The sequence below is a fragment of the Gavia stellata genome, chromosome 16, assembly GCF_030936135.1.
Source record: "Gavia stellata isolate bGavSte3 chromosome 16, bGavSte3.hap2, whole genome shotgun sequence".
In the NCBI taxonomy this organism is placed as follows: Eukaryota; Metazoa; Chordata; class Aves; order Gaviiformes; family Gaviidae; genus Gavia; species Gavia stellata.
The window spans coordinates 18655014-18909749 of NC_082609.1; the positions used below are offsets into that span (position 1 = coordinate 18655014).

General features: G+C 43.9%; 3 protein-coding genes across 5 annotated transcripts; all 3 read left to right on the forward strand.

The window, feature by feature from the left end:
• Positions 1 to 272: 272 nt before the first annotated feature.
• RANBP17 (RAN binding protein 17) lies at positions 273 to 163844 on the forward strand. Its single transcript, XM_059825591.1, has 28 exons — positions 273 to 290; positions 4353 to 4499; positions 5546 to 5636; positions 6859 to 7025; positions 10364 to 10429; positions 10957 to 11061; positions 13533 to 13698; positions 15368 to 15441; positions 15897 to 16016; positions 16273 to 16419; positions 17571 to 17743; positions 20444 to 20637; positions 24686 to 24791; positions 26369 to 26504; positions 84373 to 84446; positions 93515 to 93595; positions 98851 to 98914; positions 99002 to 99110; positions 104349 to 104452; positions 110683 to 110771; positions 117104 to 117211; positions 119734 to 119816; positions 129675 to 129889; positions 131093 to 131231; positions 138378 to 138544; positions 156531 to 156629; positions 160415 to 160542; positions 163552 to 163844. Exons 1-28 carry the CDS (start codon positions 273 to 275, stop codon positions 163646 to 163648), a joined length of 3267 nt encoding a protein of 1088 aa, XP_059681574.1. The 3' UTR covers positions 163649 to 163844.
• An 11335-nt stretch (positions 163845 to 175179) lies between these two features.
• TLX3 (T cell leukemia homeobox 3) lies at positions 175180 to 177424 on the forward strand. The gene is made up of 3 exons (XM_059825493.1): positions 175180 to 175600; positions 176009 to 176252; positions 177214 to 177424. Exons 1-3 carry the CDS (start codon positions 175180 to 175182, stop codon positions 177422 to 177424), a joined length of 876 nt encoding a protein of 291 aa, XP_059681476.1.
• Positions 177425 to 216201: 38777 nt separating this feature from the next.
• On the forward strand, positions 216202 to 229875 carry NPM1 (nucleophosmin 1). 3 transcript variants are annotated; one of them, XM_059825341.1, is made up of 11 exons: positions 216202 to 216326; positions 217059 to 217138; positions 220129 to 220248; positions 221035 to 221128; positions 221906 to 222009; positions 222555 to 222616; positions 223135 to 223189; positions 224821 to 224914; positions 225842 to 225936; positions 228465 to 228539; positions 229516 to 229875. In XM_059825341.1, exons 1-11 carry the CDS (start codon positions 216263 to 216265, stop codon positions 229552 to 229554), a joined length of 882 nt encoding a protein of 293 aa, XP_059681324.1. In that variant the 5' UTR covers positions 216202 to 216262; the 3' UTR covers positions 229555 to 229875. The 3 variants fall into 3 exon arrangements, with proteins under 3 accessions (XP_059681324.1, XP_059681322.1, XP_059681325.1); XM_059825339.1 differs by having other exon boundaries at positions 224821 to 224910; positions 225835 to 225936; XM_059825342.1 differs by lacking the exon at positions 224821 to 224914 and having other exon boundaries at positions 225835 to 225936.
• The last annotated feature ends 24861 nt before the right edge of the window (positions 229876 to 254736 follow it).

Sequence of the window (254736 nt, forward strand, 5' to 3'; positions counted from 1 at the left end):
CACCTCCCGCCTGGGGGCTGCACGCACAAAATGGCGCCTCCCGCGCGAGGCGGCCCCCGGCCCTGGCCCAGGCGGGGCTGGTGCCCGGCCCGCCCCGCCCCGCCCCTCCCACCGCCGCCCGCGCGCCCCAACGACCGCCCTCGCTGCGGCCCCGCCCCGCCCCAACGGCCGCCCCCGGCGCGGTCCCGCTCCGCCCGGCTCGGCACTGCCCCCGCGCCCCGGCCGGGCCCGCGGCCCCTCCCCGCGGCCCGCTCCCGGCGCCGCTCGGGAAGATGGCGCTGCGCGCCCAGGTCGGTGCACCCGGCGCGGCATGGCAGGCGGGGCGGCGGGGGCCGCTGGGGCGCGACGGGCTACGCGGGGCCGGGGCCGCGGTGGGGCTGTCGTGGGGGGCGGCGCGCCGGGAGCTCGGGAGAGCACGGGGAGGGATGGAGGTCCCGGGGTGCGCGGGGGAGCCTTCGGGGTGGTGCGGGGCGGCTGCGGCCGCGGTGGCCGAGCGGGGCAGGGGACCGTGCGGAGGTTCGTTCTGGCAGAGGGGCGAACGGTGCTCGGGAGCTGCCCGGGAGGCTGCGGGCGGCGTCGAGGCGAGCGGGAGCTCCGTCGGAGTGCGGGACCGAGGTCGCGGTCTCGGGTGGGCTGTTGCCAGGCGGGAGCGGCGGGCTGGGCAGGGGGGCGCGCACGGGGGAGGCGCGGGGCTGGTGTCGGACCGCGGGGCTGGTGCGCGGGTGGTGCTGGCCCCGCTGTGGAGGTCGGAGCGGTGGTGTCACGGTGGCCGCGGCGTTCGGCGCCGCTGTGGCGCTGGTACCTGAGGGGCTGGGTGGTGGTGGCGGGCGGCTGGCCTGCGGCGGGTGGGTTTTCATCCTTCCCCGCGCCTGTGCTCGCCTGGGACGCTGACTTCGCGGCTACTCCGCGCCTGGGTGAGCTACCCGCGCCTGCCCTGCCGGTGCCGCTTCCTCCTGAAGGCGTTGGCGGGCTCCCTACTCCATTTCTTCCCTGAAAACCAGAGGCAGCCCCTCTCCAGGACTTGTCCGAGGTGAACATCCACCCCTGAGGCTGCGTCTCGAACGACGGAGGGGCGGGGGGCGGGAAAAGGGCCCCGGGGGACCCTTGCTGAGGCGTTGAGCTTTCATCCCCGGTCCCCGGCGGGTTCGCTGCCTTGGTGGCAGCAGGCTTTGACAGTGTGAGAGAGGCCATTTTAGGCATTTATTTAAATACTTGGGTACCAGGCGTGCTCCATAAAAGCACCGCTAAAATATCTTTTGTTAGCACCTCATACCCACATGGCTTTTTTTCTTCTTTTTCTGTGGCGTTTCAGCAGTTATGCCCATCCCATCGCTCTTGTGTAGAGCTGGTGGAACTTTCTTAATAGAATGCTTTCAGTCAGAAAACGCTGATTAAAATCAAAATGTCTGTGGGAATTTGTCAGTGTCAGCAAAACTTTAATCGGAGAACCTACCTGGTTTCCTGCCAGTTTGCTTGGCTCCTTGGCTGCCTGCCTGGTGGGTTGCTGCGGAGCCGGGCCCCCAGCATTTCTGGCCCTCGGCTCTTTCACAGGCTAGTAGGAGAGCTGCCAGGGACTTCTGAGAGCTGGAGAGGTGGGACCAGAAGCATCCAGAGAGCTTTATTTAGCTTATTCTTGAATATTATGAAAGTGCGACAAGCAGGAAAAAAAAAAAAACCAACAACACAGTATCTAACCTTTTTCATTAGGATGTGTATCTCTCTCTTGGAAAAAGTTACACGTCCTTGTGATTGAAAAATGCCACTTCTCATACAGCTCTGTTTCTACTCCTGACTCACTTAAAGCAGCCAGCATCTGACTGCTGGATCCTCTTCATTGACGCTAGTGTTGTTTTCTTAGGAATCACCTTACAGCTATTGATAAGAACTTGAGTACAGGAGGTATCTGAAGGCATCGGTTTCACGTGTTTTGTGTGACAATAAAAAGGGATTGTGACAGTCTTCTGTTTTCTTGAGGAAAATACATATCTCATGTAGAGAGCTAGTTTTTGACTTCTCATTGGTTTCTCCAAATATTTTTTTCTTAATAAAGCTGAATAAGATCTCTGTTGCTTAGCTGAGTTGCCATCATGCACAAGATGGTTGTATTTGCTGATTTCAGGTTGTATTTTTCGGTTTCACTGTATGAATCAAGGAGAAGCAGCATGTTTCCTCGGTTACTACACATAATATATAACCCGGAGAACATCTAAGAAGTTCCTTGGCAGTCTGAGAATTCTGAGTGATCTCTGGCCATACCTTGAGCCTACCAATAAGAAACGTTGTCGTAACATTCTCCTGAGACCAAACATGTCCCGATAAAGCATTTCAAAGTGCAGAAGGTCATCAGTCTCAATATCCAATAAATCAACTTTTCTTTCATGATCATTATCTACTTTTTGTTCAGGCTTGCTTTAAAAATCCATGGTGGGTTTCCCTCATTATCCTTCAGATAAAATGCTTCACAGTTTTAACTTGTCAACGAGAAGTTAATTCTGATCCTTAGCCTAAATTTCTAAATTTTGATGTAAACTTATTAACACAGTACATTAAAGTGCATATGTTCTTGAAATCCACTATCAATTCTTTATGCATAAATTATTGCTTAGCCAGCTTATAAATGGTTTGCTATTTTAATGCCGGTTAGTATACAGAAGATTTAGACCTTGGCGACTGGGCTGATATCCCAGGTTTATTCTGGACGTTCTCAAACTTGTTGCCAAATTTGTCCAAACTTGAAAGTCAAATTTCAGATCAAATATAGGAGGGTCTTTAACATTTGCTGGTTATGACATGATAATTTGCTTCGTGCTTCTCAGATTGTATTGGATTTATTCCATTACAGAAAGATGCGTTTTAATTTATGTCTGAAGACTATCTTTGCTAGATGTCCTTATTCCCATGTTTTACCCCAATTATGTGGGTTTTGTGTTGTATTATATTTTCTCTAATGTGTACGCTTGCGTTTTGTGAGTCTTAATTTTCACTTTAATTGGCATGGATCTGGCTTCATTTAAAATTGCGTTATTGGGATTGTTACCTGTTCCTTATTTTTTCTCCATTCTCTCTGAACATGGAGGGGAGGGAACAAAACCAAAGGATGTCTCTGTTGAGCTCAGTCTTTAAGGTATTCGATTTGTTCGCTCCAGAAGCAAATGTGCCATTTCTTAAAATTTCTCCAAAGGAACAAGTAATGGCTACTTTTTGACTGAAAATCAGGGACTCCTAAAATGTCATTATTACTGAAATTCAAAAAAAGCTGGTCAGATCCAGGAACTCCATCTCCACAACAACAACAATGAAAATGGGAAGAAGACCATGATTTATTTTTTAAGAGAAGAAGCACATCTCTAAGAGATGACATGCTTTGATTGACAAAACCGCATGTACTTTGGTTGCCAAAGACACTGTTACTGTCTTGGATTTTTAAAAGGCATTTGAGCTACGGTGTAAGTGATGCTAGATTGTGCTGAACCAAATCTTTTATTTCAAGTACAAAACATCTTTTTGGAAGGGCTGGTGAACAGGATTTTGACTCAGACTTTTAAATGAGACTGGTCAAATACTGCGGTTTTCTCTTTATTCTTCTTTCTAGGCCACACTCAAGTCATGAAATACTTACCGGGTACCTTCTGGTGACGTGGCCGGTTTTTGATGAGAGTTACGTGGGCTTTGGGAGGGATGCTAGAACTTCTGTTTGTGTAATGGTTCTGAAACGTGCTCAAAGGGTTCATCTCTCCTGTGAGACAGTGACTAGTAGATATAAATCATATCCCTCACATAGGAGAGAGATATTGCCCACATACACCTTCTTTACCAAGGAGAACTTTTTCAGCTTCTAAGTGGAGAGGAATTTTAGCTCTTCTGTTGCTACTATAGCTTCTGAATTGTCCCATCTTTCACTGATATTTGCATCAACAGGTATAGACAATGCTAATTTTTTCCAGGTGTAGTAATTTGATGAGTAATTACAGCTTTTAAAATGAAATTTGCCACACGTTTTCCAAGTAGCATGGCTCAAGCCGTTCACTGTTCTCCATCTTTTCATCTCTCTTTGGAAAAGCTATGGACATCCCTTCTGAAGACTCAGAAAAACAGATGGTTTGAACCATATTAAAAAAGACTTTGACAGCTGAGAGAATAAGAAATGGCAACTTAATTTTCAGAGGTTTTTTTGGCTTCTTGTCACAGAAAGCCTCCTATATTTTGGTAATTGAAATGTGAATCAACTGGAAAGCTTTGCATAGGTAACAGTTCATGTTACTGGTATACCATGTAGGTTTATAAACACTTTAAGAAATCTTACGTGGTTGAAAAGTCTTCATGGAAGTTTCAATTGTGTTCTTTCCTAACAGAGCCTGGCAGAACTAGAAGTACTCTGTAACCACCTATATGAAGGAACTGATCTAGCACAGCGATTGCAAGCTGAGAAGGTACTCTTGGAGCTTATTGATAGCCCAGAATGTCTTAGCCAGTGCCAACTCCTGTTAGAACAAGGAACGGTAAGTGTCTGAAAGATGTGTTATCCATAAATGTAATCATGCTGATGGAACCTCACGTAGGTTTCCTAGTCATGGGCCATTACCACGTCAGTACAAGAAAGGCAAAATGCTTTTCCCTTTTTTTGCCAAGAAAGGTTGGACCAGATAATCATTGAGGTTCCTTCCAACCTTGTCTTCTATTATTCTATGATTTTTTTATAGGTATTCTGTTTCATAAATGATTCTAGAAATTTTTTCATTTGGAGGTGGTCTTTGTAGAAGTGACAATACCTTGCATTAGAGATGTCATGGACAAAAAGGGAAAGCATCTTAGCTTTCAGTTGCAGTACTTTCGGATGGGTTGTAATCAGGGGTTGTGTCCTCTGTAGAGCAGTGTCAGGACGGTGTGGTATAACCTGGCGTTTGAACATCACCATGTTCATATTTCCAGCTATAAGCTAAAATGAAAAAAAAAAAAATCCTTAAACTGCATAGCTGTTGTCTGTTGTTTAAAATATTCTCTTATCATTACTCGGTTTCATTTCTGGTGTTTAATTTCATGGTTAACTCTAGCTAAAGTGATAGCAGGGTTGATTCTGATTCGATAGTCCAAGCTGAGTCCAGTATAATTCTTGCTGTGTTTTTCAAATCATTTAAAAAGAGAGAGAAAGAAAAAAGGGGAAACACATTTAAAAATATCTTTAATCCTGGGCTGGACCCATGGTAATCATCTCATGCTTCTAAATTATCAAGTGATTTAAAAACAGGTTTTAAAACTAAAGAACTCCACTGAATAATGAAATTACTTTTAGATGTCTAGTTTCCATCAAAAGGGATGATATTTTTATGTCTCCACTATTTTATTAGTGTTTTGTAATTTATGTTTATTATAATGAAACAAAGATACTACTAAAATACGTATTTTATAAATTTTTGGTACACTGAAGAAACGTAACCAAAACCTGATAACCAATGTGGTTTATTGATTATTTATCAGGTTTTGACTTACTGTCCCTGCCTTTAATTAGCTTATTTTTTGAATATTGTCTTTTGATGTGTTTTTGTAGACATCCTATGCTCAGCTTCTAGCAGCAACATGCCTGTCTAAGCTTGTAAGCAGGGCATCTCCATTACCTATCGAACAAAGGATTGACATTCGTAAGTAGCATTTGTGGTTAAAATTTCATTATATGAGTTGGATCTAAAACTTCATGTTAGCACAGTAAACATTCAGTGGATAGTGTGTTTTTTCTCTCCATTTACCAGACCTGTTTTTCATAAGGTAGTCACTGTGAGAGAGTGAACGTAAAGGTGATGGTGAGCTCTTTCACCATTTCTCTGCAATTAGCTCACAAATAACATGTCCTAGTTTCAAAATTAAGTAAGTATGTCAGCTCAGATTACTTAATATTTTTAAAAAATACTCATTTTTCAAGATAGACTTTGCATTTATTCCACAAGACACTAAAGAGATTTAGTTCATGTTTGTAAAGGATGAAAGTTGCAAATATTCCTAGTACACCCGCCAGTCACTTACATGCTCATGATCAGCAATTAACATTTGTAAAAGGGCAGGTTAACACTTGCCAGGACAGGTTCTTACTTGCAGGATTAAGATCCTACAAAATCTTCCTTACTTTTTAGCATCTATGTTAAAGTCATTGCTATATCCAAAAAGAGTAAGCAAGTATGTATTAGGTCTTTAATAGGGAAAGGCTTTGCACAAGGAGCATGTGATTCAATTTGGATTTTTAGAAAATCTGCGCTGTTGTATCAGTTCTGTCCATAGTAGTACCCTGAAGTGCATGGCTGAGAATCTGCTGCTTCTGATAAAAGATTTCAGTCTTCTTTTAGGTAAAAAATAACTTTAATCAACTTTAATTTTATACATTTCAACAGCTTTTGGAACAGGTTAATTTCCTCCTAGTCAGAGAGGAATTTCTGCATCTGCAAAGTGCATTACCCAAAGGGATGCTCTAGAATGAATTGAGAACATTCAGTAGGGACTCTTGTCTGAAAAAACTTTTGTGTATCTTGAGTTGGCTGGGAGAGCTGCTGTTACACAGTGAAATAATCAGTGCCCAATATATGGGACTGTAGTGAAACATTACTCTGTTTTACCTGCCAGTGTTCTCTGAATTCACATGCTGTTGTCATATGTGTCCTAGAATACTGATCATGTATGGCACGTGCTTTGTGTAAGTAAATGTTTAGCTGTATTTAATAATTTAACGTAACTTACAGTTATTGTACTAACCATAATAATACGGGTGTTTGTTTTTTTTTTTTTAAATCCACACCTTAAGTTTCTATTAAAAGCCTTTAATTCATTTTCTTTACGGAAGACTTATGTTCCTGATTTTGAAATGCTTCTTTACAGGAAATTACATTCTGAACTATGTAGCATCTCAACCCAAACTGGCTCCTTTTGTCATCCAAGCTCTCGTTCAAGTCATTGCTAAAATTACAAAATTGGGATGGTTTGAGGTACTAAAAGATCAGCTCATCTTCAGAGACATTATTGGTGATGTAAAAAAATTTTTGCAGGTAGGAAACAGTCGTTCACTTCTGCCATTTTTTTCTGTTTGGACCTCTTAATTTTTAGTGATTGGTATGTTACGTCACTTAGTTGTTACACACTGGGGTGGAAAAAGTGTGAAGAGCATTGCTTAAATCAGAAGATTGCCCTGCAATGAAGAACCAGGGCAGGTTTGATACTTGTGTGAGTATGTGGGTTTTGATGCCTCACAGTATTCATAGTGCTGTCATGTTTTTTTGTTGGTTTTCTTTTTCCAAAGCACTTTTTCATAGTGTGGCTGTAAAACATCAGCCCCTGGTGTCAAGCCATTCTATTTAATGCCTTAATGTTTTTTTCAACTGATGTGGAGATACATTTCTAATAGTGTTAGCTCCAGTTTCCTGGTTAGAAACACTGGTACTGCACCATCTGAAGAGTAAGACTGTCAGATGTTTTAAAGCACTAATCTGACTGTGATTCTTGTAATAATGACTGCTAAAATTGTGCCGAACTGTTCAGTTCTAGAAGTAGTTCCAGTGTATTTTTTCAAGTGCCTGTCATGGAGGATTGATCAAAAAGACACCTTTATAAACTATTTGTTGGAGTGTTCACTGTTACGGTCTTATATTGTTACTTTTCTGTGTAAGCAGTGGGACTTCACCTGCACTTTGATTTTTAGCAGAATTCACTAGATACCCCTGTTTCTGAAGTTACTGAGGAAAGCTTGTGTAAAGATATGGTACGCAAAATTGCAAGACACTATATATATTTGTTATGTGGTTGTGGTTCTTGTTTGCCCCATTCCTTTTTTTGCTTTATGAGAAATTGATGATTCATATTTGTGTGCATGGGTACTTAGGTACCCGTATATATGTATGTTCTGTCTCCATGCATGTAAAGAGGAGTGCAAGAGAAAAAGACGAGACTTTGTGTCTCTCCTAGGGTTATGGTGTACAATATAAGGAGATAGATAATACATTTAGAGTGGTTTTATAACTTTACCTATTTTAGCATATGTATTTAAATCTAACATATCACAAAAATTAACGTATTCTGGGTAAGGATATGGGGAAGTCTGGGAGGAAAGATCACTCACCTTCCGTCTCCAGTAATTGGATTTGCATTTCCTTACATATGATTTCCTGTTTCCCCACTGCATTGGTCACTGTTACAAAGAAGATGACTTAGAGGATAGAGAGGTGATCTTGGTAGAGAGTATTTGAAAATTGGAAGTAATTTCTCGTAATGTCAGAGCGCAGTTATTCACTATGGACTGTTCACTGTGCAAATTTACATGTCAAATGTAGAGTAAGTACTGTCAGATGCAGTAGCTAAAGATACGGGATATACGGCGCCTTCTGTGAAATAATAAGAAACTTGGAGAAAGTGATTGGTGTCATGGCTTATTAGCCAGGCTTGGTTATTTTATACATTTAACGTGTATAAAAAGGTTCTTAAAAAGTTTTCTGGGAGATAGCGAATCTGCTTGAAAATTTATTTCAGATTCATCTTTCTGAGTGTCTGTGAACAAAAAGCCTAGTACTTATTTAGAGAAGAAATAATCAGAAAACTTAAACTATTTGGAGATTTACTTCCAAAATGATCCATTACGTGTGTGTGTGTTGGTGATCCTGGCAACTCAGCAAGAAAATAGGAAGTTACAGTTTGTTATGTTTCTTGCCACTGAGTTTCTCATTTGTTTTTCGGTCTCGCTTTGTTCATAATACTGTTCAAGTTAATGTACTTTTTGAGTTACATTGGGAATGTCTAATAAAAGACAAGCTGCAATATCCTGTTTATTAAAAACAGACTCAAGTATACTTCTCCACCATTTTGCAGTTATTTTTATGAATGTACTGTAATTGGATTTTGCATTTATTATTAAAATGATTGCAGTGTGACTCTTCAGTGCGTAGTTCATTAAAAATAGAGATTTAAATACAAAATTTAGCTTCGTAAGAGATTTCTTTAGTTAAATTAAGAATTCCTGTAGAAAAGAAAATTAAGCCATAGATCTACTTGTGAATTAAATTTTATATAAAAATTGAAAAAATAATCCCTAAACAATACTAATATATGTTAATAATTAGCATACGGTAGTTTCAGATACTTATGCATTAGGGTTCCAGATTGAAGTTCATCCAGTGTGAATGTGAGTGTGATTTAATACAGAAAAAGGGATTAGCAGCTAGGTCTGCAGTTCTCTTCCCAATGCCTTCGTAATTCACCACACAGCTTTTCACACCTGTGAAAAAGGGGAGATTGCATTTTCCATTTTTGTAGGTTTGTGTGATCTAAGCAACATTCATATAGACTATTTTAAGAGGTTGAAACATAAAAGGAAGTTGTTTTCAAATTACAGTATAACATGTTTAATCTTACTGAATGCAGATAGGGCAACAATACACATTTTGCCTGCGAGTTCTCTGACATTTTTACTTTTGACTTTCTTTGGTGTAAGTGATAACAGAAAATAGATGACAGCAAAAGGTTAAGCCCCTTGGTAAGCAGCCAGATTCTTCATTAGTTGAACTTAGTGAGTGTGGTTGTGACAAATACCAGGAAAATTTTGACAAGGATGGCATTGCTTTTTGGACACCCAGGGAGCTGAGGTTGCAAACTGCAGCTGTGGAAGTAGAAGTAGAGATCTTCCACCGACGCAATGGCAAGGCCTAATTGCAGTTGATTTTAATTGGTTTTAAAAAAGCAGATTGAATTTTTCTGTAAATGCTTTGTCATAGCTCAGTGAAGACAGGTCAATTTTATTAATTAAATGCAAAATTCTGCACTGTGTCTGAATTTTGAAGTGTTCCAAGGAACTTAAATACTGATGATCAGGTTGTACCCTCAGATGCAAATATTTGATACCTACTGCCTCACTTCTTAGACACAGATTCTCAGAGTTGGAATATATCATTCAATACACTGCATTGTATATTACTGTGTAGGGAAGAGAATTAGGTATTTTTGATAAGCAGCATGTCAAAACTTTTTTTTTTCCCCCTGAGTGCCCTGTGATATTTTTCATCCATGCACGGCTTAATTGTTTTAATGGTTTGAATTTCATGCAGCTTGCCTTACCAGTTCTAAAATACTGAACAGACCTTTGAAAAATGTGTAATAGTGAATTTCTAGATTGCGGTTACCTAGACCCTATTTTGAGACAGGTTTTTGTTATCACGCAATTCTGAAAACTTATGATGAGGGGGTTTCTTCAGAGCTAATTAGGGAGTTTGAAGGTCTAGTTCTATTAATGTTGGTAGACATTGGCATGAAAGCCTTCTAAACAACTTGATTCTAGAAATGTTGCAAAAATATTAAATGCAAGCTGTGATGTTTGAGCAATCCTATCTGTTTTTTTCTGTAGGGCACTGTGGACCATTATATAATAGGAGTAATGATTCTCTCAGAACTGACTCAGGAAATGAATCTAGTAAGCATGTTTGGTTTGTTTTTTTTCCTTCTGCAAGGGATGTATGTATTGCTGATAAAGCAGCGTGTTGAATGTTTCTGCCCTTTGTAAAAACGGTTGGAGAAACATTTCTTAGATGTGAAGGGATTAACACACCTTCCTCCCCCCACCAAAATATAGAGAGACCAGAAATTCTTAGAGCAGGGACTCTACCTGTACTAGATACATACCATATGTTCTACCTCTCATCACAGTCACTAGGACTAGTAGAGCAAAGTGAATGATCAATTTTTTTCAATTGTATTTCTGCTAATGATGTACTTTTGCCTACATCTTAACCTGAGGAAGCGCCTCAGACCTTTCCATCCAGAAAGAGAGACAACCTTGAAGGGAAGAAAGGAGGCACTTCAGGAAGCTGTCAAGATCTGTATTTAGTGCTGGACCGTAATTTTCATTTCTGGTGTCCAATAATTAATCTGCCAGATGTACCTATCATCTAGTTTCAGCAAAGAAGGGAGCATTGTTTATTATGTCCTAACTTTTCTTAGGTTGATTATTCAAGACCTTCAGCAAAACATCGTAAAATAGCCACCTCATTCCGTGATACCTCTCTAAAGGACATACTGATGCTTGCGTGCTCTCTTTTGAAGGAGGTGAGGCTCTTTATAATTGAACTTAAATTGTTAACGTCATAGTTGTCCTAGTTTGAGTCCTTAATATTTTCTGAGTTGATGACTTCTGTACTTAAATACCTGACACCCAGTTAAGCTCAAGTGACCAAAAAACATTCAAAGACAAAAATTCCAATCTTCCTCCCTCCATGTCTCTCTTGCTCTTTCTGTGTCTTTCTGTGCCGTCTCTCTTTCTCTCTTTAGATCTTGCTGTGAAGGATGACCTATCTAAATTCTGAGCTTGTCTTCTTGGTTGATGTTTTTCTTAATGTAATTGTATCTCAGTTTTGCTGGGCCTACCATCTCAGTATTTGCAAAAAGAATTATTCATTAAACTAGGAGCAACCAAGAAGAAAGACGAATACTCTATCTTGTGATATGGCAGTGCAGGCAAATCTGGCCAAGGTGTTTTTCTCCTTCACTAGTTCCCTTATCCTCTCTGTAACATTTTGGGGTAATTCAGGCTGCAGCCTCTCAAGAGCCGTGACAGGAGGTGGTGAAGAACAGCATGCTTTAAACTGGGTCTCTCAGGACCAGGTAGGTTAAACTGAGATCAAAGCTGGAATTTGCACTTTCCATTTTGTGCTGATCAAGTCCATCTGTAGCAGTGGAAGTGGCACCATGAGGTACCATTCTCTTGAGCTCAAGCAACTCTTTACTTTTGAGAGGAGCTTATTTTTTAAAAGTTGCCTGATTTCTATTCTTTGACTTATTTGGGAGTGCTGGTTTATTCAGTTTTTTCTGAAAACCCAATGAATTAGGTGTTGAAATTTGGACACAGGCATTTAAGTGAAGAATTTAAAAGCAGATGCCATCACAGTGGGTCACTAGATAATGGTAGCAATTACTTTTTGGCTAAAGGGATCATTCTCAAGGTTGAGGTATGCGATTGAGGTACTGCTGTAAAAAAATGAGATAAACTGTGTTAGCTTAAATTGCTTTCACAGTGTGTTTTTAGTCTAACTAGCATGGTTTACCTCACATTTGCAGTAAGTTTAAAGGCACATGTGCTCAGGTGACAGGCAGTATATTTTTTTTAATATAGAGAGCAATTAAATAATGTAATTAAAGCCCTCACCTCTAAAGAGGGAATGCTCTGCTAATATACACAGGATGTTTTAAATCCGTGTTGGACTTGCCTATTAACGGAGAAATCCTATATAGTTTAAAAGAAGAATTGGATATTTTTGGAAGAATCTTCTTAGATATAGTAAACCCCATTACATGTCAAAACAATTAATGTTTTTGTGAGAACCTGTATCCTGTGGCAGCCACTCCTAGCCTTCTTGAAGTTCAGCTGGTCTACAGGGTACTTTTTTAGTCTCTCATATGTTGAAAGGTTTGTCTGAGTGACATCACACAGATTTCCAGACAGAAGTATAAGAAAATTATGATTAGTATCTTTATAATGCCAACTTTGGTATAGGAAGCTGGTCTTAGAAATATTTCAGTGTCTGTGATACACTGAAAGATACGCTCAACTAACAAATGCGGACTCGTTAACATAATTCCAAGAGTTTAAAAGTTAGCTTTTAAGGAGAGGATTGGTGGCAGAACAGGTTACGTTTATACAAGACATAAAGAAATTCAGTGTAGATTTCAAAGCCAAATTCATAATTGAGCATCAATTCTAATGTGGTGCAACAGGTATTATCAAGTTAATGAGGCATCTGATGACACACAGTTGATTTTAATTCCTATCATCTGAATTTAAAAACTTCTTGTTAATAAACTTGAGAGATGTGACTTTGAATCTAAATAAGGAGCAGATGAACTAGATAAAGTTGTTGCATTTGCATTTATTTTATTGTTTTTCTAGACAAAATTATGTCAGTTTTCTTCTTAATGCTCATGAACCGCATCAGTGACTAATGAATTTGAGGTTTGTTTTCAGTGTCTATATGTTGTGTGTGTAATCTTGAGGTAGTAATTTCTTTAAGATACAATATTATTTAAATTATTAGAATTACAGAAGGGGATAGATAAAAACGTGTTCTTATGCACAGTGCGTTGAGTATAGACTTCCAAATCCCAACAGCTTGTTTTGCTTACAAATTACCTTTTTATTCTGACACTACAGGGGTTATAAAGCAGTAGAGACACTGACAGCTGTATGTATACAGGTGTTGTAAATAGCTACATTCAGATTACAGACTGTTCATTTCATTGTTTTTTAATGCCAGGTTTTTCTAGACTTACCAACGGAACAGTCTCTAAGTCAGGGAGCTTTAGGTTAACATGGAAGATGTCTCTGAGGTGGTGTGGTAATAATGATTTTCCCCTTGCCTTTAAGGAAAGACTATACCTTTTATTGTTGAAGGATTTATTTTTCTCTTAGTATGTGTACTCTTGCTCTGAACTTTGCAGGTTTATATGCAAACATTTTCCTTTTCAAAATTGTTTTTAAATCATTTTCTATGCAGGTGACCTAACAAGATTTCTTTTCTCCTTAGCTCTTGGCAAAACCCTTAACCCTTCAGGACCAACGGCAACAAAGTCTAGCAGTGCAACTTCTGAAGCTTGTACTAAACTGTCTTAATTTTGATTTCATTGGAAATTCAGCTGATGAATCTGCAGATGACCTATGCACTGTGCAGATTCCAACAAACTGGAGAACAAGTAAGAAAGGATCGTAACTGTTAGTAGTCTGAAGTCTGTACCCAGTGGATTATGTAACTTCTTTTGTCATGGTATATAAAAATATATAAAACAATTTTTAATGTGGAGTAGAGTTTTTTGCTGGTGAGCTATTGGTAAACCTTCTGCTATTTTTCTCACACTTTTTTACAGACAGAAATAATAAATGTAGTCTATAAGAAAGATATTCACAGTAAATCAAATTATTCTAATTAGACACTGAACACTATTCTCATCCCTGGTATATGAACACCTTGAAAAGGTACATCATTTGTAGCGTGTCTGTTTTCTCTTGCCTTCTTCCTGCTGAGAAAACTGTGAAATATTTTTTTTTAGTGTGCTTGTTTGCTCTGGTATGTGAGCTTGTTAATGAAGGCAGCAGAAGGGTTGCATCTTGGTTCTTAGACTCTAGAGGTTTGACTTCGTGGGCTTATACAATGCAGATGGCGGTCTGGTATAAATATGTCCAAGCTGGCTTTAATGAAGTTACCTTGGGTAATGGACGCAGTTTAGCATTAGCAGCGTGGAGCTCCTCGTAGGCTAATTTATCCTGCTTCTTGGCAAAATAAATGAGCCTGATTGGAAGTCCGTTAGGTCTAGCTAAAGCAGCGACACAGTTTCCCATACCCAAGATGGGAGGTTTAAATCTGGTTTACCTGTATAGCGTGACACTCTGTAGTGTTTGATATTCCTCCTTATTTCAACAATACTATTCTTAATCAGTTTCTTTGCATAACTCTGTTCCTTCTCCATTAATGTACAGTAGCCTCTAATCGTAGTGTGAGCAGTGAAGAGCAATAATATCTGGCAAGCAGGGCAACACTCACAAAAGGCTGAATTTGGGCAAGTGGTAGTAATTTCCCAAGACCCCCTAGGAAGGAGAAGGGGATAGGTTTTCCCAAGGTTTCAGTTTAGATGCTTCAAATTGTCCACGGAGGGATCTCCCTTTAGTCATTAAACACAAAGAGCACCTAAGGAAATTAACATTCGTTATGTGATGCGTTATTTTACACAAGTCTTCGTATAAAATAATGCTTATAAATGAAACAACTTCGAAATGTTACTTAATTTGTGGATTACTTAACTATGAATTATTGGTGAGCTTTTGCTGCCCTGTTGTTACCCCTTCATAGACTAGGGTAATGTTATAGTTCATTTGATGTGATTCCACAGTGAATTGGTAACTCGGTGTTTAAAGTATTTTTTTCTGCTTATCAGTCTGTAGACTTCGGGATGGTCTGTGGAACTTATGTTAAAAACTTGCCTTTGTTTAAATACAGACTAAAATAATCCTTAGTAGCTGGAACCTGTCTTGTCTTAGCGTACTGCTGTAGTAACCTGAAGAAATCAGTTTACCTACATCTATTACAGAACAGCGTTCTTTAAGCAAGTGACAAAGTATTGCATCACCTGCAGTTTAAGGGAAGTATTCTTTATGAGCTATAGGATAGATTAAATGTGATAAAAAGAGAATAGTGCTTTGTTTAATATTGTACAATGAACTAATTAATGCATCTGTTCATAGTTTATTCTCAACTACAGTGGTATCTCACTCTTACTGTTTTTGTTGAAAAGAAGATGATTCTATTAAAATAAGATACTTAATTATTGCTTGTAGAGAGTGATAAAACCAACTTATCTTTTTCCGTAGTCTTCCTGGAGCCAGAGACCTTGGACCTGTTTTTTGATTTGTATCATTCCCTTCCACCAATGCTGTCTCAGTTAGTAAGTGACATGTAGTGATTTATACTCAAGTAATTACGGAAAATGGTCTTTTTACATCTATACTTTGTCCTAAAGACCCTGTTTTATTCTGTGCCTTAGCATATTACGAGTCCCCCTGGCTCAGTGCCCAGTCACGATGTCTTTTCTTTGAACTTCAGCCCCAGTTTTCATTTCTGAATCTGAAAGCATTCAAATCCTTCTTCCCCCCATTCAGCACTACTCAGCCACATAGAAAACATCCACCTAATTATTTTGATTTAGGTCAGAAGCTGTTGTAAAAGGGAATTTTAACTGAGCCGTATTTGTGTTCTATGATCTTATAAATTGCTGCAAGAATAATCTTCAGCCACAGCATGTACTTCAGACAGCAGTAGGTTGGATTGCTCCAGTATTAACAGATGATTATTCTGAAAGTTTAAATTTTTTAATCTTACAGTATTTTTTTTGTTCTTCAGGCACTTTCTTGTTTAGTTCAGTTTGCTTCTACAAGGAGATCTTTATTCAGCAATCCAGAACGTGCCAAATATCTTGGTAATCTAATCAAAGGAGTGAAACAAATACTTGAAAATCCACAGGTATCTTTTTATTTTTCATTTTATTTATTTGAAATGCTAAAACAGCTGTGGATTTGTTTTGCCAGTTACAGTCTTCATTAATTTACTGAATCTATCAAAACCACTTTCAGCCAGACATCTGTTTACTTTGATTTTCTATTCAAAACAAAGCAAAACCCCAATGCAAATAAAATTGTCACCCAATTAGCAATAGTGTTCATAAAACTTCTGTTAGATTAAACTGTTAACTTTTAAAAATTTGCTTCTTCAAATTTAGGGTTTATCTGATCCGGGTAATTACCATGAATTCTGTCGTTTTTTGGCTCGGCTAAAGACAAACTATCAACTAGGAGAGCTAGTAATGGTGAAAGATTACCCAGAAGTCATCCAGCTCATAGCAAATTTTACTATTACTAGCCTACAGGTAAGAATATATACGGAAGTGTTCTCTTGAAAGAGAAAGAGTGTCAACTCTTGAACGACAAAGAGGACTGGTCCTGATTCTCTTTGGTGGTGTTTTTTGCGGAGGTGGTGAGGCTTGTCTTTACGTAAAAATATATTTTGTCATTGATGTAACTCAGATTTCTAGATTCTCTAGAACTGGTTCCCACTATTCCTACGAAGTTTTGCAATGGGAGCAGATTTAAAGAAGAAAATGACAACTGAAGTAGGAGATAGGTGGAGATAGATGGATGTTAAACCTCCAGTCTTAGTTCTCACCCTCAGAAAAAAAATCCAACAAACTAAACCCTTTATCCAACCCTAAAATACTTACACCTGTGCTCCCATGGAAACTTTGAAGTGCCTACGCTAACTAGGTTCTTGAGTTCTGCTTTTGTGCATATATGTAGGTACACACGCAGTTGCCTGTATGCTCAGCTGCTGAGTACAAAGTTCCCATCTGAGCTGGATTCAGAAGTTACGTGGAATAATGTCTAAATTTTTGAGGGACCCACATCTGTATGAGGAGGACACATATCACAGGATCAAGATTCTCACAGTGTTAAAAAATGTATGGGTTTATTTTTGAAACACACCAAGATAAAGACGTGCACACTGCTTGAGTAATACTGCAATTGTTATTTTAGCATTTCCTCCAGAGTCTTTCTCTGGTCTTCAGAATAACAGCTGAAGATAGTGACCTTTAGGAGAAGATTTAGACCTTTGAATTCCTGAGTTGCCAATGGCAGCTCCATGAACTTGGAAGAGAAAAGAAAGTTGAGATGCATTTCTGTTCTTTACATTTCCTGTTAGGTGGCTCTAGACAGTTTCCCACTCAACATTTAGGGGTTTTGAATGGCCCTTTTGTAGCACTTAAATCTCACCGTGCACTGTGTAAGAATCTAGGCCTAGCTCTGAGTTTCGAGTCGTGGATTTCACTTGAAGGAGGCGAGAGTGCCTACAAGTAATTCTGGATCTACTCTATAATGTGTACCATAGTATGTCTTCAGTTCTGACTGAGTCCTTCAGTAGTTATGTGAATGAATGAGACTGCTTAAGATAAAAGCATCGTGTTTCGCAACTAAAATTTCACACTGGGTTGCTTTAACAGAAGTATGTTTTGTTTTCTTATAGCATTGGGAGTTTGCTCCAAATAGTGTTCATTATTTGCTAACTCTGTGGCAAAGAATGGTAGCATCTGTACCTTTTGTGAAAACGGCAGAACCCCACCTCTTAGATACATATGCACCTGAGATAACAAAAGCTTATATTACTTCTAGACTGGAATGTGTTCCTGTAGTTATAAGGTAAACTTGTAATTGCAACTTTAAAACTGTAATACGGAATGTTTAATTTTCTGATTTCTTGGCATATTATATTTTGGTTACGTTTAAAATCTAAGTACACTGGTTCTGATTACCATGGCAATTTCTTTAGATTATCTCAATTGGCTGATATCATTTTAGTCCTTTTGCTTATTAAATCCAGGCCAAAATCAAATGTAAATTCTAATTGTTTTTCTTCTCCGGGCCTTCGGGTTTTTGAAAAAAGCCTTTTCTCCCCCCTCCCCCCTCCCTCTTTTTTTTTTTTAAGACTATCTAAATTAACTATATTGTTCATCTGTGACATGTTTTCTCGATGAGTCACTTTCTAGGGCCATGGAGGGTAGAGCAATGGGGAAGGCAGAATGAACCCCATGCGCAAGAAAGGGTGAGACCAAATAGAACAAGCTAGAGAGTGGCAAGATTGAAATCAGCCAATTTAAAACTTCTTAGTTCAAATCTCCTTTTTAATAGTTTAAGTAAATGACTGTATTATAGTCCACACTATAATATAGCAAATAAGAAAGAAGTGGTTAGATTGCTGAAAGGATTTCATTTTCTCCAAGGGCTTTTATGAATTCCTGCTGGTAGGATCTCCTGTCAGACTATGGGACTGCAGAACAAGCCACATCTGCTTTTCCTTTTCAATTTTACATTACTGAGATGATATCACTTGTTCAGTTTGTGTGAGGAAATGCATTCAACTTGACCATTGTTATCCTTTTGTCTCATCTTAGCCAAAATCTCATGTCTGCAAATTATATAATCTGTCATCTTACGGTTTAGTGACTAAGCTATAGTCAGTGTTATTTGCCTTATGTTACCAACATAGATATGTTAAAGGCTGACTTCCTAATGGTTCAGAATTGTGAGCTTCTCTATCATTGTCTCAGGAACAAGAATTACTAGTACCTGGGGGAGCTTCCAGTGTTGCAGTGCTAGGACAGGGAAGAACAAGCAGCTGATTGCAGGTGCAGTCAGTTTTCCTGGGCCTTCTCTCAACCAGCTTACACTTCTTTTGGCATTTTTAAGTTATCTTCACTGTTCAGCTTTTCTGTAATGGGATCTCAGGGTTGAACCTTCATGTCTCAGCTTTCTTCTCTACTGAATGGTACATTCCATATCAGCTTCCAGACTTTAAGCACTCTGTAGTGCTGAGCTTCTGGGTCAAGCCATCTGGCATGACCAGCTCCATTGAAATGTGCTGTGGTCTTCATCAGCATCACGATCAGCACTGAAAATTCAGTTTCTTTTTTTGGCACTGATGAAAGATTCTTCTGGATGTCCTTGTTGCGTTGTGGAGGAGTAAGCTTTCTAATCTGTGAAAACGGTCAACAGGGAGAAGAATGAGGAAAGTACTCCTCTTCCCTTCTACCAGTGTGTCTCATTCTTAATACAGTCTTGGTAATGCTGTTGGCATGTATCCGTTCCTAGCTCTAAGTGATTTGTATACCGCTGTGCTATTGTCTTACTCTCTTACGTGATGAAGAGCCTCAGTTGTGGCATTTCTGTAGGCAGCAATATCAAATGTAGACTTTAATATCAAACATCCAGACCATTCTTAAGAAACATGGGGTCTCTGGGAGCTGATTTCATAGGACTTCTTCTGTTTGCTCCAAGGAGTTTAATTGATATCTTTGCAAACAAATCCTGTTTTCTGGAATGACCGTTTTTCTTACAAACCAGTATAGTCGATAACATCACCTTCCATTCAGGAGCCATCCAGCTGGTCCTTCAGACAGAGAGAGAAGTAGCTTGGAGCAATGGAAGGAAAGTCGCTTGTGCCCTTTTGAGGGGTTTGAATAGCTATTCCCCTTTTGAGTAAGGGTGAATGAGGAGTTAATGATTCTTCTTCTACAAAGGGTCTACAAGAGGATGCTTTTCTACAAACTGGAAGGAGGGCTTTGATTTCAAATATTTGTAAATACCTGAGAAGAGGTCTGTTTCAGCCCATCTTGAACATTAGGATTTTCAGCCACTGTATATCTTTCAAAGTTTGAATGTTAACGCTGTTAACTTTGTTAGCGTTTTGGATGTTATCTTTATCTGTAGATTGATTGTTGCCTGCGCAACAACAGGGTAGCCTTCTCATGAATAAACCTTTCCTACTGTGATTTGGGTAATGAGTATAGTTACACTTTATGGCAAGAGCTATTTGTCTCTTTGTTACAGGCATTCCATAGGGTCACAGCTTGTTTACAGCAGAATAAAATGAAGATTTATAAAGCAGTTGCGTGGAATTTTACTGAAGTTTGCTTGTTGGCTTTGGTATCATGGTCTTGTACTTAATTTGATGAGTGTGCAAAATCCATTTCTACTAAGTATTCCATTCTTTTCTCCCATCATCCTCTGAGAAAGATGCTGCTTGTTAATATTCTGTTCGGGCACAGTGGACCTTAGTTCTTCAGTATTTACCTTTCTGTGTTCATACTGCCAACCTCATCTCCCTTCTTTGCTTTTTAAAATATGTGTTAAGAGGAAGGCACAAATAGAATACTCTTCTGTGGATGTGTATGGGTACGCATGTAAATAAAATGAGATCTTATATCTGTCTGTTGTATTCACCAGCTGCTAAGGCTTTTATAGTTCAGCAGTTCATTGACAGGGGTTCAAGATCTGAATGGGAAAAGAGCATCAGCTTTTAAGCAATAGTGGCTAAGTGGTTACTTTTTATGTCTATTCCAGAGATGGCTTAGAAGATCCACTGGATGATACAGCTACAGTTTTCCAACAGCTGGAGCAACTGTGCACAGTTAGCAGGTGTGAATACGAAAAGACCTGTACACTTCTTGTACAGTTGTTTGACCAAAATGCACAAAACTACCAAAAACTATTGCACTCTTCTAGTAGGAATCCATTAGAAATCACAGTTCAGGAAGGTTAGTATTTAATGTAATTTTTAGACTGTGTTTTATGTGCCAATAACCATATACTTGCATATGAAAAAGAGCTTATGGCAGATATACCTAGGCCTTTTCTCAAACTAGGAATTAATGATCCACGTCACCTTGCACCACATTTTCACTAGCTGTCTTTGTATTAAATAGGCTACATTGACAGTTGATGTGTTTGTTTTAACATCTTGTTACTTCTTTAGAATATAGGCATGAGAGGTGTAAAAACTTCTAATTTCTGAAAATCAATATTTTAGTGCCTCAGGTGCCCTCACGGGAACCAGCTGCAACTTGATGAACATTTTTTGAAAATGAAGATGTTAACTTTCATTCTTTTTGCATTTCTCTGGCTGTAAAAATTAATGTAACATTTAAAACGTTAATTTATTTTACACAGCTCTGTTAAGATGAATTACCTAATTTTGAAGAAACTCAGGTTATTTATTGTAGTGTAAGTTGTAAGAATAAAAAATACTTTTTATATTTATTTTTTTTCATATACCTATTTTGGTCCTTTTTGTGTCTCACTTAAATTGTCTTTATAACTACTGACTCTTTCCTAATATAGTTATCTTATGGCTGTTGCATCTTTACATGGAAAAATGGTGTTGTTTTGAAAAGGTGAGACAGGTTACTGCGTAATACAGCTGTTTCTTTGCATGCTATTAAATGTTTGTGATTTACTTTGCTGTTCTTTTGTTGACAGTTTGAATATGCTGATTTTCTTCTATGTAGGAGCCATTTTTTCACTAATTTATGTAAGACCTCCTACTTGCCTTTTTTATTACTTCCACTTTCTTCCATGCACCTATCAACTTTTATTTGGGAGAACTTTCTTTAATGACCCGATTTCATTGACCAGCTGCAGTCTGAATTTATATTCTATTCTCCAGGCATGGGGGGGCAAAGGGAAACAGTCAGCTGGAGTCTTTCAGTGTCAGTGCTCTGGGGATTGCCGTTATGCATTAGAAAACAATGTAATGCAGTTTAAATGTTGTGTTTCTTTTCTGCAAACTAAACATTTGTGCTCATATTGAACAATAACTGTTATATCCCCTAGATATACATAGTTAAATTTAGGTGTTTAATGGCTTTTAATGTTCCAAAATAAGTTAATGTAATATTAAGATCTCATTTTATTATACTGTCTTGCTCTCTATATCAATAGTGATGCGGTCATGGTTTACTAAAACAATAATCCCCAAGAAATGGGTCATTAACAGTAGTTAATGATTACTTGTGATCTATGGTAATGACTGATTTCTTTGGGATTATTGCTGTTATAAACCATAATTACAGATTATTACAGCAATAATTATTTTCTAAAAGAAAAGATGTTGTCTGCCTCAGTAATTGCAAAAGCAAATGCACTGAAAATTTTAAATAGTGAAGGTATACAAGAGGGAAAGAAGCATACCTATTAATTGGTATTGTGCTACGAGAAGAGGGCTATCATCAGAAAAATAACTATGTACTTAAAAATGAGCTACTGCAATTTATAAAAAGGAAGACAGGTTTTTATTTTAAAGAAGATTATTGGCCAAAGTGGTGGCTCCGCTCTTTGAACCTGCTAGCACCACTTAACAGTTGCTTTTTGATACCATCTTCCAGTGGCCCTGCTTTAGTAGCTGTTACTGCTAAATTCCTTTGAGCAATGCCTGTTCTGTTAGACACTTCAGCTCCCTGGTGTTTTGCTAATGATGGTGCAATGTTTTAGCGTCCTAAATAAATGGCTGTTTGTACTGCAACGTGTAGTGTGTCTGGTGGGGTTTTGTGTGGAAGTGTCCTGTTTGTGAGGAAGCACAGGTCTTGAAACAGGGAAATATGTTGGCTGTAGGACAGCTGATACTGTCTTTCCCGATTATGAGGAATGGAACAGTTACAGCATGAGGAGACATTTGGAAGTGTTCCTCATATATCTTGTCTCAAAAGTCAACACTTGCTCCCTGTCACAGAGTGTTTTCTGCTACAGATCTCAGACTGTATTACACACTCGTGTGGCTTTTTTTTTTTTTTCAAAATAAGGCTGAGATTTAAGATAAACCTGAATGCTTTCCTGTACTTGTGTTGAAATCATCTGCATGTTATTCCATACTCTGCATTATCTTTGTATGTATATTTGATCTCAGCATCTTTTTTTATGTGTAGAACACACTGTACTGTATACCTCTGACTGAAACAGAATTAATTCTGATGTATAGTCACCAGGTTCAGGCCATAAGGATACTGGAACACCTCAGAACTATTAATCATTCCTAGTTGAAGGAGCTCAGGAAATAGGGTGTTCAGTGCTGTCTCAGTTCTGGGTTTTTCAAAATACAACAATGAAAAACATGAGGGAAGTTAAATGAGGTTTAATGTTATGTAAGTGAAGACTGGTTTGTCAGAGATTTGAAACAAACATGAAGTAAAACCTCAAGACTTCTGGTAGATGCTGTGCATATCCTGATATGTACATAGAAATATCCCAAATAAAATAGTGTTTTACAGTCATAACGTGATGTCATTTTGTTTATCTGTAGTTCATCCTTTATGTTAAACTTCAAAATGTGTTCGGAAAACACTTTATTCATCAGGGTATTGTCTTCAGTCTTGTAAGTTATGCTGTCATTGCTTGGTAAAATCCTAGTAATGAGGGGAAGACATCTTCTAGTTAATGTAAATATCTCTCTTGTTGAGAGACCTTGTTTGTAACTTGATTTAACTTACATGGAAACTCTTCCAAGTTGTCTTCGCTGTGTTGTTATTTTTGAGCAATTCATTTTAATTTATTACAAAGTATATTTTGCCAAATGAAGATGGAGTCTAAAAGTAGCTTTACTGTTGTATAGTCTCAGTGCATTTCAGTTGAGGAAGAAATGTTTAGCAGTATCCTGAAGTTTTAATAGGTCTGTATGTTACTTTGCTATTCGGGTCTTAGTTTTGATCTTAATTTAGGGAAAAATACTGAATCTTTCCTGAGAGAAGCTACCATTAGTTACCGGATTCACAGCTTAAAAAGCTGAAGTAGGAATTTGTGTGGCTTGAGTAGGTATCAGTCGGTCAAATTCAAAGATATTCCACTTTAATGTGCCAGAGAGATTAAAATAATCCAGGTTTTGCAACATGGCAATGGTTTTCCAGCAGAGGGAGGCCAAAAGAATTCCCCTGAGTTCAGTGTTTGTAAACGTAAGAGTTAAATATTTATAAAGCGGACTTTCAGTATTTGAAAGTCTGTACAAAATACGCTACATACACAAACTCAAAGAGTTATTGATGGAACCTTAGCTTTACAGAAATTATGATCCTTACATTGTGCTTTACTTGATAAGGACTTTGCTAGTGGATCCTATAAACGCTTTAGTGGAAACTGACAGCTAAATAATCTGGAAGATTGGAAGGCATGACAGCATGACTTGAAATGGATGAGCTCTGTCTTTCAAACCCTTTTGGAAAACAGTCCGCAGAGACTTTCAGAACTATGTGGTAGTTCACAAACTCTTTTCTTGAAGAGTATGTCTGACTTCTGACATGAACATTTTCATATGTGCAAATCACTGTAGATAGTAGTTTAATATTACAAAGAATTCTTTAGTTGGAATAGAACTAAGAAACAAGTAGGTTGTAGTGAGTCTCAATTACTTCCTAATGCTATGATAAGTAGTAGATGTAACAGCCCCACTCTAGATAAAATTGTTCCATGCCTTGAAGTAACTTGTGGCAGGCAAGTGATGTTACTAGTTTAATTGTATATCTAATCTTACCGGGCTGAGTTTGCTTAGTTTGTATTTTAAGTTAATTCTTCTGTGTTTTATTTATAAGCATGTCCAGGTTAATAGGCTGTTCTAGTTTGTCTGTCAGTTCTGCTCAGAATTTTTTGTTAGTTGATTTCTCTGGGTAGGTTTTAAATCTGGTAAAGGGAAAAACCTAACCGTTCTCTTGACAGCGTTCTGCAGTCTGATACATTATAGAACTGCTGATACCTTATGGAAGTGTATTGTACTAGCATAATGGTTTACAGTAGTTAACTGTTCTACTTTCTTTTTAATGGTAGGACGTCTGGCGTGGCTTGTCTATTTTGTGGGTACTTTTGTGGGAGGACGATTAACATACACCAGTACTGATGAACATGATGCCATGGATGGTGAATTATCCTGTCGGTAAGTATTGCTTGGTTTGAATTCTTTATTTTGATTTTTTTTTAATGACATTTAGTATCAGCAGATATTTTTAATTTAAATGTCTCAATTTTTGTCCAGTTCTTGGATGGTGGGTGCTCAAGGACTGTACTGACTTTCTGTGGATTGAGACCACCATTCCACTGGCTTTGATCTTCCCTGATTCATCATCCTGAGCAGTGGAGTCATTAAGGCTATCATTTCAGAATTATGTTTCAGAGGAAGGGAAGAGGATTAAAGGCAAATACGTCTCTTACTAGAAGCAGTGTTCAGATATGCCCGTGTAGCTACCTCTTTTCATTTTTGCATTTTACTTGTATACGAGTGTTAAATTTATTAGTTGTGAGTTATGGCTATTATTTTCTGTACTTCTTCCTTTACATTAATTATTGCAGGTGAAGAAGTGCAGAGGAACTGCAACCACTGAAAATTTAGACTTGTTTTTAGACTAGAGCTTGGAATAAAAAAAGAAGGCTCTAGATTTGAAAACGTGCGTGCTAGAGTCTTCTTTCTGTAAGTTTTAGGGCCAAGGGGTGAGCTAGGGATTATTGTGAATGACGTGTATTCCTTGCAGCAAACACAAAGTATGTGGCAAACACTTCCTTAATCCTAGTTTTCACCCACAAGTATGTTAACGAAAGCATGCATATTTGATCGTGTTATTTACATCCACTAGCTAACACATGAAAAAGGGCACACAACTTAGAATTGGACAAAAAGCTTTACATTTTCTCCTTTGTTTGTTGCCTTCCTAATTTACCCTGGGGCTCTGTGGTGTTAGCAATCTTTCGCTATGTTTATATTAAAAGTGAGAGGTTTTAATATACAGGCTTACAGATAAAGTAGCTACTGACTTCTAATTCAGTGACTGTATATTTCAGAATTGGCAAAAGGTGAGAACAATTTTTTGAATTGCTAGGGAATTAGGATTTCAAGGAATAGATAGCAGAAGAACACGGGAAATGAAATAAAGGAATAGTCCTTTAAAAAAAAAAAAAGTAGTATTAGATTTTCTTAGCTGACATGGGCTGAAACGGATTTTTTTGAAATCAGTCCTGGTAATATGGAGAGGTATACCAAGTAAGGATTTAGGTCAGAAAATACATGTTTGTTCAGATGTTTTAGGAGAGACAGAAGTGGGAGGAAGCAAGGCAGACAGTGCATTACATACTGCATATGTAAACTTATTTCTAAGTACAATAGTTTCAATTTCCAGGGAACTTGAACAGCTCTTATCTTGCGCTTGCAGTTTGAGACCCATGCTTCTCCAATTTCTTTCTTTCGTCATGGAACTGATGCTCTAAAAAAACATTTTACAAACTCACCACAGTGCAACTTATGTATCTGAGAAAATTTCAAGTGACAAAGTAATTAGAAAAGCATTATGTTGATGTTTGTGTTTATTAGTGGTCAATTAGCATAATTAGCATCTAAACAAAAAAAAATCCTGGAAGAAATGGGCAAACAAAAAATGGCTGAGGGGTTCCTAAAGAAATTAGCTGTGACAATAGTCTTTGATTTGAGAATTCTTCCTGAAAATGTTTTTTTCTGTCATTAAGAGTTTTTCAGCTGATATCTTTGATGGATGCCCAGTTACCACAGTCTAGTAATGAAAAAGTAGAACTGGCAATTCTGTGGTTCTTGGACCAGTTCCGTAAAACATACGTGGGAGACCAGCTTCAGCACACCTCAAAGGTAAATATTTGCTGTAAACCAAAACATTTGAAATAAAAAAACCTGTGCAGAAATTGACCTGCCGATATATCTTGCACATAAAAGCTCTTGAGCTTAGCTGGTGGCTGATTGCCTAGATGGAGAGAGAGATGGATAGATAGATAACTTATTAATGTGGTGTTCGTCTGAGCGGGCTTCCTACCATGTATGCTTTTGAGTTTTGGCATGCAAGGAGTTAATATTTTAACAGCTATGTTCATTAAACAATTTTAGGTACTTTGCATTTCAATTTTTTATTTCAAACATTTAGCTGGGTTCTGCTATATTGTGTTATATTTCACAGCTGGGTACACAAGATTTATTCTTTTAATAGTTCTGTTCTTTTGACAGTTACTCATTTATGTGGTTTCCACTGTATTTCTCACATTACTTGGCTTTTCTGCATTTTAAATAGGGAAGAGGGAAAAGTAAGATGCATTTTTGAAGAAGCAGCAGTTAATTCGCCTTAACTGTAGGGGACAGTCATAATACAGATGTTACAAAGAGAATGTCAGTAAGATGAGATCAATTGATCTTGAGAAAGACTGAAAGAATTCTGTTGGAGCCCCAAGCAAATCTTTAGCAAGAATTGTGACAGTGACTGAGATTTGGTTTTACTTGTGTAGTACTCTGTGCCTGCTTTCTGGTGAGCGGTCCCAATCTAAAGGATTCTTTTTATCCCTTCAGGTTCGAACTGTACTTTATTGAACTTTATTGAATGGTTCCTCACTTTAATATTAAAAATATAGTTTTTATACTCTACTGAATTACTTTTCTATGAAAGCAATGTGTTCCTTTCAATTGTCAAAGCTGATTTGGTATTTTTAAATTGTTGAGTTGGTGCACTGCTCTAATGCTAAGTAACAGAAGGTACACAGTAAAAATGTACTTGTGCTCCTGGTATTTTCATTAGCAAAACTCCAATGGATGGCAATTCAAACGCAACATGGCTGTACAGTAGTTGTTATTCTGATCTGTAATTCCCAGATTGTTTTTTCTTTCTATCCCATTTTGAGGGTTTTGATTTCACCTTCTATTCTGACTAATGGAGGGGTAACTGTGTGGAGGAGCCACATCAATGTAGATAGAGTATGCTGTAACAGATTGTTATAGGAGATTGTATACCCAAGCTTTTTATGTCCATCCTTATAGGAAGCTGGAAGAAGCGTTTGTGTGGGGGTGAAGCAGCGGGCAAAAAACTGAAGTGCATTATTTATACTTAATCACCTGGAGCTCCATTGTCAGTAGAAAAAAAATGTAAAACTTGAATGTTTGCCAACTACAGCGCAATTCAATACATATGAATTTAGCCAGCTCAGCAGTGTGTTTTGAATAACCATGAGAGTGCCTCTGCGATTGCGCTGTGTGTGGAAGGTTAAATAGTTAATTATTGAGTAAAATACTAGCTAATGTTTCCATTTGATTTATTGAAGAGCACTTTGGACAGAAAGAATTAACTTTTACCAAAAGGACACGGGGGAAAACTATAGGATGAATTTAAGAAAACGGGTTTGTGTTGTTTTGTTTTATTGTTTTGGTTTCTCCCCCTGCCCTGATAAGTGGGCATGAATCAAACTGGTAATATATTATATTCTGTATACTGCCTTTACTTCTGACGCGTGTCTTGTATGTAGCCAGACTGGGAAAGTGGGAATTTTGCAAGGGTTTCAAGATGCTTAACAGTGCAAGGGGTGTTTCTAAATTCTAGCCCCAGTCTAGCAACTCCATAGTTAATTGCAAGTGCATTTTCAAAGTGTGCTTTTTTTATGATTTGATTATGTTATCTACCAGTAGAATTTAGTTTGCAGTCAAATTACACTTTCCTTTTTGTTTTGTTCTAGTAGGCCTGATACAACAGCCTCTCATTTGCATTGATAGAATCCCATGGTCCATATCCCATTATTTTACCAGATCTTACAACAAAAGCTGTGTGTAAAGGCATCTGAGCTCCCAGTTTTGGTGGGTTTTTTTAATTTTTAATAAAGCAAAATGAGATGTTTGTATATATGTTACAGTTAAGAGAAAGGCAGAAGGCAGCACTTGTATGATTCTTCTGTTTTACCCTGCTGTAGCAGCAAGTATAGCAGCAGATGGCATTCTACCCTCACAGTTGTAAATCCTCTGATACTGTGTCTTGCTGGCAGCTATCTACAAATGCACAATAAAAAGGCTCACACTTGGAAGCAGAAAAATCAGACATGTATCAAATGACTAAGTTAACACACATTTATATAAATATTCAGGATTGCTTGAATTGTTTTATTTACAGAATGGATAATGGAAAGTCTGCATGCTTCAGCCATGTTGAAATAATTCTTGAGAACCCTCTATTTGATCATATGTATGCATACAGAAAAACAGACAATGGTTAGAGAAGACTGAATAGTCTAATGAAATTGTAGAACAAGTCTTTACACAAATATACAAATTTTGTTCATTAATTAACTCATATTCTTAAGTAAGTGCATATACTAAACCAAACTCATTATGGAAAAAGAAAATTGGCTAGGTAAATTAATGCATTCTTATTAAAAAATCCACTGGCGCTTGCTGTCTGAGGAGGAATAGCAGAACCTTGGAGATCTCTTCCGTGATACTGTAATACACTTCTAGTTACCATTACATTTCCAATACAAAAATAATACATCAAGAAACTGTCTTTTGGATCAGATAGATCTAGACGGGATTCTCTGGTACGGTACAGCACTCTTAGTATCTATTTGTCTATCAATACATATTTTGTTTTAATGCTGATACGACTTAGCCTTCATAGAGTCATCTTTTTGTGGCATATTGCTGATTTGGATGCTGGCAGGGTAGTAGAAGATAAGCTGGCTGGAAAAGTGGTGCGCTGTGCTGTGCTTTACTGAAATTGTAGTCTCAGCTCCTATCTGTGGTAGCTCTAGCATTACTGTAGTGTGCGGCTGTTAGCCACTACTGTAAGTGGTGTAATATTGCATTGAAATCTGATTCCTGACATCAAACACGTTATTTATTAGAGAAAACATTGCTGTTTTGAATGAGACTTTTCCTTTGCAATATTCTTAACATATCAATGATACAATTATTTATTTATATTTGCAAGTGACACTAGGCTGGGAGGAAATGTGATCGCAAAGGACAAGATTTTAATTCAGAAAGATGTTCATAAGCTAGAGAAATAACCTGAAACTTTAAAACGCTGGTGAAACACCATGCTTAGGAATGAAAATTCCTGCTTACAGCTACCGCTGGGAAATCTCTGACCAGGCAGCATTATTTCAGACGATGCTGTGGAGATGAGAGCGCTGCAAGCAGGGGTAACTCAACAGTATGTGTTGGTTTTGCACACAAGAAAAATACATCATCTTTGTGGAAGTAGTAGTAGGGATATTGTGTCAGGTGCTGGAATTTCTTAACTGATTCTGAACATTTGCTTCTGACTGGGCTTCAGCTGGAATAATGTGTCCAATTTTGGGGACCACACTTTTGAGAAAACTGTAGAGAAATGGGAGAGTATGACAACACAAATAAGATGCAGAAGACACTGCTTTGGTTTAGTGTAGCAAATAGAATATTGGGGTGGGACAAAAATCAAGGATGTCAGGAGTTGTTTTAGAGAAGCTAGGGATCCAACGTTTTCAGTGCCCTTCAAGGGAAAGACAGGATGCAGTTGGCTTAATTTGAGGCAAGGAAGACTTAGGGAAAGCTTTTTAACTAAGCCAGTAACGGAGTACTGGTGCCTACTACCCAAGATGCTGCGGGGGCTTTTGATTTATGTCCAGGTATACTTAATTCTTTCTTCCATAAAGTACAGAATAACCCAGAAGTCCTGCTGGTCTAATCTCATGCTTCCTAATAAGACTATTATAAATGGTCATAGTTGTTTGCTGTGGCTTAGCCAGTGAAAAACATGCTTAGGGGGGAAATGAGCCCTCCTGTTTGTTGTGTGTTATGTCGATCAACCACCAAGGAATTTTTCTGTTATTTCAGAATTTTATGTTAGCCTGGCATGTTTCAAGTAACTCATTACAGCCATTTTTAAAAGAAAAAGAGTATAAGTACCAAGAGTGACAGGAATTAGTGTCTTTGAGTACGGAGAGTTGGCAGAGGAGACCAACTCCGTTTCCAGCTCAAAACATGAGTTCACTCCTCATTTATTCATGCTAAGGAATATCTTTTCTTAGTTATCCAGCCACAGGTGGGGCTTTCACTGGACAGCCCGCAGTTTAGAGAGACTGTCTGGTGACATCGCTGCTAAGTTGCCGAACTTCCCGTGGCAAGTGCAAAAAAACAAGTTGGGGGTGCTAAGACTGTATTTTAGCTGCCTTTTTTATTGTGGGTTAGAATAGAGTTGTCACTGAATGAGCAGGTGCTTCATGAGTTACATGCAAGTTCTTACCTTGCTGTGGCAAGTAGACCAGATCTTGAGGTCTGCTCCTTGCGCTTGAATGCTGCTTGTGTTGTCACAGAGCGTATTTGTTAACAGATAATAAATATAGGTCACCGTTTTTGTACTTGGGACACTGATTTAGGCTAAACAAGGATAAAAAGGCAAGACTTGTTAGCCAGGACCTTTTCCTGCTTCCAGACACATCAGAGATTTGTCCTTGGAGGGGAAAAAAAGCAACGAGGAGGGGTTCATAGCTTTCCCCAGAGTGGTTCAAGCTGCATCTATTCCAAACTCCCCCCCAGGGAGAGGCTGGATCAGCAGTTGATGGCGTGGGCAGGCGTATTTGGCGCTCTGACTGTCTCTAATTGGTAGTGAGAGATTGCCAAGAGTAAATCAAACTGTAACTTGTTGGATAAGTTTTGCCGATTAATATATCATAGGAAATTCAGCTTAGCTAAGTTAATTACTGAAATTTCTTAAGTTAACTTAAGAGTTGTATCTTTAACTTGAAACGAGTTTAGCACTAAGACATCTTCATAATCTGGAGTCCTGACACTTCTAATAGTGTTCAGTTCAGTTTTTTGTACCTACACAGCTTACAGTGATTTTAGGAAAAGGATGGGTTTGGTTGAAGACTTTTCCCTTGAGGTACAATTAAGAGTTTTTCTAATCGTGTGCTCTTGAAAAAAATGTATGCATACAGAAACAATGTTCTTCTTACTGTTAGTTCCTTTGCATCTTCGGGTTTTGGGGAGTTGTTAAATATTTTGTGGTGAAAATAGAAGTATTTAGTGGACAATTACAGTGGTTTTATATGTAAGAAAGAAATTACATTAAAAATATCAATGTAATTAATAAGTGTTAAGTAGGGTTTAGACTTAGGGTATAGAACTGTCTATTGTGTCAATTAGTTACGCTCTGGGGTTTTTTGTGGCATTCTAACTGAGATTAAGGATTTTATTTTAATTTTGCACTTGTCATGTTTACTTTCTACAGCATGTGGCGCCACTTAACTAGAGTTATCCCTTTAGTTCACTGTGGCCATTCCTGAAACACAGAGGTCAAAACTGGAACCTATTCACCTGTGAGATCAGGGTAGTGCGGTGAAAATGACCTTAGTAATCGCGAGTGTTTGAGACTGAGCTGTGCTCTGTAGGAGAGCCTGATTACAGATTATGGTCGGAGTTCTGTTTTCAGCTTTTATAAGCAGAGCAGTTTTTAAGAAATCCCACCCATAATCTTAACCAGAATTGTTATGCTTGAGAGGTTGGTGTTTGTTCTGTATATTAAAAAGAATTTATTGGTTAAAATGCATTTAGGTAAACTCTTTTGCTCCCCTGTGAAGCAATTAATGGTTCCCTGTTCTGCTCTTTCTAATCAAACAGTAGCGCTGAATGTGTTTAGAGAAGTCTGGAGGCAATTTTAACCTGTACCAGGTGGCTCTAGTTTGAGGGATATGTCCAGAAATGAAGATGACTGGCAAGACTGTTCCAGCAAGCCGTGCTTTTCTTTTGCCCCAGCCTTCAGTAAAAGTGATAGGGACCCAAGGTAGAAAAGTAGGAGTTAGAATTCCAACTCTTCTGTTTCTGGGAAGCAGCCCCATATACAAATGAAGAGATACGGCTGTCACCTTCTGTAGGTGCGTCGTTGAGTCATCTGGGGGGAATCTGGTCTGCTTTTCAATCTAGGGTGGGTGAGAGTGAAGAAGGAAGTAGGAGTATGGATTGATGTTTCATAAAGAGCCTTTACAAATACAAGTTGAAGCACAATTATAAACTGGGGTGGGGAGATGCAAATGGGATTTCTTACTGTATCCTGCACAGGTTTTATTTGCTTACGTGGTCAATATAGAGAAGTTACTGTATTAACTTTTAGGATCGCATCTATATGTGTTTTTAAAGCTTTTTAATTATAGACTTGACGTATAGGGTAGATCTGCATTATGATAAAAAAATATCTGGAGGGTTTAGAATTTAGACTACAGTGTGTTTAGAGGGGAGGAAAAAATATAATTTCTTTGCTATATGATGTTTGCAGTAGCTGAAAGCAAAAAATGCATGTAACCGGGTATCATCTAACCACTGAACACAGCCTTGTCTTCTAATGGGTAATGTGTATTCTGTTGACTTAGGTTATTTTGATATTTCCTCAGTATATGTATATTTCTTTGATTACATCGCCTGCAGACACAGAAGCATGACCTAGCAAAAAAAACCCAACAAAAACCGAAAGTACATAGTTGTGCAGAATGTGACTACTTTTCACCCTGCACAATATAAGACCCAGAGATCTGCAGCAGTCCCACTGACTTTAGTGGGTATCTTTGCAAGTAAAGATGTTGATCTGTGTGCGTCTCATACGAGATTCTGGGTCCTAGCATCTTCATGATTAATGATATCTTAACACTTAGGAATGATGATCCTTTTCTGAGCTGTAAAATATATATACTGTTTTATTTCATTACAATGAGGTGAAGATCACAACACTGACAGGTGCTGGAAATTAGCAGGCAGTTTTGAAATTGTTCTGTGCAGTAGAAATTAGATCTCATTTTAATTCAGCTTTTCCAAACTAGTAAATGAGGTTAATGCCATACATATTCAGCTGATATGGATGAAGAAATTGATATAAAGTAGATCAACATAGCTACAGGGCTACTTTAATTTATAGGTAAAGAGGCAGTGATAAATGAAAGTAATGTAGTAGTGGTCACTAAACTCCTCAGCCATCAGGGATTCAATAGTGTTAGCTGCTCATTAAAGGCATTGTTGGGGTACATCAAGTAGAAATTTGAAAAGAAATAGCCAACTAACCCTTAATTATCAAAACATAGAAAATACTAATTATGCCTTAATTAGCTTTTCTTTTAATGTACTGAAATTGTTACTTTTTGTGTAGCACAAATGGATAGTTATATCAACAATAAATAGGTTGTTTTAATAACTTTCTTTTACCTCTGGGAAAACCACACTCCAATTTTTAATATGCAATAATGCTTCTCTCTAGCCTGTAGGAGATGAAAATTATTAAGTAGCTTTATTTTTTGAAGATTTTACAGCAGCTTTGGGAAGAATTATTTCACCATGCATCAATTATTTTTAATTGAACTGAATATTTTTCAGATTGCATGAAATGCCTCTCATTTAAGTTTAACATTTAGAGTTTGTTAAGGAAGCATCATAGTGAGAATTGGGTACAACTTATTTCTATGGCATATTCTAGGAAGAATAAAGAACGGTTGTTTCAGAAGAAAAATATTGTCACTGGTATTTTTCACTTCACTGGGCCGAATCTCATTTTCACTCTGTTTCGTAGCTACCACACTGTTCTCATCCAATCTCTTTGCCGTTCCTATAGGAAAAGAAAGTAGGGATTGACTTCAGTGGGGCTTGGATCCATCTGGTACTGATGAAAAGCTTCAACAGCTGTTGCAAAATTCTTTTCCTTTTGAGGCAGTGTGTAGCCTTCCCTCTGTGGTTATATGTGCAGGGGGGGAATGTCACAAGCAGAACTGTGTTTGTTTTATCAAACACAACAGGTATGTGTTTTTTCCAGATAAATGATGGGAGGGAAACGCTGCATAATGCTGGTCATAAGTCTCCAAATTCGTGTAAGAGTCCATGGTGAATTAAATAGAATATAATTGCTGGTACAGAAATCAAAATAAGTAGATACTGTCGTGGTGGGTGATCAAAGCATTGCAGGATTTTTCCAAATCTGTAGAACTGACAGAAACATCCTAAGAAGTCTTAATTAATTTTTTGTAAATTTTTTCTTCTAAACATTTTTAGCTTTAAAATATAGCAAGTAAGGTATTATGCGTACCTACAGAACTTAAGAGGTTACAAGGTACCAACTTAAATGTCAACGAGATTTCAAGGTATTTACATACACTCAACATTCAGTATGGTCAAAATGCTGGGAAAGATAAGACTGAAATGGACAAATAGAGTTGTATTATTTGACAAGTAATTTCCTCGTGATTTTAGTCATACCTTAAAAGAAAAATCTTGTTTCCAAAGCATTAAAGAGCAAAAATGAGATGAGAACATTTAATGTTTCTTGACCTAAATATCTGTCTGCCAGCATGGAGACAGTCACAAAACTAGTCAAATCTGTAGCTCAGACTTTTAAGTGTAGGATCTTTTTATGGGATTGGAGTTGCCGGTTTGGCTTGCAGCAGCTCAGCGTTCAGGATTCATCAGGTTTTTTGGACAAAAGAATTGGCAGTGTGTTTTTTTACTATAGTCCTTAGAAAAAATGTTGCTTCATATGTATGTGAATTACTTTGGTTCTCTCTTCTTTGAGGCTCTGACTTCTCGACTGACCTAGCAAGTTTAGGAGCTAGAGAAGATTTACTCAAGTAAATATTACTCAGGCAGATCTCCTTTCATGTTTTCTATCTTAGTTCCTATCCTGCCATGAGCAGAAAGAACTTTCAGCAAATATTCTGAACTAATATTTGAACTTATTTAATTGCCTAAAGATTGGACAAGCTAAGTTAATTGTGCCTTTGTTTATAAAAATGTATAGTTATATTTAATTCTGGATTGTGTCTTGCACTGACAACCGTCTTGATCATGTGAAAAATAATTGGATTTCCTTTGAAGAGATCTAATACTTGGAAGGATTCTTTAAGTACTTAGTGCAGAATTTTTTTGTTTCCTGTTTTTAAATTAAAAAAACCAGCAACAACAAACCAAAAACAAGTGAGATAGAATCTGTGACAATTTAACTCATGGGACTAGACAGCAATTCTTACTTACAATGCCTTGGTAAACTTTAAATTACAATACACTGTTCCTGTTCTTTAACTACTTTGAGAAATTTCTTTATTGAATTTCTCCATTAGTTGGAAATTCTGTACAGCAAAGAACCTATCAGGACATAAAGACAAACACTAAGAACTTTGCAGAGTCATAAACGTTGGTTTCCTCCTCAGGTTGAGATGTAAAGTATTCTTCATTTTACATATCCTCAATTCTGTCATTTTTTACTTAGTTGTTTTATGCAGGAATCAATATGTTTTTCTTCTTGGACTATACAGCACTTTCTCTTTTACGTTTGCTTGGGGAATTTTTGGTTTGCTTTCTCTTTTCCCAAATTTTACATTATATACTCCTAGTCTTTCTCCTTTTCTTGCAATGCTGTTTAAAATCTTTAAATCCATAAAATCTCCTGGTTTTTTTTAAGTGCAGTGTATTTGCTGTTCAGTTACCTACACCTTTATCTTACTAACTTGCTATCTTTTGGCTCATTGCTCATGACAACTAAAACCTGCATGAATCTTTATGTAGATATTATTTAATCACATGTTTGCAGTTAAAGCACTAGTTTAAGTGCTGTGCTATTTTATTTTAGAATTTTATAACACAAATCAGACAATCTTAAAAATAAATAATTAGCATAGTTCAGTTCTGCACTTGGCTGTAACTGAGCTTATTTTGTAGCTGCTAATAAAGGCACATTATCATGTTCAGGCATTGCAATTATCATTGAAATGTGTATGTCCATTAACTGCAACATTAGGCTGAGGATATAATTACTGTCTAGAGCCAATATCTTTGTGAAGTTACGTCTATGATGCTATTAAGCTATAAGCAATATTTGTAAACTAATATTTAAACGTTTCAGAATTGATACCATCACTTGCGGACTTAAAAACTAATCCTACTTCCACTCCAAATTATTGACTTCTTAAGTGTTTGGCAAATATATTATTGGGTTATTTGGATGTGAGCATAATTTGTGATTTGAGAGACACTACTATTTTTCTAATAGCAAGTGCCCAGGACAAATTGAGCTGGTGGCAGGAGAAGAGAGAAGCTGTGGTAACAGCAAAATGCTCATATAGAGCAGTACAGTATGTCACAAAATGCTGCAAACATGGTTAGTTTTTCTTGTAGTAAAGTTACGTTTCAGACACTTTAGTATAGCAATTTAACTACAAAAAAACCTGTTGCATGCTAAGAAGAGAATAAGTGAAAGACTTTCCTAATAACGGTACAAGTATGTTTTAAAGAGGAATGAGATTGAGTCTGTTCATTGATTTGCTTTCTGAAAGTTTCTAGTATTTATGCTGACAGAAGAACCTGAAATTTCCTGTGAAGTTAGGTGGAGAGTTCATTAGCAAAACAAGGCTAAGTCACCTGTAAGTAATTCCACACATGTGGAGATGTTTGAATCTATAATGAAATGTCCTTTTTTTCACATTTTGGTTTTATATGCAAAACAGTCACTGTAGTAGTTGACTTTTAAGTATTTGCATCAATTAATTTTCTGTTCTCTTCCCTTGGTATGTGAGTGATAGCCATTAGATTGTTTAATTTGCTTACCCGTCTCAGAAATTGAGATTTAAGGAATGCTGATGGGGGGGATAAATGTTAAAGAGAATCAATCTTTCAGCATTTTTCATCTTATTTTGGATGCAAGTGTATTTAAAATTTTTCTAGCACAGAGGAACTGTGCTAGAGGAACAGGTTTTTACCTGATCTAGCCTAATATAATTCCTTTTTCTATTTTGCAAAAGAAGTTTCAAATTTTGCTTTCACGTACGTCTGCTTTTTGGCTTAACCTGCCTCTGCTTTGTCTTTGATGACTGGACTAGGTTGTACTGACATACTTAAGTTTCCTGTCCACGCCACGAAATACTATTTTGCATTTATTATATTGTTTGCATTATATTGATTATGTTCCTTGTTTAATAATTCAGTTGTTATTTCACCTCAAGCAGATTCTGTTCTCTGGGTGACTCCTAACTGCTGGACCTTTCCACTTGTTCTGTGTATCCCATACCAACTTAGCAAGAAGGAATAAACAGCAGATAGGGCATCTTGGGGGAAAAAACCCAAGCTATCTTGTGACTTACTGATCTAAAATATATTGGTTTTGTTGCTGTATGTTGGCCTCATAGCCTCATTATTTAAGTAGCTTAATGAATTAATTTCCCAGACCTTGCAGTAAGTAAATTAACCATCAGAGTTCAGAGCAGAGTGAATAATTCTTTAATATTAGACTACGGCAATTTTTATGACTCAAGTTAAACTTAATTATGAAATTGCTTATTGCATATTTGTGTAATTCAGCGAGGAAAAATATGCAAAATAACACATGATAAGTATATCTGTCAAAAAAAGAACAAAACAGTAAAATCCTAGGAGGTTAGATTACTCTTGTTGATACTGGTAGAATCAGACATCATTCAGTTTAGGTACTGTGTTCATAGTCTGCACTGGTGAGCAATGCTAAAAGGTTTTTATTTGATTTTAGCTGATCAGCTGTTTAGCATCTCCTTCAAAATTACTTAAGAACTTGATTTAGTTACCAGTGACTACTATATTACTAAAACATTCCTCTAGATGATCCTCTAGATTTTCCTCTAGAATAGCGTTGTCATTTTAGATTTATATGAGGAATATGTATTTGTATAGCAGTGTTCTTAAATAGGAGTTGTTCTACAGCACTAAGTTAAGTTCATTTTAAAGATTTTTGTATTATTATTTTTTTCCCTGAGAAAATATTTAACCCAAGTAATAATCTTTCCAGGTAGTTTTATGCACTGACATTTTCTATTCTTACACGTGAAACAAATGTGGTAATTGAGTAGATAAGGTACAAAATTCCGCTCTTTGTGACCTCAAGGTCAGTTGGTTTTGACCTTACAAAAAAGTGCAGTTTCTGACCTGTGTTAAACATTGCATGTAAACCGTCAGTCTCTTGGAGTATTTTCTGCTTATTTTGTTACAGGCACGAGTTCTGGTATAAGCCAGGATTGCAAAGAACATTCTGTTTCTCCTTTTACCTTTTCCTCTCGTATCGCTACTCCATTTTTTTTTTTTTAATTAAACAGGATTGGCTAGTTTGCATTCCTATTATTCTGGTTTATTCATATTTTTTTCATGCTTTTTAGACTTATTTAAAAGTATTTGTACTGAATGATCAATGTTGACCTGATCCTTTAAAAATGAAGAAGACGAGCATTTGCGGAGCAGCGTGTACAGAAAACTTTGTCTCTTCATCAAGCTGTTGCCACCTAACCATCCAGTCTAACCAGCAATACATCACTTCCACTCTAGAAGAGATAAAGTCAATGGAGCTGAATTGCTAAGGACTATTTCCTGCAGAGCAGCAGCAGCAGTCATATCCAGGATATAGTATAAGAAACCTTTTGGGGTTTGAGATATAAATGAGGCTTCAGCTACTTCCTCTGTTTTGCACTTCTTCTGATCTGGAAACTTTCCAGGTTGATGAAGTCATCAGATTTCCAAATCAAGTTGTTTTTTTTTTATTTGGACTGCCCTTGGCTTCGCATGCCTTATGTAAATGGCCCGATATGCTGTCTGAGATTAGCATACTAAAGAAAACATCCACATTGTCGTAAAATGCTTCATGATGAACTAAGTGAAAGGTTTCCTCTCAGGCAGATGAGATGTCGTACCTATGTCTTTCTTTTTGCATCTGTATGAAAATAACTTTACCAAGAAAGGTTTGCACAGAAATCTCTGCAGAAACTGCATTTTGCTCAGTCAAGGGAAAGGGCTTCCAGCATGCGCTCCTGTTCCTATTTGTGTGTCAGTTCATAGTTCATCCAAACATTTTGATAATGCCTGCACTCTCTTTTCCCAGTGCTTTCAGCAAATTATAGATACACTCTAGTGAATTAAGATGTTCCAGGCAAAGTGTTTTGCGAATATAGAAAAAAGAGTTGAACGAGGAGGTATTTCTTGATGTCTCTGCTGTTGATGTTAGGGGGGTTTAGCTTGCTCCTGCCATATTCCATTAATGTGAATACGGACAGTCCAATTTTTTTCTTTATCATTTATTATCTACCAATCTTGTGTGTATACTGTTACTACGTGAAATAAATCAAACTTCAGACATGATGAGGTTCAGAATTTACATCTATGTTTCCAAATGCTTTCAGCAGCATTGCTTCCCGATGACTAGCAGGTCGGCCGTGGCCTTTCAGTCTTGAGGACTTACTAGTCACCAGCTGTAAGATAAATATTTGCTAGACCTTTAATGTTACTCAGTGCAATCTTTCAGCGCTTCAGAATTTCCCAGAATGTTGAAAATATTTTTGCACTGGCCTGCATAACTAGAATAGACAGTCTTAGGCTTCAAGTTGATTGAAGAGATCCGAGGACGCTGAAGAAACGATAATTGTTAATTCCTAATAGAAATAGGAGACAATAAATAAATTTATTTGATAGTTGGTGATCAGATGATCAGTAATTCTGTGCAGGGGAATTTCCCTTCCTCAGTCAAGATTTAAAGGTTCGTGCTATAACTGAAGAATCTCTGTGACAGAAAGGTTTAACTTAATTTTAATTTTGCTGGCTACTGCATTTAGTCCCTCTTTTGATTACATGGTGGATGCATGAAATCCCTGAAACATCATATTTTTCTGAGAGAATGGACTTGTTGGGCTAAGAACACATGAAACCAGCAGTTCAAAACGTCTGCCCAAACATCAGTTAAGTGCAGGTTACTTCAATACACTAGCGGGATCTTTCATTTAAGTCAGTTGCTTTGGTGAGTTGCTTCTTAGTTACTATTTTAAGCTTTACTTTTTCTATAGTAAGCCCAGGGAGTTCAGAAACTGAATTCTTCTGTTCCTGTCATCAAAAGTAATCAATGAAACGATGAGGAAAAGAAAAGCAGAGATCGCTGCGGAGAAATTGGGAGAGACTTTTATGGACATCTGAATTTTAATTGGGTATTTTGAACCTATTTTTCTCATCTTTTTTAGAGTTTTTCTTGCTTCAGTGCTCCTTGGAAATATTTACTGAGATTCAACAGCAGAGTCATTCACCAAAAAAGTAGGATGTGGTTTTTTTTTTCCACAGCCTTAACTGTCATAAAAGTGAAGGTGAAAGGAAGATGTTGAGTCATTCTTAAGTCAGATTTTTTTTTTCTTTGTGATGAGATAATTTTGGGTGTAGAAAATGTGATTATTCAGTAGAACAGAACTATTTCTTTTTCATAAGATACTGAAGTATGTACTCAGAAGTTATCTTTCCTTCAGCAAATACATCTCCTTACAAATAGGTAGGGAGAATTTTAGCAATTCTGAGAAATTTGGTCAACTTTCTGTGAGTTACTGTTTAAGGCCTTATTTTCTATTCAGTGGACCTAGTGAGTTCAGAAACTAAAGCAACCAGTATTATCTGAAGTTTCTGTATTAGGGCTCTTGATATGAAAGTTTGAGAGAGATATTGCATGTCCTTGCAAATTTGGAGCATAACTTCAAGACAAAAGTTTACCTAACTTAGAGACTGAAAGACCAAGACAATTCAACGGAGTTGGTATGAGGGTTTTTTAGCCCAGCAGCATTCTGAAACTGTTCAGAAATGGGTTGGTGAAGGTGGGCAGGCTGACTGGATGATGAAATCTAATCTTTTTTTTTTTCCCTTTTCCACTAAATATCTGGATAATTTGCACTTTTCATCCCATTTTATTGTACCATTACGAAAAGCAGTAACGTTTTCTCAGATAAACCGGGTCTTTTTGTTGTCTTAAAGAAATTCCGAGTTTAACTGGGAAAATACTTTAAAAAATAATGGATATGGAGACTTTTTTCTTTGATGTGATTGGCTTTGGTGGTCACAATCAAAAGAGCATACAAGGCGTGGTGTTAGAGGCTACCCATATATGATTTTTCTCTCCAGGAAAATGAACTCCTTGCTACTGTACTATTTCCTTTTTTGTGTTGCACAGAAGATTGGCATCTTTCTGGGAGTCTTGTGGCAACCCAACCTGCCTTGGGTCGTTCTCCTTCTTAGGGAAGGTTTGGCTTGTCACCTTCAGATCCAGGACCACTCATAAAGGTCCAGGTGACAGGTCAGTGTCTTCCAGTGTGCTTTCCATCCACCTAAGATAAGCCAGTGAGGATTATTTTAAGCTGTGAGAGATCAGCAACTTCAGTTTAGGAATCTGTAGTAGGATAGGTATAGATATTTTGAAGAAGCCCGTTTCTTCCAAAGTTTTTCAAGGCATTGACATGAGCTTATTTTTGCAAGGCCAAACTGCTTAGGCTGGAAACCCTTTCACATTTCTTGTTAACCATTTTGAATACGTTTACAGTATGATCATGTTGAAGTTTAGAAATTCTCATGGTCTTCCTTAAATATACAGTCTTCTGCTCTTCCTTCAAACAGAATATTGGATTCTGTAACTTTGACTAATGAGACTCTTTTGAAGGTGTTCATAGCATGCTGTGAAATCAATGATTTCAACTGAGATCAGGATTGAAAATGATACATCTGCTTTTTCCGGTTGTGCTGTCCATGATCTTGGCTATGCAGGGCACTGGATAATTCTCCAGGTAGAATCTATGCCAACTTGTAATTTTCTTGCAGAAGGTGAGTTTACTGGTAAGTTACCATGAACTAGAGATTCCAGCACTTGTAGTAGTTGCAGTGCATGTACATCATTCTTTTTCACATATGCTGTTGCCCATGTTCAGCCACACATCTAAATGAGGCTCTTCAAAGATTTCTTGAGAGTCATTCCAAATCTACTGTTCTTTTGCATGAGAGTAAGATGTACCGCTGCCTATTGCTGTTAGGAAAATGCCATCTTTTGTTATAGAGATATAAGTCGCACATGCGGGTTTTCTAATGGTCTAATACAGACCATCATTTTAGACTTCCACATTTTCTTGGTATAAAAGATTTCAGACTAATTATATGTTTAAACAAACACACACACCCTGTGAATTATAAAAGAATACTGATTTCATGACCATTTACCTAAAATAATCTCACACCAACTCACTGAAGTCAATTAGTTGTTCCTAGGTCAAGGAGGGGATTTTAGAGTTTTTACTAGAAAAACAGCCACAGAGGAAATAATTCGCTAGCAGTTTTGTTTCCTTCTACCTGCCTATCTCGTAGATGTAGGTATCTCTTTTTTCTTGCAGATGCCTATATTCGTATATTACTGTATGTAGCTTTTTGAATCAGAGATTTATTAACTTACCATCCTTCAAATTATTAGAAATTATGATCCCTGGAAATTCAAATTCTTGACGTGAGAATGGCCAGCTGCTTCTCTGGATTCTCCTCTAATAGTGACGATTTCATTCTTCTCGTGCTAATCAAGGATTTCTGATAATGGTAAAGTCATTTGCTCTGTGTCAGTCACTTTTGAAATTCATTGGTAGGGGATAAATGCCACTTATTTCCTCAACATCATCACCTTTTAGAGAAGTTGCTTGCTGGAAGTATGGAGGTAGTCTTCGTCATATGAGGGGATTGTTCTAACTACACAGGCTTTGCAACTGAATTTGGTTTATACAGCCCTTCTGTGTAAGTGATTTCCAAGTGTCATGGTACTGTGGCTAAATTTTGTATAGTACCAGGACTCCTTTGTAAAGCTGCCAGTACCCTTTGAAACTAAGGAGAAAAGGTGTTCTCCTAAACAACTGGGATTTAAAGGAAGTTCATGTTTTGCGAAGTAAATATCTAGAACCAGAGAGACAATTTATGATTCATATTTATTAGTACTTGTGGTAATCCTTTTAAAAGTAGAGAGTTTTAATTCTACGTGTTGTGAAATCCACCATTTTCTTTACAAATAAATAAATAACTAGCATCTATTGGGAAAGATATACTATGTCTTACAACTAGAAAGTCAGCAGAGGGAGCACAAGTTAACAAACAGAATTGTATTCAATATGATGGACCGGTGATGGCAATGGTTCTGGTGAAGAAGCAGTGAATAATCAAGTACTTAAGTTTTGTATTCTATTAAGATTTCATCACAGTAACACTGTGATACTACTGGCTTGAATACACATAGATGATAAACTATATAATGTTATGTCTAGAGGCATATAGAACTCTCGAGTAGAACTGAGCTGTGATGTGCAGGGGTGTTTCTATCGCGAACCTTGGATTACTCTTAGCAGTTGATGGTGAGGCAGTTCGACTTTGTTCTAGTTTGCCTTTTGCTTTCTTCATTTGCCAAGAAGCGAGTACCTCGTGCAAATATATCCCTTCTGGTCATCTCCGGATGGCCAGGGGGAAGGGAAGCAGGTGGGTGGAGGCTGCTTGCTCTTGAGTGTCTTCACCTGCACGTTGGTGGCAATAAGCTTCCTACTTGCCCTGACACTACATTGGCCCAAAACAAGTGAGAGAATACTTTTGAGAAAACATGTTTCATTTTTAAGCATGCTTAATCTTAATAGTTATGACAAGTTTTTAAAAATATGTGCATTTGAGACAGCATTAATAATTCATGCATGTTTCATTAAAAAAAGAACAAACTGTCTGTAGGGTCATTAAATTCTTACTTGGCTAAGATCATCAAAGTTTAGATGACCTAAAATGGTACATTGTTGGGGTCGTAATATGCTGCTTGGAAAAAAAAAAGTACCCGGTGATTTAGTTTTGATTCTGACAATACTCAAAAGGATTTGTTATGTCTTACAGACCTTTCTGCAAACTACTAATGGGATGAACACAATATATCACTTTTATAATAGTGAGCTATTAAAGGCAAACATAAAGCAGTCTGAAGCCCATAAGTGCTGCCAACAGCTCCTGCTTTAATGAATTCCCTTTTAGATGTCCATTAAATGCTCATGGCAAATGTACTCATAATGGAAATGGCAAATCTAAATGGGTAGATATGAATAATCCATGGAGTTTAAATTCTGTTTATGATCATCTTCACATTTAGTTTTCAAGACAACGCAGTTTAGTTTTCATTACAGTTTGGAATAAAGAGGACAGGGAGTAATTGATTGCTTCAAGCAGATTAAAATCAATGGGTTGCTTTTCAAAGAACCCGTTCAATGCAGTAATTTCAACTTTAAACATTGATTTAGGAAACTCAACACAAAATGTTTTGTGCCGTGTGAACTTTTATGTGGAAAGACTAATACTAATTTTATTTCTATATATCTGTATATAGAAATATATAGAGGTTGTTATCAGTATGTGCATGAGTAAATAGTGATCTATATTAAGTCATTTTGATATTATTGCACTCGTATAATGAATCAATGAGATTCCCGTCATCATTGTGATACTGTTTGTAACCCATTAGCACACAGAAATTACAGCCCCATCATACATCATTACTGTGATTGAGGCTTTATTACCATATTCTCAAATTGCTTGCTTGCTATAAAACTAAATAGACACCAGACAACTATAGGTAGACGATAGACTGCGCGTTATTGTGCTGGAATAATGAAGGATTATTGTAGCATAATGGGGCACAACTTATGAGGAAAATAAACTTGGCGGCAAAGGAGAACTTGAGTGTTTTTAATGTTTGTTGTTACTACTTTAAAGGTCAAATATATTTGTTATTATCAAGTTACTGTTTCCTTATTCCATGAATCATACCCTTTTCATATTTCAAATAGGCCTTCTTTTAGGTTTGAGCATTTAAAACCTGGGAACTGCACTGCAACGTTCAACTCCAGAGACAGGTTGACAGCTTTTGAAGTACCGGCATGGTTGTGGAGGTGGTGGGGTGGGCGATAGGGCATCCGCAGCAATGCACGCTTATATTGTATTGTGCTGAAAAGAAGCAAAGAAGAAAAACTGCATCAGCAGACATCAGCTGTTAAAAAGTGATTAAGTTCTCCAAACAGACAGATGCAAAGTATACATTAGGAATTTTAGGAGCTGTAGTGAAAGAATTCATGATATCTTGATCTTAAAAGAGGAGAAAACACACTGAATTTGGACTTTGGGCATTTAACAATCTCTCGTGATAGAACTGGGGGCTTTACAGTACAAGACCAGGACTTGCAGGGTACACTCAAAGTGTTACTTACTCCAGCTACAAGAAAGATCATTTTTACTTTAATTTTCTAAACTTTGGTGTGAATTTAGACCCATAGGTCACCCAGTGTTAATCCCAAAGAGTCGGTGGAGACAGAACTGCAGCTCCAAAAGCAGTTGTGTATTGTTCTCCGGAGATACCTCAAGCCGAATTATGTACTCACTCTCTCCCACTTCTGTTCCCACATTCTTGCTCACACCTTTCTCTCCCCACTTGCTCACGCTCGCTTTTTCTCCTGCTTCTTTCACAACGATTTCCATCTTTGATACATCTCCTCAGTGAATCTGAAGTGACATTTGAGATGACTCAGTCATAATCCTAGACCTTTTTTTTGGTGTAGAATTCAAGATACTCCATTACAGGATTTATTCTGACTAGGCCAGGTAGGCACTGTTTGCCTGAGCTGTAATGGAAGCATTCAGAGTTTCTGAATTGGTTCTAGATTATCACAATAATCAGTTACTTGTGTTTCAGTAGGACCTACAAGCTTTGGTTGTGTTCAAGGACCAAACTATTAGTGTACATTTTGAGAAGGTGTGTAGAAACATGCTTTGCTTCAGCAGTGAATGTTATCAGCCACAGTGAAAATATAATTATTGTTTCTGAGAGCTTGTAGGCAAGCGTACAGTGAGAGACAGCAAATCCTTACAACAAATAGCAAGTAAAATAAGAATGTGACTGTGTACTCCTATACAGTCTGGGAGGGGGATTCAATATCTGGGGGTATTCTGTTGTTACAAGACTTGAACGATTGGCTGCTGAGTGATGCTAAATTCTCAAGCGTGCCTTACTGTAGCTTGATTGGGATCTCAGGGACTCAGTTGTGTGCTCCTGACTCTTGTTTTCATTCTCAAGGAGTGGTAGGTGTGTTTCTTCTAGTAACTGTTGTTAAAAACAGACATCTTGTGTATTTCTTTTGGAGGAATCATCTAAATATAGGCATAAAAATTCACTTCACTGGGCAGTACTAATACTTGCTGTCGTACAAGAGCTTTATTATCATCTGTCCCATTAGCTACGCCGAACTGAATGAGTTGGGAGACAAAGAGAATCAAGCAAAGTTATTTTTGAAAAACTGTACTGCTGGTGTAATATAAATGTATAAAGCGTGTGAGAGAATAAATACGTGTGATTATTTCCAATTTTCTTGCATTGCATGTTCTATTTGAAAAATAGTCTAACTTTTTGGTCAGAAGGCTTAGTTACAAACAAGCGTTGACTTTTTTCATACAGTTTTCTTTGTATAAAAACTACAGGACAGAATGAATGAGGGTATTTAAATGTTAATGCAATGGTTCCTGTAGATATTTAACCATTTAAAAGTATACTCCAATTAGCTTTGCCAACACCATGATTGAGCAGAAAGCCAAAGTCAGATTAGTAAGTATTTGAGATACTAGAGTCAAATATATCTTTACTCAGAACTTTCTTAACACACACTGCTGCTTGAGTTCTTGGTTTTGTGAAACATATTTCTGATTTTAGCATTGTCAATCCAACAGTTTTCTAATGGTCACACTCAGGTAGGTACATTTTAGAGATAAATGAGATTTCTTAGGGCTTTCAGCTAAGTTTCTTAAAATAAAATAACACTTAACCTGCCAATCACTTAATCTCGCCTCGTGACCGATTTTTGTTAGAAGTTAGATTTAGCAAGTTGTGAACAAGGCTTTGACTGTATAAGGAAGTCTTTTACAGAAGTAAATGTTTTCTCTGGGTTTTTTCCCAGCAATAGGAAGTTCCTGTATTTATGTGTAAGTGACCTTACAGATGTTACAACATTCTCGTTATGAATGTTTGTTGTTAAAGATAACCTTTTAACTTCTTGCATTGCTGTGTGTGTTGGTATCCTGTAAACAAAGAGTGTAGTCTCAGCAGGGCAGTTTCTGACAGTACCTCTGCTGTTACAGTCATGCAGGTAGAACATCAGTGTACGTGTTCTCACACCCCGTTCTCTGTCACCCCCACTGCATGAGTATGAGTGCAAAGGCAAATTACTCTTAGCTATGTTTAAGTTCTTTTTTTATAACAAAGCTTTTCTTCATGTATTCTTTCAATTCCACCTCTGGCCTTCCATATCATTAACGTGTCCCAGCTTGGTCACCTCTCCCAAACTGACAACCCAACTGAAGGCAGTTTTTGTCTGCCTGGTCTGTGGGAGGCATATCCTTTGAAATGTAAGTGCATTTTCTTTCTGCTTTTACAATCTGCATGTCCATTAAGCCATATTCTTGCTGCGAGCAGGAGGAGAATCTTTGAGACTTTCTTCTTAGAAAAGTGTTGATATACTTTACTGAGATAAGTGAAAAATCAAAATTAGCTCTGTACTTTCTGGTAAGCTCAAATGATTGCAAATCTGCTTACACAATAATGACTGTTGATCTCATACAGAAAGACCTCACTGTTTTCTAGGAAAATCCTTGCCCATCATCACTACAAGGACGAAATCGTATTCAGCACTGTCCTAACTGTAACATGGATGTGGTTCTCCACTCCCAAAATCTCTGTCCATGTGTGGGCTCATTTATAACACTTCCAGCATGGACGTCCAGCTCCTGAACTTGCGTTCCTTCGATTGCCCTCTCAGATGGCAGGATACAGCAAAAATAATTATCTCCTTTGTCTTTAATCAGAAAAGTTTTGCCATCTGAGACCTAAAGTTTGAAGCATCCCGCTGCTTTTCCTGAAAACTCATGTCAGGGATAGTTGGTAGCTAAGCCCTGACAAAGCCAGTTTGGGCAGTATTGAGTGTAATAGGTGTTTTAGGATGGAAATGGTTGTGTTTTCACCTATTTGGCTTGGCGTGACAAGGTCAAAAAGCAAAATAAATTTGAGTCCTCCTTATTTACTGGTGACCAGTACTTAGGTCTTCTGGCCATGAGACATTTGGAGAGGGGAAGCTTCTCTTCGTACTCCTCGTTTATTACCATGAGATTTCAAAGATAGGTTCTGAAAGAGAAAAAGACATCATAGTCTGTTACGGTGACAAGAAGGTGTCAACATCCTTCAGCGATGCTGTAGTATCCTTTTTACTAGCCTCCTCAGAAGGATCCAAATCTTCACGCCCTTCTAAATTTCTGCTGTAGTCTATGCCATCTTTCATCAGTATTCGATTCTTCCCTTCTAGGCTTTTTAGAACGTTACAGCAAAACATGGTAACTGTTTCTCATTTTAGGAGGGTAGAAACATGTTGCTGCTGGAAGATATGAGTAGCTGAATTTTTGCATGAGCAAGGGTTGTAAGCATTTGGATGCTGAGGTGTTGGGAGAGCAGACTCCTTAGGGCTCTCTGTGTAGAGATTGCTGAAAAAGGTAACAGACTGTTAAAACTTCTCAGAGGCTGTCAAAAGGAAGCCTGGTCCATTTATCCCAATGCTTTCTTCCAGAGATAAATCTACATTTGTGTCCACGCAGAAAAGTTTCTTTATTCTTCTCATCTGCTGAGCAGCTACCTGGAGCTTTCTGTAACATAAATATGAATCTCTGTATTATTACTTGTGTTTTCTCACTGTGTGAATATCCATCTGAATTATTATTCAAAAAAACCAAGAATTACTTACCAGTAAAAGGAATCTTTGAGGTACATAGTCCAAATACACATTTACTTCCTGTCTGTCTTCCCTTTCTAAGCTCACTTATCTCTAGCACTCAGTGAAATGGTGCTGGACATACTTTGCATTAAATAGTCTTGCCATGCATGCAGCAGTCAGGGTTTAAGTTTAATCTTGTAGATGTGATGTGTTTACCAAAGGGAAAAAATCCCTGTCCTTAAGTAATAGGCTATATTTACAATTGCAGTAAGACACGTAAGTGGACCTTACACTGCGGAGAGTTCTGGGTACTGGTAAGTGGTCTTATTTGACTAAAAAGCTAATTTGTGCTTGAAATGCACGTATGGTAGAAATAGGATCTGGTGGAAGGGGAATCGATGTAGATGTCACAGCTCCAGAAATCACACTTAATGAAGTTTGACAGTACAGTTTCATGGTTCATTTAAGTTGATATAAAACCACTCTACTGCTGAAAAGGTAATTCTGCCCTTTTTCTGTCTTGCTTGCATTGTCATTGCCGTTTGTACGGCTGTGTAGTTATTACTGTTTCTTCTTTTTAGGATTGCCTTTTGGTCCTGACTGCATAATTGCTAGTGTCCATGCAGGAAAGCAAGTGGGAGCTACCGTAGATGTGACGGTCTTGCTAGCGATAAATCTTGTGAAAAATCATGTTGATTAATCGTTCTTCTTTATTATCTATTTATATTGTTCCACTATTCTCAGGCACATGTGCAGCTGTTGGAAAGGAATTTTTAAAATACATTGACTCATTTTATAGCTTTCTTAGCAATTTTGATTACGGCTTTCCGACTAAAGCAACACATCTTAATTTGGGAGTTATATTGAAAGAACTTATGCAGTTCTTCCTGTTGAATGCTGAGCAGCTGAGCAGCTATTGCCACAAAAAAAATTCTTGAGATGTCCATTTGCTATACAGTGTGCTACAGCACTGATGCGTCAGGACTTTTGTATTTATATGGAAGTGAAAGCCTTTAAGTACATGCAGAGTCCCATTGAGTTCTGTAAAACTGTATATTTACTGTAAGTTAATGTACCGCTGTGTACCTGACAATTTCCAAGTTTCAGAACATAATAGTAATACTCCATATTTCTGCATGATAGCTTCTGGACTTCTTAATAGGTACCACTGAAACCGTCAGCGTAGAGCATGCAATTACTGAGAGGCAGCGGTTGACTTAATGTGAAATCACTTTTGCCAGGGTTTTTGGAAATATGTTTTTTAATAAAGTACATTTGACCTTTCTTTTGCTTCCATTTGGCATAAATTCACAATGTCATTTCAGTTCTTAAAGAAGTAGAGGCAATGTCTGTAAACCACAATACATTGTTATATACCAGTCCAAATAGAGGGAGGTAAGGATAGGGTAGGAAGTGATGGTTTTGTTGTATTTTATAGATGTTTGACCATAAACATGTATTTAAGATATTTTTAACTAGGATATATACAATAAGAGCATTCCACGTTAAGAAACGGTCACAAGATATTGCTGGTATGGAATCCACATGCAAAAACTCGTTTGCTTCTTCTGAATAGGATGTGTTAGACCTGGGAAACCTGAAAAAGACCTTTTGTCTGAGGTTGACGTGAACACCTCTTTCTTTTATTCACTGTTAAGCAGTGTTTACTGTTCAGATGTGGACAGACAGTAAGTGTGTGCGGTATTTTCTTTATGTGCATACTTAGCGCTGTGATATTCAGCTGCAGTGCTTTTCCTTTGCAGCCGTAAACCTACTTACAGTCCCCCTCATTATAAAAGCAACTTCCTTGTCTCAAGGAAAAAATACTTTGAAGTAACAATGATGTTCTAATATATTGATAGAAGTTTGTGTAATTCCATTATCTCTTTAATGGACATTAGTTTAGAGCTTTTCCATTGTCCTCTGGTCCTTTCATCATGAATTGGTTAGCTCAGCTGTAAATGAGTCAGTATCTTATTTCTTCAAAGAGAGATGTCTGTCAAGAGGTTTGAATATTTTGGGAGTAATCTTTGTTAGGCAATATTCTTTTCTTGAGTTTAAGACAGCTGTAATTATAAACATCTCACAAATTGTTTTTTTAATAGACGTGATTCCTAACAGTGAATATCTTCATATTAGTTTTGGAGAATCTATTTCTATTAACTTTTAGACAATTCTTTCACGTAGTTGCAGAAAGAGTCTCTAACTTTATGTTGTGGTAATACCATTTTTACATAATGATGCCTTTTGTCTTATAGAACGCTACATGAAGCCATTTATTTATGTTAAATCTCTTCATACACATTTGGTAATACTCTCATATGTGTGTTTTCATTTAGTCAGCTAGTGGAAATCAAATAACTTGCTTCTTTCTTAGAACTTGTGAGGTACGTTTGATTTTTGTTTTTAATAATTTCAATGATTTTGGTTTAAAATATTTTTTTTAAACATTTCATTTGGAAGTATCACTCCGGTTTTGACTATTAGATTTAACACATGATTACATTTGGTTTGCTCATCAAAAGTGGAGAACATTTAATATTTATTCATAACAAAAGTATTAGAGAAGCTGTCAATAAATTTTCTGTCATAATTGAATCATAGGATATCTAAATTGTTGATAATATGATCTGCTCGTTAAACAAAAGTGTCTGGAGAAAATGATGGATTAATTGACTGATGGCTAAGGTTTCTCTCAAATATAATGGTTTACCCAGTTTGATTTGATTTGTGTAAAATAACTTTCTCTAATAAACAATTTGCTCAGAGGCAATAGAAGAAATGAATGGTTATCAAACCAAACTTAATTAGTCTATCCTAGATTGATATTACTTGGGGAGTCTTCGTTTTAATTGTGGAGGGCTGGATACAAAGAGTTTGGTTCATTATATTTTTCCTGTATAAACACTATTGTGTAACTACCTATGGAATATAACATGTGAATTCATTTTAATAAATGCTTGTAAAGTGAATTAGCTAATTATGCCAGGCTAAAAATGATTCCTTTAATTATTTTAGATATTTAACTAGTACTTCAATTTTATTATTGTTAGTCTGTAAACGTAATTTGTATTAGCTCTGCCAAACTAATTAGAATATATAACTTAAACAGTTTCAACAGTTTTGTAGTGCTCATAATGGACTCCTCTCTGGAAAACTCATTTCTGTTTTCAAAATGTTTAAATGATGAAGTTGTTCTTGGCATAGAAAGATTTCTGAAATGTGAGGTAGAATAACTTCCTTCTGAAAAATACAATTTCAGAAAAGTTGATGTGGTTCAGGACTCTTGAATGTTTGTCAAGTGAAGGAAAAATCACTTTCTTTTCCTCAGAGGTGGGGTCAAACTAAACATAAATCATTGAGTAACATAATTCCCTGAGGTTCCAGATCAGTAGATTATCCATGTATAATATAAAACACAAACACAGTTAAATTCCACCGTTTTCAAAGGTTAAGCGCATGCTTAATTGCATTAGTAGACAAAAATCTGCACATTCAAACTGAGAAGAGTTGGTCTTAAAGGCTTCCAGTTAATTTAGTCTAAATAATTTCCTCTTTCGTTTTAAAAAAAAAAAAAAAAAGAATTTTCAAAACATCTGTAGAAGGTTTACAAGATTTTAATATAAAATGTACATGAGAGGGCTGTTGTTTGAAGCTGAGTAAGTGTGGAAAGCAAAACATTATTAGTGAAGAGTAATTTAGGTGTTCTTAATTATATTCCTTCATGATTAATCTTGGGCTTATAAAAGCAGAAATTAATCTGTTTTATTGTTTCTTCTCACACATGAAGTTTTCATTTTGATGGTCTGTTATCTTAGTTTTCTTCAGATAGTGTAGGAAACTTAGTTTTACAAATACCTGAAAATAAATCCAGCGAGGAAATAGGACCAACTTTTTTGTTTTGTCTGTGTATAGTCATTGAATGTAGGTTTATGTTCTGACTTGAAAAGTAAAGATTTACGTGCATAAATTTCTGCTATGAAGGTGACTGTCCTGTCTCATCTATTTGAGTGACAGAAAACTGCTACAAAATGGCAAGTTGGGCATGTCTTTGGGGCGGGAACAGTAAGAAACAAAAACTTTGGTGATTAACATATTCTCATTAATTCTTTCGGCTATACGGCTGCTTTCCTTTTCTTTATCTCCTCATTATCTAGCTGTCTAAAGAATAGTTCTTTAGCAGGTGTATGTGTACTCATTACTGGTATGACTCGCTGTGAGTCTCAAAGAGAAATTTGAGAGCAAGATATTGAGAATATATAGTAGTCTTTGGACTATTGTAGATCGATGAAAATAAGCTTAAAAAGTCAAGTCTAGCAAGTCCCTGGACTCTACTTACGTATCAAACTTGATCGGTTAAATCTCATTAAAGTCAGTGAGAGTCTCACAACTACCTTGAAGATTAACCAGCATTTTCACTTGAGGATTTTGGGAGCTCCTGTTACACGGCACCTCTCCTTGTTCATGATGGCAGGAGAATTTCTCATGCCCCAGGAACTGCAGGAATTCTGTGCTAGAGGTCCAGAACTAAACCTTGCTCTTCTGCTCATATCAACAGAATTTCATCCTCTGGGTTTGGAAAAAATTCACCATTACGTTTTAAAAATTCTGGTTTGCTTTGATTTCTTTAGAATATCGATATCAAGGATCTGATAATTAAGAAGCACTAAACTTTGTTCCTTGTACGCACTGGCGTACCTCCTGCTGTGACCCAACAGTGCAGTAGAGAGACCATGTGGCCATTGAATCAAATCCAAATGTCAGATTTTTGACTATGTGGACATCTTTCTGTTGAAAATACTGCGTTATGTTGCCCTGTCGTGCTGTGCCGTTAAACCTCTTGTTAGAGAACTTGACCGGGAGCTTGAGTCTTTACAAAAAGATGAGGAGTCTTCACAGCCTGCAGTAGCCCCAGGCTTGCATTGCAAACTTCAGGGCCTCCGAGAGCCAGGAAAGCCAAGGAAATAGGTTGTCTTACAGGGCAGCAGTTTATTTTCATAATGACCATGTAGTATAAAAATTAAGGTTGAAATTTAGACTCCTTGATCCATCCACAGTAGATGCTTCTTTTGGACTGAAATCCTTGTAATATAAATTTCTTCCCCAGCCTCGCAGCAATGTTCTGTACCTCGATATTAGGAAAAATTTCTTTACTGAGAGAGTGGTGAGACACTGGAATAAACTGCCCAGGGAAGTGGTGGAGTCACCATCCCTGGAGGTGTTCAAGGAACGTGTGGACGAGGCATTGTGGGACATGGTTTAGTGGCCATGGTGGTGTTTGTTGGTTGAGGGTTGGACTTGATGATCTTACAGGTCTTTTCCAACCTTAGGGATTCTGTGATTCTCCTTTTGTATATAACAGGTAAGCAGCTAGAATACTTCCCCTAGGCAGCGGAAGACTGCTGTTTAGTTTGTGGTAAGCTTGTGGGGGGAGAGGTCTGCACCTCTTACCTGCGAAGTGGGTGCCCTGACCGCTAGACTGCGCGTTGCACTGTGCGGAAGGGTCCTCTGCTCGTCTTGTTCAGTCAATGCCGTTACGCAGACAAGAATGATGGATGGGAAGGAGAGCAAGAAGGCACCTCTGTACATAGAGGTTTTCTCATTTGGAGTGGAGGGAGGTCATCTTTACACTGCAGATTATTTATACATCTATATTTAACACTCATTGATTTACAAATAAAAACAAGTGAACCTGAGATAGGGATCATAACCAACATACCAACCAATCATGGAAGGCAAGGACGTCAAGGAAAAGAGTGTAGCAAGATTTTATAGCAGTTCCAACTAATATTTGTAATTTTTAAGCTTCTTAGCAATGATTTCTTTTGTTTGGTAAACTATAACATTTTCCTATACAAATCATTTATTTCATTAGGCAATTTTACTCATTCTAAAATAAACAAAAAACACCCTTGTATACACATTTGTGCCTTACAGGCAAGAAATGAAGATTCTTTGACTTTTTGAAAGCCTTTAAGATTCAGGATAGTTAGTGACTTTTAATAAAAAAGAGAACAAGTATAAATCATAGAAAAATGGTTAGTTGAATCAGAAATGCAAGGTATTCCCTAAAGCCTTTAGGTGTTGATATCTGAAATGAGTATTTAAGAAATATTCAACAGTATACACGTTAATATAGGAAGTGATCTTGAAATATCTAAAATACTTAAAGCACGAAAAGGATTCGTGTTAAAATTATATTCAACTTGTACTTTATAATGTTTAATATTTAAGCAAGGGTAAATACGATTTGCAGATCGAGTTTTAAAGTTGTAACAATGAAGAGGTATGTGTAATATGCTTAACTCTGCTTATAGGCTGTTCGTTACCATATTCAGTATTCTCAATAAGCATGTTTCACTTTATTGACTGACAGATTCTTAAGGTGTGATATAGGCTAAATATTTGTAATCTGTATGTTTATCCAACCATACTATGTATAGTTAAATAACTGTGTATAAAATTTCATGTTCTGTTGGTGTTGCAGTTAACATAACATCCCTAATGTACAGCAAAAGTAATAGTGATTTTGGGTTTTTTAGGGGTTTTAATTTTTTTTTATTTTGATAGTTTCAGCTACAGAGTTTCAACACGCACTTAGGTAGAGTTGTGGTGCTCATTGTGCTTCCCAAGGAGTATTTTATGGGAACATACGTAGTTCCTTATTAAATATATCGCAGAATGAATGTAGTTTTTACAGGTTCTCTGTATTCTCTGTTATATCCCTGCCAGGCCATAAGCATGTCTAATAATCTATCCTTGTTTTCCTATCCGCTAAACAAAGCCTCTTAAGTGAACAACTTGTGTTAATGTTGTATTTTACAGTCAAGGATTGTGACCCTTCACGGACATCGCTTTTCACATCAGAGTCTTGTGGGAGCAAGGTAGAACTAAAAAAAAAAAATTGGCGCATAACAAATCATAATTCCCTATGTAGTTATTTTGATTTTAAAAGCCAACCAGTTGGTTATTAATTAGAAGAGTAACAACTTTGGGTTTACCATGCTTCGTGATTTTTAATGATCTGTGGTGAAAACTGATTGCATTTTATTAATATTCCTAGCTTGATGTTAAAGCCCATCACAGAATCATTCTTCTTTGTCTCCACTCTAACGTCCTGCCGTACCTTCTGTCAGCTCTCCCTACAGTAAAATTGCGGGCAGCGTCAGGTAGCTTATCGGTACACGTAGCACAGCTCTGACAAGAGCTGGTCTTAAATCAGTTGTTATTGCTGATAAGTGAGCTAACTCTTCTAAGAGTTAAGCAAATCCATATTGCTTATGCAAATCCATGTGCAGTACTCTTATAGTTTTCATGAATTTCTAGGCAGGTGCACAGAACAACATGCGTAGTTACATAGGTGAGAAGCGTACATAAATAAATTGAGCTGTTTCCACTACAAACTGGGACTACTGTGTAAGTGCTTGGTTGATCAACTCAAAGACACAGGATTGAACAGTCCCTTACCGCTTATAGACAACGTTACAAAAGCAAAAATGGCTTAAGTTTTGTCATTTAGAATCCACTGAGTATAAAGAGATTCTTTCCTCGTCCGAACGCTCGTGAGTATCTCATTTATGTTGTTCATGTATTCTAAACTAGAGCAATCTTTTGTAGTCAGATTGGCAAGCCGGACCAAAACGTTAAAGTTATCTGCTTAAATAAACTCACAGTTAGTTATACAAAACTGGTATTTTCACCCATGGCCGTCTTCGTACCTTGTTTAGCATTTACCTTCACAGTTCATTATATAGTTACTTGCAGGCTTCCAATCACCCTGGAAGTTTGGCTCTACACATGTTGGTTTCACGCTTTTCCTCAGGATACGAGTAACTGTTTAAAAGGTTGAAGAAAGTAATTAGTTTTAGGATTGAACTTGATAAGTTTATGAATGAAGTAATATGGGCTGGTTGCCTGAAGTAGCAGCAGTCTGGATAAAAGGCCGTGGGAAGCTGCTTTTGGGGCTGTGTTCTGTATTCCTCGGTTCATGCATGTATATATTCAAGCGTACAATGATTTCCAGTTTAAAATACTGCATAGATAATTAGCAATTAATTTGGTTTTAGTTTAGGGGGGTCCTTAGGATGTCTTTTGGTTACCTGTATACTGGCTTTGTATTCAGCAGCAGCTGTAAAAATAATACTTGCTTCCTGGGTGAAGTTCAGAATAAAATAAAAACAATCCTTGTAATACTTCAGTCATCTAGTAAATGGGATTTGGGGTAAATAGAGGAGGCGACTGCAAGCTTTAATGGAAAAAGGATTTTTAAAAGGATTGTGTCAAACATAGTACAATAACTCTAAAATAAGAAAGGGGTTAAAGATGCAAAAGCAAAAGAATGTGCTCTTACCTGTTGCCAAGTGTTTTTTCATGTATGCATTACAGCTCTTTTTTGTAATGGTCAGTATTACCCTTATTGTGTACTGTTTACATGTCTGACTTCTTGTTTGGATTTTACTTGGTGATTTGGTATTAATTTTTAATGTGAAAGCACTTAGCATTAGGAGTTTGACATTTTGTCTGACCTTAATCACCAAGAGGATCATGAGAGGTTTATTCAGTGGGAAGAGAACTGTTACAGCTCTGACAGAAATGATGGGAAATAAGTAAACAGCCCTTTAAATCTTCACCAGAAATCAATAGAGTTTAAAGATGATGGACGTTGGTGTTTTTTGCTGCTTAAGGACTTCAACCTTTTACGGGAAAATATCTTCTCAAAGTGTCAGCATTTTTTTCCCCTAGCACAATGAATCACCGCTGCAAATAGAACACTCTGCATAGAACACTTCATCATTGTTATAAAGATGATGTTATATACGTCTCTCTATGATAATGCAGATGTTTTGTATTTTTACGCCTGGAAGTGTGATGCTACTTTGTAACGTTGCTAATTAATGGATGGTGCAGGTCAGCAAACGAATTTTATGTGTATTTGATAATATTTAAACTGATGAACTCAGGTCTTTATTCTGCAATCATAATGCCTGCTGTTTATAACTTTCTCAGTTTTAGCTGTTTTCCCCATGTTGATGGAAATAGCTTTATTTAAGTCAGTTCTCAACTTCTTTTAATAACTGAGAATAAGAGCCACTCTGAAGTCGTCGGATCAGCAGTCATTTAGAAACGGCGCAGGTTTTGAGCAGCTGCACGACAAATAGGATAGTTTTGCTTTCCATGAATGATTTATCAGACGCTAGGATGGTACGGTATTTAGCAATATATCCACAAACAGCACTTTTCAGACCCAAGTATTCATACATTTGCATCATCATCAATCATCTGTTGTGCTGTTTGGGTTTTTATTATACAGTATTGGATTCCATTTTAAAACAGCTAAGTATACAGTAAATTATATTCAAATATAGTAAAGTTGCTGTTAAATAGTAATTGAGAACTTGACTTTCAAGCTTTCAGTTAATTTGTTTGCATCCTTATGCAGCCATTTACTCCGAATAAAGTGAAGGGGATTTAATTTTGATTTGTAGACAACCTTTTATATTGGAAATAACTGTAGCGACTGTAGTTTTATGCTAATATCTAAGCATGCCACATATACTCTTAGACAAAATCGTCCCTTAAGACCTCCTGATATGAAGTGATCTTTGATTTAAGGTTGCAGTACTTTGGCTACAACTGTGTTCAATGATTATTAAACTGGAGTTATTACATACGAGCTGATGGAATATTTTCAGTAGTTTATCTCAATTGATTAGCCATATTGAGTACAGAGTGGTGAAAAACATTTAAAGCAGTTCCTCCTTGTTTCCTGTGAAGCAGCCTGTCTCTGCCTGCATTGCGTTTAGCTTTCTGCTTTTCCTTGTGTGGCGTAGCGGTGGGGCTGTAATATAGCCGGATCAGATTAACCTATCGTCTCTGCAGGGTGCCGAGAAATCTGACCTCAGTCAGCGAATCGCTTAAGCGTGTGCTTATTTTTAAGCACAGCTGTAGTCCTCCTGAAGTCGGTGGGATTATTCATTTGTGTGAAGAGCGTGGGTGTGCAAGGAGTGTTTGTGTTGTCTCGTTAGCCAGCGAACACCTTGCAGAGTACCCGAATTTGAGAACAGTGCATGGGAGATGAGGAAAATCTTCCTTATAGCATAGCTCTATAGACATTTTCCTACATCTGTTCCAGTACATGGATGTCGATGGCAGTAGACAGTCTTGCTTTCATTTAACATAAACCTAATCTCTAAGCTAACAGAAATGGCAGTGATATTTCAGGACTGGAACCTTATTTTCGGATGACTTTGTCTTTAAATCTAAATACTCATTGTTAATACCTAATAATACACAGCAAAGAAGCGTAGAAAAGGGAAATATGCTTAAAATATGCTTTTTAGCTCATGTTAAGTAGTTTAGCTGATAGTGTACTCAATTTGCCATTGTCAAATAGATAATTTTACTTACTTTATAGGAGATTTTTATACGTTCAGGGAATTCTTGCTCTGTGGCGACAGGCTGAAGTTTTGCCTTTAGTTCTTTTTCATTATTTTAAGAAGAAAGGCGTGGGTACTTGACTCTTTCAAGGCTAGAAGTTTGGGCTGCTTTGGAGGTTTTCCCTGAATAGCAAGCACTTCTCTTAATGTTTTTCAGCCTTTCAACTATCATATGCTTTTTAGCATTTTAATATCTGCAATATATGAATGTTGAATATGGATTTTCTTTACTAGCCTTTTTTTTGATGATTTCATGGAGCTTTTACTAAAGATGAATAAGCTTTCTGTGGATTGATTAACCACCGAATGCCTCAGCAGCAAGTTGCAAACTTTATATTTCTCAATATTTTTTTTTTTTCTTTTTTACATCCATTTATGACGATTGTGTTATCTTAAAAAAAATTCACCTCCTTTGGCCTGGAGGTTCAGAATTTTTATTTGGCTTATCTATAATAGTGGTGTGGTGAGATGATGACAAAAGATTGTATTCTAGTGGCTTAATTGCTCAGCACCTGAGGTACAGCAACCTATTATCTGAGACTTTCTGTCCCATTGCAAATGTGAAGTTAAAAAAATGTGTGAACGTTAACCACCTTTGTATGGAAGGTCAGAGATGCCGTCGTAACTGCAGTTACTTCTGTCTGAGAGAGAGTCATTCAAAATAGGACGGATGTGCAGAAGAGCTGTAAACATGAAATGGAGACCTTGTCTTGCTGCGTTGGTTAGCCCTGGAAACGAGGGCTGAGCTAGGACGTGATGGATCGCCGTAAATATATACGGGGGGAGGGAAGGGACAGGGCTAAAAATGCTGGGGAGGTAAGAGCTTTTTAAACTAAGGATGCTCTTGGCACAGGATCAAATGGATATGGCTATCAATAACCTTTGGCTAGAAATTCAAAAATGGTTTCTACTCATCCAAAGATGGAGGTTCCAGAACAGCCTCCCAGAGGGGGAATTACGGAGGGAAAATTATTAACAGATTTTAAAACGAAGTTTGAGCGATTTATAAAAGGATTAAGTCACGTGGTTGCCTGTATTGGTAAGAAACTGTACTCGGCATCCACAAGGTCCCTTCTGTGTCTTCTAGGTCTCTTCATATACTTTAACTGCTCTTTGACATGACTGAATCGTATAGAAGTTAATTTTAGATTTCCCTTTTAAAATCTTGTGTTAATACTTGTGAACCTATGAATATAGAGTATAACTAATGAGATTTTTGTCTCCTTTTTCTACCTGAAAATGAAACTTGAAAATAAGCTCTGACTCAGAGATTTGCAGGTTGGAAAGACAAAGAAGGTAGGACTTCCTCAGAAGGTAGTCGTGTTTCTGCAGACGGAACATCCTCATTGAATTAGCTGGAAAAATGCAACTGGCTGGCATTATTTTTTCACTGCCTATTTTACTTTCAGAGCTGCTGTCAATGATAGCCTTTTGCATAAGGAGTATAATACAGCAGGTCAAAAGAGGGTTTTATTAATCTGTGCTCTCTAATACAAGTCAAGTTAAGTTTGAAAATACTATTACTGTTCTCCAGTGCCCCCCAAGAGGTAATTGTGATGCTAAGGATCTCGGTGAGATTACTGCATTGCCTCATCTTCAGTTTGCGAGGAAAGAAAGACTAAAAAAAGCACACTGCGCATCCGTGCTAAATTTCTGCTTGCTTCTTTTTTTGAGTAACGGGGTTGGGTGTGTGGCTAGAAGTGTGCGATTTGGGACAAGTGGGATCATGGAATCGTTTAGGTTGGATAAGAGTTTGGTCCGGTGGTTTTTTGGCTCTGTCATCTTCAATTTTTATTAAATGGTTAGCCCCTTTCTTCTGCACGAGAAACTGTGCTTTATGTGTGGAGTATGTAAGAGGGTCCTATTTTTGTTGTCTTCTGGATGAAATCATTTAACTATCCATTTATAATGTAATGCTTGTTATATCATTGCTTGCCTTAGAAGTGGTTTGTTGCGGTAATTTTCAGAGGTCTTTAAAATGCATATATATTGTGTATGCGTATCGTTAAAAGATGCCGACACTACTCTGATGCGTGGTTAAATTCAGTGTTAGAGAGGAAGGTGACTGAAATAGGAGCAAAGGGTTGATCCTTCCTCATTTTAATTTTGTCGGCTATTAATCGGTGCCACCTTTTGGATTGACACACTGTTATTGATCCCTGGATTTAAACAGAGTTAAAAAGGGAAGCAAAAAGTATCCAAAAGGACAAACAGAGCAATATATTTTCTGAATGAGAGAGTGACAGGGTTGTAAACGATGACGTTGCCGGTTAAACTGACAGAGAGAATGTTAATGCTTGTTGCAGTGATGTTCGAGGTCCCGACCGTTTGTCAGCGAGCGGCTGTAATACATGCCGTACATCTTCATTAAATAGGCGTACAGCAAGCAGCTTCGCGTTTCCGGATGAGCTGTGGCCGGGCCGTAATTAACCTTTTGAACCTGGATTTGTAACAGAATGTAAAATCAGCTTAGGTTATCAATTACAGTCACACTCAATTGATAGTTGCCCAAAGAGGGTTTCTTACGGAGAGAAAGACATTACAATTTGCTCATTTCCTCAGAAAGTAACAAAAGTACTTACGATTCATTAAATAATAAATACAAGTAATATCTAATTCATAGCTTTACATCACCGTATTTTGGTGCCTTATACGCAGAAGGTCACGGGCAGTACTGTGTCTGTCGTTAACAGGGCTCGCAAATAAATTTGTTACAAACGCGAATTAGGAAATGCTTTATAAAAAGAAATCCACCTTTTTTAAAATGGGAGAATTTTATCAATGTTTTGAGATTTTAATATGAATGTTTTGATCCCTATAGCTAATGCTTAACCCTTCAGTCTGTGGAAAACTAGTTTTACATACTTCAGGGACTTCAGAGTCCGTATATTTGTTGTAGGTTTTAAACAAAATCATGAATTAAAAACAATATTTGAGTTTATTATCCTTTGAGTCTATTAACTGTCCTCAGATAAACTGAATTTATATATTTATTTCTGTTGGTACTCAGCGATAATGCTTTATAGCTACTTACCTTGTTATATACAAAGCAAATGATATTCCAGTTGGATTTGATTTTTTTGTAGTTACACAGTACTGTATGAATATGCAGAGTATTTTTAAACAAACTTTTTACATTTGTTTTCCCTGTGATATACTTCATTCATCGTAAAAATGGATGAGGCTATCAGTCAAGGACTGACTGCTTTTTCTTAGGTTGATTGCTGCTGTCACCAGTGTTTTACAGATCTGGAAGGATTTCCCTTTAAGAGTAGTTTTTCATTATTATTCTATGAATATAGACAGTAATTTATCTGTCCACCCCTGCAATATCTTATGATAGAGAAAAAAATCCTATTACATGTCCATAATATATAGAAGATTTTTAGCATGCACTTCAATAATTCTTATTCGCTCTTTTCTCTTGTTAGTACTGAAAATTTGATTTTAAAACCCACTTAAACAAATAAACACCGAATTACTAGAATATGTCATCTTTGAAAGGCAATAAATGTTATTTTCTTGAGAAAACTCGTAACATACTTTCGGTCTTCCACATATTATTGTCTTTACCTACTAATAATACCCATATTCCATGCATGAGCAATCTTTTTTTACATTTCCCTTAATCTTTTTCCTTACTTCATTTTCTGTAAGGATGGATTTGTTAACTGGTTTAAAGATATTTGGGTCATATTTTTAATTAAGGCTGTCCCTCAGCAAACAAGTAAGGGGCCTTTAGGGGAGGCCATTTGTCCTCACAAGAAAGGAGCCTTATAAAGTTGTTTGGTTTGTTGTGTGGGTTTTTTTTTTTTACCAGCCCGCAATTTAAACACAGTCTTATTTAAAAAATAGTATGGACCTTGTGTAAGAGTAGTCCGTTCACGATACATGAATTCATGATGTTACGTTTCTTTCTGTATCCTTACTTGTTAGATTTGGGGGAAAAAAAATTATATTTCATTCTCTTTAAAGAAGTTACTGGTTCCTGTGTAGAATGTAGGAAAAACACCTGAACTACAAAATTCAAATAACATGAGGTTTTACTAAAAAGAAACCCAGAAAATTATTTAATTTTGTTTTCGATCAGGATTTAATGATGTAAATTTTCATACTCTGCTATCTCTACAAAAGTTCACTGCCCACTCTGGGCGTTATTTTTCCAACTTCAGCTCTGTCCTCTTTGTCATTTAGAAGAAGTGAATTAGAACTTGCATAAGGTACTGCAGGATTTCTTGAGCAAACACAGGGGTGTGTTGGGAATGAGATGACAGTGGTAAATTCAGGGGGGTTGTTTTGCTTTATTCTTTTAAAGCAAACGCATTAAACCCGTGACCGCATGATATATCTTGCACAAGTGTTGTTTTTGAAGTCTGTTGAGAGAAATCAGTATTTGTTAGTTTAGATTTTATATGTCCGGCAAGAATTCTTAAGTGCTGTACGTAAGCATGCACAGAAGATTGCCGTTGCCAATTACCAGTGCACGAAATGTCACCTTAATTCAATTCTGAATCTTTGAAACCAATTCAAAAATATTTTATTACCTATTGAATTTCCTTCTCTGTCGTTCCTTTCGCTGTCTTCTCCTTATGTCTTTCTGGTGAATGAATGACTTCATAATATGTTTACTAAAAGATACTATGAAGAGTTGTTTGAATAATAGTATAAAACGCAGGGTTAAAATAACTGTCCCTCTCAAACGCATTTGCACGTAGGTGATACCTGCATTATGCAAACAGAAACCTTCCAGTTTCTTTTTTAGCTTGTGCAGACAGAAGCTCAAAATCTTGGATAAACAGGATTCCTTAATGTGCTTGTTTATTTATTTTATTTTTCCCACATCTTAATTAGGAAAGGGGAAGAGTTCTCCCCACAAGTATAAATGTATAAAATACAAACTGGGCTTCCATATCTGAACAATATTTTCTGTATCACACTTCTGCTACAATATTTAAGATACAGGAATGGATAAGCCCATTGGCCTAATTTTTGGAAGCAATGAGCATTATTAATGCCATGGAAATCAGCGGGAACTTAACGCATCTGAAAATCAGATTGCTTAATAATAGCATCTCTTCTCTTGCATTTGGGAACCTAAAAATTCTTTAATTCTCAGATTTATCATTTCAGGCTCTCAAAGTTCATTTCTTCCCTCAATCTGAGGGTGATTTATGGTTGCTCTGTTATAGAGCAAATAGTTTCATCTTTCAAACTTGCTGCACTTTCTCTAGCATTTCTATCACTTATGACTTTGAGTCTCAAAACAAAGGCGAGATAAGATGAATGTCTGTGTATATAAGAACTCTCAATTGGACCCACCTACAGGTATCTAAAACTTTACAGTTCTCAAAGTTTAATGAATGCTTATTGTGCTCAGCATAGCAAATCAGAAAGGTCAAATGAAAAACAAAAGTATTATTCCACTACTTTTTCACGGATTTTCATCACTGTCACTACTGGTAAAAAAGCGGTGGGGGGGTGGTGGAGAAATCGTTGAGTCCAAAAATTTGTGACTGATACTGTGGTTTTGTGTTGTGTAAAAACAATCTGAAGCAAACTTTTGTCAAAAGTGGCATTATCTGATTAAAGGGAAAGAAAAAAAACCCTAACCTTAAACTCAAGCATCCATACTGTGAATAAGAATTTACTCACCACCCGTAATTCTGTATGGCCAAGAGGCTTTACCCACAACTCAGGTGGGTGTTACTGTGCTGAGAACTGCACAACCGCCCCCGGAACAGCGGTCCCTACCACCCAACTGTTTGTGCTCCACAAAATGTGACTGGGGAGTGTTTCCTGCAGACGTGCATTCATTTATTTGCTCCTTCACAATAGACTTTTCAATCCTAAGTCATAATTTTAAAGGTATTTGAAGTATACTTATTAGTGGGGTTAAAAAAAATTGTGTTGTGTAGAAGACAGCTGTAAAAAAATCACAAGAGACAGTTCTGTGCTTGTAAATCGTCCCCTCCTGGTAGTACAGCTGACTTGAGTGCGCATTTAGAGGAACACAAACTTAGTAGAACCTCAACAAAACTTAGTAGAATCGTAAGTAATATTTGAGTGTTCGGTTAGTTCCAGAGATCAGATAAAACCCCATCATGGAGAAGATTTTGACTGAATATGCAGGTTCCCCTGTTCACTTCGCTTTCTAGTGTTTTTAATGTTACATGCATGTCTTCAAAAGCTGTATACAAGGACTTAAAAATTCTTTCACTCTGATTCTGCTGCTGTCAAAGGTACGAGAGACTAGGTGCAAGATGACCGTAAGTTCTCTTATTCTTGCCTTCTGTTTGCATATCCTGTAACTAGTGTCTGAGGTTAAAGGTGGGTTTTAGTGCCGTGCCCAGCATGCTTCCCACACCAAGCAGTCCCTCCCAGCTAGTAAAGTCATATCTTACAATCTGCGGTTTAAGCTATGAATGTTACATCTGCCCATCTCTTTGAGTAAAAAAAAAAAAAAAAATCCTAAAGCATATTTTAACCTATATTTGCTCAGATGTCAATGGCCCAAGCCCAAGGTGCTGTGCATCTTTTTTTCTTTTTTCTCATGAATGTTGGGTCTGCTTTAAGACGTTCTTTAGCTGTCCCCTAGCCTGGATGATGGCTTCACTGGACATACCTATTACCCAGCATTAAATGTAGGAGCGTCTGTGGGAGACACAGACACATACCTTTGTCTCCCGATTTCATCCTTTCGTTCTATTTCCAGTGATGCAGTGGAGGAAAAAAATGTATTTTGTAAGAAAATGAGCATGCTTTTTCCTATATTCACGTAGTTGGCACACATGGGGAATGCATGCAGGCAGAACCGACACACCTGCATGCTTGGGTGTGCGATTCTAGCACGGTTGTTTCCTGATTTGTGTATTCCTTTAAAGATTCCAAGCTACAAATATGTGCAAATAATGATAATGTAAAAGAAGTAAGTGGCTGTGTAAGTAGGAGAAAATAGCCTTTCCTTCATTGTGGTGTGATGGTTTTAGTTTGTTCCAAGCAAAAGGCAAGAATCTGCAAGAAGTTACGCTAGTCTGTTATTGTGAAAACCAGTCTAAGGGCACAGGTAGGTACTGGATGCTTCAGCATATAGGCTTCTGTATAAAAGTGTTCTCCGTCTGTTCGGCAGGATGCTGAGAGCAGCTATGTGTTCGTGTTATACGAGGGTGCCTGCTTCTTTCCTGTCTGTACTGAATTGTGCTGAGGAACACGTATAAGAAAGCTGTGATAATGAGCAGTACGGTAGAGCGAGGTGATTTATGATACCTGTTTCTGACAGCTATAGTGCTGAGATTCCCAGGGTATCTGATCACTGCATTAGCATGCTGACAGCTCAGCATTTAGGACATTATGGTAATTTATCCTGCATATGCTGTCACCTGCACTGTCAGAGTTTCTTTTTAATGATGGTATAACTATTTTGTTTGTTTGTACTGCATTCTTTTCATTTGGCTAATGTCTTCTCATTAGATTGCACCTAGTAAATGAGAGTAATTAAGTGTTTCCTATAGCTCAGATGCAATGATTAAGTTGCAGAGTTGGTGCTGATTATGTTTTGTCATTTATCTCTATTAATCCGAGAATAATCCAGATGATAAACACATGTAATTTTTTAGCTAATGTTCAATAGATGAAATTTATAGCTTCTCAATGGAGCCAAACAGTAAGTGTGTATTTATATATGAATAGTAAGTTACTGTACTTGTATTTCTGTTAAATAAACATAGAATTATCTGTGCAACTAAGGGAAAAAAAAAGAACATCTGCTGAATATAGAGGTTCTCACCTTTTTAAAATGCATATTTATATGGGAAACTACTATTCCTAATTCACAGTTAAGTGACTGTTTCGTTTTATTCTGCTTTCTCAAGGATCTACGTAGGGAATCCTGTGGCGATAATTTTTGAGGATTTTTCCTACAGTTGTCTGTGTTTGTTACTATTAATTCTGGAATACAAACCTCATCTCTAGTAGCAAAATGCGGTTTTCATATAAACACTTCCAAATTAAAGTACTCAGTTTAAAAAAGAAAAAATTACAGTAATGCATCAAATTAAGCACCCCACAACAATTTGTAAATCTTTATTTAACTTTCAAGCTGCAGATAGAGATAGGGGAAAAAAAAGCTCCAGGGTTTTTTCCTCAACATATGAAGTTGCAATGATATAATGTTGATACAAATAATAATGGCAACACTACATTTCAGGAGCACCCGGAGTTCTTTGATCATGTTCCTTTGTTTTCCTGGTTCTGTAAACTTGCTAGCACATTACACTATTTTTTCTAACTATGTAACTTAAGGAAGGGAAACAGCACAGCCCCATAATTTTTTGGGGTTTATGCATCAAAATTCTGATTGGTTTCAAAACTAGCAAGTTCCGTGTGTCATCAATAAACTTCTTCAAAATGTAGAACTTGCAGTTATAATAGATGCTGAAGGAAAAACCCTGCATAGTTTGAGTTTTGTGTTAAATATAGTGATATAGAAATAAATGAGCTGAACAATTTTTTTAACATATACATACTGTACTATATTACTGTCTAACATGGGAATGTTGTCTTTATCATATCTGTGTCCATATGGTGTCTGAAACATTTTGACAAGTGTCATTTAATAATCTGGAGTTGCAACCAGTAGCCCTTCATTCCGCGCTTCGTTCAGTTTTGTGCTTTAAAGTAGGATTACCGAACATACATTTTGATTCGGAACAGTTCCTCTGATTGGGACAACTGTTTCTTCCTTGTTGTTTTTCTCCAAAATAATTCCTGGCTGTTTCTGGGGAAATACCTCCCCAGATAAGCATTGTACCGTGTTTCATTTGGGTTACTTGAGCCCACGAACCAACCCCCCTGATGGCACTCGGGCTGTTTCAGGCTGGGCTGTTGCCTACCCACTTTTGCTGTTGTGGAGCTAAATCTGAAAGAGTTCTGTCCAGAAGCACTCAATACCGTGAGGACTGGTCAATGAAATCACTCAGAGTTGTCATTTGTCCCCGTTTTGAGGTGCTGCCACCCTCACCAGTGGAGGAGAGGGAGATGGTGGGTTTGGGGCTATAGGGAAGAAGTAGGCACAGAGGGAGACGGACACAGAAAGCGATGATGAGATTGAGCAGGGTTGCAAAGATAGCTGAAAATGCGCTGGGGCAGGAGAGCTAAGGGATCTGGTGTGGACTGTCCAGCATTAGTCCACAAATTTAAGGGTTTTTTTTCAGACTTGCTCAGATTTGTCCAATATGTCTTCTAGATGAGTACACAATTACTGAAGGATTCAATTTTCATTTTTTAATACATAAAATGGTGTTATTTGTACAACTCGGTAGACCGCTAGCTTGAAATACGTGTTAATCGGATCAAATTGTTGTTCCTTAACCATTATTTTCTTCCTGTGAACATAAGTTTTAGGGCATCAGCATTCTTTCCGGAAAAGCAAATGCTCTGTTCTGTTTATATGGGTCAGTTCTAGAGTAGCTGCTTAAAATCCCATGTACTGAATTCTGTTATCTTTTCTCTTGGGTGGATCAGGAAAACAGTTGAAGCAGCCAGTGATGGCTGCTGGGCTTTCATTTCTTTGTGACTGGTAAATGAAACACATGCAGCCTCACCAAACTACATGACTAATGACAACCTCCAGTGGCTCCTGCAATCAAAGATTAATTTGCTTTATCAAGTTTAAAGAATAGTAGGCGATAAATCATGTCAAAAAGAAATAATCAGTGGCAGGCTGATGTTCTTTTGCACAGTGGAGGACAGGTGCAATAGAGGATTCATCTGCCATAGACCATTAATTTTGTTCTCACGCTGGTGTGTTAATTTTTATTTAGTTGATTTTTAAGTCAAACAGGATGCATTGTCAACTAATATTTTTGTCTAAAATGTATAGTATTGGTGTTTAGCTCTCAAATTAAATACTTGTTTAGAGTCTATCACTTGGCGTCAAAATATTTTCAGCTTAATTCCTTTAATAATTGATAGATCTATTTCATTCCCATCGGTTTTGCTGTCTTGGAGCACAGTTTAACGTGGACAGGAATAAAAATGTGTTGTACATATCTAGTGCATACCTAATATATTTCTTTTCCTTCCTGTTGATTCCTGTTTAGCTAGATCTCCTCTCTTACTCTGTCTGTGGGAGAAGTATAACCTTAGTCCTAGCAGTTACGCTACTGCTGCAGTTGGTTTGGGTGTTGGCCTCTAAAGTGGAAAAATGATGACCCTGGGCAATTAAGGCCTGACCCGCCATGGGACTTTACGCCATCTACCCTTATGCCAGTTATGTTAGCGCGTTGCAGGATGGAGTTCTATATGGTTCTCACTTAATGAAGCGGTTCAGAGGCGGCATCTCTATCACATTTGTAGTTATTGAATATAAGTATTCCAATAAAACCTGCATTTAAAAAAACTACCAGGATTAAGTCACCGTTAAGTGTGCAAGGCTCTCTATAGTATGTCATTATAGCATTACGTTACATAGCATGACACCGACTCTGACCTGCATTTAAGGGTGAATTGCGTTTTGCAGAAAGCAAGGATTGCAACTGTTTATTTTTCACTTAAAATGCAGATATCCTCCACTGACTTAACACTCTAGCGACACAATTGATCGTTGACCATTTTCAGTCTAGATTAAACCATGGCCCAATAACGTATTTGGCAACAACGGGGTTTTTTTCTGTGTTTAAAAGAATTTTAGTAATGGAATAATGCAGATTCTGTAAACTTCCGTAATGCATAGAAATGATGGGATATCTTTATAATGATGTGTGAGCCCTCTAGTGGCATTCTCCCTGTTCCGAGTTTAGATAGCTAATTGCGTACCGCCACGTCCAAGAGCGCACGCGTTTAGACCGGGGATCTAACAGCAGAGCAGAATTACCCTCCTGTGAAAAGGAGTCTGAGGAAGAGAACAGCCTGCTGGCCTCGGTGCAGGGCTGGCCGGACACCGGGCTTCTGCTGTGGCTCACGGGGCCACCGAGAAAGTTGTGATGAATCTTTTAATACCGATGGAGTTGCGTTTTGCAAGGGGAAAACGGTAAAACTTCTAACGAGCTCCAGTAGTTGGGTCTGGTGTACGCAGTAAATGGGCTTATTAGGACTCATCTGTCCCAGTTTGATTGTATTTAGATGGAAAGATGCAACGCTTGCCATGCAGCTATTAAAAGCTACATTGCCTAAAGATTAAAAGATTAAAAACAAAACTTCTTGTCAAGTAAAAGCAAAAATTTTTTCACAAAGGCTGAGCTTGACAAGAGTAGATTTTAAGTAAGCCATTAGCAATTTAACATAGCTTCTGGGTGTACGTAGGCTAGAGGCAGCACTGCTAAACGCGGTTTTGTTAGAGTGTCAGAGTTACCTGCCTACCTTCCTTCCCTTACACTGAATTCATATGCCATTAGTCTGTTGGTTGTAAAGACTGAACGGTAAGAAGGAGAGTAGTATGGCGGGTTACGTGTCATGTTGTATTAATAGGTCTGTCTTTTCACTGTACCGTTTGAAGATTTGTACCTGCATTCAGGCTCGGACACTGGCACTCAGAAGGCTGACTGATGCCGATTCCCGAGTCCTGCCAACAGTGCTGGAAGAATTAAAACAGGGACAGACGGAGGAATCCTGAAAGTACAGCTATGTAAAAACTGGCCTCCCTCACCTTTTATTTTATTTCATTTTATTCTTAGTAACGCAGACTTCTGAAATGATACAGCAATACTGCTTCAGTTCCTTTGTGCCATTCTGGTGATGTGAGAAAGCTGAAAATGCAGGTTAATCGTCCAGTAAAATCTTGCTACTTGTCAATCTACATTTAAAAGAATGCTTTTTCCTTATTTGTATGTATCTTCAATTACTAAAAAATCTATATTGACATTTTTTTCTGGCTCTCTTAATTTTTTATGTAAAGTTTAACACGTAAACAAGTGATTAAAATAATTCTCAGAGCAAAAACCTCAAATAGACTTACATTTGAGTTAACATTAGTGATTTAAAATTCGTAATGGTTAAAACAGAACCACCTTAAAAGTAAGTATTATAAGAAAAATACAAGTGCATCACCAAATCAGGATGCGTCTCCCCAGTGCAGAGCAGAGGGGAAGGCTCACCTCCCTCGACGTGCTGGGGAGGCTCTGCCTAGCAGCACGCTGTCGGTCTTTTGGCCATGAGGGCCCAGGGCTGGCTCATGTAAGGTATGGTTTGTTTAAAAGACAGTCAGATGTTAAGGTAAGAAGTGCCGATAAACCCGTCTTAAATTACACTGTGACGCTGACGGGACGGAGAAAAGAGCACTAAGAAATGTTTCTTAAAAAGCACAGTCCTCTCGCAGCTGAAATCACACATACGGTTAGGCATCAGCTCTAACAGTATGGAGTACGGCATGATGCTACGGTTCATTTCCACGGCATCATATTCTATAACTTGGTACCTTTTCTTACTCTGGGGTTTAAAGTGCAATGCAAACTTGAACTGGAGTTCATAAGGCTGGGATGGAGATAATGATAGTTATTGGCTGTCTTACTGTGATGCTACTCATGTGTAAGTCGAGTCTTGGCTCCTTTTTAATAGAAGGATGGCTCTGGGAATAGACTTGGGGAGCGAGGCGAGAAGAGTCTGTGTGTGTTTCTTTTGGGCCAAAAAAGAAAAATATCTCACCCTCAGTTTTAATCTGTAGTTCTGTACCTAAAATGGCAGAATTAAGACACTTCATAAATTTCTTTCAACAGTCCTTAGGAATATAACCCATCATAGCAGCACTTTCACCCTGGAAAAAATCTCTAGCCGACTTCAAGCTGGTAACAGATGAGTGAAGATAGGTAATAAATAATAGTATGGAAACTCTTCTTGTTTGAACATATTTTGCCAAAAGCACTGAATATGAAGTTGGGTGAGAGAAAGGAGAAACATTTTCTGAGTATTACTGACATACTTTGTGATGACTTAGTGGAACACCTTACGGCCAACTGTCTCTTTATTCACAGATGTTCTAAAGCTGTCATAGCTCCGTTTCTTTCATACAACAAAGTCAACAGCTAATTCATTGTTAATTGTTGAATGTTCCTTTTTATAGTATCTAGAGTCCCCCCAGGAGCCACCGGGCTTCCTTAGCTTCTGTATAATGTGCTCAAAAAATGGGAGACTCTGACAACCTTAATATTTAAAGCAGCATGACTTGGGTTTGTATGCGGAGTGCTTGAACTAGGAGGGGTTGGGGCTTTTTCCCCCCTTACGAAAACGTGTATTTCAGTTAAAAGAAAAATGCAAAGAAACATTTTCCCCAGTGTCTGGTTCAGGTTTGTGTTAGACATGGTCAGTATCTTTTGTGCCAGCGTGTGATTTTCATACCTAATTGGATTAGTAGAAGGGAGAACAACTAGTTCATCTTCGTGCATCTGACCAGTGAGAGAGCAATGATACAGCTGTCTCGCCCAGGCAGTGCAATGGCTGGGTCAGTGGTGACTGTTGTCTGGGGTATAAGCATTTTCCATATCCAGAAATCAAATTTGCAGGACATAGCACATTTGGACTGTACTTCATATTTCATTAGATACGCAGATCCTCCCAAAAATATTTTTATCAGACTCTTCAGAGCTTTTTCTGACATTTGCTTTTGTGTGGTTATAGACTAATCCAGAATTGTTAGTGACGTTGTCCTGGTATCGATCTGGTTCACGTACAGGAATATATTTCTAAAGTACTCTTCTCAGACTCAGAGGCACTTTTGTTAAACAGTTGTCTGTCTTCTGCCACTTGCCATTCTTCTGAAGCAAGGAGGGGAGAAAAACCCCGGTATTCCAGTGATCTGTTCCACACAGGTTTCATCTGTGTATCCTTTGTTGGAAGAGCCCGTAGTTGGCATCAATTTGGATCAAAAGAACTGCAGTTAGGAAGGCCATGAGGAAGGTTCCATATTATTTCTCCAGAGCATTCTCACTACTGACGAGTTGTTTCTTGAGGCATGTAGCTCTATTGAGAAAGAAGTCTTCTGGGAACAAAAGTTTTATTTCTGAAGCAGGGTTTTTATATCAATTTAGGTATTAAATGATTTGTATAATATCATTTACACAATAGTGTGGCTTATCGCAAGATATGCAGAAACTTTTGTATGTAAGTTGATTTAAAAAATTTATTTTTATTATTATTATCATTATCATCATCATTATTTTAGATTTTGTAAGAACATGCACAGAACTGATGATTGAAGTAGCGTTAATGTAATAAACCATTTTTGATTGAGCTGTTAACGGCACAAGTACAGTCTAGTTTATGCATTTTCTTTAATAACCAATTTCATTCTCATCTGCTGAATAGCAGTAACATTTAGAATATTATTTAGATTGTGATGTAATCATCTATGTGCTGTCGGAGCTAAGAAATTAGTTTTGCAATATCCCTTAAGATAAGCGTGAGTCAGCACCTGATAGTCCGCCTTACCAGATGGCTTTGCTTCTCAAGTGTTTCAGCTTTGACTGTAGAGAGTAGTCGTGTCTGACAGCGTTCTGTTATCTTATCATGTTTGCATAGATTTATCTTGTTTGCTTAAGAGGTCAGCAAAACGGACGAATATTGCTCTGTATATTATTAAAGACGATTACTATCAGTCATACTGTAAAAAGATGACGTTACATGAAGGAAGGCATGCAGAATGTAGATGATATGACCACGCTTCCAAGTCGTGCGGGACCCAAAGGGGTGTGTGTGGGTGTGTGACACGTGGCTCTTTAGGTACTGTCTAGAGGTCATCTTCATGGCCTATAGGTGTTGCGTCTTGGCTCTGTAACGTGAACACTGTGTTCTTTGCTGGGTTCGCTCTAGTGGGACTAATTCAAGTATTGGATGAGATGGCCTTTTTTTATTGTGTTCTGTAGTTTTCCCTCATAGCCTGACTGATAGCCCGTGTTTCTCCAGCCAGAGCCAAGAGTGTTTAGGCTGTATGTTTTTCTGTGCATAACTTCAGGGTGTCACCCTTTTTTTTTTTTTTTTCCCCAGAAGATTTTACCGTCAGAGGCTGAAGTCTGAGACTTCCCACATGTTACTGAGAAAAATTATTGATCAAGATTCTTGGCCAATTTTGATTGATCAATTTCATTAGTTTTTATTAGTTTTGTAAGGTTTTCAATAACTATAATTCTATTCCCTGCTGGTGATCCAGACTTGGATCTGTTTCTGTGTTATCTGTGCAGTACTTTTGTGTTTGGAATTCCTTAACTTACAGTATGCTCTGTCAAATTTTGGCTACATTTACAGTTGCCTAATTTCAACAAAAGCTTGATATTGCCAACTTTCTCTTCAAAATACACCTCTCAAATACTTTCTGTGTTCATAGGTCAGACCATGTTGCTCCTTTCCCCTAAGCTCTCGCTTGATATCAAGCATCCTGTGTTCTGGCTTCAATTCTTGGATGAAATTAGGAGTTGTTGAATTTTCGGTGTCTGAGTATCGCTGTTTTTCTTTTTGTATTTCACTATATCTGTCACTCCTCTTGAACCAAACTGTCGTTTAGGAGAATGCTGTTAAATTCTGTCTCCACTCCTTGTGGTGCTTCCTAGGCATCCTTTTGGCAAAGGACATTCTCCTGGTATAGCCACACCAGGCTCCATTCACTCTTTATTCTCTACCATCTTAAAACTGCACCTATATTTCGTTCCCACAAGCAGACAGACTAACCTGAATTAGGAAACCAAGGGATTTGCTTTGCTTGTCGTCCTGGCCGCTTGGTTTGTTGAACCTTCTTTTTGTCTGCTTTGGATAATGAATGTCTTTTGTCTTGATATTTTAAGCGCTGATGACGTGTGCAGAATACAAGAAAACACATATTACCGAAGTAAACCTTTGGTTACCCTAGGGAGAGGTGGCCCTAGGATTAAGGGAGTAGAAAAGTGTCTGAAAACTATTTCCCATCTCATTTTGCATCGAGCAATGCTCAGTCAGACTGAAAGATCTGCCCCACAGCACCTCCATTCAGAATGATTGATAGTCGTGGTGGTGGTGTGCTCGGTGAGGAATTCCGAATCATGCAGCGTCTTTGCTAACATGTCATGGGTTGTTATCTTAAAATTGAATAGCAGTATTTTAAGTGGTTTTATTTATTAGTAGGGAGTTAAGGTTTGTTTTCATGCTCAATTAAAGAGCTGCTGGTTTGGAACTACAGGAATGAGGAAAAAGTTGTGTGAGCAAAGCAAAACCGAAGCCACAGATGCTGTAAAAATAACAGCGAGTGGAGGAAATTAGGATTAGCACTACACATCTCAAATTTAGATGCGTGATGATATAGAGGCAATTAAAAAGAACGTAATGCTTAGTTTAACGATTTATGGGACAATCAAATTGCAAGGAACAAATGCATGAAGATAGTTTAGCACATCAGCCTAAAAATAATGCAGTTCAAAAGTAAAAGACAATGCACCTCAGCATTCTATGCAGATGAGCTATATTGCTAGGCCAGCCATGAAAAGAAAATAGTCTAAGAGCAGTTCGATGAGTCTGATAGGTATAGATTTAAAGTATTTCTTGGAGAGAGATACATGATGAAATAAGACTGCAGGGTTTTTTTTTGTTTTAAATCTGTTCTAATGAAAAAATGCCTTCCCAAAGCTCTGATAGTTAGTTTAATTAAAAATACAAATCCTGGTTTTCATGGTATGTGATGGAGAATTATTGTTTCATATTACAATAATGTGTTGCAATTATTATTGAAAACCTTACGTAATTTTTAGATCCAGGAGTAAATCATTGTTATCATGCAATAATTGAAAAATTGGTGATTGGGTTTTTTTCCTGAAGGTATCTTGAAGGGCATACTTAAAAATGTGTTTTATTTTAAAAATACTTTGCACCTGAACTGCTGAGGCCAATTTTTTGTTACAGTTTTATGTTTCATTATGTAAATCCATAGAAAAGCCTTAAAAAGTTACCCTTTGTTTAATCTCACGTGTAGCCCCTGTTTCATACTCGGCTCTTTAATAAAGGGTCAGATTTTATTTATGTGGTTAAACAGAACATAAATATAGACATTTCACAGGATGTACCATGTAAATGTAAGCTTTTGTAGTTACAAGTTTTTGTAGCTGGAGAATTGTTTTAAAAGGCATGTAATTTATTAGCTATCAGTAGCTGCTTTATTGCCTTGCCGCGCTGCAGTAATAAATAAAAGAAAGTGAGCTGATTTTACAAATGGCACACAAGGTGCACATTTTGTGAAAAAAGTCTTTTTTTAAAGAATTGGCATTAAATCCTTTTTTTGTGATGACAAAGAGGCTAAGAGTGCAAACTGTATTTTCTGTTTATCGAAAACAGAGTCTCTTTTTCTCGAGGGCATTTTTTCCTATGATCATCAAGGGATTTCAAAAGCAATAAAGTGTGGAATCATTGTTCGACTTGAACAGTATTAAAACTTAGGTTTTAATTTCAGTGAAGTAATAAGATTTGAACCTGTCTCACATTACAGCACTGTAAGGCATTTAGCAATTGTATTTTAAAGGAGGTTTTTAAAATGCAGCTCACTTGTAAGCTAACTGTCTGACTAGTAATTAATAGTTTCTCTTCAGCAGAGGCTGTTGTGAATCATACTAAGAAATCTCAGTTTTGTTAATAACAAATTATGATAATTGTAAGGATGTTAATTCCTAATTAGTTTAAACCTACAATCTTTTTTGACCCTTTCTGAGATTGATTTTCAAATGAAGACAAAAGAAGTAGAGACGGAGGGTTTCAGCATGATTTTCACCTTCGAATTAAAAAGAAATTGCCCACGTTTATCTGTAAATCTCAAGGAACTTTATTGCTTGGTTAAGCGTGTACGTCAGCTTCCCGCTAAGAACTGGTGAAGTATTTAACCTGTAACCGTACTTTATGTCATTAATGCGGTCCCTTTTCCACAATTGTCTGTTGAAGGTAATTCTGCAGAGTGCGTCTCTCTTTGGTACCCACAGCCTGAACTCCAGGATGCTGGAACTCACTGTGCCCGTCTTTGCACAGATATTCTCGCCGTTCAAAATGTAAATATTTCCTCGGGTTGGTTGATAAAATGTTGGCTGATGAGAGAATCGCCCTCACTGTATGTTGTAGCTGGAAATGAGCGTGTGTGATTTTGGAGGAGGGAAAGTTAATACGCAGGTGCACGTTCAAAGCAGCCGTCAGGGTTTAACGCTGGAGTGGTGAGCTATGACCTTCCGTGATGATTTTGAACGGTAACTGCCTCCATTAGCCATAAGGTTTGTTTCTTTATTTTAGTAGATGGCCTAGACTGTAAATATTAGAGGATCTAAAATAAATCAACATATTATCCTAAGGATACAAAACGTAAGAGCTATTTGTGGTTAGGAACCTTTGACAGATAGTTTGGATGAGGCAGATGATTGCCCGCCTCTCGTATCTGGCTTCCATTGCTGTGCCTGCAGGCAGTTTAGTGTTATAGTTGTATATTGATGTCAGGGTTACTACTGAGTGGCTAGCAATGACAGATGTCTATAATTACAGGCAATGCTTCCAGTATTTCAGAAGAGCCAGCCTATGTTGAACAATTATCTTATTTCTGGCTCGCCAAAGAGGGTTGTTCAAATTGCTAGTATTAGCTGTGGTGGCTGTAACACCTCTCCTTATGCCGTGGGATAAATGTGCAAAAGCACTCTCACGTACAATCCCGGTGCAAAACCTTTCTAAAATACGTGATACCACTAAATTTCGTGTGCTTAAGGCTTGATCCTGAGAGATGCGGAACACCTGCAGCTATGTTAGTCAGTCCAGTGAAATGGGGTTTGATACAGAAATTTTAGAACTATAATAAGTAGCTATGATTTTTATTACTTGTTTTGAAGTGCCAAACTGATGTTGATGCTTTAGCATTGAGGTTTATTGCACATAAGCATGCTGAGCGGGCCACTCACTTAGATACAATGAAGCAACTCGATAAAATTAAGCTGGACGCTTTTAATAGTTACAGGGGCAAGTACGAGTGTTGATTACTGCTGCTGAGGTACCTATAACACTTTTATCTTTTGGAATTTTCTGACTGGCGCAGGTCTGCTCTTGTAATCTGTACAGCGTTCGTTCATTTCAGTCATTAGAGGATTTTAAATCAGCATTTTGGCTTCTTATTAAGTAAATACCTGACTGCATATGTGGCTTGAATCTCTGCAGGGCAGTGTATAGCTCTGACGGAAAGCGCAGCCCAGAACTCAGCTTCAAAAACTAAAAATACTCCGGACGATGTTCAAAAAGTAATAGCTGTTAATCGTATTTCTCAGCTTTCACTATAATATTTGTACTTTAAGCCCTGGAGGGGAACAAAAGAGGCGGTGGAATTAAAAATCTCTAACAGTGCTTTACAAAAACGAAGTCTAAACGAGACTTTTAAAGCTAAGCACCTTTTTAACAACTGGCTAACTGAAGACCTAGCAGGTGAACCGATTTTTTTTTTTTCTTTTGTCAGAGAATGCTTCCGCGTCAGTAATGAGAGCAGTTAATTCATAGCAGGTCTCCCAGAGTAAGTTGACCAGAATTGTAAATCAATCTTTCAAGATTTTCAGAAAACAGGAATTAAGAAAGGAACAAATAAATAACAAGTAAATAAAAGCTGAGAGAAAGTCATTGAAATAAAGATCAATTTCCATTTAAGAAAAGGTTTATTGCTGGCATCGCGTGGGCACTTTATGGAGCAGGAGGGGGGGAGTTAATGACTCCCGCACCCCAGACTCCTGTGGATTGTCTTGCTCCGTTGAGCAAACAGGGAAGGGACTGGGGAAAAGGGCCTGGAAAACAGCCTTGGCGGGAACTGTTAATACTTCTTACTACCTGAACTTGTGATGACAGAGCATTTCAACAGACTAGGAAGGAAATAACATCTGTAACGACGACTCTGAGCCACACAGCAGATTTACCCTTTCCCCTGCAACGTTACACTTTGTTGTAATAGCAGTACCGTAATTCTTAAATGTTATTTTATAGTAGGTCTCTTTCAATCGAGGATGACTTTATGCAATGTTTTAATTAAGCTAGGTTTATAGGAAAGACAGTAGATAGTCCGTCATTTTTATGATCGGTGGTGTTCCTCTGGTTGCTTGCAAACACGTGTAGCAGTGAGTGGGAGAGTAGCCTACTTTTTATCTAGCACAAAGCCCAACTTAACCTTCAGAGGTCCTGTCTGAAACTGAGGCAATTTCTTATGGCTTGTTTCAGAATTTTTTTCGTTTAGGGAGCTAACGGTAAGCCAACATTATCCTATTCGCCTGGCTTAGTCTCAGAGTTAGGGGTGTTTTGAGATCTAACCTTTTTAAGACAGCTGGCCAGGAACGAGGTTTTACGAGTGACCAAGTTTTTCCTCTGTTACAGAGAGGATAGAAAAGCCGAGGCGTTTTAAGCCCTTGGTTGTGGTCAGGAGGTGAAGATGAATGATTCGGCACCCTGCTCCACTAACGAGGGGATTCCGCTCAGGTTTTCAGAAGTTTGTGGGATTTGGAAGCTAGATGTCTGTTGCGCTCTTATGGAGCTCTGTCATGCTAAAAATTCAAAATACCCAGTTTTTATTTAAGAAGCAGTGGAAACAACTAAATGTGTCGTGGCACTCGACACCGAGAAGGAAACTCGTGGTTAGTGTGGCATTTTAGCGGGTGTGATGCACAGGGGCGTTTAGAGAGATGGGATGGCGGCTTCACAAATCTGCTGCCGTCGCCCCTGCGTCGCGTGAATTCCCGAGCAGAGCGTGGGGAAGGAGTTCCGCTCCTCCACCCGCCACCTGTGCCCCAGCCCAGCTGCTCCGGGCCGGGTGGCAGCAGCCGTCCCCACCCAGCTTCTGTCACATCGGGGTGAATAGGGTTAAGGTCTGGTTGTGCCCTCGGTGTTCATGACAAAAGACTTTAATGCCGCGGTGATAGTTCTCTGCAGCAAGGCATGGAGAGCTTCAAGGAAGTTATAATATCTTAAGCATTTACGCTCTGCCTACGGGTAATAACTTTACTGTAATTTTCTGAAGATTCATTATCCAAAATCTTAATTCATTATAATAGCCCTTATGAAACATATAGAAACCAACATTTTCTTGTGTTTTCTTATTTGCACAGTGTGAGAGATTCATTGCTCTGTTTTAATTTGTTTCATGGGGTGCGTTTGAGTACATTCCATACAGTGCTGTTATTGAATTTCTGTGACTGTCATTATATAGCCATACAACCTTTAGGAACTCATATTCTGAGCTTCCCAGTTCTGTAATCTGCTTCACATTTAAGAATTGACGTAATTAGCTGCTTCAGAGTTATAATGGTAGTACCAAAAAGAGAAGACCTCGAAAGACAAAGCAAAGTTAAACATATCCAGGGCTGAAGAGTAGAGAAGACAGGGAAGTAAAGTTTTAGTGTGATTACTGAATTATTTCTCCATTTTCTTGAACTGTGTTTACATACGACTGCTTTGCTTTATAAAGCATTGCTTCCATGCTTGTATTTTCTCATCCTTTTGGAATGCAGCAGGTGCAGTTGAAGGAATTGGGAAGTACGCGGTTACGTAATTTGAACCACTGATAAATCTGCTAGATCATAAAAAAACCTCCCTGGCTCCAGAGCTTGTGAACCTGCTGTCTTCCTTAAACATCCCGATTCCATGGAGGTGGTTTTAGTGGTACAAACGGGGCAAAAGAAGAGCATCTCTGGATCTCTTGCCTTCATGATGTTTGAAATTGTCACTGATCATTATTGAAGGTGTTTTGCCGGTCTCTTCTTTCCCTTCACCGCCATGACCGTTGCCGTCACCTTTGAATACAGCCGTGCCACGCGGGTGTTGGTTGCAGTGGTGGTATCAGCCCAAGCTTGAGTATGTACTTGTACCTGTGAAGCTCATCGAACATCGTAGCCTGATGTTTCCGCTCCTGCGGATTTGTCGCTGACGTTCAGAGCTGTTGTAAGAATGAGGTGGTGATGATGGAATACTTCCCTGTTAAGCTTACGTTTTTGGCGATACCGTGGCGTGATCGCGTAGCGCTGTGTGCTGACGCAGGATTTGTTTTGGAAGTTGTAAATCCTGCAGTTGTAAGGATTTGGGAATGATTCTGTGAAGGTTTTCCAGAAGTCTTAAAGTGGTTGTTTTCTATGGAAGTTAATTATCCTGCTCCTTACTTGAAGCGTCTGGAGGGAACTAAAAACATAAGCCTTGGGGTTTTTCCTGCAGGAAGGAGTAAGGGGAGGTCTCCAAGGGGGGAGACCCGGCGGGTGTGCAGCCGTGAGCTCCCACGGCCCCCCAAGGCCCTGCGCTGCCTTTGCCTTCATGGTTCCCTGACGGGAACCAAGCTGAAGATGAGGTGGCTTCCACGTGCAATTCCACATCCTTTCACAACCCCTTCCAACGGTATTTTTCTCTGCCTTTTGAATATGTAGCACTGTCTTTGTTGTTGAAGTGTGTTTTATTATTATACGTCTAAAATGCTTTATCATTAATTTTTTATAGCGCTTAAAAGTCTAAGGGCATTTCATTGTTGTGGTTGGGGGTTGTTTGCTTTTCTATTTTTACATGCTAAGAGTGTCTCTTGGTTTTGAAAATGATTTTGAAGAAGGTGTTTAAAATACCGCATTTATTTTACCTTACAATTTGTCACATTAGGGAACGGGTAGTAGTTTTTATTACAAGCACTGTATTCATGCTGACTTGAAATGACCCTGTCACATGTGAAAACAAATCAGATTGTTGCTGTTAATGAGCTTTTCAATTTACTATTCAGTGGATCAGATAAGTGGATTTAAGAGGTAATGATCCTGCTTAGCACTCAAGCTTGGCTGTCAGATCATCGTAGTTGTGGGAAATCCCCAGGGACAAAAGCGTTGACACAGTTCTTGATGGGATAATGGGAATCAAAGCTAATGGATGATAAAAGGAGTAGTAAGAGTTACAAGGATAATTGTGGATTAAAGCACAGCTCTTTGTCAACACTGACTGCTGTTTTAGTATTTTATTTGTTAAACTCGGGTGTGGGGAGAGCCTAGTTTGACAACAGAGCAGGCTGCTACCCAGGCCACGGGCTGGCTCCCGCTCCCTTTCTCCCACTGCTTTCCCTGGCAGAAAGGAGAGCTCTTAACAGAGACGTGTGCTTGCGGATACCTTTACGTTCCTCGCCATCTCTTCTCCTCCTATCAAATACAGAAATTCTTAAACGTTGCTAAAATTGCAGCTGCTCTAGCATTTCAGCAGTGCACTATTCAGAGAGATGATTTTTTTTTTTTTAATTAGAAGATACTGTTTTTATGTTTTAATAGATTACTGTTGCTATGTTTAATTACTGTAAATGATAGCTTCGCATTTACAGTGTAATATTTTGCAACGTTTGAAGGGTTGTATTGTATATTGCAATTTTTTTCATATTTTGATTGTCCTTTCACTACTGATTTTGTCACAATAAAAATTGCATTCATACAATGATAACAGGGTAAGTTAGCTTGCAAGTTAAGTTATCCTTGATCTTGGTGCAACATCTGGTTAGAGCTGCAAGTTTATTTCCTCGTGCCTTTATTATGCTCGTATTTAAAACTAAAGTCTTTGGGACGTGAAAATACGATTTTTATTGTATTATTTATTATTTGTATTATTATTATTATTGATTTCCTTGGAGGCAGAAGACTGCTGGTTTGCTTTTTAAGCAAAGTCATGGGATTACATCACCTGCAGAAAGGAAGGTGGTAGGAGCAAGTTTAGGCACAGTAACAGAAGCATTGAGTTAGCTCAAGTTCATTGGTGTTTGTGTGGAATATGTAACGTCAGCGAAGAAAATTGACAGCTAGATGGCACCAGGCTTTCACCGCTGGGTAACGGGGCTGCCTGTGCTCTCCTTCCAGACCTTAGTGATGCTTGACTTGATCACATCATATGGAAGAATTACGTAGAACCCGTAATATTTGTTTTAGTGTCACTAAAGGTTAAAATGACTGAAGTGAAAAGTACTGATGGGTAGATCTGCGTTTAGCCCAGGCGTAAGCAAATAGCGGAGTTACTTGAGCTCAGGGTAAAGTGAGTTGGCAGAGGATTGTAAAGAAAGTTTGCGGTATGCCTGCCTTCTGTTTCTGAAGTTGATTTAACCCAACTAAATATTTTTATCCAAACTAAATGTTAGGCTACTAAAACTACCAGAAAATTTTAGGAAGCTTACACAGTAGGGAAAAAATGTACTTGATGTGTCCTGTGCGTTTGGTACTGCATCATAACAGCAGTTGGATCTGGTAGGTAGGGTGCCAGGAACACTTGGCTGGTCTCATAAATGTCTCGGATCTGAAATAAAGGGGAAAAGTGTACAACTACAAGTTACTTCGTTGCCAAAGCCTTTGTTCACCCTTCGAGAACACAAAAACTAATGTCTGAAGAGTACCTAATTTACCAGATTTTATGACTGGCAGTGCAAAAACTTGCAAGTGCAAGCTAAAGGTCAGTGTTGAATCACATCCCACTGAGGACAGAGACCAACAGCAGAAAGTTTTCTCCATCCCTTTGCAATTTTTTATAATAAAACAGGTTTTGTGAATAGAGTCTGTATTGTTCTGTGAACAGCCGGGTGAGTTTTAAGTCCCAAATTCAGAAAACGCTATGGGAGAGTGTATAAGCCATCTCTTGCAGATGCTTCAGCTGGGTTGGATGGACAGGCGTTCATGCCTGTACTTTTCTCACGCAAAATCAAAATAGGGAAGGTTTTAGAATAAATGAAAACGTTGGTACTTGTAAATGTCTATAATACGCTACTGTTGAAATGTTTCTTTCCAGGTGTACGCCCGAATGTCAGAAGTCTTAGGAATAACAGATGACAACCATGTTCTGGAAACGTTTATGACAAAGATGTGAGTTTGTGCTTGGGTTCTATTCTCTATGTTTGGGGTTTTTTTGTCTTTAATGTTTACATCAAATCCGCATTTTATTTTGTCATTCAGTTTGCTCTTTGCTAGAAAAATGTCTTCTGTAAATTTTACATATTTGAAATAAGGGATAACCATTTTCAGAAGCGCCCGTATGTTATTTTGTGAAGGTACTGCAGGCCCCTAAATAAACACTCGCAGCTAGATATGTCCTCCACAGTGTCTGCATCACCTCTGGAAATGGCTTATGGGAGAAGAGAGCTGAGATTCCATAGACTCTTGTTCAGTGACAGCCTGGTATAAGCGGTCCCCACCCTTCCTCACTTCTCATTCCTGGCACCCTCAGATGTCAGGGGAATTGTCTGTAAAGCTTCATGGTAATTTACAGTGGGGAACTGACCAAGTTAAACTAAGCTTTCTATGTTTTGGGGAGGCTCTTTTGGATTGCTTTTTGGCAACAGCTGGCAAAATTTTCTCTCTTAAAAATACAGATTCACAGAGGAGGATTTTGAGGCCTCGTACTGAAGGAGATAAGGGGCGTTATTATCTGTCTCCTCATCTCTGACATTTGGCAGGATAAGATGGTGTGTTATTCTGGCAGATAAGTGTTGCAATACTTTCTCTTAAGAATTATCCTAGAAAATTACTCTGGAGAAGCTACCTCTTTCTCATGCCTCCGCTGCAGCCGCTTTCCTTGGGTGCCAGCAAAACTACCAGGGTTTTGTCTTTTATTACTTACGTCCTTCATGAGATTTGATAGTTTCTCCTGACTCAAAAAGAGTTTCATCTAAAATCAGTTTTGCTCTTGAAGCAAAACAAAATGGTCCTTCTGAAAAATTGTGAATATCCACTAAAAAAATCTGGCGTCCCCAGGAGACAATGAGTTCTCTGTGTGCCAGGAGAAAGAGAAACAAGTAGCTTACCTCTTTGTTCTACGGTGAGGAAGATGCTGCATCCTGTCATTTACTTCTCGTCCTCTAAGTCTGACTTACGAGACCTGTAAATACTTCCAGTAGACTTTGACCTACCGGAGAAACATCTCTACTGATGTTGCCAGGTTAGCCGTGACCTGTTCGGACGGTATTAAACATGGCTTGTCTGTTGCTGCCATGACTACCAACCTTGAGAAATAGTAGCAATTAAGACAAGGTCACTTTCTAATATGCCTTAACTTTTCTGTGAAAAGCAAGGCATAAATGCTTTGCTTCCTCGAAACCAGAAGCTGAGTGTTATATCTTGCCTTAGGATAACAATAGTACCCATCAAACCTTGATGTTTATCTGGAGTGTGCTTTCAAGACAGGTAAATGGAGGGTGATGAATGGAAAAATATTGATGGATACTTACGGTACAGTTTCTGGAAGCAGTGCACGTCATGGTACTAGACGGCTAGGCTTCATTGGGTTGTTTCAATCTGCAGTGAAACTTGACAGACCGAGGGAGAAAGGGGTAAAGAAGACTGTTGTTCTGAGACCAGATGCGTCTGTTTGCTTCTCTTTTTCTACTTGTTGCTGCCATTGAGACAAAATCTCTGTTGCCTTTGACAATTGAGGATACGCAACAGTGTATCATTTAACAACTTGTATGAGAAGTACTGCGTGTGTTTGGATTGGATAGGGCTGTACTTGCACAAGTACTGTAAATTAAGAAAAAAGTAGGGTTTTAACATCACATGGAATATTTTGAAAGAAAACTAGGTAAGTAAAAAGCAAAAATCAGTGCAGATTTTTAGATTACATACTCTATATTTTTATTTTCTCTTTCCTCATGGCTTACTGTATTTTCTGAAAAACATGCATTGTTCCTTGATTAGATTGAAGATCAATTTCATTTTACGGAATGCATGTTTCAGCTTGAAATGGACAATTCAGTCAGTAGCTTTAAGAGTTAGCTGTGAAACCGCTGTATAAACACATTCCTGTTTGAGTCAATTACAATAAACGAGCTTCTCCCCAGTGACAGCATGCCAGTTGGAAAAGCTGGGTGTGAAACCATAACATACTGATATATAATCCAAAAACTAGGGTCTGATGGGGCAATCCAGTCTGGCAGCATTTCTGGTGCTTTGCTACTGAGAATAATCTTAGCACATCCGTAACAGCAGTGAGCAGGACACATGGCAGTGAGACCATTCACTTTTGTGGCTGTAGTCCGTATTTTTAACCATGCTGTTATTTTAGAAAGCTGCTAGTCTACTATTCTGTCTTACCCTACAGGTCCATTTTTTTCTTTAAGTAGGTGAAATTTGTCATATGTTACTCCTTAACATTAGGTTAAAGGAAACGCTGGGGAATTCTTAGCGTGCACTCTTAAAGTGGTGGTGTTCTCATATAGTAACTGTACAACAATGTTTGAGGCTGTATAGTTTCTGTTTTGTTAATGCTGAGCATTATGTGAAATAGAGGAGTTACGCCTGAAACAATATTGTTGCCTGGCTAATGGCAACCGGTCTTTCAAATCAGAAAGCATTGGAGAAAGTACCTTATCGTAATCTGCCATTAGCACTGTGGGATGATCAAAAGACGGTGTCAGGTTCTTTCCTTCCACTTTGCCGTTAAAGAATCCAATGAAGGATGCATGCAGGAAGCATTTTATACTTGGTGTAAGGAGTAAACATAGCAACTGAGTTTATGGTAGTCAAAAAAGTGGTGGTCTACCAGGACGTGTTAATTGGGTTTTTTTGTTCTGCTCTTAGAGACTTCACCTCTTTTTGTCGTAACTCAATGGTTGACACATGGGGTTTCTAGTGTCCTGAATTCTGATGTGAGCTCGGTAATGTTTAGATGGATAAATGGCATCTTTCTTTGATTTCTTGAGTTTTTGAGGACATTTTCTATTGAGCTGTCTTTTTTTCCAGCTCTCTCTGTTTTCAGTAGTTCACTTTCCTGTATGTAGCTTTAATCTGTTCTTTTGGATTCATTAGTAGCGGCTTTGCAGTGGAGGACTGGGGATCAAACTTTCACTAACAGAAAACAATTTGAAATGCTTGTGTCATAGCTACTAGTAGCTGCAGTAGCCGCTGTTCAGTTTATGGATTAAAGACTGCATGAAATAGATATTCTTCAAAGTACAGAGATACTTTGAGATTTGTCAATGTAATAGGTGTCCTTTGGACCTTCTGACTGTCGTTTAAAGTACTACTGTCACATCAGCTCCTAGACCTTTTATCACCTTTTCACTGGAAGTTAATGAATGTGCCTTTTACTGAATTCCTGGTAAACCATTTCTGAAGGGATGGAGTTTTATGTAGTCAAAATATCCACTAATGGCTGTATTTTCATCACAGTCTTACCAGAAATTTTATGGGATAGTTCTTTTAGCATCCACTGTCTTTGCTTGTTTTGACCATCACCTTATGGGGGGGTGTGGAAGGGGAAAGGCCAACTCAAAAAATACCTAATCTCAAACAAAATTTTTCTAATATGCAAAGCATCTTAAGTCTTCTCAGCTGTGTTCAGCATCGTAGCAACTGTAGAGTAGGTTCAAGGAGGTATAAGCTGGGAGGAGTTACATGAGTGTGAAGGCAGGGAAGAGCAAGCAATGGTATTTTGAAGTAGCTACTAGGGTTGCAGTGGATGACAAGATTGTGGAGAAGGACTATGACTTAAGGTCCCAGCCTGTCTCCTTAGACTTACTTCTTAGCCTGTTGCCCTGAGGTACTGGTTTTCAAAGGCACAGACTCTTCCTCCGACTCTATGGAGTTCTCATCCTACTTCCTCCCAAAACAGCCTCGTCGCATGTTCTTCTGCCTCTTGGCCTACTGGAAAGTGCGTCAAGGCCAGGGCTCTTAAGGCAAGGAATGAGGCACTGTACCCAAAACCAGTAGTAGTCCTCTCCTTCCACTCGTCATCCCTTTGAGCAGTAGCTACCTACCTGCCTTGATCCTTCCCTGCATAGGTAAGAGGCAAGGAAATACTTAGACTGGAGTAGTTCTAGTTCTGTCTGCTCCTTGAGCCTGTCCTGGGCATTTGGCCGAAAGTGTCTTGGGTTTATTTTGGCTGAAGGCATCTTTCCTTTTCTTCATTTATTTTTTGTGAGCCTATTCTGGTTCCTTTCAATTATTGCCAAATTCATGTGGAAGTGATTTATTGTGAGATTAGATTTACAAAATAATTGCCCAAATATAGTATTTTGTGGTCATGATAAAATAACTGAAATGTGAATGAAAGATGTATATCCAAACATCGCTGTTGGATGGGGTTTGCCTTTTTTTTACTGTAATGATTTCACTATGGTGCATGCACATATACATACGTATAAATAGAGAGATATTCCATGTGACAATGTTTAAGTAATAGATAAGTGTAAAAAAAGTCTGGATCTCTGAATATTTTTCTGAACACCCATACTGATATGACTCCATGAATCATAGCAAACTAAAACTTGGCACTTTTATTTACAACAGAATGTGCATTTTTCGTAACTATTCACCTTTGTCCAGCTCTAATGAAAAGTATATATCCAATCACTGTCATTGAGCCACAGAGCTTTCATTGTAAATGATGATCATCTACAAGAAATAATTAAAACATGACTGTACAGAGCTTTCTTGCCAACAAATTGCTATCTTCGTTATTACTGAAACTTAAGTACCACCTAAGGAAGAGATTTTCAAAGTTGTCTTAGGGGATTTGGATGCCCATTTTTCTTGCACTTTAATGGAAGCTGGATAGCAGACACCTTCAGCAACTTTGAAAGTGTTTTTAAAATCTACGATTTTTTTTTTAATCTTTATGATTTGTATAACGCAGGTATATTTGTAATATCCTTAACTTGAGACCAAGACTATTCCTAAATGTATGTGGTTCACAAACAAACCAACCACCACACCCAAACTTGCTGATTTGCAGCAGTTGTTCTCTCTTCTGGCTAATAGCAACTTCTCTTTTGCAACTGCTTCTTTGTCATATTACCGGATCTCCTGTGCATGTGAGGTCCAGTAACCTATGCGGGTGGAGGTAGTATAGCATTCCTGGGATTCCTCAGCTTTACCGTGATAACATACCTGCCCGTTACATTTCAGAGAAGCGGTTCAAGGCCTCCTGGAAAGAGAACGGAGGAATTCTTTGGGTACTTACAAATGGCCTGTAAGCAATATTTGAGCACCTTGGCATGCAATGGTAAATGGAGAAGGTGCCCACCATCCATGTGACCAAATGGATTTTCTCTATCTAGCATATACTCTTCAGCACTGCCTTTTGCTTTTCTACCTTGCACCCCTGATTCTGTCTCCTCTAAAATTTTCCTTTTTTAAATTGCACCGTTATGTTTTTCAGTTCTCTCTTCTAAGCTGGGCATTCCACTCCTGTGCACCAGCAGTGTCATTTCCCATCCACCACTGTCATAAGAACTGCTACATCTTGGATGAAAGGTTGTCCTTTGCTGTGCGCCACGTGGAACTTGTTAGAGCAGTGTGATACGGTCCGTGTGTCTGAAGAGGTCTTTCTCCAGATTGTAAACTGAGGACAGGACGGGAAATTGAGGACAATAGAAGGGTTTGGGGCATGGGGGGGAAGTCATGAAATGGATTTAAGAGGCTGGAAGTGGATATCTTTGTCTTGATTTTTTCCCTGCCCAAATATCATGATGACTTGTTACGTGCAAAGAATTTTGATTCTTCTGTGGATTATATGGTAATCCTTTTCCCAGAGAATTGTAAATTCGGAGTATATAATCATTATTTACTTTCCCTTTCTAGATTCTGGGTTAAAAATACAAAGCCTCTGAAAATAATACTTTTAAGTCACTGTATTAATGGAAGAGATGTTTGGCGTGCTGACGGAACTGCATCAGTAAGCAGTCATGGTCACAAAGACTCATAGCAAGTTGGAGGGTTCGGAGGTTGGAATGCTGGGAAGCTTCTTTGGTGCCGTGTTTAGAAGCTGAGGTTTTATTCTTGTCTTCTTACTAAAACCAAATATTAGAAAGTGAGCTGGGTTCTTAATGGTGTTTCATTTAGATGTTTTAAGTTCTCATAGCTTTTCAGCATGGATCAGTGTTACTGTTCCTCTTTTGGGTTTGTGCGTGTGTGTGTGCGTAGTTCAGTATTTTGATACTGGTATTGTTACCAAAACTGGAAATACTCTGCTGTTTTTTTATTTCCACTTTTGTTGCACTTGCCTTTAAAATTTATTCGGTGCTCATCTACCATAGATGTTTTGGCGAACTTGGCATTGGCGTAGCTTTTGATGAAGCTCTTATTTTCTGTGACTCATCTGAAACTTTATGATTGGTTCCTTTGACTCTATTTCATTTAGTTCATATTTTAAATCAATAAGCCGCTTGAGAGAGAAAGAGGCAAGGACACTAGCACTGAAATCCAAGTGCTGTCTTGCCATGAGTTCTCCGAGAGCTGTAAATTTTTCACCTCTTTCATTCCTTGGCTTCTCTTCCTTACATAGTGGAAAACTGCTTTTTACATTATGAGATTCCTCTCTAAATCTTTACAATTTTTCTCAGATACTTACAAAGTTTTGTAGATGTTTCTTAAAATATTACATTTTTATGTGTCTTTCATCTTGCCTGATATTGGTAAGGCAGAAACGGAAATGGGAATTGCTACAATCATAATTGAAATTTTTCAGGCTCTGCTCACTCACGAGTACTTTCTAGCTTATATATTATTATTACTCCATCTTTCACAGCATCCAAATACGACCACAAACTGAAAGAACAGATGTATACAAAAGTACTCTGAATGTTGGATGAAGAGCCTTCCTTATACAGTTTTAATTTTCTCTTCAAGCTGTCACTGTGGCTTCTTGTTTTTCTTGAAATGTCTTATATCTGGCTGCTGAAGGACAAAGATTTTGCTCTTTTGCAAAATAGCCTTTTCGTGATTTTGATATTGATGTCAAATCTGGGTAGTCCGAATTCATTTTTATTGCTTTGTATGGTGTATACTTGTCAAGGATTTAGTGCAACTATAAACATTTCCAGAACTCCCCACAGTAGGGATAAACTGTGAATTATGGACTTGCTAGAACGGGCTATTTCTTTAAGGCAATCTGAACCTCTGTAGCTCTCCATAGAGATTTTATAAAGTAAATCAATGTTTGTTTGTAAATCTAAATTGAGGAATACCGCTTTGGTAATTGCATTGTTATTTGCTTTTTCCTGAGCAAATAATACTAAACAGTTAGATGCTTTAAACTGCATTCTTGAGTGTATAACTTCCTTTTTCAGGAAGAGATTTAGTTTGTCTGGTGTAGTACATTCCTTAACCTGTGCAATATGTAAAAGCAATAATCGATGCTGATTTTCAAGGCATGTAACATCTCTTCTTTAAGTTCTGTGCTCCCAAAAGTGAAATCCTATTGGCTCACGGTATAAATAGCTGGTACTGGTTATACCTCTTGCATTGTGGTCTTTCATCAATAGATCTGACAGCTTAAAGTCAGGATCACTATGTGTATTCTACAGACAAGGAAGCTCAGGCATATGGGTCTGAAATTACTTATTCTTGCTCACCTGGCCGTTTGAGCTACACCCTAGGTTCTTGATAGCACGATCAGGAATAGGTGAGGGGCTTCTGAGCCAGGAACTCGTGCTGCCTTTTTATTTGGCCGAGCTATGTTTCGAAAGGCTGCGTTGGCCTGTTTTTATTTCTCCAGATGAATCCAATACCGGACACTCCGCTGTGAATCCCTCATGCAGCATTATCTCCCTCTCTGGAGGAAGGGGGCATTCAATGTCCGTTTGGGTTTTTGAGCAATTGAGGGTGATGGCAGATGTCCCAGAAGACTAGGGCACAGTACTTGCCCCCAAAAAAGGGAACTAAGAGGAAGCAGCTTGTTACAGGCTGATCAGCCCAACTTGGATTCTCAAAGGAATACTAGAAAAACTTACTAGTAGTGAGTGTATAATTCAGTGATAAATGCATTTGGGCTACTTGGCGGGGGGGGGAGGTAGTTTCTTCTTGGGCTTGCTGGCTGGGGTTTACAAGGGAAACAGTGAGTATCAGGCGTTTGTACTTCAGTAAGACTGAGAAAACTAGGAAATGACAGACTACAAGATCAGTGACTCTTAACTTATTGTTGTAACCACTCTTCGTTTGAAAAAAATTACATTCCTCCACTTGACTGGCTTCAATTTACCCCTTCCATCTGAAGGTTAACGCCACCTCTTCACCTCCTAGTAAACCTAGTAGGTGAACACACCAGATTCCATGCCAAGTCACTGAGGTGTCTTTGCACTGACCTGCACGCAGGACAGAAGAAGCTGTAGAGGGGCCTGGCTCTGTGCTCCGTCTCTCATGCTTCACCTCTTGGAAGGTGGCAGAGCAAGTCGGTGTTAGCTGCATGACCCCATGAAAAGCTGATTATAAGAGTTTGCTGTCAGAAATGGTAAGTTGTTTTATGTGGTGTTCCCCAAGGATTGAGAATAGATCTGGTGTTATCCTATGTCATCATTTATGCATTGGTTCATTAATCGGAGTATGCTTCCTAAATGCCTATGGCTGAGAGGGGTTGCAATTAGGGGAGTGCAGTATCTCCTATGTACCTTGACTTCACTAAAGTGTTTGGTGTAGGGGAGAGGAAAAGTAGGGATTAGTGCACGAACTGCAAGGTGGAGTTGGGAATTGGGTATATCAGTAGCCCTTTAAATTGGCCTTTAGTTTTCCTGTGCGCCATTTCTCCTGTGGAAATTTTCCGAGGGAATTTATAGCAATCTGTTTTTGTCTTGTGAAGAATTGAGCAGATAAATACTACAGAAGTTAAATGGCCAGATATCGCGTTGAAAAGCGAGACAGATACAAGTAGGGGTAAGCTTCAGATAACTTATTGCATTATGACGGATGATGGATTTTTTTAAAATGAATGTATTTGTTACAGTATTACAAAAATGTTTGAATCCCTTGTTCATGAAAAAGACGTGGCATGTTTTTATAGCACTTTTCTGTCTTATAAATGGAAAATCCTAAGACGTATCACAGAAATACATTCGTAGTATGATGCACTGCTACTCTGAGCTTTTTTTGCACTGCGCACTTCTCAAAAAGAGGAAAAATGTGTTCTAAAATCTCACTCTTTTGTTCTGTTTTGTTTATTCTAGTGTTACAAATCTTAAATACCGGGGAAGATGTGAGCCCGTGATTTCAAGAACTCTTCAGTTTCTAAATGACCTTTCTGTTGGATATCCTTTTTATTGTATATGGCATAACATATTATTTGAAAATAATAAGGTAAAAAAATAATATGAGACTTTTGTTCTTTCATATGCCACATTTTTAAACCAATTAGCATATGAATATTTATTCGTCTTGGTTTATCTTTTTCTATACATAGTTTTTAAAAGGTGTGCTCGTTTCCACCTATTTCTTATCAACAAAAGAGAAATAATACAACTAGTTGCTTATGGTTATCTATCCCATTCCTAATCTCGAAGTCAATACCGTTGATAAGTTCGACAATATTGAGAACAGGATTGATTCTGCTTTGAGTATGAGCCAGCTAAGATATGACGCATGTGCTAGATTTTAAACACAAGCCTCTTCACATGTTTTATTGTTGCCTGGTTCGAAGTTCCTCACTGCGTCAGTATCGTCATTACTGCTGATAAAAACAGCCGTGGCCTTGCATGGGGATTTTTGTCTGGGTTCAAGTATTTTTGTGAAATTCTCAGCCGAATGGTGGATGCTAACTTGCTATCTGTTGCAAACCTATTGTATCTTGGTCTAATATTCACTTACTTATTGTGAGTTGGAGAAGAACATCTGCTCTTTGACTTTTCAGTCAATCGAGCAAGAAGATTGAAAAAAAAAAAAAGGTAGTAGCTGGTTTTGATGTGGCACAATATTTAAAGGTATATGACAGACAATAAACCACCAGAGCTCAGGAAAACATTCAATATTGAAATCCTTCCCTATTTTAAAATAAAAACAACTTTTTGGTAATTTTCTAGAGGAGATTGTTAGATAAGCAGAGGGGAAGGCACCTGGAATATGACAATTGATATCATTTTATTTTTCCATGGAACTCTAATCATGTGAGAAGAATTTTAATATATTTCCTTGGGTTGAAAGGCGAGTGTGGGTTTCCACATACCATAAGTGAATTTTGTTTGATGAAAAACATACAGCGTGTACTTCTGTATGTTTACTTGAACTACCATTAAGCAGCTAACTTGATATTTTAAATATGCATGTGTTTATGTTCTCATGGCATCACAGGACTGGAAAGGACTTGAAAGTGAATCATTACTAAGGAATTTGACAAAAACAGAAGGGGAGACATTTATTTCATTAATAAGATTTATGAAGAGACTAATGAGCTCTCTCCTTTTTTATACTATATACTTACTGCTTCAGTAGGGTTCGAAACACTTTCAAAATAATGGAGAAATTTAACAGGGTGCACCTAACGTAAAGTGCTTGCTTGTTTATTTCTGGATAGATACTTGCTGAAATAATGAGCCTCATATTGCTGCTAAAGCCAACAAGCATCTAGCATTTTATATTGCCTTCTGGAGGCTTTCAAAGGCACGTATTCACATGGTCGCTCTCAAAAATGAGGGTCAGTATAAACTATTGGTGCAAATAATACTTTTCCAAGGCTGAAACGTCTGGATAGTTTTAGTTTTCGAATTACTCAAATTACATTTGCAATAAATGAGTTTCTGTTCACGAAATAGATATGATAGTATCAGGACCTACACAGGAGGAAAAAGTAGGTATTTAATAACCTGAGTTCTCCTGAAAAGTAGAATTGTGACGAGATTGTGGGTTTTTTTCTTTGCATAAACTTGCTAACTGTTGCAAGAGCAGTTCAGACCCCTGTGCAGAATCAGGATGTAAAGCAGCGCTGCCTTCCTAAATATACATCTTAAACATCAATGTAAAATGTTTGAAGACTAGTAAAAAGAGAGATGAACTAAAAACATAACTACCAAAAAATTTATTCAATTACTTTTGGATGGAAATACTTCAAACAAAAATTGTGAGAACAGTAGCTTTTCTGCTTAGATGGGTGGGGTTGTACAAAGGCGGCTATAATGCTGGTTCGCTTCGCCGTGATGTTGTATTAGTTAAGTTTAAAATTGTGTTCCCTGGCAAACCATAAAAGATTTCAAAAGTATTAGACACCCACTTTTGTGCTGGAATTTAATATGCAACTTTTTATTGGAAAATAATCGTCCTTGTCTGGCAAAATCCACCATGCAATATTTCTGTTAGTAGGCATAATGCAATAAAGACAGGGAGGGCTATTTATCACTACAAATTTTGAGGATTTCAGGATTCTTTTTATTATTTTAATATATTTCTTTGGTATTAAATCAGAAAAATGATAAATTACACCTGTCGAGGCTGTTTTTCCTTTTTCCCAGAAAATGATGTACAACCCAATTTCACTGGTCATTTTGGCTTTTAAAGATATGTATTTTTTCCCTATAAAAAACTCTACCAATAGGGGTTTTTTTAATAATAATACTGAAGTACTTTTTATTTCAAACATATGAAGTAGTTTATAACTACTTCCTGGCATTGCAAACTTTGGCCTTTTCACATTGTATTAGGATTTTTTTAAAAGGCATTAAGTATATATTGCTTTGAAAGAGCGTATTGTTAAGATGCTGGATCCAGTGGATCAATTTTCAGTATTTGCTATAGATTAAATTGTGCCTAGCCTGAAAGGTTAAAATAATAATTTATTTAATTTCAGTACTTTCCTGTACGTCAATCACCTTCTACACAGTCTAAGAAATCGGTATTTTTCTTTTTTTATGTGTGTAATAGCCTTTTTCTAAAGGATAATCTAGAATTAAAAGCAAACGGTAATTCCAGCAACTATACTGTATAACAGGGAAAAAAAAGAAGAAAAAACATAAGACAGTATTAACAACAAAGGCAACAAATGATTGGAGCTGGTGTCATGGTTTACATTACTTTCACAATTATTCCAGGTTTGCATATTTCGAAAGATATTAGCCCAATTTGATTTCAAAGCTCAGTTATTTGAATTATAAATCATTATGTCCCTCCTAGCTGATCAGTTGTGAAATATCTTTGAATTCATTTACATAATGGAATATGTTCGTCATTCCTTTATGTCTTTGAAGCCATAGTGCTCCCTCATGCATGTTTCGTTCTTTCTAATAATTAACTTTTCCACTGTATATTTTTGTAGCATAATAACTACAGTTTCGTTGTTATTTTGTATAATAACTTGGGGTAAAATATTTATGGTCTTCCAAAAATTGTGTAGCCATGTCTTTGTTAGCCTCACAATGTTATGAAAGGCTCTCCCTTGTAACAGGGGCGGGGGAAAAAAAAACCCTATGTAGCTTTGCAATATAAAACCAGGTAATGCTATGTCAAATGTTATAGATTGATAAAGGAGCATCATCTTAAAACTAGATTAGGAGATTTTCCAACAGCGGCTATAAAACCTATTCTTACACTTTCAGCTGTTTAAAAAGAACTTAATCCATTTAAAATGAAAAGGGAAATTGTTTATTCCCATAAAAGTAATCGAACTCTTCAATCAATTATGTGCAGGAATGGCAGAGTGAGGCAAGCACTCAAAAAAAGAAAGAAGACAATGGTACCAATAATAAGTGTTATGGGTATTTGTTTGTACATGGCTGTAGGCACTACTGTACAGTCTGAATTATGCAGTCATACTGATTATTTCTTCAAGAACTTCATCAATGCCAGGGATCAACAGTGTTCCAGAAACTAATGAGTCCTGGCTTTATGATACTCATTGTAGAATGTACAAGCCCATAAGTCATTTCATTCAATGTCTTCAGTGCTTCTGGGTTTTGAATTTTTCTACGACATTCCTGAAAAAGTGTATTAGTATATGTGGATATCACAAAGCCTTTTATATCCCCATTTTACAGATGCAGAACTGAGACAGTGGAATTGAACTGACTCGCTGAGGGTCATCCAGCAATTTTATGTCAAATGAAGGAGACGCAGGAGTCAGAAAATCCAGGCCATCGCTTTGGCCATTCTCTCACTCCTTGTTTGCAAACATCCCTCACGGCAGCGCTTACCTCTGTACCAAAGCTCACAAAGATGTCAGCGTGGCTCTTAGTGGAATACGCAGTATTATCTCCTCTGCCCAACCCCAAAAGTTGGTGTCATCCGAGACGGTGTGTCCTCGTGCTCTTAGAGATGTTCATAATTCACACAGCGAGGAAAGGATTTGAGTTGTGAAACAAGTCTTAACTGCCTGAACTTTAAGGGCTTCTATAACATAGTTTTTGCAAAATCGACTTTTAATTTAATACGATTTCTCGTGCTTTTTAAAAGAAAGCTTAAGAATAATACTATATTTCATCAGGTGTAACTGCCTAGTTAAGTCACGCTAGAATGTGCGATCTGTAGAATCTACGCAGTCCAGGCAATACCTTGCCTCCGTGTCAGTTAGCGTGCATCTCCCCGGGAGCCTTTGTATACAAGTAGGTGCAAACAGACTCAAGCTTATCCCGCTGGGCCAGGGCCGGGAGCTTCAGCCCAGCGGTCCCGTAGCTTGGCTGGTGCAATGCCCCGACCAGAGCTGTAGACCTTCCCGAGGGGCCTGCGTGGAGAGCAGAGCGTGGTGGCTGGGGCCGACGCTGTGCTGCTGCAGTTACCTGCCGTCTGGACTCTCCCTGCCTGGAATTTAGCCGGTTTGGGGAGTGGGAGATTTCCGTTTACGCTTAGCAGGAGTCAGATTGGCTTTATATTTTATAAAGTGGAAGAAACTGGGATTCCTGTGGAAGTATCCAGAGATAACGTCCAAAATTCCCAGCTGTACCGCCTTGTTACAGATTTTGCTCTGGCTCTGAGACTTTGTACGTTCTTAAGAAATTTCCATTCAGTTCTTTATACACCTGAAAATACTTTGGTTAAGTGTTTCACATAGCTTAGTGTGGATGAGATGCATTTTTATCTGTTGTAACTGAAACGAATTAAATGTGATTTTTGACGGGTCTGGAAGATCACCTCTGCGATTTTGAGGCCATTACTTCAGAGCTGCTTAGGGCTGCTGCCAGTCCCATTGCCAAGTGCCAGCCGTCTTCAACACAGGCGGGTGCAAAACCCCTTTTTCTTATTTATTTATTTACATGTTGATAACATGGGTCTATCTGGTGAGAAAACAGCACCATTTATTATCAGAAACTCTCCGTTTAATTATAAAAGTCATTTAGTTCATGCGTCTCTTTTGTGACTAGGATATATGCCATGAGAAGTAATTGCTTTAATTAATAATAGATTATGGTCTTTAGTCTTCTAAAGAATATCTCCGTGACATATAGTTCTAGCTGAAATTCACATATTTTGGCATTTGTTGTTGTTTCGGTTAGGATTTTTTTTTCTCACTAAAAATTCCGGAAAGTTTGCACAACCTGATAATGTCATCATAATGCTGCGCAGCTGAGTTTTCCTTAACACCTGCCACTTATAGTCTCCTGAAAAAGCTTGTGAAAATAGAGGCTGTGAAATTCATGCTTCAGAATCACACAGTAAGTTTCCTTACTACGCTAAAAAAAACGTCGTGCGTAGTAAATTTTGTAGAACGCTTAACTTTTCATACGCTTCTGTTTCAACAGAGTAAGCACTTCCCTTTCTTGGGCGTCAGCGATAATTACAGCCTCGGTGACCTTAGGTGCCGGACAGTGTTCTACACTGCTCTCACTCGTCTTCTCATGGTGGATTTAGGTAAGGTCCTCTTCCCGGGTCCCTGAGACACCTTGCTGTCTTGTGTAATACTATGAACTTTTAACATTATCAAACCACTCGAACAGCAGTTTAATTGTACAGTAAATATGTTATAGTTGGTATTTAAGTCACTGTCTATCAACTTTTGAGATTTATGGCATTAGGCAATAACAATGTATTTGTGTGTCGCCGTCTGTTGGAGAAATAAGCAAGATGAGTTATTTTTTGTACAGAAGCACTTTTTTGTATTAAGTATGAGGATTTACAACATGAAGCGCTTGAGTAAGTACTTTGCGCTTCCAGGTGATGTACTGATTATGCCAGAACCTTCCGGCTTCTAGTAGAAGGGTTTTTTATTTCAATTCCTTGTGCAAGTTCCCAGTATACAAGACAGTCCGAGTTTTAATAAAAACATTGACAAGAGTTCTGCAGTTCAGCCAGAAATATTTAAACGAGCACTTGGGGTTACTTTTTGAGTGGTCCTTTGGAAATTAGGGAGGTTAGACAGGCATAAAACCCAGTGCACGCTTTAATAGCTAGATGTGATAAAGGACTCGGTCACTTTGAATCCAGGCACCGCCCTTGGCTGCTGGAGTGAAATGCAGAACTCTGTCTGCATGATTGGCTCTCCGTTGTCTAAACGGGGAAGGCTGGGCTTGTCAAAATTAACACCGAAACAAATCGTGTGTTGAAGAAGCTGATGGTGAAGAATGCAGCACGTCACAAATTGCCTCTGTTCTGATCAGAGGCCCCGTTGAGAGTCGTGGGCTTACGTCTGCTGAGGATCAGCCTTACAACAGACTGCTTTCGTGAGGACGGTTGCCTATAGGTGTTCCGAGGGGGGCCGCTGGTGAGGGCCTTCAAGAAATAAGAAGTCAAGTCTTCTGTGTACTCATTTCCAACCCTCATACAAGGGCTTAACTAGGCAACATGCGTGCAGAAGAGGTTGACGCAACAGTCATAAGCTAACAGTAGCTGTAACTCCCCTTGCTGGTAATGGGTGCCTGTACTGTCTACCACTGAACAGTGCTGAAAACAGTTAACTTTGAGGCAAGACTGAACCATATTTATCGGCTTTTTCTTAAAAGAATGGCAACTGTGAGCTGGACCTGCATTTACTTGCAGATAAACTGCTTTCAGTACTGGCTCAGTGTCGTATAACGTAAGCAATAGGTACAATTTTCTAATATAAAATGGGTTACACGTGCAGTTTCAGTAACTTTTCCTACAGGGGGAAAAAACCAGATGTGGTAAAAACAAGATCGCAGGTGTTAAAAATCACATCTCAAAGTAGAGGTTGTGTAAATATGTGTCAGACAAAATGCAGGCATGTGACTTATGACTGGCTGCAAGCTGATAGAGGTCGTGATTCCTCTGCATTAACAGCTCTACAACATCTGAAATGATTAGGAATATCTGGAGAAAATATACATCGGTCTTTTGGCTATCGTCCTTTGTGTTCCTGCTGGAATAATTTTGTTTGGGTTTGAACCGATAGGAAAGCCCAGCTAGAGACACAGACAGGTACAAGTTGTGGTTTAGGATCCAAATTTAAAAAAGAAGGTGTACACAAACTGTCCTTTCTATGTATTTGTGCAAGCATTAAATGGGGATATTCTTGCCTTGTGAATCAAAAGATATTTTCAAATGGTGCAAAGTGGCATTTTTAGACAAAAAAGCATTCTACCAATTGTCTTCTGAGGTTGGTTTTTTTTTTTCCAAATTAAATGAAGAGCTTTATATAAAATCCTTTTCTCTGAATGACAAACAATTTACATGGAAACAAAATTAAGATGAAATTTTGTTGGGGGGATTGTTTTAAGTAATTGTTTGATGTAGAAATATTTTTGGAGATGAGTTGAATACAGTAAATTCAGAATATTTACATTTTAAATAATGTGCTGTTGGAGCGACTGGCAAAATTGTGGGAAAGAACAGTAATATATTAGTTGGTATTTGCTTCAAAATGCACTTCGGTTTCTGTTGAATTACTTTAATTATATTCATATGAAGTTAGACTTAGAATTCCTTACATGCCCCAGGTTAATAATTTTTTTGGCATTTAGAATTGCATTGTTTTGTCCAAGATTCTTAATCCAATATTTTGAAAGTAAACTGTTTCTGTGAAGTATATAGTAACCAAAACGAATACAAGAATGCCAGTAAATGTTATGTTTAAATAAAAGTTTGTGCTAGGATTAACATATTTTAATCCCTTTTTCTTCTGCACTACCAAGAGGAGTAGATCTAAGCTGTAGAAAATACCTTCAGGAGCTATTCAGCATGATTTGTCAGCGTCCTGTACTTCCAGGTATATGCGGTCATGCTGAGTGCCAAACCTCTCCAAGTGAAGCCATTGCTGTAAGCCACACACAGGTCTACTATAACTTACAAGGGAGGCATCTCTTTTCTTTCAAGGGATGTAATAAGGACGCGTATGCGTAGTCTGAATTATAGAAAATGAACAATTTAGCATGATGGGTTCGTTTAGGATAGTTTCTTCCGTTCTGTGTGAATATTGTACTGCTCATGGGATGTGAACATGGCTTGTACAGGAATGCCAAAGAAATGTATAGGTAGTAATTAGTGTTGCTTTTCTAAAAGTTACGCATTGTTTGATTAATAGGGCAATACTATGTAGGATCCTAATTGTATACTCTTTCTTGACTGCCTACACTGAAGTTTAAAACAGAAACAGTACATAAGATTTCCCCTTACCTGTTTCCGGAAGTGAAGCATTGGTCCCAGTCAACACTGGACATTCTGGTAGTTCTTTGGTCTTCCCAACTTTTTAACGAAGTGTGCTTGAGATTCCACCTTCAGGAAGGGTTCGTCTTGAATTTGGATGTGTACGTGGTATCTTAGTGGAGATTGACTTCTAGTGATACACGGCGCTCCAGGTGAGAGGGAGCGTTACTTTTGCTATGTTGTGGTAATTCAGGTTTCTCCTGAGAACTCTATAAGTAACAACGGAGGCCTGATCCTGCGTAGAGCCATATCCAAATGACTTCTGTTAGTCTGTACGCTGGCATGGGACAATACCAGCACGGGACTCCTTTCTAAATGATTGGTCTTTATTTATTAATTTTTTTGCTCCAAGGAAAATTTGATAAGGAATGAAAAGGAGAAAAGCATCAGGATATGCTGGAGTCGCCATCCCTGGAGGTGTTCAAGGAATGTGTGGACGTGGCCCTGCGGGACATGGTTTAGTGGGCATGGTGGGGTTGGGTTGATGGTTGGACTTGATGATCTTGCAGGTCTCTTCCAACCTTAATGATTCTGTGATTCTGTATAGAAATAGTTTAGCTCCTCGGAGGGTAAGAGGAAGCTGGTGCTGGTCGAGCAAAGAGATTGGGAGCGCAGAAACTAATACTGTACTAGAACTGCCTGGGGAGCTGGAGTTGGCAAAGGAAGGAGATAAAAACAAAGAGCTGGATGAGTAGTCTGGGGTTACTGTGAGTAATCGGAAGAGGACACAAGGGTCCAGAAATGACAAATAAAAAGACTGGCTCTGGTTGAAAGGAGCAGAGAGAAGATGGCAGAGGAGGTGGACGAAGATGGACAGGATTGGATTTTCCCAAAGTCCACCAGATCCTATCGCTGCCAGGAGTAGCTTTGAAATCTAGCACAAAGCCTCTCACCCTCCTTGGTTCTGCCGCAGGTGCAGGATGCAAGTCCCAGATTTGGTCAGTCATTTTGCTAGTTTAAGGAAGTTCTTGAGCAGATATTGCAATTTGAAGGCTCTGTAACTGTGGCTAACCGGTGCAGTAGCAGTAAGTTATTCAAAGTATTTCCTTTGCTTTTAAGAAAAATCCGGAAAACCGCGCACGAAAGCCCTGTATGAAAGCGAAGCAGCTCAGGTCACAAAGCCAAGTATTCAGAGCTGAGGAAATGCCATAATTGCGGCTGCCTCTGCAACTTTCCTTTCCTCTCCATTGTTAATATTTACATTGTTATGAGGCAGTCTTAATTGCAGGATCACAATTATTTCTGTCAGAGGGTATTTGCCTCTTTCAGTTCAGAAGATGTCTCATCCTAGCTTAATGACAAGCCACTGAGTATTTTGATATATTTTTTTTTCTTTATCGTCATCTGGATTTATGTGTTAGTCCGTGCTTTGCTTTTTGTTGTGACTATTTTTTCTTCCTGGCCTTTCTTCTTCTTGGCCTTTTCTGTCATTCTTACTGTTGTGCTGGGGTGAGTGATTTGGTCTTCGCAGTATCGCTAGAGATAAAAGAGGTTGGAATTAAGCCCATTTTACAGATGGGTATGTGAAGTGTAGACACTAAACTGTAAAGCTTACGCTAACTTTGCACAACCAATTTGACACACAGAAGACTCCTCCTAACTTCAACTGCAACTTAGTTTGCCAGACTTTGCCAATGAGGAGAGGAGAGTGAGAAGCCCTATAGCAAAGAGTTCTTTAAAGAACATAAATTGAACTCCGACTCTGAATTACTCTCGAGGGGAAATCTGCATGTGAGAGGCCAGCTACCCTCATTAAGGGCCTAAAGATAAGTAGCGTGAGTACCAACAATCCTCATGCAAATTGCCATTTCTGAAAAGTTGTTGATAGTTACTTATTCAGTGTCATGACAAAACAAAAACAATCCAGGCTTCCAGGTTACCTTCCAACTGTCTAACCAAGACAATCTCTTTTTACCCCACCCACATCTTGTTTCTTTTTCTCTAAATTCACACCTTCTGAAACAAATGAGGCAATAGCGTCACGCGAATAACCCCGACACAGTCCAGATTTATTTCCACGGCAGGTTTGTTCTGTATACTAAGTAGGTAGGAGGTAGAAAAAATAGCATACGATCGTACAAGATTGTGATTTAAACACACACATGTGAAAAGGGTCTAATTTATTGTTGCAGTTTTAAATTTAACGTTTTCTAACTGTTGCGTCTTGACTTTCTTATGTGAATATTCTTCCAGGGTACTGAAGAAACGCTGTCAGATTAACAGAGAAAACAGAAATATGAGAAAGAGAAAGATGTGAAACGCAGAGATGTGCCAGTCTCGGGTAGAAGTTGTTTGCGATCAACAATTTGTCTTCTTTGTTCATAGCTCAGTAAAAATATGTCAAACCTCAGGTTTTTGTTCCTGTAGGTCATATGAAAGTTCCCATGATGTCAGTGAGATTTTTCTGTAACAGCCTAAGAGACTGACCCTTCCGAACAACAGCGTGAATATGATGTGATGTTTTTGCTGGTTTGGTTTCTTTTCCTGTAGGGGAAGACGAGGATGAGTTTGAGAATTTCATGCTCCCTCTCACAGTTTCGTTTGAAAGCGTGACTCAGATATTCAACAGTAGTTTTGAACAAGAAGAAGCAAAGGTAGGTTTATTTCAATTATAGAGAAAGAAATTATTGATGGGAAAATCTAATAGTGGGGCAAGCATTTAGCAACAAGCTTGTCATCTCTTCTCTCTCTCTTGGCATGTATATACCTCTATACTTATATGTGTATTTATACCCGTATACGTATATCGAACTAGGAATGCAGACGGTAGAGATAAAAAGGCTGCAAATGACTGTCCTAAATAAACTTTGTACAAAGATTTTAGAAAGGCCTTGGGATTTTTCAGTGCTTTGCGGATCAAGTGACCCCATTTGATCCCCATTTATAATCAAAGGGACAAATTTGTCTTCGGTGGTAGCTCATCTGTTTCATATGTAATATTGCCCTTTGCCATGTGAGTATCCTGTTTGTATGTATTAACATATTTATTTGGGGGTATGAGGAGACATGTTGTAACACACTTGATAAAACACTGCTGCTTTAAAGTATTTTTTCAAACAAGAATTTATTATATAAATCAAGACTTTATTAAATGGCTGGGCATATATGTATAAATAGGAACTGGTCTTGAAGTATTGCACCCTTAAACTGAACAAAGTGATTAGGATAACTGATAGCTAAATAAGGTTTTTATGTGCCTGTGGGAGCCATATTAGGATTGATTTGACAAGTCAGTTCAGCTGTGGCAACAGTCATAATATCTAACACAACATTATGTTTTATTAGTAAAATCCTTAAGTGTAGCAAGCTGTTTGTGTCAAAACAACAGTATATTTTAGGGAAGAAAAAGACTTGCTAGACAGAAGCTGCATCATCAGGAATGATAATATATTAGAGCACTATTGCATTAAAGAGATCCCCCTCTCCCGTCACTGCATAAATAGTTAACAATGCACACTGGAGTGCTCATTTCAGCTGCGCAGGGTGATGCTGAAGAAACCCGAACAGTAATTTTTAATTTGCTATTTTAAAATGCGATGGACGCTTAAATACTACATCGTCATATTTATCCACTTCCTTTCATAAGAAAAGAAACAGATACGCTAGAAATATTTAGTAAATAATTTGCCTGTGGTGCATCTCTGACGTTACGAGAAGATGCACAGTTCACAAAATCCGCTTGATTTAAGCTAATATTTTTTTTAAAATAGTACTTAAGGTTATTTCGACAATTACTTAATTCTAGTTTCCTCAATCGTTGTTGCTTTATGTATTTGTTGTTGCTTTATGTATTTAATTTTAGTAACTTTTCATTTATGGCATAGACGCAGTTCATCTGTGGTAGACTCATCTCCTATATTTTCAAGTTACAACGCCTAAAAATTAGAACAAAGAGGTCATTTGATAGCATTACCCTTTCTGTAGGAAACTGTATTTCTCTCATGTGAGGGTTCAGTTTATTAAAATAATTTTGCTGTTGCCCTGTCTGGTTTGCTTGAACCCATCTTGGTAGAGAAATTTTAATGGAGTGCCGGTGATATATTCCTAAACTAGCAAGTTCTTAACGACCCTGGAAAGTGACTGCTTGATTACACTTTAACGGTATTTGCAAATAAAATCACAAGTAATTAAGGGGAAATCTCCAGGCTTTTGAGCAAGTTTGATGCATGATAACTGCCTGATTCAGCTTCATCTAGAGTAATGCTGTGTAGACAAGAGCTACTGAGATCAATAGCAACATAATGATAGTGGCAGAATTAAGTGAGTAACCTGAGAACTGTGTCTTCAAAATGCATGCAGCTGCCACAAGCCCGGGCCACACAGTGCACTCCGTGCTTCCGTCCTAAATGTTCATCAAAAGACGCCCTGCAGGAAAATGGAGTTAGATGCTCTTTATTGCTGATCGTGTCTCTTGCCACATTTATCAGGGAAATTGGATTAGCAGTTGGCAGCTGCAGGTAGACAAGGTTCTGCAGTGATTAAATATGCAGCTTGGCTGCATTTGTTGTGACAGACCTTTAGTAAATTCTACTGTAAGCACCATCTGTCTAATTTGTATAAAGAAAACTTGGTGCTTTAAGCTACTGATAAAGGACTAAATCTGTTGCTTTATCATAAACAAAACTTTTGCTCTAAATTCTCTTAAACATAATTTATTAGGTTAAAGCTATTTTTCTATCACGATGAATAAATAATACATGCAAAAGTGCTTTCAGGTACTTCATTTTGCAAGTAGTGAAAACAAAACCAGTTCAGTTCTTCAATAAAACACTTAGTATTCCCATCCACAGGGAGATGACACTGTTAAAATATCACTATGAAAATGGTCCAGGACTGCCAAATTCATTTAATTTGTGGCTTTTACTAGGACTTTCTAACTGGCTAGGGTTTTTTGGGTTTTAATACTTCTGAAATACACCGTTGAAAAACAGTCACAACAAGGGAGCTCTTTCTTTTTAAAATACATTTGTAATCTTTACATCTGCATACAAAACGTTCTGTTTCGGTTTCTTTTCCAGGGAGATCAAATATAATTGAAGATGGCTTAAGTAATTTTGTGCTTTGCTTTCCTTTTTTCTTCTTTTTTTTCTTTTTTTGCTACTTCCTCCTTTACATTTTTGTATTAATGGGAAAAATGTCCAGTATTAAGACAGCGGCTAATTTTCTCCGAAGAATTTCAAGGTTTCTCTTGACAATCCAGTTAAGTAACATATCGACTGGGTAGCCGGAATCTCAGTAGTACTTTGTTTATAGTTGTGACATCATCAGATTTGCTAGAAACGCATGGAAAAAAAAGGATCGGAGGAAAAAGCAGTTAAATAGCAACATGCTATCTTTAGCTGGTTTGTAGAAACTCCATGCTGTTAAATTATTTAAAATCCTTGATTTTCAGCTTGCACACATTAAAAGTTTTCACACTAAGTGCCAAATGTTGCAAACAGCACTTTAACAGAATGATTTTGCTTTGATCCCTGTAGCAGTTCCTGAATAATTTATCACAGGTTATTGCCTTAATTCTGGAGAGGGATAGAGCAATAAAGGCAGATGAAAACACTCCAGTTGAAACACCTTGGGGCCTGCTCATTCCTCTGACACGGCTCTTTTGTTGGAACTATTTAGAGGTTATTAAGACGTGTCTCCAGAATTAAGAGTACGCTGTAAGGATGAAGACAGCCATCTTAATTCTAAAGACAAAGCGCAATGACCCTTCACCTTTTTTTTCCTTTGTTGTTATTATATAGTAGAATTATGAGGGTAATATTATAGCTGCACCCAGTAGTGCCACTATAGTTAAGGGTCTGTCAGACTTTCCATTACAAGCCCCGTTTTGGGGGTGGGTGGCGTGAGTAGTCTCGTCCGTTTGAAATTGCGTTAGGCAGACGCTTGGCACATGTTGGCAAGTCATGGGGGGGGGGTGTCGGTGAATATTTAAATCTTCAGCTTCTTTCCTTTGAAAAATCCGTTGAACGATCTTCTTGGGGACTTTGAAACGAGATACTTGAATTTATTTTTAAAATTGCTTTGTTTTAATTATCTGAAGTAAACCTGCCGCTGACACTCAGGGAAGAGTGTTTCGCAACCGAAATTTGAAGAAAATAGTTCCGTTAGCAAGAAGAGCCATGTATAAACCCACGCGCTGCTGACAAGCTCCTCCTGCTATGTTCCTTGTATTTACTGTTCTTCGCTTCTCATCTTGCTCATTTTGCAGCTGCCAGTGGTGGTGGTAACTGCCACTTTGCCCCAGAAATGGCTGGTGTTCAGTTGTGAATGAAGCGGTGGCTTCGTGTATTCTTCAGATTGCTCCGCTAAGTTTGCAAGGCACTTTGAATCCCACAGGATGTCAGACAAAAAGGAGATGTATAAGTGTATAATGTTGTTTCTCATTAATAAATTTTATGCTCCTAAGTGCTATTTGAAAACTCATAATGGACTAAAACTAGACCGTCATGGGATTTTAGAGTTGGGGGTGTTCTTACTAAATGTGACTTAAGCACGCATGGAATCTAGGGTGATTTTTTGCTCCTATTAGAGTTTAAAGGTATTTTTACCAATGACTTAGAAGGGTCAGGCTTTATCTCGGGATTCCGTAGGCTACTGTATAGGCTGTTCAGACGTGGCGAGCTGTAGGCAGTGTTATTTTATAGCGTTGAGTTCCGATGGATAATACCTAAGCCACTGAGTTCGCTGGGATTTTACAGGACAAGAATATTATGGTGCCTTGTAGATTGAGGTAATTTATTAAGAATAGTGTGGTTAACGGTAGGGGCTTTTTAATAATGATACCTGAATTTAAAGAATAGAAAACCAAGAAAGGTAGTTCATGGAGTAGTTGTTCTCCTTTCTTTAGAATTCAAGGTCAAAGGGCATCTGAAATTGCCCCGTGTTTTGTGTAGGTTCCCAGAAATCTGGGACCACAGTTTAAAGAAAGTTGCCCATCTACTTCTATTAATAGGTTTTGAAGTCTCACAACCAAACTGTTTCTTAAATATATTTGCAAAAGAGTGTTTTCTTACAACCGGTTGTTTTTATAAAGGCAGACTAAGCACGTTAGAGGCCTGTGGGTTTGGCTGGTTGTCTCTTTCTAATCCATGTTCTAGAGACTGCGGTAAGATGGTGGGCTCTTTCTCTCCACGCAAATCCTCAAACAAAGGCGAGTTCATGTCTTGCCAGGGGCTCTAGCTCCCCTTCTTCCCTTCTTCAGCCTTTCCTTTGTGCAGTCTTGCTTGTCTCCTTTTTTGTGGCTAGAATGGCCAAAGGAACCAAAATCGAGCTGGAAGATTTCCTTTTCCTTGTATATATTGTTTCGTCTCTGTACCCCTTCAGAAAGAAGCGTAAAGTGTTGCTGCCCTGTTCTTTTAATTCTTTACGTTTTGGCCACCAAGTCGGCTAAACAGTTATTTTCCGTGTGGACAAAACAGCACGCAAAGTATGAAAATACAGATGAATATAAAGCTAAAGTTACAATTTTTATGTTGCGTCTTCTCAGAATTGAACACTTCCTCTCTAGTGATTTCAGAGTCCCATTAAAGTTAATGAGAGTTGAGACCTCTCAGCATCTTGCAAGTTCAGGCCATTTCAATGCACAACAGAAAGGAAATGCAAATATTAAAATACTCCTGGCAACCTCGCCAGTGTTTTGCAGCGAACTCAATTTATCTGTGGATCAATCTATGTGCGTGCCATCCAAGTCAGTGGGACTAATGGGTCTGTATATGAAAAGTAGAAATTAGCCCTTGTGTAAGATTACATTTAGCAGTTTAACAAGGCATCAGCCATCATTTGCTCTTTATGTGATCAATTAAAATTAATATGTGAATCTTACCTTTTGTATTTCTCAACGCTATAAATATTACAGTGTTAGCATCAAGTGGTACGTTATTGAAAACTCTGGTTTTAAGGCGAGAACTCCTACTGTTGTTTTTGCCATGCTTCTATGATTTTTTTTTTTATATCAGACTCTGCAGTGCTGTGGTCTTTTATTATGGGAAGAAAAAAAAAATTACAAACCCCACCTGCAACACATGGATAAAATTTATTAAAACTACTTAATTATCCAAAAAGAGTATTTACGTCTAAGTAAATAGAAGAGTTTGTTTATATCGTTAAAATATTTTTCATTCGCTAGTGTTTCTTATTGATGTCTATTAATTACCCTGAAAACATCCCTTTAGTCGGGGCTAATTATCTATGCATAAAATGTTGCCTGCATTTGTGCTGGAAGGATTCTGAAGCCACACTTCAGTCATTAAAGGGAAAAAAAAAATTCATCTCAGAACTGATGTTAATACAGCTAGAGAGTTGCATGGTCTTCTGTAAACAAATAAGTCACTTTTTTGAAGAAACCTAACTTGGAAAATTACTTTAAAAAAAAAAAGAGACGTTAAAATAACAGTACAACGAGAATCCCGGTGCAACCCTAATTGTAGCCTGTTAGGAGTATCAGTTAGTCTTGCACCTCATTCAAAATATTACAAGCTTAAATTAACATTTTATTGTTATTGTTACTTTAAATATATTAATACAGGAAGCACTTTTAAACTTTAATACGCAGTATTCATATATTATGTTTTAATTTGCATTATTCATTAGGATAGCATATCAAATAATCAAAAGCATTTCCCTAGCGTTATCACTATAAAACTTGTGGAAATCTTGTTTGTTAAAAGAATCCCTCTGCTTTTTATAAAAAAAAAAAAAAAGATTTGAGCGAGACATTTAAACTAATGAATCAAAATCAGATATGTGGTCATTATTGGCTGATTATTACTCCATCTGCTCTGTGCTAACGTGAAAATCAATTACTGTGTCTCTTTCCCACTGACAGCGTATGTTGATCGGGCTGGCAAGGGATCTTCGCGGGATTGCCTTTGCGCTGAACACAAAGACCAGCTACACCATGCTGTTTGACTGGATGTATCCTTATTACGCTGTGACAATACCAGCTCTGTGCACAGAGGGATACCAGGCCCCTTGCATTAGTTTAATAGTATGGCACAGTGGGGAAGAGGAAACAAAGCTAAATGAACTAATGTGTAATCAGCTAAAATTACAGCACAATGGCAACCATGCAGTTAACGGGGAAGGACCGCAGAGAGGTCACTTTTTTGTTGTGTCACACTGCTAATCCAGAAAACGTATCCAAGTGGTTTTCTTCCCTTCGTAAATCCCTAATGTTACCATAAAAAAAAAAAAAGCTGTGTCTCTAACTCCAAACACAATGTACCTACATTTGGTTTAACATCAAAAGTGCTTAAAAAATACTGTACAAGTGCTATCTGGGGAGATTTCTCTCGCTGGTATGAATCATGTCTTTAATTTAGTCAGTTACTTTCTATTTATGTCAACTCTATTAATATCGTAACACCTGCAGCTGTCTTGATCCAGAAGAAAATGGACATCTGAAAACAAAATCAAAATCTTCGGATTGTCTTTTTCTTCAATAAATAATAACAGAACTCTATTTGTTTTAAATATTGTATACGGTTTTATGCCAACAAATACAATAATACTCAGGGGTATTTTCTTAATACTATAGGGAAATGTCTTGTATTTTTATAAATACAGTAGCTGTAATTCTCTCTTCAGGCACACAGTCACATTAGTAACAAACTGCTGAAATATATAGTGAAGTAACTATGAAAATATTTGTTTTATAATTTAGATCTCGCAAAGCTATGGAAGTTAATTATGTATCTGTTTATTTTATGGAGAGAAAAAATAACATTCAAGTACAGTTACATGCTTTACTAGAAATCAAGCTTTTAAAAATATTTTTTATTTTAGATAAATAATGAAACCCTACCACTCACTAATAATTTTCCTGTTTAAGAAAGAGGAATGCATCAATATAGAATTGCAACTAGGAAATTAGCCTTTAAGGACTAAAAGGCTGTACGGCAGAGCCTGGTATGAGCTGACAGGCGTCCTTGTGCGGGGGGTAGTGGGGTCCTGAGGACCGTTCAGATAAGCCCTATTTAAGAGCTTCGCAAGCCTGCAGTGATTCTGGCTACGTGCAGGCTCAGCTTGCAGAAAGTAAGTCCCAAACATAAAGTGGTGTAATCTTTATTTCTCTTAAAATCAGTGGAAAGCATCCCTTAACTTCACTTTTTTAGAGGACTGGAGGGAGGAAAAAAAAAAAAAAAAGAAAAAGAAAAAAAAACCAAAATCACCCAAAACCCAACCCCAAACAAACAAACCACTGAAGCCAGACTGTGAATTAGCATCTCATTTTCTAGTGGGCACGGTTGGGTACATTTAACTTCGTTAGTACTGTCTGTGCTTGTGCTACCCTAAAACTTAATAATAAAATCAGGAAGATGTGTAAAAGCAGATCAGTGCCGGTTCCATTTCAAATTCTTTTTACTTTGTTTTTCCTAGTACAGCATTGAGTATCATGCTCTCCTCTTGTGCAGAGCTGCAAATCTCCAGTTGTAGGAGGAGGGGTAACAGAGACTTACCTCCTCTCCATTTGCAAGAAATGGATTCATCCGTGCAGGTGGTTTTTTTTATACAAGAATCCAGGATACGTAATCCTCGGGACCCTTTCCTGAATTTTTTTATTTAATTAATTTATTTCTTACAGTTTACAAATTAAGTTTATTTCAAATAGATAAAAACAGCCTCCAACTTTTGGATTTCATTATTCTGTATTAACAATAAAAATAGATGGAAATGTGGCTTTGTGTGGAATTCAAAGCTCAGGCCTTCTCAGTTTCTTTTCCCTTGCACAGGTTCAAAATGATTTTTTTTTTCCCCTCCTCACCTTTGGCTGTAAAGGATAAGTGCATGCTGCTGTGCAGTGGATTTCACCTCATTTGGTTGAGGCTAGCTTCACCCAGGTACTGACCCAAAGCGTTAGATAGCAGAATAAGCTGCTATTACTGCAACGCTTAGTTACTGTATATAAAGACAGAAAGGTAAATGGGAAGAGAAGGGAGGATCGGATGCCAATTTTATCATATAAAGTTTAAAGATCCTTTGATTAGCGTATTTCTTCTGTAGTTGCAAATACATCATCCAAAAATGGTTTTAATAGCAAAGAAAAGCTGTTTTCAAACAGATTTTATTCTGTTATGTTTGAAGCCCTAGTACTTCAGTCTTGAAAATGGCAAATACGGAATATTAGCCGTAGTAAATCTGATTTACTTGCGTTTGTTCAATAAATAAACCATACAAAAAGGCAGGGAATAAAAGGCTAAGCTTTGAATATACCATAGGATGATGTTTATTCTGTATTGAAGACTGTCAGAAATAGTCACTTGTGACTCATTGGTAGAAGAATGTATTGATAAACTTTTCACGTGATTGCAGGAAATATTTTGGGTCTAAGCCGTGCCCGTAACAGAACAAATTACACTCGGTAATCTCTCACCTGAGAGATTCTGCTCATTTTTTCTGATGGCACCGTTTAGGATTTAAGTTTTGTCCAGTAGATGGCAAAAATGAGCAGAAATAATTTCTTTTAAGTCCTTTTGGTCTGGGGAGGGGAGGGGGGGGAGGCACGGGGGGGGGACACACACCGTTGTAGCTTGTATTTTACCATTACGATTGAGTTGTTAGGATCATGGTTTAGAGGTGAATCGTCAGGTATGCTGAAGCTGCGCTAGATTGCCAAATAGGGCTGTTTTGTAGCAGGCTTGCTTATACTAATTGAGTTTCTCTAGCAAATCAGGCTCCTTGGAAAAAGGCCAAAGGCTTTTCATAATTGTATTGACAAGAAAATGAATATGATAAATGGTGTTCATTCAGCTGAGACAAGATTTATAGTTTTCCTCTGGCAAGGGATGAAGAGAAAATACTTATAATAATAGTAAAATTTGTTTTAAAGTTGTATTAGGTGATCTCTCAAAAGACTTCATTAAAATATTTCCAAATATTTTAAGCAGCTTCAGGTGTTAAGTAGAGCATCTTCCCAAAGTATCCGGTAATGAAAGATGAAGAAAAACATCACGCAAACAAACGAACAAAACAAAACAAAAAAACCCAAACCCCTGGATATGAAAGTCATTTATTCTTCCTGAAATATTGATATGTCAAGCTGTCAATGACGATTCCAGTACCACAGCTTTGGAAAGTTTTATTTGCCTTTTGTATTCATAACATGTGGTCTCTGTAATTTGTAGGTCAGTCCTGAACATGCAGGTGTGGCCTGAAAAAACCCGTATACCAATTTGAGTAGAATCAAAACCTGCTTTTCTTAACAGTGATGATTCTCCTTACGTATTTCATTCTGCTATTTACTTGTGAGTCTGCCTGGTTAAGATGTTGAATGTTTAATCTGTTTTCTTCCATACTAATATCAGACTGCAGTCTAAGGTCCTCGGTCTCGCAGTCAGATACGTCCATGGAGATTCAATTGTGAGTTCAGGGTAATATCCACTTTTTTGTTACTTTCATGTAGTGTTTCTTACAGTTAGGTGGTAACCCATAGGCAATGTTTCCTGCGTTCCTCCCAGCTGATTCTCAGTATTTAATGACTTCTGTTGCCTGTAAAAGAAGAAGGTTGCAATAAGAAAATGGGTTGCAAGAATTAAATTATTAGGTTGACTCATAGTTGCGGTCAGGTAGATAGCACACGATGTATACGCGCGAGTGCATGCAGTTGGCTGCCTATGTAAACGTATCTGCGCGTATAGATACATAGACACTTACGTTTATGGAAAAGCGATCTGCCATTGAGATGTTTTATCTAGTGGTCATTTAAAAGTTCCAGTTGACCTAAATTTTTGGATGTCTGATTGTATGCTGCTTCAGATGAGGATCACTAGAACAAGCAAAACAATCTCTTCGCCAGAAAGATACCATTGTTACGTATTTACCCAAATTCATTTATTTCTTAACAAAATAAAACCACATGCAGCAATAAGATGGCTTGTCAAAAATGATTCCATTTTTGAAGAGCTAAATTTTAAAATTTATATGTTTTAAGGATTCAGGATTAGGTACAAACTTGAAAGAGCCCACCAAACAGCTGTAGGGATTGATGTTTCCTAATCGCAAGAGAAGAAGAGAACGCATTTTCTTAGGAAACACGGCTACCTGATCAGTAATCTGTTTGTAATAGCCGTTATTGCCAGTTGTGTTGATTCAAACCTCAGTATCACTTTCTGCAGTTTGAACTCCTTTGAGCTTGAACTGACTGGTCAGGTGAAGTTCATTAATTAGCCAGATTCCTTGAAGGTTGTGGTTAAAAACACTTTAAAATACTATTCTGTTTAAAACCAATTTATTCCACTTCATTGGATTTATAAAAAAAAAAAAAAAATAAATTGCCCAAGCCTTTCTGTTGATCTTAGCTTTTGTAAAATTTGACTGTAGTCTCCAGCCTTTCCTTGTCAACAAATCTGGACTCAATGCTTAAGTCTTTGAATTAAGATCGCTAATCACGTTGGATATACTGCTGGCTTACATTTTGGTTGTAGGGTGTGGCTGTCACGTTACTGTCTTCGCCATGAAATCTGAAACGGCAATTGCTTTCTACCCCGCAAAATTTCTCAATGGGGCTTTGCAGTGTTGCACCATCTCCCTGTTGTGTACGTGAGGCTACTAGGGAGGCTAAGGAAGAGGCACGACTTGGGAGAATTAATAGCACAGCTCAGTTCTGTACCATACATGTCATTTGCTGCATTTTGAGCGTGTTGACCAGCCTCTGCTGAGAGAGGCGCTGGATTGCAAGTCCACCCCAGAAAAAATGGAACTGGTATTAGAGAATTGTTAAAGGGATGAGATGGCATGGATCATCTGTGCCCTTTGAGGATATTGTAGGCAAGTGGGATTTGAATTTAAATCCCAGTTTATCACTGGATAACTCTCCATGGTATGTTTAACTCTAGTTTGTCTGATTTAAAATGTAAAGAACCCCATAAAGGAGCGAGAAGAGAGGTCTAAAAGTGTATTTCACATCGGCCTCTTCTGCTATATATAGTTTATGCCTGCAGTGCCTCAAGCAGCTGGCAGCAAAAATGCGCAAGTCTTCGGATGCCGCAGACAGACAGCAGTAGCCAGAATGCCTTCCATCTGTCTGCACAGCCCTGTCATTCATCGCTAGTGCGATGTCTGACGGCTTTAGCCTCCACCAGAGAAGCTATAGCGAACTGAGACATGACTGTGTCTACGTGTCCTAGAAGCGTGTAAACCTTTATGTATTTCAGACTTTTATTTCACAATCCCGTGTTGAGTGCTTGGCCTGTAGTCTACTTTGTAAGATTCGCAGTAGTTGCCTTTATTGTCTGAATAGGCAATAGCGTTTTCCTAAGCAGAGTCACTGTTTCTCGTGTGGTTAACTGAAGCAGAATTATATGACGTGAGGTGAAGCTGAAGATGAAAAATAAGTTTATTATTAAACAAAACCCTTGACTAGATTAGCTAGATTAGATGTTTTAATAGCAAACTGTACAGTTAAAATCTTTTGGTTCAATATAAAAAAAACCCCGTTTCATTCTTTGCTGGTCAGGCTGTGCTAGCTCATTTCCATTTACCGGTCTGCATTCTTATCCAAATAAACTCCTTTTTTCAGCACATTGGGGGTCAGCCTTGTGTCAAATCGTTGCGTGAAATCTTTTGATACAGTCAGTAGCGCGTGAGATTTTTTTTTTTAAAGTTACGTTGCAGTGTCTACTAAACTTAATTTTTTCTGTTATTGCGTTCTTTTAAATCCTGCTTTAAAAGAACGGATATCTCTTGGGTACTGATGAGCAAACAGCTCTCCTGAAAGAGTTCTTAGGAATCTAACATTGCTGGTCTCCCCCCCACAGTTTGGCTGAATTCTCTTCTTGAATGCTCTGGAAATAACTTCGTAAGATCAAATTGTTCCCAACCATTTATATAGCAAATGTAATACATACAAGGTGGCACTGAAATTTGGAGCCCAGGATGTGCTAATATGTAAATTTGTGGTGTTTTTAAATTAAATTGCCATTTGTGACTCATGCCATTCATTAAAAATCCAAGCCCATTTTATATATGTACTTACAGGTTAGCCTCACATATAGAAACTGCTTTCTTTTTGCTTCATTAGAGCTCTGGTATGTTAACTGTTTCCCACTTAACCATTAATGTTTCCAAAGTGTTTAGTCTTCTAAGTAGAGACTTGCTTAAATGTACAGGTTCTGGCGATCCCTCTGTCAGAACGAGCTGCCAAGGTCTGTATCTGGCCCACCCATCTAATGGTGTAGTACAGTTTCAGGGGAAGTTGTTCTGCAAGATGCTGGTTTTATCAGTGTACTCTTTAACTCAGTTCGGTGAAGGTACCCTGCATACATTTCTGTTCTGCAAAGAGCTGTTGAACTGTGGTACCGTGAACCTGCGTGCACGACCCCCATCTTGAAGCTGATGGCAGAATTCATGCAAAACAGGTAAGAAGCACGTGAAAATTAGATAAGTGATGAATGCTGCAGTAATATGCATTTTCTGTTCCATCTTTCTATGCTTTCCTTATCCTCGTGATGTCTGACTTTGACTTTAAGACGGCTACTTCAGTATTTTGGAAGAAGGTTCGCAAGCAGAACTCCGCTTTCAGTGTCATTGTATTGTTTTACCAAAATGTTGGTTTGGTTACAAAATCAGCCGGTAAGGATTAATTACAGGAATGGATATGAGAGACTACTGTGATTTTTATATTCAACGTTAGTGGAAGTGTATGCTTTAACCAGGGGTGAATACTGACTCTGTAATTAAATATCGGAAAATTGTCTGCTGTCAAGATTTGCTGCAGGCTGTTTTTTTGCCTTAAGCCAAGCAGCGTACACACGTGCCTGTAAAACCACAACTCCCTTTACAGTTTCTTTTGCAACTCAACTCTTCCAGCCAAAATAGGAGAGAATGGTATCTAATAACAGCAATATTTATAATAAACAAGTAGGTAACTTCTCCCACATCTCAAATCTTGTCTGTGGGCTAACCAGAAGGGCCTCAATGATTCTGGGAGGTGATTTCAATACTTGACGTTGCAGTAGTTAGGACAAAATTCCTGGTTTGCCACAAATAACAGAACGCTTTATTTTGGGAAATTATCATTACACTTGGAAATATTTCTAGTGTACTGCCCAAAGGAGGAAAAAAAAAAAGATTTTTAAATGAAAAATTGATAGTTCAAGTCTCTGTGCTGAGTATCTTCATGACCGAAGTAATTAAGAATTTTCAGCGAAGAAGTATGCATTCTCATCATTTCTCATTTTGCCTTGCAAATCAACCGTACAAGGAAAAAAGTTGAAATATTTGAAATTGGAAAAAAATACTTAGTTTAATCTAGTGACAGGAAATTGGTGCCTTAAAGTTCAGACCTGGCGCACAGTCAAACGCTGGTGTGTCTAATGTGCACTTAATCCCTGAATGGCTACACAAACCTTAAGGCAGAGTTCCCCGTTTCTTGTTCGTGTCAACTTGCTTGCTGTGACTCCCTTTTTGGTTTGTGTAGCCTAATTACGTCTTTTATCCTGGTAGCGGTATAATAAATTGCTGGAAAAGTTTAACCTATTTTTATTCATGATGCAATGCACGCGCAGTATACTCTAATGGTGCTGCAACTTATTTCAAGGAGGAGATTGTTAAAGCATAAACGCCGAACTCTAATAACGGTAAACAAAAGCAAAGAGGAACGGGAACAATAAATCTTATGCAAAAGTCAGCTCTTCAAGCTACTTTCCATATTCATGTTGTTATTCTACCTATTGGTATTCAGAAAATCTGCCTTGTTCCCTTTAGAAAACATCATCCGGGATGGTGTTTTTTCACGAGTTGTGTACTGCATTAGCTTTTACAGGTTGGAATGCATTATACAATATACTTTGACACGGTTAAAATATGTTACAGGGTATCAGATTGTGCATTATGCCACTCTGGTATTGAGATGATGTGTTGGTTTGGGGTTTTTTTTGCCTCTGCCAGCCATTATCATTTTGTGCATATGGAATACACAAATGCTTTATACAAGGCGCGTTTAATTCATTTGTAAACACCCAGATTTACTCGAGTTTGCAGCAAAGGACCCTGCAAACAGGGCCTCAGACAAGAAAAAAATTGGACTTGCAGCGAAGAAAGATACCTGCTGCTGTCTCTTGTGATAAGGGGGGGTGCAAGGACTCCACATCCCATTAAAAGTGAATGACTGCCAAAGGGTCAGCCAGGGGATACTCTGCTTTACATCACTCGGTGCTGACTCCTTTCCCTTTCAGTCCGAATAAACACTAAGGGTAAGTTTTGCTAAAGTTACTTAGAAGCCGAAGACCTATATTCAAAGTTAACTTTTAAGCCTCAACTAGGAGTGAGGCTTCTTAATCCCAAAGACAAATTGGAAAGACATAACGGGGACTTTGGCAAGGACTCTGTTGTGTTTCCAGATGGGGAGCAAAGTTGGCGTGGTTCTTGTTGGCTTTGGTAATACCTGTGCATCACGGTGCAATCTTCTTCAGGTCTGAACGTTCGTAAAAAGCATGCACTGCAATTTACGCTCGGAGAACTGGCTACGATTGCCACAGATTTTATATAGCAGAATAACCAGTGGGGATTAGTTTATTTTTAAAAGCTATACAGATGCAGAAGCAGGGTAAAAGTTAGCCTAACCGCTTGGATTATGGAACCTTTGTAGCATTCTTCTGAACTGTATACGGGCACGAGATGTTCACCGGTCACTGAAAGCTGCGTATGTATTGACTGGTCACCTTTTCTGGTTAGAATTGTTTTGTCTTTTGTCGTAGGATTGTTTCTTTGGCAACATATGGAGATAACTAGAGTGCACGTCATTGGACTGAAAGCTAGAATTAGTTTATCAAATAATTGTGCTTCAGAATCAGCAAATGTTTCTTTTTGTTTTAGGAATGAATCTGTTGCAGTTTTCTGCTTTGATAACCATCTGAATGTTTTTGCTGTTGTTTTTTAGATCGCAACGTTTAAATTTTGATGTATCATCTCCAAATGGAATTCTTCTCTTCAGAGAAGCTAGTAAAATGATTTGTACGTATGGTAGGTATTCATTAATGTTTCCTCTGCCATGTAATTCTTCACCTGTCTTGTGACACAAAAATCCTGTTAGTTCATATTCCTGAGCGCTGATGGATTTGTGGAATATGTAGCAGGACTGTAACGTGGCACACCTTTGGAGCGCATTTCCTTTCATAGATCAGGGTTCATTCATGTAGCGTTGCTGCCTGTTTCGCTTTTTTAACTTGAACGCCTGTCTTCTAGCAACTGTAAATGTATTTCAGCGAAGATACGAATACTCATGAGGTGTTTGAGCTAGGCTACTGATTGATAGGTGTGGGCTGATTTTATGTATTCAAATTATATCCCAGCAGTTCCAAAACATAATAGGACCATAACAGCTTTACCCTAGAGCGCTGTTAGAAGTGTTTATAATAAGTTGCTCCATTTTACTGCTCCCACTCATGCGGGCAACTGCAACAGGTCTTTGACACCAGCAGTTTATATTACACTGCAACTAACTTTATAGCTTGCAGTTTTGCTTTCTAAATATTTTGAAAGGAACATTACCAAGTTTTTGTAGAGCAACCTCATTTGTAGTTTGTGTAAACAGGGAGAGCCATAAATGTCCTCTTACTTTTAAAGAAAGAAAATTGGTGCATCCAATTTGCTTTTACTGCATTCAGGTTGCTTTTTTGGGTCTGGAAACTGTGTGTTACGTGACTGTCTGTATTAAAAAATCAAATGTACTTTTGCATTTCATCTGTAGGGCATGGAAAGAGCATATGCAGAATGCATAAAGCATTTACTTATGACAGAAAAAATACCACCCAAGTAACTCTCACTCCTTGCAAAAGCGTTTTTCTGGGGTTTTTTCAAATATACCATGTCGTAAGCTAGCACGTTTTTTCAGCTACGTTCTTAAGTAAATTTGTCGGAACGATTAAGCAAGATAAAAAATAAGGTTTTCCACCTATGAAAAGATAGAAGGTAAACTTTTAGATTTTACTACTTGATTTCTGTTAGCCTTTGTACTTAACTGCTGTATGCTTTCTTTTGATGATTTAAAAAAAAAAAAATCAAGTGTAGTCATGATGATGCTTCAACCCTATTTGTCTTACGGCACCTGATCCCGTTGCAGTTATATTTTCCTTTTCAAATTTTTTGGTTTTATTTTGATCAGCCTTTACCATCCTTTCTGCACTTAGGAAAAACATACCGTATTGTTGGGCATCCGTTCATCTCAGTTGTTGGCATCGAGATCCTAAACCTTGCTGAGTAAACCACAGTAGCTGGTTGCAATGGGCTTCATTCCTAATTCGTGCCTAAAAAACGCTTTGTAAAGAAACCTTCTGCTTTCAGTTGCAGCTTTTATGGTGCGTATGTGAAGTTCATCAAATTCTCAGTCCTAAAGCATTGGTAGCTCTTGCACGTGAGGATCAGACAACTTTTTCTGGCTCATGCTGGAATTTAATTAAGCAACGTAAAAGGAGATTTCAGGGCAGTGCAGATTTAAGATTTAAATCTAAGCAGTGGAGCCACAGAGCCTGTTGAAGCCTGTCTCCAAACATGTGTTGCCCTCTTTGTTAAATCGTGTGAGAGATACTTAGAGATATGTGGCGCCTATCTGGAGATGCGTGCCGTAGAAAGAAGTGAAATGACCGTAAGAGCTTTCTCTCGCCCTTCTCTTTCGTGTCTTTCATAACTGTTTTCCTATGGAAGGGATGACATTTTACTCAACGCAGGTGTAAGAGGAGAACTGTTCTTAATGTCCTCCAAAAGAAAAATTTAAAATCACTTATCAACTAAAAGCAGAGGAAAGACGTAGATGGGGGAGAAAGCCTCTGCTCAATATATGTATGGGGTTTTTTTCTTCCTTTTTGCTTTTAAAACACATTCGTGTTATCATCAGTGTCTGAAAGGGTCCCATCAGTGATCTTTCCATCACTTAAGTGTGACATTCAGAGGAATCGTTCAGGCCAGTATTTATTCCGGGCCTGGACTCACTGCAAAGTCAACGTGAAAGACCTCCCAGTGCAGTCGGCTGAATTGGCCGCCTAAGGCAGAGATTTCAAATTATGTGGCTGGCTCTGCACGGGCACGGATGGGCAGCACTGCCCGGACCATCACTGTGGCTCAGCTGTGGGCACTGGAATAAGCATCCTAGATTAGTGCTATTTCAAACTGCTACAGCTATTTCTGAAGTGGTCACTGGCTTACAGTCTGGGAAGTTCTTACTGCCTGCTCTAAGTATTTCAAGATATGACAATTAATCAGCTTTGAATAATTGCTGTTAATGTTTTTAGCTTTTATTGCCAATTACTAGTTTATGAGATTTCCATTCCAGTGTACAGAAAGATATAACTCTTCTGGAAATGTGTTGTAAGGATTCATTGCTTTAGTTATGTATGATCTTTTGAACATACAAATTCCTGTAAACATAGTGATATTAAGGGATTTTGCAGTAATTTCAAATGCCTTCCTGAAAATCTTAATACCGAAATTGAGCTTTTAAGGAAAACTTTAATCCATAATACTCTATGACTTTTTTTTTAAGTGTATTTGTCTTGTGAGCTTAGGTAATCTTGGCAGACCTCTGGGGAGAAATAAACAAGTAAAACAAGTGATGATCATAACATTCCCTTTGGTGTTCTTGAGCAATGTTTCCAGCCCCACATTCTGAAAAGTTGTGTGATTCAGTTAAAAGAACGAATACGTAGATGCCTTCTAATCCTTGGGCTCAGGTTTCAAGTTTTCTGCTGTACCATTACTGCAAGTAACTTAAAATTCTGAAAATAGTTGAGATTCTCACATTCAGCATGATTTTTATGGCTGAAGCATTAGAGAAAAAAATAGAAGACACACAGTAAATGTCAAGAGATGACAACAGACAGTATATGCTCATTTATCTTGCCCAGGCAGCCAAACCTCTTGTATATGCCTGCAGCTCATAGTGAACTCCTCAAAGCTGATGAAAAAGACACTTGAAACTCAAGATAGAGTTGATTGAAATCTATACTATAATAATTGCCTTTTTAAACTAAGAGAAACACAATGTGAAGCCATGAGACAGGGCAGGGTCGGGGGGTGGGAATAGAAGCAAACATCTCTTCCTTTCATCGCACCGTCCTTGGGGGAAGATCCTTCCTTTCGGTCTCGGTTTCAGTTAATCCGTTGACCAAGTGGGTTGCCATAAGCTCTGCCCAGCCTCCTCTCATCCTTGAGAAGTTCTTCTTTCCGTCACCTGGAGACCTGGCTGTGCTTGCTCCTCTTGGCAATCCCTGTTTGAAAACCAGGCTTCCAGCTCTGCTTGTTACCTCTCACCTCTCCTCCTTGCCGCGCCGTGGACAGTGAGTGTTTCCTTCCCGCAGCTCCGCACCTCTCCAGGGAAAGGCTTGGTCCCTCTCCTGCAGACCGTCTAGCCTGGCCTGGTTGCTCCTTTCTTAAAAGAACATAACACACAAACAATAAATGAAAAGATGGCTTAATTGTGTTGTACTTCCATTGGTAAGTGAAATTTAAATTTGTTTTAGAACAGGATTTTTCCTCCCTCTCTCTCACATGTAATGACATACAGAAAATGCTAGTAGAAGTATCATTTTCAGAAATGTCACCCGCACCAAATTAAACACGAAAATTTCCGGTTATGGCTTAGGTCTACTGGGAGTCGTCTTGCCCTGTAAACCTATAGGTACATAAAAATGTGGTCTGAAACACATCTCTGTCCTGTCAGCACTTAGACGAGGAATTAGTAACTGAAGCGAGGTAGCATCAGGTGATTCTTCCCACCAACATCAGAGCACAGGGCACTGGGGCTTCCCAACATAACGTTGATCTTTCCTAAGTCCGGACTACACTGATCAAAGCAGTTCTGGATAACACCCAGATGCTTTGCCAATACGGCCTTCTTCAGGTGATGAAAATCATCTAGAATTTATATGTGGATTTGTTTTGTGTAAACCCTGTGCTGTTGTTTACATGGGACTAACTTGGAAAAAAACATTTGGGAACCTAGCATGCCGCTCTCTTTGCCGAAGTTCGTGATGTCCATTTATGTCCGAATGGCACCTCCATTTACTGTCTGTGTGTTCTGTCAGATCTGTGCCTGGGCTAAAGATAAAAAGGGGAAGCAAAGGGTAGAACTGTGTTTGTGGGGTGCGAATGTGCGTGACACTTGTGAGTACAGATGCTGAAATCTCGTTAGTTCTAGACTAGAGCATATACTCTTTTCTCCTCTAGACTGGCATGTAGTGATGTTGTACGTTTGAGTGCAAAGCAGAAAAAAAATCCAACATGCCTGTTTTTAAGATATGCTCAGCATCTTCAGTTGTCACTGAACAAAATTTAAAATAGGAATTACTTTTATTTCTTAAAAATTAGCACCTCAGCGAGTGCTTCATTCTGCTTAACAGATCCTGCTTTGCGATTAGGGTAGTACCAGTGTGTCCTGTCCTTCTGCTCATTTATCACTGATGCTGATAGCGTGCTGAAGACCATTCTAAGATGTCTTTACAAATGCTATACGTTCAAAAGATGTAAAGCCTGGCGTAGGATGCAAAAAGCACTTAGAAAGTCAATTATCCTTGTTAGGACTCTGCAGCTGCTTGGCAAGGGGTCTTGTGTCTTGTCCATTATGGCTAGAGCCGGTCTGAGTGAGTGATAGAGCGATTTAAAATAAACAACTGAGAGGAGAAAATTGAAAGGAGTTGGAATAGCACAGTCCGCCATTCTTCATCCCCGATGTATTTCACTTTTAATTCTGTGTGTACAAGTCTCCTTACTACGTGTTTTTGAACTCCCAGTTGTATAGGAGTGATGTTTCAATGCATCTTGGGACCATCTATTTTTGTTTTGTGGTTTCTTTACATTTTAGTAAACCTCTTCCCTTTCATTATAGGAGACTGACATAAAAATAATATTTTCAATATGCTGTTTTTATTTATCTACATTCTGTCATGATATAGTTTGATGTAAGTTTTTAATTTTGCTTCAGCTTTCAGCTGTTGTAGCAGTAACTGCTCAAGGTCAGCAATGAGGTTAGCCACAGTAGCACAAAACAATTTCCTCTTCTCACAGCCCAGGTAGCATTTGGATGTGGATTAAATTCTACCACATTTTCCAGTAGCCAGACACAATTATTTCTAATGAGCTTTAAATTGCTTCTAGAACATGTATTTCAAAACTTAGTGCGGTAATCCATTCAGTGCCAGCAACTTCACGAGAGAAGAGTTCTTCTTCAACATTTCGATTAAACTGATTCTTGCTGTAGAACAGGTATTTTTAATCAGCAACTTAGCTTGAAAGTGGAGCGCTCACTGGTCTCGGCTGCCGTTGGGCTGCTCTCCCCTCTTTTGTGGTACTGGTTCCAGAATATATTGCTCTTCATTACTGACTCAGATTTCGTAATCGGTTTCTTTTGGCAAATTTATCTTGGCCGCTATGCACGCTCCTTGTGCTGCTGCGAGAGGTTTTATGCATGTTTTTTTGTTGTGGAAGCTTTAAAAAAATGGGGGTTTTTTGAAGCTCGCTCTCATCTTTATGATTCACGTTTTCCTTTCGCTGTCTATATATGGCCCCTTCTTTATACTGCCCTAACATTCTGAATGCCTGGAAAGCATACGCTCCAAGCCGTCTTTATGGGGCAGTGGTGAATAATAAAAATAGGAAAGGGGAAAAGGCAAAAAACACTTTTTCTCTATAAAGGTGATAAATTTTCACCACCTTTGTTTAATCTCGCCAAAGTCTTTTTTTTTTTATCTTCATCTAATTCACACACGTTAAAACATGATTTAGTTGTATTATTGTACCTAGCGCTTATTGGACCGAAATCTAGAACGAGCCCTGCTTAAATGAAACTCAGCCATGAGGAAATCATTTTTGTCTTATGGCTTCTACTGTAAAAGCAATTAAGGAGGAGAACTGAAAGGGAAGCTGCCTGTCCTGACATGCTCCCGCATCTAGGAGGGCGTGAGGGAGTGCGCCGTGCAGAGAGCTCCGGTGCATATTGCCTGTGGGATTCTGAGGCACGGTGATGTTATCTTCGGTCAGAGCATCCCAGTTTGTTTTTTCCCTGCCCTTGTGTTCCCCCTCCGCGTACGCACGCTTTTGTCTTTCGGTAATGAAATGCTTAAATTGTCAGCCAAATTCAAGCCCGTATTTCCCATCCAGCAGTTTCACCCAGTATCATTAAAAATCCTTTTCTTATTCCCGTCAGAATTTTGTATCGCCTCTGACGCTCGGAGAGTTTATAATTTTTGTAAGTGACGCTGCTGTCAAATGCAGGGCAAAAAGTTGTATTAAAGGAAAACATTCAGAATTTTGGAAATCGGTATATTTTAAGATTGTGTGATAGAATTTCTCCCACGTTAAGAAGAAATCGGTGCGAGGTGGATTTTTTTTCATTTGATTTTTGACTCGGTAGTAACACTGAAACTTCACTGATTAGTCTCTACGGAGTTTTCGTTTTGACAGGAGCTATGAGTTTCAAGCACAGGTTTTAAATTCAGCATGTCAAAGGTCACTTTTCTGTTGATTTGATTTCTTTAAATTGTTTCTTTTAACAATAGGAGTTTATAAAATTGTGTTTTGGTCCTCTGCTACAGGGATTATAAATGTAAGCATATCCTCAGTAGCTGAGGAGTTGTTCTTGACCTGATTCCAAGTACCTCAGTAAATTAGTTTATGTTCAGTAGTATCCATGGTGTGTAAAAAATATTCCCCTGAAGCTCCTGCTAAACGTTACAAGTGGATCATTCTTTTTTCATCTAGTCAGGCATAGCACCGTACTTCATATTTTTTTCAATAACTAATGCTAAAACACTAGTCTTTGTTCTAGCACTGCATCCCTTGGATCACAGGCTGATGGCTTGGGGCGCTGGTAACGGGCACCGCGTGGTCTTTCACCTCTGCTGCTAATTTCAAATCAGCTGGTCCCACTCTTAGGCCCTTTTAAAATGAGTCCGTGAACACAAAACAGTTCTCTGTGGACTCTATCCGCTTGCAAAAAGCAGCTTTTCATCTTGCACTAGACCCAAATTCTTCTCGGTGTTTTCATTAGAAGGGGTAGGCACCGAATTCCTCTTCTGCCGTGCCTGCCTGGGGTGAGGGAGCGGGGGTTCTGCCTTCCTGTGTCGAATGCTTTATTGCTGATCGATGGATTTAAAGTGTTAATGATAGGGTGATTTTTATTTTTTTTTTCTGAAGTAATAAAAATTATGGAAGATCAGCACTAGCGGATACCTCCTAGAATTCACGTTCCCTGACTAAGGGATTCCTAGGGTTTTTCCACCTTCTTTCCTCATCATCTGGTTTTTCCATCAACTTCCGATTAATTTCCTTAGTAAGCACGTAATTGCCTTGTTGACAACTCCTAAGCCCTTTCCATCTGTTGTTGTGTCTTACACCGAGTACTTCGAGGACCTAGGATTGCCCGGTGTCGTGCGTGGAGAGCTCGGCTATAGACTCAAGGCTGTTACTTTCCTGGATCCAGAACTTTGTCTTGGCTTCTTTCTGAAGCCAGATAGATATTTGTGTTATTGAAGCGGAGATTTTCTGAAGCAGAGGATTTGACAGGGGAGAAGACCAGATAAGGTTGGCTTACAGCACGCTTACCCTTCCGCCTTGTTTTTGCCCTAAGAATCCTACACTGTTTACGTAGTGGCTTTCCAAAATAGTGTGCGCCTTCCCACTGTATCTCACAGACAGAATTCTGCATTACGTTTTATTTTTTTTTCATAGAATCTGAAATTCACTGATCTTCTCAGTAACTAGACTAGGTCTTGGCAAAAAGATTAATGCTAATTAAGATGACCTGGCCGGGATATCTTAAACGGGGCACTGTAGGAAGCTAAATGGCATTTATCTTTACGTTACTGAGAAGTTACATTTACACAGAATTAAAGTATTACAATAAATGAGTATCCAGGTACACGAGAAGACATTCTTCTTTTTCTTCTGTGTTTTGCTTTTCAGAGAGGCTCTTTTGGATACCGGTCATTTTTAGTATAACAGAGATTTAACACCATTTGGAATTAATTTCTATGCCGTAGCAGTCACTGGAATGGTACCCTCGTCCCCAGTTATGCTGTGTTCGTGACTGCAGCATTCGGGGTAGCAGAGGTGCTCTTATGACCATTTACAGTATCAAAAGCATTCTGTATTTTCACTCATAAATTTATTTTGTTCTTAATTAAGAGAGGCTTGATTTTGATTGTAAGCAACCAGCTTTCCTAGCTAAATATTTGATTCTGCTCCTCCCTTCCATAATTCTGGTGACGCCATTCCGACTTCTTACAGACCCCAGTTACTTCTTCTAAGCAATCCCTGATTGTGCTCGCAGTCTTTTTTTGAAAATCTACGTTTCCTTTACAACCCGATGGGTAAATTGCCTTGTACTTGCTAGAAGTGGCGAACAACATGGATGTTTTAAACAGTAACTTACGCCTTCCCCTCTTTGCATCAAATGATGCCACGTGGGTGATACTTTGATGCGTTGGGTGTTTAGAAACAAGGTTTTCCCCCTCATTTTTCTAATTATGTGATGTAAATTCCTCATTGTCAGTAATCAATTGCATTAAGAGAAAGAATTAAAATAAGGCAGGTATATGGTTTGCAGGTGGACATTTGCGTGGGTAGAAAGGAGAGCTGCGTGGAGACAGACGCAGTTTAACATTAGGCCTTAGTATGTATTAAACAATACCGTGCAAGCTATGAGATTGGTGTCATCTCGGGCAAGTTTTTAGGGACTTTTTTTAATTGCCTATTATAAAACCAAAACCGAGTTGTCATAATGACCTCTCTCAACTGGCAGTGTTTGGAATTGTGAATAGTTAATGTCCAGTTCACTCGTTGCTCCTTGATCCAAGTTGTCGTCATAGCCACGACAGGTTAGACACTGAAAGCAGACGAGCCGAGCATCCGATCTGTAGACTGTTGTGCTTTTATTTGTAGGAATACTCTTTGAAAGGTACGGTTTTGTGTTATTTTCCTCTGGTTACGATTGCAAAGAAAGATGAGCAGTAACAAAGCGATGACCTGGCATTTGGGTTTTGCGCAGGCCAAGCCTCTCAAGGTCAGCATCAGATGGGGTCAACCTAGTAAGGCTACTTCATGGTAGAATTGAGTTACTTAATCGTTGCCGTGTTCGTTCTGCTGTTTTAGCTCACTTTCATGAATTCCTTCAGGTTAAAAAAAAATTTGTCGTGAAGACTAGCTCTGGGGTGCTGTGAAGATGAGCATTAAATTATTACAAGATACTTAGAAAACTTGGTAATGAGGCCTTGTGAATAATTAGATTTGTACAGAGGATTGCAGCGGGATCTACTGCGCTGCTGCACGCTTGATCCAAAAGTCACTATTGCCTGTTAATAGCAACAGCAAATATTTACCATTAGCCGTTATTTTGACATTATAAACACAGAGTTTAATTAAAAAGTCATTCCCATCTGTGACTGGTAAAATAGAGGCTTTTCTAATGGACATATTTGTTTTCTGAGGGATATATTTAGTGTGTGTATATATCAGCAACCATCCCAAGAGACCGGCATGGTAATGGATCAAAACCAGACTTTGCTGCAGCATGAGAAACTGTAAAACCATGTGTTGCAACTCTGTTCAGATTAAGGAGTTCATGCTGATAGACCCAGTCGTGGTCGGGCCGCACATCAATGACGGGAATTCCATAGCTTAGATTTTAAATTTTGCATGCTAATTCCTTAGTGGCTTTTAAGTTCTAGCCATGCTTGCTTAACAGATCTTGTCCATCAAATGCGGAAACAATTTTCCTTCCAAATAGTAATGAAAATAAAGACAAAAAAATAAGCTTAGATAGTGCCATCAAAATATTTTAGATTTGCAGCTGCTTATGTAAGTTTCTTTCTTTCTTTCTTTTTATGAAAACAGGTAATCAGATCCTCTCTCTTGGGACTTTGTCAAAAGATCAGGTTTATCCGTTGAAACTCAAGGGCATTTCCATCTGTTACTCTGCACTCAAATCTGCCTTATGTGGAAATTATGTCAGCTTTGGCGTCTTCAAGTTGTACGGGGACAACCACTTTGACAATGTACTTCAGGCCTTTGTCAAAATGCTGCTTTCAGTATCCCACAGTGACTTGCTAGTAAGCAATTACTCATCTTGGGAGTCTTTACGTGAAATATGAAATAACACCACCACAGGCTTTGTATGGTTATAATGAGACAGGGGGATCTAGAAGAGCTCAAATGCAGTTTTCGGTTCAATGACTTGAATTTATTTATATAGCGACATCTAAAATACAGGTATGACTGAACTGCCACGTGAAACGGGAGCTTTTCCAGAATTTTCACTAGGTTTGTCGTAAAAGAGAGAAATGCAAAGTTTTTTTCCTTTCTGTACTTGCAAACCCATTTAGGTTGCCTGCATGCTGTGTAAAACATCCTCACCTATTCAGCCACTCTGCAATTAGTTTCAATCTGTAAATTGTCACTGTGCATTCCCCATAAAATTTAAAACTTTCATTTTAAACTACACCGTGTTCCCACTTCTCTGTGGGAAGACAAGAGATTTTTGGCAACATCAGCCTAAATTTGAACTGTGACATTTTCTTCGTGACGCTTTAGTTCAGCGCTGGCATTTTCTTGCAGGAAGGGACAAATTTGGGATAGTTAAAGATGGTTAATACCCAGATTTATGCTTGCCACGTAAAGAAAGTCCTTGGAACTGAAAAGTTGCTCTCAATTAAAATCGGTGTATAGGTTGTACAGTGAAGTGCGCATATTTGGCACGTTCCTAGCCATCCAACAATAAATGCCCTAAATAAGAGTCCGTAAGAGTAAGATGCTGATTGGGCCAACGGGTTCAAGCAAATGCCTTGGCCTGCGCAGAGCCTGTTGCAGGACCTCGCTTAAGCGCCAAAAAAAAAAAAAAAGTCCGTCTCTGAGATGATTTGGGGAAATCTGTGATAAATCTTAATAAGATTTCCTGCAGAAGGTAAGGTATGGGCCGTAATCCTGTCAAACTGACGCCCTGGACAGAACGCTATACTGCGTTTACGAGGCTGATAGCTGTGTAGAATGTTGAAGCATGATAGCGTTGTTGTATTATCCTGAGCTTATTTTAAACTAGCAGCGAGTTTCTATCCTATGGTAAATTTGAAAAAGTTGAAATCTGCTCAAGACAAGCAAATATTTTGTCTCTACAAATATTCTGATTTAATGGCTAAATTAGAATTTATCGCATCATAAAAACTGTAAGATCATTCTTCTGTCATCTGTTAATGCTGTTAATGTTAGTCAATGGTAACATCGATATTTTCTATGAATGTGTACTCTTTTTTTTTCAGCAATATCGAAAACTAAGCCAGTCTTACTACCCGCTTTTGGAGTGTCTGACCCAAGATCATATGAGTTTCATTACCAGTTTAGAACCTCGCGTCCTAATCTATATTCTTACTTCAATATCTGAAGGACTTACTGCAGTAGGTAAGAATTACACTTGGCTAAAAAAAGAATTCAAGTATTTAGCTATCTAGGATTTTCAAAGCAGCATGTTCATTTGCATCTTAAAAAAATTAATATCAAGTGACAGGGGAAGACGCTGGCTTTTGAACATTTTAAGAATGTGACTCTTTCGGTTAATAGAGCTAAGTTCTTTTAAACGTCTAACCTGTAGGTTTTTACAGATAGCATTTTAAAATTGTCTTTTCTTACAAGCCAGAATTGTTAAAATTATTAATGTGCCTCCACTAGGGTTGTACTGAAAATTCCTGCATTTGTTATTCAGAAGTAAAATGTATTAATATGCGTATGGGAATCTGTGGGGTTTTGGTTTTATTTGATCAATGTAGCTGTTGTGTAAATAACGGTTGTTCTGCACGGCTGTGATACGATTTGAGAAATGTAAAGGTATCTTTATCCGTGGGGGAAAAAGCAACTAGTTATTCCGTGCTTCCTGAATACGCTTCAGCGGAGAATCAGTGGAACAGAAGCAAACCCTGAGTAACGATAAAAATGCAGCAGTCTGATTGCAGGTCATTTCAGTCGCTTGCGCGGTTTAATTTAGGCTTTTTAACCAGATGACTGTCCAAACATCTGGGGGTTGGGGGGGGGACGGTTGGTAGCCTAAAGTCATTTGGAATATGGAGGCTGAGCATTTGGGGGAAGAAAAAATAAATCATGCAGTTACATTCCGATCACCTAGGAATACTACGCATTTATAGAGTTTTTGCCTGAGAAGCTGTTCAAAACCTTACAGTCATATTTATTGATTAGGGTGGTTATTAAGGAAAAAAAAATAGGAAGGTATAACGTTAGTGTTTGTAGCTGTTACTCTGTAATAGCCAGTGTTTCTCATTACCGCCAAGCGTCAGTCCAGCCCCGCAGGAATGCGTGAATGCACCGAGACTCACAAAGCATTTGCTATGTTAAACACATTCAGCAGTTTTTGCTGCAAGAGGGGAACCACTCTTAGAGAGAAAATGGGGAGGGAAGAGCTAAGCAACAGTAGCAAGGAAGTATTCAGGTCATTTTATTATATAATGCTGAAATCCATCTTCTCCCAGATATTTTGAGAGCTTTGTCACCTGGAATGATGGTACAGCAGTTTCTGCCCACGGGCTGGTTCTGCGAGGAGGCTGCCTGTTGATCGTTCGCAAACGGATATATTGTTCTCTGTTATCACTCCCCATTCCACCTCTTCCATTTGAGACCCTGGTTATATTCGTTTTGCTAATTCACTAGCGTACCGAGTTTACTTTAACCATCTCTTTGAAACCCGGTTTGAATTCCTGTAAAAGCCAGAAGAAAATGTAAAAGCTATATAAGGTTCAGCTTTCACGTGTTATGTTTATTTTCCCCTCTCCAAAAGTGTTGATCTCTTACTCAAGGCAGGGAGGAGGAGTAAGAAAAGTATCTATTTCCAATTTTCACTTTAAACTTTTGCAGTTTAGGTATCTGGGAGTTTTAAGCATGAAGAATTACTAGTTTTTAGGAACATAGATGTTTTCTTAGAAAACTTTTATTTGGTGGAATTCCTGATATTCTGCTGAGAAAAGTATCAAAAAAATTTTAACAGCTCACTTATTTTTTTTCCACATTTCATAAGCCGTAGATTTGCTTGGCCAATGCTCTCCTTCAGTTCACCTTAATGTCCTTAAAGCACCTAAAATAAATACAAACACGTGAGACTAAAACAAAGTGTGTAGGAGCTTTTAAGTACACTGAAGGCTTGATGCAGCCCGTCAACAGCTATTATGCTCACTTTCATGTTCATTTTTTCTATGTTTACTTTGATTCCTCCAAACTCGGGTAGTTTTTCAGTCTTTGAGACTTGCCAAATCTGTCTGGCAGTAAGACCTGGCTGTTTCCGTATCGCCCAGAGAGAGCGGGGAATCTCCATCCTTGGAGATATTCCCAAATACTGGAGAAGGTCCTGAGGAACCTGCCTGATGCCAACCCTGTTTTGGGCAGGAGGCTGGGCTGGAGGATGGTACCGTTTGGTTTCTGCCACCACCTTTAGGATCCTACTGGTATTTTCCCTACACTTTCCACTTGGATTCTCTAGCTTTCCAAAACCGTTTTGATTCTGTCCAAATGCCTAGGCAGCCCCTAATCTTTGGGAATACTTACTTTCCGTGAGCTGAAAAACGCTTCTTTTTCACCTTTCCTGGTGACATGATAGAGTGATTATTGATTTCCTTACGATCATGTTTCTTAACACTGCGTGTATCAAGAATTGATATTGATGTCAGCCATTAAATTCCTCATTTGTGTTCAAGAAGTTTTATTTTCGTAGTGAACTGAACAATTTTCCATCCTCTTACAGTGACACGTCCAGATGAACTGCTCTTTGGTCTGTTTATAGCTTTTAATGTTAATTTATTTCTTTTTAATCGTCTCAAGAGTTAGTTACCTGTCACTGCGTTTTCTGAAGAGTCATTCATTTCTGAAGGGTCATTCAAGGAACGTGTGGACGTGGCCCCGCGGGACATGGTTTAATGGGCATGGTGGTGTTGGTTGGTGGTTAGACTTGATGATCTTACAGGTCTTTTCCAACCTTAGTGATTCTGTGATTCTTCTGAATGTTTTATCCCTTTTAAAATGTTGCTATTTGAGGCGTTACCAATTGTCAGACAGTGAAATACAAATTTATTTCCTGCATGTTACTTGGTCACATACATCCTTCTGCCCTTGGAAAAGGGGTACGTAGATCCAAGCGTTGCCTTTTGCACGGAATTCTGTCAGTGCCACAAGAAGATTTTGGAATAGTAGAGCTCAGGGCTATAAGCCATCTGAGGGGGAATTGTGTTTTCAGCTGATTAGAACATACAAGTCGTTTTCAGCAACGTTTATAAAAACGAAATAGCTGTCTTTTTATTTTAAAAATTAAATACCAGGAGATCACTTCTCTTTCACAGAAAAAAAGTATCTGACATTTTTTTGCTCTATTCACTTTACACATGTGAAACCTTTGAGACTCCCATTGTTGTCAGCTGTAGGATAAACATTCCCCAAATCCTTATTTCTGAGGAGTGTTCATTCTGTTGCTGAGTAAATACCTTGCTTGATTCCACGCTCTATAAACACTGTGAAAGAATACGTATTCCTTCTGAAGCGCGCCTAGCGGTAAATCAGCTATAATGGAAGCCCTCATCTAAGCTTTTATTGCGAGGATAAACACTCCAATAGTTCTCTTCTAAAGTGTTTACCTGGCTTTTTCACAGCTGACTCAGTGGATCAGAGCCTTTTAATGTAGTCTGCCTGGCATGTTGTCGCTAATCTCTGCAAAGCTTTTCTAATTCTCATATGATTAATAGTATATATGCTATTCATTGAGGAAAAAGTAAAACATTTTTTCTGTCTTGCTGCCTAATTTAGATGTTAAATTGCTAAATCCATTTACTTTCCAGGTTTAGTCTCAAAGGCAAATAATGCCAGTATTGAACTGTACGCAATTGATGGACAAGGAAAATACCACTTAACTCCCTCTCCTTGCCTTTATGTGAAAAACAAAACAAAATCTTTTAATTTGCAGAGATTCAGTAATGTCATTGAACTGTTGAAAAATAATTCCCCTTCAGCATGCTGTTGTCATCTTGTTGAGACCAAAAGCCATCCTCAAATTGTTTGGGGGTTTTGTTGGCTTTTTTTAAATAACAGATCCCATTCCAACATACACACTCAACTTCCAGTTACTTGAGCTAATGGCTGATTGGAATTGCCTGCGTAAGGCAAAAACACACAGATAATAAAAAAGTGCGTGTAAAGTGAGCCCCCAAAACCTGAAATGAATGCATACTGTGGCAAAGAAGAAACCAAAAGAGCTAGCTGAATGTGATGGTGACTGGTGCCAGAGCCGTCATCCTTGTCCCCTGTGCACCACCAGCGCCTACCTTGCCATCGAGTGAGTCCAGAGAGCTTGGTTTTGTTGGGCAAAACTACTGAACTGTTACTGGATCTGGGCTGACACACATGGAGCTGGTTTTGGCGTGTTCTGTAACCATGGCCTGCTTGCTTCGAGAGCCAAATGATTACACAGAATCACTAAGGTTGGAAAAGACCTGCAAGATCATCAAGTCCAACCATTGACCCAACCCCACCATGCCCACTAAACCGTGTCCCGCAGGGCCACGTCCACACGTTCCTTGAACACCTCCAGGGATGGTGACTCCACCACCTCCCTGGGCAGCCTCTTCCAGTGCTTCACCACCCTCTCCTCATATCCAGCCTAAGCCTCCCCTGGCACAACTTGAGGCCGTTTCCTCTCGTCCTGTCGCTAGTCACTTGGGAGAAGAGACCAACACCCACCTCACCACAACCCCATTTCAGGCAGTTGCAGAGAGCGATGAGGTCTCCCCTCAGCCTCCTCTTCTCCAGACTGAACAACCCCAGCTCCCTCAGCCGCTCCTCATCAGACTTGTGCTCCAGACCCCTCACCAGCTTCGTCGCCCTTCTCTGGACACGCTCCAGCACCTCAATGTCCTTCTTGTAGTGAGGGGCCCAAAACTGAACACAGCATTCGAGGTGCGGCCTCACCAGTTGACCAGAAGTGAGAAATGTGGTTTTGACTGCATTTTTCCTGATTAGCCCAAGCTTTTATCTCAGTTTCCTTTATAACTCTATCTTTTTTCTGTCTTCTCCACCCATTTCTTCTGTCCGTAGGCCGGAATTGGTAGCTCCATGTTGCTCTCGGTTGCTCTATTTATTTGGTTGGCTGGCTTGTCTCGCTAAGATTTAGTGAGAACACTATTCTGCTCCAGCACAAGGTTCCACATGCCCAGAAGAGTCATTCAAGGGAGTTTGCTTGACGCTCCCCGTCTGTTATATCCTTGCAATCAAAAGGAAAAATGAGCATAGGGAAGCATATTTGATATATAGTTATGGGCAAATTTAAGTAGCTCTTAACACTCGTATCAGATTCTCATGAGCAAATGATAGCATAGACCTGTCTGCTGTCCTGCTAAAATCACTTACTGTCGAATGTAAAATATCTGCTTGTACAGTATCAGCATGTTTAGAACTACTGCTGTTTTGTAAACTGATGATAGTGATTTACTTTGTATTATTCAATTTAAAAAGAAATAGAGTTAAGCACTGGTTTAGAAACACAGCAGAGTCCTCCTATGAAATACGAATTTTCAAATCAGTCACTTGTTGTTATTGATGGCGATTCAGTTCCGCCATGAATTGCATTGCTAGTTTATATGCGGGGCTGTTTTGGTTGAGAACGCAATGAGTGCCAGATTCTGCGGTCTTGACTTTGGCGAGACTCATAACTTTGAACTCAGCTTTGTTCCGGCAATGTGTCTTAACATCCTGCCCTGTTGAATGCAGTCCGAGGAAGCTCACTGGTCCAGCGGAGACAGAGTTGGGATGCTCCAGCTCATTTCTGTGAGCTGTTAGATCGCTCTCAACTCCTGCCGTTAAGTCAGCCGGTTGCTTTGGAAGATCAAGTCTTAGGAGACCACTTGTATGTTCCTCGCCTGTAAATGTTTCTTCAGTGTTTACTTCAGAACACCCTTAGCAAAATACAATCAGTTTTTAGATGGCGAAGGGTTAATAGCGTCAGCACAGAGCTTAAGGAGTTAAACAGACACAGATCAAAATACTTCAGTGTCTTGAGGGATGTGTTTAAATGAACACTGCAAGGTTGGCAGGCCTCCAAATTAGCATAGTTTAAAGAATTCAAGGTACATTTAATTGGATCCTTCTAATCCCTTTTCCCTCAGAATGAGCATTTTAACAGTTTAATTCCGTTTGCAGCCCCCACACATCCCTTACTCCAGTGGCCCATCTAAAATAAATACTGTGAACTATAAAAGGCCTAGACAAGTTCTAGCTGAAGTCAGCGGCAAGAGGATGGAGTCCTAAACGCTCCGCTCGCTGCGATCTGGTCTTTGAAATTGCGGAGAATACCACTTAGGGCTAAACCTTGCACCCGCCCAGCAGGTTAAACCGCTGCACGTCTACAAGGAGCTTCAGCCGGTGTTGGTATCGCGAGGAACCGGCAGTCGTTGAAGGATGTGGCTCTGGCCAGGATTACAGAACCGGAGCTGGGAGGCAGCACGGCTGTTTTAATGGCAAAGTCACGGCCACTGGTGTGGGGACCAAGGAGTGTCTGAGGTGTCAGGCCAGAAGGAGACGGCCGCTGGGCAGAGGGAAGGGTGCACCACTGTTTTCCAGAAGGAGATGAGAGGAGCGTGCCTGAGAGCCCAGGACCAGTGTGCTGTTCCCGTCGTGCTGATGCGTAGCAGTGAGCAGAATCCTCTTTCACAGCAGCGGCACAGCAGGCAACACCTAGCAACAAAATAGCTTACATAAATCAGACAGACATATTTACTCTGCAAATAGGTTTAAGCTTTTAATCTCCCTTACTTATAGAAACAGTAAGTAAAGATACGAGGCAGCTTTTGCTTCCGCTTTTCAACAGTATCCTCCTTCGCTGTCACGACTTTCGGTTTTGGTGACATTCATGAAGTGTTCAGTAGCGACTGCTGTCGTGTTGTTGCCAGCCATACTTAATGTACTTTAACCTAGTTGAATTATTAGTTGTTAAGCAAAAAGACTAACTGGCTGTTCCGTGATCACTCTTTTACTGCCTTTAATGGCCCTTGTTCGTTGTTTGCCACCTGACATGGATTGTAAGCTATTTGGGGCAGATAAGCATTGTGAAACGCTGCTTGAGAAAAACCTGGACGCGCAACAGCTCTACTGATTTCACCTTGCCTATTCAGTCAGCAGATCGAACCAGAATTTTAGTTTCCAGGAACCTGGAGCCTTCTGCATGTGGAACTGAATACCAGTAAGATGTCAACCCTCATCCTGCATTTCCCAGTACGCAGAGGGGCAGTGGCATTCAGACCGTTGTGATTGAAGCTCACTGGGGTTCCTAGGATCTTTAGTACATGGAGCTATCCTGTTACTGAAAAGCAAAGGTTTAGTACCGCTGCGTGTTAATAAAAGCAGTCTTCAAAGCTAGTCAACTCACGTATCAAAAATAGGCTTGTTGATGTATCGATTAGCCTAATGTCAAAGAGATTATTAAAGTTGAGCTCTCCAAGTACTATAAAATGTCATTTTTAATTATTCTTTTATGGAAACAATTTCAAAACTGTTTCATTTTTTACACAGATACGATTGTCTCCTCCAGCTGTTGCGCTAGTTTAGACTACATTGTCACCTACCTCTTCAAGCACCTCGCTAAAGAAGGCAAGAAGACTCTGAGGTGTAGAGAGATTTCACAGGATGGACAGAGATTGCTTCACTTCATGCAGCAGAACCCAGAAGTTCTACAGCAGGTGAATCAGCAGTCTTTTCTACGGGGTATTATTCCATTTCTGAATTTTCCTGGGGTTTTTTTCGGGTTTTTTTGGTGGTCCTGGACACCGGGGTAGCATTGGCTATTTAGTAACAGAACAAACCTCCCTACGCTGATATGCAACCCTGAGTAACTTCAGCCGTGTTCTCATGACAACCAAAGACTGAAGATACTCGTTGTCGTACTGAAGAGCATAGCTACTATACCTGGCTATACAGTATCTTAAAACTTGGTGTTTCGTTTTTGGTCATAAAAAAAGGTGTGTGAGATCATCAATACGTTTCTATAGACAAATGGGAAGGAAAGCTCTCTAAAGCATTTTAGGAGGAAGAAGACCAAATGCTGGCATTGAACCACACGTTTTGGTAATGAACTCTGTAAACTGAATGGCTGTATGCTATCGAGTTGAAGAATTTTATTTTGCAGTAGGTGACGCAGTGGGATTTTTTTTCTGTTAAAGGTAAATACAATAGAAATTAAATCTCATGCTTCTGAAAAGGAAGCGGCCACCGTGCTGCTTAGGAGAGATTTCCCCCTTCCCAGCTCCGTCAGGTTTATCACAGCCCACGTACGGTACGGGGAGATCAGGGTGTTTGTAGCTGCGTATCTCCGCGTGCGCTCTGTGCCACGTGCCCTTAAAATCTCATTAAACTATTTGAAAACGCCTATTTACAGGAATCTCCAGATTCCTAATGCGGTTGCAAAGAGGCCATTTCAGGAAACGTGTTTCACAGGTCTGGAGGCTTTTAACAAAACCGGAGGTTATTAACAAAACGCAAATGGTTGGCGTGGTCGTCTTTGCGTTTCCCCCGTAGGTACGCTGTCGTTTGGAAAAAGCCTGGCATACAGTCACCACAGCGATCGTTGTCGTTCGTTTACTGTTCTAATTGAAGGTGAAAAGTAACTAACGGTAGCTAATATGTTCCTGGCAGCATATAGCATATTGTGAGAATATTAATGACGTTTATTATTGACATCATTATCAGAATACGGTGATTCCCTTGTCATATTGCAGGTTCTTGTGTTTTACTTGCCTAACAGGGGTTTCACTAGCAACGAAGTCAGCGTTTGGGTATGTCAGATGGCTCAGTATCGCACCGTCTGTGCAGTGGTGTGAACGTAAAGGACGGAACAGCAACCTGGGCCCCGGACTTTCCTGCCTTTGTGGCGATCTTGATGTAATACTTTGGCTGTTAATATGCAGTAATCTTCCGCTTCACAGCCTACGCCTAGGCGGTGATCTGTCTTTATTAACTTCAGATTCTGCGGAATACGTTATATTTATTTTGAATGCAGGCTTTCACATACTCTTTTAAATATTAATGGCCTGTCTCCAGTAGTCAGCATAAATATGATTTGCATTAGCACTAGTCATATTGTATTGAGTGCCTCTGATGTCAACTACTCAGTGTACTAATATCTGACATCATCTCCCGAGGTCACCGACAACTTTGACCTTTATTCTCATGCACAGTTTCTGTAGTCTCAGAAGCTCTTTTGAATTGATTTGAAATTTTGACTCTTCCCTTTATGAGGCAGTAAAATTGATAATTATTCAGATGGGAACTGAGCACTGAGTGAAAAATCAATTCCACCCGCTCTCTGCTGCGTATAAAATTACTTCTGAGTCTGCTGGACTGAACGGATGGCCAAGGTAAAAGCAGCAGGCAGAAATAGTAGAGAGGATTAGCTGGACGAAACTAATAGCCTAAAGGGATGGCTTTTGAGATGAGGGAGTGGGCCGGTTGGGGGTTATTATCAGCAATGATGGGACTCATTGATCATATGTTTACATCAGGTTTCCATTGGGTTATAAATCAGCCCTGAATAGAAGCGGAACCCAAGGCCTCCCCTTTTACCAGGGGGACGGGTGTATTAGATTATTCTCGCTTTCACACTCCGATGAAAAGTGAGACATTGATTATTCATCGGCTGGCCATTAAACACGGGGTTTATAGATGATTTGACTATCATGGAAGCTAATGAACAAGGTTGCTGCTTCATAGCCAGCGGTTTCAGTTTTCAAGAGATCTGTGTCGGTTAAGTAATGCATAACCCTATTAAAAGGAATGGGTTACAAATTGCTTAACAGTGCTGAAAAACTAGACCCTAATGACTAATTGTGCTTTGAGTTTAGAGGGGTTTGTCAGCTCTTTAAACTAAACTGATGCAATGATAAGTGCAATTATTTACTAGTTAGAACGGTTCTTCCAAGTTGGATCTCGGGAAGGGGCTGGATAATTAACGTTTCCAGCAGCACTCGAGGAGCAGCCGCCTCACTCCCGCCCGTCGCAGCCGAGCTCCGCACCGGCTCGCCTCGCCCTCTTCTCCCTCCTCCGGAGCCTCGGGCATCGCTCCGGCCCCGCTGCTCCGCCGCTTCCCGTCCTCCCGGGCCCGAGGCGGGGACGGGCGGCTCCGCCCGCGCAGCGGCGCGGCGTGGGGGGGGAGGGGAAGGCCGGGGACGGGCGGCCGTCGGGCCCGAGGAGAAAGCGCCGTCGGAGCGCGGCGGGCGGTAGGTGCTGGCGGGCAGAGAGAGCCCCGGGGGCGGGCGGCGGCGGCGAGCGCGGGGCGGGGCGGCCCCACCGCCCCCTGCCGGCGGGACGGCGGCGCGGCGGGGTGGGGGGGGCGCGTTCTCCGGGGGCGGGCGGCCCTGCGGCGTCCCGCGCCTCCCCTCCGGCCCGGCCGCAGGGCCGAGCAGGGGCACCGCCCGGCGGAGCGGCCCGGGTCCCTCCCGCCGAGGCTGCCCGGGTGGCTCCAGCCGAGGCTGCCCGGCACAGAACTGCCGCCTCCCTCCTCGCTCACCCATCGGGAGGGTTTGTGGTGGGGACGCCCTGCCAGTCCCTGCGCCCACTCGTGAGGCACGCCGTTAGTTCTCAACAGCGTCTGAAGCGGCGGTGGAATTGCTTCATTGCTTTTCTGCTCGTACGCCTCCAGCCGAGCATTTCTTCGCTGCGGAATGAGGCGATTCGGCGTCTGAACGCAGTTCGGTAAATAGGTGTGCAGCCGCGACCGAGGCTTCCGTCTTCTTCAGCCTCTAGAGCGGCAGAGGGGTATAATTAAACCCCATTAATTCTTACCTTGTTTGCTTACGTATGTCCTGGAGCAGCTCTGGTTTCTTAATAGGTTGGTGTGACTGTACAAAGCCAGGAGCAGTAGCGAACGTAGCCGTGAAACAGCCTCTCCCCGTGTTCAGGGGCCGGTTGGGGCAGCCTTTTCAAGTGCCAGAGCGGCTGTTGGCTTTGGCCCTACTTTTTGCTGTGCCACGGGCTTTGCTCCCCCCGAGCGAGCCGCTCCGTCTGAGCTTAATCTGCAAACGGCTGCTTCGTGATGGTGTCTTACGACTCAACTGAATTAACGCGTGTAAAGTCATTTGAGGTATATGGATAGAAAGCGGTATTATTACAGTCAATGATTGCTATTGCGTTATGTTGTGTTACAAGCACTTCAATAAATAATTTTAAAAGGCTCCTACTTTTCTACGCTGTTATTCTGGGATTGACAGGTGAAGCCGGTGTTTGCTCCACTTTATAAATGAAAGTGTAATTTTTGGTTTTAAGATGCTAACCTTTATCTTCTGTTAATGCTTATCTTGCTGAATTGTACACATTACGCCGTTAGTTCAATTTTGGTACGGTAAAGTACTGCTCATGTTAGGTCTTACCAAAAATCAATCAGTTTTGTAGCGTCTTTCACCCGTAGATCTGACAAATGTTCCTAAGAGCCATGCACGGGAGGTGAAGAGCGCTGTTTGCGTAGCCGTCAGTGAAATAATTCTGTGCTGGATGTGGAAGGGGATAAATGGTTGGTTGGTCGAATAGAAACAGGATTTCGGTGGCGCATCGGTGTTCACTTGCTTTCCTGGGCGTTTCTTGGAGAGGTGCGTTAGGTGTAGGGGTAACGAAGGAGGGAGGGTATTGCATGGCGATTACGTTCTGTGCACCGTTTTCAGGAGGATCGTGCAGGTAAGAATAAGGAGGGTTCTTCGGTGAGTTTGAACACAGTACCAATGTTTGGCTTCAATCTGCGCCAAGACACGGTGTGCGGCCGAAGCAGTCTCCGACCCACTGGCATCGGAGCGGCACTGAGCGCCGTTTGGCCTGCCCGGAGGTGGAGCGGCACCGCACACCTCCGCGGCACGGCCAGCCGGGACCCAGAAGCACGTGCCTCCTGGCAGGCACGCCCCGCTTCTCAGCCCAGGTGGGCCCACGGCAGGGGACGGTTCCGGTGAACGGTTGTTTTAGGGCTGGGTGGCTGTGGAACGAGGCCGTGCCTGCGCTGAGCCCTTCCGAGGGCTCAGGATTTCAGGGGGCAGTGGGTGGCGAGTGCTGCAGTAGGGGAGAAACGGCAGGGATGCGGGAAGAGCTCGTGTTTACGGCCGTAGGGGAAATGTGTGGGAGTACGTGGGCTGGAGAGGGATCTCTAGGAAAGGAGTGGGTGGCTGGGAAGCTATGTGGGTGAACAAAGAACTTGGAGGGCATGAGTAATGGTGAGTGTGGTAGGGCTGCAAAAGGGAGTGAGGATGGAGTGAGCAGTACCGCGATAACGGGCGGATGCGTGGCTTAACAGCGATACATAAAACCTCACCAGGCTGCTCATGGGAGCCGAGCACTTGTGGTGACTTAGACCTTCGCCGAGTGACGAAGGTGCGCTGAATGAAGCAGCACAGCGGCACTGCCTAGCAAATGTAAAACAGAAAGTAAAGATGCCAGTTGCAATGAAAAATCAAGTGGCGTTACTACAATAAAAACATGTGATAAATTGCTACTTTCCTTTTTTCCCTTTTATGTAGTAAAATCAGCGATGTTTTTGTTTTTCAGATAAACCTCAGTGCCGTATACAGCTAGTGGGGAGTTATGCACAGTAACTGAAATAAAAACACGAAGAGGAGGTGTGTTTATAATGCACGCTTCATGGCCCGCACAGAAGCAGTTGCGCATAAGCACATCCCAAAAAGAAACCTGAATTGTACTGCCAGAGGTCAGTTGTGCAAGACGCTGAGTACCTGAGTGCCTTGAGCCACATAGGGGAGCGTATGCTTAATTTTAAGAGCCGATCAAACCCACAGGTGCGATTTGTTCCTACGCTTAAAATGAAACGTCCTTTAAAGGCTCAGCTGAATCAGGACCGGAGTGCTCAGCTTTTGCCGGCTTGAGCCTTGAAAGGTTTGGTACAGCGGTGAGAGGGGTTTTCATTGGGACATCTGTTTCCAGCCTCTTAGCACAATTTAAAAATGTTATCCAATACTATCATAACTTTCTTCGTTAATTGAAAGGGATGGAGATATACCAGCTGTAGCCCAAGCCAGCAGAGACTTGGGTGGCTAAGCAACAGAAAAGGCACCATATTGAGTGAGCCAAAATTCAGTCTCCAAGTCATTTATTTTAACCAGTGACAATACGTTTAGACTCTAGTGTTTCGATTTGATTGATGGTTTAATATCATATATAATTTTTTTAATGAAGGGAACCCATTTAAATACGTTAACATTTGCACTAGTAGTCTCCCATGTACATAACTGCATTTAATCATTACTTTGATTGTTTTTGTGGTTGTGTAATTTGTATCAGCAAAATAACTATGTCAAAGCCATCTTATCTTAATGAAAAATACGGTTACTTCTCTTTTGTACGTACTTCTTCCTGCACACGCATAAAGGCAGCCGTAGCCTCAGTCTCGAGTATATTGCTAAACGCATAGCTGTCACTACGTGAGTGCTGTCAATTAAGAAATCAAAAAATATTAATGAGCTTAGTGTCTTCTCTAATTCTGCTTTGTTTAAAGCCTTGTTGTGATTCGTTGTCATGTGAATCGAGTAATTTAATTTGAAGACTTTTAATGTTAAAATACATCATCATTAGTGATGTATCTGAAGATTTCGCGCTCTTAATAACGGTGCTAAATCAAATTGGGAACCTCCTCTCAATCACGCAAGCTGTGCTGTAGTTTACCCAAACACTTTCGGGGACGGAGAGGAGTTCAGTTCCGTGAAGTAACAAGTATTGTAGAGAATTCGCGTACGGAAACAAAAGGCGGCGATTCGGCTAGCAGCGCAAACTGCTGGAGGTGTCAGTGTTGGATGCGCGCCCTCCGGCTAGGCAGCTGGTGTATGTATGCTTTTGTTTATCGGTTACTGGTTTATGTAGCCTTTAGGCCAGCACACGAAACAATCGTTCCTACAGGGTCAGCTGCTGGTCAGAAGCAAAGTAAGAAAAGACTTTGCCTTAAAACGCCTCAGCCATCATTTTCGTGCAGCTGGCACCTGCTACTGGTGCGCAGCGGGAGGGTTAGAGGTCAAAGAGGCAGTTGTTCTAAACTCAGTGATGGCTTAAAGGGACTTGTAGATTAATCTGCTTTATTAACTTCTGTATATTAGATAACTATTGCCGTGAATGACAGTCCGTCTTTCTGAATAAGTCCCTTCACCTCTTTCTCTTTTAAATTGGCTTTTGAGTAATGAATATTAAAGAGAATACATTTCAGGGTAATTAAATGAAAACATTAGGATGATGTTGTTTTACAATCGTATCTATAAGTTTCTTGCATATTTATCTTGCGTTATTACTCTTCATTACTTTTTGCTAGCAGAACAAAAAGCATAAATGTTTCAATTAAAGAGAAGGAACTGGCTGTATGTCTCAATAACCTCGTGTCTTCCACGCTGCATAAATATTTTCAAAAAGTAAAGAAGTTCAAGGAGAAGTGTAGAAATGTTTTATTCCTTGTTTACTCAGTGCAATGTAATACTTTACATTACTTGGAAATGTTCGATTTCTGCTGGCCGCGGTTGTTTTATATAAAACACGAAGAGGTGCTGGTTCGGGGAAGGGCAAAAAATATTGCCATTCCGTAGAATCTAACTAGCGATATGAATAGCACCAATAATTTTGTAAAGTTCACATTATAATTCAAAATCCGGTTAGAAGTGATGCTCGCAGTCTGGAAAGAAAGCAATATCTTTACAAAATGGATAGGGAAAGGTAACAATCCATTCCGTGATCTGCTACTGGCAGATTTGCCGTGTGAGTAATGAAACTCGCTCTCGGTGAACAAACACCCTCCCCTTCCCCCCCTCCTTTAAGAAAAAAAAAAGTAAAATCAAATTTAAAACCAGAGAATAGCAGTGGCTTACAAGGATGCTTAATTGCTTTTGGAGACGATAGCAGTGGCCCGTCGAAGCTTATCGCGGATGAGATGATGCTTCTATAGAGAGCCGGTGCCCGATGAGGCAATTGCTGCGGCGTTCTGACCCCGGCAGCGTTCGTTTTGAGCGAACGGAAAGGTACGCGTCACGTGAAGAGGGCTGTTCCGTTGCTGAAAACTTTCTAATGACGGGCATACGCCGAATACCTGTCCCACTTAACCTTGGCAGATTTCCGATTTTCAGGACCTCCAAATCCATGGTTTTTCCTAGGCTAATAAATTGCTGTTGTGGTGTTTTTTTGTTGTTCTTTGTGATCCTGAGAGATGTTTGTGTGCTCAGGGTGTCTTCGGAAATCATGAGAGCGGGAAACTTAGTTTGTTGGGGTTTTTTTCCCTGGGGTTTTTTTACTGAAACTTGAGATTCTTGTGTATTTACATGTCTCCAGGAACCTGCACAGTTTAAAAATAAAATAGAATGCAATCACAACAGACAGATGAGATTTGGGAAAACTGTTAGTTTATGTCAGCTTGGCTTAGCGTAGTTTAGGCTAGCTTAGTTCAACGTCAGCAAATCCTCCCAGTGCTTTGCTGGGCACATCAGAGACGAGACAGTTTAGCTATTTTAAGAGGACTGCTACACAACATGGGATTTGACCTTTCACTATAGCCGTGTCTCTGAATTCATGATTCGTTTCCCTTTAAAAAAAAAAAAAGAAATAAAAAAAATTAAAAATGAAGTGTGTGCAACCATTCTTTAAAATCTTTTTAGCGTGACAAGTAAAGTAATCTTCCATTGATACTTAAAAGTCCATCTGCAGAAATTCAGGGAGAATGTTAGAGAGACGCAATATCTATTGAAATGTTGAGTGTCAAACTGCCAGGGTAATGTATTTAGTATGAAATATAATATTCAGTGCATTTTGTTTTGATGACTGCATGAAATAGCCTTGTGCTCTTATCCTTTGTTGTTGTTGTTGTGAAAGATGATATTCACTAAGAAGTGTTGGTGACTCTTCAGGACACAGTAGCAATGTGCTTATTACCATCTTTATCATCTGTCTTTTACGTTTATTTGCAATAGCTTTGGTTACAGTTCAGTTCATCAGGATAACAAAAATGCTTTTAATTGTTCTACAGAAGAAATGAGAATCATTTTATGAACAGTTTGAAACCAGAAGAGGTTTGAAATCTGTTAGGCGCTCGGTAATTAATGCTTGGATTAGTCTTCTACGCTAGTACGCTGGCTCTGCTCCAGGGGAGCAGAGGAGGTCACTTGGCTTTACGGACAATCCTTGAACGGTGGTTAGAGCCAAGCTTCTGGGTTTTTTACACTCTGATTTCCTTCAAGGTGTGGCTTAAAAGCCCAGCCTGCCTCCCGGTCCCCACTGATGATCTCCCCATCAGTGCTAAACTAAGGTAAATACGGGTAAAATAATTACCCTGGTTCTAATTTTCTCTGTACTACTGGTTACTGTTGCTGGAGGGGGGATGCCTCTGGGTCTGCTGCTGGCAGACACCCGCAGGCTTTGAGCCTACGCTCAAGCTGCCTGCAAATCCCAGCTGCCTTGCGGCAAGCAACATCAGGGCTCTCGTCAGAGAGCGCTACAGACCTCGTGGTGTTGCTGCAAGGCCGGGTGGATTATGTGATAGATGCCAGGCTGCACTTGACTTGCAGGTGAGTGCAAGCTTGAGCCCAGCTTAAGGACTTGCTCCTTGGCGTGTGGGGCTTGCGTCCCTGAGGGTTGCACTGAGCACGCTTCCACTCGGTGTCAGCACGAGTCTAGTTCAGAATCGGGGATAAACGCGCGCGCGGTTTGAGATACCTTGAACTTCCTTGGACGAAGGACTTGGAGCTGATCTCGTGCTCAGCCTTTCCCTCCATATGCATCTTTTACATTTTTGCAGCGTTTCTGTAGATTAAGTTTGAGATGAGCCTCAAATTGGTTTTAGACTAAATGGTTTTATCTTTTCAGTAATAGCATTTTCTGACCTTGTCCCTCCCCACGTGACTGGCATTTGGGAAGGCCTTCCTGTAACAGAGATTTTGGAAAACTAATGATCCAGCAGGTAAAGATCCCAACTCCTATGCTGAAATGCTGGTGCACCATTGAAAATCCCCAGCTGCTTTTTTGTGCATCAGCTCCCAGCACTCGATGCAAGGGAAGGCACCCGTGAATTTCTCAGGCACTGGAGACAAGAAGAGCGACGGCTCACGTTTGAGGAGCTTAAAGATGACGCGCGCTCTAAGTCCTAGTGTCAGTTAAAGAGAAGACAGAAAGATTTAGATGTAGAACCATTTACATTCCTGAAGACAGACTTGCTGGAAGGCAGTGGCGTGGGTGAAACTGCCATTCTCTCCTCCCCAGAGGCTTAAGTAATCTGTAACTAGTCCTTTGGTCAGAGATGCTGGTAGTAGACGCCGACTTAATCCTGTGTCACCTCTCAGATAAGAGTGCTGGCTGTGCAAGAAAGGGAGAGGCTCTCGCCATGCGGACTGGAAAAAATGCTTATGGATCTCCTTCTGAGATGAGACTAACTGGGTTTACAAAGACCTGAGCGCAGCTGCCTCTTCACATACTGCTAAAAGCAGAGGGGAATGCGTATTAATTTTTTATAAGGTTTTTAAAGAGCTCAGCCTTCTACACCAAAGCAACCTGAAGTTTGTGTTACAAATCGTGGCAAGTTGTATGTTCCAAAAGTTAATCACGGTTCTGTCACCTTTCAAAACAGCTGTAACGCTGTATAGTCAGGGCCACTTGTTTAGAAATGGCTGAATCTTAAATAAACAGCTTCGGTTAATTTAAAATTATACTCTAGTATCAGTAAGTGAAAAAATCTCTTGAATGCTACCAGCTAAAAAACGCACATTAGGGTTGATGTCACAATCTTAAATTATTCCAGCCTGAGGTGGAATAATTTGCTGTCTATCAGAGCACAGATGGATAGGCAAAAAGAAGCTGTGCAGATACCCGAGTTTGTAAACATCTGTCAGCTACACCACATATCCAAATACTAAATCTAGCACTTCAGGCACCATATGAGTATGTGACATTCAACAGAAGGTTTACATGAAATTCAGCACAGACAGAAGCAAGTCAGCACACCCTGGAAGGTAATAATTAAGGAAATGTATCCCCTCCTCCCTGCAGAAAGAGGAGGTGTTGCATTCATCAGGCGTCTTCAGTGATGCTGCAGTTAACTGTTCCGCTGCCAGAGTTTAATGTAGCCTTAGACGAGGCAAAACTGCTCCATCCTGTGAGAGTTAACAGCGTTGCTATAGGTGAGTCTATAGCGGATGCCAGCTCACCCAGGAGCACCCTCTCCCTTGGGATAGATGGAGCCAGTTCTGACAGGCGACACTGGACCGAGCATCCTAGTCCTTCGCCTAAAAAACTCAGATGCAACTGTAATTTGAAAAGAACGTGTTCTGTCATGTTAGGCTATGCCCTCAAATTAGAGGGATGATATTAAAATTACTGTTGGAAAACATGCTAGTACAGGGCGAAACCTTGCGCTGCGGCCAGCTCGTGTGCAGGAGGGAGCTGCTGCCCGCGTTCCAGCTGTGCTGCGGTTAGTTCTCAGCGTAGCGCCAACATCTGCTTTGTGATCCTGTCGACTGCTTGAAAGGCAGTTCGCTACTGGCTCAGGGTCGGAAACGATGGAGGGAAACCTTAGCTTTGAAAAGTCCGCTTTGCACTACTGGTCTGTGGTGGTGTCCTGTTCACATAATGACGGTTTATTTTAACAAAAAAAATAGAGAACAACGGTGGAGCTGATGCGGTAAATTCAACGGGCACATGGCACGTGCTTGTTGTTAGTGTTAAGCTGTCATCCTAGACGTATCCTTTTGAGTAGGTTCTCATGTTTCTCTTTCAGGTACCAAGTCAGGTTTGTCAGAAGTTAGTACAATCTTATTTTATGATTATTTCTGCTGGCTCATGATTTGGACCTACTTCAAGTGAATCTCTCATACTCAGCCCTTTGGCCAGATCTAAAGACGTATCCAGGAAAACGCCAAGCTCCACGCTCTCTGTAACCGTTCCTTTTTCGCATCTATAGCCATCCCTTTTCCATCCCTTCTGAACACTGGGAGAAAAGACTCTCCCAGCAGGACATAACATATAACTGATAGGAATGCCCTGTGAAAGATGATAGACTTAAATCATCGTTTCAGTCCATCAGCTGCAAGTTCATGGGATGCAGTGTGTCACCCAGACGCTTTGTCCTGACGTCAGGGTTGGGGTTTTCTTCTGCCATTAATACCTTGATTTTTTTCATAAAAGGAAACAAAAAGGCCAGACCCAATTGAACTACTCCAGATTGACATACGAAATTGGGTCCCTCACAATTTTATTAAGTCTTGATAATTCTTGCAGCTTCTCTAAGCTTCAGCTGTTGAATCATGAAATCTTAGTGATTAATGTTTATTAACATATATCTATTGGAAGTACGTATAAATAGGGTTAAGTGCTGTATAGCAGAAATCTGGAGGAATCTAGCCTAGGTAGGCTGAAAGAAAGGCTTGGTCTGAGGGTAGCTTAGAAGGCTCCGAGCCTTCTAAGGGCTCTAAGAGCCTTCTAAGGCCCAAGAAGGGCGGTGGAAAAGAGCTCTGTGGTTGCGTCAGCCCGGTTTCATGGGCCACCGGCGTTTTCTGTCTGCTGCCCTCTTCTCCCTCTCCTGCCCTCCCTCCTTCCACAACTCCTCCCCTCTTCCCTGCAGGTAATGAAAATCAGCAACAGGAGGGGAGAGAGTTGGGAGGGTGTCCAGAAGGAAAGCTGCTGGAACGTAACTCAGCCCATTCGTCGGTGCTGGAGGTCGAGGCTGCCCCCGTCGGCCGCAGCACCAACTTTCCGCGCTTCTGCTGCTCTGGAACAACTTGGTTAAAGCTCTTTGTTGGTCTAATGTAATTTCCTAACGCAGGGGGACGAGACGCCTGATTCTTACACTCTTATATATTGCAAGTCTCAACCGATTTGCTGTTTCTGGCAGTTAATTGTTGTTTTTTTTTAGTTCAGGAATATGGGCTGGTTCTCGCTTTCGTAATAAATAAAGGCTTTAGTTTTCTTATTTCATCTGGAAATTTTAGCTTTGAACGTCGAAAATATCAATCTGAAAGTTAGGTTTTCTAGTAAAATAAATATTTTAAAACAAGATTAAAATTTAAGGTATTTAATAATCTTGGAGCATTTAAATCTTCCTAATACTATTAGTAAATGATGATCCGTTTATTGATATAGGAAGAACTGATGATGAAAGAACTGAGAACTCCAAAGGACATTTAAATTAGTAATCACAGCTCCTAAATTAAGAGCAGACCGTCTGAAGCTAGAGCTATAAAACCTAGCAAGTTTCGTGTGCCAAACAATAAAAATCTGAATCTTTTTCAGATCTGAATGGAAAAAAACGAGTGTTCTGACCAGCCAGGCGTTCGGTTAAAAGCCATGTCTGTTCTTAGACCATTCTAAATCTTTCGTAAAGGAATACATACTACTGTCCCTGGTGTTAACATAATGTTCTTCATGTTAAAGTGTGATTAGCTGCAGTAAAATAGAATATTCATCACCACATACAGGAGAGAGAAATGAGTTACGGGACCTGCTATGATGCAAGCGCTCTCTATTAATAACATGGAGCAGCAAAGAAAGCCTTTTTAAGGGAAAGGCAGCTTCTTTTCCAGCTTCCTTTAGAAAAAAGTTTTCATGAGGAGGGTTATCTTAACCAACGTTTTCCTCCTCCACCCAAGAAAGAAAGAGGCTCTGAAGGAAGAGAGACTCTGAAGAATTAATTTATTGGAAGAACAGTTCTTTATCCTTGCCTGTTCTGTCAATAGTGCCTTTTGTAAAGAGCAAACATGTCAGGAGAAACATTATTGAACCAGATAAAGTGATGCCCTGTGTTTAAGATAGGAGAACAGAGGCGAGGTTGCTGTTTTGAACTAAGCAGAAAATACATTATCTGCTCCCCCACCCCCTTCCTTTTTCACATCTCTCTCCCCACCTCGAGAACTTCTTTTCTGCCTGAGTCAGCGTGAGGACTTAAGTCTGCCCCACGCCTCGGGCAGCTGCCCCGGCTGCTGGGGTGCCACTGCGCTGCGGGGGATCTGCCGCAGGGTCTCAGAAGTCATTTTCACAGAATCACAGAATCATTCGGGTTGGAAAAGACCTGCAAGATCACCAAGCCCAACCATCACCACAACCCCACCATGCCCACTAAACCATGTCCCGCAGGGCCACGTCCACACGTTCCTTGAACACCTCCAGGGATGGTGACTCCACCACCTCCCTGGGCAGCCTCTTCCAGTGCTTCACCACTCTCTCCGTAAAGAACTTTTTCCTAATATCCAGCCTGAACCTCCCTTGGCGCAACTTGAGGCCGTTTCATCTTGTCCTGTCACCTGGGGGAAGAGACCAACACCCACCTCCCCACAACCCCCTTTCAGGCAGTTGTAGAGAGCGATGAGGTCTCCCCTCAGCCTCCTTTTCTCCAGACTGAACCACCCCAGCTCCCTCAGCCGCTCCTCAGAAGGCTTTTCCTGAAACAAAATGTTTCAGTTTGTACCAATAGGGTATTTTCCACCTAGAAAACAAACAAAAAAAATCTCTATGTTTGATGAATTCTGCTTCTGTGCTTTGTTTTGCCATTGAGTTGTTTTGTGATCTCCGGTTAGATAATGAGACTTTTGGCAAAGGTGAGCCGAGGAGGGTGTGCCATAGCATGGGTTTCCCTCCGACACCTGCACGCAAAACACATGCAAGTCTGCCTGAACCCCACCAGCTTCTTCTGCTGCCCCATAAGAGGGACTGCAGGTCTCTAGCAACAGCATGACCACGGTTGGGTGATGGCTGGAAGGAGCTGAGGCAGTTGGGGGGTGCCCCGGCTCAGTCTGTATCACTCTGGCTTTGCGTAGAGACTTGGTTCCTCAAGCAGCCCCTCTGTAAAATGTGACGGTAACACTGATGCATCTCAGTGGCACACTTTGAAGCTAACTACCGTCTGGAAAATGCTCTGCAGTTCTCAAAAGAAGTGAAATAGAAATGCAGAGAGTGCTGCTGCTGTTGGCTGCTGAACGCTTGCTCGTGGACCTGGGTGCAGCTGATGGCCTGGGAGCGAGCAGGGTCGCTCCGGGGCAGCGGTGCTGGCCGGGTAACTGCATTCATCTCCTCATTTGTAGATGTTATCGGGCAAGAACTCATCTTCAGAAAATTGCGGTTATCATTTATGTACGTGTTGCCATCATAAATACAAATATATGTAAATGTGTGTCAGCAAATGAAATATGAAGAAGGCCGCACGTTATTTCAGAGCCTCCTTCAGAAGCTTAAAGAGTTTCAGTTCCTTCACGACCTTAACAAGTCCAGGGGAGCAATAGAAATGAGCACATATATATAGGGCTGTGTGTCAAGTATCTAGAAGTGCTTTCCTGCGTGGGTTGGCCTGTTTCTCCTGATGACAACAGAGTCAAATCCCTGGTCGCGTGAGATCAGAAGGAGGATGCTGAGGATGTCGCTTGTCCCTGTAGGAAGAAGCTGTTCTATATGATGTGAGAATGGTAGAGAGGCGGGAGAGGGAGAATTAGTGACGTTAAATGAAAGCCTGATACCTCTGCCCAAGAAAGAGTTCAAGTCTGGTGCATCACCAGTAACGGTGCCGTTTGCCAAGGCAAAGCGTCGCTATAAGGTAGCGTGAGCCTTGCCTGGAGGAGCTCTGTGGCCTTGCGGATGAGTCCGTGCAGGCTCAGCTCTTCCCAGCTGGGGTGGTCTCCGGGCGCTTGTTCGCAGGTGCGGGCTCTCTTGGAGCGTGTCAGCAGCACTCTAAAACAAAGAAGGATTTGGAACGCAAACAGCTTTCTGTAGGCTCGTGCAGAAGTAGCACAGGAAACCAAAGCTACGGAGTGAAACCAAGCAGCAGCAACAGTTGCGAGAGGGAAACGTGGAAAACGGGGAAAGGAAGTTTAAGGCTGTTATGGATTTTGGCACCCTTCATTTTGGTGGAATGAGGCTCGGTAATTGCTGATCGTTTTCTGCCTATGCCGTAATGCGCTCCTGACAACCTCCGACAGAGGTCTTGATACGATAGACAGGTTTGCCCCGGTTTTATGCACGCAACTCAACGCCAACCGTACACCTTGATTTTTACTTTTTTTTTAATCTTTGCAAGAAGTGGGATGTCTAAGACATCTGCAAAGACAACACGATAGGATTCCACATCGTCCACCCCTGCAAGTAATAAACTTGCATAACGTCATGAGAGGCATTAATCACTGTTACGGAGCGGTTCCCGGCAGATGTTACAACTTTGTGCATATTAGTGCAGCGGTACCACTGGTCCCAGCAGTTCCGTTAAACAGAGGCAACTCTGCATGAAAGCATTAGCGCTTGGTGGTAGTGTAACCGTTTGGTTTCGTTGAAAGCAATGGGTTGACCCGTGAAGAAGATGGACGTACGCACGCACGTCCAGGTCTGAGACCTAGTTAACTCCTGAACACAGTGTTGTGCCCGGCGCGGCTAATGATTTCTAAAAGGGTTCTCTTTCATTAATCCTTAAGAGTCAGAAGTGGAATTAAAAATGTTTGACAGTAGGATCTTGTCAGAGGAAAAGCTTGGAAGTGGGAGGGAGGCTTTGGCTGTGTCCTGTCCTGGCTGGCCAATATCAAAGCACACGTTTAATAGTTAGTGTTACGTAGATTGCTTTATATTGGCTTTTTTGGATTTTGTTTTATGGTTTTGGTTTATATTTTTGTTTTATTAATTGTATCATTCGGAACGTGTGGACGAGGCATTGTGGGACATGGTTTAGTGGCCATGGTGGTGTTAGTTGATGGTTGGACTTGATGATCTTACAGGTCTTTTCCAACCTTAGTGATTCTGTGATTCACCATATTCCTTGCTTATTTCAGTCCTGTCTGTACTACTTACACGCAGAGACAAATAAGTTTCCCGGGTAAATTTCGGTCGTTCATCCATATTTAGGCCAAAAACGTAATAAACTAAATAAACTAAAATACTTGCTTTGCAGTTCATTTTCAGTTTAGTGGTAATTCTGCGCTAGAGACCTTGAAGACACCCTCAGGAGTTGTTTGATAAAGCTGGAGTTGGAAGAGGTGGCACTTTCCCTCCGGTTCAGTTGTGAACTTGTCTCTGCGCATGCCCTTGTTGGATTAAGCATCACATTGAAAGTCTTTCTACATGTATAGCACTTTTTCTAAGAAATACGGGTATGGCAGTTGTGGTGCTCTGACTAAATCACAGCTTGAGTGAGTTCATTTAATTGCTTAAAAAAATGCTTCTGTCCTAACAGCTGGCTTTGTGACAAGCTATGAAGATGAAAACCTGGCGATGAAGGCATTATAAGAAGTTGCAATTATTCTTCACGTTTGGAAAACGCGTCCCTTTTAGTGCCCGCGCAGAGGTTTTGAATTGTTTGCCTTTGTTCCAAAGCGGTATGGGACTGGTTTTGTCCTATGAGTAACGGAAAATAGCTTGCCTGCTATATAAACTGTGAAGTCAGGTGAAGAATTGGCCTTTCCCGTGCCAGACTGACTGTTCCTAACGTGCAAGCTCAAATGATTTGTGGATATCTCTGTTCCAGGTGATTTGTAGTGCTAGGATTCATCTTTTTCATTTAGTGAAACATGCTGTTTGACTTCGCCTTGGTCAGTTATTACAGGCTAGTTTGCAGTGTGGCAGCTCTCTGGAGACCCTGCTCATAGCTACTCATTGGCCTAGGAGAAAGGATTTAATGATTTTCTACTTCCTCTATGTTTGGTTTTAGGGTGTAGATATTTTATAAATGTGAGTCAAACTATTTACTGGTGACATTTTACAAATTTTCACTCTGTTTAATCGCTGAGTAATGTTTTTAGGTTCGTATATGTTGTGGCCTTTGGCATTTTGGACTAACATATCTCAAGGATATCTTAGAGCATTTTATCTTTAAATGGATTCTACAGTTATTTTGTAATTTCTTTTTACAAAAATTGTGCCAATCCCTAAAATAAGTCGTACCCTTCCTAGCGACACACACCAGCGGTATAGAAGCACAGCAAGACCAGAAGAGGCCTCAGAGGGAGAATACTCGGTGCGGCGTTAGCTGAAGGCTCTGGTTACGTGCCAGCCAACGAGCCAAGTGAATTATGTACCTTCACTTTGGGTGCCAGCGGAACTTAATTGTATGAGTTGATAGATCTCAGTGCTTTGTAAAGTTGATGAAGCGGCTTTATCCCTGCTGTAGAGCTCCGTAAAGTAAACCACAGAAGTCAAGTGTCGGAAATCAGAGGCTGGGTTTGTAACTGGGATGGAAACGGTACAGATTTATAGACTACTTGCTGTAACCAGGATTGCCTTCATCGAAACGGGGAGTGTTCCCTTCAGATGCCTTGCAGCGTCATGCACAAAGAAAGGTGCATGTGAGGAAACCAGAATCTTGAATTGCACCTAGGGATTACTCTGAAACGAATACAGATGGTTGGTCGCATGTGTGTTGCTCTCTTAAAAGTAGTGTGACGACAGGGCAGATCCCTGTAGTAAGACCAAAGCCTGCTCCTTAAATTAACGCAACTCTAAATCTCAGTTCATGCTTGGTTTAACTTCAGCTTTTTCTTTGGAGCCCAGCTTTGACATTCATTTTCTTTAACTTTCTTCACCGGGTAGTTTTGGTTGTGGATATACTTGTTTGGGAGAATGACTTTTGTAATACCGTGCTCATATATGAAATACAAGTGATTTCAGCATGGTTAGTAAAGGTTTCACTATTTTTTCCTTCTCACCGCATCACACGGTATAACACCAGTATCCGTATTCACCTGAGCTGTCTGAATTCTCTTTCAGATGATGTCAATCCTAATGAACACCATCATTTTTGAAGACTGCAGAAACCAATGGTCTGTGTCAAGACCGCTGCTCGGACTTATACTTCTCAATGAGAAAGTGAGTATTTGAGAAATTCCACCAGATGCGCTCTTCACATGCCAAGTAGTTGAAACCGTTATTTCACACAGAACAAAGCTGCCTGTTGCCCTTTCAGATCCCCTTGCTCCCTTACGCACGCCAGGAGTGGAGAGTAGGGTTCAGCTCGTGTACCGTATCGGTATTTCACAGATTAGTTCACAAAGGCTAAGAGGCTTCGTTTGGATGGAAAATCCTCTCAAACCTTCACCCCAACTTTTACACCCAACCTTAGATCATGCAAGGATATAACTGACCTTTTTTGAAGGTCAATTGACCTTTTAACTGTTATGTCTTCACTTTTCCAGAATTAAGCAGGCATAGAAGTTATGCAAGCTCATCTGGCTTTTAGAAAGAAATATGAAACAAGAACACTGTGGAAATCACATCAGAAAAATTGCTTCCTCGAAAAATAGTTAACCAATTTCTTTTTCTGAAAGGCTTCACGGGAGCAACTAGCTTTGGGGGGTATTATCTGAGCGCTTACACTTAAGTACTCGCATTGATTGCAATTTGGATTGTGTGCATCTGTGGCAGATTCTGTAAACCAGGAAATACTCGGCAATTTGCCCCTTCAATACAATCTGAAACGATGAATTTGGATATACCCATCATGTTTCCCCGGTGACTTAATAGAGACAATATTGTCTGAAATGGAAACCATCTGAGTAAATGAATGCGAGCTGATCTAAATGTGTGCATTTTTTGTATGGCGAGGCATTGTTCCTGAAGATATTGACCTGTTGTATTCACCATACTTCAGAGCTAGCTCTAACTTTATTCTGAATTGCTTTATCTCTTGGGCAGTCACAAGCCTCAGTGTATTACTGCTTTGGAGAATGAATTGTCTATACAATAAGAGGGTGCTGGAAAAAAATAAGACACTAAGATTAGCAGCAACCGCATACATTAAAATTCAAACTGAAATCCCAGCTATGGAAGGAAACTAATAGAAGAAGAAAATATATCAAGAAGAGAAGCGCTGTCTCATCATTCACCTGTGCTGAAGGATCCAATTTTAGCCATATCCAATAGCACTGTCATTCATCTTCTTGGTGTGTTATTGTGATTTAAATCCAAGCTCTATAAGAGAGAGCAGTTCTTTTAAAATGATTGAGAGGGAATAAGGGCAAATTCAGTGTTTAGGAAAACTTTATGACATCACAATATTATACTTTACAGATGGAAGCAATATTTCCTACTTTGGAAGGAAAACTAATCATTTTCTATCTGCTCTGAGTCACTGCATCATTATAAAAGTGGGAAATAAGTAGTTTTGTGCATTCCCAATCTTGTTCGAGACGACACTTTTGTTTATATAATGCTTCTGATTTATAGCGTTTAAGTATTAGCCTGACTACATATTAATTATGTGGGTTTGATGCTTCAGTATAAGAAGAAATTAAATATTTCACTTGAAGAGAAAACCATGGAGCTGTAAATCGTAAGGAATAAATTTGTGACTGGCAGAATATTCTCTTTACGGAAATTAGACTACTTCTAATGATGATGCGTTTTGCTTAGCAGACGTGGATATGTACAAGCACCTTTACTTACGAAGAAGCCTTACATTTCTTTTGGAAGGGTAGAGAACAGGAAATAGAATTTACAGTATTTGCATTGCCCCTTTTGCATCAAGGTTATTTATTTTGTGTTCGGAAAAAGTAGGACCCGTACTTACATGTGGCTCATTTCAGTGCACCGCTGGTTTATTTATTGGAAGTGGGATCCTTTATTTCGGGTAGGGTTTCTGTCTCTACTTTGCTGAGAGAGCAAGCACGCGTTTACCATGTTTTACTGCTTGTTCACTACTTCTTTGGTTTTAATGAGATCTTCTTTGCCCATCATTCATCCCAAAGGGAAGACACCAGGTTTACCTGGGGACTCAGAAAAATTGGGATTTCTACATGCTTGCACCAATGGGGGTAATTACGCCAAAACGGGTATCGAACTCAGAGTCCACCCTGAAACAACGCTAAATCTTTTGAGACGGCACCAGCGTCGTGTAAAATGGGATGGTTGCAAGTGGCTCCTGACCCTGTTCCCGTACCGAAGTGCAGCAGCAAGTTGAATTTAAATCCTACCGGCAAGAGGTTGGCAGAAAAAGCCCTCTGATAATGTCGCAACAGCGTCTGCTCCTTGCCGTCGTCCTTCAACTGAAGAACGCAGGCATTTGAGCGTACGGGCAAAAGTGATGCTGTTGCAGAGAAGCCCGGGAAACCCCTGGGCTCCTAACAGCTCCATAGTGTGGAAACAGGGATGCCGGGGGAGAATCTTCAGGGGGATGCCGTACTCGTTAATGGTAGGCAGAGATGTTATTCCTTGCTGCTGCTTGAGGATGCTGTTAATGCTTTCCATGATGGGGTTGACCGAAGAAGTTCTTGGAATGCCTCTTTTCTAAAAACAACGTGTGGACGTTGGACCAAGGTCTCGGGGTTATGGCCTTCTCCACACTGAACTCTGCATTTGTCGCCTGGAGACGGGGCTGCTGGGAATGTGTTCGTTGCAGGGAGATACTTCGTCTTTCACGCCAGCTCCCAGGTGATTTTCGGTTTTGAGTTCCTAAGTAGTTTGGGACCCAGCTAGTTGATCAGCTGCTGCCTTCACTTCCAGTACTGCTGCAGTGGTCAGCAAAGATGCGTAACACAGGATGTTTCTGGTTTGAGAGGAACCGGGTTGAGGGCATGTAATTCGCCAAGCAGACATTAAAGCAAACACTTCTATATTCCTCTTGAGTCATCGGGGCTTAGTGTTAGAGTGCTACGGTTTTGCTACGTTTTCTTGTGTTATCCCATATTTTTTATGCGTACAGGAGAGCTGTAGCTTTGATGGAGAAGCTGCGTGTTTAATTTGAGGTTTGTTTAAACCTTAAACAGCTTTAAACCTGTTAAAGGTTTTAAAAAAATCTAGCAAAACAAATCGCGGACTTTTGTGCTTTCTGACACTCTGTACGACACCCTACCAGTTACACTGACTTCAAAACTCTGTTAAATTTTGCATACTGAAAACTGATTTTCATCCTACCTTTAACAAGTTCTCTTGTTATATGCCTGAAATTTGGGGAATACAGCAGTATTATTCTCGACTGCAATATCAGACGGCTCAGAAGCTCTGCCAGCTACTTGGGCACAGGTTCATCAGAACGGTTCATTCTCCTCTGAATAATTGTATATATCAGTGCTTATACCATGGATGTGCTTACGCCAGAGCTGTCAGACTTTGACACCGCCAAGATAATAAAGACTAAACAGGATTATGTGACTTGCTTGGTTGTAGTAGTAAGGTAGTGGAGAACACTGGAGGTCCCCTCCCGTTCAGTATTTCTAGACTAAACCTACATTTTTCTAAGGTGATAAAAAGTTCTATTTTAACTAGCCTATAAATCTGCCAGAATGTAATGGGAATAGTCTGTAGAAAATCATATAGATTACTTAGCTTCTAAAGAAGCAAAGGTGAGTCTGTCTCATCGCAGCACTGAAGCGATTAGAGCCCGCGGCGAAGTGCACAAATTCACACTGTTCCGAAAAGACTTGAAAAGCAGTCAAGGGTGCTGTTGTCCCCCCTCTTAGGTGGCTTTCTGTATTGGAACTGGTTAGGTGGCCGGCGCCCACTGGCAAAGTGGCATGGTCACCTGGCGACACGACAAACTCCTCTCCCAGAGGGCATCGTACGAAGCACTTGCTCAAGAGTGCTCCAGATGTAGGCAAGTAACTCTGGGTTTAAATTTCCAAACCTCATTTTTCATATTCTCTGCTTTGCTATCGTAGTACTTCAGTGAACTAAGGGCAACCTTGATAACCAGCCAGCCTGACAACAAACGTGAAGTCCTTGACCAGTGCTTCAGGAATCTTATGGAAGGAGTCGAGCAAAACCTTTTGGTGAAGAACAGAGACAGGTAAGTTCATACCACATAAGCAAGCTGAAAGAATAAAAGAATGGAAATGAAAACTTTAACTGGAAAAAAACTAACACAGGAAGTATTTCCAGGTAGCCTTTAAACTGCAGTTGCTTTTGAAAGGAAGGTAATGTCCTATCAAAGAATTCATCCCTAGACTTAACAGTTAGAGCCTGAACATTTGATAATCACCTATTTTCTTGGTCAGAAACGTATTTCCTAACTTAATCCCGAAGTCAAGGTTTGCCAGGCTGCAGCTGCTGCTTTTTCACTTGGGAAAAACTGCCTTATTTTTCAGCAGGTGAGCCTCAGAAATCCCTTTTTCCAACCTTAAACCCCTCTGACGAAACACTTGCCTCCACCTCCAGCGGTGCCGTTGCTCTGACAGAGCCTTTTCTTGCTGGTGTTGGGGTTAAGCAACTGCTTGCGACATGCCGGAATGAGAAGGGATCCAGTGGGGCAGCTTACACGTTGTAGATAAATGAAGCAAGGATGTATTTTTTTTTTTTTAACATGAATCACAAATTCACCCAATCTTGCCCTCATTTGAAAAATGGAATAGAAGCCTTCGCGAAAGAAACGGCGAGTTCGTCTGCGTTTAACGTTCACGCTAACGTTTTGTCACTAGCTAGCTGCCTTTTCTCTCCCATGCGCGTTATTCAACCAAAGCAAACCTTGAAAGTACAGCCACGCGAGTCCAGACTGTGGAACTTTCTGGAAAGCTTGAAACAAACTGGAAAAGGGGCTTGGAGAGGTGTCATGGCTAAAACCATTTGGTGATTCTATTTCTCGGACTTCTTCTCTCTTTGTTGGTGTGAAAATTACGTTGAACTTGTTTAATTCTTAAATAGTTTTGCGTTAATGACGGTCCCCACGATTTTGTTTCATTTTCCTATTAAATTCTGGTACTAAAGGTGTAAATTCCTTACAGCCTGACTAGATGATAGCCAGGGACAGGGGAATTTGGAAGCAAACCCAGAGATCACATCCACGGCGCTAATAAATCAGACAGACTTTCTGTGTAACTTGTATTACGGAGCCGCAGAAAAGCTGGGGGAAATGCAGAGGGCCAGCGGGAAGGAGGAGAATGCCTGTTAAAACAAAGAAAAACTGAGCTGGCAGTGGCTGGCTGTAGGGATGTAGTCTGACCTTAGAGCTGTAAGTGCCAAGGGGATTATTTGACTCAACAGTCCTTCGGGATTTAAAAAAAAAGAAAGAAAAAATGAAAAACCGAGTAAAACTCGTTCTTATAACTAGATAGTTTCTTAGTTCTCTATCTAGTTACATTTATTGAAGGCAAGAAGTCCTTAAGGTAACATTGTTTTCTGAGAAAAACGTACTTTGATGTGAAGTTTCTCGGAGCTGCCTCATTCTGAGCACTAGCCTGGGCTCGGGAGGGTGGACGGGCGAAAGACCGAGCGTCCCCGTCGCCCCCAGGCAGGCAGCGAGGCGTGGGGAATCCAGCTCGCTCGCTGGGCTCTCCCTCTTCAGGGCATGGACAGCGGCTTCCCTCACTTGGGCTGCCAGCAAATACTGCGTTTGGCAAGCGTTAGATTCCAGTAGCTGTGGATTTACAGGGGATTTTCATCTCGAAGCGCTGTGCGGTACTCTGCAGCGGTGCGGCAGCTCTCGGAGAGCTTTTGTGGGAGCGCAGGCGGGGAGGGGTGGGTGCAGGTGTGGGGGATTAGAGATAACTCGGTCAAAGGAGCAGCTCGTCTGTCTCGGTAGCGTCCGCCTGGCTAACTGGGGAAGACTTTGAAGGCATCGCCTCCCCAACAAGCAGCATGAGTTAATACGATGGCTTTTCTGTTTTCAGTTCGTGATTTGTAATCCTTCTCAGATTTATTCTGTGGAAGGGGAGGCTTCTTTTAACCGTGATTGTTCAAAATTGAGCAGAAATCAATTTCCATTAGTAAGGAAATAAGCACAAACGTCAAGAAATTACGAATAGAATAAAGAATGAACTTGTAATTGCATCCTGTATTTCCACGCACAGCAAGCCCCAGTTCACCGCACTGCTGCTAGACATACCCATAAAGTACCGTACGGCGGAGGCAGTCGGGGAGGATTATTACCCCTGGTCCTGCAAAGAGACCTTTGCTGAGATCCCATCAGTTTTGCAAGCACCCGTCCACCAGTCCTTTGCTGGAAGGAGCCCTGAGGAGCCGTTCTTCAGGAAACTTTATTAGCTTCGCTATAGTGAGCCAGCCAAGTCCGACACAATCAAAGCGAAGAGCACTGAGGCAACAAACAAAAGAACGTTTGAAAAACCCTGAATGCGGGGTGCAGTATATGTTCCTGACATTTTAAATCACTTTTTTTTGGGCGGGTTGGGTTGTTTTCTTTTTAAATACATACATGAGGAGTGATAAATGGCCAGTAAACTCTTTGTTTCAGGTAAGGGTAGACCAAGAGAGTAGATCAGATTTGGATTGTCATACAGGCTGAGTCAGAGTTGTCGCCCGGTCTCAGGTGTGGTGACACCGGACAGCTTTCCCGTCCTACACCTGCCCGTAGCAAACTGTCGGGGAATATTTTTGTCAATTCGTCCTGTGCCAGATGGGTGATGGTACCGTGTTTCACCGAGAGACAGGTTGAACTCTGACACCACTCGTGAGGGAGGAAGGTAGGTCTGAGAGAGCCTGGCCTTGATGACCATCTGGACGCGTCCCAAAGAGCCCTTTGCTGGAGGTTTGCGAGACGGGACACGTTCTGAGCCACGGGAGATGGAAAGGTTTCTTGTTGCATTCATTTCCCAGCTGCCTTTTAAAACGTTTCGCGCTGTTGGTAGGCTGAGTTTATAATATGCCACCCGTCCGTGTTTACGTGCTCATCGTTATTTTATAGGACTGGTTTTTGAGGGCGCCTAGTGATTTTGTCTGTGAGTCTTCCTCTGTTTTTCTTTCCATTTAAAATTTACGCTACAGTTACTCTTTTTACCGATTCTTGAAGTACGTCTCTCGATATCAAGTCTCCTTTAACCAACCGTCTGGGTTCTCTTTTTCCCAGGTTCACTCAGAATATGTCAGTCTTTCGAAGAGACATGGCTGAAGCTCTGCGCAGCGAAGGGGCCTCGGATCCCAGCAGTTTAGATATGATGAGTTGACAGTGATTTTGGAAACAGAGCACTGACTAACAAACCGACTCGGAAAGTTTTGGGACGCTGTTATATTGTTAGATAGATTTTTTTGACCCTTGTGAAAACTATTTTTTTAAGATTTCTTCTGCCTTTTTATATCTCTGGCCTAAACGTAAGGATTTATAATAGTGAAAGCGATGGAAAATCAGCTTTAGTTTGAAGAACGTTTTCAGCCTTTCTTATCAAATTTTATTATCCTGTTGTTTTATCTTTATGAAATGGTTTAGAAACAGTACTTAACCAAAGAACGAAATAAATACGTATTCCTTCTGAACTCGTATCAGTTAATGATTCTCACTTCTACACATAATAGTAAATAATAGCTCATCAGAGCTCGCTCTGAGGTCACGTCTGTTTGAAAATGAGATGAAAGCCAGTACAAATTTTATGTGACATCTTTTTGAAATAATAAACTTTACTATTTTTCTACAACATGTTACATATTTCTTTTCAGCACTGGCGGTTAATGGCAGGGTGGACAACAAAGTAGAGGACTGAAAATGAATGTTTTAGGCCATAAGTATGGCAAGACCGTTGAGAATGTTGCACCTAATAAAATAAGAGATGACAGAGCAGGCCTTAATGAAGTACTGATGATATTTTAATTTCACAAGTACGTATTTTCCAGGGCTTTGGAAACGGAAAAAAACCAAACCACGGAAGAAAATAAAGTTGTTAAAACGCTGTTTAAAAAGAATAAAATCTATCCGCTACTGCAAAAAAGCAAACAGATAGTTACAGAGAGTTATTGCCCGTATTTAAACAGCGTGTGGCACAATGAAGACGAACGCACGCATCTGAAATGGCAAATTCAGCAGATTTCTCTTCACCTCTCAGCGATGGTAAAGAGTTCGGAGTGTACCGGAACGAAACCCCTCCTCCGGCCCAAAGCTCACGCTTGCGCCGGCCGCTCGGGTTTTGTGGGGAGCGATTACTGTCGTTCTGCGGTGGGCAGGAGGTACTGCGGGGGCTGAGGAAACACGCAAATGAATTGAAGCAAGGCCTGACAAAAATTAGAACTATTTAAGCAGCAAGCCAATTAGTTTCTAATGTAGAAAAGCTCTTACGTGCAATTACAAACTATTGGCATTGGGTTTGAATTGGGTTGGCTTTTCCTTTTTTTATTTTTCTTACGTAAATAATTGATTGCGTGTGTTTTTCATGCTTGCTTACATTTGCCTATTCAGTAATATTTCGCAACTGCTTAGACAAGAATGGGAATTTTTCGTTGTGGCCAACAGGGAGGAAAAGTTCCTACCTGTATTTTTTAAAGAGGTTTTTTTCCAGTTTTTTCTTTGCAACTGTTATTTCTCGGCACATTTTGAAATGGCAGGAACCAAATCTGAAAGGGAGTAATTTTGTTAAGCAGTTTTCTGTTTACATTTAAGCTCAGCTGGAGAAAGTATTTAATCTGCAGCCAAAGGCTCCAATTTCCAAGAGTGCTGAGTACCTGAGAAAAGAATCAATTGAGGTTACTGAAGAGCTCTGCAGCTCGGGGCCGTTTCTACACACAGCCCGATGCTGTGTGCCGAGGTTTGAAAAATTTGCCGAAAGCGTATGATCGCGATCAACACGTCAAATGCGTACGACCTGCTATAGTCATTCACTTTCCACTTCGATCCTTCAAGGAAACCGGAATCTGTGCCGCTAAGGTGGATTTTAAAAGCTGCAAAACTGAACACGTGCGCAGGGCACCGTGTGAGCTGGGGCTCGGGGCAAGGTTTCTCCGTGTCGCCTCGCTGACGGGCGCGGAGCTCAGTGCCGAGCGGTGCCGCCTCCTTTCTGGCCGTTCTGCTGGATAAACCCTTCCGTAGCCTTGCGGCTCCGTGCATTGCCACCTTCCGTAGCCTTGCGGCTCCGTGCATTGCCATTAAAGGCTCAGATGAAAGCTAATGGGTTTTGTGACTCCCGTTTTCCTTGTTGTTCGGTGGAAATAAGTCGTGGTCGCATACCATCAGCGGGCGCTCACAAACCAGCCCATTTACTGGTTAAATTAGCCGCTCTGCTGAGAGCTGGAGTTTGGCATATTGAAAAGGAGAGGACCGTATGCCCCCGTAACTCGGTGCTCAGGCTTTAGGGCTTGCTTTAATATATAGCTGCTGTCCCTCTGGAGCGCTCAAGTATGTTTCCAAAATTTCCCTTCTAACGCATCCCTTGTTAGAGCTTACAAGGGAGATTCTAAAGAGCGTCTTAGAAACTGGGCAAACTCGAGACAGGTATTTGAACAGCGTTTCAACCTTGGCTAACAGTTGACAATGGGAACTCACTTAGAGTAGCTGGTCGTATAAATACGCTTGCTTTTAGGTTAGGAAATGGATAGCATAGCAAGTAGTGTGTTTTATGGCTCCCGACTCTTTGTTGAGAGTCTTTACTGTCAGCTTTTTAAAAGGGCGCTGTCAAAGGGGGTACGGCCCAGAATTTCCTCGTGTTTACAAAGCACGTGTAACGCCTTATACTTTTTTTTTTTTTAAAGACAAAATTGCCTTAAGGGGGTTGGATTTATTTTTTTTTCCCTTTAAAAAAAAGCGGAAACAATGGAATGGGAAACCTCGGAAAGGAGACGCCGCTCGGCCCCGAGTGATTTCATCTCAAGAACTGATGCGAGCCTCTCCGATGATGCAAACGACTTGGGACTGTAAAAGAGGTGTGTTTCTGCCCCAAATGCATTTTACGTCATCACAGTGACAAGGACCGACTGCTGAAGCTCAGGTAAGTGCCTGCCCCTCTGCGAGGGAGAGCAAACCATCCCTGGAGCAGCCTTCCGCAAGTCAGGCTCTGCTTGCCAGAGCAGGCAAAGGCACCTTTCCGGGGAAAACACACCGGGTTTTAATACCTTGCCCTGCTTGCGCAAGGAGGCTTTGAAGAAACTCAGCCACCAGTATCTGCACACCTGACAGAATAATTCCTTAGACATGTTAATGTTTTACCGTAGTACGAGTTTATGATGACAGCAAACCTTTCAAAGCGTAGAGGGATAACACGCTTCCTTGCCGTATTAAAAAATAATGTTAGATTTTATGTACCGTAGTTTAGACTGCTGTTAAGAGGCGCTTCTTTGACAACGATCTTTTTGAGGTTTACAGAAAGCATAATAAAATATGTAAGTTACATTTCTACAAACAAAAGCCATAACATAAGTTATTTATAAGCGTGAGATCCAAACAGTATCACGATAAATAAACCTTAATGGATACCTGCGGCATCCATCCTAATGTAATTTGCCCAACAAAAGTCATATTTGGTAGAAAAATCTGGCAGGAGCTGCGTGTTGGTATATAAAATAAGAATGAAAGAGAGAAGGAAGCCGCGTTGAAACGCCGGCTGCTTTCCCGGGTTTACGCCCAGACCTTCCCAGGGTACCTCCCAGCCTTCTCCCGCATCCCAGTGCTGGCGCTGCTGCTCAGGGAGACCAGATGTCTTTGCATCTTCCAGGGTTTGTCCACAGTACCGGGATGTTCCCTGTCGGCTTCACTACAGCCTGATTTTATTGGAGACGGCAGAAGGAAATTGAGCCCCATCTGCCCGTCATCCTCTGTGCTCTCTTCCCTTTCCGCGGTAGTTCCTTCCTCAGCGCTTCCTTCCTACCCTCCCCGTCTCATCTGGTCTCAGGCGTTTGTGGACCGATGCGTAGATCCTGAACTAAAACCAAGTTTCGGCTTTTTTCATGTAACAGTTAAGGTCACCAACCTGATAAAGACGTGCTGTGAAACGGGAACTGAAACCACCGAAGCACGTTCACCCCTCAGAGGCTGCGAGCCACCTTTCCCTGTTTGCTCTGTGCGCAGGGTTTAACTGTTTCCACCCGCTTCACCGGGGCGCGGAGGACAAGGACGGTTATCGGTGCCCGTGTTCAGCCCGGCAGCCTCCGCTCCCGGGGCTGGCACCCCGAGCTCCTCCGTGGAGGGGCACAGGGAATACACCGGGGCTGAGCGGGGTGGACCTCCCCTTCTGCCAGCCTGGGGTGCAGCTCTCCCCAGCTGGAGCCAGGAGAGGCGCAGCCCTCCCGGGGTCGCAGCAAGGGGCAGAGGGGAGCGACCTTTAGACTGCCGCAGCACCAGGGCTCATGCTTCAGAAAAAGAGCAGCTGATTTAACCCTCCTGGGCTGACAAAACCGCTGCTCCGCTCCGCTGAGCACCGAGAGCTGAGTGCCCGACCCCGACGTTGCTCCCCGGGGAGCGAGCTGACTGCCCAACGGCCATAGGCATGACACCCCGGGGTCCCTTTCCAGCGCCAGGACGTGGCAGCGAGGCCAGTGCTCTGTCCTGGGGCCTGTTGGTCGCGGTGGCCCGCACCCAGGGGGGCTCAGCCCTGCCGGGGAGGACCGCCGGTGTCTCACGGGGCTCTACAGGAGAAGGTACGAGGGACAGGACCACCGTCCCTCCTGCGCCCACACCTCAACCCCCGCCCACCCAGTGTGTGTCCCTGACTGGGCACAGCTGGGTACGGGCGGAGAGCTCGGGCAGCAGCTTGCTGCACCTAAGCTTCTTTCGACTGTCCCCTCCTCCTTCCCCTTCCCACGCCAGGACGCAGAGCACCCATGTCCCTCTCCAGCCTGAACGCCGGCGTCACCCCACCGGCCCCGCCAGGACGCTACTTCCAGGGCTACGGCTGAGGAGCAACTTCTCTGTTTCCTCTGTCATGCAGACTTCCACACGAGTTGTATGTCGCCGGTGATGTGCTGAACGCTCAAAACCACGTGGGGTTTACGCGGCAGTGTCCATCTAGAAAAGGCTGTGGAGACCAGAACTGGCCTTGCCCGCTCCCAGATCTGCTGCCAAAGCCGGGAGCTACAGCAAAACCATCCCAGCATGGGTCGCTGCCTTCTCACACAGCGAGATATCGCCGTTCCCTGTCATCCTACGGGAAGAGACAAAACCCAAAGCAGTGGGCGATGCCTTTAGGGGATGGCACGTCCCCGCAGCCGCCGGGGCCTCCTGCAGCCCTGCGCTGGGCTCCGGCAGCGGCGGCGGTTCCCAGCAGACTCGGCCTCGCGAGGCTTCCCAGCTGCCAGGGATAGAGCCCAGTTCCCAACCTGGGAATTCTTGCTGTTAAAGGAGGGTCTGAGGACGACAGCGAAGTTTGATACGTGAGAGATGACACGGCCTTTAGTGTCCTTTAAAGAAAGAGGATTTATTTGGGGCAGTGCGATGGCCAGCGAGGCAGCACGAAGACGCCGCTGAAAACCAGAGCTGCGGGTTGGGCAGTGGTCAAAGCCCTCTGCCTCGAAGCACTGCCCTCCGGCTGTCAGGCAGTACCTCGGGCGAGGGTCTCTGCAGCCATCGCCGGTCCCAGGCCCCAAATAAAGGAGCCTTTGGAGAAATCGGAGCTTCTGGGCACCTGCACGTGCAGGACAGCGTGCCGGGTGGGCAACCCCGGACGTGCACAGCCCCAGGGTCGGGCATGGGGCGGTGTGAGGGGAGCTGGAAACGCAGAAACGCGGCTGAACGGATGCACTGGGCTGGCTGATGCTCCGTGGAGCTCCTCGAGGCGGTACAAGGTCCGGCGCTCAGTTGGACTGAAGCCCCCGTGCAGCAGTTAAGCAGCGGTTGAAGCACACGCTCAGCAGTTCTGGGGGTGATCCAACCCCGTAACTGCCCAGGCTCGCCGAAGCCCCTGAGTCTGTATTTTCACAGCTTTGCCAGGGGCAAAATCCCTGCTGCTGCTGCCATCTCCCAGGGTGAGCTCTGCCGGCACCGCCGGGCACCGCAGCCCCGGGGACGGCGAGGACACTTCCCGGCCACCGCCACAACCGGTCGGGTGTGCCCGCAGCGCTAACACCTCTACCCCTACAGCCACATGGCATACACAGCAGTTGCGGGCTGTATGGCTCTTTAAAGCGTGCGGGGTGGAAGGGTCCCCAGCTCTGGGGTGGTTTCCCCTCTCCAGCCAGCCGCAGCATCGCAGCCCACGGGCAGGGAGGTTATTAGCAGCCCCCCGGCCTGCGCGCAGCCTCGCAGCGGCGGCAGGAGCCTGACCCAGCGTCCGAACGGGGCCGCCCTACCCCTGGGTTTCCTGCGAGAGCATCAATCACGCTGTGGCCCCCTGCTCTCGGGCGGCTGCGCTAGGCAGCTCGCTAGGAACTGCGCAGTAATGCACCATCAATTAACGGCCCATTATTATAAAACGCTGCCTACCGCTTTGAAAAAGGCTGGAGGAGCCCCGCAGTGGTTTCTCTTGGTCTCATGCCCAGAAACCTGTCCCTCTCACCTTAGAAACAAAATGCCTCATTTTAAAAATAATTAATGGTAAACATTTTAAAAAAAAAAAAAAGGTGTAATGGATCATTTGGCCCACGCTAAATTTTGACAGTAAACATTTAACCAAGGCTACTTTACAGCAGAGCGCCTGAGCTGCGTGGAGGGAGGCCGTGCGTGTCGGTCGGGGCTGCACATCCGCCCCCCGGCCCGTGGGGCTGAGCCCCTCCCTCGGGGGGTGGGGGGTCTGCGCTGTCCCGGGGGTGGCATGGGACGCTCTCGGGGTGCAGCCAGATTTAAATCCCCGGGCTGCTCTGGGTCCCTGTTGTGCCATCCGGCGTTGGCCCCAAGGTGGTGGGAGGATGACGGGGCGGGAGGGCTGCTTCAGGCCGCTGTGGGGAATGGTCCTTCTCTGTTTGGTCTCCGGCTGCTCAGTGCTGGCTCTGATCCTAACGGGCACCACTCGTCTCCGCTCCCCTGGACACGGCTCGTCCTTGGGGAAGCCGCCAGGACCCCTTGCTGGGAAGGAGCTGAAGTCCGTCTGCATGCCACCTCCCTGTCCTCGCTGCTCCCGGGCACTAAATAACGTCCTGGCACTGCCAACCTCCTCCCAGCCGGGATTTCATTTTCCATGGAGCTGGGACGTACCCAGGAGAGGGGACCAGGAACGGCTACGGCTACCGGAGCTGCAACCCCGTTTCTCTCCCTTCGCGGAGGCAGCCCGTGGGCTGCCATGGATGCGGCACACTTCGGTGCCCGTGGCGTGCCGGAGCGCATGCCGGCGGCCCAACTGGTGTCACCGCTGGCAAAGCCCCTCCAAATGCAGATACAGAAATGCCTTGTGCCGCAGTGGAAGAGGGGTGCTGGAGCTGCCTCGCTCTTGAAAGGCAGAGGCATTTGCTGTTCGGTCGGTGCATATTTCATCACGTGTTTTTATTATCTCATCCGACAGGAAGCACTTGGAAAGCTCAACGGTGACATTAGCTGTTGCCAGGCACGTGGCGGGTCCTGCGAGGACGCGAGTCCTGCGAGGACGCCCTCCCTGCGGGTCCCTCCGTGGCTCCAGCCCAGAGGTGTTCCTGGGGCCAAGGAGGGCACATGCACACCATAACCAAACCCAGTGACCATGGCAGGGTGCGGCACATCCCCCTGCGTGTCCCCCCGTGGCAGCCAGGCCTGGAAGCAGTTCTGGGTTTTGGGAATGGGGCAGGTGGATGCTGCTTTTGTGCCCCCAGTGACTCCCAGTGACAAACTGGGTGGGGGTCCCTTCTGCCCAGTGGTGCCGGGGATGCGCTCACTCTTCTTACATAGCGTTACTTACTTTTTTCCCCCTCTTAACTACGTCCCCCCGTGCCTTTGCAGGCAGCTGGGTGCAGCACCCTCCAGACCCATGCCGCCGTCCCAGCCCAGCGTGGGCAGCGCCGCAGAGCCAGCCCAGCCATGCTCCCCACCGGGGCCGAAGGAGCCGAGCCGCAGCATGGCAGCCGGGCTGCCGCGTGCTTCTTTCTGCCAGCACCACGCGCTTGGCACTACACCTCACTTAACACTTGTACAATGTGCTGTCTGAGTTCTACAGGGAATGACAACGTTTCACCTCTCGCTCCACAGCAGCCTCCCCGCGTACCCCCCCGGAGCGCTCCCTGCCTGGCCTCCCCCTGCCCGCGTGGCTCTGGTGGCGGCCCTGCCGGTGCTGCGGGCTGCGTGGCTGAGCACCCGCCCGGGGCACTGTCCTGTGGGTGCTGCACCCGCTCGACCTCCCCGCGCCTGGGGTAGGGCACCCCTGCAGCCGGCTGCTTGGGGCCGGCACTCACAGGCTGGCCTCTTGCCATGCCACACAAAGGCAGTGCCGTGCCGTGCCATGCCATGCAAAAGCAGTGCCGTGCCATGCAACAGCAGTGCCATGCTGTGCCATGCCGTGCAAAGGCTGTGCCACGCCGTGCCATGCCAAAGCAGTGCCATGCCATGCCATGCCATGCCACGCAAAAGCAGTGCCATGCTGTACCATGCCATGCCATGCCGTGCAAAGGCCGTGCCATGCCGTGCCGTGCTGTGCCATGCAAAAGCAGTGCCACATTGTGCTGTGCCATGCCATGCAAAGGCAGTGCCATGCCGCGCCGTGCAGTGCCCTGCAAAAGCAGTGCCATGGCGTGCCGTGCCATGCCATGCCATGCCATGCAAAAGCAGTGCCACGCTGTGCTATGCCATGCTGTGCAAAGGCTGTGCCGTGCCGTGCCATGCCATGCTGTGCCGTGCCATGCCGTGCAAAGGCCATGCCATGCTGTGCCATGCCGTGCCACGCTGGGCCGTGCCATGCTGTGCAAAGGCCGTGCCACGCTGTGCCATGCTGTGTCATGCCGTGCAAAGGCCATGCAAAGGCTGTGCCATGCTGTGCCACGCCGTCCAAAGGCTGTGCAAAGGCCGTGCCGTGCCGTGCGGTGCCTGGGGCCTGGCCGGAGCCCTGCCGGGTGCGGGGCCATTTGCACTCAGCTGTGCCCCTGCGATGGAGGGGCTGCCCTGGCACAGGGTGCTGGGGACGCGCTGCGGGTGCCCCGTGCCTGCCCGGGGGTCCGGCTGCCTGCCCCTGCCCGGCGGGGCCAGCCCTGAGCTGGGTCTGCCTCCCCGGTGGCGCGGAGCACCGGGCGCTGCTGGGGGTCGCGGCGCTGTGCCGGGCCGGGGGGACTCGGGGCCGCGGCTCCAGCCCGGACCGCGCCGTCGGGGCCGCAGCTCCGCTCTCTCCGCGCCGGGCGGGCGGGGGGGGGGGGGGCCGGGGAGGGGCGGGCGGGCGGGAGCGGAGCCCGACGGTCCGGCCCGGCCCCCCGCCCCCGAAACGCGGCGCTTGGCGAAGCGGAGGCGGGTTTTGGGTTGGGAGCGGTACCGCGGAGCTGCGCGGAGCTACGCGGGGGGCTGCGCGCCCCCGGCGCGCGGAGGGGCGAGGGAGAGCAGGCGGCTGCGGGAGGGTTGCGTTTAAGGATACCATACGTCCCGGGTTATTAATTATAAAACATAATTAAAGTAAACCTGCAGAACGTCAACATATTAAATTTAAAAGCTAATATTAAAATAGAGTTAATATTTAATAAGGTAGCCGAGCGTTACAAAGCTGTACGCTGACACTCTATAGTTAACTGTGTAAAACCAGGAGAGTTTTCCCAAAGAAAAAATGTATTGTTTAGCTGATTATCAAAGACTCCGTGATATATTATCCATTTCACAAAAATAATATAGATATCTTTTTAAATATAGTAATAAAAACATACTAGCGCCTTTTAAATATACTATTACTTACCACCCCTTTTCATATTGTACTATCACAGACACTTTGGAATTGGTTTAAAAGCACATCATTCATTATTCAAAGCTCATCTTTGCATATTATTCCAGCTCAAGTCTGCCAGGCTCCCTGTGAAATCGTTCACAAAATTGATAACAGCAGACACACATGCAATAAAAAGATAGCCTTGGGCAGCCCGAGTTCCCATTATGCAGATCAAGCCGCAATTTTCTCTAACAAAGCCTGCCCTGATTCAGGACCGGGTGTCACTTTATTTATTTATTTCTCCTCCCCCGGTGCCGGTTTGGGGTTTTTTTGTTTTGGGGTTTTTTTGTTTTTTTTCCCTTTGCCTTTTTTCCCCTCCTTTTCTCTCCTCCCCGCCGGGCCGGCCGGAGCGGGGCCCCGAGGGATGGGCACCCGCCGCCCTTCCCGGTGGCGCGGGGCGGCCCCGCACCAGTTTGCCGGGATCGTGTCAATCCCATTAGCTCCGCTCCGGGGGAGCAGCGGCTGATGGCGGCTCCGCTCGCGGCCGCCGCACCGAGAGCGGACAATCTGGTTACGCTGCCCGGGGGTGGCACCGGGCCGTCCCCCCCCAAGGGGGGAGTGGTGTGTGTGAGTGTGGGGTGTTTAATAGCCACGTTAACGACCACCGGCGCGGGGGTCCGGGCGTGCGGTGAGCCGGGGAAGCCCCCCCCGACGGCCGCCGGCAGGGACGCGCCTCCGTCGGGGCCGGCGCTCCCCGCGCCGCACCGGGAAACTTCAGGCGGCGGCTCCGCAGCGGCCGTCGGGGCCCGTCGGGGCCCGCACCCGGCCGGACCCCGCACCCCCGGCGGGGCAAGGCGGGGCGGGGGGGGTGGGAGAGGTGCCGCCGGACCCCACACGGCCGCGGGGCCGAGGCGGCGACTGCAGCGGCGGAAGAGCCGGCGGGGAGCGGGGCCGCGGGGGCCGCCCGCCGCCGGGCCGGGCTCCGTGCGGCAGCGCCGGTGGTTCGGCGGGTCGCCCCGCGCTCGCCGCCCGGGGAACGGTTCGACGCGTGGCGGTAATTGAATGCCGAGGTTTACACGGTAATCGCGTCCCTCCCGTCGCCGCTCCGGCAGCCCGGGATGGCCCCGCCAGGTGCTGATCAAATGCCATTACATTCTATTAGCAGGGAAATTCTATTCCCTGTTTTCATTTCCCTTTGTCAGAGGGAAACTAAGTAAATGCGCTGAGCGTTATTTAATTTTTAACGCCTTTAGTCCAATTTGGACGTTAGGGAGCGTCTGCAAACTCGCTCGGCGGCCGCGCCGGGCTCCCGCCGCCCGGGCGCAAAGCAAGCCCGAACGGCACCCCCCGGCCCGGCCCCGGGCACCGCCTCGGCCCGCCGCTCCGCGCTGCCGTCGGGGCGGCCGCCCGGCCTCGCCGTCCAAGCGCGGCGCGCCGCCCGCCCGGGGCCGGGCAGCCGCTGGGTGCCGGGAGGAGCCCCCCGCCGCGCGGGGCCGCCTCGGGTGGGCACCGCGGAGCGGCCGTCGGGGCTGGCGGCTCCGGCGGCCGAGCCGGGGCCGGGGGCCGGGAGGCGTCGAGCGGCCGCGCCGGCCCCGCGGGGCGCGGGGAGGGCGCGGGACGGCGGCCCCGACGTGCGGGGCGGCCCGTCCCGCCGCCGCAGCCCCGACGGCGCCCCCGCCGCCCCGCCCCCGCCCGCCGCGGCGCGGCCCCATTGTTCGTGCGCCCCAGTGATGTCACCGCGGCGGCGGCGGCGGCGGCGGCGGGTCCCCGCGCCCGGGCGCGAGGCCGGTGCCGAGCGGCGGGAGCCAATGGGAGCGCAGAGGCTGGGCGGCGGCGGCCAATGGCGGCGGCGGGGGCGCACGCGGCGCGGGGCGCGCGGCGGCCCCGAGGAGATGACGGGGCGGCTGCCGGGGCGGCGCGCGCTCGGCAAAGTTTCCGCGCGGCGCACGCCGGGGCCGGCCGGGCCGGCGGAGCGCGGCGGAGCGGCGGCGCCTTTATAGCGGGCGCGGAGGGGCGCGCGGCGGCGGCGGCGGCGGCGGCGGAGGAGGATGGATCCGCCGGCGGGCGCGCAGGGCCAGCACCAGCACCAGCACGAGCCCATCAGCTTCGGCATCGACCAGATCCTCAACAGCCCCGAGCAGGAGAGCGCTCCCCCGCCGCCCCCCCGGGGCCCCGACGGCGCGACCTTCCTGGGCGGCCCCGGCGGCCGCGGCGGCGCGCCCTACCCGGCCCTGCCGGCCCCCTTCCCGGCCATCGCCGCGCCCTTCGAGGACTCGGGATCTTACAGTGTGAACCTCAGCCTGGCCCCGGCCGGCGTGATCCGGGTGCCGGCGCACAGGCCCATCCCCGGGGCCGTGCCGCCGCCCATCTCCAGCGCCATCCCGGCCATGCCCGCCGTGCCCGGCCTGGGCAGCCTCAACTTCCCCTGGATGGAGAGCAGCAGGCGCTTCGTCAAGGACCGGTTCACAGGTAAGGCGCCGGGGCGGAGCGGGCCGCCCGCGCCGCGCCCCCGCAGCCCCCCGCGGCAGCGAGCGGCGGGGCGGATAAACCCCGGCAAACGAAATCGTGACGGCGGGAACGCTGCTGGTAACAGCGACGGCGGCCCGCCCGTTCTTTCCCTCCCCCGCGCCCGCCGCCATCCGAAAAAGCGCTCGCCCGCCGGCCTGGACGGGGCGGCCGCCCCGGGGCTGGCGGCGGGGCGCCCCGGGGAAGCGGGGAGGGGGCGGGGGGGCGTCCCCTCGGCGAAGGATAGAAGCGGGACCTCGGGGAGACGCGGGTCCCTCCGGGGGGCGGCGGGCGGGCAGAGGCGCGGCCCCCGGGGGGGCGGCCGGCACGGTGCGGGCGCGGGGCTGACCCCTGTGCTTCCCACCCGGGCAGCGGCGGCGGCGCTGACGCCCTTCACGGTGACGCGGCGGATCGGGCACCCCTACCAGAACCGGACTCCGCCGAAGCGCAAGAAACCGCGGACGTCCTTCTCCCGGGTGCAGATCTGCGAGCTGGAGAAGCGTTTCCACCGGCAGAAGTACCTGGCCTCGGCCGAGCGCGCTGCCCTCGCCAAGTCCCTCAAGATGACGGACGCCCAGGTGAAGACCTGGTTCCAGAACCGGCGCACCAAGTGGCGGTGAGTCCCGCGCCCCCGGGGCCGCCCCGTCCCGCCGCCCGCCCCGGCGGAGCCCCCCGCCCGCCGTCCCCGGGAAGCCCCGGCCGGGAGTGGCCCCCTCGCCGGCTCCCGGCAGCCAAACGGTTTGGCGGCGCGGGGAGGGGGATTTTTATTATGATAATACTATTATTATCGTTATTCATTTTTATCTTTTTGCTTTTCCATAGTCCCCCGTCCGTGAAAACGGGGGATGATTGGAAAACCGGGGAATCGTTCGAGAAAAAACGGGGGATTGCTCGAAAAAACGGGGGATTGCTCGAAAAAACGGGGGATTGCTCGAAGAAACGGGGGATTGTTCGAAGAAACGGGGGATTGTTCGAAAAACCGGGGGATTGTTCGAAAAAACGAGGGATTGTTCGAAAAAACGAGGGATTGCTCGAAAAACCGGGGGATTGCTCGAAAAAATGAGGGATTGTTCGGAAAACCGGGGGATTGCTCGAAAAAAAGAGGGATTGCTCGAAAAAAACGGGGATTGTTCGAAAAAGCAGGGGATTGTTCGAAAAAACGAGGGATTACTCGAAAAACCGGGGAATTGCTCGAAAAAACGAGGGATTGTCCGGAAAAGCGGGGCATTACTCGAAAAACCGGGAAGTTATTCGAAAAGCGGGAGCTTAGTCGAAAAACACCGAGGGATTATTCGGAAAAGCGGGGAATTACTGGAAAAAGCCGGGGGAATCCCGGGAAAACGGGGCAGCGCTGGCGGGCGGGGGATTACCGGGCAACGGGCCCTCGCCCGGCGGTTCCCCCCCACACACACCCCCCGTGTCGGGCCGAGCGGCTGCCGCCCGCCCGCCCGGTGCTGCGCGGCCCCGGCGCGGAGCGCCCCGCGCCCCCCGGCCCCGAAGCGGCCGCTTCCCGCGGGAGCCCCGGGCGGAGCGTGCCGGGGCGCCCCGGGGCGCGGGCTGAGCGTGTCCCCCGGCAGGCGGCAGACGGCGGAGGAGCGGGAGGCCGAGCGGCAGCAGGCGAGCCGGCTGATGCTGCAGCTGCAGCACGACGCCTTCCAGAAGTCGCTGAACGAGTCGATCCAGCCCGACCCGCTGTGCCTGCACAACTCGTCGCTGTTCGCGCTGCAGAACCTGCAGCCCTGGGAGGAGGAGAGCGCCAAGATCCCCCCGGTCACCTCCCTCGTCTGAGCCCGGGAGCCCGGGCACGCAGCGGACTCGCCCGCCGAGCTCGGCCGGCGGCTTCCCGGGGCCGCGGCTCGCCGCAGACGGGGCGGGCGCGGAGGCGGCGAGCGGCGCCCGCGGGGCCGGGGCCGGGGCCGGGGCCGGGGCCCGGGGCGGGAGCCGGGGCCGCCGCGGCGCTTCCCCGAGGCCGGCGCGGAGCGGAGCCGCCGGGCGCTGCCGTCGCGGGGCCCCGCGCTCCGCTTGTATATTCGTGTCGATGTTCCACTAGGAAGGGAGGTATGTCACTTTTTGTAAGAAGTGTTAATAATTTAATTTATTTATGCATCGAGATTTGGGGCACTATTAATATGGAGTTATATAAACCCTCGATTATTTATATCGAAATCCGAACGTAGGTATTTTGTGTTGGCTTTGGAACAAAAGGCTTTTTTTTTTTTTTTTTTCCTGTTCTGAGGATAGTCTAAAGAAAAAAAATACCTACCTATCGCTTAGCGGAGGGGACTAAGTGGAGCCGGTGATGACTCATTAGCTTAGGAAACCCTATTAAGCTGAAAAGCGGTGGCTTCCATCTGTCCCAGGTGAAGTTAATGTCAGCTGTAATTTATTCACCGTAGTAATAAGGGCTCCTTTCAGGCAGCACTCTCCCCGTTTCGGCCTCACCTTTCCAGCCGACGAGCTTTAGCGCACCGAAACAGCCCCCGCACCCTCTCCTTTCGCCACCGACTCTCGAGAAAGCGCCTTATGTTTCATAATAAAGAAGATTTGGGGTTGACACAGACCATGTATAATACTTTGTACTTGCCGAGACGTGTAAATAAACGTTTTCTTTAAAAACGCCTCTCCGCTCCCTGCCTGCCGCCGCGCCGGGAAGAGCCGGGGCCGGGGCCCGGTGGCTGCGGGGCGGGCGGCAGCCCGGAGGCCGCTGCGGTGGCTCGGCGGAGACGGAGGTGAGGAGCCGGCCGGGAGCGGGGACCGGGCGCGGGGAGCGGGGACCGGGCGCGGGGAGCGGGGACCGGGGGGGCGGCGGGCGGGCTCGCGGCGGGGCTCCGGCAGCGCACCCGGGGGCGGCTGTGCGCGGTGCTCCCGCCGGTCCCCCCCTCCCGCCCCGCTCCCGGGGAGGGGCAGCCCCCCGGTTTGGGACCACGGCGGAAAGACGGCGAAGGAACGAGCGGCCGGGGCGCGGGGCCCGCCGCTTCCCGGGGTCGGCGGCGTCGCCGCTGCAAGGCCCGGCCGCTCGCCGGGAATTTTTCCGCTCCAGAGCCGCGGTACCGAAGGGCCTCCCGGCAGGAACCCAACGGTTTTCGTTGTCTCTGCCGTGGCTGAGTGGGGCCCGTGGCCGCGGCTCCCCGGGTGCTCCCCGGCAGCGGCGCTGGTGCAGCAGCCCGGCTGCGGGGGGGTGGTTGTTAAGAGCACCCTGCCGTGGGTGCGCGGGCCTCCGGCACGGCAGGGGGAAGCTGCCAAAACGACATTTATTTTTTATTTTTTTTTTTTTTTTTTTTTTTTTTTTTAAATAAGCAGCGACCATGCGGGCGGGTTTCCCCCAGCAGCGGCACCCCGAGCACCCCGGGACGGTCGGGGGTCGCGTCCCGCGGGGACGTGGGCTCTGCTCCCCCCGCGGTGGACGGGGCGGGCGCGGCCCCGGTCACCCCGAGTCTGCAGAAGTTTCAGGGCATTCCCGGTGCTCACCGCTCCCCCGGCCCGGCTGCGGCAAAGGGGCAGGCAGGGCCAGGGATGAAGAAAAGAGATTTCCCCCGCCAGCCCCTTCCTCAGCGCTCCCAGGCTCAGGCTGTAGCCGGGATTTGGTTTGTCGGGGGAAGGTTGCGGAGGGCCAAATCCTGTCACGCCGCCGGTGATGGTGCTGGGGCCGTGCTGCTGCTCGACCGGTACCGTTCACCAGGCGGGAATACGCAGCCTGCGCTAGGAAACACCGACGGAAGGAAGGTGTCGGTGGGGGGGAGAAAAAAACCCAGCCAACGGGGCAATCTCTATGGGGTGCGGGGCCACACCGCGCCTCTGCGGTGCGTGGCCCTGGCCCTGGCCCCACACAGAGCCCCGCTGCCACTGCGCACCGGCCCAGACCTCTCCCCGGTTGTTTCCACTCGGTGCGTCCCGTCCCCCGTTTCGCTGCCCGGCGGTGTGCTGCTGGTCTGGCAGACCCGCACCGGGTGGGCTGTGGGGGCTCCTGCCCCGGCTCCGTGCCGGGTTTGGCACTGGGTTGGCACCGCACGCCGAACCACCGGGAGACCCGCCCGGTAGCTAAACCGGGGCCGTGTTGAGGTAACGCGAAGGGGTTGGAATAAACGGGTGCCTATACCCACGCGTGCACCTGATGCTGTGTTTTATCTGTACCCTCTAACATCTATAAACCGCGTTGTTTCCAAGACAGCCTCGTTCTTTAACTGTTGGAGCGTCCCATGCCCATAAACTTCTGTACTCCCGATTTCCCTGCAGTTTTTCCCGGATTGCCGTGTATTTGCGGAGAGCGTAATGATGCTGCATATTGCAGTCATCAGCGTTGTGGCAGGCGAGGGGCTGACGTGAAGCCACGGAGCGTTTTCAGCCCCGTTATTACAAGCGGTGCAAGCGGGTCTGAACTGGGGGGTGACAGCCCAGCCTGGCCTCGGGCACCCCTCGCCGCTGCTGCCCGTGGGCCGCGCCGCAGGCAGCAGGATCAAGCCTCGGGGCGCCCCAACTTCCCAAAGGACTTCAGAAACCAGTCGCTTTCCACATCAGCCGTCTGAACAGCCACCGAACAGCGGGGCTTGCGTGCTGGGAGCTGCACGCGTGGGCTTGCTGGGGTTACGGCTGGTGTCTTTGTTCGGGAGGAGCTGGTCTCGGGATTTTGAGATGCGCTGAGCACGAGGGAGACAGGCTGCCTCGTGTGTCCACGTCACGGAAGAGAAGAGCGCGTGGGTGGTACGGGGGTGCTGATGTGAGTGGTCGTGCTGATGGGGACAGAAGTGGGGGTCACCTCTGATTACTCTGTCTAGTAAACCCAGTGTTTATAGGAGCCTCAGGGAAACCCGGGGGGGACACGAATACACAACATTGTCCTCTCTGCGGAGGAGAGCGGCGTTCCCTGCCAGCCTGATTCAGCCGTGACAGGGCTGTCCGATGGTCCCTGCCGTGTATCTCTGAAGGTCCATCACGAGACAAAGCCACCCACGGGGGCTTGCACGGACTTTAGACCCTACCAGCTTGAGCCTGTCCGTCCCAAGGAACATAATCCTGGGGGACGTGCGTGCCTCGTGGAGGAGAGGGCACCTTTTGGGGGTGGGCTGGCTGCTGTCCTGATGCGGTTGATCTTCCTGTCCGCGCAGCGCGCTGGGGCTGCATGGTGGACGACTCTACTCATGCTGTTGTGTACGGGCAGCGGTTTGGCTTCTCAATTTCTGCAACGGCTTTCTTGCAGCGTGGGCTCTGGCTAGTTGCGGGGGAGCGTGGTTTATCCTCCACCCTCCCACTCGTTACTGAACGCTCCTTAACCTCCATGGAAGACCTCTTAAAGCACTCCACTTAGCAGAGGAGAAAGACCAGCAGTGTGCAGGCAGCGTGAGGGCAAGCAGCAGCTCCTGCAACTGTATTGCAGCACGGCTAATTCCAGGGGAGTCATCTGAGCGTAGGCAGCGCAAGTCTCGTGACAGAGATGTGGTCTGAGAGTGCTGAGGATGCTGCACATCCCATCGAGCTGAGTTTTAATATGTTGATGCTTGATGCTGTTATGAAATTGATAATTCTTAGCGTTTGGATGATCTTTCCGAAGCGGTCTTAGATCCGCAAGTGAAACGTTGGCTCCGTGCGTGCGCGCTCTGGAAAGCCCCCATTGCCTCCTGTTTGGAGGTTTTAAGCCCAGGAAAACTCGTGTTTGCTGAACAAGGCTGGAAAAAGGCAATGAGAGTTAAGGATTATCGAATTACCAGTGGGACTTAACTTTGGGCAGATCGCTTTCTGAACTTTGCATGTTTGCGTGCGTGAGTGATTTCCCGCGTAGGGCTGAGCAGCGGAGTGGCTGGATGCACAAGGCAGAGCTCGGGGTAACTAGAGCTCCATTTCCTCGGAGTCCCTCCTGACTTTGCTTTAAACCCACACCCAAAGCAGCCCCTGTACCACGCTCGCATGCGCAGGCGCAACCCCTCTCCGGCTAAAAATGGCTCCGTAATTTGCATCTCTCAGCATTATTTTGTGCCCAGGGTATTAGATGTTACGAAGTAATGCACGGTGATCAGATCTGTATAGGCAATTCTTTTCCTAAATGGGCCTTAAAATCAATGGGTTATTAGCTCTCCTTCTCCACTCCGTGATGAAAGCCCGGTGCTGTTAAACATGCAAACTACACAATATTCAAAGCCTTGGTTTACAAAAGGGTTTTGCTCAGCTGGCTGGTAACTTAGCTCCTTTGTAGCCACCGTAAATAATGCTGAGATTTACACCTCATGCCTATGAATTTTCCTTGAAGCACGTGTTTCGCCACCGCAACCGTCCCCACCGCTGATGAGGAATAATTTAAGGGCTGTGACTCACTCGGGTGAGCGCTTGCTCGTATAGCTGCTCCTCCTCAGTTGGTAGAATCCCTCCTCTGGACCGGGTGGATGAAAGTATCTGCCTTCTGTGGGCATTTTTGGGAGAGGGGGGTATATATATACTGCTTGCTTTAGGCTGTTTGGGGCATTTCCCTTCAATGCCCTGTGTTTCCCTTGCCAGCTCTCTTGAGTCCATTAAGCTCCTGACTTTTTCCTGACTCGCAGCAGCGGAATAAGTATTTCTACTTGGCTCCTACTTGTTTTTGAGGATTTGAGTTTGCGTCCTGGAGGCACCCAGTTAGTTTTGGTGGGCAGGGCTACGGTACAGTTGGTGGAAGTTTGGCACCTATGTGCTTTTCCCCCCTTTTTTTGGGGGGAGTCTCTGCATTTCTAGGCATTTCAGAGCTCTTAAAAATCTGCTGTTAAGGTTAGAGCAGTAATGGTATTTAGATATTTTACTCCCATGAATTTAGTTTTAGCGTAAGAGAGAAAATACTCTTTCCAGGTCGTTGTGGACAATAGGAGCTAGCTGCCCACAGGCATCTCTGCATCGTGCATTCAGAAATGGCCACGTGTCCTCTGTAGGATGTGCCCGGAGCTGGAAATGCTGGGGAGCGCGGAGCAGAGACGTTTGAGATGGCCCTCACGCTCTGTCGGCGGCACGGCTGTGAATGTTTTGGCACCTCTGCGGGAGCGATGGGTTGCTGCGCTCGGCGCTGGGTGGTCTGAGCCCAGCGAACTGCTGCGGTGTTGGGTGTCCAGGTGCTGTGCGCCACTGAACGGTGGCCTGAGCTTGCCAGGGTGCTGGGCGGAGCAGGCTCTAAACCCCCTCACAAATCCAGACCTTAGGTCATTCTTCAGAATACCTTCAAAATTAAAAAATAAAAGAAAATAAAAAAGGTGAAATCTGCCTCTGGATTGTGGACTTCTGCAGCAGATCTCCCGGTCACATCTGGAGTGTCTATACAGACATCAAGGGGACCGTTTTGATCCTTGGTGAACTTTCCAACCTCAGTCTGCACGTTTTTACCTCCTGGGAGTCCAACTGAGCGTTTCCGCTTCGCGGTGGAAGCACCACGCACTTGCACACGTAAGAGTCAGCGGGAGCAGGACCATTGTTATTACCAGCACGTGGCGTTCGCTGGGTCCTTCATTGCCGCTCTGCCCCGTGGCAGGACCGCGGGGATTAGACCCAGCTGCTTCTGTCCCCGGGCCAGCCAGGCCTGCGAAGCTGGACCTGAGCTCGTTCCTGCGCCTCGTCCTAGCTTGGGCCCGTTGGGAGCAGTGTGCCGTAGCGCACGGGAGGGGAATGGGGATGTGGGAGAGAAGTGCTGTGTCTCCAACTCTGTCACTCATCTGAGCTGCTTGAACAAATCTCTGCATCTCTTCAGGTAAATCTGCGTGTTATATGTTGGCAGTGAGATGCGCTTCCCTCCGTGCTATGACCGGCTTCCTTCAGGAACCAATCCAGGTAGGAAGCAGACGTGGTAAAATTGGTGCGAGCCCCACGGCCCGGTGTAGGTCCTCAAGCTTAGCAGGGAGGTCGGACTGCACATGCGCAACCGGCAGTGTCTGGTCTGTGCGCCTGAACCTCCAGCTCCCTGTTCAGGTGAATCTGTATTTTTATGTATTTTTTTATTAGGGACACCAGGCACGGACTCATTGGCTTGGTTTTATTGTCTTTCAGCTTGGGACTAAATAGCAGCTGGATGGAGGGGATAAAATTCATTGTCATGTTTTGCCTACAGTATTACTGGCCTTCCTTTTGAAAATGAAAGGTCATCAACCCTTGCCAGGCTCCTTAAATGACTTAAGCTCGATGCCACAAGTGTTCCAGAATGCCCAAACGATCCCATTAATTTGGCATCCAGTGTATGCTGCATTATACATACTGACTTCCATTGGCACATGCCACATCCAATCCATTAGTTGTGCGCAAATGCACTTAAGTTTTTTATTGCTCTTAGTTTTGTGTCATCAGCAAAGAAAGGTAAAGTTGATCTTCATCTAAATCACTGACATGGATTATTGCAATTGATTACAACGAAGAAAGAGCTTTTCAAGTTTCAAAGTTATGTTGTCTTTTATTTCCCCAAGTAGTAATCTGTACTGTTTAAGTTATTGCAAGAGAACAGTCTCTGTAAGAGCTGTCCATATTACATTCCTCGTTGAGAGCATTTGTGTTAGTAGGCTGTCGTGATTTCACCCCCCCCCCCCCAGTTCTGTACGGCACACTGCTTTTATTCCTTCTGGTGGCAGAAATGCGCTAAATGTTCTTTACTCAACCCAGCTACAGAAGGAAGAACAAGGAGCAAGCCGCGTGCCTGCTGAAGCTAACCTACACCGGTTTGGGAAGTTATGTTTTGATGTGGGAGTAAATTATCTATGATTGGAAAAATAGTATTTTATTTATAATTAAATCCGACGCGCTTCTCAAGCTTAGCTCCTTTACTAGGCTAGCACGTTTAAGACACCCGAGTATCCAGAGAGAGCAGCGCGCGAGGGAAGGATGTGAGCCGGCGTCACGCCAGTTTTCTGCCCAATGATCGGTTACGTACAACTGGAACAAAAGTTAGGGAAGCCGTTAGCGTGTCCTTCCAGATCGCCCCGCTTGCCCTGTGCTGGAAACGGTCCGTGTATTCAGGCAGTACTTGATAACTGAACGATCCCCAGCCTTTATGCTGTGCCTTTCTCGGCAGACACTGGCACCCAGGCTTACCTTGGCGCAGCTCGGTAGCCTTGTTAAAATCCAGGAGGTTGGTCGCGCGGTTAAAATCAACTCCGTTGGCAAGAGAAATGCCTCGGCTTGAATTCAAGGTGCTTGACTCCCAGGTGCTTTCACGGGGCGGTGGGTGCTAACACGTTTGTGAAAAGACCCTCTGCATCTTCAGGGGCTGAACCTGGCAATGCCTCTCCTCTGCTTCGCTCCCACCGCTTCCAGTCTCCTGCCCTAAGGGCAGCAGTTCTTAAAACACGACCGTGAAACTTAACTTGAAAAACTAATTATTAGTTAATAAAGCTTGTGGTTTATGGACTGGAGTGATGGCAAAGCCTGGCTAGAGTACGAAGCTGTTAAACACGAAGACTGCTGGAACGGTTCGGCTGTTTTAATACAAGCGAGAGAGGGCCGGCTCCTCACTTGGTGTAAATCAGCAGAGATCCATTAAGTTCAGTGGATCTCATCTGCTTTACATCAGCTGAGGACATGACCCCGAGTACTTAATTGGTGGTATAATATAAAGACATTAGACTCTGTTTTCTCGTTCTTCTGCACACGTCGTTCCCATTAATGGTAATGGGAGCAGCCTGGAAGGGAATATGCAGCCGTGGGTGGGTACGGCTGGTGCCGGTCCCGTGGCCGGTCCCATCAGGGCTGGCGCTCCGTAAAGCTGCTCTTCGGCCTCCAAAGAGCCGGTGCTCTCAAGTGGAGAGGGAGAACAAAGCAAACCGGTTAATAATTAAAGAAGCCTTCAAATCTTTCCTTTGGACTGAGGGGAAGGAGCGAGAGCTCTGAGGGCGCCTGCGTTGGGGCTTGGCGCGTGCCGCAGCCCTCGCCGTGCCGGCACCCTGCCAGGAGGGGCTGGGGCTGGGTAGGGGAGCAGCATCCCTTCCCTTCCACCGCACCATCGCTGCGGGTAGCCGTGGCGTGGGCCATGGCGTGAGCTGCGTTTTCCTTGGATATCTGGAAAACAGGGAATTTTGCCACAGCAGAAAATGTCTCTAGCTCCAGACAAAAGGCATCCCAGGAGCAGCCTGGGATGAAGCCTCCTGCCTGCAGCCCATGGGCAGAGGCTCCAGGCAGTGCTGTTCCTCCACCCCAGCTCTTCGTCCGGCTCCTCCAAACGTGCGCCCAGCGCTGGCTCCGGGGGCAGAGGTGAAGCGGAGAGGACTGGGATGCTTTAGCTGTCACAGAGCTGCAGGTTTGGGAGAAGGCAACTGTGCTCCTTCAAGCTTTTTTGTCAAATCTCCAGTCTTAAAGCCTTTTCTACCCTTGAGGTTCGCACAGGGGCAGGCAGGTGGGTGCGCCGGTGGAACGTGGCTATCCGCAGGGCCGGTGTGTAGGGGATGGTTCCTTCACAGGCAGCAGAGACCTGTTGGTAATTCATCTTGGTTTCGTTCGGGCATCTAAAAATACATCAGGGGAGCTGCAGTCCTGCACCCTGCTTCGTAGATTCTCCTAATCCGTGCTCTTGAACAGAGCTTCAAAGCAGTACTTGGTCACGCTTTTCCTGGAGTGTCTTCAAATGTTCTTTCTCCTCCTCCCGGCCTCTGTGCCTTCTGCAGGCGTCCTGTCCCCATGTTGCCTCCCTGCTCCTGGCTGCGGCACGCGTTGCCCTCTCTCGGGTCACAGCCTGTGTCTTTTGGGTCTTGCGCACTTCCTCAGCCTTTATTTTCGGTCAGTCCTTTGGTAGCCGCTGAGCACCCTGCTCCCAGCTTTCCTCTCTGCGCAGGTGCGTGTTCGCTCTCCGCCTGGAGCCAAGAGCCCCCTTAGCATTTTTACTGCTGAAATGGCATCCTAATGTTGCTCTGCCTTCTTTTTGTAGGGTTGCAGAAAAAAAAAAAAAACCAAGGGGGAAGTTGCATCTCGCCCAGAAGAGGCTGAGATGGGTAATTGATTCTGAAAGCAGTTTGCACAGTCGGGGACTCGCTCGCTGAAGCTGTCGCGTTGCACTGGGGAGCTTTGCCGTTTCGGCGCTCCAGCGGAGCAGCTGTTGTACCCGGCATCGCTTCCAGCTTGTCACGAGCTGTGGAGGTTCCCGTGTCCTCAGACTGTTCACCAGGAATGCTTTCAACTTGAATTTGACCCCTTTATTCGGCAGGAGGCCAACCGCGAGCGCGGGGCTGGTGGGTAAGGAGGCTTTTCTGTGCCTGAGTTGGCACATCAGGGCTAGTGGTTTCACTTTGAAACACCATTTTAGAGTCATCAAGCCCAGTGCGTACATGCCTCGTGCTACATCTCCCTGCGGCAAGAGGAGATTGTCTCTGAGAGCCCAAGCAGGGAAAAAGCCTTTTCCAGCCCTTCCAGGCTGAGATATTTTGGAGTACCTGGAATAAGTGAAGGGGTCAGGAAAAAAACCACTGCAGGACCTTTTTTGGAGATCTGCAATGTGATCCTTCTCTAAACTCATCGAGGGTAGGAATCGTAGGGTTTTAGGGCTTTTCTCCTGCCTTGTCGTGCTTGTGGCTTTCCTACATTGATCTTTATGAAGTAGTCCTTCTCCGTTTCGATCTCTGCCAAGTGCTCAGAGGGGAAAGGATATAGTCCTGTTGTATGGCGAGCTGGGGTAAAATCACTACACTCTTTCCACTGCCACACTGAATAAGGCAGGGAAAATAAAGCAGCCTGTGTCCCTTCTTCATGTCAGGACTCTTTCAAACTGCAGACAGTTGTCCAAAAACTGTCTTAGACGGAGCTTTCAAAATTCATATGGACAACTGATTTTCCCTGGTCACTCTGCCAGGTACTCTGCCAGATCTGCGAAGGCAGTTGTCTTCTCTTCTGAAAGAGTCTTTTTCAGTCCTTTGTCCAGATGTAGGCCATGGTCCTACAGCTCAGGTGGGACTTCCACGAGTGGGAGCTAAACCAGAGGAAACCGGGTTGAAGTGCACGACACAAAGAACTGTTCGCTATTTCAGATGAGAGAAAAAAGAGAATCTGCCTCGGTCTTGTCCATCTCGGTTTACTTCTGCCTCCTTGCCTGCTTTTGACGCCAGCCTGCAGCTTTCCAACTGCAAACCGAACGCCTCCCCATAGCGTTGGCTCCTCTTCACAAGGGTGTTTGTTGCTTTGTTCTTTGTCGTCTTCTCTGGCCAAGGCTCTTCCTTCTTCATACCTAAAATTAACTATGGCTGGGGCGGAGGCAGAAACTCCCTGCAGATGTGAGGTGCGATTCACACTCTGGCCGTGTTGGTCATGGCACGGTGGGTCACGCGAGAAAGCTCTGACGGGTGGAGGGTGGCCGGAGCAAGAGCTGGTGGGGCTGGAGGGGAGGGGGCAATGGAAGTGCAGCAAGGGGGAGAGATGCAGGGGAAGATCCGCAAGAGGTGACATCCCAGACCTCTGTCCATGTACGGAAACCTGAGAAGGAGGGAGGAAGCCAGGAGTGGAAACAAAGAGCAAAGCTGGAGGTGGGAGTGATGGGAACGGCTGGGAGAGAGCAGGGGAAGGGCTGTGCAGAGCCACGGCGGTGGGGAAGGGACACGAGGCTGCCCGGAGCAGCGGGGAGCTCTGCTGTGGGACTCTGCTGGACTTTTAGGTGGAAAAGAAATCTTCTTGTGTTTAAAACTGCCATGCAGTGGGGCCCTATGTGAGCAAGCGACCAGGTATTGCCTTAGAATGGAAACGGTCTGGTGTGGGCTTGTACCGAGGGGCAGGGAGGGAGTAATTTCTGTGTGTAGTGTTTTGGGGTCCCGTCGAATAGCGAGCGCTGGGACAGCTCCATGGTGAAACCACCGGACCACCGAGCAAGCCGGAAGCCAGCAAACACACTAAAACACAGCAAGAATGACTCAAAAATCCTGCAGAATGGAGAAAGCAGTTTGTTACACGAACAGCCGAAGGAGGTGGCTGGAAAGAAGAGAAATGGTGCGTGAGGAAACCCAGGCGGACGCCCCTCTGAACAACAGGATGCTCCTAAAAAAAACCAGGATGCTCCGCCAGCGACTCGCAGCGAGTGGCTGGAGCACAACCCGGGCGAAGCGGGGCGCGGGCGACGGCTGCCCAGCCGACATCTGTGTTCGGTGACAATAGCACGGCCTGACAAGTTCATTGTAGCTCGGCACGGGGCAGCAGGTGGGAGAGGCAGCGTGCGCAGCCACCTGCTCGGCCGCCTGTGCGCCCGTCCCCCGGGGCCGCTGCGGATGCTCCGCTGCATCCTGGCCCCACGGGAGGGGTGGCCGGTGCGCTGCCCCCAGGTAGGGCGAGGGGTTGACACCCGCCGCCGGGGTTTATATCAGAGGGGGGCTCTTAAAGTAGCCGTGGAAGGGTTGTGCTTTTACCTCTTAGAGATTTCAGGCGGTTAGAGAGCAGTGCTCTTTCTTTTTTTTTTTTTCTTCATTACAAAAAAATAAATCTGTTTTAAGGTAAGTTTTGTGTCTGGAATTTAGCCATGTGTGATGGAAGGCTCAAACACGTATGAAAATAGATGAGGAAAAAACAAAGCAGCCAAGCCAAATCCTACACCTGTAACTCTTCCTGAACCCACCAGGCAGTGGGAGAGCTCAGCTGCTCTCAGCGCTTGGCTTGTGCTATCTGAATGTCATTATCGTACAATAGGGTTTGATCTGAATTGGCATCGTTCTTGCCGGGGAGTGAATGGACGGAGAGCGACTGAAAGCAGCCGAGGATCCAGCCTCCCGCGCCTCTGCTAAGTAAGTACTTGTGCAACAGTCAGCTCTGGTTTAGAGGCCAAAGTCAATTCCGAATAACGCCAATAAACTCAGGCCGTTCACTTCTGATCGGCCCTGCCGTAACTCAGGGAGAGCCGATAGGGAATTCTTTCTCCTCTCTCTCTGTAAGCGCCAGCTAGGAACAACAGGGTCTGTCTGATTCGGGGTAGCACGAGGAACTCGCTGTGTCCTGATGTTTGCTGTACAAGTCTGTTTTCTGAGCTTTTCGAGAATTACTCGTACGCTGGGACAGAGCATTCATAGAGCTGTTCTGATTTACTGAAAATCTGGCCCACGGGTACCATTTAACAATCCTGTTGGTTGCCAAATGCTTCAGTGCACGTTTCTGGTTTGAGTTTTCATCTTCATAACTGCACGCATTTAGTTTTCTTGATTGCGTGTACAAACGCTTGTCTAGACTGACAGCCGTACGCGGGGAGCCGGGAAAGGCAGCGGGATTGCAGACCTAGCTAAGAGGTCAGACCGAGCCGTACGTTTTTGGCTGGGCTTGCACCTCACCCCCCCGCTGCGTGGGCTTTGTGTGCCACTCGAGTGCGGTGCCGAAGATGATCCCTTCGGTCTGTACCGCTTAGAGATGCAGTGAGTAAACACAGATCTGAATGCAAAGATACCGGTTCTATAGTTGTATTAAAATAGCAGGCTTGCTTCTGATGCGACAAGCCAAAATACCTGCTACTGTGGAAGAAAAAAAGAGTAGTTGGAATCGTTGCTGACTTCGTGCAAAAGCCAAGCTCCACGTCGCTCGTTTTGGTGCCAGATATGGTATGGCAGAGCTGGTTTCACAGGAGTAGCTGCTGCTGGGAGCTGAAGGTGGTGCAGCACCTTTCCTGGGGGGGCATGGCGTCTCCGGGAAGCCTGTCTGTCCATCCTCCTGGCCTCCCGCGTCTCCGGCCTTAAACCAGTCTTAAAAAGGGCTGCAAGACTCACCCCTTCAGCTGAGCTTTGCCAGCTCACGGAGCACAGCACTCGAGTTCTCTAATTAAAAATGCGTTGCCAGATTTCAAGGGATCTCAGTGTTAGAATTTTTTTCGGTACCTACCTCTGGTGTTTTAAGATGTCCGCTTAGAACAACAGGAAGATTTAAACAGATGCTTAAAAAAATCAGCCGAAGGTATTCAGAGATTTGCTTTTAATTAAGAAGAGTAAATTAAAATATAGTCGTTCCATGGCAGGTTCATCTTAATTCAGTGCCTAATAACACAGGTATTACGTTTCTCCTGAATAAAGCCTTAGTTGAGCTAAGAGATGTCATTTAAAAAGTAATCCAGTCTTGAATGAAACATTCCTCATGATGGCGAATCGATTTGAAATTTAAGTGCCTAATCACAGCCACAGTAAAAATGGATCTCTTTCTCCCGTTTGTTTGGTTGGTTTTTGTTTTTTGTTTTTTTTCCTGAATTCGTATAATTTTAGCTTCTAGCCATTGGAACCGGTGGCACACTTGTTTGCTCGATGCTGCTGCCATTTCGGAGTCCTACATAGGAAACTCAGGTTTGCTTCACCTCCTGGTTTTCCCTTTGTCCAACTTAGAAGCGCTCCTATCCTCTTGTTACTTCCAGAGGGGTCTCTCCCGCTGGAAACGTGCTTTGCTGGAGGCCAAGGTAAAGTCCTGGAGCAGAGGATGCTCTCGTGAATCAGTGTGATGCTTTCCCCCTTCTTATGTATTCTGTTGTACAGCTTTGGTTTCTGTGTTGAGGCTGTTCTTTTAGTGGTGGAATTAATCTTCCCAGCATCGACACAAAATTAGCAACAGTCTGTCACCAGTACGGCTTGAATTTGTTTCCCCAGGAAATAATACAAGTGACCTTCTTCTTTGTTTACCTTAGGGATGGTGCCTAACCACATCACATCCCAGAAACTATTGGGGCACAAACTAGAGGAGGGCTAAGACTCCCAGCCGCTCTGAAAGCACGGAGGAGTCAGTTTGGCAATGTGGGAGAACGACTGTAGTTAGATCTTGATTATGCTAAAGTGGCCAGGAGTGAAATAATTAAAATATAGATATTTGCTTTCTCTCGAGTTTCGGAGTTAACAACCCATTCTGCCAAGCAGGGCCACTTCATGTGTCAAGGATCTCGGATGCTTCAGACACAGGAAGTCTCAAGAATATTAATCTCTCTTATTCTCGAGGCACAGGATTAGTCTGAAAAGAATTAAAATAAATTTTAATTCCTGAGCTCAGTTTGTTTGCCAGTTCCGTGAGCGCGCACGCACGGCACCGTCAGGGTAAAGCCTGTGTTCGCATCTATTCTGCTCGACGCTGGGGGAAGCGGGTGTCAGAAGAAGATGCTGCGGTGAGATACCTGGGGGGGCCAGATCGCTGCTCCCCAGGGGCCAGGCTCGGATGCGGCATCCCCCACGGCCCTGCAGCCGGGAGACCCCCCCCCCCCAAAATAACGCGTGTGCTGCCGCTCGGTCAAAGGGGCTCTTGTCCTGCCTGGCCAAAATTTATTGGTGCGAGGGCTGATAATTGATAGCTCTGAAAGATGCATTGTAGGCTGTTCTGTGGCTGGGAAAGGAGGCGTGTTAATGGGGTATTGTATGGACCGCTGTGATCCTCGGACGCTTTGTCAGTCCTGAAAAGTTAGCAAGGAGAAGCCTTGTTCCTCCGGCGCTGCCTGCCTCTGATTTACTGCCGCTCCCCTTCGCTTCGGAAGTGCCGCGACATTCCCCAGTAAATAGGGATGTATGGATGATTTTCTCTCCCTCCTTTTCCTCCTCTTATCCGCTCTTCCCAAATATGTAAACTCTGAGAAAGCTTTATTCTTCTTCAATGATCATTCAATTGTCTCCAGACTGTATCTTTTGGTAAATTTATTGCTGGCTATTTAAAAAAAAACCCCTCAAATGCATTTTGCATATTAACACGTAACTCTTGTTCCTGTCTGCTCAGTTTGGAAATGGTTGGATTGCTTTTATAAAGAAAAAAATGGCTAATAAAATTGGCCTCAGCACCGTTGCTTTGCAATTCTTATGAACAGTAAAGTGCTACTTACAGTCATTGATGTTAAAAGCTATTTCTAAATTATGGTGCCATTTATTATCTCTAGTGTCCAAAGTAAGTTTAAATGATGCTTATAATTCATGTTTTACCAAATTTCCTTTTCCCCCCGAGGATACCTCTGATTAACTTATGCACATTTAAGCGCTTTTTAAATTCTTCTTTTATTGCCATTATGCTCTGAAAATCTCAGCGATTCTCAAAAATGGGTAATAAACTTGAGATAAAATGCTGCAGTTTTAGATCAATGCTGACATATCACTGTGGTGATTTCTTCAGAGCTAAAGTGATAATGCTTCATATTTACAGAATATATACTAGGTTATTACTACAGTATTACCATTTTGTTCTAAGATGAAATGAGTAATTTACCAATTTATTAAACAGTTACATTTAAGTATTGCTTAGGACATTACCACACCAATCTGTTTACTTAGCTTGAAGAGTTACCATTAAGAAACCCTGTTTATTTAGGTAAAATTTGTAATGATCGTGCCCTCCATTAAGAAACTTATTTTTCTGCAAGCCTAATTGCCTGGAAATGAGTTTCTCCTTATTTACTATGGTGCATTCTGCTAAGCCAGCTAAAAACGTCACCCTCGCAAGAAGTGCTGGAGAAATTAATAATACATGTATGGAACAGTTTTAATTAGTATAATACCAAATGTTAATAAAAGATTTATGATCCAGTTAAAAGTTCTAACGATCACAACAGGAAAAGGTCTGAAACGTGGCGGCGGCGATCCGTTAAAAATAAACAAACGCTGCCAAACTCTCCAAATCGAGGATAGAGAAGATTTTTTTTTTTTTTTCCTGCTCCTGCCCTTACGTGAGTCCCGGCTCAGTGATCTGTAAGGTCAGACTCTGACCCCACGGAAACCAGAGTAAATCCAGAATGGCGAGAGGATAGCCGCCGGGGGTTATCCTGGTTTGATGGGAGGGGATGGAGAAGCCCACCGCGGTGGAAGAGGCTGCATTTAATTCAGTTGGTGCCACCGGGGTGTGAGCAGGCAGCTCCTGCCTGGGAGATGCAAACCACAGCCGGCCCAAGGTGGGTCTGGCAGGAGCTTCAGCATTGCTGGCACAACCTTTTAGCCCAGCTCTAGGAAAAAAAGCCCACGTTTTGAGGAGCTCAGGCGGCCAACGGTGGAGGATGGAGACAGAACGAGCTTGGCTCCAGCCAAAGGTAGAAGTAATAAGCAGTAGCTGAATTTCCAGAGGTTAGTCCCTCTAGAGAAGCACATCAAATGGTATCTCAACTCACAAATATCTCAGGTTCACCTTGCAGCTCGGCCCCGCGCGGCACAGGGACGGTCTCTGCCAAAGGCTGAGCCTGTGGCCGACCAGAAGCGAAGATGGACGAGTCCTCGTGGAGTTGGGCTGGTTGCTGCTGGTCGGGTGAGTGTTGGAATCGTCCATCTCAAACAGAGGTTTTCTCACGTTGGAAGGAGGTTTCTAAACGAGTGACCCTCTATAGCCACGTGGGCGGGACGTGTGCTGGGCGACATCGAGGGGCACCGGTCACAGCCGAGACCCACTCTGAGTGTCTTTAGTCAGATGAGATAAATTACGATCCTGCCTTAAACTCCCTGGAACGAACCTGGCTAGGAGTCTCGCTGGGGTCTTCAGGACAAAGCCCTTAAGTGGTGTCGGAAACATTAGGTTTAAGAGTTGGAGCTGGAGCCCTTTTCAGCACCATTAGAGAAGGCTGAACTGTAAGCCGCTTCCCAACGCTGTTTCTTTAGACGGGTAGCGCTCTGCATCCGTCTCACTGGATCCCGGAGGGTGGATCACCAGTAAGAAAAAGTGCTAAATACTCTGCTCCACCCAGAAGTGCCCTCGTTTTTGGAAGTCCTAGTAGGAATACATATTGCTTGCTCGGATTTGGGGGATTTTGGGGCAGGAACAAGTGCTGTGATCTTTATTTCTTTCTCAGATGCTGCCTGGTTTTGGCTCCCAGCAGTACTGGCAAGAGTGGGTTTCTCTCTTCTGGCACGGCTTGGGGATATTCAAAGCAAGTATCAGAAGCCAGTTTTGTCCCGCATCCCATCAAGGTGCTCAAACTCAGTTTGCACATACTGGCTCTCGCTCCCTGCATTGGTCCATCGGGAGCAAGGTGACATGGCGTTGCACCGTGCAAAGATAACTGGTTACGCAGGGCGTGTACCCAAGGAGGGGTCAGGAGCATAGCTCCGACTTGGGGGCAGCAGGGGCAGAGAGGAGCTGGGGATGAACTTTCCCGAAGGGTTTGCTCCGGCCAAAGGCCTGCCGCTGTAGGATGAACATGTAGGATGTGTAGGATGAACGTCTTGCTTGGGGGGGCTGGGCTGCTTTGCTGCACTGGCTGAGGCCAGTACCCCAGAACGAATAATTGATGGAAAAGTTTCTGTTCGTAATAAAAATGGATGTCCCATGCCTGTCACAGCCTATACCTTTAGCAGCAGTGAATGGGTTGAGCTGTATTAAATCAGGAGCGCTTTCTCATTCCCGTTTGCTAGGGTGCCGGGCTGCGTGCAGCTGGGGAAGGTGCTGGCTGCAGAAGCATGGGGGTAATGCGAGCTGTGCACTCTTGCTCTTCAGCGGTAAAACCTTTCCTTGCTCAGGGTGCAAAGCCCTTCATGTTGAGATTCGGGATGCTGAAGTGGACGTACACCCTGTGCCCCTTTCCTTTTTTAAAATTCCTCTTAGGGAGCTATCTGGGAAATACTTGAACCAGAGTCCCAAGCTGAGTCTCTGGGTGCTGCCTGCCCAGCGCCCCGCTCTGGGAGGTACTTGCTCTGCTCTAGAGAACAAATGAATGTCAGAGATTTACTGAATTGTCTGGGAAATGCAGAGATTTTATTCATTCCTAAACTTCATAATGTGACTTTCCTTATTTGCCCTTTCCAAGGCCAGAAAAGGAAACAACCATATTTATTCTTGCTAATGTAGCAATATTGATTAAGTCATAAAGCACATATAAATACATATTGACTCATATTACATTAAAGTATCTATCACTTACTACTTGTTCCTCAATAATATTATAGTTATGTAAAAAAAAATGCATTAAAATTGGCATCACCTCAAGGAAAGTAGGATCTGCCATCATTATTAATATTAGGTTTTGGCAAATAAAAGCTTTGAAAAGGATGCAAGTGTTAAAAATGGAAACCACCTCCTTTCTCCCCCAACAGTGACCAGATATTTCTGGCTGTACCAGTCATTCAGACATGGGCTCTGACCTCTGCTTATTTGGCCAGAACTTTAGTTTTGTTGGAAAACTTTGTTGTGGGGGATGTCCTGACCCGTGGCACGAGAGGATGGGTATCTCTTCAGCATCGGCACATCCCCTGCAGAGCTGGGGGGTTGTCTCTGGCCGTGGCTGGGCAGGGAGCGCAGCTCTGTGCTTAGCCGGGCGTTGGAGCAAGGTGGGCAGCTGCCTGCCTCCAGCTGAGGCTACATCTCGGCTGCCCCCGCCAAACTGATGTTTTAAGAGTAAATTCAAAATCGAGAGCCTCAAAACCCCCATTTAATTCTGGAGGTTCCCCACACTGCCAGGCACCCAGCTTTCTGCATCCAAAGTCTCTCAAGGGCCAAGATTTTTGCAGGTTTCGGATGTCATCACGGATAACTGCGCTCTGGCTGCACTCTGCCCCAGCAGCAGGCGTTCAGCCGCATTCACGACTGCATTCGTGGCGGTTTGGGACCCGCTGGGTGCTCAGTGCCTGTGTCTCAGCAAAGCTAACTGGATCCTGGAGGTCTGCGGGTCGGGTGGGCACAGAGCAAGGACTTCCCATATTCATCGGGTGAAGGTACTGGCTCTATAAGGCAACGAGGGTTTAGGGCATCCTTCAAAGAATGGGGTCAAATTTCTGTTGTCATTTGAACAGAAGAGGGACTTCAATCTGGGCCTTTGGCATCCGAAGGATGGCATCACCCCTCTGTGTTTTGAGTGAGAAAAGACTCCTGTGGTTTACAAACCTGGGAGCAGGGAGAGCAGCCACAGCCCTCAGCCCTGGTAGGTGCAGACTCCTCTCTCCAGCGAGGACCCGAGAGCTTTGGTGCTTTCTGCTGCAGCTTTTTCCTCTCGGGCAGCTTCTGGCTTGGTATATTGGATTTTGTCTCCTGGTCTTAGAAGTTGAGCTCTTTCCCCAAATATAACCTGGGAGTGAAATGCAAAAGGTGTCAGGACAAGGGGGATATGCAGGTGGAAACCGTCCAGCTGGTGGATAGCAGCGGGAGGGTAAACCTTACTTCTAGGAGCGTAAATAGGGTCGAAATTGCAGGAAGGGTGCTTAGCTTCTTGCTGATGAAAATTAAGCACCTTTGGACTTCGGGGCTGGACAAGGTGACCCTGGGGAACACACCAGAATCGGCAAGAAATTGAGGGTACCCAATCTCCCAAAATGCTCAGGAGCTTCTGTGGCTGCGCAGGAGGAGGAGCCCGGCGGAGGCGAGGGGACGAGCGGGAGGCGTGTGGGACAGGCTGTGCTGCCTTACTCCTTCTGTTGTGCAGAGTCCAAGTCCTGGAGTTCTGCTGCAGGTTGATTGTGCAGAGATTTAAGGATTTCTGTTAGGTTTAGGAAACCTAGTTCTTACCGGGATTTGGCCACTGCTTCACACAACCTGGAAGACTGCATGCATGCGCTCTGCCTCCTTACGTACAGTACTAAATGAATAAAACCAGAAGAGGAATTTTTTTAATACTCAAATTTCTCTTTTGTAGAATGTGTTTAGCCTTTTCCGTGCAAAGGAAAAATCCAGCAAAATACTGTCCACATGGCTATTTTATGCTTCTGCTTGTCTTTTCTTCCCTTTATAATTAGCCTAATGTGATATCTGATCCCTGCTCTTTTTAGTGTTTGTGTGCCAGTCTGACAGCACTAGTGCTGTTATTTCTTAGATAAGCTAATCACTTCTTAATGACTGGACAAGGTATCTTTATTTAACTGCATAAAGAGATTTAACTTTTCCCGTTAAGATATGACCACTGGTTTATGTTTTGTTAATGACATGTAACATTGGTGTAAGACGCAGGTGGTACACGTGTGTCAAAGCGGGCTTGGGCGGCTGGTTTTAGAGAGGCTGCGAAAGGGGCAGGGAGAGGAGGAACTTCTTGTTCTCTGTTAATCGGAATTTATTAAGAAAGCCCTCTTATGAGCCCGGCTAGCAGCTGCTGCTTCATGGCCTGGTGTATGGCCACGGGGCTGGTGCTGCAAAATCAGAGGTGGGTTTGAGTCCCATCACCTCCCTTGTGCTTATGGTTGAGCACATACAGAAGTGCTCATTTGTAAGATTAATTTAAGTGCTTGCTGTAAGATTATTGTAAGGGCTTACTTATAAGATAAACACGTCCCTAAGATGTGTAAGCACAAGGAGCAGCGCTCAGTTAGATCCATATGTGAGCAGTCCACATATAGGTCCATCTCTCCTCGTCAACCTGCTGTTTCCCCCCTTTACTCTCAGAAGACGAAGCAGGAGCTAGCCGAGATGCACAGAGCTCTGCCCTGCAGCGTGCAGCCTCCCATGCTCCCAGCAGAACCCCGTTCGTCCTGGAGCTGGCCGAGGCACCCTGCTGCGACGAGGGCACAAGAAAGTCCAAACGTCACCAAACTGCATCGTGTAAGTAAGGGGGGGGCTGTTGTCCAGGCCGGCACGGTGCTCGCGGGGAGTGGGTCTGTCCACGCCAGGCTGGTGTAAGCTGGAGCCTCGGCGTGTGCTGCTGGTTAGCGGGGTTGGGCACGAGGCGGCTGAGTTTAAAAGCTCGACCCTCTGTGCTCTGAGATAAAGGGCCCAGACACAGAACGGACTGTTCACCCTGTCATGCAAAAAACGTGCTTTCTGGGCAAGGTTTTCTCCAGGTAAGCGTGAAAGAAGAGAATGGGGCCAGTGAGACTAAATCAGAACATTTATCTGTCTGAGCTCCAAGAAGTTACTGGAGATTTGGCCAGGAACAAAACTCCCAGCACCTCTGGGCTCAGAGTTCGTGATACCTCCTGCTCTAGCTCCATGAGCCTGCCGATGTCAGGAGGAACTGGCATTTGAATTGGTTTTACCTATCACCACCCTGCGCACGTGCGCTTTCAAGTTCTGAATGCAACCACAAGCTCACTGTGGTGCTTCGAGGCTCGATTTCTCTAGCATCATTCAGACCAAAGGTTTTTTTGAAGGATGCAGAAACACAAGGTGCACCCAGCCCCGAGCGCACGGCTGCCGGCGCCTTCCTGGGACTGGGTCCTCTTCTGGGGCAGGAGGGCGAGTGCTCAGATGGAAAGCCAGGCCCTTTAAAGCATCTGAAACTGTCCTGCCAAAACTGAAGGCAGCAAGAATCCTTTCTTTCTTTATCTGAAAGTTTTGTCCCTAACATTTATGAGTATCTTAAAGTGTTAGTTTGGCAGAGAATCTGTATTCCTGCCTGACAAGAAAAGGGCCAGGCCAGTCCTTGGGGTTTTAATTTTACTGGCTGACTCTAATGTCAGTCTTATCAATGATATCTTTTCTTTCCCAGTAGCATGTTCTAATAAGAAACTAAATCACAAAGACAAAAAGCTTCTGGCATCTCCATTTTGTTGGCTCCTACCTCCATCTATGGCATGTTTACAAGAAAACATTTATCGCTGGAGCACTTGCCTGCAATAAGGAAAGAGCTGATAGCAACATCTTCTAAGCGGGGTCCTCCCCGCGCGCGGCTGGGCGGGCTGGAGTGCCCTCTGCTGTGCTGCACAGCCCCGTCTCCTCGGGACCAAATCTGGACCAGCCCTAAAAATCATCTTTCCCACCGACCCTGAGCCGGCTGCCTCTGCGCCAGGCTTTTGGCAAGGAGAGGCAGCCCGGTGAATGGCTTTGGAGGAGGGAGGGCTCGGCTGGCTGTAAATTGGGTTGTGTTAAGTACAGAGTAGAAATGGGGGGGGGGGGGGTTGGTAGGATTTGTAAGGGCTTTGCACCCGGAGCAGTGCAGATGGCGGAGTCGTCTGAGTGTGAGCGATGGAACATCCAATGCGTTTCAGAAATGCGGAGTTAGATGGTGGCTGATCCCTGCTGAGGGCAAAACTGTGCAGCAGCAAAGAGGAAAAAAAACATTTGATAGCGTTGTGTATCTTCAAGAGCTCTCCAAACCCTACATAATGGGGTATCTTGTGGTGTTTTTACGCCACACCGTTGCGGGCCCCCAGCGAAGCTGTGAACAGGGCTGGGGCACCCCTGCCAGCCCTTGTCAAACCCATCCTAGTCCCCTTGACTGCCTGGATGTCAGAAGTGTTAATACCCTCTTTTGCAGATCGGAGAATGGGGGTAGCAAGAGGTCAAGTGGTTTCATTAGGCCCCGGAGGATTTCGCTGTCGGAGCTGAAAGCCGGAGCGTGGCGCGGCGTGGAGCGCTTTGTCTGGCGCTCGGGCTTTCAAAGGTCCGTCCTTTGTAAATCCTCACGCGCTTTGATCTCACACTTAAACTTGCATTTAACTTTGTCCCTTGCAATTTTCGCTGCTGGCGCGGCAGGCGCTGACGTTCCATGAATGGGGTCAGCAGGTTCGCGGGGTGGCTTGGACCTCCCTCGCCGTGGGGGGTCTCTGCCGAGGGAAGCACTGCCGGTCGCAGTGGGATTCAGCGCCCTCCCAAATCCCGCAGGGAAGCGAGCAGCAAGAGGCATCTCTGGGCAATTCTGGCATCAACTGCAATGGTAATAACAATTAGCAATTATGCAGAGTTATATGCCTTTGGTGCCTATTACAGGCATCAACGAATTCTGTTTCTGTTTTCTACTTGTAGCTTGGCCTGCTGCTTGCATTTTAATAGCAGATGCTGTAAGATAATTAGAGCCACTGCAGATAATACCGGGGGTGATTTGCTGCTGCACGCGGTGTGGCGTGGCCGGTCAACCTTCCCGGCCCCCAGTATGCGCCAAGGTCTTCGAGGGTTGAAAGCCATGTGCCGTGTAGCGTGTATTTTGGAGAAGGAGGGGGAAAGAATGGGAAATAGTTTCCGCTGCCCACAGCAGGGTTGTCCTGGGATCCATCTCTGGATTATGTGCTGGAGACAGAGCGGCGGGTACCCCTCCGGAGCCGTGGGGTCCCACGGGGATCGGCGCTACCGTCTCCTTACCTGGTGTGCTCTCTGGAGTCAGAGCTGCTAGAAACAAACTTGGAAACGACGGCTGGGAGGCTGGGGAGGCCGTAAAGTCTCCCGCCAGGCTCCGCGGATCCGCAGCGCTCCCTTCTCGCTGGCGCCGGGGAGCAAACACGCTTTTACCGAGGAGACGAAATGCAGATCTGCGCTTCAGCTTCTCCTCCATTCTTCCAATTCCCCTAGAAAAAAAAATAAAAAAAAATGGTTAATGTAATACTACATCAGATTGGACTCTGAGGAGCAGACAGCCAATTTTGGGGGAATGTGAGCCAACCTACATTTAACTGGGATGCTGATATTTACTGTTGCAGTGATCTGGGCCCATAGCATGGGTGAAGTCGCTGGCTGGGGATTCAAAGTCCAATTAGGCAGTGTTAATAGAGGAGGCGGCGATGCTTCATTGAGAGAAATTACTAAAATTGTACTTTTAGGACAGTCAATTAGCTGTGTTTTGACAAAGCAACAAAAAGATGAAACTGAAGCCCTTGAAAAAAGAATGAGAGAATTCAGAGGGAACATGTCTGTTTGGGGAATCCTAATATTTTTTGTTGAAATCATTAAGTGAAATTAAATACTATTTTAAACCAAAGGGATAGAATATCTAATTAAACTAGAAAAAAGGTTTGGGGAAGGGTATTGTTGAGGGGATTGGAGAAATGGTTTACAATTCATGTTGACTGAGGCGGGGCCCCCGAATATATTAGGTATATTAGTAATGGGGATGGGAAAATTCTCTCGACAAGCTGATCTGAAGTTCAGGAAGGGTTTCTTTAGGGTGACTCAAAGGCTCCCAGTCTCCAGAGTGAAGTGTGGGAATGAAGCCAGGGAACTCAGGGAGATCGAGGACGAGGCGTGCTTTTGGAGCCGCACTGGGGCTCCCACGCTGCGGCGCGGTCCCGGTACCGGTGCAGGAGCCGCTCCAGCGGCAAAGGGGACTGCGGGGCTCGTGCAGCCCTGGGACGGCCAAGCAGCAAGGGGGAGGAGGATTTGGGGAGTCCAGGGTAACCTGGGTGGTGGGAGCAGGGGAAGTCGGTGGGGTAGTGCAGACCGTGGACCCCATGGGGTACACCCTGTGTCCCTGGTAGCTGCGGGATGCTGCGGGAGCCCATCCCTGAGCTCTGGCCGAGCTGCTGGCAGAGTCGCCCGGACGACATGTGGCAGGATGCTTGGGTGCCTTCATTTGCTCACTGTTGATCTGGTTGTATTTCTTCTAAGACTTACATCTCAGCTTTGCGATTATGTTGCCAGGAGTTGGTCTTAGACCACTGTGTTCCTCCAGAACAGAGGCCGGGGTGATGGGCTGGGGGTCCCTCCCGGCCATTTCTGCGATGCTTTGCAAGACCCTTGTCACCGTCAACCTCTTGAGCAAAGCCCCAGAGCATGGAGGGGGGCTGGCCAGGAAGGGCAGGAGGTTTCTCTGGCAATTTCTCTGTAACTCGGGATGATCTCCCCATGTTTTGCATCCAGCGCTCCAGAGGCTCCCAATCTTAACACACAGCTCCAGTAAAACTCTTCCGCCTAAAGGCCTCTCCTAAGGAACTCCGTTTTTGACCGATATCATCATATTCTTTAATTTATTTGATATACAGAGACAGTTAGTGAAATATGCATGCTATATTATATTAAAGAGAAATGTAACCTTCAATTGGTATCTGATGTGCACTTTGCAGTAACTGCTATTAGTTGTCTATAAAACTCCTAGACATCATTTGATTTTATTACCATTATATTATTTTACTTGGGAACATACAGAAGGAGTGGTGATTGCAGGTCTTCAAGTGCTTACTGGGAAATATTTAACACAGAATGTTTTATTTATTAGCATAAAGAGACACAATGGATTGTTGGTGATTAAAGTGATGATACTGCTGCCATACTTGTCAAAAATATAGACCTAATTCAATAGAAAGGCGACAGTCAGTCTCCATGTTGATCTATGCTGAAGCAAACTGCCTCTGAAAGCAGTACAAAGCCTGAATTGGCCTCTTAATTTTATGCTCTAGGGCATAGTATAAAAAAGGGAATTCTTTCTAAGTGCCTGTAATTGCATGTTACCAGAACCTAAAATATAAGCCAAATTTTTGAAATTATAAGTGTTAAGCTTTCCATTTCAATCCCTTCCCCTCCTCCTCCTCCTCCAAAAAAATCATCAAAACAAAAGAGAGCTTTAAAATGCCTCGCTATCCCACATCATTAATAAAATATACAGCATACTTAGCCTTTAATTGCAAATGTACGTTTTGAAAGAAAATACCGTTTTAAAAAATAAATCGTTTTCCTTCTCTCCCAGCTGTCCAGCGCCGGAGCCGGGGTCCCGGTCGCCCCAGCCGGACGTGCCGCCCTCCATTTTGAAGTGGCGTGTGTCAAACAACAGCGATCTCCTGCGTCTTTTAGGCCTGCTTGTATGGGCTGGCATATTGTTTCCCTCGCTTAGAGGGGTAAGGCTCTGAATCAGGTAAGGCGCGCAGGTCAGACGGGCCTCGCTCAGCCCCACGTATCAAGAGGAGGCCCAGCATCCCCCCAGTTGGGTTTGGGGTCTGGCAGGGCAGCGCCGGGGCAGGCTCTGCTCAAGCTGGCGATGCCGATGCTCCTGCCGGCTCCTAGAAGTTGAGCCAGGCGCAGTGACGGCCGCGAGGTCTGTCAGCAAACCCAAACTGTTCAGGTGGAGCCGCTTTGCAGCGGGAGCCCGAAGTGGGAAAGCCCCGTCTCCTTCCTTGGCCCTCTGCTAAAATGGGATTCGCTTTGCACAGACACACCGCAGCATCTGCCTTGAAAAAAGTCAAATATCCCCCCCCCACCCCGCCACCCTCCTTGCACGGGTCTGTGTTTACAACTTCACCCCTCTGAGCAGACAGCAGGAAAAAAAATATAAGATTAACCGTTTTGTACACTTGATGGCTTCATTGGACAGGCGATAAATCAATACAATTGAATTGGAGAAGATAGTGTTCAAATGCTATTATCTGTCTCTCTGTTATTGAGCTGGGATCCTCAGACTGACTTACAGAGATCCCTCCACCTCCAGGATTCCCTTCCCCAGGAAACCTGCGGGATTTGACCTGCTCCAGGCCTCGCCTGAACCCACTGGGCGCTCCCGCGCTTTCCTGCAGATTTATTCCCTTTCGGGTTTGTTTTACCCAAACCCCCTCCTTTCGGGGTTTGCTGTTACATGCTTAGGTTGTTAGAGTGCAAGCAGGAAATCAGCTTAAATGCTACTGCTGGTGATAGATATCGTACTCATAACGGCAGAGGAGAAACCTGACCGCAGAGCCGAGGGTGGCAATGCCGTGTGCCCCAGGGGAGTGTTTCCAGGGCTGGAAGCAGAGGCCTTAGAGAGCTAATCCGCTCCTCTGCCTATTTCCTTTTGCCTTCTAGCGGCGAGACCGCCAGCGAAGGTCCGGCTGCCGCAGTCCCTGCAATTGTGGGCATTTATTTATTCAGAGCTGCTTGGAGAGCATGGGGATTTTACCCGAAGGCATTTTCCTGGTGTTCCCTGCTTGACTCGGGTGCCCGGATTTCCATAGCTTTCCAGGAAAGATGGTGGCACTTTGAAGTTTGTTTTTTGCAGAAGAGAAGAGTTGTCCGTAACAGCTGAAGATACCCAAAAGGCCAGATGTAACGTTGATTAAATGAGCCTGACTCCGGAAAAGTTGCTGCTAAGTTATACCTTCGTAAGCTTGAGAGTGGTGAAGCATTGGAAGAGGCTGCCCAGGGAAGTGGTGGAGTCACCATCCCTGGAGGTGTTCAAGGAACGTGTGGATGAGGCATTGTGGGACATGGTTTAGTGGGCATGGTGGGGTTTGTTGGTTGAGGGTTGGACTTGATGATCTTACAGGTCTTTTCCAACCTTAGGGATTCTGTGATTCTGTGAAATGAAAGGTAAAACAAGCCAAAACTTAAAACACTGCAAGGATCAGTGCTGATTTCAAGACTTCAAAAATAGTTTGTTAGCAAAATAATACTGTTTCTCTAATACAGGCTTTAATATTTTCAAGTCACCCTTACGTGGTGCCATAAAGGTTAGAAAGTCTTTGTTTACAGGTGAAATCCCCACTCCTCCTGCTCTCCTAGAGCTTTTTCCCAGCCCCAATAAGCTGATAAATGTTCCTTTCGACATCTGTAATTTCAGAGTGCCCTCTGGTGTACAGACATCTCCGGTGCATCGCCCTCCCTCACGCCTCCTCCCTCTGACAAATCCACTTGCTTGGAACACGGTGCATTTATTTATCCCTGTTGCCTCCCGTTTCCTACGAGGGGCCATCAGACCCAAAAGTGAGTCGCCATCCTGTAAACGCACTGACATGAACTTAGCTTGAGTACCCCAGGAGCGTTAACGAAGGGTTCTGCCTACCTGATGGCAAAATCGGAGCCCAAAACCGTGATGAAAACGGTCTCGTGTTGCCACTGATGAGAAAAACACCTGGAGCGTGGGTCCTTGGTTGAGTTTGAGAAGCAGCTTGTCTCAGCGGAGATGCTCCTCTCGGTCTGGTGCCACCGAAGGCGGTGAGCCTCGCTGCACGAACGCGGCTGCAGAACTGAGCCCTGTTTTCCAATGTATTAGCAAGAACTAAGTGAGCCAACATAATCTTTGCTCTATCTCCCGTGGATTTAACATACCCGGAGGATGAGGTTCTCACCCTGACTAGTGCCATTTCTATCTGATCCCTTTTTTCATTTCTCGGAGTGACTTTTTTTTCTTTCTTTTTTTTTTTTTTTATGATCTATTAGTTTTGGAAACAGAAGTCTACGATGCTATATCTTGTAAAACAAAACCAGAGGAGCCTCTGTGAACCACAGACTACGCACCCTTCGGCACTATAGGGAGGAGAAGGCGCGTTATGGGATGGTGCTGGGAGGACCAGCGGAAGTACCATGGCTCCGCAGGGACCTTGGATGCTGGCAGCAGGTGACAATGAGGCATGTCAGGTCTAACAGGTGGGTGCCTGGGAACCCCTCAGTTGACCTTTGCTCCCCTATGGCCAACATACACATTGTGGGTTTGCAGCTGACTGCGACTGCTTCCGTTGAGATCGGGTCTGATGCGACCTGTTGGTGGATGCCACGACGACTGTGACGGAGCACAGAGGGACACCAACGGGGACCTCATGGACCTTGTGGAGCTCAGCCACCTGGTCTTCTGCTCAGCTCCAGTATCGTTGCATGCTGCTTGCTCTGAGGGACGCCCGGGCACACGGGTGGTGGCCCCGCCACGTGCCAGGCATGTTTGCTAGACACGAACGTACAAGAGCGATAAACCACCCTGGAAGTGAGCGCAACACAGTGACAACACGTGGGCGACACTAACTTTAAGAGTGCCAAGTGCTAATTGATCTGTCAACAGCTAGCTATTAAAGGCATTCCTGGGACAGACCTTCCCACCTCGAACTCCGCTGGCGAAGAAGCTGAAGGGATTCTGGGCTCCTGCTGAGGTGACAAAAATGGCAGATGATAAGTAAAGTGACTGACGAGTGCTGCTTTGTAATGAAATGTTAAAAGGCACCACAACCAAGGCAAATGAAATTGATGGGGCCCAACCAGGCAGCGGCAGGAAGCTGCTGAGATGTGTGCAAGTACATCTGGTTGTGTCAGACCAGTTAACGTTCTTACTTAACAAAACAAAGCGAAGATCTTGGCAAAGAGGCAAAGGGCTCTGCAGAAGCTTGTTACAGATTTGCAAATAGAGAGCGAAGCTTGAAAAGTGCGGTACAAGACAGATGGGAACTCTTATTTTGAGATTGCTGTCAGCACTCAGACTTGAAAGCTGGAGAGCGACTTTCTACAAAGACACGTAGTGATAGGACAAGGGGTGATGGCTTTAAACTGAAAGAGGGTAGATTTAGATTAGATATAAGGAAGAAATTCTTCACCATGAGGGTGGTGAGGCACTACAACAGGCTGCCCAGAGAAGCCATGGATGCCCCAACCCTGGCAGTGTTCAAGGCCAGGTTGGACAGGGCTTTGAGCAAGGTGGTCTAGGGGAAGGTGTCCCTGCCCATGGCAGGGTAATTGGAACTAGATGATCTTTAAGGTCCCTTCCAACCCAAACCATTCCATGATTCTATGATTACAAATTTTAGATGAAATTGAAGTAGTACTGAAAGATCATCTCTTTCTTCCTGAGGAAGCTGGAAATCCTCTTTCTTGTAAAAGGAAGTTCTACGTTCTTTTGAGAACTAACATCCCGTAGGACCCCAGCCACTGGCATACCCATCGCCCACTTTTTAAAAGTCTGGATCACACAGACATGCACCATTTGTGACCAGAGTTCCCAACTGGTATGGGAAATGCAGAGAATTAAACAGGAGGTCCACGTGGTTTTCCTTTGTGTCATCCAGGAGTCAAAGGAGTTTTTACCATTGTATGTAACTGCTCTGGGGATTAGTTTTCCCCACTATAGGATGAAGCTGTGAGATGAGCATCGAGATGATCATGTGAATATTTTGTCACCTTTCCGTCTTGACCTGCTGCAAATTACCACCAGCAGTAAAACATAAAGACTTCATTTGAAGTAGGTTTCCAATGCAGGTGATAGTAGAAGCATGTAGGAGCCCCTGCCATAACTGAACAGTCTTCCACTGTGGGATTGTCAGAGATGGCTACGCCTGGATGGAAATGGCCAGCCAAAATATCCTAGACCTCTGCTGCTAGACTTGAAACCCCACTGCAGTGTGTGACCAGCCTCGAAACTGAACTCGAATCTGGATCTGGATCTTGTAACCAGCGCTGCAGTGTGTATTGGGCTGGAGTCAAGCCTGGGTCGAAGGGCTCTTGAGCTGTAGGTCTGCTTGGAACATCTGGCATCGAGCCTAGGCTAAGGAGCCCCTCGCCTGCTCCCTGTTTGGATCAGATGAAATGCTCAGCCAGCCCAGTGTCTGGCTGCCAACAGTGACTGGAAGAAATGTATGAAAGCAGGTTAAGATTACACTGGTATTTTCCCCAGAATATCTTCCCAAGCCGCTCAAGGACTCCTTGATCCAGAGAACGTTGTCTTTTGTCTACCCTCCCTTGACTGATTTTTCTTTGACGTGTGTGTCCAATGCACGTAAAGTTCTGTGGCCCCAGCATCCTGTGGCTCTGACTTCCACAGTTCTGCTACATGTTGGGTGAGGATCCGCTGCCTCCTTTTTTTTTTCCTTTAATCTGCCACCTACAAGTTTCATTTTATGCCCTCTATTTCTTGTATTAGGAGAGACAGCAGACAGTTGTTTCTCGTTCTCCATGCTTCTTCTTATTGAATAGCCCTTTGTTTTGTGTTTTTTCACAACAGGACTATTGCTACCTATAGTAGTCAAGATGTGGTTGTACCTTGCACTCATACACTGACCTAATGATATTTTCTGTTTCTCTCCCAGTGATTCCTAACATTCTATTTGATTTTTTTTGACCTTTGCAGTGCTTCAGACCTATCACAGAGCTGTGTATTGCATCTCTAAAGTCACATTGGTGATCAGAGATCAGACCAGAGCCCATTGTTTCATTCGTAAAATTTTCACAACTGTAGTTTGAAAATGTGATAAATGTTCATTTGTTCAGTAAATATCTTTGTCCAAAAGCCTCCAGAAGCCTGTAAGCATATAAGCATCTATATACATATATATGTATGTAAAAGCATATAAGGTGAACTGAGGATGTTTTGTGTGCAGGAGCCAGTAAACCACCCTGGAATGCTGCTGCGATGGTAAAAACCACAAACCGCTGCTCCAGCTGGGCAAATATAACCCAGAATGCAGAATGGTTGAATTGCTTGCATTAGATAAGCTCAGTGAAGTCCAGGAAAGAAATTGATTTATGGGGATGGCTTTAAACATGAATCTTGTTCTTTTTCACGATTCTGAAGGGGTTTCTTTTGAAAGACCTTTCCCAGGCTTGTCTCTGCAAACTTGAGAGCTGCGATCCAGATCCTTGTGTATAACCCCATGGCTCCAGATCCCTGGCCTCTAAGAGTGCCCTCTAGCACAAGCTGGGAACGTGGACCTGTTTTAGCCTAATGAGCAAATGGAAATAAAAGAGCTCGCCACATGTATCTATCTCACATAGTATGGTTTTCCTGGCCATGACCCATGATGCATTGAAATTCCTTACCATGAGCAGTCAAAAACTTGCAGTCCTTTCGTTTCCTTCCCTGCAGCATCCTCAGCCTGCAAGGTGCCCTGATGAAGAGTCAAGGAACTGAGGGAATGCAGTAGTGAAGTAGACAGGGTTGAAATTTGCACATTGTCCTGGCTGGGTAAAAAAAGAGGCACAAAATGTTATTGCCATCAACGTGACATCCTTCTATCTTTATAACCAGCGTGGGGGCCCTGGAGACTGTGGTGGAGAGGGTGAAATGCAGCTGGGTTGGTAAGGGAACATCGGCCTCGAGGGGTTTGTGCATGGATTCTGCAGATTTTTTTCTTTTCTGTGGGCTTATTGCGGGGAGGGGTGATGAGGAGAGGAACAGAAGGGCTCGTTGCATGCTGGAGGTGTGGAGCTGCCTGTCTGCCTGTTGCTCTAAGTTGAGAGAGCAGAAATAATGTTGGCCATGCTTTTGACTCTCTTGACATCTGTATTATCAGCTGCGTACGCCAGTGGGATCTTGGGGACGAAACATGACCTTTGGCTGGTGTGCTTGAGGTCCTTACACAACATGTGAGCAAGGTCAAACACAGTAGAGAACCAGGAGAAGGGTAAGGGAGGATTATTTTCTTTGCCTGAACAGATTTCTTTTGAATGTGGAAGCTGTGAGAGATGCCCAGGAAAGCAGAAAAGCTCCTCACTGAGCCTAACGGGGTCTGGCATGCATCTCAGTGATGTTTCTTGGCCTGCGAGTTAATTTGGCTCATCCCAACTCAGAGGTCTGTGACCGTGGCTGAGTGGCCTCAGCCTCCACCATGCAAGAAAGACCTTCCAGTAAGCAACCCTCTAGCAGGAAAGGTGTAGATAGGCACAGAGGGACAAACCTCATCTGGGAGACCTGGAGGAATGTACGAGATGGGGGAGATAAAGCAGACGGGTATGTAGTAGGAAGCTGATCTGGGGTCACTAGATGGTGCTGTTGATCTTGAAATGAGAAGAGACAGCTCTCCAAAGAGGGAATCTCTCTCCTGAACTTGTACCCAGAGCATCTGCCCAAAATTACGGTTGACTGACAGCGTCTTACATGCTTCCCAAACATCAAATGGACCTGCACTTCAGGCTCTGACAGTGAAGCTATAAAGACGAAGGAGTACAACAAACACAGGAAAATCAGGAATTGGACAAGCGTGTGCTGTGGCCCCACCCCATGGCCTTAGCTCTGCCCCTCCCAGAGCCTGCAGGAACCATGGGGCATGGGGGAGACTATTTCAAAGCCTGTACTGCAGAAGAAGTAGATGTGAAGAGTAACCACTGGAACAGGCTACTTTTACGTGGAGCATTCTCTCCCATCTCCATGGCCTTGGTTGCCTGTAGGTGGTCAGCAGAGCTCATGTACATCTGCAGTGATGCAGAGCATCATTTTGGGACCAAGTTCATTGGCTTCAACAAGCAGAGAAGTGCCCAGGGCTGGCAGCAGGTATAGTAGTAGTGCAGAGCAGCAAACGATATTCCAGAGGAGGCATTGTAGACAAGCTCATGGAATGAGGGCTTCTGGCATCATTGGAGCAGAGCAGCTGAAAAGGTTATGTGTAGTCTGCCTTGCCAGCTTTACATGCACACGACTTATGGACTTCTTCGCTGCTATATTCCTTCCTGAGGCATCTCAGCCCCACCAACTCCAAACTTTTACTACTCCTTCTCCTGGGAGGCGGTCTCACCTTTGGGAACAGCAGGGCACAGAAAGTTTCAAAGTATGTTGACTTTTAGGGTCGGTTTTTTCCATGAAAAAAAATCCAGAAAACAGTGCAGGTGGCAAAGCATTCCATAGGTAAGACCTGCCTTGGAGCCGTGGTTGCCAGGGAGGAAACAGCACCTGGGAGTGCCGATAGGTTTGCGTGGCAAGGTTTTGGTAGTGGGGGGGCTACAGGGGTGGCTTCTGCGAGAACCTGCTAGAAGCTTCCCCCATGTCCAATAGAGCCAAGGCCAGCCAGCTCCAAGACAGACCTGCCGCTGGCCAAGGCTAAGCCCATCAGCAACAGTGGTCACGCCTCTGCGATAACATATTTAAGAAGGGGAAAAGCTGCTGTGCAAGAGCAGCCAGAGGAGACGAGTAAGAATATGTGAGAGGAACAACTCTGCAGACACCAAGAAGCAGGAGGAGGAGGTGCTCCGGGCACTGGAGCAGAGATTCCCCGGCAGCCCCTGGTGAAGACCGTGGTGAGGCAGGCTGTGCCCCTGCAGCCCATGGAGGTCCACGGGGGAGCAGATACCCACCTGCAGCCCCTGGAGGAGCCCACGCGGGAGCGGATGGATGCCCGAAGAAGCCTGTGACCCCGTGGGAAGCCTGCGCTGGAGCAGGCTCCCGGCAGGACCTGTGGACTCGTGGAGAGAAGAGCCCAGGCTGGAGCAGGTTTGCTGGCAGGACCTGTGCCCCCATGTGGGACCCACGCTGGAGCAGGGGAAGAGTGTGAGGAGTCCTCCCCCTGAGGAGGAATGAGTGGCAGAGACAACCTGCGATGAACTGACTGCAACCCCTGTTCCCCGTACCCCTGCGCCGCGCAGCAGGAGGAGGTGGAGAATTTGGGACTGAAGTTGAGCCTGGGAAGAAGGGAGGGGTGGGGGAAGGTGTTTTTAAGATTTATTTTTTATTTCCTCGTTATCCTACTCTGATTCAATTGGTAATAAATTAAACTGACTTCCCCAAGTCGACTCTGTTTTGCCCGTGATGGTAATTGGTGAGTGATGTCTCCCTGTCCTTATCTTGATCCACGAGCCTTTCGTTGTATTTTCTCTCCCCTGTCCAGCTGAGGAGGGGGGTGACGGAGCGGCTTTGGTGGGCACCTGGCATCCAGCCAGGGTCAACCCACCACATTGATCTAAAATGTTGCTGCAGAGCAGTGTATGTGCACAATACACAGAAGTTGGTAGAATTCAGTTTATCTGCTGATTATATCCTGTTTAAGGACCAGAGACCCTCATTTGATAAGGACTGTCCTGAATATTGGCAAGGGCTTGTGAAAATGTTCAGGATACTATTTCCCCTTGAATTGTATCTGGTTGACACCTCTTTTCTTTAAAGGTATGGCTCTAACACACGTCCAGCGTGATGGCAGGCAAGTAGAGACAGCTCATCCCTGCATCAGGTCATGTAACTCAATGGGAGAAGCATCCTTCTTACATGCCATCTTCTTTCCTCCCTCCCTCCCCAAAGTGTGGTCATGCTAAGCCAAGTACTCCACCATCTAGCTCCCGTGACACTCAGAGCCCTGACCCTAGTAGGTATCCTGGTCCATGACCTGTTGATATGGTCCGAATCACCGCAAAAATCCAACTTTTACTGTTTACTATTGCAAACACGTAGCTGAGATCCAGGCTAGTACCACCATTTGGGCATGAGTAGAGCCATACCGGAACCTCAGCTGCATGCAAAAAACCCAAGTGTACAATTTTGATGTCTTTTTGTTAAGGGACAAACCTATATTCAGGTGCATTGTCTTATTTCTAGATTATAACTAATTAGCCCATACTCAAGGCTTGATTCATACCAAGTGTTTAGATCCCGTGTCTGTTGGTATGGCTTTTAGAGAATGTAAGGGTCCTGGCTTGTCTGTCGTTCCTCCCTTTTAGGGATGACTGTCTGAAATCAGGCCCTAACATAAGAAGGATCCCTGGAAAGCTATATGCAAGAATATAGAAGAGATGGAGCAGCACCAGCATGTGCTGTCGTAAGCACATAGGCCAGGTCATCCGCCTCCCTCGGCTCCCCTTCCAGTATGCAGCTTTCTCAAGTGCTGAGGGATCTTCTGATGCAGACCTTCATGCTGCTCTGCATAAATACTGTGTTACAGGCAAAGCTGGGGATGGAACAGACAGTACATTAAAGACGGACGATGAAGAAAACTTCCAGTGTCCACCCATGGCGGGATCAGCAGCGAAAAGCAGACTGCAGGTAAGAAAGATGACAACCAGGTAAGGATGGTCTTCCATCACATCTCCCTGTCCCGAGCTGGCTGCAAGCCCACCTGGAAGTGGAGGGAAATGATAACCCCGAGGACAAGTCTTCTCAAAGCAACCCCGCAGGGCAGGGCAGCTCTCACCTGTGCTGCACCCCTGTGTTTAGGGCACAGGCTCTGTCCTCACTGCCCCTGCAACGCTGGAACAGCGTGCCGCTCCTGCTGGTACTGCTAAAGGTATAATAATGATATTAGCTGGCGCCTCCCTTGTGCTGCCCCATCTGGTGATTGCAATCCGTGGTTATTTCAGGTTAAATTGGAATACTTGGATTTTCAGGTTTGTAAGTGGTCTTTTTGATATCGAGGAAGGGTAAGTGTTTTGATGCCTTTTAAGATTTTGGCCCCGAGTTCATTGGGGCAGGAATTATTGACCGGCAAAAGAAGGAGGAGCTCGGTGAAGATGGTATGTGACAGCTATGGGGCAACACTTCTGAAGATTATGTCATTATGTTACTGTGTAAATTAAGATTGCATAGGAAATCTTTATTGTGTCTGTAGCTTCTGACTGCCTGACTGCAACTGTGCTGCGGCTTTAACTGTGTTTAAAATGCAATTTCCTAAGTTTTGTAAAAGCTTACTAAAAAGAGAATTCCATTAAGGGAAACCACGTTGACTCCGATTTCTTCCTCAATTCTCCCTGTACAGCTATTTCTAAATCACTTGTAAGCTCTTTCAGCTATGCCGAAGTATTACATAGCGTAGAGTTGAGCAGAGTAAAATGATCGATATTGTAATGGACTTCTTATCCTAGTACATGACAGAAATAATAAATGTCGTGATGTACGACAGCCCTTCTAAAGCCCTATGGAGCCAAACGAGACGCAGTAGGCATATATCTCCTACTTCCTACCCCTGTTTTGCTTCTCTGTGTCTGTCCTTTGTTTCCTCCCACATTTATTTCCTCAGTAATGGAAGACTGTAATTGAATTAAAAGCGACTCTGTACGCACAAGAACATGCTGTGGCTGCACCGCTCCCCTTCAACAGCACTGGGTGGACTTCTGTAACCGCAGTCTGCTTTGTGACCTGCTAAGCGCTGCGTGGAGCAGGTTTTTGGGTGGTTTTGACCAGTAGCCACGTACTCCTGTTGGCGTTACACCAGGTAAATGTACACGCAGACAGCTGCAGCCTCCTTCACTGTTACCATGTAGTATTCACCTTCCCGCTCCAGTCAGTCTGTTTGTCATTCGGGTCAGCCAAAGCTTCAGTTTAAATTTTGATATTAGCTCCCATTTTCAAGCCAGATCAAACAAATGAAATAAACACTGTTCCTTCTCTGCTTTCCTAGGGAGATTTTAAGCGGAGTAAACGGGAAGGGTTGTTCATGATGCTTAAGTGATCACTCTGCTCTCCTCTTTTTCGACTTCGGCATCCATTGGGGCGTTATTTCTATACGTACAAGTGGTGCACAGGTTGCAAATTAACAACGTCTCTACTATAGAATGAAGGAAAAGAAAAGATTGTTAGTTTTCCTGGTTTTGCTGAAATACTCTTGTCACATGCTACAAGTGTGTCACCTTAAGTAAAGAGAAGAGCTGGTAGGGAGATGACAAGAGAGATAGAAAAAACACCCACTAATTTTAACCCGGGTCAGCATTTTCAAATCAGCTGTAATTAGTATTGGTTAGTTACTGCACCACTGTAGCAAATTGGCTTAAACTGCAGAGACGGAGCCCTCGCAGCATGACCCGCGTTGGAGCTGTGGCGAGCAGGGTGCCGGACCAGAGGTGCCTTTCCTGCCCAGATTATCCTGTGACTCTGAAAGAGGGCTCTCACAGCAGCCCAAATCCCCTGTCCTCACTCACCTGGTAAGCTGCGCTACTATTTATTCCTATACCTTGTTTTCACACACAACTCAGTTTTATTATTACTGTATTTTAGTTAGCCTGTGGCAATTCATCTGACAACACCTCAGCAGACAATCCGCTTTAATGTTAACAGGATTGTAGGGGGACGTATCCTGGTGAACCCATGGCTCAAGTAACCTTATATTTGGAAAATGAATTGTATCTTGCAAATAGGAAACTTTACATTCGAAAATGAGCTGAATATATATATGTACTGCGGAACCGTATTTACTGTTTGTCAAAGGCTTTTGTGGGAGACCGTGAAAGAAGAGAGCTTTGACAGGTAAGATTCATTTTACCACTGCGTCCGTTCTTTCTTGTTTTAGTTTGTCTCATTTTCAGCAACAGAATTTAATGTTCTTACTTTATGAATATGAATGCAGGTATTATGAATACAAGTTCCACATTTCAAATCAATGGAGAGACATGAGCACTAAGAGGCTATATACTTTTATTTTTGAAGAGTGAGTGTTCAGGTAAAAGTAATCTTGAGATTAGCTCATTTCTAGCACTGAAGACACCTGACTTACAGATCAGCCCCCGGACATGAAGACGGCCTGGAACAGTGGCACGACAGCGTGCCCTGGCCAGGGCCAGTGACGGCCTATCTGTGCTAATGCATACACAAGCTGTTTCAGGGCTTGTGGCTCTCAGTACAAAAAAAAAATCTGACTTTTAATTCTGTTGTGACACACAGATGCCCCCACGTGCCAATTCACATGAAAGAGTAGTTCACTCCCATCATATACCAGCTGAAAGGGCGTTTCCCAAAATATTGTTCTCCTCGGTCCTCAGAGCCCGGTGGCACGGGGGAGCAGGAACGTGAATAGCAGCTCATCTTAATAGGTATGGAAACGGAAAAATGCGCTGCCTTTTTTTTTCCTGGAAGCTGAGAGGGGCCGTCAGCTCATGGCACACACAACAGAGGAACAGGGAGAGGATGTTTCACTGCAACAGGGCCTTCCTCTACCTGGAGGAGCACTGGCAAAAGCAGCTCCTCACCACCAGCTCGGGTCTGGAGGCCGTACGGCCGTGCCTACACCCATTTCTCAGCAGGGTTTGTTACTTTGGCCGTAGCATTTAAGACTTTTGGTTCGTTGCTACCTCAGCGAGCCCCCGCCCGCAGGGTGAGGACGGAGCCTGCGGGGGATGCGGGCTGTGCCGGGCGCAGGGCCCCTCAGGGAGGCTGCCCACGGCAGCCGGCACAGCTGCCCGGGGAGGGGGCCAGCCCACCACCGAGCAGGGCGGCTTGCCCGTGATCGCACTTCCCAGCCAGCCGGCCGGGGAGGGCACCCGAGGAGAGCGGCGGGATGCTGCCAGCCACCGAGGGCCCAGGCTGCGCCTCTCCTCCGCGCCGCAGGACCCTCCGGCGTCGGGCCCTTCGCGCCCGGCAGGCATAGGCGCCGGCGGACAGCCATTTCACGCCGCTGCCCGGCCGGGCCCTTCAGGCTGTAGCGGCAAGCGGGCACCTGCCCGGGCGGCGCTCGCCGCCCTCTCCCCGCCAGGCGTGCTGGCGAGGCCACGCCGGCCCCGCGCGTGAGGGAAAAGCCAGCCGCCGGCGGGCGCGCCGCGGCCCCGCAGGCCCACAGCCGCTCCGGTGGGTGCCGGGGCCGCCCCTGCCGCCTCCATTTTGTGATGGCCGCAGCCCCCCGCGCGCGACAGAGCCGCGCTCGCGACCCGCCCCCTGCTCCGCTCCGCGGGAGCGCGCGGCGCTGGGGCGGGGCGGCGCGTGCGCAGAGGCGGAGTGACAGGCCGAGGGGGCGTGGCCGGGGCGCGGGTCTCGCGAGAGCGCGCGGGCTATATCTGGGAGTGGGCGGGCACGGGGCTTCCTTTAGTGCGCGTCCGCCCGCAGCGCCGCATTCCGCCCCGCTCCTCCCGCACGAGCAGGCCGAGAAGATGGAGGACAGCGCCATGGACATGGAGAGCATGGGCCCCCTGCGCCCCCAGACCTTCCTTTTCGGTAACGGCCCGCCTCTCCCCCAGCCCCGCGCTCCCGGTGCCTCCCGGCCCCTTCGCTCCCTCAGGCCTCAGGGCCGAGTGGGGGGGCGGCCCGAGGCGGTGGGGCCGGCGGAGGGGGCCGCGGCCTAGTGCCGGCCTTGCGCCGCGCCTCAGCGGGGCGGGGAGGGCCTTACAAGGGGAGGGGGCGCGCGCGCGCGCGCGGCGCCCGCGGCCGTTACCGCCGCGCGCGCCCCACGTGGCGCGCCGCTCGCACGTGGCGGCGGCCCGGCCCGGCCTGCTTTTGTTCTCCGCCCGCCCGCCTCCCTGCCCGTTCCTAAGGACGCGGGTGCGCTCGGAGCGGGCGGCCGCGGAGCACATGGCAGCGCGGCGGGAGGTGGAGCACGTGGAGGGCGGTGGGGCCTCGGCCCCCGGGGGAGGCCCGGTCGCCCACGCTGGGCGTCCCGGGAGGTGGCATACCCCCGGGCAGCGCTGAGGCCGCTGACCGTGGATGGTCTTAACGGCGGATGGGCTTGAAAGGAGCACGCGGGGAGCTGCGTGGTCGGCAGTAGGCCGCGGACGCGCCTGGGATTTTCCCTCCCTCCCCACGTGTTTCTCCTCCTGTGTGCCCGGAGCGCCGTTGCTTTTCTGTGGGAGTGCAGGGCCTTGAAGCAGCAAGTTGTAAAACAATAAGTGGTTAGCAAATACCTGCGTCCGAGCAAAACGGTATGCTTACAATTACATGGTCTCTTCACAGGCTGCGAGCTTAAAGCGGATAAGGAGTATCAGTTCAAAGTAGATGATGAAGAGAATGAGCATCAGTTGTCTCTGAGAACGGCAAGTATTGTTTGCGTTTTCAGTTTCTATTTTTAAGCAGTGGCGAGTGATGTTGTGAGAAGTGAGTTTTTTAACATGTACACTTGTTTCCTTAAATTTGTCTCTTTTAGTGGTGTTTTTGTGTGAATCTTAAATAAAAAGCTCATCTTATTGGGAGTGGAGCATACCATGTCACTTGAAATATTTGCTGTATTGGAAAAAAAAAGTTTAAAATACCCACTCATGTTTCTTCATTTACAGCAAGCAACACAAGTCTGGAAAAGTTGAAAAATGAATGAAGAGTTGGTTAATAAATGTATACTTACTGGAATTAAAGGCCAGAATACACACACTGATATCTCTAATGCAATGGTTGAGATGCTACAGGAGCACGGGGGGAGGATAGATTTATAAGAATTATGATAGGTACTTTTTAGTAGACTGTATGAGAAACTTTATTTTGAAAAGCTTTTCCATATATTCCCCAAACATAATTCCAGTGCTTTTTTTTCCCATAAGCAGCTAATAACTAAATGTAAACGGGGGGATGGGTTATGCTTTGATTTATTGTCCTTAGTGTTGCCCTCTCTAAGGATGTAACTGGGAAACGCTGTCTTTCATTCAGATAATTCATATAACAGACTCTTTGCTGAGCAGGATACTGGAAATCAGGATCTCTACACTGAGAGCTCATAGATAGGTCCTTTGATCTCTCCTGCCACAGCCAGCAAGACACACTATTTCAAGGCTTTTGTTCTGGGCTGAGCATGTTACTTTTGATTAGCAGAAAGATGATATGCCACAAATTCACAGGAAAGGAGTTGAAGAGTTGTAGCACCTCTCTCCTTTATGGTTTATTACTCTGTTTGTTTAAATACAAGGAGATAGCTTGATGGTACCTGGAAACAAGAGAGTCTTATAATTGTGGATTATTTCCTACAGCAGAATTGCTTCCTATAGGAGACTTGCATATAATAATGCTCTCCAAACTTATTCACAGTGAAACTTAAAGCACTTCAATATAGGTATTAGTTTTGTGAATCATGTGTCTTCAGTCCTTGCATTTTGTGAAAATCACAGCCTGGATTTGACAATGACTAATTTGTTCTTAATTAGAAATTCTTTTGAGGGAAGAATATAACAGTAAGTATGTATAAAACAAGTTCATGCGGATAGTTCTCACCCGAATGTTTGTCATGCAGATGAAGTTAGTCACAGAGTGATACTTAAATTGTGTGGCTTTATCCAAAGATCCTATTTTTTGGAAAATTACCTATAGTGACTCTTCTGATGCTGTGCTGTCTTCATGGGGGATGAAGCAGATAGGAAGCATACTGGTACTTAGTTTTAAGGGTTGTGGGGGAAAAAGGCTGATTCAATAACCTGTCTTTTTTTAAAGACAAAAGATGATACGCAGGAGAAATGGAGATTGGAACAACAAATGACAAACTGGAAGAGCTTAGACATAGCTACAAACAAAAAACGCCTTGGCAAGCAGAGGAAGGAGTTGATGGAAGATAAAGTGTGATGGTAGCAAATACCTGGTGACTGATCTGTGCACCTGATAAAAGACTAGATGTATAAAGATTGACTGACTCATGTCAGTTAAGATACAGATGTGGCAATGGACTTGGGTATGAGGTACAGAAGGAGGTGAGGAGAAAAAAAGATGAAAGTGAAAGGAGAGGAGGATGGATGCATGTAGAGGTAGAAGGTGGTGTGAGGGTTTCTGTAGATGTCTTACTAATGAGAGCTGAGAACATAAAGAGGGATCGTCACTGCTTCATTACCTGTTTATTGCCAGTGTGCATTCCTTCAGTGTAGAAATTAAAGCACGTGAATGGATACTTGCCAGACACTCAGTAAATAAACTAATAGTAAGTGCTGTAGTATTGCTTGAACTGGTGCAAATGACAGGAGTAACTGGGGGTGGAGGGCACGCTCTTAACTTGTTCTGGTGGGTAGTCCCACCAGCTGAATGATTCAGTGTTGTTGCTAACCCATTTGAGAGGTGAGATCAGAGCAGCAATTTCACCTCTTTAAACTTAGAGTAACAAAACTTGCCAGGAGTAGTGAATCCTATATCCAGTTTCTCAGCCTTCAGTCTGATACATCTAGTCTGGATCATTATAGCCTGCCTAAAACTCAGCTCTTGGGGAATGGAAATTTGCCTTGTATGCCTCTGCCTGAAGCATTTACACCCACATCTTCCATGGAGGGTGGAAGGCTTTCTTTTCATGGGCACTGGGAAAGGAAGCGGACAGCCTTGTTTACTTGTCTAGGGAATAATTGTAATACTTCAAGGGATTCTTGGTTTTCACATCTCTTGCATATAATCCTGACTCGGATGCCAGAGGTTCAGAGAACTGGAATTTCAGGCCTGTCCCATGTCTGTCACTCATTTGCCACCCTGCAGCTATGACTTTTGAATCTTTACAACGCGCCAGACTTGTACCCCGTGTAAGGAATTCAGGCACTTGAGTTTTGAAATGCTCTGGGACAGCAGCTCTCAGTCCTTGGTGAATTAATGCCGAAGGCATATGCATAAATGACAGTACCGAACTGAGCAGTTGTTAAGACTTAACACCTCGCTGGATGTCAAGTAAGCAACAAGTGTGTAGTGTAAGTGACAGTTAAGCAGTTGGCAGATGAAATATGGCAGGAAGGGGAAGGATGAAGTTGTTTCCCTTCCTCTAGGCATGTGTTTGTACTTCTTCCCTCGGGCCAGCTTCAGAGCTGACCAGACTTGTCACTGACCCATTTCAATGCAGTAATCCAGTAGCAAAAGGTCTGCTTTTCACTACCATCAAAACACGTGCCTGGAGTTGCGCTTTGCAAGTGCCAGTGTTGCGGGGAAGGAGGATGTTGGCTTGGGGAGGAGCGCAACTGAATCATTAGCGGTCAGAAATGCAAACTTAGGTCTTAGGAAGTGCAGAACGGTGAATGGAGTTTAAAAGACTTGAGAGGATTTGGGAAGATTCTCAAAATGTGCACTGTTCTTTACTTTGCAGGTTACTTTAGGGGCTGGAGCCAAAGACGAATTACACGTTGTAGAAGCAGAGGCGTTGGACTATGAAGGCAACCCTATTAAAGTAGTACTGGCATCTCTGAAAATGTCAGTGCAGCCTACGGTAAGTACGGGAACTTGGAAAAATTACTATAAATTGGGTCTCGGGTGACAAAGACAAGATGGAAAATGTTTTGTTTGACTGAATTTTAGTGAAAATGCACAGTGGTCAGTGGGTTCTGACAAGTAAATAAAAGCTAAATATAAATTTGGGGTTTGTGCCTAGGAAACTTACTCCGATGATAGTTATGTTCAAATTATCTCTTTTGTAAGAGGTGATAGTAATTATGCGTGACATCTCTATGTATCCAAATGTATGTGTTTGCAAGCAGGTGCATCTATAGCCTTCGTTGCTTTCTTTGACCCTAGGATGAGAAAAATACAGTTTTTTCTGCAGGTCTCAAGCTCTTTCTAAAGATTCTGAAGACGACTGCTACCCTTTCTTGATTTAAGGGCACCCTACTTGTTATTCCTGCCATCTGGAATGTAATTTGAATCAGTGTCGCTGATGTACAAGTGGAACCGCACAATGCTGGGGGCAGGTGTGATGGATAATGTTCAAACTGGCATTGCTGCCAAGATGAGTAGAAACAAATGTGGATTAGTTTGGCTTTGAAAAGTGTGCTTTAATTCCAATAAGCAAGGAGTGTGTAGTAAACCCTGTTGTGGCTTATTGACCCTGATTTGACTCTAAACACTTCCCTAATACTCTGTCAGATAGAAACTTGGAGTAATTGCATTAGCCTTGGAGTCTACAGATGGTGGTGCTCATGGTTTCCTTTGAATGGATTGTCTATTAAGCACGCTTGGCCTTTAATGTTTGAATAAATAATGCTTTTTTTTTCCTTAGGTTTCATTAGGCGGCTTCGAGATCACACCACCGGTGGTCTTGAGGTTGAAATGTGGTTCAGGGCCTGTTTACGTCAGCGGTCAACATCTTGTAGGTATGTGTTAGTCTGGTTACTAATCTGTGATCTTGCTACCTGTCAGCACCAACAGAACCAGAGGGATGTATCTGGTATCTCAAGCAGTACTTTCTCTAATACCGACCCTCTGAATCTCTAATTCACTGCCCTCAGTGGCGTGAGATAACTGTAGGACGGAGGACTTCAGAGAAATGCTTTTGTATACCTTTTCTTGCCTCTTGTTTTGTATGGAGAAGGGGAGTTTGTCAGCCTTGCAATTTCGGTTCTAATTTACCTCCTTAAAATGGGTGTTAGGTTCCCGGTGTTACATGTCTCACAGCCAAAAGCTGTGAGCTTTCTGCTTATCAGTTGAGAGCATGAGAAGTCTGTCTGACCATGAAACAGTTTTGAGTTTGCACTAAAAACTAAGCCAGAACTAGCCCTCTCCTTCGTAGAATTGGCTTTGAAACTGATCTTCAGAAGTTCTCTTAAATGTGTCTCCTTAGAAATGCAGAAAACCTTACTCTTGACTTTCTATGGCTTTTGTGTGAGGAGCATGACACGCGGTGTATGGATGGTTATTCACCTATTTTGGGTTTCGGTGGAGTAGTATCTGCATACAGTCAACTGGAAAAGTTTTTGATCTCAGTGGTTAGATTGCTAGTAGGAAGCTTCTTCCTACCAGTTCAGCACCTCAGTAAGACTTTGCCTGTTTAGTTGTGCGTGATACTCTTCTGTTCGTTTCTTGCTAGCAATCCTGTTTTAACTGTGGTTAAATGAGGTGCGTTTTTTTACACATTGCCATCGTTTTATCAGCGTTAGAGGAAGAACCAGAATCAGACGATGAAGAAGATGATACAAAAATCGTGAACACTTCGACAAAGAGACCAGCGAGTGGAGGAGGAGCTAAAACACCACAGGTGTATATATATATATACACTTTCAATCAGCTTGTCTGCAGATTTTTCCTTTAGATTGGTATTAACGCTGCCTCTAGGAGTTAGCAGTTTGATGGCTTGCTATGATTTACTTAATACGTGGCCTGACATCTGTGGGGAAGAATTATTTTGTACTTGAGTCTTGACAAGTACTAAATTACGGAAGGGTAGTTAAATACAGATAGTTTCCAAAGCATTGCTGGAGGGACTAATATGAAGGCTACTTTTATACAGAAGTTTTGTCCACTGCAGTAACTGTGAGTGTGAGCAGATTCTGGTATGAACATCGGCATAGTGCAAGAGTTTAAATGCTGATTGAAGCTCTGTAGTCTTAACAGGAAAGGTTCATATGCTCAGAGCATGCTGTAAATTTTCAATAGTTTTTGAGTTGGCAGCTGTAACTTGTTGATTTTTAGCTAAATTGGTGGAAGATAGTCTTGTAATTATGCCATGAATTGCTTTGGATCAAGGTTACTGTTTAAGGCAAAATGGTATTGACACTTAACATACTTGATCTTTTTTTTAAGAAAAAAGCAAAATTATCAGAAGAAGATGAGGATGATGATGAAGATGATGAGGAGGATGATGAGTATGTATTCTTGTTTTGATAACGTGTTTTAAAGACAGGGTTAACTTCCAGAATACAGCCTGTGAGGCATAACGGGATGTTAAGTGAGCAAGCTACTTTTTTATCTTGGCTACAAAAAGAGGTAGAATTACCTCAAGGTTATCTCCGCCACGCAGCCTAAATTAGTGTTATTCAAGTATGTTGTACTGGTTATAAAACTTAGTTTTGTGTAATTCATTAACTTTTAATAAATGTACAATTTCTTTAGTAGTAGTAGTAGAAGTACTAAGGTCCACGCCTTCAGTATTAAAGCAGAAGGGAGCACTTCTAACTGCTTTAAGAGTAGTGAATAGAGTATTTGGCCCAAGAAGTTGCTGTGTGTTAGAAACAAGGTAGAAAGTAGACTTGGGAAGATTACTTGCTTCCTTCATGAATAAAACATTTTATTGGGGGGGAGGGCGAAGACTAATTCCTTAGGCAGTTAAAGCTGTGAGTATGAATCTTGTTATGGTGAGTGACTACCTTTTTTCTAATTGCAGTGATGAGGATGACTTAGAGGATGATGAGGAAGAAATGAAAACACCAGTGAAGAAAGTAAGTGTCACATATGGACACGCATTGTGACCCTCTTCACCCGTGAAGGATTAAACAGCCTGTTTAATGAACTTGAAAGGGAGTAATAACACCAGATGGACTTAATGTCTGCAGCTAAGTTTATTCAGACAGGGGAAGGAAGTGCTAACACCTCTTAACTTACTAATAGGTGTTAATTAACTGTCCTGATTTTGAATCATCTTTGAGGATTTGTACGAAGACCCCTAAAGCAGAAGTGTGTGTGTGGGAGAGCTGTGTTCGCATAAGCGAGAAAGCTGTTTAGGTTGAACTCTGCATTTACTGTACTGTAGAAGCTAATTGAAGTGTCCTCTTCTTTGTGCAGTGTTCTGTTCTATAATGGACTAGGTATCACCACAAGAGATGACAGTCATTGGGCAGATAGTCCCTTAAGTCACTGAGTTCAAGCACAGCTATTTGGAATGTGTGAATGGGATGATTTTGATTTAGCCAAGTTTGTATAAAGAAATTGTAATAGGACGTTAGAACACTTTGGTGTGAATGTGCATCTGATCCATGTTTTATTTACTACACTGCAGAGGGGTGGCTGGGTTCTTACCAGCATGCGTGTGCACGCGTGCAGTTGTCAGACTGGTATGATTTCGTGTATGGCTATTGGGCAGCAAGCAAAATCCTGCTCGGAGACGTGGGCTGTGCTTTGCCATTTCAGTTCGTCCTGCATGCTGTGAAAAGGGTCGTTATAGCAACCTAACTCTGGGAAAAAAAAGAATCTAAATGTGTGAGCCCATTGGAAAAAGTTCATTTCGGGCAGCTCAGTACTTAAATGTGAAATTGTGTCAGCCCTTGAGTGCCATCTCGTGGTAAAATAAACTGTATGACAACTTGGCAACTGCTGTGGTAGAAGGTAGTAATTTCTTTGAACTTGTGTACTTTGGCTTGAATCTGTATCTGCAACATACCTGCTGTTTGGAAGTAAAACATCAAATGTTTGCTTTGCTATATGCTGCTCTGTCCTAATGAATTTCTGTAGGTGATAGTGCGCAATAGTTTAAGGCCTGGCAAAGGCAATCTGAACTGCAGATTTCCTGCCATCTAGTCAAATCTAGTGTGGCTGAACAAAATGTTCCCTTCGATTTATATAGGAATATAAGAATCCAATTCTTAAATACATGTGTGGCATTGCCCGCGCGCATCCCAGATGATATTTCTGTATTAAATGCCAAACGAGAGGTAATGGTTATGTTACAAAAAAACAAGTCGCACCGAGTCAGATCTTGGAATTGCAGTACCATTTAGAATGAGTCTTAAGCAATATCTGCCCCCAAAACTCTGCATGGTAGTATATAAGGAAACGTGTAATATATAAGAAAAATGTAGTGGAGGTCCCTCATAGTTGTATGGCATCATAACAAAACTTGATCTTGGTTACGTTACGTATTGTGCTGCACCAATGGTTTATTATTTAAGTTCCTGTAGCATACATGCTTTTTGCTTAAGAAATGGACGCTGATCATGTTGCATGGGCCATGAGAATGCTTTTTTGTTTGATGTTAAAGTGTGCATTTGTCACTATGTCTTGAGTATTATGTTAACGAGCTTAATGTTTACTAGCAGTTTTTCATGGCAAATGAACTTAAGTGCTTTCTTTTCAGCCTGTCCGTGAGGCTTCAGGAAAAAATATGCAGAAAGCAAAGCAAAATGGAAAAGACTCTAAGCCGTCCACACCAGCATCTAAATCAAAAGTGAGTGAGGACAAATGAGCAAAACAAATGTTTGTTCTAGTGTGGAAACTAGTTTGCTTGCCTAATGGTAACTTCAAATAATGTACTAACCACTAAATTAGGTTTTTGACTCTTAATATGAAGCATGCTGGGCATACTATTCATTGCTTCGTGTTCCCCTGTAAAACTCCAGTGATCAATATATAACTGTAACAGCCAAGATTTGAAATCTGACATGCTGTCCCTTGTGAGTATTGGTGATCCCATGGTTTAAAATGCTAGTTTGTATTTTTTTGCGTAGCTGCTTGTACAAGAGGATGAGTGCCAACTGTGTTGCTGCTGTAGTACGACAGGAGGCTGCTGCTAATGAGGGAGTCTCACCTAACTGATCCATTTGAGAACTAACAGTTTTCTTGTTCTGTTGCTTTGTAGTTGTCAAGCTTCCTTATGCAGCTTTTCCTTGCTGCATGTACTTGAACATGCATGCCGGGAAGGTTGATAGAGAAATTAGTGGGATGGATAGATAGCAGGATAGCATCTGAAAAGCAGTGTAGATGTGTGCCTTTTAAAGCATGACCTAATTTGGCTGCAGTTGTGGAGAAAACTGTACATCGCTGAATGTTTGGGTTATTTTCAGTTTCATTTCTGGTGGGAGAGGAGCTGTGTAGGCACCTGCCCAGAAGTGTAAGATACTAGCTATGCTAACTGTAGTAACTCCAAATGTAAATGCTGTTCTTTTCCTTGTCTCTGAGGAGTGTGTTGGAAGCACAGATTTAACTTCTGTGACTTTTGAAAACTATTTGAAGTATCTGTGTCATAGCTAGAATTTTTATTCCATGTAAATTCTACAGTAAGTTTTAACGTTCTTGGTTTTAGAAAACTTGATCTTGTATGCTAAGCAGCTTTATGTATGTACAAATTGCTAATGAAACAATTAATTTTCAGACTCCAGATTCCAAGAAGGATAAATCTCTAACTCCAAAAACACCAAAAGTCCCTCTGTCATTGGAGGAGATTAAAGCAAAAATGCAAGCGTCCATAGATAAGGTGAGTTTTCGGAAAATTCAAGTTTGTCAGCCTTATTTTTACACTTCCGTAGATCAGAAGAATTGGATGCTTTTAAGAAATGGTTACATGCCACTGATGGCTGTGCTGTTATCGATGTTGAAGCTCAGGGAAATGAAAACTCATTTGGGACAAAAAGCAGCCCCTGTACTCTTGAGGAAACAAAGCCACCAACTTTGTTTTTGCATTCCTGCCGTAGTAGTGATTAGTAATTTGGTATTTCTTAGTGAACTGTCTCGGCTGAAATTTAAAAAAAGAACACAGCAAGAAACAAAGCAACAAAACTTGGGAGATATTTATTCTGAAGTTGTCTTAGCTGGTGTACGCGTTTTGTTTTAGGCAACTAGAGTAAAGCGGCGTTCTTCATGTGCTTGGAATTGCTTGGTCTTAAAGCAGTATCCAACTTAGATATCCAGATGCTTGTAAGGCTTTAAAACTTCCAGAAGGGGGAGATAGGTGCTTGTGATATGCATTAATGAATCAATGAAGACCTGAAAGCATTTGCTTTCTGAACTGGAGATCTGGGGTTAATTGAGTCTCTGCTCAATGGATGCTTCAGCTTTTGAAGGGCACAGGGCAGTCGCTCAGCTTTTGGTTGCTATCAGCTTTGAGTAGCACTTTGTGGTTTATGCATATGAGTGTTCTTCTTAGCTGCTATTTAAGTATAAAAAGGAAAATTGCATTTTAGTTATAGGCTGGCTGGGTAAAAGTGTGGTGGGTAATAGCAATTCTTTCCCACTTAGCCAAGTTCAGAAACCTGTGTGCTAGCTAGGGGTGCAGTTCAGTGCACACCTGTACTGCAGAATAGGTGGTAGTAAGGACCTGACACCTAGACTGTGAGTTCTGGTTTTACTTCACTAGCTCAGGAGTGTGCTTATAGATCACATGCTCATTTGTGACTGAACCAGATTCTTTATTGGAGACTTAATTTTGGCTAAAGCCTACACTGATGTCAGTGCTATGAAGAATTCTGGGGGTTTTAGTTCAGCCTGAGATGACAGATAAACTTTCCCCCTTAAACTGGCAATCAGGTCATCTAAAGAATTAGGATTATGTTCTGCTTAGATTCTCGATGTTTTGAGGCCGTTCTGTCCCAGGAGTGCAAAATAAGACAGTGTTTCAATACAGAGTGGATGCAGAGTGAGCAATGACAGCTTGTGATCGGGATTGAAATGCCTATCCCTAAATTGTGAACCTGACACTGATGGATGGTATCATTCTGCTAGGTCAAACCTACCTCTTGGACCTAGTGGATGCTAGGGTGGTTTTTTGCGTGACTCAGAGGAGCCAGGATTAGTCTTGTTTCTGCAGCATAAGCAGAAGTTTGCTGAGCTGCTCACAGGAGACAGAGGTCCCTATGGAGGGAAGCATGCAGACCAGATAACCGGCAAGTAGCTTTAGAAGATGCTTTCTGTTGCTGAAGAGTTTTTACTGGGCAATGCTATGTTAGCACAAATACGTAGAAGCAATAGCAGGCGGCTTGGTTTAATGTTTTCCAAGATGGTGCTAGAGCGTACGCTACTAAGGCAAAAGGTTTGTGCGTGGCCATTTACAATAGCACTTCTAGGTGACAGCCAGCAAGTTAGCAGCTTTAAAAAAAATCACTTTACTGTTTTACTAAATTATTAGAGTGGAACTGCTGTATTATCTAGCAAATAGATGTCAACAAGCTAACAGAAAAGCACCAGTACTTGACAGAATCCAGGGGTAAGACAATTGTCCAAATCCAAGCTTTTTGGTTGCAGTATTGCAGTTTCAAATATTCCTAACGTAGCTTCGTTTCCTTTAAATGTAAAATTGCTGTCTTCTGCAACGTGCTGAGTAGCAGCTAAGCGTACTGTTGTAATTGGCTAGGTGTATTTCAACTGGTGAACCTGGAAAATGGGAAAAAAATACTCGTGGGGTATGTGAAAGTAAATCGATGTCTCTTAAAATAGTGTGCTGTATTATTTTACCTGGAGATAGAAGCCGTGAAGATAAACCTAGATCCATGAATTACTGAATTTCCTTTGTACATTTGACTCTGTACAAAGACAATTGCAGAGACAGAAGCAAACGTCTCTAGAGCAGTTCTTTCACTTCATCAAACTAATGTATGAGAATGAGTCTTTAAAGGGTGGGTGGGATATCAGTTTTTTTTGTTTTAGAGAGCTGAAGTCAAACCTACCTGTGAAGGATAGTAATGTCTCAAGTTGCATGGTGTAGTAAGAATCCATAAATACGGAATTAGTTCTAGTTTATCTGAATAGCATGCAAATGTTGACTACAGACAAGGTTGTCTGCAGTGGTGACTGCTTGCTGTTATGTTTTTGAGCATGCGCAAAGATGCTTGTACAGCCATTTTGGTGTGGAGGCACTCGCTCCTGGGAGAAATACTTGGGTACTATAGAGAAGCAAACTTTTAAAAACAGTTTAAAAGCAGATCGGGTTTTGGATGTTGCAAGGTGAGTTATTTATTGGAGTCGTTAAATGACCTGCATACAGTAAAGCTTGCTTTTTTTTCAAAATAGGGTTCTTCCCTTCCTAAGCTGGAACCCAAATTTGCCAACTATGTTAAGAATTGCTTCAGGACAGAGGACCAGAAGGTAACTGAATTTATTGGAGCTTGATAAAGTCCAAAAACTTTTATAACCTGACTTAGGGATTCTTTTCCACTTCTTAATCTTTACAAGCTTTGGACTGTTTCAAAGGGCTACAAACCATGAACAATACTTCAAATTAAATAAATGGGAATGGTTTTAAGGGTTTAGTTGGCTAAGATGAGAAAGCTAATATTTTATTACATTTTTCCAGCTTTTTATATGGTTGGTAAATTATCTCTTGCTTACTAAACCCACAGAATTTTCCTTTTGGCACCATATTGGCTAAGGAAATGAGCTGTGGTTTTCCTTGCTGCTGAATTTGGCCACCTAGGCTAGTCTGCTGTTCAGCCTTTTGTTGGGGAGGGTGTCTGGGAGGGGGAACTGTTTTGCGATTGAGATTATGACTTTCTTGCTACATTTTCTCCCAAAGTCAACTGAACTCTTGTAAGAGGGCAAGCCAAAAGGTGGTATCAGGAAGCGAGTTTCTGAATTAGTCATTACTCAACATATACTAGGCTAGAATGTGTCTTAGATTTCCCTATCAAAATTCCTGTAAGTTAAAACTTTCTTCCAGTGACAGAATTCCTTCTGCTTTCCTGCTTCCTTCAGTGGTTCAGAGTAAACTTGTCTGATAGACAAATTGATAGGTTCTTGAAGGAATGTTTAAAAGCAGTTAGCCTGAGCTACTGGAGTTGGTCTGACATTAGCCAGGGTAGGCAGAGTTCAGCCAATATTTGCCTAGCTGGTCCACACCCATCCTCTCACTTGCCTGCGCTGAATTCTTACTATCGTGTCTTAGAGTGAATAAGTCTTCTAGCAGAAGGACCTAACGTTTTGCTTTCGACTTGATTTTTCTCTGAAGGGAGTGCATTTTTTGTTGTGATTTAATGTCAATATTTTGTGGAGTAAGTGGAGATAGTAAACTGAAAATAATTGGAAAAATGGATTTCAATTTCTAACTTTTTGTGTACACTTCCAGGTCATTCAAGCTCTCTGGCAGTGGAGGCAGACTCTGTAAGAAAAGAAAACAGTTTAAACAGTTCATTAAAATCTGCAGTCTTATTTCTGTAACCATTATTTGGCTGTCCTTTTTACAAATGCTGAAAGAGCTTTCCCTACCGTGTCTGATAAATGTCATCCAGATTACCTTGCCAAGAATGTGTTGTCCAAAATGCCTGTTTAGTTTTTAAAGACAGGACTCCACCCTCGGCTTCATTTTAAGTATGTATGGAATGTTTTGATAAGGCATGGTGGTGGTGGTGGTGGTCAGACAAATGGAAATGGTGGGGAGACTAAATGTATGTGGAAAAAAAATAAAATTTAGTATTTTAATAAAGTACTATCGTTTCTTTTTTTATGGGCTGGGGGTAGCCTGCATACTGAAGCCAGAAGATAACAGGGCTTTAAAGTTCTCATAGGAACTACTGCTAAGTATTTTAGCTACTTCTCTTTACCAAGTAACACATCAGTCTCATTTATGTTGTCAACTTCAAAAACGACTTTACGCCAGTTCCCTGAGCTGTACAGCAACGGAGCAGATGATTGGTGAGAAGACTTAAGTGGTAAGTGGGACTTTATTCTTGTCTGGAAGTGACCACTAATCATATAATTGCCTAACACAGCCTTTCCTGCATCTCAATTTCTGACCCGCTTCGTTGCTCTTTGGTTTATGGTTTCTCTCTAACAAGTTTGTCGGGCTTGTGACTCCGCTTGTAAAATGTAATACTTTTGATTTGGGAATTGCTGGCTGTGCTGCTCCTCTGAGGGGCTACGGTCTCTGAGGTTGTCTCACGTAATGACTTCTGTGAGGGTTGTGTGGAGAAGAGAATCACCTTGAACGCTGTAGGGGTGTGCCTACAGAGCTCACTGAGGGAGGTCAATGCCAGTGGATAAATTCCTGGGAATGATGAGGAGCTGATCTCCAGCAAAGCCGATGGGCGGGTAGTCCTGTCGCAGTTCCCTGGGTCCTACCTGATTATGGCCTACCAATGATATACCGAGGGGTGGAGTTAAATTTTTGGACTGTTCTTGGTTGTCATACAAAGTAGAAATGCCACCGTGCAAGGGCTGTTTCAGATGAAGGGGAAGGGAAGCGTGGATGTTGTGCCTGGCACTGAACTCTTCCTCAAGGCTCTTGGCTAAATGCTGTATCACTTCAAATGCTTGAATGCTGTATCTATGTGTAGTAACTGCAGTAATGGTATGAAGACAGAATACTTAAGAAAACATTTAAGCAGTTGTATGGTAACTATTAAACTTTGATTTAATCCTTGTGATGTGTGAGAATTAATGCAACTGGCTTCTGTTTTTCACAGCAGAAAAATCTTACCTGAGAACAACAGAGGGGCATTAAAGCAGGCTATAGCAGGTTGCTTTTTTCCACTCGAAGGAGTTGCACAGTTGGGTTTCTACAGCGGTTGCCTTCGAGTCATGGTAAAAACCTTTGTTGGGTTGTGCTAATTGGGCATGGGGTCTTTTTTTTCCCTGGATTTCCAAGTTGTTGTAGAAGCAGCGTGTATCATTTGGTCTGTAAAATTGTCGCTGGAAATACTTCTTCAGGTTTGCCGTTACAAAAACCTTAGTTTCTATAGTTGAGATTCTGGGCACGACGGAAACCAGTGCAAGTCTGCAGAAGCAAATACTTCTTTTTGGAAAAACAAAGCCAGGCAAAGTGCGTGGTAGAGAAGCGAAACACAGTGCAAGTCTAGCGTCAAAGATTCGTTTAAGCTTGAGCATAATTGCAGCATGTGAAGTAGCAGAGGGTGAGGGTTTGAAATGCCTGTTTTGGTGGGGTTATGTCAATAGATGATGTCATATGCACAAGTGAGAGCAAATTTCCCTGGTGAAATAGAGCTAATGGCGCAGACAGGCTTATTTAAGCAAAATTGCCCTCAATTTTGGCTGAAACAAGTGAAAATTGTACAGTAATTTCAGTAAGAGGCTCTCCAGCCAATAAAATATTCCGAGTATTAAACTTTTAAGAAAAGCCAGGGTGTTGCCTGTCTATAGGTCACCAACCAAACCAGGCCTGGGAAGTGCAGCCACGCTTGGCGCAAGGATAGCGGGGGCAAGATGGAGCATCTACGGGTAGTTCTGAAGGAAGATGTATTCCTGTGCTGTAGCCAAGGTACAGTGTCAGTCACATCTCTGTTGGGCTGTCATTAAGCATCCTGAGGCATCTGAATCATGGCATGAAAATGGTAGCTTGGCTCCCGTTAGCTTGCTCGCTCTTTGTTTTCTGCCAGTTTACCATTCTTGCAGCTCTAGGTGTGAAAAGAGGTGAGCGTGGCTGTCCAGTGCCCCGCTCCTGGCTGCGGGGTCTGCCCCGTCCCTCCCAGGAGCAGACCTCGCCCGTTCCTGCCAGTCACGGCTCCGAACACTCCGCTCCTCTTGGGACTGGCCATCCGATGGCACTGCTGGGCTGTGCAGCCGTATCCTCTAGGATATTCGCATGCGGCTGCCAGTTTGGCCACTTCTTTCAACAGAGCCTCAAAAGGTTGAATTTAAAAATAAACCTTAGTTTAAGCTCAGATGTGAGAATACCTGTTGAAGAGAAGGTACCAAATACCTGATGTGGATTATTGGAGTACTGTTCTTGACTTTCTGCAGAGTTGAAACATGTTTTTACCATGGTAATAATGGCACGATTGCAGCAACGCTGTAGTGTGATAGCTGTGTTGAGGCTCGTGTGATCCTGGTCCTTGAGGATGGCTTATTTGAGAGCATGGAGGTACATAGTCAAGTGCATTGATGCAAGTACAGGCTTTCTCACTCTACCATGGGGAAAACGGCTTGCCTTCCCTTTGCAGGATGGTAGAACGCCTCTCCGCATGGCTGTCCCTTGACCTCTCCTTTCTCCAGGAATTTCTCCCCTTGCTGCCTTTCCTGTCGCAGGACCCTTCTGCTCCTTGCTTTTACCATGCTTCGTCTCCTCCCGTGAGTGTTTCATTCCCCACAATGAACGGGCGGCCCGTGGCGTTCCCCTGCGCAGGACAAGGGGCAGGCCGTGCAGCCGAGCGGGAGCACGCAGGGCATGCAGCAGCACTGTCCTCCGCGCAGCGTTGGTTGCAGCTACAGCTGCTCCATGAGGATGTATTTTGTCTTTGTCCCAGGTGTTCCTGGGCATCTGATTTCAGAGGAGGTGATAAGAGAACCATACTGTCCTGCAGTAAAACCACCCTTTCCAGCTTCAGGAGGTCTTGGTCTGTGTCTTAATTCCTTGGGGTGTTCAAGAAAAGTGCTTGTGGCCACCTTACATCTGTCTCGGGGTTCTGTTTGCTCCTGTAAATCAAACTACCTTGCCGAAATGGTGTCTCAGACCCCAAGCGCTATGCTGAGGATGGGGCTCTGTTACTTCGCCTGTGCTCAGCAATTGTTGTCGCCTTTAGAGAGGAACAGCTCGAGCGTGGCTGGCAGGAGGGTGGAAGGGAGTGTGTGTGGGCTGAGGTAATGGAAAACAGGGCCAGGATGGGTGGTAGTTCTGGGCTTCTTGCCACTCAGACAGTCCCTCAGGGGCTAAGTTCATGCTGGAACATGCTCTCGGTCCTCTCCTTCTCTAGAAATCGTACCCAGATACCCCAAGCTACGTCCTGTCTCCTTCCAACGTGCCATTATTGACTAGCAGCCAAACTCTCCCAGGTCTTCTTTCCCTATGGAACAAGCACATAGATCCCTATTCCTCTTGCTCTTTTCCCAAAGGGGACTCGAAGACTGGATCCTAGTTTGGAAATGTCATAGAAAAAGCTGCAAATTAATCGGGTGGTTTGGAGCTAAGGGTTAGATGGAGCGCCTTTATTCCCTGGCCTTGTCTAATGGGCAGTAGGTCCTGGCAAGCAGCAGCGAGCGCAGTGGGTTGCGTTGAGTGAGGTTAGGAGGTTTTGTGATCTGGTATTTATTAAGGGTTGCTTTGTCTGAGTCCTGGCTCTGTGAACGAGGAGAGCTGAGCTTGCATGATAGGGCACGGGAGAAGCGGTCCAGGACTTCGAGGTGTGTCTGAAAGGGCCTGACTTGTCCTTCCTTTTGCAGTCAGCAGAGGGAATCCCCCGCTCTCTACTCGCTGGTGGTTTTTTATCTGCTTTTGCACTTCTGGGAGCAATTCTGTATTGTGTTGGATCAGCTCTTCAGTGGCTGGCTGTCGGGTTGTCTGTTACATGAGTGGATTTTAAGCCGTGCCTTATTTGGACCAAATAAATCAATGAAATAAATGTTAATTAAGATGATATAAGTGTGCCGTGGAGACCCTGGGACCCTTCTAATTGTGTGCACGCATGGCCTGTGGTCAGTTGTATGGGGATGACTTCTGCTCTGCTCCTTACTCTCCTCCGAAACTCTTTCTTCTCCTCTTCTACCACTTCTATCAGCTCTCCCGCACTAAGCCAGAAGAGCCTTTGTAGGAAAAGGATCCCGGGAGAAAACAAGGAATGAGAAAGGGCAATGAATAAAAAAAAGGAGGAAAAAGGTGGTTTAGGGTCAAAAGTGAGAATGGGGAAAATGGAGACCCTCGGTGGGATGCTCAGCAGGGGACCTTTAACAGTGCCTGCCGCTTCCAGAGGTGTCCGTGCGGGCAGCGATGTGCTGCTGCCCAGAGACTTGTCCAGCCCAGGGAATGGAAATCGCCGTAACTGAACAGTGAACGGCAAGAGAGAACATAATTAGGCCACTCAAAACAGAATCGATGGCCTGGTTCATCTTAGACTTAGTGTTTGGTTTAATACTGGTACTAGAAGCAGTCTTTTAAACTGAAGGCAGTTTTTTTTAGAAGGGCCATGCGGTCTTACTCAAGATCCCTTCAACTAATTGCTGGGGCCATAAGCCTGCCGAGCCCGATCCAATTCTGTTGACTGACTTGGTGTTTAAGAGAAAATTAGTTCCTCTTGAATGAGGATACACATTTTCAAAGCTATTTTCAAATTAAGCCTGAGGGTTTTTTAATTGATTTTTTTTTTTCATGAGAAATAACTGCAGGGGGAGTTGAAGGCATATTGTGCCTTGTCAAGGTACTTGGCTTTTCACTACTGTAGCCACCTTTATCCGTGCCTAGTTTGTGTAACTTTTCCTATTAACATTTGTCCCAAAGCTTGTAATTGTGATATTTTCCCAACAATGTTCTTGATGAGAGACTTCTAGTGACGCAGATCGCACTATGTTGAGGCAGTATGTATTATCCCGGCATTGTTTTGAGTGTTGCTTCCCAAAGTAGCTGCTGCTTTAGCTGTTCCCTGTACGAAAACGTGTGTGTGGACACTGAGAACAGTGGACAGCTACAGCTAATAGGTAAAGCTTTCAATTTAGTAATAAGGCCACCTCTGGCATTCAGGACATTCTTCCCTGCCCCTTAACTCTTTCCCATACTTTGAAGAATTTCCTTCAAATTTTTCCCATGGAAACAGGTTTTAACTACATGACCCCCTCATAGCCAAGGGCAATAATATGTTATGGCATGAGCATGATGAAGGGGACCCAGCCCTGGTGATCTCCAGAGACCGCAGAAGGGAGACGGAGCTTGGGAGATCATGGCTTCTTTTTTTAGGGTCTCAAACTAGGAGAGATGTTTCTGCTTGTTCCCTCTAGCTTTATGGTTCTGGATAGTCCCTTCCAACTCGCTCCCAGTTCTACATCTTGCCACAGCCATCTCCTTGCTAACTTGATCCATCCCTCCTCTCTGTCTTACTTCTGATACTTATCTGTTCCTCCTCCAGTCTTTTCTACCCATTGCTGTTGTGAGCAGCACCGTCTTTCCCTGGTCAGTCTTGTTCTCTGTCTCTAGAAAAAGCTTGAACACAGTAAATGTGGTGCTCCTGCATGAATCCATCCCCCCCTTCTGTGTTGCTTGGCAAAGTGTCCCTGAGAGCACGTCAGAGGCTGGTCCCATCATTTCAGTCGTGGTGAAGAATGCTGATGAGAAAAGCCCAGCCCTGCTGCTGTACCTCCAAGTGGATGGAACATTCAGCCTTACCTGCTTGTAGGGCTGCGAGATGCTAGTGCATGTCCCCGGAGAACGGGACAGACGTGTCTCTTTGCTGACCTGTGATGTTGGTTTTCCAGAAAAAGGCTACGTTTGGGTGTATTTTTGTGTAAACAGCAAAGATGACCCACCTGTCTGTTCTATTTGAGTTCTTGCTCTGAAGCGAGGTATGGCCTCCATCTCCTTTTCAGAAGGATCAGTAGAAACACGCTTTTTTTAGCGTTGTTCTCAAAGAACTGTCCTGTGCCTGTCTCAAGGCCCACCTTGAGTTGCTCCAAGGTTGCTCATTCAGTTGTCCCACCACTGAGGACAGTGACACGGGGCATTGAGAGGTCCAGGACATCGCCAGTTGTTCAGCACCTGCAGCCATGTGTGCATCAACCCCAAACTGCCCCAGGGGTGGCACATGCCAGCTGTGGGCACACGTGTGGTCACGCAGCCTCCATGGGAGGTCCTGTCTGTGAGATGGCACCCGGAGCAGCGCAGGGACAGCGGGCAGGAGCCTGCAAGGGTGGCCTGGGAAGGGATCGGTCATCCCAGAGAGGAGGCTCTGCAGATAGGGGTTGAGATGGTGACTTGCTGGAGATGGCTTAATTCAGGAGACTTCAGTCAAAGGGGTTTATGTTTAAGAGCTGTCGAGCTGAAAAGCTCCAAGTTAGGAAATATTAAGTTTTGAAGCTTAACAGCTTGTGATTTTTTTTTTTTAGGGAAAAATGAAACCATGGAGGAATATAAATCCAAGAAGCCGAGCCCTAGGATTTAATGCAGTGCAAAGGCTGGAAAGTGGAATTTCCCCCTGGTTTGTGCAGGGTTGTCTGCAGAGGTTTGCCTGTTCTTGCCTCCCTTCAGAAGCATTCAAGCAGCTGCCACATGCTTTCAGAGGGGAGCTGCGATGCTCCTGGGTGCCGGGACCAAGGAAAGCCCATGGGCGTCCTCCCGTGCAGGACAGGCAGGACACCAGAGCAGGGGTGGCCAGGCTGGGGGACATGGGGTGGGGGCACGCACTGGCTGAGGGGCCCTGGGCACCAGAGGTGGGCTACCCAGGGGAACAGCGTATGGAACTACTCCAGCGCTCTCTCCTTTAGCTTGAGATGTCCGTCACTTCCAGTGCTTTCGTTTTCCTCATTCCTCTACTCATAAAGCACTGAGACTTATTTAACGAGTCTGCTGGAGCTTTCAGAGGAATCTGAGGTTTCAGTTCCCAAATCCCATTGAAATCCAGGAGGTGTTTCAGTGGAGAAAAAGCTTTTGGAAACCCTGAAACCCTGTCTGCTGACTAAGAGGCTTTGTTAGATGTTTTTCTTACAAAGTGATGATGCACATCACAGTAAGTGTTGTAGCATGCAGTAAGCACGTAGTTCCCCCTTTGCATGGGGCCGTGAGACACGCACGCGGTTTAGAGCTGGAAGAGACGCTGCTCTTGCCTCCGTTCCCAAGAAGTCCGGGCAGGGCCGTTGGCTGCAGAAGCTCTTGGGAGCACCCCTGCTCTCTCTGGAGCTGGGACGGCCTGTCTGCTGCGCTGGGCTGGCTGATGGCGGCTTTTGGGCTTTTCTGGCCGCCTCCATCCTCCCAGGAGTCGGTGCCCTGCCCTGCCCCAGCTCCCTCCCCTTCCAGTCCATGGAAGGCCATCCCAGTTTGTTGTCCTTCTTGTTACTGCTACAGAATGAAAGCTGCTGTGCTTAATATCCTATTATTTGTATTTCCTATTTGTTCTATATTATTCCATTATTCTGTTTTTTGTTTGTTGATATTTGGCATGTGTTACGTGCTTTTTTTAATCTTCGTTCTCCAAGGCAGAAGTTCCTGGTGGCCAGAAGAGTCCTCCCCTGGTCATGACAGGGAAAACTCCAGTGGAGCTGGGCTGATCTGGGGGAGCTCTTGCTCACTGTTGAGGGACTTCAGATTGTTCCTCACAACTATTCTCTTCTTAACACTCAACGATGGATGTGTTGTCTTTATCCAGGCTCCGGAGAGAGACCTTCATCTCTTTCCAGCTGGACTTCCCAGCAGTTATTCAATAGCGAATACTTCTTGCTAAAAAGAAATGGGGTCATGCCCCACCCGCATCTCAATAGTGCCACTCTTCAGGTCTCTTGACTAAGACCCTAACCCACCCAGGTCCTGGGTCGCCGCACGGGATTGATGCTTCTCTATTTGTGGGATTAATATCTCTAATGCCTGGTGCCATCCCCACTGGCATGGCATGGTGCAGTTCACGTGTTCCAGGTTGGCGTCGGATTTGTGGGGCTTACAAAGCGCAGTTCAACAGTCACAAGCTAAAAACTTGGTGAGCGTAAGGCACCTGGCAGCGAAATCGCTGTTTTGGGTTCTTTTTTAAGCGTAGCGAAGGAGAGCTCTATTATGCATGTTCTGATTTAGTGTTTCAAATGCTTGGTGTGGGAATTCGGCGTTTCTGCTTTCACTGTATTTACGCCTTTGTTCAGTGTTTCACTTCATTTCCTATGCCTACGTGCGTTTTCAAACTCCAGGCAACCGGCAGAGCGATGGCAGACGCACGTTGGGTCTGTGCTGATCTCCCTGGCTCGTCGTCTGATTCGGGGCTTGGTGAAATCGCCGTGTAAAGCTGACGATGTATGGTTTGGGTTGCTTTTTGTTCCTCTGCGCGTGGTTTGTTTATGTCCGGGGAGAAACTTCAGCGTGCTAAAACCTAAATTCCATCTGGAGTTAACTGATAAGTCAGCCTTCCCCTACGCCTTTTGGTATGCGGTGAAATCTGGGAGCTTCAGGGGCTGAGCACCAGCGCCCAGCAGCTTTCCAGCCTTGCAGCTGCGGTTCGACGGCCCGCGGTGAAGCGAGGTGCTGGGGACCAACCGTGGGCGCAAAGCACCAAAATTGCTAAACGCCAAATCATCGCGTGCTGCTCTTGTGTTCAAAACCGGGCTGATGCGGGAGTACGGAGCTGCTGCCTTCTGCTCCCTGTGCAGCGCGGGGGAAGCGTCGCAGGGTGCGTTAGCAGTGTTAGGGGCTGAAGAGGGCTACAGAAAGTGAAGCAAGCTGTCCATCTTCTGCTCCTGGCTGCTCTGACCTGCTCCAAGCACCTTTACTGCGCGGTTGCTTGCAGGGCTCCATGTCTTGGGGGATGCATTTTCATTTAGGAACTGCAATTTTGCTTGCTAACCTCTTGTAGTGCCTTTCCCTCTCTGCTCCCGTATGTGAGTATGAGCAGGGCTGTTGGCCGTGCTGTCACCTGCTGCGCTGATGACTTGCAAGTCGCTTGCAGAATTTTCATGCATATATATATATATGGCTTTGTGCTTCCAGTGCTTCAAATCGGGGCTTTAGCCCGGTGCTTTGTGGCTGGCTGAATCCCAGTCCTGACTGTTCGCTCTTCACAGTGTTCTTCCCACGAGGTTGTGGCTGAATGTCATGGTGCTAAGGCTTAAGTCCTGTCCTCCCGGGTATCGGTTCAGGGTTGTTTTGAGGTGATTCTTCTGTCAAATGGCAGTAACTGCAAAGCATCCCCTCCCTGCCTGCTTGTCCAGGCGACGTGGCGGAAGCGTTTCTATAATCCCTTCTTACCTTGGGATGAAGTTGCCTTTTTGTGTGCGAACTGGATAAAGACAGAATACGCACCACAGCCCTGCTGAAAGTTGTCTTTCCTTTTACTGAGGGTTTAAAATGTAGAAATCTGCTTCAAGATGATTCTTGGTAAGAACTGCTTATTGAAATGACCCAAGGCCAGAGATGCGGAAGATGATGGGAGCGAACAGCCCACGGGTTTGCTTGCCAGCGGCAGGGCGGAGATGTAGAGCTGAACTTGGTCTTTGTAAAACATCAGCCTGTTTTTTTTTCTTTTTCCTTCTTTAAATCTCAGATCTAAAGGAGAAAGGGCCCCGGTGGCACGGCGTGCCAGGTGAAGTGGGGCCGCATCCTGCGCCGGCCTTTGCTGCCGCCTTCTCATTCACATTCCAAAGGGGCGTCCAGTGGGTGGGAAGGTTTCCCGCTCAAGCATGCTGCTAAGTCCTCCGCCCCATTGAAGGGGTTTCGTGTTCTGTGAAATGTCGGCTCCTTGGGTGATATGGACCACTGGAGCAGGGCAAGGGAAACTCATTTCACCGGGGGCACCTTCACAGCCCTACAAGCGGAAGGTCATGCTGCTCAGACTTTGATTTGAGCCGTTGAAGGGCAGTTGCTAATCCAATAAGCCACTGAGGCACTGTAGGATGTAGTCTTAATTCAGGCATTTGCATGGGTGAGTGCAAGGCAGTAACCCTGGGAGATCCCAGGGAGCACCCTCAGTGCGGAGACCCTACCTGGCCCGCGTCTTCCTTAATAAAACATAGTGAACATCAATCTCTCGGGACCACGCCGCGCCGGCCTTCGCACCCTGAGTATGCCATGTGAGAAATAAACAGCTTAAAATGAAGGTGTTGATTTTCTAGCGGGCATTGCCTGTGCTGGCTGGGTTTGTGCTGGGAATCGGATCCAACAGCGGCCTTCCGCAGTGAAGCAATAGGCATGGGCGCAGAGCTCTTAATATTAAATATATACATATCTTCATAACAATGTGCAGCTAAGTGATATTTCTGTTTTTCCACAGATACATGTGAGCTGCCTCGTGCATTTTCTGTGCTCAACTGCGTTCTTCAAGGCTGGTAGCCTGAGATTCACTTAATATTGGTATTATTCTCCAGGTAACTATTGGGATTTTAAAGATTCGAGGGCTTTGTCAAACTACCGAGGCACAAAACATGGCACTAGTTTAAATAACCCGTGTGTGATTGCCAATGAAATGTTTTCATAAAGGAAAAAAGAAAAATCCGATGTGCCCTCTTTAAAACACGCCCCTGGGTGTTCCCCTACCCGTTCTCACTGGTTTTGAGGTGCCTTTTGGTCTGTGCAGCTCCGGTCCCTTTGGCAGCCGAAGCCCCCGTCGGGATGCGGCGGCGGGAGGCTGCCGGCATACAGCATGTCGGCACGGCCTGGGCCAGCATTGCCTGTGATGAGTTTTTCCAGGCGTAGCTTGCAGCTCTGCTGCAGCTGCTGTAATTTTCCCTGCTCTTGGGGGAATTGAAATGATAAACGTTAGGGGCGGCTTCACAAATTAATTTTCTAGCTGTGCCCCTTCCATCTGGGCACAGCAGCCCTGGGCCGGCTCGGGTGGTGGGCAAGGCCATCAGTCGCTGTCGAAGGAGCCTTTTCTCAGAGGCGGGTGACGGGGCTGCCACCGTTCAAAGCCCCGAAGTGGTGGGACGCGGGTGCTCACGGTCGCTGTAGGGACTTCCATCCCTTCCCTAGCACGTCGCCAGTGGTATTTCTCCGTCAGAGTGGGCACACAGAAAAGCGTGAGCTTCCTGTTGGATACCGTTTGCATCACTGGGGTGTACAGGTGTAAAATGTCGTCCTGCTTGAAGACCCTGAGGTCCTTGAGGTCAGCCTGTGTGTTGGTAACGTAAAGCAGCTGATGCCCGCGACATGTTGAGGGCTCTGCTCGTGTGGGACGCTTTGGATTTGAAAGCCTCCCTGAGGAATCCTGACTTCCGTATTACGGTTGCTGAGCGTTTTCTGTTCTTACGGAAGGAGGAAAACGCAATGCTTTCAACTGGCACAAAATGTCACCTGTGTGAAAGTCTGAGCTTTGGGGCTTGGCAGGATGAACCTAACGCTACTGGTGCAGCAGCTTGGCACCATCACGGCAAGGATGGGGACCAAGTTTCAGGTATGTGTTTTCTGTGTGGATCCTCCTTCCTCAAGGATAACCCTGGAGTTGGGAAGAGGGAAAGGTGGTAGGGGCTGTTGGTGGAGCAGGAGAAGTGGGGTTTCAGCTGAGGATGACATCCTCGGTCGGTGGTGCCCTGGCCATCTGCAGGAGGCTCAGTGGCTTCCCGCAGCCAACCTCTGCTATCTTCCCCCTCGGCACGTGATTTATGGTGGATTGATTTTAAAGCCTTGTGTTTGTGCCTAAAGAAGAGTTAAAGGGGGGGAAAAAAATACCTAAGGAGGGCCAAAGAAACCCATTGGGGCCCGACTGCTGCCCTGGGGCTGGTTCTGAGACAGTTTAGATGACTTCTTTGCTTGCTCTTGAGTTTGGGCGGTCAGGAAAGCCAAGAAGGAGCAATCAAAGCCTGTGCTCGCAGATGTCGACGAGCAGCTATGAGTGTGTTAGGGAGGAATTATTGTCTCCTGGCTTTGCAGAACTGCTGTGTGCCTTGTGCAGGGTCTCCTTGGGTGGCAGATACTGGACATAGCGGGGTGATGGGCTGCTGCACGTGGAAACGCTGGGCTTGCCCCCCCCCACCATGGGGTGCCTTTCCCGTGGGTGACTGAGCAGCACCCAAGGGAAAGAGGTGGTGTAGGCTGGGTTCCTCCCCACCCAAACCACTTAGAGGAAAAGAGATGTTGGCGATGATTAGGAATATGCTGGATGTTTTCACATCTAAGCTAAATGCCCTTATCCCACGAGCCCCCAAATTCTGTTTGTACCATTTCTGTGTGGGCATTTCGGAGAGTTCAACTCGCAGGCTCGGGGAAAGTGGCTCTGATGGTCTTGGCCATCCTTGGCACCGGCCTTCAGCTGTGGCAAGGTGCCGGGGGAACGCAGTGACGGGGATGCGTGGTGCCACCGATGTCGGTGGCATCAGCAATTGACAGTGGCTTGGATTTTTTTTTTGGCTTGTGGATCCGTAAGACCAGAAGCGTGAAGTCCATTAGATATATCACGTAAGTGTGTTAGTGCTGGAGGTTTTATGAGAACTTGCTTTGGTGACTGTTTTCAAACTTCTTCATGTTTTCTGTGCCTCTCAGGACTGAAACGATGGGCTGAAAAACACTCTGGGTGTCTGAAGGGTCCCCGGTGAGGAACTCCAGGGATTCAAGATGCCGCTCGACTTGCGCCTGAGAACGCGGGGCGAGCGAGCGCTTCGGTCCCCCCCGACGTGGGAGCAGCGGGGCCCAAGGCGCTGCGCCCATGAGCGCTGTTATTGGAGCGGAGAATTTGGAAAGCTCGGAGTTCGGAGCTACGGTTATGTTCTCACTTAATAAGGTGTTAACTGACGTTAGGCTCTCTTCGGAGAGTTAGGCTGGGCCTGGAGGTTAACAGCTCCTGGCACTTTGTCTGCTCTAAACGAGCTTTCGCAGCCGGGGAAAGAGTTACCGCACGCTCTCAGGGCGTGAAAATTTTTGTCTTCGCCTAAAGACGAAGGAGGGGGAAGCCCGGCCGCTGTCACCCCCGGCCTGCCGGAGCTGCGCGGCGGGGCCGGGCCGGGCGGCGGGTGCGGAGCGGCGGCGCGGCCGCTGGAGGGCAGGCGAAGCGTGCCGGAGCGGGCGGGCAGCGGCGGCCGCCGGCCGGGGCCGAGCCGGGTAACCCCCGCCAACCTGACCCCGCCGCAGCTCGCCCGCCGGGGCAGCGGTGCCGGCCTAATGGGCCCGGGCGGCTTGGCGGGGCCGGGGGCCGGCGGGGGCGGGTGCCCCGACCCGCGGGGGGCCGCGCCGGGGCTGGCGGGGCCCCGCTGCCGCCCGCCCGCCCGCCCGGGGCTCGCCGGGGACGGGACGCGCTCCTGCCCGCTGGGAGGTAAGAGCGCGCCGGGCCGGGCCCCCGCTGCCGCTGCGCCCCCCCCCCCCCCCCCCCTCCCCGCCTGGGCCAAGCGCGGTGCGGGAGCGGCCGCGGCCGACGCGTGTCGGGGGCGCGGAGCGGGGCGGCCGTGGGGCAGCGGCCGCTCTCTCGGGGGTTATTTTCCTCTCGCGGTTCGGGCGAGCAGCGGCGCTGCCCGCCCCGTCGGGCCGGGGAGGGCGCGGAGGGGGCCGGAGCGGCGCGGCCCCGCTCCCCCCCCCCCCCCTTATTTAATTTAATTTTTTTTTTTTTTTTCTCCTTATTTTCTTAACAAATACTTTCCCGGCCGCGCTGCGCAGGCGGTGCCCCATCCGCGCAGGCGGTGCCAGCTGCCCGGGCGGGTCCCGCCTCCCGCTCCGCGCCCCGCGCATCGCCATGCCGCCCGCGCGGAGCGGCGGAGCGGGGCGCGGAGCGGCGCTGTGCGGGCGCGGGGCCGCGGCCGGGCTTTATCCGCCTGGCGGGGCTGGCCCGGGGGGGCGGCGGGGGGGCACTTGCTGATGATCGGAAGTTACTGACAATAAGCACCTTCATCCCCCCCAAAGGCGGAGAGAGAGGGAGAGGAGGAGGAGGAGGAGAGACAGGGGGAGAGGAGAGCTGATGCCTAAGCGAGTCACTCGGAGGAGGCAAAGCGGGCGGTACCACAACTTCTCGGCAGCGCGGAGCGGCGCGGAGCGGCGCGGAGCGGAGCTCGCCGGCCGGATCGCTCCCATGTCAGGGCGGCGGTGGGGGACTGCACTCCGCTAGCGTGAAGCCGCTGACCGCCCCCCTCTCCTCGCCCAGCGATGTATTCACTGCTCTCAGCCTGCACTTGCCTGTAAGGATTATGGCATATTTTAAGATATTTTTTTTATTATTTTTTTAACGGTTTTTTTCTAAATTGTTTTTATTTTTTTTTTTTTAACTCGCATTTTGGAGGCTCCGGTTGCATTTGCCTTGCAATCCAGGTGGTAAGCGGGACCCGAGCCTTTTTATAAGCAGAGCATCGCTCTGCGCCCTTTAAAAAATTGCAAACAAAAACAAAGCGCAAAAAAAAAAAAAAAAAAAAAATCAACTTTAACCATTTTACCGCATCGTTTGATCTTTTGTTGCTTTTTTTTTTTTCTCCTCTCCAGATGTTTACATTTCCTGCTGCTGTGCTTTCAGGTACAGGTAAGTGTCCTTTCTCTCCTCTTTCGCTTTTGGTTGTAAAATAGAAACAAAGGCAGCGTGCTGACCTCGGAGTGCCAGGCAGTTTTGGCTAAGGCTTTCACTTTTTTCCCCTCTAGTTTTTATAGCCGTATTAAACCGATCCCCGCGCCAGATGCCGGAGTGTCACTGGCCCTGGGAAGTGGCTGCCCCTCTCGCTAAGCTCCTTCGCCATGACCGCTCGCGCTTGAGGCGCGGCCGCTGCGGGTGCTGGGCGCCCCGGTGCGGGTTGGGGCGCAGCCGGGTGCGCCGGTAGCCTGCCGTAGCGGGATCCTCTGGAGTGCATTAGCCTGGCTAATGATGTGAGAGGGAGCGCTGGACTCTCCTCCTTGCACAATGTTGATTGATGCACTTGCCTTGGAAGAGCAGGCGCTCTCCTGCTCGCCCTCCTTTTTTTTTTTAATTCCCTTTTTTTTTTTTCCCCCCCCTCCTAGGGAACTTACTCCCAAAAACTGATACTTTGAAAAACACGACTTTCCCTAGCCAGGAGAAGGAGGCTGCGTGCTCCCTCCCCATTATTCAGTAGAAAGCCGTCCAAGTCAGATCCTGCCTTTGATCCTGCCTCGGCAGGAATGAAGCCGTTGGAGGAACACCCTGAGCGGCGAGGCTCTGCAGCCCAGGCGCCCGCCGGACGGGGACGGCGGCTGGGGGTGCCGGGGTGGCCGCTGCTCCCCGACAGCCCCGGGGCCACGTGCCTCCCTGGGATGGGGATTTTGGCTGGGCGTCCCGGAGCAGACCCACCCGCGGGGCCGGCCAGAGCAGGTGCTGCTGTCCCGGTGGCTCCGGCCCACCGTCCCGCTGGGGCTGGGGGCTGCTCGTGTCACCCCCTCGGTCCCGCACGGTGCTTCGGCCGGGGTTGCACCTGCTTGTCCTCCCGCGGATCCCCGACGGCAGCCAGGGATGGTCCTGGAGGAGCACAGCCACAGCCTTGGAGGGGGCTCCAGCCCTCCGGCCAAGCTAAACCCCCAAACCAGCCCCATCCCCTGCTCCCCCACCCCTCAAAAAAATCCCCGGTCGTGGTTTTTTTTTTTTTTCTCATCCCCCTCTGAAAACTGCAGCTCGAACCTAACACCAGCAGAGCCTCCCCTCGGCGGAGCAGCCTCCTCGTCGGGAGAGGATCCACAGCTGTAAATTACCCTGCGGTTGGAAGGCGTTTGCTGTATTTCTCCGGTGCGTTTTTTTAATTTTTTTTCAAGCCTGGGGAATAACAGGCTGCGCAGGGCTCGCAGCGACGGCACCCTTTGCAGCGGGGAGACATTTTTTTGCGCTTGTGCGGTAACTGAAGTTAATCAGCCCTCCAGCCCCCTCCCTTTCCCCCCTCCCTTTGGTGCTTTTAGTGAATCAGAAAAAGTTTGGCTGGCTGCCTGGAAAGCACTTGCTAAAATCTGATCTCTTACTTCAGCAGCCTTAAAACTTGGGAAGTTATTGGCATTTATACAGTTGGAGCTTGCAGGCTTCCAAAGCAATAAAATAATAAAAAAAAAAGGCAAAAAAAAAAAAGCAAGCTCGGCGCACTGGTGCTATTAGAACCATACTTTGCTCCATTTCGTGCTGATTTTGCAGCGTTTTGCGGGATTTGAGGCGGGGATTCGCTGCGGATGGGCGCTGCGGAGGTGTCCTGGGCCGCGGCTGGAGGGGCGGCGGATCTCGCTGGCTGTTACGCCGAGAGGCGAGCTCTTTCGGCGATTAGCGTCGGGAGCCAAAACATTAGATTAGTCATACTCAAGGGCCTTCGAGTGAGTGTTTACAGTATTAATGGTAGATGAAAAGATGTGAATGCTGTAAGTTTTTATTGCCCATTTTGTTACACTTTCTTTCTGGATTTATTCACGGGATTACATGTTTTGAGCCTGAATGGGAGCGAGGGATTATAGGATTTCTTTTATAATGATCAGTTTGGGTAGGAGTTAGCCTTTGGTGAACTGGAGCAAATTAATGCATCGCTTAGGTTTAATATTTATTTAGGCTAAAGGAAGTTGTTTAGTTTTGCTTAAAGGGCTCTGTGTTGTATTGGGGAGATTTAAGAGCGCCTGAAATGGATTATATTCTAAGGCCGCCTTTCGCCCTCCCGCGCAAGCCACGATCAGCGGGTCGTCCCACGTGTTAGTCTTAGAATTACGCTCCTCTGCTGCTGACTGCTACCCCATGGCTCTGCACGCAAAGGTAAAAATCCCTCCAGCGTGCGTTGGGGCTGGAAGTATTCTGGGGCAAAATACCGTGGCTCGGGTAGTTTGTACCTTCTGTTAGTTACTCGTGTGCAAAGACTGCGGTGCGTTGACGTCCGAGCTGCCTGCGGTTAGCTGGTGTGGTGGCTCAGCTCCTGGCTAAAAGCTTCCTCATAGACCCCGAGTCCCCTCCGCAGCCACTCGTGGGTGACCCCGTTAGGTGTAGCGTCGCCCATGGGCGGGTTGCGGCAGCGCCGGAGAGGCGTTCCCCGGCCCGGCCCGTGGGGAGGTTGGAGGGACGGGAGTTTTCAGGAGCAGGATTTAGACTCCTGGAGGAGTCGGACTCCTCCAGGGCTTTGCCGTCGGGTGACATTCCCGGCGAGGGACGCTGGGGAGTGGCGCGTGACGGGTCAGAGGGGAGCGCCGCTGGAGCGCAGGCGATGGGTGCTGGCGGCTACGCGCCGGTGCGGCCGTGGGAGCAGCCCTGTACCTTACAGGGCTGCGAGGAGGGCAGCTCGTTTTCTGGTCCCTTCCCCTGTGCCAGCAGTGTCCCTATCTTGTTTTCTTCCTTTGCATCTTGGGAAGTTCCTCTGCTGCTTGGGGTTGCTGCAGTCCTGAAGGCAGAAGGGACACTGGATATCCCTGGGGACACTGGAGAGATTAATTTGTTTATGCAGGTTGTTCTTAGGGATGCCCTTTCACCGGTGATTACTAAACTCTCCCTCTATCGCTTACCTTTAGCATCCTTCGGTTTCATTCCGCCGCTGCCTTTTTGCACTTCCAGGAGCAATTTGTCCTCCGTGTGCTTTTTCCCTCCATGTCCCGGAGCAGTTTCGGGTTTGGCTTTGGAGTCAGTCCCCGCTCTTCACGCGGGCGAAAAACCGCAGGAGCACCTTGTGTGGATGGACGGGATCTCCCATGCCACGCCGGCTCTGGCAGCCCCGGTGGCCCTTAGGACGTTGGGGTCGGGGACGTGGGACCTCAGGAGCTCAGAGGTCCCCCTTTGCTGGGGCGGGTGGGGGCTGGAGGCAGGTTGGGTGTAGGTTGAGCACTAGGATATGCGGGGTTTTGGGTGCTGCAAACCAGGGCTCTGCAGGAGCTTCAGCTCTTCTGCCCCTGGGCCGCCTCCAGCACATCGTCAGCCGGAGTGCGGGGCGATGCCGGTGCGGGCTGCCCCAGCCATGCCGTAGAGCGGAGCCTGATGCTGCCTCAGCCTCTCCCCTGCCCTGATAAACCTCGGCGTGTTCTTCTACACGAAGTGCATCTGTCTTAGATTATGAAGAGGTCCCTGATAGGGCCAAATCCTTTGCTTTTATGGCTCTTGTAGGTTAAGATCCAGCTTTGGAATCTGATCCAGAAGCAAACAGGAGGTCAGAGGAGCGCACGAGGCAGCGCTGGGCTATTTTCACATCTGCTGGTGTTGTGTAAGAGGAAGGCTGCCGCGTGCCATGCCAATAGCAACTTATGTTTCTCCTAAGCTCCTGTGCAGCGACAGACAGTTATTGTTTGGGGCTTTGTAAAGTGAGACACAGAGAAGTGTTGCTTCCACACGTTCAGTGAGCCAGATCCTGCGGTCTGGCGAAGCTGCACGCAGCACATGTCGGAGGCGTGAGCCTGCTGAATGGCTCCCTCCCCTCTCACGGTCTGCTCCTCCGCAGCCGTCCTCCCCGGGGGCGGTCGGACGCGAGTGCCACCGAACGGCGCCGGCGACGCCGTTGTGGACAAGCCGGAGCGTGGTCCTTGTCACAGGCTGCCCGGCTTGCCTTGCCACGGGGCTCCTGACTGCCCCTTCTGTGGGCGTGAAGTGGTGCTGGAGCCCAGGGTCCCTGCTCGCCCTGCCCTCGCTCTCCTGGCGGCAGCGCCGGTGGCCGGCACCGAAGGCAGGGTGCTGGACCGCACCGCCCCAGCGGGGTTGTTCTCGTGTCTACCCTCCCTGCGGATGGGCACCCACCTGCCCTTGCCCTCTTAGGGTGCCATGAGCGTCTCTCTTGAGATGGCAGCCAAGGCTGCGTGTGCTCCGGGGGACGGAGGCTCTGGGCCTTGGGCATCGCTCTTGAAGCCCACGCTGTGGGATGGGGCAGGCGCTTCTTTGATGCGGCGTGCTGCTCTGCTCCTTGCGGCAAAGCCCTGTGTGCGGAGGCTCGGCGGGGGCCCGACCCTGCGGCTCCCAGCCTGGGGGATCCTGAGCTTGCCGTCTCCGCTCAGCCTGGACTGGGACCACCGAGTCCTCGGCACAGCATCCCCATGCCGGCATCTGCCTCCTGCTCCGTGAGGGTGTCTGAACCCCCCCGGATGAAGGTAGCGCTCCTCCATGAAAACGCCTGACGTGAGTTCCGCTTCCCAGCCCCGCCTGGCTGTGGTTCCTGCCACGCTGCACTACCCGCCTGAGCTGGCCCACCCCGCATGAGCGCGGGGCTGCTAACGCGCAGGTCGTAGAAGCGATGCTGTGAAGGACAAAATATGGCAAAGATGGTCTGGGAAAGGCTGGGAAGTTTTCTGTTGGTTTTTGTGATCACAGCTGACTTTTTTAATTATTAGGCAGTGAGAAGACGAGTGAAACTGTATAAGCAAAGCCTGATTTAATTAGAGGAGGAGCTCAGCGATGTTGATGATGTGCACGTCCCCATCGCGGGCTGGAGTTGATGAGATGGTCCATGGCTCTGGGTCTGTGCTGCTGCTGGACTCGCGGCGGCGGATGCAGTGCCTGCTTGCGTGGCTCCGCTACCCTGCGACCCGCAGATAGGCAGGGTTGGGTTGCGCATTAAATCGTTTGTTCCTGTTTAAAACCCCCTTGCTCTCCAGGAAACCACCACAAGGGATTTTTATTCCCCCCTGCTGACTCATTGCACCGGTCTATGAAGCGTTGTGTCCCGAAGCTGCCCCTCGCGCCCTGCTTCTGCCTCCCAGTCTTTGGAGAGCTCGGGCTCGTGGAGGAAGAGGAGGCACATTGGAGCAGTTGCCTGGGCTGGAGCGGGGAAGCCCGGCCCCGCTGAGCGGCTCCGGCCTGGCACTTGTGCTGATGCACACTTTGGTTCTCCCACGGGAGAAGCGAGACCGAGACCAGCATGGCGTGAGTGCAGACGTGGGTCTTGCTCCTACACGGGTGGGGGTACGCAGCCCGTGCCCCCCACGGCGGCTGTCGGCTGCCTGCCCTGGGCACATGCTGCCTTTGCCTCCCACGGTCCCCAGCCCTTCCATGTGCTGGGACAGGTCCTCTGCCAGAAGAACCCTCAAACACACGTTTAGCAGGAAGATTTGCAAGGACAGAGCTGGTTTCCAGGTTCCCATCCCAGTGAGGCAGAAACAAATGCAAACTCCTTCAGCATTTGGGGGCTTGGCGTTTTCTGGGTGTGTTGGGACGATGGGCAGCAAAGCAGAGCTGCTGCTCGGAGGCTTCGATCTACATGCCTGCGTGTATTGCAGTTTGCCTTTTCAAAGCTCTAGAGATGCGCATGATGCTTCATGGAAGCAGAGAGGGACTCGGGTGGTGTTCAGGAGAGCACGTAGAAGGGTGTAGTAGGTGTGGAGTTCGGATATCCCCTGTTCAGGATAGCTGGACGCATCGTGGTTGTTATATTTAATTCCTCTTTTCCTTTCCTCATTGCACGTGGTGCCTCCAAGCCTGGACGGAGGTGAGCGATGCCGGGTTTGGAGCAGTGCTGGGTTTCGCAGGAGGGATGCCCGCTTGAACCCCACTTATTTTCTGCTTGTAGAGCAGCTTGGCCGTAGCGTACCGAGGCAGGAAAGAAGAGAGCGGAACGGGCAAAGGGTGACGCTTCCCAAGCCCTGCGGGTGCGTTTGGGACGTGGTGATGCAGCTGGTGGTGGGTCTTTTGTTGAAGGGGAGGCAGGGTGACTGCCGAGGGCTTCTGGGGGCTCAGGTGGGATGAACGGCATTGGGGGGGCTCGGGTGACCACTCGGGATGTTGGATTTTGCTGTAGGCTGATAGCACCAAGCTGGTCAGCCGCGCGAGTGGCTGTCTCCCTCCGCTGCGGGAGTCTGAGCTCAAGAGAAAGACTCTCCTGGGGCTGAAAATCTTTTTTTTGATCTATAAAGTTACTTCCCGGATCCTTGGGAGTATTTTTGAGTCTCTTCCTTGCCTTAGGAGCTGGGAAAACCCCTGTCACGCTCTCCCCTCTCCTCCCTCCACCCTCGCTGAGCAATAGCTGCTTTCGCTTTGATTTTCCCCAGATACGGACGCTGTAGGTATCAGTTGTGATAAGAGCAGGTGAAAAATGCATTCAGGGAACCGCGTGATTTAAAAAGGCAAAAAAAGGAGCGGCTGCTGTTGGTGCCAGGGCAGGGGTATGTGAGGGCAGATACCCCCTGCCAGGGCCTTTGCCTAGGGTCTCTGCAAACTGCTCCGGTCCTGGGAAGGCTGGGGTAGGTCATGCCCCGCGTGCTGGGGGGAGCGATGCCTTGGGCACAGGGAGGCACCTACATACCCTCCTGCCCGCGAGCCCAGCGCACAGCCCCGACGGGCCCGCAGGCAGGAGCCCCCACGATGCTTTGGAGAGAGATGCTCTGCTGCAAAGCGTGACCTTCCCGTGATCTGCTGCTGAGACTACGGGGGCTTCCACGAGGGAATCTGCAGCCCCGACAGGTCCCAACCTTACTTTTCTCCTTTCCTTCGCTGGGGTTTTGCGTTTTGATCACCCGCTGTGCGTAACAGCAGGTACAACCAGAAATTATGCAGAGCTGTGCGTTAACGCTGCCTACCTGGTACGTCGCTTCTGTGTCCTGCTACCTCTCCAGATGTCCATGGAGGATTAGGCATCCAGCGAAGCAGCTGGAGGGAAAGTAAGAAAAAAAACCCCAAAATAGAAAAGACTGTCTAGCTTTGCCAAAGTATTTTCCTATTGGCATTCAGCAGCCTCGCCATAGCATGAAGAGAAAGAAAGGGGAACCGAGAGAGGAAGGAGGAGGCTTAGCCTGTCATGGTCTGCGTGTTTCCCTTTGTGCGAGCTCCTTGCCGCGCCGGGGGCTGCGGTGGGTGGGAGCCGACGTGCCAATCTTCCCCGCTTGGCCAGGGGCAGGCTGTGGGGTTCGTGTCCCCGGCGCCAGGCTCACCGGCTCGCTTCGACGCAGGGCTGGGCTCCCCGGGCAGCGCTTCGACACCTCCCTGCCTGTTCTGCCCGCACAAACAGCTGGATTTCGAGCTAAACCACAGGGCAGCGTTTTCCACCTAGTGACGGCACATCCTCCTCCGGCACAGCACCGTGCCCTTTGCCAAACTCCACTTACACCCTGCTCGCTGTAGGCATTTGCTTTTTCGTGAGGTTATCATCTGCTTTATTCCGCTGCAGCCTGCGGAAAAGGGGCAAAGGGGTCGTGCTGCCGGGAAATCCGAAATGCCTTTAACGTGCTGACCTTAGAGTGCAATAACAGCGTCTAACAGCATCCTCCCAAATATAGCTCCTGTCTTGGTGTGGTGCTGCTCCTGCTTCGTGGCCATAGCTGAGTGCGTGCCCGTCGAGCCCGCTGGCGATGCCGGCTGAGGTCAGCTTTGCTTTGGAGGCAAGCTGGGAGGAAAGGGGGGAATACCGGAGGCTGTGGTGGTGGGTAACCGCAGCCCCTGCCTCGGGGGGCAGTTGAAAGGGGATAAAAAGTGGGTGGTGGGGAACAGTCCGGCAGGTCCTGCTCACGGTGATGACGGGAGACGAGGCAGAGCCCGGCCCTCGGGCTCGCCCCACGCCGAAATGGAAGGTGAGGCAGTGCTTTCCCGGCTTCACTGGGGCAGACTGGGGGTGCCGGGGTTCGTCCCGGGCGGAGGCAGAGCCCCAAGCGCTCGCCAGGCTGAGGGGCCGGATCCTGCAAAGAATGGGGGGACGGCACGGAGGGGAGGCAGAGTGGCGAGGGGCCGGGCGTGCCCTTTGATTCCTCTGTTAATGTTTCATAATCCAAATCACGTTGAGATTGATGAATGCTAAACCTTGGTGAAGGTCCCAGGGAGCCGCATGGGTACAAATACCAGAATGCAGCAATTCATTAAGAATGGATCGCTCTTCCTAGAAGGTATTTCTAGCACTTCTTATTCCTCCCAGTTCCTTTTTCTCCTGCTGCATATTTCAAATCCCTTTCTTTCCTGCTGAAATACTATCTTTGGCATCATTTTTAAGGACAGCTTGTTAAAAAGCTGTTGTATCTTTTGGAATACCCTGAGCTACTCTTTTGCAGAAATCCAGAATTAACAGAAAAATGCAGGGAGCAGTGGCAAGCCTGGTAAATAACTGGGCTTGCAGCGTGTGTGCTGGGTGACCGTGGGCATGGCTGGCGGGATGTGAAACCCTGGGGAATATAAATTAGAAAATGGGATGAAGGACAATATTGATAGAAGGGCGTTTTGCTGCTTCTCTGTTGCTATTAATCCATTTGAAGAGAGGGAGGGTCGGGAAAGCTGGCACAGGTTCCCTCACCCGCGGGTGGGACGGGGGTCACCTCCTTCCCCGCAAACCCCGGGCGATCCGCTAACCCTGCGGCTCCTTGGGCTTCTCCCGTCCAACTGTCCGCTGCGAACCTGAACCGATACTAGCGTTTATTTTCCCAAGCTGGATTCAAACCCTCGGCAGAATTTGACTCGGTTGTACGGACGTACAACCTAAGAAGCGAGTGCGGTGCGTACTCTATTTCCAGCCACGATTTCCAACTAGAAAATGAAAGCCTATTTTGACCCCCTTAAGCTGCCAGGCCTTAAGGTTACACTCCTGTACGAGTAGCATCAGTCCCTCAACGTGAGGCTGTACTGTAAGATTGCATGGTGCCGTGGGGTATTGATTATCTGTAAAATAAATTATGATGTATGTAGTGCAGGTTTCTGACCCCGTGGTCGCGACCTCGCGGTGATTGGGGAGACTTCCGACCAGCTGAGATCAGAATAGCAAACAGCCCCCCAGCAATCAATAGAAAAACCAGCAGGTCTGATTGTTGGGGCCCTTCACAGGACTAACGTTCGATGCCGCGTACGCATGGCGTTTTTACGCTGGGGAGCGGGCGGTTCTTCTACAAACTTCACCTAAAATTAGACGTGAAACTCCGTGTCGGGTGTTCTGCTGTGCGACAAAGCCAGCCTAACCACCGGGCAATCGGGGACGGGAAACTTTGCAGAGCAGAAGGGAGCCTGTGCGTTTCGACGTGTCAGGGTTTTCGATCATCGCCAAAGCTGGTACCTCTCAGGTTGGAAGGGAGGAGCGAGGGCAGCTCTGCCCAGCAGCGCTGGCCAGCCCCAGCCGTGGTCTGCGGGGCAGGCACGGAGGGTCAGCCCTGGTTATTGCGTGTATTTCTTTTGTGAGTTCGAAATAGCGTTATCTCAGCCCCTACAAGAGAACCCTTCTGACCTGCGAGCCAAACTGACTGATTTGTGGCAAAATTGATGGCTGGATTGCAGGGCTGAATTTTTAGAGACGTGCGGATGCAGTGAATGAGGTACCTGTTCCAGTGCTTTGCTGGCATAGCCTCCTTAACCTGCATCGGTGCAGCTGAGCCACCGAAGCACTGGCAAGGTGGGGGACGGGACTGGGCTGCCCGCGAGGCACCCCAAGAGCATCATCCTGGCTCCGGACCCCGCTAGCGCGAGCATCGCAACAATGCCTCCAGCTCCTGGGTCGGCTGGGCTGCGTTCGCTGGTTTGGAGAGGGAGCAAACGAATGGGAGTAGCCTGCCAGAGAGGCAGAGGGCTTGCTTTTGTGCTGTTTATGTCGAAAGAGTAGGTAATATGAATTTAATTGCCCTTTGAATTTAGCGAACGAGAAAATGGAATTTATTTGCGCAGTTTACTTTCTGGGAGCCTGATTTTCCCCGGCGCCGTCACCGCGCGTGCCGAGAAGCCAAACAGCACCAGGTTAAGCGGTGGGGTTTCACTTCCAAAGAGAATCTGTGTTAGCTCTGACACAGGGCCAGCAAGGCTGAGCTCACAAAGCCCCTCCGTCAGCTGGGTGGTGGGCCCAGGGAGGTGAGGAGCTGGGGAGCTATAGACGTTCCCAGGCCAAACAGGAGCTATAAGCATTCCCAGACCAAACGGGGAACTGTTTGTACTGTTTCATTGGCATCGTTTGCGTGCCGGGCGCCGCGGGGCTCTGGCCCGCTCCTCACGTCCCCTTGCAGAAGGATGCTCGGAGAGCAGGGGGACGGGGACGGCTGGACCGAGGCACGGTGCTTTATGGCATCCCGGTGCTGTAGGCAGGACTGCCAGCGGTTCAAAGAAAGGGTTGTTGGGGAATCTCCAGCTTCATGTGGTAAGGTCTGCTTTCCGGGTTTGCCCACAGCTGGCCCGAATTGCCCCCCAGCAGCATTTTTTTTCCCCACTGGTGGTGGACGCGG

Excerpts from the sequence above, each read along its gene's own strand:
- RANBP17 (XM_059825591.1), top strand. Across the intron at positions 24,792-26,368 it reads GATGGTGAATTATCCTGTCG|AGTTTTTCAGCTGATATCTT; the intron begins GTAAGTATTGCT and ends TCTGTCATTAAG. Across the intron at positions 138,545-156,530 it reads ACCCAGAAGTTCTACAGCAG|ATGATGTCAATCCTAATGAA; the intron begins GTGAATCAGCAG and ends ATTCTCTTTCAG.
- TLX3 (XM_059825493.1), top strand. The coding sequence starts at position 175,180 with ATGGATCCGCCGGCGGGCGCGCAGGGCCAGCACCAGCACCAGCACGAG. Across the intron at positions 175,601-176,008 it reads CGTCAAGGACCGGTTCACAG|CGGCGGCGGCGCTGACGCCC; the intron begins GTAAGGCGCCGG and ends CCACCCGGGCAG. Across the intron at positions 176,253-177,213 it reads AACCGGCGCACCAAGTGGCG|GCGGCAGACGGCGGAGGAGC; the intron begins GTGAGTCCCGCG and ends GTCCCCCGGCAG.
- NPM1 (XM_059825339.1), top strand. The coding sequence starts at position 216,263 with ATGGAGGACAGCGCCATGGACATGGAGAGCATGGGCCCCCTGCGCCCC. Across the intron at positions 221,129-221,905 it reads CAGCGGTCAACATCTTGTAG|CGTTAGAGGAAGAACCAGAA; the intron begins GTATGTGTTAGT and ends TCGTTTTATCAG. Across the intron at positions 222,010-222,554 it reads GAGGAGCTAAAACACCACAG|AAAAAAGCAAAATTATCAGA; the intron begins GTGTATATATAT and ends CTTTTTTTTAAG.